Source organism: Podarcis liolepis, assembly GCF_965112155.1.
Source record: "Podarcis liolepis genome assembly, chromosome: 6".
In the NCBI taxonomy this organism is placed as follows: Eukaryota; Metazoa; Chordata; class Lepidosauria; order Squamata; family Lacertidae; genus Podarcis; species Podarcis liolepis.
The window spans coordinates 59340895-59629252 of record NC_139559.1 but is presented as its reverse complement, the minus strand read 5'-3'; the positions used below and the strand labels follow the sequence as shown (position 1 = coordinate 59629252).

The 288358-nt window shown below is 42.5% G+C and overlaps 6 protein-coding genes and 3 long non-coding RNA genes across 17 annotated transcripts in view; 6 read left to right on the top strand and 3 right to left on the bottom strand.

Moving 5' to 3' along the window:
- Positions 1 to 67777: 67777 nt before the first annotated feature.
- LOC310710041 lies at positions 67778 to 113888 on the bottom strand. 4 transcript variants are annotated; one of them, XR_014527749.1, is made up of 5 exons: positions 113854 to 113888; positions 95442 to 95515; positions 89189 to 89350; positions 84514 to 84646; positions 67778 to 68322 (listed from the first exon to the last, which is right to left on the bottom strand). It is a non-coding gene; the product is annotated as an uncharacterized lncRNA (long non-coding RNA). The 4 variants fall into 4 exon arrangements; XR_014527750.1 differs by lacking the exon at positions 113854 to 113888 and having other exon boundaries at positions 84498 to 84646; positions 95442 to 95814; XR_014527751.1 differs by lacking the exon at positions 113854 to 113888 and having other exon boundaries at positions 95442 to 95814.
- JUN (Jun proto-oncogene, AP-1 transcription factor subunit) lies at positions 69785 to 73373 on the top strand. The gene has a single exon (XM_083510380.1). The coding sequence runs from the start codon at positions 71035 to 71037 to the stop codon at positions 71980 to 71982; it is 948 nt and encodes a 315-aa protein (XP_083366506.1). The 5' UTR covers positions 69785 to 71034; the 3' UTR covers positions 71983 to 73373.
- Positions 108309 to 112839, top strand: LOC310710001 (CARD- and ANK-domain containing inflammasome adapter protein-like). Its single transcript, XM_083510287.1, has one exon. The coding sequence runs from the start codon at positions 108672 to 108674 to the stop codon at positions 110940 to 110942; it is 2271 nt and encodes a 756-aa protein (XP_083366413.1). The 5' UTR covers positions 108309 to 108671; the 3' UTR covers positions 110943 to 112839.
- A 184-nt stretch (positions 113889 to 114072) lies between the features above and the next one.
- Positions 114073 to 133257, top strand: MYSM1 (Myb like, SWIRM and MPN domains 1). Of its 5 annotated transcripts, none has more exons than XM_083510284.1 (20): positions 114073 to 114209; positions 115806 to 115881; positions 116470 to 116540; positions 118401 to 118478; positions 118576 to 118599; positions 118961 to 119039; positions 119553 to 119651; positions 120354 to 121084; positions 121817 to 121947; positions 123409 to 123512; positions 124344 to 124421; positions 125339 to 125427; positions 125733 to 125787; positions 125868 to 125918; positions 126750 to 126824; positions 128165 to 128353; positions 128642 to 128657; positions 130562 to 130667; positions 130790 to 130847; positions 131633 to 133257. In XM_083510284.1, the coding sequence occupies exons 1-20, from the start codon at positions 114133 to 114135 to the stop codon at positions 131795 to 131797; spliced, it is 2352 nt and encodes a 783-aa protein (XP_083366410.1). In that variant the 5' UTR covers positions 114073 to 114132; the 3' UTR covers positions 131798 to 133257. The 5 variants fall into 5 exon arrangements, with proteins under 5 accessions (XP_083366410.1, XP_083366407.1, XP_083366409.1 ...); XM_083510281.1 differs by having other exon boundaries at positions 128642 to 128774; XM_083510285.1 differs by having other exon boundaries at positions 114095 to 114594.
- On the bottom strand, positions 127188 to 225677 carry LOC310710045. Its single transcript, XR_014527756.1, has 3 exons — positions 225664 to 225677; positions 127314 to 127508; positions 127188 to 127267 (listed from the first exon to the last, which is right to left on the bottom strand). It is a non-coding gene; the product is annotated as an uncharacterized lncRNA (long non-coding RNA).
- TACSTD2 (tumor associated calcium signal transducer 2) lies at positions 143274 to 145013 on the top strand. Its single transcript, XM_083509935.1, has one exon. The coding sequence runs from the start codon at positions 143387 to 143389 to the stop codon at positions 144311 to 144313; it is 927 nt and encodes a 308-aa protein (XP_083366061.1). The 5' UTR covers positions 143274 to 143386; the 3' UTR covers positions 144314 to 145013.
- OMA1 (OMA1 zinc metallopeptidase) lies at positions 154323 to 185993 on the top strand. The gene is made up of 9 exons (XM_083510344.1): positions 154323 to 154772; positions 157308 to 157802; positions 162370 to 162598; positions 163981 to 164154; positions 164841 to 164948; positions 165496 to 165624; positions 169797 to 169871; positions 172465 to 172614; positions 185027 to 185993. Exons 2-9 carry the CDS (start codon positions 157330 to 157332, stop codon positions 185210 to 185212), a joined length of 1524 nt encoding a protein of 507 aa, XP_083366470.1. The 5' UTR covers positions 154323 to 154772; positions 157308 to 157329; the 3' UTR covers positions 185213 to 185993.
- On the bottom strand, positions 201651 to 217404 carry LOC310710047. Of its 2 annotated transcripts, none has more exons than XR_014527758.1 (3): positions 217300 to 217404; positions 203442 to 203516; positions 201651 to 201758 (listed from the first exon to the last, which is right to left on the bottom strand). It is a non-coding gene; the product is annotated as an uncharacterized lncRNA (long non-coding RNA). The 2 variants fall into 2 exon arrangements; XR_014527759.1 differs by having other exon boundaries at positions 201667 to 201764.
- A 42439-nt stretch (positions 225678 to 268116) lies between the features above and the next one.
- DAB1 (DAB adaptor protein 1) overlaps positions 268117 to 288358 on the top strand; it is a 573658-nt gene continuing 553416 nt past the window's right edge. Inside the window, exons 1-5 of the mRNA XM_083510312.1 lie at positions 268117 to 270048; positions 270463 to 270621; positions 274498 to 274596; positions 274801 to 274884; positions 277561 to 277992. The gene's annotated coding sequence lies outside the window, so the exon portion shown is untranslated. The remainder of the gene's footprint in view (positions 270049 to 270462; positions 270622 to 274497; positions 274597 to 274800; positions 274885 to 277560; positions 277993 to 288358) is intronic.

The following is a 288358-nucleotide window of genomic DNA, read 5'->3' as shown; positions in this document are numbered from 1 at the left end:
CACACACACACACACACATATATATATATATATGTTTTTTAACATAACATTTTCAACAATTTTTAAACATACTTTTATATCTTACCCACTTTTTTTTTACTTCCATCATCACATCTGAAAATTTCCAATCTTATCACTTAATTTACATTTCTTACTTTCACTATTACATTTAAATATTATAACTAATGTCTCTCTACTTTCTCTTCTTTGCAATATTTCATATATTTCTCCTTACAAAACTTCTTGTAGTCCTACTAGCGTAATTTGTTAATTACAGTTGCTCTACAAATAGTTCGTATATTTCTTCCAATCTTCTGTAAATCTCTGGTCCTTCCTGTCATTTTATCCAATTCTGCGTAGTCCATTAATTTTGTCTGCCATTCTTCTTTCGTCAGTATTTCTTCTTGCTTCCATTTCTGGGCCAACAATATTCTTGCTGCTGTTGTTGCGTATAAAAACAATTTAACATCCTGTCTATTAATATCCTCACTTATAATACCAAATAAAAATGCTTCTGGTTTAATAAAAAAACAACAACCTGTAGATCCACTTCCATATGATGGCCACCCGCATGTCCACCCTGATTCATGTATTCACAATGGCTATTTTCCGAGCTGCCATTACATGAGTATTGCTGATGGGCTGAAAACAGAGCAATAGACACCCCCCCCCCCCGATCCTAAGAGACAACTTTGAAATAAGAAGTTGAGAAAAAGAGCGTAGTTAGGCTTGACTTTCCATTTGCCATTCTCAACATGATCAGTGTAGGGCTATAGCTCAGTGGTAGAGCATATGCTTGCTGAGTGTCTCAGGTTCAGTCCCTGACATCTTCAGAGAAAAGGGGTCTGTATGATTTCCTGGAGAGCTGCTGCCAATCAGTGTAGACAGTACTAAGCTAGATGGGCTAACAGTAGAAGGCACCTTCTTTTTTAGGTACAAGTCAACTTTAGAAAACAAGAGCCCATGTCAAAAATTTTGGCCAACAGTGGGCATGCATCTCCCACTATTAAAGCAACTGGTTGTAACTCAAAAGATACGTCCCATTTCAAGCCAAGGACTCCTTTGCTGGAAAGCACACCCAGAGCCCACACTGGAAAATCTACTGAAGCATTAGAAACGAGAGAGGGAGGGAGGGCACTTTAGAGCGTCTTTAATCTTCAGGCTTTCTAATGGTTTTCACGCATTCTGAACAGACTTTCACCAAGAAGCTGGCTTTTGATAATCCTGAGAGAACGTCTTGGACCTTGTGGGTGTGATAAATGAATCTGCGCCTGAAATCTTTTGGCAAGCCTTGCTGCACTTGGAGCTGCAGGGCTGACATGGAGAGATTGTTGCTTACACTTCAGAAGCCAGGTGCAGAAAGGATTCTATTGGCATCACATCCATGCTGGATTCTTCCCCCGGTATGAAGGAGAGTGAATTGGATTATATTTTTATTGGTAAGTAATACCCAGTAAAAGTGGATTTGAGCTGTGAGATCAGCTGTTTTTGTCAGCTCAGCAGTATCTATATATTCCTTCATCTCCCCACCTTAAAAAATAAATAAACCATACATTGTTTGTACTGGTTTGTATTTTAGTATCCAACTGTAGATATGGCAATCTTAGTTGAATGGAGAAATCACATTTATGGCATCAGAAACCAATGCCTGACTTTTGTGTGTCACCTTTCACCATAATTCATTGTGCTAGTGGAAATTTGTGACCATCCAATAACTGCTTTCTCCTCACCCATTGGCTTACAAGCAGCATAGAGGCAGTCTTAAGACCATCTTGGGTGTGAATCCTGGAAGACCTGCTCCCTGCCATTTCCCACCTGTCCTGGTAGGGTGGGGCCCTGACTGACTCCAGCTACAAAAGCTTAGGCTGAACGGAGTAAAAAACAACCCAGGAAACATAAGACCTTTCAAACACCACCCATTTCTCATGCAATTGCAACTAGATAGAATGAGGCATATCACAGATTTGCATAAGAATTACGGTGTGCCCCATGCACAGTAATTGCAGTTGTGGAAAATACCAGCACAGTGATTCTTTGCCAACCAAAGGGAATTACAACCCTTTGGGCCATCTGAAGTTTCTGCAGGACACTGTGGGGTCGGGTTTTTTTACTTGAACTTCTCCTAACCTAATATAACTTGCCAAAATTAATTTTAAGTTGATGTACAGTAGAGAGTGCAAGTGACTGGCATTCTTTGTCAGATCCTGCTATACGTCAGTTCCTTCTAACCGTATTGCCAAGGAATCTGTAATATTATATACTTCTGAAGAATCCTGCCGTATTGTAGGTCTGACTCTGCTCTGGGGCAGGCTACAGTTGGGGAGGGAAAGCAGCAAGGATGGAACAGCCAGACGCTGAAGGCCTGATCAAAGTCAGGCTGAGGGTCAATTCCAGAGGAGGCAGATGGGAAAAACAAGTGCCAGAGACAGGCAACATGGACAAAGTCAGGCTGAGAGCAAAGAAATAAGTTGCTGAGACTGAACTGGCTTGGCCTCAAGGGTGTTAAGTGGCCTGGCATGTGCTGATTGGTTTGTGCACCTCGGAGCCATTAAAGGTACTTCCTGGCCTCATCTGCTAGGTGAGTCAAAGTCATGTTTTTTTAACTTGGCAAAGCAATGGGAAAGTCCACACCGCCAGCTTTGGTTATGAATTGACATCTCTAGCTGCTAGGGAAACCCTGTGTTTGTCCTTGGATCTCACTCAGTTCCTTCTAGTCAAAGCTGACTTTATTCTACTGCATCTTTTTTGCCTTGATGGGAAGAGGGAATATAGAATCTGTAGCGCGGCAGTGAAGTCTCTTTGGCGTTCCTCTCTCTCTCCCCATACCTCTTGCTTTGCATGCTACTAACTTCTTACACACGTTGCACAGACTTTTGCAGTGTGTTAACAACCGTGATCTCTGTGTTTTGGATCCTAGCTTTGTGTTGAAGGCCCTGCTCATGATCTCTGAACATCTCGAGGCTCTGTCAGAAATACCACAGGCTTGAGCTAGCCTAGAGGAGGACTAGCGAATGAGCAAAGTCTTAAACATGCACACACTCCATCCCTCTGACCGAACTAATGCACAGAAGGCAGTAGCGCCTCAGACTGCAGGTTGCTATCAATTTAAGTCTTCTAAATGCAAAAGACACACTCTTCCCACAGTCAAAGAGCCCCATCAAAACTATCTTAACAGTGGGATGGAGCCATATAGATTCTTCCACCCAAGTCATGCAGCTTAATGAATGCTGTCCACCCTTGTGAAAAGGTATGTTGAGAGCAGTTATAAAATGTCACAAACAGAGTTATTATCCTGGATTTATTAATAAGCCTATATATAATAGCCTATATATATTATTCTACACTGTGTGCATAGCTCATGACATCCTTTTCTTTGTCTTGGGCTATTGGCTAAATAGCCATTTTCCAATTATGAAGTATTATATATGCTTTTGTGTGCATGGCTTCAATTATAGCCACTTCACTTTAATTTGTCTTGCTGTGGAACCTTAGACAAAACGACTGCACTGGGGGCTTTACGTCAGAGGCATGGTTTTCTGTGAGATGGCTATCACACATCTGCATTTTTCTAAGCCTTGAAACGCAGGACACACCATTTACTAGGCATGGAGATAGAAATCAGTTGTTGCTAAATAGCATAGAGTTGCAAAACCAAACCCAAACCAAAATGTAATTATTTGGTATTTTTTAAAAGAGATTATCCATGAATAATATAAATCCTTCGGAGAGAGGGACTGCCCAAAGTCCCTGTCCACATCTATGCAGTTTCTGCTCAGATCAAAGCAGACACTGTTGACATGCTTATGATTCCATAAGCATCTCCCTGTTAACACACAGCTGAAAAAAAATGTGTGATAGGATGTCACTATGCTTACATTTTATTGCCCCTTCTCCACTACATTATAAGTCACGTGTGGGTGGGTGCACGCAAGCACAGGAGGAGGGGAGGATGTGGAAATGCTAACACAATTATGCCACATCACTTTTTACATAATAAACATTGCCAGGGAGGCGTGGGTATATAGGTGTGGGCAGTTCAGATGTGGTTTAGCAGCACACACAATTCTTCCTGTAGCATGGAGTCTGGAAATTAGACACTTCCCATGGATGAATTTATCTTTCAGGAATTAGCCTTGCTATTAGAATACGTGGAAAAATAAAACCGCCAGAATTTGGTTCAAGCAATGGTATCCTGCCATCTCTGGATTTAAAAAAATTCCAGCAACCATTCAAAATATGCTCTGCTTTGGCATAACCCACTTAAGAAATATGCGCAAACAAGCACCACATATTCTGGAGGCTATTCCTGCATTATTTCAACCTTTGCACACCAAGCCTTCTTCAGTTTTGCGTTAATTAAAAATTTAGAACAGTGGTGAGTATTACAGACTAGGCCTATGCAATCCACCACTCAGAATCCAGAAATTGAATGGGAAGTTAGAGAATTCAGTACATTTTTCAGTTGTGCAGTAGGAAACTGTGACCATTTCCCAGTTGTTCAGAGTTTCCCTAATATTTAATGTAAGTATACTTTATTCAAGCTGGTTTTGTTGGCTTCTTTTCTATTCCTCTGTAACAATGGAAAGGGGGAACTTTTTAATTGTTAATAGAAGGCTGTAAAGTATGTGAAAATGTTAACTTGTCTGCACTTGATCGTCTGTTCTCAAGGCTAGCCTTTTCCATTTCCTTCGAGCTTTCCTCCTATGTACTGCCCAAGTGGAACACGAGACATTTTTAAGGATGTTATCAGTCAACCCATCTGCCAAATGCCTGTCTGGTAATAATGTCCCTGTCTGCTGAATGAAGGCTAAATAATGCATCATTAAATCAATTGTTAATAGGGATGCAGGTCAACAAGTTCATGATTGTTGCAAATGAACCTGATCCAAGTGAAAGCTTACCTTTTGATTGGCAGCCCCACTGAGACAGAAGCTTTGTACTGTAATGGGGACAAAACTCCAATGAAGAAGGCACAATGAACTTATGTCCATGTTGTGCCACAATTATTCACAGAGGATGCAAGCCACCAAGGGCTTCCTGCTCGTATTTAATGAGAATTATGGGGTAGGAGGGCTTGGCTGATTGTGCCCAAGGGCAATCTATTAAAACAACAAATCACAGGTTTTGGAATTGTACTGCTTTTGAGACACCCTTCTATAATAGGCACTAAATGAGAGGTGGCCACTATCTGGTTCTAAAGGAAAGTTATCTGTTCTATTTCTTTCTGGAGCATTTAATGTGGGATGGCTTATGCACAAACAAATGATCGCCTGATATTGAAATGCAAGGATGTGCAAATAAAGAATATGCTCTGTCTTGGGAGCATTTAACATGCCGCTTTGAGGCATATTAGTGAGAATTCTGTACCCACTGCCAGTACAGCATCATCAGGAGCCACACTGGTTCTATAAAATAAGTCTGTTGCATCTCTGCTTTTTCCACCTCAGTAAAGCTAAGCATACCTTCACACATAGCCCCATAGAGCTCCATAGGGTCCAAAAAGACCCAAGAGATACAGCACAAATTGTTGACAGGCTAAAGCAGGGCACTGCAAGAGCATGAAGCCAAGGGCAAATAGGTCTACTCAGCCCATTGTTTTTGGAATTCAGTCCCGTTATACCTTTTAGTCTCCAGGAACCGCTTTTACAAATGGGGTGAGCAATCCTTTTTAGAATTAAAGCCCAAAGGTGAAACTGTAATAATCAAACTGGGCAAGACACAGGTGAAATCGCATGGCTGTACTGTAACTGGAGTTGACAGGTCTGCATTCCTTAAGTACTAAATTTCATTGCTAAATCTGCAGACTGAACCTTAGACTAAATGTAAGGAATTTAGTACCATCAGAATCTGATTGCTGGATCAGGACATCAGCTTATGAAAACAAAAGCACAGTCCTATTGTGTGGACTCTGCTGCTGCTTCCCCATGTTTTGTTTCCTTTTATGTTTGAAACTAATTACAGAGGCATCCTTGTAAAAGAACTATGTGTGAGCAATAAGGTATAGATTGTTTTATATGGCCCAAGTATGTTTATATATAATTTGGCATCTGCTCAATCCATCATGTCAAGTCCAATTATCTTTGTAACATAAACATAACCCTATCTAGTGAAGAGGAGCTATCTAACCCATAAGAGAAACTTAAAACTGAAAGTGAAAAAGAAACAGTTGGTTTTGATTATTATTTTTTAAATTGCAGCATAGGTTTGGGGCACAGTCTCTACTCAGGTTCAGAGGAAGACTAGCTGTATTGGTGGGAATTGAGGTATGAAAGACATGCTGATGGAACTCTTCAGAAGTGCTGGGAAGGAGTTAATTGTGCTTCTCATGCATGTAGGTTTTTTGTAGCATCTACACAATGTTGCTGGCATCAAGATGTCAATCTATCTCTCACCCATCCTCACCCCTCCAATTTTATCTTGAAATACCCTGCCTGAGGGGAAATCAGATAAGTTGAAAAAACAAACCATGTTGCAGATGATCTATTTGTGGTAGTTTGATGACCTGTTTGCAAATTAAGTCCCTATCTGGAAGCACCCTTGGTTTTTATATTCTATTCTGGACACAATCCAGCAAATGTTAGCCATAACTACCTTCCATTGCAATTCATGGGCCATTTAAGTTAGTCATTATGACTAAGTCCCATTCTGTTTCTTTCAGTAGAGGCTTCCAGATGACATGTTTATTGAGCATTCATCTTGATCTGTTAGCAGGGAGGTTGGCGAACACTGGCTATTTAAATCATTCTGATTTGTTTGCAGGGAGGTCAGACAATGTAGGGTCAAAGCAAGTGCTATCCCACATTCCCCACCACCACCATTTCCTGTATCTCAAAAAGTCTGATCTTTTGGGGGAAGCAGGTTTGTTGCACAAGACCTCCCAATATTAGTTATGCTGAAAACCAACAAGCAAAAATTTCAAGAAAAGACCTCTTATGCCATTTATACCTTCCAGTTGGAGTTATGCTTGATTGCTTTGTTTCTCGCCCCCCCCCCCATCTAAAATTCTACCACCATTACAGTGATTCTGCTGAAAATATAGATAATATATCCTAAGACATATCACCCACAAAGGCTCTATATTTCTCCAACAGATGCTGGAAAGAGCGGGGAATAAAATAGTTCACTCTGGTCTCTTTTTTTGCACGTGCTGCCATTTGAGCTGGACTCCTTTGTTATCTACCCATATGTTAGCTGGGATTATTCTTCTCTATTCATGCCTCACAATCTTTTAATGGATTTAGGGCACAGCCCTTAAAAATGCATAAGTGGGACAGGCATCGCATGATTTTGCTATGGATATTTTATGAGCAAGTCTGGGTGCATGCTGTGTTCTCGAAACAAAAGACCAGATGATCCACTGCTGGACCAGAATGCATATTAGCATGGACTGTATGCAAGGTTTATGAAAGCTTTCGGGCTACACATGGAAAAACACAACAGCCAAGGGCATGAGAAAGACTCCCTGTTCCAGCAAGTGGGTCAGCAGGCACCAGTCTGCCATATGTGCTGCCCCAAGGAGCTGTAATTCAATCGCTCAGAGAAAACAGAGATGGAAAGAAAGAAAAAAGCAGAATTCGGAAATCACAGCTTCCTCCTTACCCTCTTATTGTGTTTCAGACGGGGCTTGAATAGCACTGAACAGACTTAAATCCTTAACTTGCACTACCAGCATGGAAGATCAGATTCTGGCTTCCATCAAACTGACATCTTTCTCTGGCTGAGAGTGTTTCCCTGCTGCAAAGCTGCTGATTCAGTAACCAAATGGAGAGCAGTTGAGTAGATAGCCCTGACCCTTGCATTTGAGGAGGGACAGGGTATGGGATAAACAACATGCTTAAGTCCAATTGATGCATGAAGGGGATAATGCCATAGAGTAAGCTGCCCTGCCAGGTTTAGCTAGGTCTTTCCTTCTCATTTTGGCTGAAAGTCTCCCAGAGCAGCTCAACGGGTGAAGAGGGTTTGAGTTAGTTGCTGAAGCTCAGACCGCATGGCTCTTACAAGCCATTGTTGTGTTCCTAGAACAATAATTTAGGAACTTTCACCACTGTAACTAAGCCAAGTTTTACTGCTTGCAGCTCTGTTCATGGAAGTATTTAATGGTCTATGTTTTATTGTGCTTAAATACTTTGTGGAAGCTACCCAGAGTGGCTGGGCCAATGCAGTCAGATGGATAATGATGATGATGATAATCATTATTATTATTTCTGAATGCTGTATGGAAAAGCACATGAATCTGACCTTTGGAGAGTTTGTAAGTAAACAATGATTATCTTCCCAAACATGTGGTATTTTTCTATGCTATGAGTTGAGCATTCCCTGAATGTGAGCCCATTAAGTATATTCTGAAACTACTGAATGTTGCCTTGTCCCTGCTTCCTACATTTCTGAGATACAGGGAGTTACTATGTGTTGTCCAAGGTGATTAAGTTGTACTGCATTTGCATCCTGCTTTTTTTAGAGCTACTGTATCTGGGGATAAGAAGAGCTTGCTGGGTCAGGCCAGTGGCCCATCTAGTCCAGTGTCATGTTCTCACAGAGGCCAACCAGATGCCTGTGGGGAAACCTACAAGCAGGACCCGAGCCCAAGAGCATTCTCCCTTCCTGCAGTTTCCAGCAACAGGTTTCCAGCAGCATTGTTGCCTCCAGCCTGCCTTGGGAACATTGTTAAGTCTGGTCTGCAGACCACAATAATGAAAATCAATCAGTATACAGAGCTCTGTAGTACTAAGTGAGGATATGTAGCTTGATTCCATTAACAGTGACTGGCAGAAGTCCTCTAGGATTTTAGACAGATGTCATTCCATGTGCAGCTGGCTGAGGTCCTTTTCAAACTTGATAGGCCACAGATTGAACCCTGAAGCTCATCCATACGAAGGATGTGCTTTAGTGCTAAGCTTTGCCACTCTTCTGCTTCTCTCCTATATCCCCACTGCTGTCTTCAACTGCTTATCCGTGCATCGATAAGGACAGAGCCAGAGCTGATGCTAATAAATCCATAGATCTCACATACACATGAAACTCAAAGCACCTCTAGGCTGTCAGCCCAAATTAATCTCTAAATTCAAACGCTTTTGGAGATAATGAGATCCATTTCTGCTTATTGGTAATAAAGAACACCTGCAGTTTGTGTTTATGTGGGGCCTTTCAGACGTACAAAGGTCAGTAATAATAAATATCTAAATGCTAATGTGCAACTCATGTTGTAAGAGGAAACATATGAATTGGGAAAATCACAAGCAAGTCCACAATCTTTTATATGTTAGAACAGAGCCCCAAGAGAGCCTCTCAGCACTGTCTGCTGCCTTATATTAGCAGACTGTATGCCCACTTGGCCTAGTATTTGCCTGGTAGCAGGATTTCAGGCAGAGGTCTTTCTCAGTCACCGGCCATCAGATCACCCTTTAACTGGAAACACCAGAGCTGGAATCTGGGACCCTTCAGCATGCAGATAATGCACCCTACCACATATTTTGTACATTTTCTTTTCCATTTGTTGGTCACAATCCACACCTCTTCCTTCAAAGTGTAGCAGAGAACAGATAAATGTTTCATTCCCACCCCCACCCCCAAGATGCTGCAACCCACTGTTTCTAACAAAATGGAGTAGTCCTTTTCCAAATGGTTCATTCATTGTTATTGTGATACTGGGTTGAGGAAGCACATCACAAGTTCTTGTTGGATACTGTGTATCAGATCATTAGGACCCCTCCAGACTGGTGGGGTTTTTTGCAAGTAAATTCTGCAACGTGTCACTTGTGGAATATACATTATTGGTAGTTGCATTAAAGCAACATGATTAAGCAGTAAATACAGTGGTACCTCGGGTTAAGAATTTAATTTGTTCCAGAGGTCCGTTCTTAACCTGAAACTGTTCTTAACTTGAGATACCACTTTAGCTAATGGGGCCTCCCGCCAACACCACCACACGATTTCTGTTCTCATCCTGAAGCAAAGTTCTTAACCTGACGTACTAGTTCTGGGTTAGTGGAGTCTGTAACTTGAAACGTCTGTAACCTGAAGCATCTGTAACCTGAGGTACCACTGTATCTAAACAAGGTACATACGTAAAATGAAAAACAAAAGTGAAATATACACAAAACAAAAATAGAGCAGTGGAATTAAGCTATATAGCTATAGAAAATCACATGACTATTACAGAAAAAAGCATCATCACATGGAATAATTAAAAAACCATATAGTCATGCCCACTCATTCAACTCATTGAACCCATCACATCACTCCATCCACTCAATTCTTACTTCAGCAAAGTACTCAAAAATTTAACAACCTATAACCATGTATAAATCCAACAGGCAGAAAGCCAAAACATCAACCAGTCCCTTCTCATCTCTCACCCTCTTCCCAACTCTCACCTAGGGAGATGAAGCACAGGAGTTCAAGCACAGCCACCAACAAATGTGACCCTCAAAATTTTGCAGGGAGTATTTCAGTCAATCAAATCCAAACAAAACACTTCTCTCTTTAAAGAGCAATAATGCTCCAAGAACAACAAACTGAAAACAGGACAAATCCTAGTAGGACTAATATTACACACCCTTTGGCTAAACACCTTATTAGATATCAGTTGCAATAGAAACTTTATTATTTTCTTACTTTTGCTGACTTTCACCAATGCTGTCCATGGGCTGAACTGGATGTATGAACACCACCCCTTGCCAAATTCTGAGTTGAGTGATAAGGAGGATCATTTTGTCTGCAGGTGTAGGTGTTATGGCATGGTTGGCAGAAGAAAATTGCCTAGCTCAGTGATTATCTACAGGAGAGGCCTTTGGCTCATGCAAGCAATATCTGCAAGTATCTGCAAATGGGCGACAGCAGCCCCCCAGGTGTTTCCCATCGAACTCCAGCCCTCCCCAATTCTCCTGATTATGCTTGCCCCAGGACTTTGCCCCCAGAGTCTTATGAAGAACATTTTCATCTTCTGTTCAGGCACCATGCTAAGACAGGGCTTTGGATCCTAATACAAGTTCTCTGAATTAGCCCAACTGTGTCCCCCCCCCCCACTTCAGCCCTCAGATCCCATTAAAAGCTGCAGTCTTCTGAAATCTCTCTCTCTCACACACCCCATTATCTAAGTGCCAGATCTCAGTTTTGCTAATATTTTCACACATTTTTATCACTGTCATTCCTGATCCTGCACAGATGCTGCATATTAGCATTGAGATTAGAAATGTAGGAGTCCTTCCTCCTCCACACTCCATATGTCTTGCTTGTTTTGGTGTGTGTGGTTTTTCCCCCAAGGAGTTGTTATCTGATTACTGGTGTCCCTTTCACAAACTCTAGTGTTTATCTGAAGACACAGGAGACTTTCCCAAAAATTAACAGAAAGACTACCAAGAGGTTGGAAACAAAGCCCATAAATACCTACTTAAGTTCTCAGGCAGGACAATTAAAAACTCAACAGCTGGGAATAAAAATGCTCAGACATGTTAGGTTTGTCAGCTCTTAACATAAGCTTGCAACTCCCTCTTAGAGCCTCAGCTGGAGCCCAACTGCAGCAACAAGCAAGCAGCCTCCAGTTTCAGAGGCCTTTTAATAAAATCTTATTACAAAATTGGCTACCTTCCAGTTTTGTTGCATATATGTTCAAAAAAAGCAGCTATGCTCCTTTCTTAAAGGCTTCCATCCTCTCTGTTTACTTAAAATATCACACATTAATTCAGGAATGTTTACCCATCAGAAGTTGAATTATGATTTGATGGGTGCCCTTTCCCCTTTAAGGTGGCCCCTTCTTGCAAAAGGATGTCCTGTGTTTCAGGACACAGAGCCTCCCCATGCGAAATAACCATCTCTGCTATTGTATTTAATTTTACGACGCACATGGATTCACAGTTTCCCTTACCTTTGAACTTCTCTAAATTGATTTAGGTCTTGTTACACTGACCTCTGCTATGTATGCCTCACAGCATCCAATCAAAAAGTATTTAATGTTATTCTGCACAGCAGCCTTTATCGCATAGGATGGGGCAGGTGGGATTTCTTCTACCGATTGTCTTTGTGACATTGGGATATAGACAGAGCCACAACAAAAATTTCCTTCCTTGATGTCTCCCACAGGACCAGTCAAATGCCATCTTGCCTTGAGGGGAAGAGAGAGAGGAGGCAAAACAGCCTGCTCAACTGCCCTCCCTTCCATTTAGATATAAGGCATTAGATGCAGGGCATGTGGGTGTGGCTTGGCCAAAATGGCCTCATGAGCCTATCGGGGAGGCCCACAGCCTGGAGGTTACCCCACAGTTGCTCCAGCTTCTAGTGTTCCAGCTGAGGTGACCCTGCTTTTTCCCAACTGCCACCACAGGGCCACTTAAGGACCATCTTGCCCCGAGGAGGAAAGATTGAACTTTCATAGTGTTTCTTTACTATTTTATTATAGGGCTTTATTATCGGTATTTATCCATAGTGATGCCCGCCCTGTGGAATGCCCTCCCACCAGATGTCAAAGAGAAAAATAACTTCCAAACTTTTAGAAGACATCTAAAAGGCAGCCCTGTTTAGGGAAGCTTTTAATGTTTAATAGGTTATTGTATTTTAGTGTTTTGTTGGAAGCCGCCCAGAGTGGCTGGGAGGACCCAGCCAGATGAGCGGGGTATAAATAAATTATTATTATTATTATTATTATTATTATTATTATTATTATTATTTATTAATATTCAGTTGTATTTATTTATTTATACACCTACCTACCTACCTACCTACCTACCTGTTCGACAGTGGAACAGACTCCCTTGGGAGGATGTGGAGTTCCCCTCATTGGAGGTTTTTAAGCAGAGGTTGGATGGCCATCTGTCATGGATTCCTGCATTGCAGGGGGTTGGACTAGATGACCCTACAATTATATGATTCTAATATTTCAACTAAGCTCTACTCAGAGAGGATCCATTGCAATTAATAGGCCTCAGTTACATCAATTATTTTCTGTGGGTCTATAATGAGTATGCCTTACATTGGATACAGTCCTCAGTGTTGCTACCCAATAATCCAAGTTTCTAAACCGACAATTAAAGCATTACATAAATTTTCCAGTGGTGAGATTTACCAGACCACCATTTTAATAATGAAGACTTCTCTGGAACGCGTGTATTGAAATAAGAGAGATTGTATTCAGCTGCAGCAGTCTAAGATATAAAACATTCCTTACGTTCTGTCAGTGGCCTGGCTGAACTTGTCTCTGCCTGCTTTTGGAAAACACGGCATGACATTCCTTTTTCAATACCATTTTTTTACTTTAATTTTAAACAAGTGATGGTTTGGATAATAAGAATGTGGCTAGTATGTAGTTGATCATAAGTAGATGTAGTGGAATGGTTTTTCTTTCCTGCCCTCTATTTTTTATGTTAGCACTTTAATTTCATAAGCCAGTTGGAATCCTGAGGGGAAAATTATAAAAGAAGAAGAAGAATCACCCCTAAGGCCATCCCACAGACAAACTCAGAATGTTGTGTCAAAAGTGCCATTGTGTGAAATACCACTATATTATAGAATATGTCTGCTCTTTGTACATTATAAGCTAAAACAAGCAATATCATAGTGCTGAGTTCAGAGGGATCTGTGGGCCCCATTGAGACGAGCCCACAGGATGCCAGTTTTGTGCTGTAGGCATAACAACATGAAAGGATCCGAGGGTGAACAATGTCTCGATTAGGTGGCATGATGTTTCAAAGGGAGGATGTTTCAATAGCTATGCTTCAGAGAGAATTCCTTTGATGGGTCCTCTTCAACAATAGTTTGGGAACCAAAGAAACAGAGAGTGAGAGAGAGAACACGTAACATTTAGTTTCATTAATTTGCTCTGCAGATCCTTGTTCTGGCTCATCCATCATCAGCTGTTGTTTAGGAGTGCAGAGTATTATTTACATGAGTAAATTCTGCCCTTGGTCAAGCCTATTCAGCTCTGATAGCTGGTGTTCATTTTTTTTACCTGGACTGCTGTCATTTATTCTCACTGCACCCTATTCTTACTGACACCAGTTCTACATGAGTCACACTTTGATCCTGCCCAAGAAACCCTCGCAGCTTGAAAGTTTTTCGGTAAGGTTTAAGCACCTGCATAAACCGAACGGCAAAGTCATGCTATTACTCTCTTTGCAGCACATCAATCACACAACAAATGGCACATTGTTGCTTTTGTGCAGAACTCCCACGTGCTTATTTTCATAGCACTCATTCTTATAGCACTCATTACTTTTTAAATGAGGAGAATTAGTTGCTCATTCACTTTAAACCCCCATCCAACCCTGAACAAAAAGCAGTTTTATTAGTTCTGAGAAAGAGACACCATGGCAGATTTGGTATACTCCATTTTAGAAAATTCTCATTGTTCGGAAGTACGCTTCATGGAATTATTTTAACATTTCGTCTTTCACACAAAAACCCGTAAGTCACAACCAGCCCTCTTTTCATCTTTGAACTGAAGAGGGAATTGATCATCAGATGCCTGAAATCTGCCCCCCTCCCTTCCCATTTTTTGACCGATCTCCATCAATTAATGAGAAAAGAATTTGCATTTGAGGATTTGCAATGGGCTGAGAAAATGTTGGTGGAATTCTTAAGGTCAGGGCGCAGTGTTACTGTTGTGCTTACCTTACTTTTGAGGTGGTCATGGGGTGTTTGTATTTCCTCTTTCAATCCTACAAATCATCTCTCATGGTCAACACTGTGCAGCCTCCCTGGATGCCCACATTTCAATTAAAGCCTCAGGAGGTAACTCCTCCCAGGGAGATTTTTCAGATCAGGAAGTGTGGGTAGATGGGGAGGTTGCAGAGAGCTGGGTAAATGTTTACTGGAAGGAAAAATACACCGCTACCCTCAGCCACATTGCAATGGTAAGGAAACCTCCAAAGCCCACACCCAATGAAATTCTAAAAAGCAGAAAAATAGAAGCTTCCTTCAGAGGAAAAAGACTTTTGAAAATTGGAGGACAGGGTTCAGCTCAGCACTGTTGAAAATCTCAGGTAAGATGTTACTTTGCAGGATTAAGGGGGAAAGTATGTGAGGAATCAAACTGCCTGAATCCTTACTTCTAGAAATGGGAGGCTACCCATGTTTCCTGGCCTCTGACTGCCTATCAAGTTGCAGACACAGAGGGTGAAGTCTGTGTGAGAGTCCAAGTTGAAGTGCTATGGCCTGGTCTATTAGTCTTTCCCCTCAGGAATCTTCCTGACGTGAGGCATTTAACTCTCTCAGAATGGAACCCAAGCCTTTTCTGGTGGGGTCAGGGCCTGCTATTGTGGGTTTGACAGGTTTCATGGCTGTGACTCAGTAGTGAGGGCATTCAGAAAATAATGTATTTCTTCATGAATGTGGCTGTTCTGCTGAGCAGAAACCTGCTGGGATGGCATCGGATTAGTATGATAGAGAGTAAAGTTTGGCGTTGGAAAGGAAGAAAGAGGGAGCAGAGAATTTCCAGCTGGAATTGAGGTTGCTGCACAAGTTACCTCTGGTGCTAAGGTATCTCCTGAAGGAGAGTATCCTTACCTCTGTTATGCTCTGCTTGTATATTTGTAAATGAAGTTAATATGGCAAAGAAACAGTACTGAGGAACATGCAACGTAGGGGAGGTTCAGGTGACCCTGCCCCCAAGGCAGTCAGAAAACACTTGAGGGGGTCTGTGTGTGCTAGCTCCTGGCCTTGCCCACAAGTACCAGTGTATGCATGCAGAGCTCCTCAGTGCAAAGAGGATCCTCTCTTTGTGTACAGTGTTACCTCAGGTTAAGTACTTAATTCGTTCCGGAGGTCTGTTCTTAACCTGAAACTGTTCTTAACCTGAAGTACCACTTTAGCTAATGGGGCCTCCCGCTGCCGCCGTGCTTTCAGAACACAATTTCTGTTCTTACCCTGAAGCAAAGTTCTTAACCTGAAGCATTATTTCTGGGTTAGCAGAGTCTGTAACCTGAAGCGTATGTAACCCGAGGTACCACTGTACTTCAGTAAGTGAATAGAGCACCTTCTATGCCTAAAAAGTGGGTGGGAAGAGGGCTTAGCATGCCCACAGTGTGGGGGCTAGTCTGTGCCCCCTGTGGTGCTCTGGCATCTACTTTGAGTACATAAAAGGGGTCAGCCATTTGTAGATTCCCATTGTATTATGCTTAACTGTAACAGGTTCAGTGAGAGGGGTTGAGGCCCGACATTGCCAGACATTTCACATTTTGACTGCTCAAGCCTTTACGCATTCCATTCGGCAGCCCTGTTATCATTTACAAGTTACCGTAGCTTCCGCTTGTTCAGTGAAATAGTTATGGACAACACATCATTCCCTGTTTTGTACTGCCATGTCTGAATGCTTTAACGATGACAGATCTCATGCATGTTTACCTGACAGCAGGTACTTGCTTCTGAGTGAACTTGCCGAAAACTGAGCTGCAAGCCACATCTGAAGTGGTTGGTAGCTCTTCATACAAGGATACGGCTATGCGCCATCTGTTCTTGAATGTTCTTTCTTACCCAAGCCGATACATGTGATTCAGATATGAGCAGCACAAAACAAGAATTGCTAAGCACTGCTGTCACAGTGATAAAGGCACGCATACAAAAATATATGTGGGGGAGTTATGCATAAAACACCAGTCATGGTATTTGTCATGTCCATTTATGTTTGTACAAACTACACCTGTGACCTTGCCATTGAAGATTTCAAAAACGTTCAAAGCATTGCTAGAAATGCTTTAACTGCAGTCATTTTAATTTATTCCTTTTTAGCCCAAATTAGTGACTCAGCGTCAAAGGAAAAACCTGATTTAAACAATACTTTAGTATTACAAAAATCCATGGAAAGATAAATTAAAATGGTTCTATACTCCCTCAGAATGACCACTCCTAGGACTATTCTTGGACTTCTTGCTGCCTGGAGATGGACTGGTAGTGGCAGTGGCCAGAAACTATGTGAAATGTCTATGTGAAATGACAGGAATGGGCCTTGGACATGCCTGCTCTAGTTACCTCCAAACATGTCATGTTTAGGTGTGATGTCGTATTTGTGTGTGTGTGTGTGTGTGTGTGTGAGAGAGAGAGAGAGAGAGAGAGAGAGAGAGAGAGAGAGAGAGAAGTTGCAGGACCATGGATAGTTCCAAATGAACAACTTCCTCAGACAAAGGTTGAGAACAGAGGAGCTTTTTAAAGCCCTTGCCCTCCAACTGTCTCTTCCAAGGTCAGCCCTATTGCAGACAACTTTAGGATCTTAAAGGGCCAGACTTCTGGCTTGAGGACCCTTCTCCCCCTCTGTTCCATTGTCTGCCTCTAGGTGCACTCCCTGTGTCGCTGGACTGGTGAGGAGCTGTAAGAAGCATTAGGTTCCTCAACAGAAGATTTCCATGAGGGTCCTGGCTGTGGTCCTGCAGACCTTGGTGATCTGGGAAGTTGCTCAGTGGGCCCCCATCTATCAGCTCCAGATCTAGTGACCCCTAAATCTCCATAGGCAGACTCCGAGCCCCAAACTTGGTCTGATGATTTAGCAGGAGACTTTGCAGCTTCTAACTCTGAACCTTGATGGCTAGACTCTGACGTCATGACAAAACTGGACTGCTAATGACACTTTATGTGGGGCCTCCTTTGGAGACTGTTTGGGAATGTCTACTGGTGAAACATGAAGCTGACAGGATGCTGATGGGGTCCAGAAGGTTGGAGCATGTGATGCCACTTTTGTGTCACTTTCACTGGCTACCAGTCCACTTCCAGGCCCAATTCAAAGGACTGGTGCTAACCTTTAAGACCCTAACCACTTGGCACCTGGGTGACCCTGTCTGTAATTTAATTTCTGCATTTGAAGTTCTACTTGTGTGCCTGATAGTGAAATTGGTTCAGGTGGTGAGCACATAAGCCAGAGGCTTCTCAGCTGTAGAACTCTTCTAGCTAACATTAATTCGGATTCTTTAGTTTTGCAATTAGAGAAGGCCTCCAAAAGTTATCTTTTTTTAACTTTTGCCTTTGCTTAAGAGAATTCTGAAAAGCTGATTCAGTGTGTCTTTCATGTGTCTCAGTATCTATTCAGTGCTTCACGCTCTGCCTGATGTTCTGTCTTGACAAGGCCTGGGCCCCTTCTGATATGGTGAAATGCTCCTCACAGAATTCGTGAATCTATGATGGATTCATGGATCGAGTCTGCAAGCATTCACAGGCCTACCAGCAACACAAAATGTTTCAGTCAGATATTTCTAACTGTGCTTTCCATCCTCATAGGCAGTGATCATTGTGAAAATGCAGGCTGGGGTTGCTTTTAATGGGTTCCTGTTGAGTTTCACAGGTTTTCAGACTTCTCAGTCCTTAAGAGGCTCGAGGAGTAGAAGACCCACGATTGATCTTTGGCCTGCCAGTGGAATCCAGGGCAACAAGAAACACATTGCCGTTACTCCTTCTACGATAAAGGTACATAGATGAAAGAGGGCCGCTGAGCAGTAGGAAGAAAGGGACTGTAAATTAATTCAAAGGCCAAAAATAAGGGTCAAGTCATATAACCCTAAGACTTGACACTAGAATTTCTACCCCTGACCCGGACACCCATTACTTTAACCCTGGTTGTTACTCCCCATGTAGAAAACCAAGCCAGGGAAAAAGAAGCAGTTGCCTGAACGATACATTTATGTACATAAACAAAGTAGCTAACTGCTTAAAACAACATATTTCATTTAAAGCGGGTTGATTTGAAATAGTTGATTTATTATTATTTTTTAAAAAAACAAAGATTAACAAAGAACATCTGTTAATTTAAGGATCTATCTTCTCCTGTTATTTCATTTTCAACCCCTGTTTTTTACCCATAATATTTTCCATCCTTATTGTGATGCATTCTTGTTTTGCTTTCTTATTTGAAATCTTAAAAAATAAAAGAACAAAGAACAAGTTTGTTTTTTGAGAAACAAATCAAATTAAGCAACTTGGGCCAAGACACAAATCTGCAACATCGGTAGTAATAAATTCATAAAATGAGATGTGTGGGCAATTAGATTTCCTTGAAAGCAACATTCTCTGCCTTGCTTTTTCATTCCTGGTGTGTGAAGGCAGACTATAGCTACTCATTGATGCAGGAACTTTACTGCATTCAAAGGTAGGTTCCTTTACAATTCTATCCAATCCTTCAAATCTGAATGCTGGAAATTAAAGTTATGTGACTTAGTTGTGGTGAATCTTCACTCAGAATCAAAAGTTGCAGGAAACACGTGACATAAAAATAGCTAACTGGCTGCAAAAAAATAATACCAGTCTTGTAGTTAAATTGTACAGCATTATGCATAGCAATGACCACTATTTGCCACCATGCACAGAAGTCCCGCTTGCATGTTATAAACTTGTTTGTAAGTGCTGCCAGGTGAGTCTGAGCTTTGCAATTATTTCTAGCAGAAACATTCCCCCCCCCCACCACAGAAATCTGTGGGTAGTATATTAGGTGCTGAAAATAGTCTACTGAGTGTGTACTTCAACTGGAAGAGGTGAGTGCACCTTCTAAATTTCAAGGGTTGCCATTTTCTTCAGCCTAATCAGCCGCAGTATATGATGCTATAGAAGCCATTATAGAGGCAGTAGGTGATTATCAGAGGGACCTGGCTTTCATTTTATTTGTACAGGTGTATTGTAATGTAGCCTGTGGTGTGAACATTTTCCACTTCGTTACTCCTGGCACATGCTCAAAACTCTTCACATGTTTCACCAAATCGCTCAATTTGTTTAGTTTCAGTGTTCCATTTTTGGTGTTTGTTTAAGCATGAATCAAGTCGTAAATTAGAAAGTTGTTTGACCCTTCATAATTAAATGAGAGGTCTACTAAATACACCTTTTGTCTGGGAATTCAAAGTTTAGTCGTCTGGCTCCCTTTGCCTTAACACCTCCTTTGCTCGAAATAAACAGGCTCCACACCACCTGACAAGCAGGGCAGTGTCTCCTCAGAGTCCTGCCCATGAAGCTCAAGGGGACTTGCTCCCACCATGGCTGGGTTGCCAGCTGCAGCCATTCTGAACTAGGATAGATCTGCCACAGTGATCCATGTGCTGGCATTCTTACTGCAAAGTACTCTATGGAAGCCTGCGTCTGAAGATGGTTCAGAGGCTGCAGGCAGCTGAGAATTCTGCTGCTCAGTTGCTGAGTGGTGTATAAAGTCAAAATCATGCGGCACCAATTCCCTGTGACCTGCACTGGCTGCCTGTTCAGTTCCAAGCCTACTTAAATATATTGATATTGGCTTTGGGCCCAGGTTTATTGATATTGCTATTGCTCAGGGCCCAAATACTTTATGAAATGCCTCTCCTGATTTGCACCAGCCCAGCTTTTGAGATCTGTGGAGGGGTCCTCCTTGTGGTCCCACCCTTGGGCACCCTCCGTATGGAATTCCTTGCCTCTGCTGGTGCATCAGGAACCTCCTTCATTTCAGTCTTACATCCTGCTTAAGATGAACCTTTCAAAGTCTTGAGAGCTTTGTGATGGTGTGTCAGGAGGCCTTCGAGACAGCTGATTTAATAGGCGGTGTCGTCTGTTGGATGCTGTTATTTCAGCTGTGTGTGTGTGTGTGTGGTGTATTTTAATGCTTTTGTTTGTGAACCGCTCTGTATTTTTAAAAATGAAGCGTGGGGTAAAAATGGAACAATAAATGCATAAATAAATAAGCCCTTCCATATATTCTTGTTATTGGATTTTGTAGTTTGCAAGACATTTTGAGCCTGATTGTGAGCAACACAGGAGTAGCTTGGGAACAACAGGATGATGATAAATAAAGGCCAGTCTCAAGCTGGAAGAGGAAGGAGAGAGATGAAACTCAGGAATAAGTGTGAGATCACTTGTGAAATAATGATGGAATAGGCAGAAGAAGTTCACTTCAGTTTATTAGCATTATTGAGAGTCACAGGGGAGTTGAAAATAGGAGGGCATATCTCCAGATACTTGAGTATTCAGTGGTTGTGCTGACATGGTTAAAATCACCATGGGAAGCTGCTCACAGCAATGGTTCACGACACAGATATTTGGTAGAAGCAGCTACCTATGTGTGTGGGTGCACACGAGAGAGCCTACAGTACAGTGAGGAAAACCGTATGTCACCATATGCACACCATTAGAGCATAGCCAAAAGAGAAAGAAATGAAAATACTAGTGTATATGAAAACTGATGCTGAATTTTGTGTTAAAAAAGGTAAAGGGACCCCTGACCATTAGGTCCAGTCGTGACCGACTCTGGGGTTGTGGCACTCATCTTGCTTTATTGGTCGAGGGAGCCAGCGTACAGCTTCCAGGTCATGTGGCCAGCATGACTAAGCCGCTTCTGGCGAACCAGAACAGCACACAGAAACGCTGTTTACCTTCCCGCTGGAGCGGTACCTATTTATCTACTTGCACTTTGACATGCTTTCGAACTGCTAGGTTGACAGGAGCAGGGACCGAGGAATCGGAGCTCACACCATCATGGGGATTTGAACCACCGACCTTCTGATCAGCAAGTCCTAGGCTCTGTGGTCTAACCTTTGTGTTATCAAGGATTAAATGCCCAGCTCACTGCTTCTCCTCAGTGCCAGAGACAGGCAGTCAGAACCAGGAAACATCTAGAAAGCAAGGAAATACTATTATTGCAGGTAAAACTCCAGCCTAAGCAGAAAGCCTTTATAGCCACTGGACAGCTTGGATGGATGGAGTCACTCCAGCACCTTGGAGGGGTGGTCACTTCCAACCTGCAGCTCCTCATGCAGAACAGCTTTGCAGGGTTTCCAAATCTAATCTAGGCAACTCAACCAAGAAGCACCTGGTCAACTATTTTCTCCGCCCTTGTTCTTCTAGCTGGTGCAAGAATGTAATTCTGAGACAGTGCTGTATCTGTGCGTTTGGTTCAGTTGCTTTAGAGTGGTCTTACCTTGTGCAAGATGGTGCCACTGAAGAATAATCACTCTAGCAAACTTGTGTACAGGAGATAGGAATGGTGCCATCTTGGAAGTAATTCCGAACTTGTATGTTCTTATGGTTCCTTTGTATGACGCAGGGGATAACTTGTTTGAAAAGCATACAAAATCTATCATTTGTGGTGAAGCTACCTCCACAATGATGAGCAGGAGAAGACTACAGTTTATTCTCATGAATGAAGTCCTAGTCAAAGAGTCAGGCATTGGAATGCACCCGTAGACATTCTACTACTTACTAACTTTCATTTGTAATGGGTGTGCATTTTCCTTTTAATATTAAAAGATACCTACAGCTTGATTGGAAAGGAGGACTAAAAAGATAGGTAGAAGAGGAGCCCAATGGAGAAGTTAAAAAAGCTCAAAACCTCACCAAAATGTTCCAAACCCTGCGTATTCACGTAGCCTCAGCATTAAGCCGCCCCACTGTGGCTTGTTACCACAGAAACAGAGCAACAAATATTTGGAACTATGTAACACCTTCCACCAAAATTCCAGACAAGAATATTTTGGAAAGCACTGCTGTCAATCAGATCACTCCTGTTCATTGAATGGAAGCTTTGTGGGGCTGTTGTCTGCTCATGCCATGGCTTAAAAATGGAGAGCTCCCTCCCTACAGAACTCTTTGTTATTGCTAGGGAATCTATTTGTTCTGCGGCTATTTCCCAAACTGACAAGGCAATGTGAACGAACCTCTTGGAATGCCCAAAGTAAAGAATGAAACATGTTTGTATAGTTCATATTTTCCCCATAGCTGATTTGCTCCGCACTGGCAGTTTCTCAAACCATTTCACTTCAGGTGCCATGTGATCAATCTGGCTGCCTTCCAATGTTTTCTTTTCATCTCCAAAGTCATGGCCAAAGGTTATTTTTAATCTTACTGCGATAACCTGATCAGTCTCTTTATTATACCATCAGGGAGGGGTTGCTGTACGCTGCCAGGTATTTTTTTACCTGAGGCTCCCCATCTGTCTAAATTTATAGTCCTGGGTGGGAGGCTGGAACCTATAGCAGATGCTGCTTTTGTCAAAATTGAAATTGCATCCTCTGATCTGTCCCTTCTCCTGCAGGCCACCTTAGCTGCACTCTCCTTAAATGGGAAAAGGATGCCGAAGCATTTTTCTTCATTTTGATGCTGAACTGGATCCAGGGCCCCAATAAAACTATGTTTTATTACTCACATGATCCTAGCCATTATGATATCACTACAGTTAGCCATGCCTTAGTAACAGGTCAGCTTGGTCACTGTAATGTGTTATTAAAGGGTCTGCCTCCAAAAAGTCTTCAGAAACTTCAACTTTTTCTAGCACTTTGCAGCCAGATTGTGCGCTTGGTCCTGCTTTAACGAGCATGTTTCACCTGACTGTAAATAACTTCCTTGACATTATTTCCAGACAGTCTGAAGGGTTGGTTTCCCCCAATAAAACCCTACATCCTCTGGCACCAAAGAATCTTAAGGACCCTACAGATGAACTTGCCACTGAGCTGAGACCTTCATTTAGAGCAGTGTTTCCCAAACTTGGGTCTCCTGCTGTTGTTGGACTACAACTCCCATGAACCATAGCTAGAAAAGCCAGTGCTCATGGATGATGGAAATTGTAGTCCAAAAACAGCTGGAGACCCAAGTTTGAGAAACACTGATTTAGAGGCCTTTATCTGAATGGTCTTGTTTTTAAAGTTAAACGAGTGGCTACTGGAGAAAATAGCATTTTCTGAGGTTGTACCCTATTGTGGAACCTTATCAGCACAAATAATGTTGTTCGGACATCATCTTTGCTATCTTTAAGCCATCGGGTGAAGTCTTTTCAGTTAGCTTGTGCTTTTGGTGGTTCATCAAGTTCTTTAGTATAAATGGTTTTTATGTTTTCTTTTGAACTGGGTTATATTTGGGGCTGTATGTTTACTTCCATGTGTTGGATCTCTCTCTAATATCCTCTGCAGTCGAGTGCAATTAGCAGTAGTCGGTATGAAGAAATGATGAAATAAACCAGGGGTAGACAGTGTGGTACACGCCAAATGTTGTTGACTTGCAGCTACTTTCATCCCTGACTCTTGGCCCTGTTGGCTGGGTCTGAGGGGAATGTGAGTCCAATAATATCTGAAGGACATCATATTGTCTATGCATGAATCACCAACATAGTGTCTCTCCCTGCCGCTTATGCTCTTAGCAGAGATGGATAGATTTGCACATAGTTCTTCCATCTCAGTTGCAACAATTAATCTCAGATACATAAGAAAAACCTGGCTGTCTGCTTTTAATATCCTACCCACCAGCTAGCTTCTCACTGTTGCAGAGGCATTGCCCTATGCCCTGTGAAGGAAGAGCAGAATACTACTAAAACTACTAGTAGTATTAGTACCAATAATAATAGGAGCTGGACTTTTTTTTGTGGCACAGTTTTCCTGCTAAAAATATGACAGGCACCCACTACCTGCATTTTCTGGAAACAACTGAAGACATTTCTGTTCCAACAAGCTCTCCCAGCTGGGTGAATGGGTCTCTACTTCTGTTTTTAAATTTATCTGATGTTATTTTCTGTGTTGTTTTAAACTGTTTAAACTGCTGTTTTTATTGTATTTTGTACATTGTTTTGAGACAGGTGTGTGAAAGGCTATTAAATGATAATGATAATGATGATGTTCTGTTAGGAGTATGCAACCTTCTCAAAATTATTGCTTCAACAGCAGAAAAAGACAACCCTGAAAGCCATTATTAAGTCCACTGTCCTATTCCTTGGGAGTAAGCCCCATTGAATCATTTCGGAAAAAGCATGCATTTTTTGAGCTGGGACTCCTTGCAGAGTCCCCTAGACTCTTTCAAAAAGGAAACGTGGGTTAAAGCGGCGCCGCCGCCTCCCACTCACTTTCCTGCTCTGGCTTCCCTAACAGTTTTCCGAGTTGCGTCACTGGATCCAGCCCCCTTTTCCACATGTGACACGGGGCTGGAGGGAGGGAAAGAGGGCTTTACGTCGCGCACAAAGGCAGCCTCCTATAAGCGCTCTGGGCCGGCGCCGTTTCGCCGAAGGCGCCGGAGGACCCCCACCCTCAGCTCCTTCAGAAAGGAAGCCCCGCCCCTCGGCTCCCTACGCCGCCAGGCGGCTCAGCTGACTGACGAGGACGTTCTGCGGCGGCGGCCGCCGCACAACCACCGCAGTTGCTGGCAGCGTCCGCAGCGCAATAAGTAACAGCGCCTGGTGCTGCCAACTCTTTCTCTCTCCCGCCCCGCCCCCAAGCTCTCGCGCGCCCCGCGTCAACATCGCCGCGCGCAGCTTCCCGAGCTCGAGGCCAGCCGCTGCACGCACGCGCCGGCTCGTCATCGGCTCCGGTTGTTGCCTTTCTCTGCCGAGGTCGGTGGACCCCGAGCCTAGGCTTCCTTCCCGCACCCCGCTTTCCGAAGACTGCACACCAGTTGGGCCAGTACATATTCCCCTCCCGTGACTGGAGCGGAATAGCCCTTTCTCTTCTTCCCCAACCCTTGTCGTTGGAGGAGTCCCTCAGTCCCTCGCTTTGCTGCCTCCTCCCCCCCCCACCCCCAAAGCTTGGAGGTTCCCCGGCAAGGGGGAGGGAAAAAAATTGAAAGTTACACTTTCGTGCGTCTCTCCCGGCGTGACGCTGCGCGCTGACGTCACGGGGCTGTAATGGTGGTGTGCCTCGAGATTTTTTTCATCAAACAAGTGTGCCTTTGCCCAAAAAAGGTTGGGAAACACTGCCCTAGAGCAAGTGAAGAGAGACCTGTCTTTGCCGGGTGTTATGATACATACACTGCAGAGGGAGAGAGCCATTTCTTGAGAACTAGGAGGAAACTGAGCCAGGTCTCTGGCCTTGGAGTGGCAGGAGGAATTCCAGTGACTGATGCAGGGCCCCATGGTTGAAAACCACTCTGCTAAACTAATCCACTCCTGGCAGTTGTTTCTCCAGACTCCCCTTTAAAAGTGCCAGTGAAAGAGATTCCACAACTTCCATAGGCAACTTGTTCCGTTGGCCAGGTGTTCTTACTGCTAGGAAGTTCCTTTCATAAATCTACACTGTAGCTATTCACATTCACTGTCTCCCGTCCACAGTTTCTGCATCAGTGCCCAAACCTCTGCCAACATCTAGATTAAAATGCTGCATTTGCACTATATTTTGATAACCGTTTGTACTTGCAAGTGCCAGCTGAAGCATTAGTTTAATGGTGCTCCAAGGTTTTTTGGGGAGAGATAATCTTATCTGCTGACCACAAAAATCAGCTGCACATATTGTACCAGGGCAATCTTTAGTAATGGAGAGGAAATAATACAGCACATGTGCGCTCCAGAAATAAAATTGCTGTATTTTGTGCTTAGCCGGTGGCGGAGCTATTGTGCAATATTTAGACATCTCCAAAAACATTGGACAATCTGTCATTGTAACTCCTCAAACCATAAAGCTCTAATTAAAACCTCATAAAATGTTTTTCAGCAATGTTTGAAAATGTAAAGTAAAACTGCTTTTACGGCCTCACTTTATGAGCCTGTATAGTTTCTAAGGCTTCTCAAAAACATGGAGTATTCCCCCCCCCCAAAAAAAAAATTCAACTCATGAACTTTGGAGATATTTAGTAGATTTTGTCACTTTTTTTTTCTCCATAGGTTTTCACCAATTGCTACAACCCAAACCACAAATAAAGCATTAAAATTATTGATGTGAGCTAAGCAGTCAGGCCAGTGCCAAGAAAAGCACTATTCACTTTGGCTTTTTCTATGTAGCTTTGGAAAATTATTCCCAAGGCTGTAGCAAAGATCACATTTTTCCCTTTCTTCGTTAATAGCAAAAAATATTACCTTTCATGTGCTCTGCTATTTCTGCAGCTGCAGGGGGTGGGGGACTTTGGATGGAGCTGAAGGCAGCTTGCTATGTAGCCAAGACTTGCCAGTCATCTTCATAATTCATTAATCCTCCCGCCTCATTTCTTGGATTTGGTAATCAGACTTTTCATTGAAGAAGAAAATCATCAGGTGAACAAAAGGCATCATTTTATTTATTTTTATTTATTTCCTAAAACTGATACCCACACCATACGTTTAAAGCACTTTTAAAGCTTCCCACAAAGAATTCTGGAACCTGTAGTTCACCCTTTACAGAGCTACAATTCCCAGCACCCTTAACAAACTACAGTTCCCAGAATTCTTTGAGGGAAGCTGTGCGTTTTACATGTGTGGTGTAGATGTGACCTTGTTCTCTGCTGCTACAGGGTGAAAAAACAGCTCTAATGGGCTTAAGTTAGAAGGGGGTAAATTTCAGCTGAGCATTAGAAGAAACTTTCTAATGGTAAGGATCGCCTCTCTCCATATGAACCTACCCTGACCCTTTGGGCATCATCTGAGGCCCTTCTTTGTGTGCCTCCTCGACGAGAGGTCTGGAGGGTGGCAGCATGAGAATGGGCCTTTTCTGTGGTGGCTCCCCCTTTATGGAATACTCTCCCCAGGTAGGTTCAGCTGGCACCTTCATTATATACTTTTAGGTGCCAAGCGAAAACATTGCTTGTTAACCAGGCCTTTGGCTGATTGACATCCGATGCCCTTTTAAATTGTGTTGTGGAAGTGGGGGGGGGGATTATTGGGTTGTCTTTGTTTTTGTTTTAATTATGTGTTTTGTGGTGTTTATATTGTGATTTTATGTTGTGAACTGCCCTGAGATCAACGGGCATAGGGAAGAAGAAGAAGAAGAAGAAGAAGAAGAAGAAGAAGAAGAAGAAGAAGAAGAAGAAGAAGATCAGTTTGATGATGGAACTCACTGGTGATCTTCAAGCAGAAGTTGGGCAGCCATTTCTTGGGGATGCCCTTGCTCTGAAATGCCTACCCACAACAGGCGGTTGGGCTTGGTGGCCTACAAAGTCCCTTCCCCCTCCATGTGCCTATGAAATCTTGGAAAGGAACAAAATGCCAAATCAAGAACAAAACTCCATGACAGATTAAAGAGGACTATTCCAAAGATCTGGTGAGCAGCAATTGCTTCTTGGCTCCTGCACCAACAGCATAAAAAGAAACACATGCCCTTCATTATTGTGGGCGTATCTCTCTCTCTCTCTCTCATTATATTAAAAGGACAGCAACCCCAGCAATCTGGCATTTGTGGCAAGGGCACAGCTGTTGAGAGTGGGAGGCTATCCAGTTGGGCAGCAACAAACCTTTGGGGAAAGGAGGAAGGGAATAGCCTGGGAGAAGGCTTAATGAAGAGTGGCTGTTAAGGGCAATAAAAAAGTAAGCACTGGTTCCATTGGGGCTATAGGGAGCAAGCTTTGCACACCCACTACAAGCAGGAGAGTAAGTTATGGAGAGCAACGTGTCCTGCAAGGTTACAACATGTCTTGCAACAACAGACGTGTTGCTGAGTGACGTGGCCATCAGGTACATTCTTAATGGCCAAGGCTGATTTTTAAAGAAATGCTGCCGTTCTCAAGGACAGCTAGCCGAAGAGACTTAAGTCATGGGGTTGGAAACTGGAAGTAAGCTCAGCACTGCCTGACTGAGCCAATTGACAATCGGCGTTTGAGGGAACCCCTAATTATGGGTGTGTGGGAGCTGGCTAATGACTCAGCGGAGCGGAATAGGCACTCTGCACATGACCATTTTATTTCACACCTTCCGAGACCTCTGGCAAAATAGATAGGCTTTTGGACTGAGCCCTAGCTGGGCCGCCATTTGGCGAGCATGGTTAAATTTGACTTCAGTGGGAGCTGGTGTTTGGCATTTGCAAGAGGAGACTGCTTCCATCAAGATCCAGCTGCTCCGCCCCAGTCCCTTGCCTCAGAGGGAGCTGTTGTCTGGCAGCTACTAGCAAGGAAGACTTGCCTCCATCATGAACTAAGCCAAGTGCCAACTGCTCCATCACAACCTTTTGCTGAAAATGCTGCCTGAACGATTCTGGTTCCATATGCAGGCCATGCAATTGCTGTCCCTTTACTAGAAGTGAGTCACAGTGTTTCTTACTTTTCATAATGTTGCGTAAGCCACTTCAAGAGCCTCTCAATGCTACAAGGTGGAATATAAGTATAATAAATCAACAAATAAACACATCTCTTAGAGAGGAAGAGCCCACTAATCCACAGCCAGGCACGGTAGTATTCTATAGGTCCAATAATACTGAAGAATGAAAACGAAATAATTGAACTTCAGGTAAAATAAATGAATCCTTAATAACCTTCCAGCACAAAATATCTCATCTGCTAGGGCTAATAGTTATTTGCCTGCATTGAAAACAAACGTAAAACTGTTTGCTTTATCTGTTTCATTAATGACAAATCTCTGTCTAAGGTTTCATTTCTCTTCTCCTTTGCTAGTGCTGAGCAGATAAAACTGCTACATAGTAAAATTCCACCCAACCTTCCAATGCTTTCAACCACAGCAGTAAATGTTACTGTGTTGCAGCTACTGGCTTTTGCTAAATGGTCTTTCTCAGCACCTTAATTATAGCGTACACATCCTGATGGACTAGAAGGAAGGTTGACTCTCAAAGAACATAGATGTTGCAACTGTGGAATGCAGGGTTTTGTTTTTTTGTTTTGCACTCTCTCTCTCTCTCTCTCTCTCTCTGTGTGTGTGTGTGTGTGTGTGAAGAGAGGACTTTGTAGAACAGAAGCAAAATAGTAAACAATATTGATCTAAAAATATCCAGGACACAAGACATTACTTTGTATTTGCCCCATCATTTTTGACATTAGCAAATTAACTCCTGGAGTTGCTAGTAGGATTCCTTTGCCTAAGAGCATTGGTGGAATGTGACAGAATTTCTTTGAAGCTGCAATGGGTTTCGTGTGCTAATGTGCAACCTGTTTTCAGGGTCATCAGAAGGGAGGTCTGTGTAAATATGTGTGTGTGTGTGTGTGTGTGTGTGTGTGTGTGTAATGCTTCAGGACATGTACAGATGACTCCCCCTGCTCCGCGGAAGAAATAATAAGCAGTCCCAATATAAAGAACAGAAAGGGTTTGTTTGTTTTTATTTAAAAGCAAGGTTGAGAGGCCCAGATTTATTTATTTTTTTAAAAGGCCCCTCAAAATTGTTTTTTTTAAAAAAAGTTGCTGTTGTTGTTTGGTAATCAAAATATGCCCCTGTGTGTCTATTTGGCCTACAAAATCACAGGCTGTTCCTGGAATGATTTTTATGGAGTAACTTAGTTTCCAAACAACTTATACCAAATCATATACAGGGCAATCTATGACCACTGTGAGCTGATGACAACTCCTCACCTTGCACCAGCTTAGGCAGGGAAGCTCCAGCAAATCCTAAACATGCTGGGAAGCTGAAAATGATCCACCTGCCTCTCAACAAGAAGCCCTGAAGCCATTGCTACTTGTCTGTGACGGTTCCTGTGAAGAATGAAGTGCCACGGACCTGCACTTCCTAACCAGGCATTGTTGAAATAGCAGCGATCATGGGACATAGGGTATGATATAACCCAAACCTGTTTGGAGGACCCCAGTCACTGACTGATTCTGCCAGAACAGAAACTTGTTCTTTCTCCTCCAGGACATTATGGCTTGGAATTATGGCCTTTGAGGACAGCAGATATTTTGGAGTACAACTTCCATCAGCCACAGGGAGCTGTAGTTCAAAAATATGTGGATGGCAACAGGTTGACAGAGGCAGCCTTGTGATGGTTTAACTCATACAATTAACAGAACTGTTTGTAGTTTCATGTAAACGTATGATATATATATGCCTCAATTTCTAGTTTTCCCAATGTTTTGATTATCCGCCTGTGCCATTGAGTCAAGTGGCCGGATCCAGTAGTCCCAGGCTGTACAGATATTTAACTGCTGAGGTCAAAACACCAGCTGACTTTGTGTGGTTTGCACATGTCGTCCTGTTCTGGCAGATGGCTTAAGATGTGCCCGGAAAGCATCTCAAAAACATTTCAACAATTGCCCATGGAAACTCATTTCCTAAGGATTTTTCCTGGCCTGTGGATCTGTATGTCAAGGCTTTCACAAGACGAGTGAAACTGCTAGCTTTGCCTGATGCAAAATGGCCATTGTGAATGACATGCCATGTGAATGACAAGTTCCACAAGCCAGAGCAGATGGTTTCAGCATTACAGACTTGTTGCATCAAAGACCCATCGGAAACGAGCGTGGAAACCTCCACTTCATTTAGCTGCTATCTGATCGGGTCCTCTCTGTCTGTGGAAAAAGACATTCCTTGCACCGTTAACCGGCATGACGCTGCAGCTGACGAAAACCAAACGGACTAACCAGCCAAACTAGGGCATTATTGCTTTGGGACCTTGAAGCTGTGGCTGAATGCCCCCCAACCTCTTTCCATTCTCCCCTACGGAATTTTAGTAGGTCAGATCTAATATAAGAGCAAAGAGCATTTATTGGAAAGCTGTGTTCAACCTAACTCTGAAAACCGCAAGGCCTGGCAGTTCCAATAGTTGGACTCTTTTTCTCATGCTTAATGGCAGGGGCTTTGGGTAGCAAGCCCAAGCTATCCTTGTCTCCTTGGCAGCCTGCCAGCTCCAAATAATAATCCATTAACGTCTGCCCCACTGGCATCCTTGCCAAATGCGAAGGATATCTTTTAAATAAACACTGGCAGTTCCCAGTCAGACGAAAGCAAGGGAGGAGAGGAAAAACAACCCTTGACATTTCAGTGACTTTGCAGGGCTAGCTGACACCTGGTACTACCCTGATCTGGTGGTGTTTATGCTGAGCTTCTCCTCTTGGCTCCTACGCGGACTTTAAATAGAACTGGAAAGGCATAATGATAGCAGTATCTTTCTTGGACATCCACCGCAGCTCTCTCTCCCTCTCTCTCTTTTTTCCCCAAGCAAAAGGGAGAGCCTGATGTTAACATCAACATCTGCGTTGCTGTCTTCCTCTGAAATTCAGAAAAACAGCTTAGCTGGCCAGCATGCCCCACGCCCTTTGTCAACAATTTTCCTTTTTTTCCCACACTTAGCAGCTTGGATGGAGTCTGTTTTCACATGTTTTCACATGCCTTCTGTTGGACTAGATGACCCTTGAGATCCCTTCTGACTTACAATTCTGTGATTGATTCCTGCCTGATGGTTCTCTTAGCCTACCTAGCTTAAACAGCCGCACAGATCATTCTCAGAAGACCGATTAGTATCTCTGCACATCTTCAGGGGTTCCCCAAACATATCACCCCTCCACTTTCAGTCTGTTTTATTTCTACACACACACACACACACACACACACACACACTCCTCATTTCGCCCTTGGTGACCTTTTAGAACGGTTTGACACATAATGCTCAATATTGGGTTTTTGCTTGAATTGGTTTGCAGTCTTAAAATGGCTAAGAATGTACATTTGACTTAAAACGTCTCTTTTCTTCTTGCACAAATGCTGTATTGGATGCAATCCCATCTAATTCATATGTTACACCCTAGGAAGGTGTGTGTGTATTAGCTACTGAGAAATTAAAATTATATTTACAAACCAAAGACACGTGTTCTCATACAATTTTAATCCAGCTGAACATAAATAAATAAATGCAGCTTTCTATCTTCTATTAATATCATTCACAACAGCACAAATGCTTTTCATTTAATGTGTGAAAAAATGCCACATTATCCTAGCTCTTTATGCCCTTCAGTAACAACAAAATGAATTTTTAACAATGCTTGTCATTATAATGGGTGGAATGGGGCAAAAGAAAGAGCTTGCATTTTACCAGGATTTGAGGTGGGAGGGAGGTGCAATCCATCTATGATCACCCTCTGAATGGAAGTATCCTGCTCCAGAGTCCTTGAACACAGAGTAGAAAAGGATAGTTGCGTGGTAAATAGCTACACTGAACACCAAAATGGGTAAATCCTGATAGCAGATTTATCGCTATTTTCTGTGTGTCACCATCCCAATTACTCCCCCATATGACTTCTATTTAGAGCTTTTTATAAAGATTCCTGCAGCTTGACTGACACATTGAGCATCCCATGTAACTTAGTGCTTAGAATCCCATTTGATTTTTCTTTTAAAGTTACCAGGTCTTTTCTCTAACATCAATGATTTCACTTCACTAAACAGGGTTAAATTTATGCCAAGACTCAATTGGGCTTAAAACTTGTTTGGAATCCTATGGCTCAGTTGCAGAAATATAGTTGCTCTAAGCATGAGTGGCGTATCTCTCTTTCACAACCAGGTTAACAGCCTTGAGGGATCAGAGAGAAGAGATGGGGAGAAGATTAACAGCAGAAGGAGGCAGTGCATTGAAAGCTACCGGTCCTCTCACCTCCAAAAATACTAGAATAGGCAACTGCTAATCCCTCTCTCCTTCCATTCTCTTCGTGCAATTCTAGTTAATGACCACAGACCCGCAACTCCAGGTCCTGCAAACACAGAAAACCTCCCAAGACAGAGGCAGAAGGAAAACCCAGAGTTTGTTGATATGCTACTCCGGTTTTGCCAAGTGCTTTTTGGACAAATGAGCCTGCTCAGCCCCACCTATCTCCTTTCTGAAATGCAACACCACTCACTAAATGGGAGGAAAGTGTCAGCAGCATTTGTATGAGCAAGTTCTATCATTGCCCCTCACCTAGAAGCTCAGCTTCTGCCTGGCAGCCTGGCAGCAACTGTAGTTCTGTAGTTCTGCAAGGACCATAGGCACTGGGCAAAGCTTCTAGGGCATGCGCTAAGGCGACATCAAATTTGTGGACGTGTGAAGCTGCCTACATGAAACAAGGTCATAATAGTGCAACTCTCTCTGCAAATATGGCATACCTTTGTGTGCAAGCTGAGAGGCCAGCATTTTATTTTTATTTTTTTAATGACACAACTGCTGGAGTTAGAAAAGGAAAAACAAGACAGCAGTGGCTGTTAGTAAAAGATGATTTAATGACGTTCTGCCTTTGTTGTCAGGTTGGGTGTAGCCCCTCAGTCTATAATATAGGAACCTCCCTGTTGATGAGAAGAAGAAAAAGTATAATCAGGGACAACAGTGGACTGGTTCCCCCCAGTTCTGTTGACCCACAATCAACACCATGTAGTTAAAGCACATTCGGTGCACGTTTAAAGCATATTGTTTCCTTCCGCAAAGATTCCTGGGAATTGTAGTTTCCCTTCTCACAGACCCACAATTCCCATAATAAACTACAGTTCCAGGAGAAGCAGATGATCCTTAAGGGTTTGTGAGACAATGCAGGACCAGGGCAACATCGGGCATTTTTGCTGGTCTCAGGCACTCCATCATCCCCATCTGGATTTGGGCCTGAAAGGCCAAGGGAAAGTGGGGGGTGCTTGTAGAGTAAGCTGTAAGCAAGCACAATCTGTGACATTGCACAGCATCATTGCTCAGTATGGTGCATGTCTATTAAGGCAGCAGCCTTAGCTTACAATCCCCAGACATTCAGAGCTTGAGCCAATATGAGATAGCTAGTTAACTCCCAGTTAACCCTGGCAAGGTTTTTATAACTGGATTTGGTTTTTTGGTTTTGAAAAAAAAGAAATGTATCAAAATACTATATTCTGTTAAGCATGAAAGATGTTGCTGGACTCCCATCAGCAAGGCCCACAGGTTCCATAGTCCTGGACTACTTGCATGCAAGCTTTCAGGTTTCACAAAACCCTGCATCAAGCCAGAGATAGCAAAATTTCAGGAATAAGGGGACGAGGAATGAGACAGGCTTTTATTTCTTGTGTTGCCTTTCCATTGTGCCTGTCTAAAGCTTGCACCAATCTAAACTGAAGTAAAATGCATTATTTTACTAACTTCGTAGCCACAGTTATGCAAGTTTTCAATGAGAGGAAACAAAATGCTTCCTTGCTGAATGCCAAGAATGAGAGATTATATTTAATGCCATCGAAGTGTAGAAAGTAGGAATTGAGCCAAACTGAAAATAGAAGGCAGCTACATATCGCTGTATTTTTAGTCTGAACATGTTACTCCACACCCTGTGTGGCCCATATATGGCAATCTGTGTTAACTTCCTGTTTTGGTTTCTCAATACTGGTGTCACGTTAGTTTCAGTTTCTGAGGTAACACAAAACAGAGCCGGTGTGGGCAGAACGGAGCAGCTGGAAACATTCCCAAAAGATAACAGATTAGTCCCCTCTGTGCACTTGAGAGATCTCTGGTGGAAAAGAGAGAGAATTTGCAGGGTGAAAACCGATGTGCTGAAGTGAATTGGAAGTGGTCTGGACAAAGTTTTGCTGTATTCCGAAAGATCTGCTTTCAAGGCAGAGAAACATCGCTCTTGGTCTGCCTACAGATGCACATGCTTTGTGTGGTGAGATCTCAGTGCACCTACACTCCCAACCCGCTTTGAGTCAGCTATACAACCTTCCTCAGAGAACTGAGTTCAGGAGGAATCACTTAGCCAAGTAGAAGCAAGCAGAAGTTTTCAGCTAAGTCATCTCAGTGGTCTGAATTTCTGCTAAGGAAGCCAGGCAGTCAAAAGCTGTTGCCTGCAGCTGATGCACATTGTTCTGTGAGGGTTTGGTTTATGGTCACCTCAGGATAGCAGTTCTCCAGGAATCTAGTTATCTCTAATCTAGTAGTTCTAATCTTCCAGTTCCTGGAGGGCCAGTACTAGCTAACTGATGTCTGTCCATGGTCAAAGAGTACATTCTGTGCCATGCCTGTCATCAACTCACATTCACATGGGTTCCGTTCAAATGTTTTCCTCTTTTTTTTGCAGATGTGAGATTCAGTCCAGGAAAACGTACCATGCAAAGTGTCTGTCAGAGCTGCCTCACTGGCTGTGCACAAATCATACATTTAAAGCACATCCCTCCTTCACAAAGAATGCTGGGAACTGTAGTTTACCCCTCACAGAGTACACCTTCAACAAGGCACACTTCCCAGGATTCTTGGGGTGTGTTCTTTAAAAGCATGGTGTGTACACAGCCATTGTCTCCTCAACTGGTTTCTTCATTGTCATGTGGAGCATTTTCCCATTTAAAGAAGGGAGACTTGGGAAAGCACAGTGGTAGTGGGCATGTACTGCATGCAAAAGGTCCCTGGATCAATCCCTGACTTCTCCATGTAGAACTGGGAATACCTCCTGCCTGAAACCCTGCTAGTAGTCACTGTCAACACTACTGAGCTTGATGGACCAAGGATGTGACTCAATATGAGGCAACTTCCTATGTTGCTGTGAAATGTTCTTGTATACCAGAGCACAGCTCTGTTCATCAATTCTAGAGTTGTTGGGTGAGCTTTGCTTATTACACAGAATAACAACTGGGACCTTCCACAAAACGTTGTAGTATGAACTACTCTTGTTCAGGCTTCCAGCCAGCAAACCATGCCCCATTTCAGGATATTTATTTATTATATTAATATGCCACCTTTTCTTCCAAAAAGCTCAAAGTGCTGTCCCTGGTTCTCCCCCACCCCCTGCCATTTCATCATCATGACAACCCTGTGGGGTAGAAAAGGCTGAGAAATAGTGACTGGCTCAAGGTCACCTAGTGAGCATCATAGCTGAGTGGGGATTTGAACCCTGGTTTCTCAGGGCCTAGTCCAACACTCTAACCATTATTCCATCAATCTCCTGGCAATATTTACTTGGCATTCCAATGCCAGCACTGAGCATGCTCAGTCCTCACTGGGTCATTTTGAGGCTTACCATAAGATTTTCTATTTTCTATTTCTGCAAACCTTGGAGTTTCCCCAAGCCTACTGACACCTCCGTCTTTTGTGCGGGTGTCGCTGCTTTGGCTGCCGAAAGAGAATAAGTTTGCTGTTAGAACAGGCTGAAGGATTATTGGTTCTCTATTTGTTCCAGGGCTAGGCTTTGGCATTGAGAATAAATCCCGAGCCTTGCTAAATCCCGGTTAAAATACGACACTGGTCAGTGTTTCAAGAACACTACTAGTGTTTTTTTCTTCTTCAGAAGGGTAAGTTTCCAGTTCAGCAGAACTTACTGACCTTCCAGATTACAGCAACAACAGCCTTGGTGATGAAGTGGCCAGTGCGATAATCGGAGGGAGATAAAGAGAAGTGTTTGACTGGAACAGCAATACCAGGAAGCGACTGAGACACCACATGACAAAGGATGCTCGCTCTGCAGGGAAGGGAAGTGTTTACTTAAGGGCTAGACTTTTACTAGTCTTCTCCAAGGGTGCTTTGAGTTACCTGACCCACTTGCATTAGCAAATTGTAATGCAGGCACTGTAAATAGCCACCACACCCTTGAGCGGGCAGACAGGTTGTTTGTCAAATGGATCCAGCCCAGCACCTTTCAGTTTCACTCTAAATATACAGCAGCTCCAGTGCTAAGTGACGCTGCAAAGTGAGGAGAAGCAGCTTGTTTTCCAATCAGCTGCTCCAACTGCTGCCAAACAAACCAGAATGGAAAAAAAAACACTGAAGAGATGGCACCCAGTTAGCCTAAAATTCAATGCTTGAACCCTATTTTCACCAGAGAAATGTTGGGTGATATGCTATTGAGCATTACTGCACAACTGACCCCCAGAAAAAAACACCAGTCTGGAGGGGCCTTTCCCCACAGGACTTCTTCTATGCTTATCCATCCCGACTCCTGTTCCTTTGGACCTTTGAGCATCATACCTTTTGTTTATTAGGAACCAGATATCGTAGGCCTGAGTCAGATCAATGTATTTTGCCTCCCTGCATCTATATACCGTATTTTTCGCTCTATAAGACACACATTTTCCCCTCCAAAAATTAAGGGGAAATGTGTGTGCATCTTATGGAGCGAATGCAGGCTCCTTGGCTTCAGCGATAGCAATGTGAAGCCTCCGAAGCGCAGTGGGAGCGCTCCCGCCGTGCTCCGGAGGCTTTGGATTGCCTTCACTGAAGGCGAAGGCAATGTGGGAGAGGGAGAGGTGTGCAGCGCCCCTTCAGCTAAGCGGGATGAGAAATGGAAGGGGCTCTGTTTCTCCTGCCGCTTCGCTGAAGGGGCGCTGCGCAGAGAGGGGGAGATTTTTTTTCTTCTTCTTCTCCCCCTCTAAAACAAGGTGCATCCTATGGTCGGGTGCGTCCTATAGAGCGAAAAATACGGTAGATTTCATGATTTGTGTAGACTGCCGTGCCCCCTCCCGCAATCACAAGCTGGCTTGGCACAATTATTCTTGCATAAACACAATTTGCAGGTCTTGACAACTAGAAGCCCTGTTTACTTGTAGTTCATGTGGGTCCCCCCCACCCTTCCCTAAATGTACCTCATCAACCAATCATTACCAGGCATGGTATTTGGTTTGATGGCTAAATTCCAAAATATTCTTCTGTTTCTACTTAGTCCATCCCTTTACTTAAATGATTACTTCTCCACTCCAACACTATTAAAAATATTCCTTTCTTACGCAAAACAAAAGCGCATTGTTGGCTTTTTAAAAAAACGATAAAACAAAAGGTTATTATTCTCTTCTAATCTATGCAGAACTCTTTGCTAGGAGACAGGTTGTTTGTTCCATTTTTGTTTTACTCCTTTGCAACTACAAAATGCATGCATGTATGTGTGTGTTTGCACTTTCTATCCACCCCTCCACACAATAGGGAGTGAAGTTTCAAGGAACAAAAGTGGAATGTAATTTGACTTCAGTGAAGGCTCAAGGCCTTTGGTAGGTAGGCTTCCTTTAAGAACTTAATCTGAGGACAACAAATCAACCTATGAAACACTACTTGTGATTAGCAGCTGTAAGCAGCAAGAAAACAAGAGAGACCCTCTCAAAGTACACACCTTTCCTTGCATCAGGCCCTTGAATCGTTGAAGAAGGGATGTAGCAATCTCACAATCCTCAGATTATTTGATCCAATTCTCTGCAAGGGCAAGGAGGTGAAAGGGGAGGGTTTTTGCATCTATTTCCACTCACTCTGTAGGCAGAACCACATTTTTTCTTGTTCCTTTGAGCACTCACAGCCCATTCATGGTGGGAAGATTTTCAAAAGACACTGTTTATTGAATGACACAAGGTGTGGATCATGAGTCATACTGCCTAGGTTACATTTTTAGAAATATACTATCGGCAGCCCGTCTTTATTCTCCTCGCTCCCACATGAATGAATAAGATGATTGAAAGTGCCACTGTAAGTCTTTACCAGGTAACACTTAGGCACATTATATGCAAAAGTTACCATGAATTTGATTGCATCTATGTTACAAGAGATAGGGACTATGAGAAGTGCAAGTGTGCATAAGACAAGCTCCAGCCTAATTGTGGTTATTGCCATCACCAAGATCTTGGTCAAGAACGTATGTCAAAGGAGGTACTGCCATTGTGGTATCAAATGACAATGGACAAGGTGAAGGGGAAAGTTTGGGACATGAGGGACTCTTGAGAAGTATATTTTTGAACAGGGGATTTAGAAAAGAATTTTTCAAGGTCAGACTTAAAGAGACCCAAACATCTGGTTCTAAATACCACCTCCAAGTTCTTAAACTGCATACAGCCCCAAGAGTGGCAGGCTTTGAAATTCATCTCTGGCATATGACAGCGCCTTTGACATGGTTTATCCAGATGGACTTAATCTTATGTTCCAATATGATCACAGTATAAATATCTCCATCTTTCCCGACCTCCCCAGTGGTATGGTAGATTTCACTATAGAGCATGTTTTCTGTTTAGGGATTATATCCAGGTCTCTTAATGCATTGGGTTGGCTTTCCAGCCCCCCTCTTGTTGAACACTATAGGAGTAGTGTCACTTACAAGGGAGTAAGCCCTATTGGAGACCATGGGACTTAATCGTAATAAATATGTCTTGGATTGCGTTGCTGCTGCTGTACAGCTTCCAGACAGGTAAACTGTAATTAGACCTTACCTATGAGATCTGATAGTATTGGCAAGAGAGCGATAGCTCAGCTTGTTTGGCCTCAGATGTATTTGCTTTGCAAAAGGTTTAATCCATCATCAGGATTCGCTCCTGGAAGGCTTAAGAATATAGTGTAAAAGTAGACCATAACAAACGTCTCCTGCTGGTTCTGAGATTGCAGTGAATTCTAAAGAAGGGCACGAAGCTTTGCATCCTATGCATTCTAACTTAGAAGTAGTTCTTAATTTCTAGAAGAAATATATGCCAGGGCTCAAGACTCATCATCTGATAGACCTTTGTGTTGTGTGGAGACTTGTAGTGAAGGAAATGTCAAACACATATAGCTGTATCTGTTTCATGGGTTCCAAGGTTAAGGCTGAGCACAGAAAAGAGATGCTGGAACAGAGCCATGGCAGAAATAAAGCTCTACTTAATTAGTTCATCAGAACTACCCAGTGCTGTGCAACATCTGTCTGTTCACTTCAGAACTTGTCTCATTGGCTCAGCTAGTGGGTTGCCTGGGAGGCTAGAACAGTAGGGCTGACTTCATGCTTCACCTTAGAAATGAAATGGAGTCTCATCTTGTTTTCTGAATTCTCATTTGTTATTCCCACTTACTAAGATGAGACATCAACAAACACCTGCATCTTTTTAATTGTTTGGCAGAACTGGCTGAAATTTGCAGGCATGGTAGCCCCTTGCGGGTGGATGAATCCTGTTAGCCATCCACTGAACAGTGGGACACCATGTCCCAAGTAGTGGTGGCTTCAAAGCCATTTCTTTGGGAGCCTTGAGCATCGCTGCTGCTGCTGCTTCCAAGAGAGATTCAGTCACCTCAGACTACTTCAGACCCAAGTTGCTTCAGAAGCAGTCCAAATACCTCCAAAGTGAGGTAATCTGTCTCGCATTCTTGCCTCGTCCAAGGCTTTTGCATATGGTATGCATAAGTGTGCATATGGCTGCAACTTTAATTTCAGTTACTCTTGCCACGACTCTCTATTCTCCTTTCTTTAGCCACTGAGCATACTTTTTAATATTAAGATCTGGAGATTTCTAACAGCTTTTTCCCTCTCCCCACATCTGGAACAAGCTAATCGGAGCTTACTCTTAGGTTATGAGCATACTTTTATGTTCAGAGACGTTATAGGTCCTTCTACACAAACAAAATTTGTTTAAGGGGGGGGAGAGAATGAACAGCTCACTATATGTGTGTGTATCTGAAGAAGTGTGCATGCACACGAAAGCTCATACCAAGAACTAACTTAGTTGGTCTTTAAGGTGCTACTGGAAGGAATTTTTTTATTTTGACTATGGCAGACCAACACGGCTACCTATCTACTACAGCTCACTATATGTACAGTAAAGCTGTTTAAAATGCCTGCAGGTTGTTACATAAATAGGTGCTTGGTTCACAGAGGTTGCAAGCAAAGCTACTGGGGCTTGGCATGTAAAATACCAATTTCAAAACATGGCAGGCATGTTTAGGCATTGTTATAGGGCACCATAAATACTCAGAAGATGACAAAAGATTCTCATGTGCTCCGAGGCTTTCTTGCTGTGCCACATGATACACCCACAATCAGAGGCAGAATGACTCTCAATACCAGTGGCTGAATTCACAGGTGGGGAGAGTACAGCTGTTGTTCTCAGATCCTGCCTCTGGCCTTGCAAAAGGCCACTGTGTAACTAAAGTGCAGGTCTGTTGCCTTGATCCTGCAGGCTCTTCTTATGTTCTTAAATAATATGTACGGTATGTATTTATTTGTGACATATTAGAATGCTGCTATTATTGGTTGGTTGGTTTTGGTTGGTTGGTTTTGGTTATGCTATTGTATGCTGCTTTGTGAAGGCTTGCCTGAAAAAGCAGGGAATAATTATGTAAGATGAATAATGTCAATAAATACCCATGGTCTGTTGAGTAAATACTTGGGAGTTGTTTTGTACTGTGTACACTGATGATCCTCTGATCTATTCAGGGTGGATGGTGGTAGATGATCTGATTTACTGGGTGAAAGCCATTTGCTTAGAGCACTAAAACTTCCACCCTAGACTCACTTACCTGAAAGGAAGTGCTTTGAACATAATGGGACTTATTTGTGAATATTAATTATTATTAATAATATTAGACATGCATAGGATTTTGCTCTCATTTATAAATATGCGAGCCTTTTTCAAGCCTTGATAATGAACTTCAGAGTCTTTCACCTTCTACAAAGCCCACTAAAAACCACAGCTTTTAGCATAGGGGCCCTGAAGCTTCCACCAACTGCACCCCAGGGCTCCAAATATTCAAGATTTCTTCTCATATCACATCAGTGGTTGTACTTCCTATTAAGTCATTCTCTAACAATTATTACATGTTTGATGTTAAGGAAGTGGCTTTCCAATAAGAATGTGCTTTCAAATTAAGAATGTGTGTGTGTGAGAGAGACCAAGTAGTAAATTCTAAAGGAATAAAGGCGCCCTTGCAGCTAGGCTGTAGCCAAGGCACTGGGTGGGAGTCCTGTGACAGCACTCCACAACCGACAACATTAACACAGAACAATGTATCCTTTCCGCACTTCAGTTTTCCTGTTTGATAAATGGAGCTGACTCTTGTGATGAAAACGGGACATAATGAGGCTTCAGGTGCCTTTTGATTCCCACATTAAGAGGTGATGTTCCAGTTCAAAGTGTGCGGCATTTGTAGTGGTTTCCAATTTCCTGAAAACATGTTATTCGTAATAACATGTGGTTAGTGGAAAGCGAGGAAGTATTAAATCTTGGACTCATATCAATTTGGCTGAAAATACCAGCTAAAGACATCCTCTTTGAGTATTTAGTCCAATTTCCCACATCCAGGTAGCCCCAGCAGAGCAATAAAACTGAAGATCTAGGGAAACGTGCCTGACAACAACAGGCCGTTCTCCAGCCTGCAAGCAGCTGGCCAACGGAAGACACCCTGGACTTTGCTTTTCTTTTAAAAAATGAGTGAAAGACAGGAACATTCCCCTATGTATCAATCCCATGTGCAATTTCATGCCTCCTATTTACCAGAAATGGTTGCTATTTTTTCCCCTTTTTATATCCCTAATCTCAGACTGGGGTGTGGTAGATGCATTGGGGCTCTAGTGCATATGGATATAAAATTCAGCCTGGGCAAAGAACTATGGAGCAATATATTGAGCAAGTCATAACATTTGCTTATCTTGAATAAGAAAATAAAACACATTCTTTGCTCTTAATTTTTAAAAAAATCCTTATGGAAATTCATCAGAATTTTAGTGTGAAGTTCTAATAAACTCAGTTTTAGATGCAGTTTTGACTATTAGTCTTTTTCTTTTTCATCTGAGAGGGTAAATTTCAGCAAGCAATTTTCCTTACCATAATGCACATTTGTATGTCATATTCAGTATTGTCTCTATTATTATTATTATTATTATTATTATTATTATTATTATTTGCACACTTCCCAAAATATATGCATTTTTGTAAATGTCGGTTGGAGCGCCACACTGCAACATTAAGTGCGGCTATCAAAGATTAGCTGTGTTTTGAGTACATTGTTTTGGAAAGTGCGAATTTGATAAATTCAACTTTAAATGTGTACTGAATTGCATTTCTCCTCCACCCCTAGAAGATGACCAGAAATAAAGTGTGCAAGTCAGTGGCTGGCAAACTGAAGGGGCAGGTGCTAGGTGCAGGCCTGTGTCAGACAGGATGCTAACAACTCTGGTAGTCAGCAGCCAAACTGAGGGAACAGACGACATTCATGTGTGTTTCTGGGAACCGCATGTCCTTTCAGTAGTCCTGGCTGGCACACTTTGTACTACAAAGCCAATGTCTGCCCTGAAGCACAGTGAAGAGGAGAAGCAGACAGCTATGAGTGGTTGAAAACAAGCCACTTTTACATTCCTACACTGTGTTTTTCCTCCCAGAAGTCCTTAAGGTGAGAGAACATTCCAAAGCGTGTTCATGATGCTTGAGCAAAGCACAGCAACAAAATACAGTGGTACCTCAGGTTACATACGCTTCAGGTTACATACGCTTCAGGTTACAGACTCTGCTAATCCAGAAATAGTGCTTCAGGTTAAGAACATTGCTTCAGGATGAGAACAGAAATCGTGCTCCGCCAGCGCGGCAGCAGCAGGAGAGCCCATTAGCTAAAGTGGTACTTCAGGTTAAGAACAGTGTCAGGTTAAGAACAGACCTCCAGAAAGAATTAAGTAAGTAACCAGAGGTACCACTGTAGTTGTTAACAGTTGTGGCATAGTGCGATTAAGGAATTCCAAACCCCCTTCTCTTTAACTTGTTGGTTTTCTTTTTCATCTGAGGGGGTAGGTTTACATATCTGTATCCCTATGAGTTGGAAACACCAATTGAAAAAAGGACTGTGTCATTCAAAGGTCAGGGGAGCACTCCCCACCTGAAAACAATGTGAAGTCAGGACCTTGGAAACCCACAAAGCCTCTTTTCATGTGTGAATTTGCTGGGGGGGGGGGAATACCAATGAAAAAATATAAGGGGTCCTTATCTTCCTGCCAAGATCCCTAAAGTTCATTGGTGACTAACATGACTAGGGACTTGCATGCTAAAATCACCCCTAGATAAAATTTTCCCTCCTGCCCCAAATCGTAATGAAAATGTATAAGCTTCTACTAAGCCACAGGTTGCTTATACTGGTCAGAATGTGAATTAAATGAATGTAATAATTTTCTGATTTCTGGTATTTCCCCCCCCCCTCTACCAACAATCTTGGATTAATGCTGTAAGTTGTATTTTAAAAACTAAACTGTCACCATTTTTAAAAGAGAGTGTTAAGAAACAATATTTATTATTTTTCCATGTACAGCAGATCCCAAACTGCCTTTTCATCCTATGTCAACACTTTTCTTGCTTTCCCATAAACATATACAGATGAAGGCACAGGAAAATGTTGATGGAGAAGGAAAATATCATTACAGAAGCACATTAAGTCATAGCAAAGTAATGTGGCTACCAGCTGGTTTCTGTTAATGCCTGTGGTTTATCTCACTCATATAGGGGGTAGGTGCAAATCAATGTCTGCACCTCATTAATAATGCCACTTGAAATCTAATTGCTTACATTAAGTGGAAGTGAGCTTATGATGCAATGAGAGCCAAACTAGTTTTAATAGCAGACTTGGGGATGGGGAGGAGGGAATTCATATCAGAATCACAGCACTAGGGGATGAAGGAGGTTAACCCAGTAGTGGATGGAGTGGTGTGGCGACAGCACTCAGCTGACCTCCTCACAGCTGAGTCGCTGCTGTTTACTGGGAGGGGGGCAAGGCGTCAGGGAAGTCAATGTGGTGCTTCCTCCCAAGAATCATGGGATATCCATAGCTTGCTAAGGCTGCTGAGAGCTGTTCGGAGATCCCAGTTCCACTCACAGAGCTATAGTTCCCAGTGTGGTTTAGCCATCAATCCCCGTCTCCAGGGAACCTTGGAAATTGTAACTGTGAGAAGAATAGGCGGCTCCTAATAACTCTCAGCATCCTAAACAAACGACTATTCCCCGGATTTATTTGGGGGGAAAGCCATGACTCTTTAAATCTATAATGTGGACATAGGCCTTGTATTATGTGCTCAAAATAGCAACTTTTTCCTCCTTTAAAGGACAGATCAGGACAGGACTATGTTTGAGAAGTATTCCCTTATCTGGCTGATATCCGATGAGGCCAGCATAAATCTATGTGAATTTCCACCCAGATGGAATCTTATTTGGCCTAATCCTGTATATTTGGTTTCTATCGCAAACCAAATATTTGCTATGCTGGGAGCAACCAGCACACTAATATCCTTTGGAGCTGTTTTGCAATCCTAAAGATTTCCATATGTACTTTCCAAACTGATTGGCTAAGCAGTATTCACTTTATTGTTCTCCGGGAACAAAAAACACACTGTCGATAAAATTTCTAACAAAGACCATTAGTGGCGGAGAAGATAGCAAGAGATAAGACAATAGAAGGAAGCCATTAAACCATTCCCTTCAGCCTCAGAGATGGGGGGGGGGACTCCATTGTGCAAGCCAAACCTTCCCGTTGCTATTACAAAGGGATACGGTTCAAGGATGGCCACAAAATATCATAAATAATACAGGCTTCAGTTCAGGCAGTTTAAAAGAAGCAGAAAACACTGAAATTTGCTTCTACTTTCCACTTTGCTTTGCATTATGTCTTGCAGGAGAAATAGCCACCTGGGGAAATGTTCTAGATTCAGATCCGCAGACTTGGGGCACATGTGGGCGTTATGGATGTGCTCAAGAGGGAAAGGACTATGCCATTTTTGTTATAGCCACATGGGAACTGCTTTTCTGTTTTGCGCTCCTACATGGTTTTCTTTCTCCTTGGTACCAATGGTTTGTGTAGAAAGAACCTTCCAATCTGCCCTGTCTGTATTTAGTGGGGCATGGGAAGTTACCCTGCACAGGGCACCAAGCCAAGGGGTGCAACACAACAATAACACCAATATTTATAGAGGTACCTATTGAGAAAGTGCATAAAAAGCAACTGTACCAAAAGGAATTATTGTGAAAATAAGATTGGGGGGGCAATTTTGTCCTCACTCAGGGCACTATATTACCAAAGTCAGCCGCTACATATGGCTATGTCATACACAGATAATCTCCAGTCATATGGGATTGAATCTCAGCAAAAGTGGCTCCTGTACACCATTGTCATGGCCAGTCACATAACAAAATCTATTTGCATATAAGTGATCCTTAAATGTCCATTCCTCTAATGTTGATGCTAACCTTGCCCTCTATATTGTTGTGAGTTTGCGGGTTTGTGTGTGGTTTGAGTCCTTTGTAATTCCTGCATTCAGCAAGGATTCAATTGCTGGAATAGCCAGGACAGCTTCTTGGTAATGGCCTCCTAAGTATGGGTCCTTAGGGTAACGAAGGAAGTGGCTGTGTGCCAGAGGACAAATGGATGAGGTCCCCTCCCCCAACTGGTCCCCACCCCACTCAGCTCTAATCTGTGGCTCCTAGAAGCTGTCCACACAGCAGCCACACCCCAGGAACAGCTTCGATTGGCTAGCTGAACCAGGTGAGGACAGCTGATGGATCTCAAGCCCTCAGTAAGTTTGGGACTTCCCCTGCATACAGACACAGCTTCCAGTGGATTGACTGGATGAGACCAATAGTGGGTCTAATGGTCAAGAAGGTGGTTTCTGCATGTGCTTTAGAGCAGTGTTTCCCAAACGTTTTTGGGCAACGGCACACCTGTTTACTGAAAAAAAATCTCGCGGCACACCACCATTAAAGCCCCGCCCCGTGACGTCAGCGCGCAGCGTCACGCCGGGAGGGACGCACAAAAGTGAAAGTTTTTTCCCTCGGCAGCTCCTCTCAGCTGCGCTCAATCCGCCTCGGAGCGCAGGAGCGATGCCTCTCTCTGGCTCTCCCTCCGCGCAGGCTGAGGGAGGGAGGGAGGGGCGCGTGTGACCCGTCTCTGCTGGGAGACCAAACCCAGCGAGGCAGAGTCGCGCGGAGGCGCCCAGGCAGCGCTGCCGGCTGCGAGGAGGAGCGCCAGGCAGCAGCAGGAGGCGCGGCCTCTCCTTGCCGCCGCCGCCCCGCCTCTCGCCGCCCGACTCGCCTGCCTCCCTCCAGGCATCTCGCGGCACACCAGCCGATGTCTCACGGCACACTCGTGTGCCGCGGAACACCGGTTGGGAAACACTGCTTTAGAGGGAAGTGATGGGCAGAAGGGGCTCATCAACCTGGGAAGGTAGCCTATCTAGGAGAAGGAAAACTCTGATCCTAAACATCTGCTGCCTTGTGAGATATCTTTGGGAGAAGAAAAGGCGAAGGAGTAAACCCTACACAAATATGGACTCCCTAAGATGGCTCGATGATGCCTTGTATGCCTCCTTCCAGCAATTCCTGCAGCCAAGCTAATGCCAAATGTATTGTTCTGCTTTCCTTTAGACCACATCAGTGAGACCATGAGGAGGCTTGTGCCCCAGGCAGGTCACTTCCGTACTGCTAACACAGGGGTTTGACTTCACCCCTAGAAGTGCACTCCATTGTCTCTCGAGACAGAAAGATGCCAACAAAAATAATTTCTGACATTCGCTGTACCTTAGGAACATGGGAAGGGAGTTGTATTATACTGACAGGCAGGAGGTATCATGCTCGCTTTGACAGCATATATACTGAAATGGGAATGATACAGAGGAGGTATCCAGGGTTTCAGGCAGAGTTCTCTCCCAGCCCTCCCTAGAAATGCCAGGGAGTGAAACCAGGACCTTCTGCATACAAAGCAGATGGCCTACATGCTGAGTGACAGCCTTTTCCACACTTAGAGCACATCTGTAGCAATTTTCTGTCTGTCACAGAAGTACAGTGGTACCTCGGGTTACAGACACTTCAGGTTACAGACTCCACTAACGCAGAAATAGTACCTCAGGTTAAGAACTTTGCTTCAGGATGAGAACAGAAATCGCGCGGCAGTGGTGCGGTTAAGAACAGTTTCAGGTTAAGAACGGACCTCCAGAATGAATTAAGTTCTTAACCCGAGGTAAAGGTAAAGGTACCCCTGCCCGTACAGGCCAGTCTTGCCAGACTCTAGGGTTGTGCGCTCATCTCACTCTATAGACCGGGAGCCAGCGCTATCCGGAGACACTTCCGGGTCACGTGGCCAGTGTGACAAGCTGCATCTGGCGAGCCAGCGAAGCACACGGAACGCCGTTTACCTTCCCGCTAGTAAGCGGTCCCTATTTATCTACTTGCACCCGAAGGTGCTTTCGAACTAACCCGAGGTACCACTGTATTATTCCAGTTTTAATTACTCCTGCCTGCCTCCCAGGACACATATCTGGAACTGATAAACCCACCTTTATTCCCTGAGCACCGAAAGATTGGGTTTTAGGCCCCTCAGTCTGTAAAGATGTGTACAGCAATCTTACTTCAAAACAAAGGGAACTTCGTGAAGTTGGAGGCAGCGGAAGCCTTTGAAGGATCACGTCGCGTGTGTGTGTTTGAACACTAACACAAATTTCAGATTACTCTGGAAACAAATTCCATTGCAAGTGACCAGGAGCCGCAGCAACCCGTGATGAATGAAACAAGCACTTCAGAGGTTAACCGAGCTTTCTAAAGAGGAAGCAGGTTTTGTCTCCCAGCCCCACCACTGGAAAATATTAAAACAATAAAAATAAGAAGCAGAGGAGTATGTTTTTGTAAAAGAAGCAAATTTCCTGCCTGCTGCGGCTCTGATAAATTTCAGTCAGGGATGACAAGAGAAGGGGGCTGGGGGAGACAAACGGACTTCCTGGAAAACCAGACAGGCTAGAATTAATTGAGGACATCTTCATCAGCAGAACAGCTGGTTCTGGGGCCTAATCATCAGCAAAAACAGAGCCATAAATTGAACAGGAAACAGAAAAGTCTGAATCAAACTTTCAGGATCCAAATGTGCAAAAGAAAAAGTAAAACACAGCCGAAGAACCAAGCCTTCCGGCAGGAAGGCAACCACCAAAAGGAAGTGCCAGTGGCCTGAGCAATGAAACAGCCTCTCAGGGCTCCCCGTCCTCATGCCAACTGCTGGCACACGTTCAGCAGTGAGTGGATGCCTGGCCCACTAAACAGAGGCTGCTGCTGCTGGATGATCTTGACAGTTCAGCGTGAGTCACAAAAGATGCCTTCAATCTCCACAGCACCAAGTATAAGTCACCCGGCTCTAGGGGCTTTTTCTAGTAGAGGAACAAGAGCAGCACTTCCCAGCCAAAATATTTCAAACAGCAGTCGGAGAGACAGTAGAAAGTGAATTGTTTCAAAAAGGAATGGCAAGATTAAATGTTAAGAGTATATTGAACTGGCTAGATTAACAGAGGCAATTAGAGATCACACTAGACAAGAGTTTCAAAAAGCATGGGGAAAATGCAGAGAATACTTCACAAAACAGCGCCCTAAAATACATACCTGGACTTGTTTCGATTAATGTCTGCAGGAGACTTTGTGGATATTTAAGTTATAATTAGAAAGATCTAATTATTCATAAAGGACACAGTTTATAAGAAGTAAATAAGGAGGCCAGATACAGGAAAAAGGAAGTATTTTATTTGGTTGTTTGTATTGTTGTATGTTATTGTTCACTGTATGTTATGTTCATGTTTAATGTGTATTGGAGGGTGGGGGAGTTGTGTTATGTTGTAAATAAAATTCCAAAAAAAAGGAAAATTAAAAAAAGAAAGTGAATTGTTTCAACTTTCGTTTATTTTATTTCTTCAATTAAGTGTCTCTCCCGCCTTTCCTCCCAAAGGAGCCCAAGCAAGGCGTCAGAGTAGTAAAACAATACAACTGAAGATAAAATAAAAACTTTTAAAACATTTAAAACATTTAAGAACAATTTAAGACATTTATTTAAAACATTTAAGAACAATTAAGAACATCTAAAAACGATCACATCTGCCCCACAGCTAATAATTTCAGGTTGCCGGGAATATCATTCAGTCAAAAAAATGACTGGGTAAATGAAAATGTTTTTCATGGGGTATGGGACCTTAGCTAGAATCATGCACACTTCCATGGAAGTAGATCCCATTGAACTCAATGGGCCTTGCTTCTGGAAAAACAGGTTAGTGGCCCCTTATCTCATCTGGATGCCCCCCCCCTTATCCTTTAGGGAAATGCTACGGTTGTTGGTTTTAAAGAACCATTTGATTTGACTGTTTCTTTAGAATATCCTGTAGTAGATCTTATCCAAAAAAAGAAATCAGCTAAAAGAGTGCAGTCTTGCCTTGTCACAAGGATTCAGGAGCCTCTTAGCATATCAGGAGCAAAGCTATTATATTAGCGTGGCTGGCATACCAAGGGAGAATTCACATGCACCATGTATCCTGTTTCAACCAGGCTGCCATCCCACAGGGGACTGAGCTGGAAGCCACACAACAACAATTAGCTAGTACAGGCTCCGGAAACCAAGGGCAGGTCCTTCAGGACCTAGGATAACTCCCAAGGAAGACAGGTGCTGCTTTGACTCTGGCCTGAGCTTTGAAGTGCCTGAAGAAGAAGAAAGGGGGGGAGCAGTCCTGCTCAGAGCCTGAGCCCTGTCCCTCACCTGAGTGCTAGCAAGAAATCTTTGGCTTGGAGCTATGCGTTTCCAATGTCACTGGCTGACCTTCAGGTACTCTGCTTCTCTGCTGGAGAGTTGACATGCCTTTGGGTAGTCATGGCGGTGCCAGGGATGGGTAGGGGGAAAGTGCCACCCCAGGCAAGCAACACTTAAAATTTTATGATATGTGTTTTCTCTTGACAAAACATGTATATATATTTTTGTTCCTGTACTTAGGTCTTCTAAAAAGTGAGCTTGCATTTAAACAAATGACTTGAATACTGTCTTTTGTCACACAAGAGAAGGTATGCATCACTGCCTATTAAAACCAGGCAGACACCCTTTTTTGTACTATGTTTAGTACAAAAACCTTTCTGTTTAGGCAAGCCTACCCAGATATGAAATATATATATTTGTAATGTATTTGTTGATCGTATCTATATTTTGATAATTGTATTATGACTTCTTTTCTCAGTAAGGTTTTATTGGTCTTTTCTGATGACTATTTTTATATTATTTTATGTAAACTGCTTGGAGCTTGTAGTATGCTTTTTAATAAAGCAGCATATAAATTGGGATAAATAAATAAATCACGGCCTGAGGTCTCTATTCAGATTTTCTGCCTTAGGCATCAAAAACCTATTAGGACAGGCCCCGATGGTCTGAAGGTGCTGCCAGTTATTACAACTCAGTGCTAGGGGTGGGGAACCCTACCTTTAAGTTGTCCAGTTGTACACTGTGAATAGTAATACGTTCCTGAACTGAGCTATTCCGCCAAGATAAACTCAGGAAACAATTGATGACGGATCAGAAGTGAAAGCGGGGGCAGAGAGTGGAGTACCTTTGGCATTAGTCACTGAAAGCTGTTTGTGCAAGAGCTAACTTATTTCCAAGGATTATATTTCCAAGGAAATTCTGTCTCCAGTGCCTGCAGAACTGAATCACTTTGTTGTGTTGGGCCCAACAGGTGTTTAGTCTTCGCTCCTCGTCTTTGGTTTTGGTGGCATGCGGTTAAACCACATCCTTTTGAGCCATCAGACATTTCGCTCCTCTTCAGAGTGATGTGACAGAAGTTGATCCCGCGCACAGATTAGTCATTCCTAAACAGAAGAGAAGCTTACAAGAAAGCCCCGATTTTTACGAGGTCTCTGCAAACAAACAAAGCAAAAGTTTTGCTTCGATATTTCATGGTGTTCTGGTCACCCACGTGAGTACTTTCTCATGAGATGTGAGATTGCAGAGGATCATGAGAAACAATAACCTCCTTTTGTAGTTGTGGTTTTGACCAAACCAAGACTCATTTCCTTTTTTTAGAATAATAATAATAATCACAGAACATTATCTCTGCATCCTAAAACAATACTTCTGAAAAAGGAAAAAGAAAGTTTACTCAGAGTCCATTTGATGTTTCAAAATTCCAGACACACTATGAACAAAACCACAGAGATGTAGTACAGCACACACACACCCTCCATCCCAAGCACTCCTTTTTTTTTCCTGCTGCAGCTTTGATGGACCACCACTTCAAACCTTAGCATTACTGACTGGCTTAGCAATTTGTTCCTCGTATCATATGGAAAGTTTCTGAAGCTTCAGATGTGTAGTGGCATTTGCTTCTTGTCTTAAAAGAGGAAGGGGGGGGGAGGAACACAGGGGTTGAACATGAGGATCCAATTGTCTGATAAACAGAAACATCTGTTGGAATCATGAACAGTTGATTAGTGGAGTTCATTTCCAGGGTACAGCTTTCAGTGAAACTCTCTCGTTTCTGAATGTTGCATGTGTCAGCGATCCCCAAATGGTGGGTCAAGACTCACAGCCGGCTCATGGGAGCCTTGTGGTCAAATCGCCAGGTTGTTGGCGGTGTAGAGTCAGTGGAAAGGGCTTCAGCAAGGTAACTGTAGCTGTGTGTTGTGCACTGTGGGACATCCCCTTCTGCTCTCTTGGAGCGGGACTTCCACTTCTCAACAACGAGTTGGTGAGACTTCGGGCCTGTGATAGCCTCAGTCCAGATTATGGGCCCCTGTGGGACTTTCATCTGGAATTTTCTAGACTTGAAGGCCTTACTGACAGCTACTGTAGAAAGCCTGGCAAGTAGGAAGATCATCATACTCAGCATTCGTATGGCTCATTTCAAGCGTTCAAAGTTCTACGCAAATTTATCTGGGTCGTCCTTATGACTCAGTTCCTTTTTGACTCCTGATTGGCCAGCAGCCATGTATAGCCCAGTGTAGGATAGATCAAATTCCAGTCAGGGAAGGGCCACAGCTTTGTAGCAGTTCAACACGAGCTTTGTAGGCAAAAGGTCCCTGATTCAATCTCTGGCATCTCTACATAGGGCTGGAAAATACTTCTGTTTGAAACCCTGGAGAGCTACTGCTAATCAGTGCAGGCAGTAGTGAACTAGATGCAGGAAAAGATGATCCAACTCAATATAAGGCAGCTTCCTATGTTCCAGTACTGCGCATCTAAAAATATATACTTTTGGTGACGTAGGCAAGCAAGTTGGGATGGCTCTGCTGCTTAAACTACCTTTCTCACCCCAGACTCCCCTACTCCCTCACCTGTTCCTCAAGCTCCAAATGGATCCTGACTCCAGCTCTTAGCACCATGGGCTACCATTGCTTCTAGCTTTCCACTCCAATTCTGCCTGTGGGAAGACAGGCCTGATACATAAACAGCCTGCCTATTACCCCATACCCCACAAGTATCCCGGAAAACCATGGGACATCCCATTATTTCCTGTGAGAGCATGGCAGCCATTTTTGGCACCCTTATCTTGTGCAATTTTGCGCTGAGATCTCGCCCAAGAAAAAACACTTTGGGGGGGGGCGCAATCTCACACACTGCCCCAAAAATGTGTGTTTTGGGGTGCTATGAGAGCACTGCCCTAAAAAGCATGTCTTTTGGGCTCTGTGGTCTTGTGTGGGTCACATGATTCGTGTGGGAGCTCAGACAGGAAGACATGCACCCCAGTTTTGGGACCCAACATGCAGGAGGGTATGCTACCCAGTAACGGAGATTAACTTCATTATCACAACTGCAAGAAACCAAGCAAAACTTACTAATCAAGGTTACTTTTTTCTCATTTGGAAACAACCCTTGGAGAAGCAGGCCACAACTCTACCATGGTATTGTGGATCAGAGTTCATTACCATGCAATCATCCATATTTTTCAGTGTTTTGTATTGTAGTAGTTGCTTTTAACAATTAGCATTTCTATTCCACCTGGCACAAAGCCAAAACAATGCTAACACAAACCTAAAAAACATAAAAAGCAATAAAATTATTTAAAGCAACGAGCAGCAGCAGACACCGCAAATACAGTGGCAGCCAGTACTGTGCTTCCAAGTGTCATTTGGAAGAATGATTTTCAAACATCCTTTACATCAGTAAAGCAGGAAGACGACAAACAGGCTTCCCAGGGGAAAGAATTCCAAATTCTGAGGAGGCTGTTTCCTGTGTGGTCAGGAAAACATGGAGCAACAATCAGTGTGACTGGGCAGGCTTAGATTGGATGAGAGAGCCCTTCAGTGATTCTGGGACCAGGCTATTGTATAGTTAATTTATTGTTCTCTAAATTCAAAAGTGGTTCTAGTTTAGAAAATGCACAACAGGTTAGTCCCTTTGTGTGCATACTAATCCTGCAGTGAAGAAATGAAATTACACGTCTTAGTATTTTAGATTACAATGATTACAGTGATAACAAACAAACAAAAATCTTTGAGGCTGCAGATTTAAGAATCTGAAGCAGCAAAGAGACAAATTGTTCTTAATATCAGTTAGTTATTTGACCAATTTCCTTTTGACTTCCAGAAATAAAGAATGGAAAGGAAACAAATTATAAATGCTGAATATTTTATACATCGAAGTGACCCAACTCATCTATTATCCCAAAGAGACCAGATTTTTAACACAGTTCTGTAAATAATAATCAGATATTGTTTGGATTGTGGCCTGAGCAGAGCATATAATGGCTTATTATATTGTTTGTGTCATTTATTGTTTTCTCCAGAATGTTGTCTGCATCTCTTTTTATTTGTGAAATGTTGAATTGCAACAAGCAGCAATGATCCGTTGTTTAAAAACTTAATTTGTGAGATTGCAAAAGATAGTCCCTCACCCGCCGAAAGTGTAGTGATGGTTGGCAGCAATCCAGAGGCCTGTGTATTATAGCATAATACTAGAGAAGACGTTTCAGAAACATGGGGTCCCAATGATTGTGGAGATATGCTAGCATGTGTGATGGTGGGGTCAGGCAGTGCTCCCAGAATGGAGACCTCTAGTGCCACCTTGTCGTTGCTCTTTCACTGGAAGCAGTGTGCAAAATTCCAGTGGATATATTGCTTTGTGTGTTTGTCTAGCCTGCCAAGTAGTCCTCACTACTGTTCAGGGTATTATTGTGATGCGTGAGAGAGGCAATGCACCTGATCATGTCCCCTGAGCAGTTGGTATCAGCAGTTGCCGATTCTGGTCAGCATTTTTAATTTGCTAAAACTAAATTGTCACCTACAATTCTCACCAGGTTTAATTTAAAAAAAAAAGGACAAAAAGGTAAGTTGAAACTGAATCTTTACTAACTGATTTGGAACAGATGCTACATGTTGAGTCCAAACAGTCCCTCCCCCCTCCAAGGTGTGAAAGGAGAATAAAAAACTAGAATCTTGACTGCCTTACATTTTTAACTAACTTCACTCCTAGGAAAGCTTGCACCTTTGAGGTGTTACATTCCACTATGATGGTACCATGAAAAGGAAGAACATGCAAAGAAACGTTTTGTTGGCCTCTGCCAGTAATACTGACATTTTCTGCTTCGTACCAAGATTTCCTAAGCATCTCTTGGCACTACAATAACATCTCCAACACAAGATTCATTCGTTTCCTCCTCATACAACCAGCAGGAAGCAACAGGCAGCTCTTGGGAGAAATCCAATCTGTGGGTGACTGATTTCTGTCTTGCCAGATTTGTCTGCTGCTGTTTCGTACCTGGAAGTGACAGAGAATCTGCCATTTCACAAACAGCCTCATTCCCGCCCCCCAGCTTCCTCTCACTCGCTTGGAATGGTTTTTGAGCCAACTTTTGGGATTCTAGCTTTAGAGAAAACTAAGGCTTTGGAGTGTGTGTCCTGTGTATGTAGATTGGGATGATAAAATAATGTAGTGGAAAAATGAAGGGAGGCAACTGTTCACAACTGCTTGTCCTTGGGAAGTACATTTTTCTAAGTATTCATTAGTTCAAACTATGCCTTTCGTTAGGACAACCACCTCATTTAATTGGCTGGATTGTAAGAACGAACTTCAGTGTGGATCCTCAAACTACCATTATGACCTTATAGGAGGAAGGAAGCTGTTCAAGAAGACAAGGACTGCTGTGTTGAGTCAGACCGGTTCTTGCTCAATGTTAGCTTTCTATCAACAATGAGGATGAGATGGAGGAATTCTAGGAAGCAACAGTCAAAGATAGCCTATCTCTGCAAATGAAGACTGCATTTTTGGCAGTCATGGATTATAACCATATATGTTAGGTGGGCAGAATACATCCTAGGGCAGTTCCACAGATGAAACCATGCATGTGTCTAATAAGCATTTCCTTTTGCTGGCTTTTAGTTGACCTTGTGCAACCTCAAGAGTTTTGTTCTGGATGACAGTAGTGGGGAGAGGTCATGCTCTACATTCTGGTAAAATGCATGGAACTTTGCCTTGCTATTTCTTTTAAGCCTTTCCAAGAGCCCATTTGTTTAAAACAGGTCAGGGCAGTATAAATGAAATTTTCAAAAGCAAACAGATCTGAAGGCATGACACACTGGTAATGGTGGTCAAAGGTGAATACACAAAACCATTTCTCAAACGGAAAGCACTACCATATACGTAACACAAATGTGCATCTTATCTTCATGCTACGCAACCAATAGACCATGTAGATATCTTGGAATCTGACTGTGTTATCTTAAGTGCACACCCTTTGAGGCGGTGACCCAGAACGTGTCCCTCACCTATTGACTTAATGCAAATGAGTATCATGATGGAACTCGTGTTGAGTTTCACCCAATGCCTTCCTCCTTTCTTCTTCTAACATTAGGGTATTCCTTGTGATGTGGATATTAACCTGTGGCATGGTTCTATTGGCTGATATGTTCCGTGACTGTGGAACTGCTCCACACAGGGCCAGAGGCAGGGGGCGGGGTGGTATGTGACTGCTCCACTTGGGACATATTAACTGGGCCATTGCCACAAGCTGTCTACCCAGAGGACAGTGCTCACTCATACCAAACATGGTCCTTGAGGTGGGCTAGGATGAAAAAAGACAGTAGGTCAGAGTTGTGCTTCTGCTTCTGGTAAGCAACAAGGAAATGAGATCAATCCAAAAAGATGAGTGAATGTGGACATGACAGTTATGATGCCATCACATTAGAGTTTTACTCATGAATATATAGTCACATTAAAATGAATTTGCAGTAATTATATTGGGAAGCTTATTGCACTCAGAGCATCCTTCTAGAAACCCTGACATCCCAGTATCTTCCATTTCACTTCCCCACAACTGCTGCCCTAAACACTTCCTGTGTTGTCAAAAATAGGTGGCTTCTATTTTTGGTTGTCATTGACACTTGACAGAGCCTTTTCAGTGGTGGTTCCCCATTTGTGGCATGCCCTCCCTGGTGAGTTGTGTCTGTCTCCGTCATTATTGACTTTAGGAGGAAGTTGAGCAGGACATTTTGCTTCGGGCAGCAAAATGTCTAGGGCTGCCCCTGCAATTCAGTATAAGGCAGCTTCCAACCTCTGTAACCGAGATAAAATTTACCACGTAGCTATCAGAAAAGGGAAGTTGAACAACTAATGGGAGGGGGGGAGATGCCAATAACCAAGTTCCACCCAGTAAACAAGACTTTGTTGGAGATTGCTCTCTGTCATGGCCCTTAGCTACTGGGGCTGGGAAAGATGTCCCAGGCTACTGAATATTTGATGCCTTATACACACTTACCTGGGAGTAAGCCTCACTGAACAGCAAGGGATTTATTTCTCAGCAGACATACATTGGGATTCAGGTGCCTTTGACTCACTCTTGTGACTCAGCAACAGTCTTGTGTTATTACTGTGGAACCAATATTGGGAGAAATACCATATTTTTTGCTCTATAAGACTCACTTTTTCCCTCCTAAAAAGTAAGGGGGAATGTGTGTGCATCTTATGGAGCGAATGCAGGCTGCGCAGCTATCCCAGAAGCCAGAACAGCAAGAGGGATTGCTGCTTTCACTGCGCAGCGATCCCTCTTGCTGCTCTGGCTTCTGAGATTCAGAATATTTTTTTTCTTGTTTTCCTCCTCCAAAAACTAGGTGCGCCTTGTGGTCTGGTGCGTCTTATAGAGCGAAAAATACGGTATTTAAAAAATATTATGTTGAATTTTACCATGCACGGCAGAGGCAGGAAATGCAAACTAAATAAGGAAGTGACAAGCACACTTTCAAGCCAGGGCTACATCTGATAAACCACTCAGGTAGGTTGTCCTCTTTCTCGAACTTGAGCAAACTCCACAAATCCTTAAGAGTACAATGAGCAGGGGAAGGAATTCTTCCAGTGAAAACCAGGCTGCTATCAGAGCTCGGAAACCATTGTGAGAATCCCTGCCTCGTGTCTTCTCTCGAAGTTAGCACTGCAGACACATCCGTACTACGTGCAGTGCCTCAGCTAGGCTGGGCTGTTGCAATCCTGTTGCAATTGCCACTGGGGAGAAGGAAAAGCTGTTAAGCCCGGCACGCTTACTCACACACCCTCATCTTTGGAGGGAGCCTCTTCTCTTCTAAACTTCAATCTGTGGCACCTCTGAATGCAACACCCGATTTATTGACACAGCACCAAAGTCTTGAGAAGGGCTTTTGTTTAGCTAACACATTGACAGAATCTTGCTGCTGCTGCTATTAGCCAAGATGCTGAATAAACAATGAAAGGGCAGAGCAGGTGGTAGGAAGGAGGGATGAAGATGATCACAAGCCCGGTGATGCCACAGCAGTTCGGTGGGGAATGGGTGGCGGCCCAGGAAGCTGGGACCTCGGGGCTTGTACTGCAGACAGTTATTTCTGTGGGGGAATGGAAGAGACTGTCGCCTAGACTGCTGTAGTGGCACTGGCAGGATGCAAGTTACTCAAACATTATGGGGGATGCAGAGGAGAGAACTGCTGCTGTGGGAGAAGGAACCTGGCTCCTCTGGTTTCCCTCTCCCCTTCCCAATAACAGGCACTATTAAGCCTGGGGTAATTGACAAGCCTGGCTAGCAAGCAAGTCCTGCTTCATCAATCTCACATGCAAGGGATGGTTTGCATGGTTTCCTACTCCCCTTTTCTTTTAAAAATGAATACCTGGGTGAATATTTATTTAAAAATGTATCAGATGCAGGAGTGCCAACTTGAATAAAATATGGGGGGGCAGGTAAGATGGGGAGCAGGTAAGCCCCCCCCCATAATCGATCACATGACACAATACATGCACACCAGTTGAATGGCAATGCCATTTTTTATGGGGGGGCTGCTAAAGACCCCTTGCCCCCTTGGAGTTGGCTCCTATGAATTACTCTGGACGTTGCAGGGAGAATGGGTTATTATCGGTCCTCACCAAGTGGAGGTAGTGATGGCTACCAACTTGGATGGCTTTAAAAGACAAGTTCATGGAGGATAAGACTGTGAGGAGGTACTAGTCACTATGGCTATGCTGTATCTCCACTACTGTAGGCAGTAAGCCTCCAAATACCATTTTCTGATCATGTCTGTTGCACTGAGGTTCTGCTTGCATCTTTCTCATAGGCATGTGGCTGACCAATGTGCAAACGGGACCTTAGGGCTAGATGGGTCTTTGGTTTCATCCAGCTGGGCTCTTCTTATGCTCTGGCCATGGTTTTCAGAGGAGTCGTCTGTGTTGCATGGAGTGACATCCTCAGCTGCAAGTACCAAGCAACAAGGTCAGAGGAAAATGAAATGTGACAATCCCAATGTATAGAAGGAATGCATGCAAAAAAAGTATATAGTGTTCCACCGCAGTTGTTCTATTAACTCCGCATTAATAAGTTGAGTGTTTTTATCACCTTTCGCTTCTTTAGGAAAGGGTTGCTATGCTTATTTTGCATGCATTCTAGTCCTAATTGAATTGTCACCATCTGTACTTTTTACATTTCATTTCCCCCCGATCGCACTGCTTCCACACACACCACGGTCTATATACACTGACAACCAAGGATTACACTTCCTGCCTCATTCAGACGAAATGGACAGTAGACCATGAAAGTTTATGCCATAGTAAAGGTACTTGTAAGGTGCTGCAAACCTTGCTCTTGCTTTACTGGTCATGGGCATTATTCCAATAAGTGTCTGCTACTGTCACTCCAACCCAAACTGCAGCGCCAGCCGTGTTTATGGGGGCAATTTCAGATTCTCCAGCATCCAGCTTAAAAACCCTGCAAAACTGGTTTGTCTAGAGACACAACAGCCTCTAGCCAAATAATGGAGCATGGCAACAATTCAGTTTCCAGCATGAACCTGTCGACACTTCTGCTCCCAGACACAACAACATTACAACAAGGAGCACAAAAGCAGTCCCTGACAACATCTGGTTCCCAGAAATTGTGTGTGTGTGTGTGTGTGTGTGTGTGTGTGTGTTTTTCTCCCCGAAGGCTAGAGGAAAGGGCTGAAATCTGTATACGGCTCTGCGGGGCAACAGTAGATAGCAAATATGGGGCTCAATCTCTTCATTGATTAAAGGTAAAGGGACCCCTGACTATTAGGTCCAGCCATGACAGACTCTGGGGTTGCGGCGCTCATCTCGCTTTATTGGCTGAGGGAGCCGGCGTACAGCTTCTGGGTCATGTGGCCAGCATGACTAAGCTGCTTCTGGTGAACCAGAGCAGCGCATGGAAACGCTGTTTACCTTCCCACCGGAGTGGTACCTATTTATCTACTTGCACTTTGACGTGCTTTCGAACTGCTAGGTTGGCAGGAGATTAATAACCTACAAATCACCATTTCCAGCCCTAGAGCTCAGTGGCTGCCAATCTAAGCTAACATACAAGGATAACATTGTTTATTATTTTTAATAAGACTATCAAAATCTTTTGAGCAATGAGAGACACATGCTTCTTTCCCTCTTCATTTTATCCTCACTGTGACCCTGCAAGGCAGGCCTATTTGACCGTAACAGGACAAGGGTCACCTAGTAAGCTTCATGATTGACTGGAGGTTTGAACAGTAGCATCTACCAAAACTTGCTCAGTAGCATCCATCATCACACCTGCAGCCCACAAGGCAATTCTTGGTTACTTGCAATTGGCTTGTAGCTTAATTTAAATCAGCTCCCTTGTTTTATAGAAGCTTGGTTGTAAGACTGACTTCAAGGATGTTGTACCATGCAACAAGAGATACCACAAACTTGAACTTATAATCTGCATCAGCAAGGGCCTTAGCTTCAAGTTCAAGAAGTATTTCCAGATAAATCGTTTAGGCTTGTGTCATCAAGCATTTCTATTAAAGCATCATATATACTTCCAAGATGATAGCTCAGTGGTTTCAAAGCATCAATGCGACTCTCCCAACTTGTTTCAATCAATGGCTTAACAGTTATGCCTAAGTCTGATACATGGCCAGTGCAAAGAAATAATTATAGACCTGTTGAACCAAACTGAAGAAACCATTTGCTTCCAGACAACATTTAACAGGCATCATTGACTACCAAGTTTAAAAGGTGTGCATTACAGGGCACAAAAAGTCCTGTGGACTCTCTTTTGCACACTATTTTCTTTGCCTTTCATGTTACTTCCATTATCCTAACCTTGACCATGCAGGTTCTCAATTGGTAATCCCATTTGCTCAAGCCGTTCAAGAAGTTTGTGTTACTGACTGCATTCAGGATGGGAAAACTTTGGCCCTCCCTATGTTCTTCAATGATGGTTCCCATCATCCCTGACCATTGGGCCATGCTGGCAGGGTCTAATAGGAGTTGGAATCCAGCATTTGGAGGTCCACAGGTTTATTTCCTGCAGGCAGGGCTGGATTTAGGTTTGATGAGGCCCTAAGCTACTGAAGGTAATAGGGCCCTTTATATGTCTAGCTGTCCTTTGTCAACAACAAATTGTTGCTGTTTTTTGTGTCAAGTATATGCTATATGGTAATTTATGGACCTAATAGGTATCTAAAGCCATTTGTACAGAAATAGGAGCCTACACAACACAAAACACTGTTGCTGTATGGAGGTTTTATTTTATTTGTTTTTTATCTTATACTTTGAAAATGTACATCCAGTGGTTTTTTTCTTTAATTCCTCCCCCCCGAGAGTGGGGCCCTAAGCTATAGCTTGTTTAGCTTATACATAAATCCGGCACTGCCTGCAGGCTTCAACCATGGAACTGGCCTTGTGACTTCCTTGACGATGTCTACCTGAAAACAACTGGCAATAAACTGAACACCTGTGCCCTGGACATTTATGCTGGATTGGCTAGCTAAACATCACCCCCACTCCATGCTTAATGTAAGGGATTAGGAAAAGAGAAAACAAAAACTGAACGTATCTTAAAATGGAACAAAGATGAGTCCTGCTATTATTTTCCCAGACATTTACCCTTCTCTGTGGTTTAGCTAGCTTAAGGCCAGCCTAAAGCTGAATTAAAGAACCAATGAAGAGTGGCACCTTGCAAATGATTCCCAGATCTCTGAATGTTGTACTTTGTTCCTTTTTCAGAATGTTGCCTCCAAGTCACTGTCCTTCAAAATTAGACCATTTGGGGGGGTGTCCCTTCTTGTACTGCTTAGTTCCACCTTAAATATAGGCAGAGATTTAGGCTGTTTCCAGATGCAGAAAGGCAAGTGAAATGGCAATCGTCTTCCCACATTATCAAGAGTATTATGCTTTTTCCTATAAGCTGGCTTGCACATAACACAAAGGCAAACCATGACTTAGTGTAAACACATTAAGTGTGACGGCTCCTGGAAGAGATGGAGGCTCCTGCGCTCCTTCCCCAGATTCTCCTGCTGCTAAGCCATGGTTTGACTTAGCTTGTCTCCTCCATCAAGTTGTAAACTCAAGAACAAAACTTTGCTGCAGGTGGAGCAAAGGAAGAAGACAAACCTTGAGCCCAGGTTGAGCTAAGTCAAACCAATGGTTTCGCTGACAGCAGCAGCAGGACCAGAGCAGGAGCAAAGCTGGCACAATGTCGTCTTTAGGTCAGCATCAGGGCTTTTTTTCAGGGGAGACTCACCAGAACGCAGTTGCAGAACCTCTCAGTTGGGTGTCATTGCTATTCTAAGTGAAAGAGGGAGGCATTCATGGTGAGAAAAATAGCACTGCAAAAAGGGCTCCTTATGTACATCCCACTGTTTTTCCTGGATGGAATGCTTGAACTCTGATGGTGACTCTTGCTTGCTTGAATGGAAGACAGGAGGGCTGTGTGAGTGAGTGTTGAGTGCTGTGCGCAGGTAAAGTTTATGTTATGTACTGAAGTTCTCACCCTGGGCCAGCAGGGGGATACTGTAGATAGTTTTCACTCAGGTCCACATATGCAAATAAGGAATTGAAAGTGACCCTCAGTGATTGGATAGTTACAGAAAGTGGTTACTGTTGCGTTGTAGTGGAGCTCTATATAAGCAGGCTGGCTGAACCCTTCAGTTCAGTTCTGTTCTGGCCTGTGAATAAACAAGAGCTGTTTGAAGAATCGCTGTGTCGTCTGATATGTTCACCCACAACTTAACAGCTTACATTCATTACTTCACTCATGTTTGCCTCTGCCCTTGCCCAACACTGTCATGTTGCCCTCAGAAGGTTGTGCAGCCCTCAGGCCACCCCTACTTTAGACCACACCTGGGCTTATAAATATTCCTGCTTAGTGAAATTACAATATACCCAAAGGGTAGGAAGAAATGTTATCTGCCATTTTCACAATCTTTTGTCGCCAGGTGTAGGGCAGGCTACTGAAACTGTTTTGGCAGGTAACTATAATCCATGTGACGTAATCCTGAGTACCCACCTCGAGAACATGCGTGCTTTTCAGTGTCCTTGTGTCAGCATCAGGTAATGAAGGTATAATCAAGAGATCAGCCAAGTGCAGCACATGATTATAGGTTTCCTGAAGAGCCAGCCAAGTGCAAGTAGGTGGAGAAACCCACTCTGCAGAGGCCCCACCACATTGCCAAGTGCACAATGGCTTTTTAACAATTATATGAGCCCACATTTGAACCTGAAGCTCAGGTGTCAAGCTTCATCTATGTGTGAAGGAGGTGGAAGATTCAGTCACTGCTGGTTTTTCCAGAAAAAGCTGGGGAAACCCTCTTATAGACCCAGCTGAACTAGATGACTGGGAGCAAGGTTAACTTCCTTTGTTCAGTGAAGTCAAAAGGTTCACAACAATGACAGACAGTTTTGCTTAGGAATCCCTCAGGCTGCAATCTACAACTGCATCCTCTGATCTCACAGAGATTTACTTCCTTCCCTGTTTTTGGCTAGGCACAGTGCTTCCTTCCTGGTTGTCAAGAGTCCTATTGCTCTGACAGCTGCTGCAACAGTATGAGGTGTCAATCTGGACAGGATGCCAAATTCTGTTGAAAAAAAGAATTTAAGCATTTGGGAATCTTTCTGGGCCGCTGGCTAACTAATCTGAAAACTGACAGGATCTTTCACTATTGAACTTTATTGGCTGGTAAACCAGATAAACTTAAAACTTTGCAAGAGGTAAAGCTGATTCTCCATTAGGGAGCACACTAATAAATACAAAATAAAAACCACGATAATAGACAGCATAATGATAAAATAACAGCCCCCCCCCAGCTTTAACAAGCCTTATATTATTTAATGGCTAAAGACCAGGGTAAAGAGGAATGTTTTTGCCTGGTGCCATTTTTTTGTTGATGATTATTGCATTTTACTGTGTCTGGTTTATTTAAACCAACAGTCTTATTGCAATTTTAACGGTATACTTTAATGCTTTTTATATGTTTGCTATTAATGTAAGTCACATTGGGAACACTATGGTCTTCACATACTTGGGAAATAATAATATTTATAAAATTATTATTATTATTATTATTATTTAACTTTTACTTTCCATCTTAAGTAGCATAGAAACTCTTTAGTTTGCTGCAACAGAAACAGAAAGAAAAGCAAAAAAACCCAACAGAAAACAAAACACTCACTACACATTATATTCTCTTCTGTTTATACAGAATTATTAATTCATTATTATCCTTATATCCTGCCTTCCCTCCAGGGAGCCCCAGGTGGAGCACACACATCTCCTCTTCTGCATTTTATCCTCACCACAACCCTGTAAGGTAGATTAGGCTGAGAGATGGCAGAAGCACACTTATTTCACTTCATATACTAAAAATGGTATATTTGTATATTATGAATGAATATATGTAGTTTTGTATGCTACCTTTTTATTTCTGTGCTCAGCATTATTATCTCTGTTTAGCTTTAAGCTGTTAAATCAGGGTAGCTTATTAGTATTGTCTTAGGCAATGTTATACTGATTTTTTAAAATACTTGATATTATGATTATATTATAATACATTTTTGGGATGGTTATATTTCTTCTCGTTACAAATAAACAGGTGATGGTGGTGGTTTTCTCTACAGAAGGATGCACAGCTGCCCACTCACAGGCTTACTCAGACATGCAATTGGAGACCGTCTGTAAAAGACTGAGTTTATGCTCCATTTCAATAAAAAGAATATTTTCTTTAGCAAATTGGCAGACCTATATGAATAGGTTAATCATGTAGATTTTTATGGTGCTTTTAAAAAACTGAGTTGCATGGCAGCAGGCCACAATTTCTTGATATTTATGTCTTTAAATTTTCCTTTCCCTGAGCTACTTTTGTATTATATCAGGCATAGGCAAACTCAGCCCTCCAGCTGTTTTGGGACTACAATTCCCATCATCCCTGACCACTGGTCCTATTAGCTAGGGATGATGGGAATTGTAGTTCCAAAAGATCTGGAGGGCCAAGTTCGCCTATGCCTGTATTATAGCAAAGGGAACAGAGGAGATCTGCTGAGTGGAAAGCTGAGATTTCCAGGACTTTCCAAAGCCAACACTGCCTGATATTTCAGAACACGATAGCCTTGTACATGACTGCAGCCCATATTAGCACATGATCCCACTCATGCCCCACATCCCATTTTTCAACTTTTGCATGGAAGTAAGACCATTTGATATGCCGAAACAATAGCACAATAATATCAGGTGTGGAGTTGCAACAGAGCCAATAGCTTCATGGTGCTCTGTGGTCCTGGTATTGGGTCAACACCGTTTCAATGAATGCCTTTCTTCAGCTAGATATTGAAGGGGTGATGATGTGCAAAAGCCACAGGTAGGAGACATGTGGGTACAGAAGGGACATGGTGGCCTAAGGGCAGGACACCTATATGCCCTTCTTAAGAGCCATTGCAGAAGAAGCCATGTTGGCCCAAACCTACATGTCTCAAACAGGATAGTACTGATTAACAGGTCTGCGCCCATATGATGATAGTATTACACCTCAATTGGACATGAATTACTTGGCCGTGTTACCTTTCACCTCCTATAGATTGCCACAGTAGCATGCAAGAGACCAGTACTTTCAACTGACCACATACGGTAGCTTCCAAATAATTAAGAGCACAATTAATGGTCTGAAATATCATCTGCCAAAGGTACAGGCCTACATCTTGTCCTCAGAAGACTTGGAATGACCTGCTTTGGTCACACAATCAACCCTTAAACGTCACATTTGTATATGAGAGAGAAAATCTCTGTATCTGTTACATTGTGCTTACAAAAGGGAAGCAGTGGGTGATGAATAAATGGATAGCTTACTCCTGAGGTCTAACAAGCCCAACAGATACCATTTCATTGATGGCAGCATTGTACTGTTAGAAACTGAAGGATCAGTAACCATTTGTACGTAGCAAGCTAGATGTTTGAATCTTAATGTTAATGATGAAGCTGGGGGATGGAAAAAACAACAAATTCATAAAGTTGACGTAACAGAACTTGCAGATGGAGCAAGAAAGTGAACTAATTGCTAGAACAATTGGGCAATTGACTGAGAAAGAGCCTATCCAGGCCTTCACCCAGGTAGACATCCTGAAAAAGTCCAGGTCGCTTTACTCCTGTTCTGTTTCCCATCCACCAAGCCTCCAAGGCAGCGGCTGAGAAAGAACAGGTCTCTTCCTTGTAAGCATGGCTGTGTGGGTTGCCTGCTAAGAGGACAGCAGTCAGAATGCTGTACTTGCACCTCACATCACTGTTAGGCCCAAGCATGGGCATAACCAGGATTTAAGGGGCGGGGGCAGAACCAAGTTAACAAACTGAGCAATTATGTCACAGGTATTTTTATTTACTTGCTTGATTTGGGAGGTAGGAGCAGCTGCAACTCCCTTGCTATACCCATGGGCCCAGGCTAACCATACCATTTCGAAAGGTTTGCAAAGTTGAACTTTTGACTCTTCCTTTACCCTTTCCTCCAGTTCTACAGGCTTGGGACCCTTGGGCATTCAAGCAAATGTATCCCACAGAACATAAACTTCCCAAAGAAATACTTGTGTGTTTGGGAGTAGATGCCTTCAAATGCAAACTAGTCTTTCAAACCTGAGATTTTCTGCCAACTAAATGATGTGTCCTGATGCTTTTATCATAATACTGGGGTTGTTGTTGTATACCACCTTGTTATTTTTTGTATGAAACTGATTTATAAATGTATCCGCTGTAAATGGTTTGCTTTGAGAGCCACTGTTACCTGCGATTGTTGCTATCATATTATCGTGGAGGAGCCAAAGGATGTTACAAATTTATCTGGGCAGCCAATTCTTAGAAGGACAGTCCACGGGGCATTACGATTTACAGTGTTGAAGGCCTTAGTCAGGTCAATAAACACCATATACATGGGTTGGTTTTGGTCTCTTCCAAGCTAAAATGAAAACATTTTCATTTCTCATGGTTGCAGAGAAGTTTCTTACCAATAATGTGCCACTTAAGCTTTCTAAATCAGCTATGAAATAAAGAAGCCTCCGGAATCCAAATCCTATGCACCTTTGCCTAAAAGCTCATTTGATGCTGATGTAGCTTATGCATAAATTAAGCATCTGTTGGACTGTGAGTACAATCCTATGAACATTTCCTCTGAAGTAAGTGCCACTGCCTTTCTTTATTAATATTGTTCAAATGCCACCCAACAACAGTGTTCTGTGGGTTGTTCATAAACCAAACACTAAAGTACAACAAAAAACTCCAGCACTACACAATAAAACCAGTAAACAAACCCCAGCATTAAAAATTCAGCATTTGAGTCAAACACCACAGAGAAACAATAAGAGCCAATTAACCTATAAAAGCAATCTAAAGTTCATCCGAGTCAAAAATTCATGATTTAAAAGCAGGGAAATGGGGAAAGCTATTCGACAGGACTTGAACCCAAGTGTGTTTGGAGTTGTCTCTGGAGCTTATCGTGGGTTTTGCTTTTGCTTTGTTAACATCCCTGTCATTCTTCGTCTGCTTGCAGAGTATTCTGAGATTTAAGGCAGCTTCTGACCCTGGGATAGAAAGGGTTAAGCTATGTGGCTCGGTAGCCAAAACTGGCCAGGTGAAGTCACCTTTCATGCGTCGTCACGACTGGGTTGAAGCCGACGCTTCTCTTCCCGCTGCTCCCAGCATTTGAAACTAAGAACACCAATCTGAACCAAAAGAGGGAGAAAAATAAAGGAGCGAAGGAAAAGCTAGCAGGGATCGCGCAGACAAAGTGTTAACAAGTTCTTGGCGGGAGCTGGCCAAAACATGACGATTTTTGAATGTAAAGGGAGCGGGGCGGAATTGCAAACAAGCCGGAGATTTTTAAGATCTCTCGGAAAGGTCTATTGCACCAGTGGGCTACGAAGGAAGCCTTTTCGGCTGCACGCGAGTTCTCCTTTTTAAAAATACAGTAATGTCACTGATTCAAAAACAAACACACACCCCGGGTCCCCCTCCCCGCCTTGAAGGAGACTATCGCGCTCCTAGAGGATCGTAAAGCGACAAAGCAGACGGCCCGGCGCAGGCAGAGCTCTGCCCAAAGTGCCCACACCCCATCCCGACAAGTTTGCAAAGAGAGATCCTTCGGGGAAGCGGCGGCAGGTGTGTTAAGGAAGCGAGGTTTTGAGCCCCCCGCCCCCGATTTCCTCCAGCCTAATGTGCGGACTCAGAAGCAAGAGGCAGCGAGTTCCACGGGACTGCCCCTCTCTCCAGCCGGCGAGCGTAGGACATCCCGATCCCGGCGCAAGCTTCCTCGGAAGGAAGCCGGTGCCAGCGGGATGCACTTCCAAATAAGTAGGCAGCCTCTCTCTTTCTCTCTCGCCCCCTCCCTCAAGTCCCCTGCCTGGAAGCTCTTAGGCTGCTGGGGAAGGACGCCGGAGGGGGGGGGGGGAGAGCCCGGCAAGGCGGAGGAAGGAAAATCACGTGAGAGTCAGCCCATCGCACCTCCTCCCCCGGATCCATGTGCCGTGAAACAGCAGCAGCAGCCCCGGAGTCCTCCTTACAGGACGCGATTGCCGGGCATGGCAGAGGCGGGAGGGATTTCTCAGAAAGCTACTTAGGACAGGGCAGAAATCCCAGGACAGGGCAGAAATCCCATTTAGCCAAATCCACTGAAATCAGGTGGCATCAAGCCTGGGACAAACTGCCCCTATTTCTCGCGGAAAGAGATAATTAATAAATTGATTTTAATAATATATATTTTTAAAATTTCCTCCCCAGCACTCTGCGTAAAGTTACCCCGTTGGAACTCTGCGCTTGATGATGAAAATGATGGATTATTATTATTTATTTTTGCCTAAAGTTGCCCCTTTCGAACTTTGCGCGTGTCGTCCCACCCCTTCTGTTTCCCACTTGGTATCACCAGCGCCCCCTCCTCTCACATTTCCCACTTGGTATCTCCAGCCGCGTCCCCCCGCCCCCCCCCCCGTTCCTGCGCGCGCGTATCTATCCCTGCCCGGTTCTTCCAACCCGGCCAGGGCTCTTAAGCGGGTAACCAGATATTCAAAAACAATACGTCAGCCCACAATGCCCTGCACCGGAGCCCAGGCATTACCTCATCCCACAATGCCCCGCGAACCAAAGAGTGGAGAAAAAAAAAGAAAGAGGGCTGGGAAGCTTCTGAAGGGGGTGGGGTGGCCATGGAGATGGGCTGCTCTGCAACAGGCTGGGCCCGGCCGCCCTCCCTCCCCCTCCCCGCGTGAGAGGCGGCTGCAGCCAATGGGAAGGCCCCGGGGTGACATCATGGGCTATTTTTAGTGGGTTACTGCTCGCTGATAAGTGTTGGGCTCCACGCTGGGAAAGAGCTCAGAGTGGGGCTGAGTGCGCGGCAGAGGAGGAGGAGGCGGCGGCTTAAAGCGGCAGCGCGCCCAGCAAAGCGGCACCGGGAAAGACACCCGCGAAAGCGGCAGCGACAGCAGAGACCGGGCCGGTAGCGACGCGGAGCGCTCGAGAGACCCTCCCGTTGCTCCGCAAGGGAAGGGCGAGCGGACAGAGCCTCGCTTGGGCTGCGCGGCTGGGATCGCCTGCCTGGGATCTTGCCCGGACGTGTTTGATCGGCCGCCGCCAGCGGAGCGACAGGTTTCCGGAGCCTGGGTCCCCGGAGGAGCGCCGGTCGTGCGGAGTCCGGGGACGCAACTTCTCGCCGCAGCTTGTGGACCGGAGCGCGAAGTGGGGAGCGACCGAAGTTGCAGCAACTTTCCCCCCCCCCCACTGAAAAAGAAAACTCTTCGTTCGGGGCGAGTCAGTGACTGAGAGCCACTCCGGTGTCGGTGGGGAAAAGAGACTGGAAAAGGAGGAAAAGCGGAGAGGACGCGAAACAAGTGTGTTTGAAAACTCGCGAACACTCCGGCGCAGCATAGGACCCTCCCACGAGGAGGAGGGAGGCATCGAGGAGTCGCGGGGGGGAAAGGAGGACTTTTCCAAAGTTGTGGGACTCGCGAACCTTCACCCCCCCTCCTCCAATTCGCAGCGATAAGAAGCCACGTTTTAACTCCTGGGATTCCTTGGCCGGGAGTGGGAATTCCGCACTTCGATAAAGAACTTTATTCCTCTCGTTTTGGGCGAGTTGTTTTTCTGGAGCTCCGCACTCTTGATGACTGCGCTGAACCTTGTTCTTAGCTGAGGAAGCCTCCGCTTGTCAAATCCAGACCTCCTTTTCGGAGTTTGGGGGCGGAAAACGGGGACAGGCGAGCCAATGACTTGTGGCAAAAAAGCCAGACTTTAATTCATCACCTCTCTGTGTTCTTCTCCTCTCGGAAAAGCTGTTTGAAAAGTTTTTTTTAGAGGGGGGAAAGGGTGGTGTACGCTGTGGCACAGCTTCCTCTCCTTGTTTGTTTGTTTGTCCGTCCTAAGTAGGACCAACTTGTGGACTGTATTCTATGACTGCAAAGATGGAACCTACATTCTACGATGATGCCATCAACACGACGTTCGTGCAGCCAGAGAGTGGTACTTACGGATATAATAACCCCAAGGTGCTGAAGCAGAACATGACTCTCAACCTGGCTGACCCTTCCAGTAACCTGAAGCCCCACCTGAGGAACAAGAATGCTGATATCCTGACTTCCCCAGATGTGGGCCTTCTCAAGCTGGCCTCTCCTGAACTGGAAAGGCTGATCATCCAGTCTGGCAACGGGCTGATCACCACCACGCCGACCCCAACCCAGTTCCTCTGCCCCAAAAATGTCACCGACGAGCAAGAAGGGTTTGCCGAAGGGTTTGTCAGGGCGCTGGCGGAGCTGCACAACCAGAACACCATGCCCCCCAGCGTCACCTCCGCTGCCCAGCCTTCAAACACCGGCATGACCCCCGTCTCTTCCATGGCTGGAAACAACAGCTTCAGTGCCAACTTGCACAGCGAGCCTCCGGTCTACGCCAACCTCAGCAACTTCAACCCCAACGCACTCAACACGGCGCCGAGCTACAATGCCAGCAGCTTGAGCTACCCTCCGCAACATCACCTGAACCCCCAGATGCCTGTGCAGCATCCTCGGCTTCAGGCTCTGAAAGAAGAGCCTCAGACTGTCCCAGAAATGCCCGGGGAGACTCCTCCCCTGTCGCCCATCGACATGGAATCCCAGGAGAGGATCAAGGCTGAGAGGAAGCGCATGAGAAACCGAATTGCGGCCTCCAAGTGCCGGAAAAGGAAGTTGGAGCGCATTGCCAGGTTGGAGGAAAAAGTCAAAACTTTGAAAGCCCAGAACTCGGAGCTGGCATCCACTGCCAATATGCTGCGAGAGCAGGTTGCACAGCTGAAGCAGAAGGTCATGAATCACGTCAACAGTGGGTGCCAGCTAATGCTCACACAGCAGTTGCAGACTTTTTGAAGAGACTGGAAAAGTAACTTGTGTGATGGGGCAAAACTAAGCAGAAAAAAGAAGGAAGTTGGGAGGTGGAAAGCTTCACTTGGGGGGCGGGCGGGAAGAAAAGGCTGAAAGGCATTGATTCCGGAGAGTGCCCCCCTCTTCCCCCAAAGCATGTGTGGAGAGAGACTGGTGTGCCTTTTGGTTTGAGGTGGTGGCAAACCAGTTGACAGTCCAGCTCCGCAAGAGGGCTGTTCTATTCAGACGAGGCATGAAGAAGCCTTGTGTTACCTTTTTCTTTTAACATTGACCAAGACCTGCATGGACCTAACATTCAACGATCATTCAGTATTAAAGGTTAAACTGCAGTAGACACTGTAGATTTGCTTTCTCTAGTACTCCTTTAAAAAAAATAATGGGGAGGGAGTTTGTGGGAGGCTTAACAACAGAAGCTGAACTATACTGCCTGCCTTCAAGTCGAGTTGTGTATGTACATATATATTTTTTATTTTATGACAGCTGATTAATGTCAATAAAACTACTTCATGACTTTGTAAGTTATTTTTATGTTCATTTGGGTTCTGCCCAGTATTGTTTGTAAATAAGAGATTTTTTTTTAGCAATCTTCTGAGTTTTTTCCATTTGTAATAAAGTATATAATTTTTTTAATGTTTTTTTTTTGTTCTGAACAAGAAATGCATAAAGGGTTGGTATGTTTTCTTAAAAAAAAACAATAAGTCACCCACTTTCTTTGATTAGTACCATTAAGACAGGCATATACAGAATGAACTTGTGGTTAGATGTTAAGCTCTTGTTAACTAGTGCTGTAAAGGGGGGAGGGGGAAGCCCAACACTTCTGTAACCGTGCAAACCTGTCCATGCCTACTCAGAAGTAAGTCCCATTGAGTCCAGTGGGCCTTGTTCTCAGAGCTATATCCATAACAGGATTGCAGCTTTAGCAACAACAAAAATGTCTTTTGGCATTCCTGATTTTAAGGTGCCATAAGACTGTTTCTTCTATCCTCTGTTAACTGGAGGGCACATAAATGACCCCTGTGTTGGAAAGAAACATAGATCCTGCCTGTTTCATCAATTGAACTTGCAGTCTGTATGGCCTACAAGGAACTGGTGACATAGTTTTAAAAACTAACTGAAGTAAAATGGGATGGGCAAGAGTAGAGTTCTGTTGCATCCACTGCTCTGCACCATGAGTTATCAAATGTAACTGGTCATTCCCAATTTATGTGTCCAAGTTAAGCAAATATTCTTTGCCTGAAGACAAGGAAGTTTTCAAAAAGGGAACGTTCATCTGGCAATTTGTCACCTTCATGTTTTTGTTATCTAAAAGAGTCTCTGTTCATGAGTATTTATTGCTATGCCTGTTGTCCAATAAAGTCATTCTATTACTCTTTCAACAGATTTGAATTCCTTTTCCCGCTTATGACTTTGTTTCACCAGAAAGGGGTGGGGTGGGGATGCAACTTAAACTGGTTGGTGTGTTTTGAAACTTGAGCCATAAAATGCACGTGCATTTTGGGCAGAAAGACATTAAGATTATTGCTGTTTTGTTTTTCAATAGAAGATCTTCATATGCAGCAAAAAGAGGACTAATGTGATCCTCAGTCTGCTGAAATGAATGAGACTTACTTTTGAACATATATGCCTAAGAATGTATCTTAAGGTTGCTATCCTATGATGGAACTGCGTTTTAACTTAGTGGGATTTACTTCTGAGTGAACACATTTAGGTCAGGCTGCACGTCCCAGTTGTTTCTCCGGGGAATACAAAGAACAATGTCCTCTAGCTAGGTTTATTTGGAAGCAAGTCCCACCCAAGTTGCAGTCCTATGGAAACTTGCTAGAGAGCGAGGGTTTTCAAACTTGGAGCTTGTTTCTAAGTAAACATGTTTAGGTACATGAAGTCTGTTCAACAAGACACTTGAGTAATGCACAGCTTCAGTGTAATTCTAAAGACATTTCTTTGGAAGGCAGTCCCATTTATTACAATGGGGCATCCTATGTAGTAAACATGGGATTGTAATCTTAAAATGCACCTTTATGCACAATTACTTAATAGTACCACTAAATATGATAGGACGGCTCCAAGTAACCATAAGATTGGGCTGTCAAAAATATTTAGCTGAGACCAAGTGTTACTGCATTTTTTGGGACTTAGAAAACTCAAAAGGCAAAATGTTTTCTTAGGTTCTTCAGATTTGCAAGAGAACCTTTACCTCGGCTGAGGGGAACATCCCTTGCATGCAATAGGTCCTGTATTAAATCTCAGCATAAGCCTAGTGAACAAGATCTCTTGTCTGAAATGACCACATGCAAGGTCTATCTAGCTCTCTATTGCTATAAGGCAGTTTCCTATATTCCTAACTTTCCTCAATATTGACCTGTGTAACTTACACTTTCAAAATTCTAAAGCTATTTTTGAATTCAATTACTTTTGATCTTATTAAACCCCCCACCCCTCTTTAAAACTCAAGACATTAGCAGGTAAGAGGTATTGGTCCTTTAAAACATAATGCCAGCAGTGCCAGAGACTGAGTCTTGGGAGTTAACCGATTCTTGACTACTGAAGAAAAGAAGCAGGTTATGTCTGATGAATGGAACCAACCAGGTCTGTATTAGAGTTGCAACCTTTTTTTGTTTTTTAGAAGGTGGGGACAAGATTTGTTTGATTTTACTTCCTGACAAACAGAAGTTCAATGGGTGTAGCTCTTCCTTGAAAGTAGGAATATATTCTTGCATGTCCGTCAGCTGTTCAATGTATAGAAGGTCCTTAAGAACAAAAGGTGACAACTCTAGCTGAAACAATATGGCCTGCAAAAATCGAAATTATTTTCTTTAAAAAGTTTCCTCAGTGAATCACAACTCACAAGGGGTTCACTTAGAAATAAATGTTGTTTACATCAAACCTACTAGTGGGATAGGAGAGCTGGGGGAAAAACCAACATCTGGCAACCAATGTACCTCTGGTTTCAGATAGTACATTGGTGTACAAGTCTAAAAAGCCCAGGACACAAGTTTTCATGGCCTTCTAGTGGCTATGATGGCTCATTTACCAGAAGTAATGTATTTAGCGTTAACTCTGGATGTGTATATTCGATTCTGACCAAACTAAGCCTCTTAGAGCAAAACATACACTAGGAGGCTTCACATTCTTTTCAGCTCTCTAACCCCACTATAGGGACGCAGGTGGCGCTGTGGTCTAAACCACAGAGCCTAGGGCTTGCTGATCAGAAGGTCGGTGGTTCAAATCCCCACAAAGGGGTGAGCTCCCATTGCTCGTCCCTGCTCCTGCCAACCTAGCAGTTCGAAAGCATGTCAAAGTGCAAGTAGATAAATAGGTATCGCTCTGGCAGGAAGGTAAACGGCGTTTCCGTGTGCTGCTCTGGTTCGCCAGAAGCTGCTTAGTCATGCTGGTCACATGACCCAGAAAGCTGTCTGCGGACAAACGCCGGCTCCCTTGGCCAGTAAAGCGAGATGAGCACCACAACCCCAGGGTCGTCCGCAACTGGACCTAACAGTCAGGGGTCCCTTTACCTTTATCCCCACTATAATTCTGTAATGCCTTCAGCACTGGGATGAGGGGGAGAGCAAATCAACTTTGTTATTTCATTTAGGCTTCGCCCGCTGGATTTCTGCCTGTTGTGCAACTGCTAGAAAAGAAGCTTGCTGCCGAAGTTCTGAAGAGTCCGAAGCTATTTTCCTCCTACTCTTAGGAGCCCAGTGCCCCTAAGTGGCATAATGAAGCAATAATGTTTTGGGACGGGTGGGTTTGATCTTGTTCAGATTCTATATTCTGCCATCCTTGCATGAAATAGAATATATTCATAGTGGATACAGACTTTGCCTTTCTGTTTCCAACTCGTACATACTGGCAGGTATAATGTTGGGGCGTATTATTTGCTTACTGCTAAGTAGATGTATACGTTTGTATCAATAGTTACCAAACAAAGAGTTACTGGGAGGATCACAGACTGCTTTGCTGAGTGTACATACTGCTGACATAGGCAACCCGGAAGGTAGATGATTTTGACCATATGTGGAAGCAGGCAGCAGGGGAGTTGCACAGCATGGCTGGGTGTGGCTTTGCAGCTACTTAGCAAGAGCCAGCTAGCAAAATAAGTCCAGCTACCTGGGGAGGTAAAAGGTGTAACTCTCACCGCAGAGATCTATTGTGAAAGAGTTCTAAAGCTTTCATGCTGCTTTGGAACCGCTCTGTATACATTTGGCACACCCAGAAGTTGAGCATCTTCTTGCCATAAAACCCCCATTTGGAAGGCTTTTGGACTCTTAGTGTTGCTGCAGTCGGTTTTTAACAGCCTTACCCATGTGAAAAAACAATCTCCACACAAGTCTAAAGAAGGAATTCCTAAACGTACCACAATCTTCTCTAACACCCCCCCCCCCCAAAAAAAAACATTGCTAGTCTCCAAATGTAACAACTAAATGTGCCAGCCCACTTACTGGTCTTGAAGTCCAGGAACAAAAGAGACCCATTGGCAGGGGAGGGCTTTATTTCTAGCAAGCCGCCTCCGACTTTGACTGTATGACAGACAGAAATTCAGTAAATAAAGTCCTAGCATTGAGAGGCAGTGATTGCAAAACTTTATGGGTTAAGTTTCTGCCTGCCTTGCAGCTGTTTGTGTCACAGTTACCCTGCCAGCAATGGTTAAAGTAAAGGTAAAGGGACCCCTGACCATTAGGTCCAGTTGTGGCCGACTCTGGGGTTGCAGTGCTCACCTCACTTTACTGGCCAAGGGAGCCGGCGTACAGCTTCCGAGTCATGTGGCCAGCGTGACTAAGCCACTTCTGGCGAACCAGAGCAGCGCACGGAAACACCGTTTACCTTCCCGCCGGAGCAGTACCTATTTATCTACTTGCACTTTGACATGCTTTCGAATTGCTAGGTTGGCAGGAGCAGGGACCGAGCAACGGGAGCTCACCCCATTGCAAGGATTCGAACCGCTGACCTTCTGATCGGCAAGCCTAGGCTCTGTGATTTAACCCACAGCGCCATCCGCGTCACAATGGTTAGTATAGCTTAAATAAAGAGTGCTTAGTAATAATAATTTTTATTTGTACTCCGTCCTCCCCAGCTGGAGCCAGGCTCAGGGTGACTAACATCATAAAACTATTACAGGTAGGTAGCCGTGTTGGTCTGCCGTAGTTGAAACAAAATAAAAAAAATCCTTCCAGTAGCACCTTAGAGACCAACTAAGTTAGTTATTGGTATGAGCTTTCATGTGCATGCACACTTCTTCAGATACACTGAAACAGAAGTCACCAGACCCTTATATATAGTGAGAGGATGGGGAGGGGTATTACTCAGAAGGGTGGTGGGAATGGGTGATTGGCTGATAGGTGTGGTAAACCTGTTGACTGTTAATTACTGCAATTGGTCTTACAGAAAAACTAACAGTATACAAAGAACATAAGAACAGGCAATCAATTAAAATACATCTTAAAATTAGTTCAGAGGAAATTAAAATCTGGACAGATGGCAGTCCACAGGTAAAATTGAGAGTGGCTAATATTCTCCAAGGCCAACTGTTACCACTGGTCTTATAAAGAACCTGTGAATGGGCTAGGAGGCCTCTTTAATGCTTGTTCTTATACAGAAAGAAGAATCAGATTGAACCCCGACCAAAGGCCTGGCGGAACAGCTCCGTCTTGCAGGCCCTGTGGAAGGATGTCAAATCCCGCAAGGCCTGGTCCCTTGTGAGAGAGTGTTCCACCAGGCAGGCGCCACGGCTGAAAAGTAGTAGTCATGGATAGCTTTATTCTCAATGAAATTTGCCTAATTCCATTTTAAAGCCAATGGGATAGGTGAGATTAGACCAGACATTTAAAAATCCCACCTTTAGCATCATTGTATAGGCATTTGAGTGGCCCGAAACAACATTGTTAACATGGAAACAGCACAGAACTAATAAATGCACATGAAATTAAGCACTTTACACGGGGTAGCCATGTGGCAAGTGCCCCCTAAAATGTAGCTGTCTCGTGTGAACCCAACACAGCCAGTCAGTCAACACAGCAACGTGTCTAATAATCATCCGAAGAAGACAGGTAATCCTCGTTTTATAAATAAAATGGCACATCAGACAAGTGGGACAGTAAGCAGGCATTGAGAAAAATGCCACTGGGATCCTGTGATAGTTGTATACCATTCTGGGTATCTTAACGTCAAGTGTACAGTCCCCTATCAGTCAGAAAGCATTTTGTATTTAGTTATCACACATCTGAACTGCTTTTCAATCTAGCTCTCAAAGTCCACAATACTTAGATGCCTGTATTGCTATTATATAATAGAAAAGTACCAAAGCAGAAAACTGCTCCAAATGTTTATCCCATACGCATCTATAAATTTGGAACGCTAGGCTGGGAAGTAGGCTTTTGCTTCCAACCCAATCCATGCACAAAGACTAATATGAAAGGATCAGGGGCAGGTTTCTACCTTCTCCAGTAAAAGACTATCCCCCCCCCCCCGGTGGTTGCATATTTTGAGACCTGTTTGCCAAAGGGAGTTTCTTTACCCACCTCCTGCACCCAGGGTGCTTTCTGGAGAGATCCTTCATACCCTGCAGGGAGTTTCTACCTAACATTCCAGGGAACTGACTTCTCCTTGGCCCATTATGCTACATGACTTCCAGTTTGCTGCGCAGTCCACAGTGTTGCCTTCACATACTGAAAGTGGTCAGGCTTTAGAAAGAAAAGCACCTATTCTTCCAGAAGACAACCCTTGTGTTTCCAAGCAGGACAGTGGTCACAACTTAATGGTGCAATGAAGACTTTCAAAGTCCCTAATGCCCGATCCTTGATAAACTCCACCTGGAAGAATTTGTATGGGCACGCCTTGCTTTATTCTAAACAGCAGTGTAGATTACGCTAGCAAAAAATAGCACATCCAAAGTCATCCAGAAAGCTTCAGTGCTGAGTGGGGATCTGAAACGATGTCCCCCTGACCCAAGTTCAATGCCACATCTCAATATTGGTTCTGGGTTAGGGAGAACCATTGTCATTAGAATGGATGATAGTAGGCTAGGGGGACTATGGGTTACTCCCAGTACAAGGAAGTCTTGGCCAACCTGGTGCTCTTAAGACCTTTCAGTCTAGGGCAGGCATAGGCAAACTCGGCCCTCCAGCTGTTTCGGGACTACAACTCCCATCATCCCTAGCTAACAGGACCAGTGGTCAGGGATGATGGGAATTGTAGTCTCAAAACATCTGGAGGGTCGAGTTTGGGGGGTGCCTGGTCTAGGGCTCCCACCAGTCCCGGAATGCACTGCTGCACTGGCTGAAGCTGATGGGAGTTGTAGTCCAAAACCACCAGAAAGCACCAGGCTGGCTAAGCTAGCACAAGGCAACTCCTTATTTTGTTTTGTAATTTTCGCTTTAACCAGGAATGTAGGCAGCTGCCATCTGGACATGATGTGAAAGCCAACACTGAAGCACATGGGCTGTTCTGTTTACACTTGCAGCATATCAGTGGAAATTTCCACATGATGGCTCTGTTCCATCAGCCACTCAAGACATGATTTTTATCAGAGGCCACCATAACCGGGCACTGGCGTTTACCTTATTTATTTGAAACATTTTTATACCACCCTTTTAAAAACCCCAGAGTGCTTTGTTAACATTTGACAATAAAACCAGTCTATTAAAACCTAAGAAATGCAGTTGAAACAGCAACATCCACAGTAACCAGACAATTCAAAATGGCATTGGTATCAGTGACCAGGATAGGCCTGGGGGAACAGGTATGTTCTCAGGATGCACCAAGAACTCAACAGAGCTTGTGCCCACCTCGTTTCAAGGCTCCAGAAATTGTTCCACAAACTAGAAAAGGCCCTGCCCACGTCCTGAAACTCTGGCCTACCTGGCAGCAAGTCAGTGTGCCGTGTCCAAAGTTGAAAGTCTGAGGGCCGATCCACACACATGAAGCCCAGAGTCCAAAGGTCAGAAACTGAGGTTCAGGGTCAGTCCCAAGTTGCTAAGTCTGAAGTCCAGCAGTCAGGATACAGGCCAAACCCAAAGCACAATCCCATAGAGGCCCTGAAACACCCAACTCCCTCAACATGGACAGTTGAGCAGACACAGCACCTCAGCTCTGCTTCCCTCTTTGTATTCTACATGCCGATTGAAGCATCTGGGCTTAACGAGGCATGTGACCCTCACCTGTTCTGAGCCTGCTCCAGCTGAGGAATTACATAGCGAGCTCTACCTGGCCAGCTAGGGAGCTGGGCTGTGGGTTATTGCCTGCCCCAGCCTCCTACCTAGAGAGTCTCTTCTGCTGCTCCCCACACTTCAGAGCCTGCCTTGTTTGTGGAGACAGCGGCCCTTCTGGCTCTGGTGATGGGTCCTGCTGATCTGGTTCCTGTGCATTGACCTCCAGCCCCTCACCATCCTCCATCACTCGGTGAGTATTTCCTACACCAACCTCAGCTTCCCCATTCCCAACATGCCCCAGTGTGTCCCAATCCCAGTGACACCCCTTGCTGGGATCTTCTTCCTCCTCCCAGTTCATGGCACCCTGGTTACCACCAGAGGGAATTCTTCAGGATATGGCACCACCAGGATGGCCTTTTCAGTTGTAGCCCCTCGCTTGTGGAATGAAGTAACGTAGAGATTTAACAGCCAGAATTGAAACCAACAGAGTGAGAAAGGTTCCTTTAAAGGTATATATTTGAAGAACTGGATAAATCTGCTAGATATACTATGTTGCACTTAACCACTATCCCCACCTCGAAAGTTGTGGCAGCAGTGACATTTATTTATTTATTTATTGCATCTTTATCCCACCTTTCCTCCATGGAGCTTGAGGTGGCATGTATAGTTCTCCACCTCTGCATTTTATCCTCACAACAAGCCTGTGAGGTAGGTTAGGCTGAGAGCCAATGGCTGGCCTAAGGTCACCCAGTGAACTTCATGGCTGAGCCCTGGTCTCCAGGTCTTAATCCAACACTCTAACCACTACACCACACTGCCTCTCTGGCATGTCTGGATTCAGCTTCTGCCTAATGCTGAACATTTAAAGTCACACTGCATATCTCCACAATGAGGGCAGGGCTGCCCAGGCAGGATTTTTTGTGCCATCCTTGCTGTTTTGTTCTCTGTCACCCATATTTGGTGCTTATTTTTACATTCATTAACTAACCATCATTTCATGAAACAATCAGATGTCTGTAGTGACAGTCAACAATCAGTCAGAAGTGATAATGAACAGAAGCCACACATTTAAGTAAAGCATATGCATTTTAAACATCCCTTTCCGAATGTCTGGAATTGAACTTTTTTTTTTTTAAAGTAGTCACTGCTCTAGCTGGCAGCTAGGGACCATTTTGCAAATAAGCACATGGTGACTATGTATTTTGTTGGAACCTGAGTGTTGTCAGCAGATTCGGGAACTGAAATTGGAAGAAAACAGGAGTATGGACATGACAGGCTTTACATCCAGGTAAAAGGTAAAGGGACCCCTGACCACTAGGTCCAGTTGTGACCAACTCTGGGGTTGCAGCTCTCATCTCGCTTTACTGGCCAAGGGAGCCAGCATACAGCTTCCGGGTCATGTGGCCAGCATGACTAAGCCACTTCTGGCGAACCAGAGCAGCGCACGGAAACGCTGTTTACCTTCCCGCCGGAGCAGTACCTATTTATCTACTTGCACTCTGACGCACTTTCGAACTGCTAGGTTGGCAGAAGCAGGAACCAAGCAACGGGAGCTTACCCCGTCACGGGGATTCGAACTGCCGACTTTCTGATCAGCAAGTCCTAGGCTCTGTGGTTTAACCCACAGCGCCACCTGCATCCAGGTAGGAAACTTTAAAAATGAAACCTAATATTACTCAGAGTATTGGAAACAATAACATGTTTAAGCAGGAGCAGAGCAGTTCCTTTGAATCTAGGGCGGCAAGATGCCTGCCTATGGTCCCTGACTGCACAAGCATTGCTCCAGTCTTAGGTTTGAACTTTCCTTCAGCCTGAGGAATAAATGGTGCTGGTGCTGCTGTCACTGTTGATCAGCTGTTTGGCTGCCAGAGTGATTTGCTGTTAAACAGCTGCTTACTGCCAAACAACTGCCTTGTGATTAAAGCAGCAATATTCTCCCATCACCCACACTGCAAGATAAATTCCAAGCAAGTTTTGGTAAAAACTCATGCAGTGACCACCTGAATAATGCTAAGAATATAATCTCTTCACATTAATACAGTAATGATAATTATTTGTCATTACTTGTATCATCATCATCATTTATCTAGAGACCGATGTCCCACCCTCATCAGAAGTGATCTCAGAGCAGATCACCACAATCTAAAACACAACAAATCAATTAAAATGGAAAATAAAATATATTATCAGACCTTTCTACCTTTTCATTAATAGAGTGTTCCACATAAATTATTGTAGTAGAACTAATGAAAACTCAGTAACAACAAATTGAGGGGAGGTCCTGTAGTTAGTGGCAGTAAATATGCTTTGAAGGCAACAAGACTGAAGGATCTATACACGGCATTTTCAGTTAAAAGGCAATCGGCAAAGCTAGGAGCAGAAAAATCCGTCCCTCAGACCTTGGAGCAAAGCGGGTAGGATTCAATATGTGTTCATTTATGTTACCACTACTATCTTCACACTAGAGATGAGATTCTCAAGCAAAGAGTGCCTTTGTCTCAGGCAGGGGTAAGGAAACTGTGGTCCTCCAGATGTTATTGGAATCCGATGCTGGCTGGGGTTGATGGGAGGTGGATTCCAACAACATCTGGACAGCCACAGGTTCCCTATCTCTGGCCTAAACCTATGCCCACTGTGTGGATGAAAGAGGTGAGATTTCCACCAGTCCTTTAGTGCAGCCGTGTGTGTTTTTCTTCTTTAATTAAGGTAAGTACTTACCTAACTAACCAGGTTGTTATGAGGATGCTGCTTTGAGCTCCTGGGTGGAAAGGCAGAATCCTGATCCTAACACACATACACATGTATGTAAGTTTAAGCCCAAGGCTGCAATCCTAACCATACTTACCTGAGAACGAGCGCCACTGAACATAGTGGGATTTATTTATAAGAAAGTGTGCCTAGGAATGAACAACATCTCTCACTTGAAAACCCACAGTACACTGTGCTGAATTGTGGCCTTTGCTTTCTGATAAATCAACCAAATGTACAACAATAAAACAGTGCATTGTGATGTATTAAATGCACACTGTTGGTACCTGGAGCCTGAAATAGGAAGCCGGGTCCCTTTCACTTCAGGTCAGTCTGATCAAGGAGTGAATGTCTGGGAAGATATCAGCACAGATACCTCTGCACTGCTAAGAAGGGGGTAGGGAAGAGAGCCCCAAGGCAGAATGTGCCCTTGCCTGTTTCCTTTTGGTTTTGAGAACTGCCTTCAGAAGCCTATAAAAAGTTCAGATATTTCTAAATGTGGTGTGGTTGGGCGTGCGTGTGTGGAGGGTGTTTTTTGTTTTGTTTTGTTTTCTTTGCTGCCATACATGTTTTCCACCCATAATTGTTTTAATACAAACTAGGAAAGGTTTTAAGACATCCAAACTAGGAAAGGTTTTTTACACCAGAAACAGAATATATCAAAGTGATGGAAAGTTTTTATTAACAAAGCACTATTGTATGGAATAAGAGAGTTCCCAAATTAATAAGTTATATATATTTTTAATGGGGGGGGGCAGATTACTGATGCCACAATTCTAAACTTTTTCACAACAAGTTCACACAGAGGGCTGGACTCAACTAAATACTTGTGCTAGTGGGAATCAGCACAATGAGGCTTCAAGGTATGCAGACCCTCCAAGTGTCCCTGTTTTCCAGGGACAGTCCCTGATTTACAGAAGTTATTCCGGTTTCTGATTTCATCCTGGAATGTCTCGCTTTTCCTTAGCTTAGGACATCCCCTTTTTTTAAGGAGAAATGTTGGAGGTTATGGAGTTATCCAACTCCTGAGTCGTCTGAAGACAGCCCTGTACAGGGAAGTTGTTTAATGTTTTATTATGTTTGTTATATATGTTGGAAGCCACCCAGAGTGACTGGGACAATCCAGTCAGATGGGCAGGGTATAAATAGTAAAATTATTATTATGGAACGGGACATCCCTATTTTCATTGGAAAAATGTTGGAGGGTATGGGTAGGTGGTAGTGCACATACCTTGCATATAGACACTCAGGTTTGCTCCTGGGCACTTCTGGTTAGCTTAAACCCCTTGAAAGAAGCTAAAGACCCCCAGCTAAAATAGTTTTTGAAAACAGTACAGAAACAACTGAAAATGGGTTTCAAAACAAGACAACATGGAGTCAGAGACCTTTTCATTAAGCTAGGAAAGCTTGGTTTGTCTCTTTAGAAGACAGCCTTATGTATATTCATAAACCCAACCAAGGTCCTAGGTTAATGTACCCTGCCACTCAATAGGCCTAAGGATATCTTTTGCAGTTGCTTTTAGTTCTCCACAAGCCCCATAGACTCATTCTCCTATAGTCTCCAAGTTGTATGTGTAATCTTTTCTGCCTTTGGGAAACACTCATTACCTTTCTCTGTCCTCACCAGAAGAATTTGACGAGCTCCAAGTTCACAACACCTTAAAGGGTGGCATTGTTTTCGAAGACAGCTCAGCCACTGCAATGAGGCCTCACTTAGGTTGCGGTTGACTTGAGGCACACCTTCATTTCAAAGTTACCTGTAAAAAAAAAACCACACACACAAACAAAGCCTGCTACCTATAAAAATAGCCCTGGTGTTTGGCATGAATGCCTGTTAAATATCTTTTCAAAGTATGCCTAGCACACCCTTAATTGCTTTCAAGAGCTCTCTGGCACTTTTTGTCTAGGGCCAATTCGTTCCTACGTGCAGAAATGCAGAGCTCTCAAAATCAAGCCACTCCCTTGGCTCATGCAAGGAACCTCTGCTCTACCCATTGTGACACTGAAATGTACATGGTATGTATTTATTATGTGAATTTTTAAATGGCTGAATACCAAAGGTACATCTTCCCCCTACTCTTTAAAGAAGGAATGGGATAAAGGCAGGGGGCTCCTCCAGATGACATGTTTATTGAGCATCCTTCCTAACTCGTTTGCACAACACTTACCGTATTTTTTGCTCTATAAGACTCACTTTTTTCCTCCTAAAAAGTAAGGGGAAATGTGTGTGCGTCTTATGGAGCGAATGCAGGCTGCGCAGCTATCCCAGAAGCCAGAACAGCAAGAGGGATTGCTGCTTTCACTGCGCAGTGATCCCTCTTGCTTTTCTGGCTTCTGAGATTCAGAATATATTTTTTCTTGTTTTCCTCCTCCAAAAACTAGGTGCATCTTGTGGTCTGGTGTGTCTTATAGAGCGAAAAATATGGTATGTATAGCTGAGCTTGTATCCTCTCTTTATTGAGATTTCATTCTGATTTGCTTGCAGGGAAGTTATACAACAACAAACATTTGTCTTCCATTCGCTTGTGGGGCAATTCATATATCTTCCTGTTAGCCATTTCTTCATGCCACACTTTTGATGCATTTCCCCAGTGCCCTTCAAACTGCAAAAAGTCTTATTCTTCTTCAACATGGATTTGTTGCATGAGGTTGACAGAGCCCTTTATAATAATAATTTAATAATCATAATTTATTATTTATACCCTGCCCATCTGGCTGGGTTTCCCCAGTCACTCTGGGCGGCTTCCAACAAAACATTAAAATACAAGAATTCATCAGCTATTAAAGGCTTCCCTAAACAGGGCTGCCTTCAGATGTCTTCTAAAAAATAATAATAATTTAATCGGCTTTTACTGCTCCAGGTGTGCTCTTGGATCCCTACCACAAAATAGTCTGGAGCTACCCATAACACATATCCATGAACAGGAGGAGGTGGGGAGCAGGGTGACTCTGGTTTTACCCTTCCACCTTTGCTCTTGAAAAGACATGCACACAGCTTGCAGATTGACTCCTGGTTGCCTCTTGACCCTCCTGCTTCGGTCAAGCTGTCCACTTCCTGGTATGTTTACTCAATCAACCGTACGTCTGGTATTTTTTTTTTAAGAGCAAATGCTTCAGGGTTTCCTCCCATCACCACAGAACTACTACAGTGCCTTCCCTTTTTTTAACCTCTACACAATAGCATTCCGAAGTTTATATAAAGCATCAGGAAGGTTCTGACCAGGGACTTATTTGAACACCCTTCCAGCCACAACCACCACATGCTGAGGGCAGCTGTGTGCAGGCCAGTGCCACATGGAGAAGTCCGTGTGGGTCAGGATTTTTGCAGACTGCTATGAATGGTTCTCATCTTGAGAGCAAGTCCTAACTGCTCTAGGCTAAGAGTCCAAGATGCCTAGGAGACATGTCTGTGCTCCTGGGAGAGTAAGAGAAGATAACAAGCCAACTGATTTCAATGCATTTTCTCTGGAGGATGTTGATTCTGTGTTCTGTCTTTAACTAAACTGAAATAACAGGTCTGACATCCTTTTGGTGGGGGTGGGGATGGGGAAAAGCAACCGGATCCAGTTTGTCCTTTTGATTGATTTCCCAGCATCAGCACTGAACTCACTGACAACTGGGAGCCAAATCAATCGGCTTAGCTCAACCGAACATGCTGATAACTAAGTTGCGCAGCAGCTATCTGCCAAAGCAGAGGTTTCCTCCAAAATGATTTCTCTTTTTTTATGTGTATGCACGTGTGTGTGTGTGTGTGTGAGAGAGAGAGTCTCTTTACCCAGACAGAAAAGTAAGATAAGAGGTAGCTCTATGTACAAAGCAGTTGTGCTCAAATTCCAGTGTTAAAGTACTGCCATATCGCTCTCTTTTGACCTGTTCTGAGATATGGCCTTAAGATCTTGTCGTTACATTCTCCAAAGCAAAATAAGTTTAATTTCCTATTAAGAATGGATACCAAGGAGTCACTGGAAAACAGGACTGTTGATGTTATTTCAAGTTACTGCTTAGGGCCACCAACAGGTGAGCAAGTGGCTTCAGGCATTTGACATGGATGCAGTGCCGCCTCCTTTCATGTAGCAATTCTTCAGCATTCTGCAGTAAACTGCTAAAACCACTGAGAATTATACTAGGGAAAGGGTTTGCTTACAGAGATTCCCAAACTTATTTGGCCTACTGCCCCCTTTTCGGGGGGGGGGGGAATACTCACGCCCCCTGGAGATCTACCTTTAAGCAAACAAACAGAAAGATGCAGACAAATTTGAGTTGTTTAATTGTCTTCTCTTCTTTCTTTATGCTTCCACCCCCCCTTATTTTTATTCAATGCCCCCCAATTGCAGTGGAGATTACTACTGCCCCCCTGGATCATTCCAGTGTCCCCCCAGGGGCTGGTATCACCCACTTTGAGAAACGCTGCTTAAGAGGAAGGGTGAGAGGTAAGGAGCTGGCCACTCAGGGATCACTTCCCATCAGTTGCAAAAGCAGGAAAACAAAAGGTTTTGTCACTTGTGACTGGAAAATCAAAATATTCCCGCCACCCCATCCCCCCCCTCTCTCTCTCACACACACACACACATACACACACTAAACAATTATCTGCTCCCCTTTAACAATGTCTCAAATATGCCACCAAAGGATATCTCATAGCAAGGTGGCTCCTAAGTTGCTCTTTACTCAGAAACACAGCTGCATCAAGGAGGACTGCCCTTTGCACCCTCCCCCAAATTGTGCAGATGTTTTCCTGTCATGTCCAAGTGTCCCTCCCAAACAATGCTTTCCAATGTGTTGAAATCAGCCCTCTCAAGTTATGCTTCTCCTCCAAAGCAGAAGCTCTGACCTGAAATAGTAACATCTAAAAATATTCACTTGCCCTGGTCGGTTCCTCCACATTTTTCAATGAGCCCAACGGACAGGATTTTGTGCTTTACTTCTTAGCAAGGGCTTTTTGTTAAACAATAAGCTGATCAATAAAGCATCAAACCATCGCCAAGCAGGAACCTTCTTTAGTGAGGGGCAGCTCTTGTCTGAGCTTTTATAACGGGTGTGTGAGAAATAGTCCCCAGGCAAGCAGAAGATTCACACAGTTCAACGTAGAGTCTCAACCTCTAGGCTGGTCAAGGAACGACAGTAGGGTGAAGAGTGCTGCAGTATGGGAGCTGCTTGTTCACCTGACACACACCTCATCCTGTCTTCTCACAGGCACCTTGAGATATACCCCAATTTGATAACTGAAGGTTGGTTCACACATATACATGCAACGTTTGATGGATTCATTCAACATTTGAATATGTGAGTGGCAATCCCGTATGCAAACTGATCCCATTGAAAACTGGCGAAACAAACATTCTACCTGCGGTGTTAAATCTGGGGGTCAGCATAATAATAATTTGGTACTGTAGTCATTGATCAATGATTGCGATAGCACAAGCCTTCCCTGAGAAAGAAGAGGCCTTGAGCCATGGGTGTAGCCAGGATTTTTGTTAGGGAGGGCAGGACTTTGGGGGGGGCAGAACCTACGTGATTGGTCAGTTAATTATTTCTGTTGTTTTACTTGATGGCTACACCTGTACCTTGAGCTGTTGCTGGTAGCCATGAATAGGGTGGGGGAACCTTAGCTCAGTGCATAGGAGCCAACTCCTAGGGGCTGAGGTCCCTTCGCCCCCCTCCAGTAAAATATTTGAGAGGACTGAGCCCCCCCCCCAATAGATGGGCATTACCATTCAAATAGTGTGCGTGTGTGCTGCGTTTTGTGATCAGTTATGTGATGTTGGGCTTACCTGGGCCTCCTCAGTATTTTATTTAAGTTGGCACCCCTGGTTCAGTGACAAGAGCATATGCTTTGCATTCTGAAGATACTAGGAGAACTGTTGGCGGTCCAAATGCACCAATGTAGTTTCCTCTAACTGTTGTGGACCCCATCAGTCTCAACATGTATTAGTCATTGGTGGAGGATAATGGGAGTGAAGAGTCCCACATTATCTGGAAAGCACCGAAAAAGCCTGTAGTGAGCAACACTAAGCTGGATGGACAAATAGTCTGTCTCGATATAAGGCAGTGCACTGCATCTTAGGAGTATATTGGGGTCTCGGGGTCTCTTCTTGAGTATCCAAGACATACCAGAAATCAGTAGATTTCAATGCGAAGGAAGATGCCTTTAAGGCCACAGCAAGAAACAAATTGACATTCCGGCAATGCAGCCATCTTTCGGTCCCTGCATGCTGCACATAGTGCAATAGTGAAGGAATGGACACGGGAGACCAGCAACTGTTAAAGGTGATGACCTTCAGATGAGATATTGAACTGACCTCTGTTCTGGTGGCTGTCCAGGTGGAGATTAAGAATTCCACAGAACACTGTTTGCAGAACACCATCTTCTGCTCCAGATCTTCTGCTAATGCAGGTTTGGATTTCAAAAGCCGAACTAGCAGTCCCAAAGGAAGAAGCATCCCGGTTCACGCGATGGAATGCTACAAGAGGAAAACAAGCCGAAACCTGTTGTTGTTGTTGTTTTAAATGGTTAAATATTAGCCCAGGTCACTAAGCTGAATGCAACCACCTGTACTTGATGATGGAGGCTGAGATAAGGAAGCCTCAACAATACAAATGCAACCGGTGGAGAGGCCAGTTTGGGCAGGCTGAATTGGAGGAAGTTCCAATTGCACCCAGAAATGCCACATGTTCAAATGCACCAAAGATGCTGACATTCAGGAGCACCTGAAGAACTGGGGGTGGGGGACCTCAAGCCTGGGTGGCTAAATGTGGCCCTGGACACCTCTCTATCTGGCCCTGAGGATTCTCCCCAGCCACACCCTTTACTGGCCCTGCTACACACCATTCGCCAGTGCTTTTGCCTGGCTGGAATATGTCCTTCAACTCTGACAATCCCTCTTGCTTCCCTGGATAAGAATAATAGAATCATAGAATTGTAGACTTGGAAGGGACCGCAAGGATCATCCAGCCCCCTGAAATGCAGGAATCTTTTGCCCAATGTGGGGATTGAACCCACAATCCTGAGACTGAGAGTCTCATGCTCTACCAACTGAGCTATCACAGAGGATAGCGTGGGGGTGTGAGAATGCTTGCAGAAACAAATTTAGTCATTGCTCCACCTCCTTTTTCCTCTGGCCATGCCCACCAGGTGCATGTGGTCCCCAGAAGCTTGTGGAGAAGGGAAATATATGTAAAATTTTTCATTTCATTTCTATACCACTTTATATTATTAAGGAAATAATAATAATCTCACAATGCATTAAAACTAATATAATAAAATAATAATAATAATAATAATAATAATAATAATAATAATAATAATTTTATTTATATCCAGCCCTCCCCAGCCAAACTGGGCTCAGGGAGGCTAACATCAAAGTATATAATACATTAAAACATAAAATCCAAAGTATATAAAACATTGAAACATAAAATCCAAATGAAACAATCCAGAATAAAACATTACTGAAGAAAGTCAAACATAAAGTATACATTCAAAGCAACAAAATTAGCAGGAAACTAAAACGTTTTCTTAAAGATTTCCAAATAAAAAAATGACAAAGGAGAATTACAACTACGGAATGTGCATTGAACACAGCAAAGTTACCAAAAATGAAAAGAGAAATTCCTTAAACATTTCAAAATAAAACATGACTAAAGTCAAATATAAAATACAAATAATTAACAAGAGAATAAAATATTATCTCAAGCATATCTGCTGTTGTTGCAACCAATCCTGCTCATGGTGGCTCATGGCAGGCAATGGCTGTGGAAGCTCAGGCTGACTTGGGTCTGCATGAAGTGAAAGCCAAGGTGGCCTGTGGCCCCCGGGGGGGGGGGGCTGTAGAAGGCTTCCCACCTCTGAACTGAGCCAAGCTACACTTTTGTCAATGAGTTTTCTTAAGAATGACATCAGGTGCCTGGATCACCTCCAAATATTTTAAGCAGAAGAAGCTGATCTGCCATGCTTTTTTAACCTTGCAGTTTCAACCTGGCAATAATCCTTCGTAACAAGAGGTGAAAACTGGAGCAGGGGCACTGAGGCTGGGAATGATAAAGAGAATCTGAAACTGGTGAAAAGTTAAAAGCTATCTACATCCCTATCCAGGCATTCTCCTTTCTTTCTAAAGAGAAATTAAAATTGCATCTTTTTTTTTAAATTGCCACCGAAATGACATTGCACGCTGAATTAAAATGCTGAGCCCACCTTTAATTTCCTCCTCTTTACATGCAAGTTCATGACTGGCAGGTTGTGTCGCCCTGTTCTTATCATGTTAAAGGCCACCATGGCAAAAAGCCAGAAAGTGCTTTCATAGTCTTTTGACACGGTGCTGGGGATTTTTCTTGTCTGAATAGCAAGGCCTTATTCTCCCCGTTTCCTCTGTTCCCCATTATATAGCCCAGCAGCCATTCAAATCGAATAATGGTGTGTTGTGTTTTGTTTGTTGGCTCTGAACACACCAGCAGCAGTGAAGATGTGTGGGGCGCACTCACAATCCTTGGAAACGGTTGATGAAATACAAACTCTTGGGGAGGGGTGCGGTGCGGGTGGAAGCACACAAAAGGCGGGTGTCAAAAGGGTCACTTTATTGAGCCACAGGGCTTTTGATTCCGGCCACCAGTACGAAAGGACGACTTGCTGTGAGACATCAAAAGGAAACAACCTCTCCCGATCACTTTCTGTCACGGCTTGTGCAAACAGCAATGTCACAGAAATGTTAAATGCTTGAGAGCCATGTGCCAGAGCCGAATCACAAGGCACCTTCAGCCATTACACGCAGACGCAACCCAAGCCTGCAATCCTAAACTCCCATTATTGGGGAGCAAACCCCGCCAAACTTGGTAGGGCTTCTAAGAAAGCATGTACAGGCTTGCACAGTTGGTTTTGCCAACAGTGCTTAAGCATGCGGATAGAAGATCAGAGCCCTCTCGCACAATCCCCCCTCTTTGTGGCTGTGTCTAAAAAAATGCTCAGTGTGCACCTGGGATGTTTAGCACACCAGCACAAAGCCTATTTTGTTGGTGGTGGGTTAAACCGATCTGCATGGAACTCTGTGCATGCAACCGTCTTAGCATGTGGCTATATCACAAGCATATCACTTCACATGCACCTCTTGTGAGTGATCATAGAATCAGAGAATTGCAGAGTTGGAAGGGACCCACAGAATCATCTAGTCCAATGCAGGACTATGCAACTGTCCCATACAGGGATAGAACCTCCAACCTTGGCATTATCAGCACCACACTCTGACTAACTGAGCTATCTAGACTCTTTTGTGAATGGCCAGAAACCTGAAAAATTCCCATGTCTAGGTTTTTATTGTTTATTAATGAAATTTAGAATTATTTTCTCAGTCTTGTCCTCACTCATGATGCACCAAAACACCTTAATTAACAAAGATGACACTTAGTCTAAAAATAATATAAAATCCAGAATGTACCTCAATTGTAATGAGTTGGATGTGGAGAGGATTGCCTTATGTTTTGAATACTGAGGACTATCATTTTATTTTTTATTTAATGCCCTTCATGCAAATATATCCTAGGCAATTCACAGTAATATTTTTTAACATCATACAATTAGATAATTAAAATGCTGATGATGCCCTCCCCAAACAATTAAAGGCACTTCCCAAATTCACTATGCCTTCAAAACCAACTTCGGTGACTCAATTAACGTATAACCTTCCTTTCCCATCAGAACATTTAAAAAAGCATTTCACTTTAAAAATCAACTAGCTGTGATGTTTACATTGTACCTCCGTTCTCGGAGGCAGGATACCTCTGAATGCCAGGTGCTGGGAAGTGAGAAGAGTGATGCTGCATTCTGGTCCTTCTTGCAGGTTTCTCATAGACATCTGATTGGCCGCTGTAAAAACAGGATGCTGGACCAGATGGGCCATAGAGACCTGATCCAGCAGGCTCCTCTTACATTCTTTTACCCAGATGCTTAAAAGACAACAGCACATGCACCAGACAAACTTCCCGGGGGCGGGGTGGGATTATATAAATAGAGCAGCACAACTCCCCCCTCCCACAAAGCCTTCTGCTCCCTTACTGCCAACCGCTTGATTTCTGAAGGTGGTTGCCTTCCAAGAAGGACCTCCATCTAGCTTCGCTCCCAGGTTGCAGGTTGATATGCTGATTTATACACAGGGATGACTTCTAAACTCAAGGTCTTCCATAGGCTGTGACCCACTGACATGTTCGAACTTTTGGAAAGTTCTGCTCTGCATGCAAAGTGAATGGGGCACTTTCGGCCGGTGGGGAGGCAGCCCGAGGCAGGGCTTCAGCCAGTCCTGCAGCACCCTCATGAGATCCCATGGGAAATTGTAGCATCCCATGCAATGGGGGTAGTAGAGGGTCAAGGACAGGGGTCCCCAAACTAAGGCCCGCGGGACAGATAAGACCCAAGGGACTCATTTATCCGGCCTGCGGCAACCCACGCCACCACTTGCTCTTACTGGCGCTGCGCGGCTGCCCACTTCTGGGTCGGAGGAGCACCAGAAATAGCTTGTGCACATGCACAAGCGTTATTTCCGGTGCACATCCGGGTTGGAGGAGGCCCGTGCACATGAGCACAAGCTATTTCTGGTGCTCCTCCAACCTGGAAGTGCGCCAGAAATAGCGTGTGTGCATGCGTATGGGCACGTGCTCCCCTGCCCTCCGAGTGAGTGGCGCTGGAGACACCGGCCCGAGGCGCGGGATAAGTTTGCTGACCCCTGGTCAAGTGCTTAAAAGCCACAGCCACAAAGAGGTTGGCGCCATTTTGCCCTATGTGCTTTCCCACTCGCTTAGTGAGGCCTTGTTAGGGCCTGTCTATGCTCTTTGGGTCACTGGTTAACAAGTCCAGAAATGATCCCCCCCCACCTCAGTTGGCTCTGGGTTTCCCACCTCTTTCCCTCAGTGAGCACTTTGACATGCTAGGCGTTCTCAATCTTCTGCCACTACTCCGTGCACAAACAGCATTGGGCAGGATCAGACTAGTAAGGATGTCCCCATAAAGGGCCTGGAGGGGATGATAGGTTCAAGGCATGGTCCTAGCTCGCATGGGGCCCCACCTGGCTGGGAGTGGACCTCTCCCCCAGAAGCCCAGCGGGATCCGGGGTGCTTGGCTTGCCCCACAGCGGGGTCTGACACTGCGGCCAGCTCCCATGGGCTGGTTGGGTGCTTCCCAACCATCAAACAAAATGCCACTCCAATAGCAAGGGCTGGCTGGAATGAAGAACTTGCCTTTGCCCTCGTGCCATGCCAACCCCACTGACCTGCCATATAATCAATAAAGCTGCACTTGTTTTCACCCAACACTCTTGAGTAGCGTGTGCCCTTCCTACAAAAACCACGAGCCACAAACCTGAGATTCCCTGGTTGGTTAAGCAACTTCAAGGCCCTTGCTCTCCAATCTTACTGTTCTTTATCCTTCAGATAGCCATTCAAGTGGAGAATGCCTCCAAACAGAGGACAGCACTCTGGAAAGTAGGACACGTGGCTGTGCTGGCTATATCTCACGTAAAAATGGGATTCTGGTTTCCGATCTACTTAATTTAGTTTTCACAGCCTCAAATAAGTAGGACAACTGCCTAAGTGGCTCATTTGTGCCAGTTTTCTCCTTCGCCTTCTTTACACAACTGTTCATGTTTGGATCGGAAGCACAGGAAGTGTGTACAGAAAGGCCTCTTCCTCCCCAATTTATGAAAGCTTTTCTTGGATAGAATGCCAGGCTGCGCTTAAAAAAAAATCACATTGGCATCAATAATATAAGCAGCATCATAGGCATATTCTTCTTACCAAGCATAAGCGTAGCCAAGAGGGGGCAGAGGGGACAGCTGCCCCCCCCCCTAGATCAAGTAAAACAATAGAAATACTTAACTAACTGACCAATCCTGCTCCCCTCTAACTAAAGTCCTGGCTATGCCCATATTACAAAGCCACATACAAAAATACACACAAAAAGCAAACCTCAAGTTAGTAGGCCAAAGGGGTGCAACGGGTTAGTAAACATCTTCTGCTGGAAGCCATACTCTTTTCTTCCCTTTTCTGCATTATGCTAACACCGCTTCTTTCGTCCACCCAGCAGGCTGCCAAGGAAGGGACCAGTCATTTGAAATTAAGCTAAGGGCTATATGAAATCCTAGGGTAACTGATTGCCTGTCCCTGATGTTATGCAAGGGACTCCTTCACTTTCCCGCTGCAAGCCTCCCCCGCCCCCCCAAAAAAATATGGCACTGAACAAAAAGCCTCCTATTAACTCCAACAATTTTTCCTTCAAGCCTAATTCTCAGGAAAGGAAGGGAAGGAGGTGGACACTATATGCCCCACAGTTCCCCATCTAGTTGCATCAATATTCTGATTCGGTATACATGCTTGGCTGGTTGTGATGATGGTCCCAAGAGACTGGTTTGGCCCTATTATATTGATTAGTGGTAATCCCTTTCCTTTCTATTTGAGACTTTCACAACACGTAAGTGATGGAGAATCTGAAAGACACCTGTGGCTGCTGGGTGCTTTGCTGAAGTTAAAGTACCTTCTGCAATGTCTGGAAGTTTGTTTATTTATCAGATTTCTTACCTGTCCTTCACTGCATTGGCCCACATCCAGCCCACTGTGGCCTCCAAGCTGGTCTGGCACCTGATGTGCCTCTCCTGATTCAGGTGAGAGATGGAGGGGGGGGGGGAGATGGTGACACTTCATTCCAAATTCCCTGCTGACAGCACTCAGCAGCTCCAGATACAGTGGTACCTCGGGTTACATACGCTTCAGGTTACAGACTCCGCTAACCCAGAAATATTACCTCGGGTTAAGAACTTTGCTTCAAGATGAGAACAGAAATCGTGCTTCGGCGGCGCGGCAGCAGCAGGAGGCCCCATTAGCTAAAGTGGTGCTTCAGGTTAAGAACAGTTTCAGGTTAAGAACGGACCTCCGGAACGAATTAAGTACTTAACCCGAGGTACCACTGTCAATAGCATGGTGGAAAAGATGAAACCGTGTAGGATGCCACTGGACAATTCCCGTGGTTCTTACAATCAACCCCCCCCCCCCGCCCACTCTGCACTCCATCTTGTGCTCATTATATCTCTACAGTTTGTGCCTCACTTTGGGTGTTGCTTTGCTGGCAACCCAGTTCCTATCCTTGTCAGTGGGAGGAGGTTTGTAGCTCAGTGCATATGCTTTCCACACAAATGTTACCATTGTTTGCAGGGAGAGCTAGGGAATAATCCCATATGAAACTCTGGAGAGAAACCCCAACAGTCAGTGTAGAGACAATGCTGAATGTTGGCCGAACCACTCAATTGACTTGGTGTAAGCTGGGCCAGCCCTGCTATTAGGCAGAGTAAAGCAGCCTCCTTAGGTGGCAGATGTGGACGGATGGAGAACAGATACTGTGTGGATTAAGCAGCTTGCCCTGTACCTCTTAAGCTTGCCTGCTGGCCTCAGGTGTGGTGGAGGCTCTGTCCCATTACCAGTGCTGAAGTAAGATTCACCTGCCAGTCCTAGGCTTGCCATGCGTCCAGAATTTCCCAGAGATATCTGGAATACTGCAGTTCAAAGCAGTGTCCGGGTGGAAATTGCAAAAAACAACAACAAAAAGTCCGGGAAAATCTGGACGTGTGGCAACCCATGTCGGCAGTGTCGTTTTGGGCAATTTCTGTTAAAAATTGCTCAGAAACTTTATTTATTTATTTATTTTTTGCAGCCTCTTGTGTTCTTATGAGACAGTATGGAAAGTGAGCATGATTTGCAGACACTGTTCTGTATTTTTAATGGGTGCTTGGCTTTTAAAAAAAATAAAGGCTAAGAGATATAAGATAGCACGGCTATAAGCAGAAGGCTTGTGCAAGTTCAGAAGTGCTGTGAACTAGAACAAATCATGTAACCTCCTCTTTTTCTTTTATTACACCAGGCAGGTACACTTGAAAATGTACTGGGCATGAGTAATAAATTAACTAAATATCAGTGTTGTCCAAGTAATCTGCCAGCATTCAGGAGGGCAGATTGATAGATAGGTAAAAGCAAAAGGGTACATTATCATTAAGCTGCAATTACATTCTCTGGTTGGAGCTATCTAAAAATGTAGCAGAACCTGGAGCAGAGAAAAGTGACAGATGCTACAAGCAAAAAGGAAAAAAAAACCACCCTTGATTTCACAGCAAACTCCTTTTTTATATAATTAATGCAAAACGGCAGTTAGTAACCATTCCAGTTACTCCTCCAGAGTGCAATCCTATGTTCCGCTTATTCTGAAGTAAGCTGCATTGGATTCACTGGTGCTTATTCCCAGGTAAAGGTGCATAAGCTTGCATGCTGAGACCATTAACAGTGCAATCATACGTATATGTGTCTACTCAGAAGAAAGGCTAGTGGTTTTCAGAAGCTGGCATAGTGTTGCAATCAAAATGGATTAATGTGACACGCCAGCTATAAGGTGCTTAACGTCCTTGAGTGCTGCTGTGGTGTGCAGGCTTGTGAGTTAGGGAAACATGCCGCCTAGGGAGTTCTAGGATGGTAGTGTAGTGCAAAGGTTAAAAATTCATCTTTCAACCTCAGATCTACTTTCTACTCATGAAACGTACATGATAATGAGGTAAGGAATTCCTTTCACCTTGCTGAGAAAAAAGGCCATGTAAATAAATTGATAATGAAATGGTGCTGTTGTTGTTTTTTGTCTGACTTATCCAATAGCTTTCATTTGTCATGTCTGCTGCTGTTTTATTTTTTGTATGTAAATTTATTTTAGCTATATATTATTTGGACATTTGGAGATATAAAACCCAATAAACAATAGCTCAGGCCTTGTTGAGCACAACCAAATAATGGCTTCCATTCATATTGTATATTCAACAAGCTTTAAATCAAGTCAGTGGCTGGTTTCATAGGCAAGTTACACCTGGAAAGAATACAGCCACCCATCCTTCAACCATCAGTTCTAGGAATACCTGCTTGGGACTGCATATGGCACAGGACAGTACCCACCAAGAAAGTTCCTTTAGATCAGACTTTCCCAACCTGATGCCATCCAACTGCTTTGGACTACATTCCCCATCAGGCCCAGCCAGAATGGCCAGTGGTTGTGGGTCATGGGAATTGCAGTCCAGCAACATCTGGATGCCACAGGTTACGATGACAAATTCCAGATGTTAAGAGAGATAGCTCAAGATATGCTTGAGATATGGAACAGCAAATGCCTGCCCTACCCTTATTTCAAGGTAATTAGCCATAGTACCCTAGGTCAGTCAAGTTGTTTTGGCACCTGAAGCAGATAAATCACCCAAATGACAGTCCTGCTCCCAGTCACGAAAAACACAACAATGAATTAAAGTATTAACAATTTGCTGTCCTTTTATAACACCCCAAATCATCTGCCTGAGGAGGCTCCTTCACTCTGCCTCACAGGAAGGCTGCCCAGACTAGCACTGTGGGCTATTTAAACTCACCGCAGAATAACCCCAAGACAAATTGGAAAGTTTTGTTGTGTCCTCCCCTAGCACCAATCAACATCAGTGAAAGTGTCAGCCTAGAAAATTAATAAATCTATAAACAGCAGGAAGAACCTTCCTTTAAGAGGTTAAAGCAGGAAACATCTTACTTTCTGCAAAAATTTACTGGCAGTGCCTCATCCTGACTGAAAACCACAGGAGGCCATTTGTGTTGAAAATGGGAAGGAGGAATTCTGGCCATTTTGCAAGGAACTCGAGGAGCTGTCTCATTTTGCTGATTCTTGAAGCTGCCTCAGCATTTGGTAACCTAATATCTCGGCATCGCTTAAACATTATGCTAATGAAAGGCTTTTGTGCAACTGCTTTACATTAAGCCTTGCCCACAGGAAAGTACAAGTTGTCATGTATTATTATTATTATTATTTTAAGAAGACAGATGGCAACTGTTATTTGTGAACAAGCCTCCGACTCAGCCCAGTTCTCCTCAAATCCAAGCTGCTCCCCTGCAGTGGCAGCGGCACGGAGACGGCAGCCAGAGGGAGGCTGCCAAAATCCACTGGCTGCCTATGGCGCTCCGTTGCTCTTCGAGATTTCACAGGATGCGCTGCCGAGAAAGCGGCTGTGTGAAAGCTCCTACGGGGGGGCCAAGCCACCGAGCTTCCTGGAGGAAGTGGTTGCTCATCACTCTAACCTGAGAAAAGAGGAAAGATGATTGGCTGCAACCCAATCCTTCACCAGCCCCCAGTAGCACCTCAACTATGGGCATCAGACTGAAACTTTTCCATTGCCCACTCCAGCTCCCTTCCGCTTGTGCCTCTGCTTCCCAACCCCTTTACGTTCTGCAAGATGCCTATGCTCTTAGCTTCTAGGGCCGGCCACTTGATTTCCAGACAGCTGTTCCAGGACATCAGTACTTGTCTCATGTCTTCCCTAGCCCTCAATAGCCCATTGGCTTTGCTCCACTCCCTTGGTGCTGTTTTGCCACAGCTTTGACACAAGGGTGGGGAACTTCTAGATGTTTTTGGACTCCAGGTCCCATCACTCCTGGCCATTGGCCATGCTGACTGGGGTTGAGAGGAGTTGGGATCCAACAGGCTCCCTGTCCCTGTTTTACCATCTCACCTCCTATGGTCAGAAGGCATCAAGGAAGGGCAGCAGGTCAGCTGAGTGGTAGAGCATCTGCATTTGATCCAGGATGTCTCAAGTTCAAGCCCCAGCATCTTCAGGTAGCGTTGGGAGAGGCTTCTGCCTGAAGCCTTGGAGAGCTGTTGCCAGTAGGTAAATAATACTGAGCAAGATGGACCAAAGGTCCGACTCAGTATAAGGTAGCTTCCTATATTCCTAAATACAGGGCCAGGCCAGCCATTAAGCAGGGTGAAGCCTCAAGGGGTGGACAGGACACACCACTCTTGCCTTTTGGTGGCACTGAAGTCCCCCAATGGTCACTATTGGGACTGCTCCTTTTTAACTTGTTCATAAATGACTTGGAGTGAACGGATTACACCCAGTTGTTCAGGCTGGTAAGAACAGCAAGGGATTGTAAGGAGCTCCAAAAGGATCTCTCCAGGCTGGGCGAATGGGCATTCAAGTGGTGAATGCTGTTCAGTGTAGGCAAGTATATATATTGGAACAAAAACTCCTAACCATATACCATATACCAGCACGGCAGCTGCAGGCACACAAGTATCTAGAGAGGCTTTACCTGGCCCCCCACTGAATTCAGACTTAAAACAAGTGGGGGGAAGCTCTGGCCTGCTGGCCAAATTTGGCCCTCCTGGACTCCCCATTTGGCTCACATCACATATCTGTTTCAGGCAAGCCACACCCACTTGTTTATATCTGATGTCGTTGATGAAGTCTGACATGGTGTAGGGAAGTACCAAAGGGGGTTTGCAGGCCCTGTCAATTGGGGGTGCCTGCAAAGCACTTTGTGCTGTACTTCCGAAGCAGCAGATAACTAGCTGATCATTGGCCTTTTGGAAGTGCTGCCAAAAGGGCTTTGCAATCCATGTGCTTGGGAAGTGCTGCATACAGGGATTGTAGAAACAAAACAAAATAAAAGTGCAGTGCTTCCCAAATGTGCAACAAGCTCTTTGACAGGTGTCACTCATCTGAATCATTATGATGTCAGATAATACAATTTTGATGCAAAATCTGCATGCATGATTCACCCCTGTGGCATAGGACAATATGGATTTGGATTACATGGGTTACAATAGCTCACATGTGCACCATTTGTTGAATGGGCACTGATGTTAAAATTTTTCTCATGAGTTAAACCCCGCCCCCACTTCCTCACCCTAATAGTACAATGCTGGTCATGCAGATCAGAATCACCATCTGTACAAGTAAAGACAAACTCCTTGTACAATTCGTTTCAACAGTTCAGTGGTTAGTTGGACAGAGAGCTGGTGGCAAGGCATCACCTGATCGCAGTGACCTCTAAGTCTACCTCCCTTGGTGTTATCTGGATCATTTGCTCCATAATGTGTCCTTGTTGGGGCAAGGGAACTTCTAAGTTGCTTTAATTAAGTTCAACTTGAAGTAATATAAATATACCATTTTTTCCATGCAGCACAACTTCAGACCGCAGTCCTAGTACACTTTGAAGAAAGGTTTTCTAAAGTACAGGACATTTTTCCACATAAATATGTTTTAAATCTTAACATTCACTCTTAAAACACATTTATGTGGAAATAAGTCCTGTTGGTTTTAAGCAGCTTTCTTCCAAATAAGTAAACACTAAGAGAGAGGTGAAGGTTACAGTAACACTGCAAGGGACATATAAAACATTTGGATAATCAGCTGCGAGAGCTATATTTACACTGGGTTACTTTGACATAGAGTTGCATAGGAAGCAAAGTGATAAATCACAAAGACTTGCTGGCAACTCAATATTCACCATGTTTAATCAGAAGTCCTGTTGATTTCAATGGGGTTAACCTCCAAACAGGCAAAGTTAGGATTATGGCCTTAAGTAGCAAAATCCACATGAGGATTCAATTATGAACACATTTATGCAATGACATTTTATGATTTAAAATGTAGTAACTATTTGAGACCCCAGCACTGCCTTGCGATTTGTTCTCGCAAACTGTTATGGTCAAAGCAATCTGTAAACATTCGGGGTAGCTCCAAGGAAGAGCAGCTTTCTGCTCATGGAGTCCTATGGAAAGTTGTCACCCTAAATACAGTAAACTCTATGACTGTTTTCTGGGATCGGTTACATTATATAATGCAACAGGGTTTAATCAAAGATATAAGTTGGTAGGACTGCTGCCTTAGTTGGAAGTGGATTCCACTAGAATTTGTAAAGTGTAAAAAAGGTAAAAGGTAATGGTACCCCTGCCCGTACGGGCCAGTCGTGTCCGACTCTAGGGTTGTGCGACCATCTCACTTAAGAGGCCGGGGGCCAGCGCTGTCCGGAGACACTTCCGGGTCACGTGGCCAGCGTGACGAAGCTGCTCTGGCAAGCCAGCACCAGCACAGCACATGGAAACGCCATTTACCTTCCCGCTATAAAGCGGTACCTATTTATCTACTTGCACTTAGGGGTGCTTTCGAACTGGTAGGTGGGCAGGAGCTGGGACTGAACGACGGGAGCTCACCCCGCCGCAGGGATTCGAACTGCCGACCATGGAATCGGCAAGCCCTAGGCACTGAGGTTTTACCCACAGCGCCACCCGCGTCCCTTGTAAAGTGTACTTCTATATAAAGGTGATTAGCATGGATGGCCCAATTCTATAAATACACATAGGAAGGCCACTTATGCATTGCTGGGTGTGGGGACGAACAAAGGAAATGCATCACCAAAAGACACACTTGTTTGAAAGTGGAATAGTCTTCCTCAGGAAGTTGAGGACTCTACTTCCTTGGAGGTCTTTAAGCAGAGGTTGGATGGCCATCTGCCATGGATGCTCTAGCTGAGATTCCTGCATTGCAGGGGTTGGACTAGACTGACCCCTGGGATGCCTTCTAACTCTAAGATTCTGTGATAAAATGTGCATGCACAAATTTATATGTATACATTCACAATCTACTATATATCTTGGTAAGTTTTTGTTTGCTCAGAATTTGGATGTCTCTTAAGTTATCATGAACACATTTTGCATGACGGTTCCCAAGAATAAAGAGCAGGTTTTCATTGTATGTTTGGACGCAGCTGGACACCATTTGGAATCAAGATGGCAGACCGAACCTTTCAAAACTGCCCTGAACTTTTGGTTTCTTAGCACTCCTGAGCAAATACTGGATACAAAGCTGCTAGTTAGAAACAATCACTATCCTTTAGATAGAAATGCAATGGGTGGGATTCAACACCGCGCTATTACGAATGTTCCACCTCCACAGGAATTTCAGCTGCTCCCCCCTGTGCACTCTTCTGGGGGTTCTCCCAACCCACCCCAGTCAATTTCAGGGGGCATGCAGAAGGAAGCCCCATTGCACACGTGGAAGTTCTTAAGCAGGGCCAAGTGACCTGTAGGCCTGCTCAGTCTGCTGCCCATGTACTAATTGTATATAAGCAATTCAATACTCCTACTGCTCTTCCTTCTTAGGATTCATTCTCTTTAAAAGGTGTTTGGATTAGCTAGCCCTTTGAATTGAAGACTGTAAAGGAAGACACATAGACACTGATTTGGGCTGGCTCTACCATTAGACAGAGTGAGATGGCCTCCTTAGGCAGCTATTTCTGGGTGTCATGAGACAACAGACAGCTCTTAGTAATTTGACGGTTGTATTTTTTTTTCCTGCCAGGAAGGGGCAGAGGTGCATGTGGAATTTTCTCCCTCAGGTGCCAACACAACTTGACCAGCCTAGGCACCTTGGCTTGTGAGGGAGGGCATCATTTGTTATTCTGCCTCAGGCAGCAAAATCATGTCTTGGGCAAGCCCACAACACACATTTTCATAACTGCCCCCTCTATTCTAACTTTGAAAAGGTTGTAGACTGACTTTTCTTTAGCTGACCAAACCCTGATAAAGGTAAAAATAAGGACCCCCAGACGGTTAAGTCCAGTCAAATGCTACTATGGGGTGTGGCGCTCATCTCACTTTCAGGCCAAGGGAGCTGTTGCTTTCCAGGTCATGTGGCCAGCATGACTAAACCACTTCTGGTGCAATGGGACACCATGGTGGAAACCAGAGCACACAGAAATGCTGTTTACCTTCCCATCACTGTGGTACCTATTTATCTACTTGCACTGGCATGCTTTCAAACTGCTAGGTTGGCAGTAGTTGGGACAGAGCAACGGGAGCTCACCCCATTGGGTGGATTCGAATGGCCGACCTTCCAATCGGCAAGCCCAAGAGGCACAGTGGTTTAGACCATAGTGCCACCCTGATGGTCTTTGTTAAACTCCTTCATAAAACTCTTAATGTCATTTTCTGCAATAGTTTGGGTCACCATGTTGAGGCAAAGCACTTGTTCATAATGCCACCAAGTAAAATGAAAACATTTGACATTGTCGTTCCAGAAGAGGCCACTGCCTAGCTTTTAAAAAAGAAGAAGAAAAATAAAGTTATTGAATGTTTTCAATAAAGAGCCTGGTTGCATTATAGATAAGCGCTGTGCTTCAATGGCTGAATCTGAAATTAAAATGCATGCTGGGAAACATTAATAACACAACTTCACTCACTACTGATATATTTATGTTCATTTATTCCAGCTGTTATGTCAGGCCAAACACCCTAGAGAATGTAAAGAAGGCATTGGAAACCATTCAGTTACATTCAACCCGTTTTAACAGGTTCCAGGTCTCTTAATTAGCTTAAAGAGGACCTTCTGCCAACTGCGGCTGTTGAAAACACTCAAAAAAGAAACAGTGACCTCTTCTGGATTTTGTAAAGAAGTCAAAATTGTATTTGGCAAGAGTCTGATATAATATTAATCTAAGAGGAGGGTTTTATTTGCTCTCCTTTATGGGGGAAAAATGTAAATAAAGGATGTCAAACACATTTCATGTTGACAAAGGATGTTGTTTTTGAAAACTGACTCTTTTATTAATTAAGAAACATCTTCATCTTGGGAAAGCCAGGAAACCATACAGCTTCAAAGCATGCAGAGCTTCAAAGCCAGATATAAAGACTAAACAATTAGTTGAAAAACACTCATCTCCCTCTTTCAAGTGAAGATTAACTTGACTTACTGGCCCAGTTACTGGACCAGAATTGCTACATTATACAAACAAAATGCCTTGGCATGGTTTGGCGGTTACATTTCACTCCAATACAAAGGACCAAATAGAGAGTGCATTCAAATGTTAAATGTTCATGTGAGCATCACCAAAGCTCTGACTCCCCACCACCATGCTCCCTTATGCTAGTGGTTCACAGGGAAGCCATAAAACTTATAACATGGTTGGGGCAGATGATGCAAAGTGCCTTGATTCCATCATTGCAATGACCACTAAAGCCAGAAGATTAGGAGTACAGGAATTAGACTTACCCTGAATCACATCATTGGTCAATATAGCTCAATACTGTCTACAATGACTGCCAGTGGTTCCCCAGAGGTTCAGACAGGAGACATTCCCAGCCCTCCTGGGGATGCTAGGTATTGAAACTGGGACCTTCTGCATACAAAGCAAATGCTCTTTCTCCGAGCATGAAAATCTACCCACTGGGCTTTATCTACCACATTTAACTTGTTCAATTCACCACCTACAGATGGGCTACCACGTCTTCGGCTCAAACGACACATTACGTTAAGTATGCATTCTTCTAAAGTGTGCACAAAACTGGCCATTTCCTTTTCAAAAACTACAACAGCCATTTGGGCCCATTGGCAACGAGGTTTCTACTTTCCTCTCCAAGTGCTTTCCCAGACAAAAATCTCTCTCTCTCTCTCTCTCTCTCTCACACACACACACACACACACACACACACACACTTTCCTCTTAACGGTGCTGCTTACTGCAAATCCCTAAGATTCCAGGAATACAGATCCTACCTGATCCCAACAGCATTTACACTGTTCTGTTTTATTTTGCTTTGCATTTCCCAACTCTCTAATTAATATGCAAAACTTTCTTTGGCTAGAAATTATTCAAAGCATTCGTTCCAGTTTCAATCCTACTTTAACACAAGCCGCACATTCCAGACCAAAATACATTTTTATTTATTTGTATGTATTTATTATTCCATTTATATCCTATCTTTATTCATCCCTGTGGGGATTCAAACCCTGGTCTTCCAGGTCATAGCCCAATACTCTAACCACTATGCTACACTGGCTCTATAGGAAGAAATACAAAATGCTCTAAGATTGTTCTGGATCCCAATTAGCCACTTACTCTCCTTTAGTTATTCAATCCATTTTTCAAAAAAACCACACAATTTTCTACTATCTGCCTATGATTGTTCTAGGAAGAACTATATTCAGGACACAGTCCTGTATTTGACCATTGCTGGCTGAGGATTTGACAGAAACGCAGCACCATAAGCAGAATGCCAGGGATGGTGCAGACATGACAGATATGCTGATAAAGTCTGACAGCAGTAGAACAGTGGGGCTTGTGTAGGTTTTCTGCCAGTGAAGATCTGCCTGTGGACGGGGTGGAGTCAGGATGGGGTGGCCCAGAGAAGTACACATTTACATGATATGCTATACTCCTCTAGGCTCCAGTGACCATGTCATAAACAGTCAAAGATGCAAAGAGTTTCCCTCCTGCTGACGCCAGTGGGAGAGAAACTTCTTTAAAAAGATAAAAGGGGTAAAGAAAACCTCCTTGTTTCAATGACCATCCTGCTTATTTTGCTGGGCCAGGCATAGGATATGGGCACCAACGCATCACCCAATCGCAGCACACCAAGTATATAAATCCTACATGGGGAGACTGCAGCTGAAGGCATGTCCCCACTTGCTCCATGCCTAGAGCTCCCAGAGGCCAGAGTTGGTGATGGGGAAACTGGGAAAGAGGTGGGGGGATTTTCAGACACAGGAGTGGTTTCCAGAGACCTGTTTGTTGGGCACTTGGTCTCATTGGTTTGTACGACATTTCTGCAGAGGTTATACAACACTGCCATCAAGTGGGAATTATCCCACACTTTCTACTGCTTCCCACCCATCACATTTCTTACTGCAAAAGTCTACTTTTTAAGCGTGAGAAGCCTGTAGTGCTGTTGCTGTTTACCACAATGTGCCCATCTTCTTGGAGGTGGGTTAAGAAGAAGGGCCACGTTATTTCACGAAGGAGCACAATTGGCATCTGTTCAAATGGGTGAGAGATCCAAAAGTGATGGCAGTCTGAAAGCGTCCACAGAGAACCAGCTTCCAGAACACACAGGGGAACTTGAGTACCTCACTTCTAAGGGGAAACCCCCACACCCAACAATAACCCCACTCTGATCCAACAACCACATTGCACACAGGCAAACAAGGGAAGTGGGAAACACTGCAAAGTGTGACCATTGTGACCCATTTGTTCTATGTGAACATTTATTTTAAAATATTTATCCCACTTTCTTTGAGGAACTTCCTCCACAAATGAGGAAATGCCCTCTTTGCAGAGAGCTGCCTATTTTGTGACCGCAACATGAAGCTGTAATAAAAAGACTATAAATCTATCAACTGCTCGTTAACTCTTATCTGTGAAGTTACCAAAAGGGAGGAGAGGAATTTCCGAGCTTGACACTCCGTGTTGTGCCATCCCATTCTGTGGCATTCCCACCCCAGCAGTGCTTGTGAGCAGCATAAGGAAAATGGAGCCTCTGCCTGGAGGGATGCTGGATGACTAGTAGAAGGAGCAAAGTTGTTGCTGCCCAATGGTTTTGGGTAAGGTTACCAAATGTTTTTCAATGAATCCAGGGACACTTTTCAACTTCAATGGATTTTGTATGGGGACTGATTTGTAAATCCGGGGACTGTTCCTGGGAAATGGGAATGTCTGGTTACCTTAGTTTTGGGTGTGGTGGCATTCTTTCATACATTGTGTGGGGATGCATCAGAATATACCCCTGCACAGCACCCATTTTCACTGTGCCCTTTTCACTGTGAGTTCACTGGCTTCCTCTGTGTATGGTTTGTGTATGGTGGATTTTGGCTATGTGTTCACAGATGGAGGGGCCTATCTTCTGCTTTTATGCTATTTTTGAATTTTCTGTTTTGTGTGTTTTCTTTCCTACTCCTGGGCTGAGCATGTATAGCCATCCTACCTGCTTAGAAGAAAGCTGCTGGCAGACCTATGCATTCATTCATTCATTCATTCATTCATTCATTCATTTATTTATTGAGTTGCTGGTTATTTTAATGATAATTCCATACTGCTTTTAATGCTTTTTAAAAAAATATTTTGTTATATTGCTGTGCACTGCCCTGATATTTTGTGAGAGGGCAGACTATGAATATGTCTATAAATATAAAATAGCAGTGATGTAACTTTACTCCCGGTGCAATTGCTATGTAAGATTGTTCTGCTAATCTTCTGTTTATTAGAAGCCGTCATTATAATTTGCCCATATCGCTTTAATGAAAATTCCTCAGTTGTTAAAATATTCCACCTCGAGGACAGATGTGTTTTCAATCAGAATTTGCCTTTATCGAAACGCCATAAGCTCACAGCACTGATTAAATTATTACATGTTGCGAAAGGTAAAATAAATGTCTATTTCTTGATTTTTTTCATGTTTCACATATATGGCCCTTTCATAGCATGCCATTATGTTGCTATCTGAAAAGTTTTATTGTTGTATGTACATTGCTTAGGATAGTTTTTTTTAAAAAGTGGCTAATGCATTTTTCTAAATAAATAAAATAAATGCGGGATCTACTTTTTTTGAAACATTAAACTCATTCTTAGCTACTTGCCCTGCAGCTTTTGATCACTGTGTGATATGCCGCTGTGTAACTAACTGAAGGGTATACAATTTTATCTTAATGTTACACAAAGGCTAATTACATAGCAACAGTTACTAGCCTGCTGCTTTTCTACTGACATGTTTGACAGATGGGTCACACATGCCAAATACATTTTTTTTTTTTTTTAGTTTCTATCCATCAACAGCTTAGCTACCAACTTTGAAAACTTCCTCCCGATTTTATCTTGCAAGTTCTTGCAATGCGACCATTTTTACTGGAATATTTTTACTGAGTTTTGTTTTGTTTCAATTCGTCAACTCCAGTCTGTTGTTAAGGAATAGAAAAGAGAATTGGAAGGCAACAGCGTTGCACAACGAGAGGTGAAAAGTTTATGCTCTCCCTTTCCCCCCTGTGTGTGTGGTTGTCGCTGAGATTTCCAGTTGGACCACCAGAATATTTGTTGGCAGAAACTGGAGCAAACTTATGTAACAATCTACCCTTTCTCATGCTAAATGCCGAACTTCAAAGGCATGTTTAATGTATTGCGGGTGCATAATCTAAACACATCATGTATTCAGCTGGCATGTTCACAAATCCCTATGCCACAGAAGTACTGAGAACGAAAAAGAACGAACTTGTAGATGGCATAAGGAACCCTGATCAGCTTCTGAACTGGCTGATAGAACACGGCATTTTTACACCGGAGAAAAAAATGGTCTTATCCTACTACAGAACAAGAACTGCAAAGAACTCCCGGGTCCTGGATATATTGGTTTCTCAAGGTGAGCGAGCTTGCAGGCTCTTTTTTTATCCATGTCTGAAACAGATTGAGCCACAGCTATATAACAACATGAGGAGTTATGTCAGCAATGTGAATGAAAGAATTGGTGATGCCAGAAGGCAACTGATAGGTTATCTACTGGAGAAAGATAAAGGGTGGGTTCAAAAGGGTAAAGATCCTCACCAAGAAAAGAAGGATAGCCCCAGACAGGTTTTAGCTAAGCCAGAAAAGCTGACTCAGATCAAACGTAAAGTAAAAAAGGATTCAGCTGCTGTGAAATCCCAAGACAATTCTTTCAATTCTCTTTCCGTCTTTGATTCTGTGGCTAAAGGTAATCTTTCCTATTTAGAAAAGATCTTAAAAGAGAATGATATTAACGCAGTAAACTCTGAAGATGAAACCCTCCTACACATTGCAGCGGCTCACGGGCATACAGAAATAATTGACTATCTAATCGGCAGAGGGGCTAAGCTGGAAGTTAAGGATAAGAAAGGAAGAACCCCGCTACACAGAGCTGCTGAGAGAGGTCACGGCGAAGCTGTGAAAATGCTGCTCCAGTCGGGTGCCAACATGTACACCTTGGATCAAGAAGGCAAGAGCCCACTTCATTTGGCCCATCAGAACCACCACACCCATGTTCTGAAGAGCATCCTGAAAGAAGAGGTGAGGCGACACAAGAACCAACACAACTTCCTGCACATGGCTGCTCTCAGAGATGACAGTGAGCTGGTGCAAGCCATCCTAAAGAATGGTGCTTTGAAGGATGCCAAGGATGAGAGAGGACAGACCGCTTTGGGCTATGCCGTGTCTCGAGGGTTTGAGAAGACTGTCCAGGTTCTCCTGGAAGCTGGAGCCAACATTGATTCCAGCATCATTGATGTAGCCTTTAACAGCAACAGTCACTCTCTCTTCAAGTTATTGCTGGACTATTCCAAAGGCATGTCGCCGGCTATGATGGTGTCAGCTCTCTTTAAAGCCATTCAGAAGGACCTGCATGGCATCGTAGCAGCTTTAATTGATAAAGGTACCGACAAAAACGCCCTCGACGAAGCGCAGTACACACCACTGCTTGTGGCGTGCGAGATGGGCAAGACCGAGTCAGCAAAAGTTCTCATTGAAAAGGGAGCGAGCCTGAAGGACAAGGCCCCAAACTCAAGCAGTGCTTTACATCTGGCAGTTCAAGCTGGAGCCTCCTCCATTGCAAAGATGCTCCTGAGCAAAGGATTGGATGCCAACATTGCCGGGCAGGGAGATCAGACCCCCCTCCACGTGGCCGCATTGCACAATAAGGGAGGACTAGTTGACTTATTGATTGACGGAGGTGCGAAAACTGATTCGGTCACTAAAGAACTGCTCACTCCCTTGCACATTGCAAGTTATAAGGGCCATGTGGAAGTTGCGCAAAAGCTGCTGCGGCGAAAGGCTAATGTCAACGTTAAGGATAAGCAGGCAAAGACAGCTCTGCATCTTGCTGCTGAAGCAGGAAACCCTGCTATGGTAGAACTGCTGCTGAACTTCAATGCTGACTCCAATGCAACAGACAAGGAGAAAAAGACCCCGCTTCATCTTGCAGCCATGGGAGGTCATCTTAACGCAGTGAAAGCACTGTTAGCGAAGAAGTCCAGGTTTGGTGCCAAAGACATGGACGGATGCACATCTATGCACTATGCCGCCATCAATGGGAATGTGGAGATACTACAGGCCCTTCTGGCTGCTGGCAAGAATAAAAATATCGATGACAAAAATATTTGGAGGAAGACACCACTACATCTTGCAGCAGAACACGGACACAGCGACCTAATACATTTCTTCTTGAGCAACGGTTCAGCCATTAATGCTCTGGACAACAATAAGGACACACCATTGCATTGTGCTTGCAGAGCTGGTCATTTTAACTGTGTGAGCGCACTGGTCAGCTGGTCTGAGGGGGGTAAAGCAAATCTGCAGGCCACAAATAGCCTGAAGAAGACTCCACTTCAAGTAGCAGAATCCAGCCCAACTGAAAGCCAGGCTCAAATTGTTACTCTTTTGAAAAAGAAAATGTTATTGATAAGATAAATGTGCTAAGAAGAATCTACGTAAGAAGCACAAGTTGTTTCTTCCTGCTGTCTAGTGCCTTGCTCTCACCTGTGTCTGGGCCCCCCTATTTCAGGGTCAATGCAGGAAATCAGTGGTTGGATCTCTTGATTATTATTATTTTAAATCAAAATCTTAAAGGAGGGAGGGTTCCTATAAACAAGCCCACAAAAGGCCCTAGCCTTAAGAAAACAACTAGTCCATCCACTGGAGGTGGTTGGCAGAAGTATTTCATTCCTCCTGAAGCAAGCCTCTCTGCATTCCTACAGAGGCAGGGCTTCCCTCACCTGCCAGCTCACTTGGTTTCTATTCTGAGCACAGAGGAGGAATGGGGCCCTCATCCCTCCTTCTCCTCAAGCCTACTCATTTGCCTGCATGCAATTCCATGCTGCCTACAGGTACTAAGCTACTACTTAAATACAGTCATGGAAAGGTTAACCTTTTCCTGTAATGGCACCCAGCACATGGAATGCCATTGCATGGAGGGATTACGCTATCTCCCTCCTTGCCAGTGTTGTTTTGGTTTGCTCTTCAAAATTATTCAGTTGGATTACCGCTTAGCATTTAGATTTTAGTTTTAGATTGCCTGCCTATCTCTTATTGTTCCTGATTTGTTTTGATGTTTTATTGTTGTGTGTTGTTTTATTACAATTGATATTAGCTGCTTTGGACATAAGCTTTTTGGGGTGTGGTTGGGATTACAGATATTACTGTACTAGGAGGGTTCTGCCCATGGGTGTAGCCAGGATTTTTGTTAGGGAGGGTAGGACATTGTTGGAGGGGCAGAACTGACGTGATTGGTCAGTTAGTTAAGTATTTATATTGTTTTACTTGATCGGGGGGGGGGGGGAGGGGAGCTGCCCCCTCTTGGCTACGCCCATGGTTCTGCCCTCCCTGCTCATTCCATTTGGAATCCCCCAGTGCCCCCACATTAACCCCCTTTTTCTTTCCTTTTTCACCCCATGCAATTGCTAAACCTCCATTTCACCTTCCCAACTATACCTTTGAAGCAGCTACTCTCTTCTGTTCTGCAGCCCAACTTTGCACCTATATCCACCCGTTTCCCCCTATGTCCATGCCTCCCTCTCCATTTGGGCACCCCAATTCACACAGCCCCCCCTCCAGACCTTCTCTTCTCTCATATTCTGTAGTCCCATTTGCACATATACCCTCATGATTATATGTTATTGTATCTTTAAAACCTGGGACGCGGGTGGTGCTGTGGTCTAAACCACAGAGACTAGGGCTTGCTGATCAGAAAGTTGGTGGTTCAAATCCCTGCAATAGGGTGAGCTCCCGTTGCTCATTCCCTGCTCCTGCCAACCTGGCAGTTCGAAAGCTCGTCAAAGTGCAAGTAGATAAATAGGTACCGCTCCGGCGGGAAGGTAAATGGTGTTTCCATGTGCTGCTCTGGTTTGCCAGAAGCGGCTTAGTCATGCTGGCCACATGACCCGGAAAGCTGTCTGCAGACAAATGCAGGCTCCCTCGGCCAGTAAAGCAAGATGAGCACCGCAACCCCAGAGTCATCCGCGACGACCTAACGGTCAGGGGTCCCTTTACCTTTACTTTATCTTTAAAACAAATAAAATTTTAAGAGAAGGTATGTCAGTTAGCTTGTTCAGTTAGAGAAGCTTCATTGTTGTTGTTTATATATGGGTGTTTGCTTGATAATAAAATATCTGAATTACTGCATTGAATCTGGAACTTCATTTCGAAGGCAATACATGGTAAGAATGAAACACTCTATGGGATCATACTATGAAAAATTTGTGGGATCCACATCCATTATCTGTCTCATATAGGGTAGCTGAGGAATGGAAGAAGGAAAGTAAGTGAAGAAGTGAGGGCTCTGAAAGGGGGAAAGTGACTGTTTTAAGCAATGGCATAAGTTTGAACAAAGCAAGGATGGAGAAACACCGAGAGTATTACTTATTTCATAAAATTTCTACAGTACACTGCTTGATTGTAAAGACAAAAACCTTCAAAACAATTTACAAAAAAAAAGATAAAACCAAATTTGTACTTGATGGTTGTACCTGTTCTTCCTGCTATATTGTTTATTTATAGAATTTGGTTCCCATTATTCCTTCAACAAGCTCAGAAGAAGCTTACATCAGGATAAAGCTGAGTCATGCTGACACCATTTAAGGCAGCTGACGTGCTGTCTGCTCTCACACAATTCTTGGTGCCTCAACAACTTTATAGTTAATAATCTGAAAAAATACTCCCACATTTATGATTTCAGTCCTCTGTTTAGTCGTAAATGTGAAAATTCTCGTTAAGGATCTGTGAAATGCGTCCATTTTACAAATCTCCTATACCTGAGCAATAGGGCAATACAGTGGTACCTCGGGTTAAGAACTTACAGTAGTAATTCGTTCCGGAGGTCTGTTCTTAACCTGAAACCATTCTTAGCCTGAGGTACCACTTTAGCTAATGGGGCCTCCCGCTGCTGCCGCGCGATTTCTGTTCTCATCCTGAAGCAAAGTTCTTAACCCGAGGTAATAATTCTGGGTAAGTGGAGTCTGCAACCTGAAGCGTATTTAACCTGAAGCGTATTTAACCCGAGGTACCATTGTAATCTAACATAGGCAGTGGCTACTGGCGTTGACAGAGGTATTTTTAACTGAATTCTAAGTAGGACCGGAATGTTATTTTTCTCCCGAGTGAGAGCTCTCCTTCAACTTCTATCCTTTGATCACCACCCATGGCTTGCAACCAGAAGAGGTCATTTTATCCCGTTTTAATTTCTCCCCGAGGACTCCCACTTTCCCTGCAAAATTCTGCTTTTTGTTTGGTTACGCTGTGCTTTTACGTTTTCATTTTGGAAGCTTCCCCGCGCGCGTGTGTGTGTGTGTAGAGACAAGAACATGCCCTATTATATTCTTCCTACCCTGCTTCTTCTCTCTTCCCATCGCGGTCCGCTTCCTACCAAGCTCTTTTCCTATTCCCACTGCGCATCCCGCCCCCCCCCCCCCAGTCCGGCGATTCCCCGTTAGAGCTTGAGGGCAAAAGGAAGGGCGCCCGAAGCTTCGCAGCGTCATGGAGCGCATGCTCACAACTCTCTATGGTTGAACCGCATTCCCTGGGCCGGCCTTGGACCCCCCGTTTCCTGTTTTGTTCCCGCGACTTCCGGTGTCGGCGGCTGCGGCGTCGGCGGGCGGGTGTCGGCATGGAGGCCGTGGAGGAGCTCGACGTGGACGTCGAGGGGGACGCAACGGCGGGGGGCGCCGGGGAAGCGGAGGCGGGGTGAGTGCGGGGAGAGGCAGGCTTCGGGCCTTCAGCCCGGGCCCCGCGGGCTTCATACCAGGCTCCCAACGGCAGCCCCTTCGTTGGCGGCGGCTCCCTCAGGCGGGCCATGGCTCTTACCGGGGGTCTCTGTCGCCTCAGCGCCTGGCAGGGGCCTTTCGCGGTGGGAGGGAGGTTTCTTTCCCCTCCCGCATCTTTATGGAAGTGCTCAGATCTCGCTCTGGCCTCACAGCCGCGGCCCTTAAGTCAGCCTAAAGGAGGAAGAGAACGTGTATCCTACACCCGAGTGTCTTCCTCGTGTGAATGCTACCAGAGCAATGCATGCCTCCCCGTTCGTCTGGAGGCAAGACAGACAGTGGTCCGCTTGGCACCCTCACGCGAGGAAGTGTCATACCCTCCCGACATTTCTCCGGTTAAAATAGGGACATCCTATTCCAGGTCCTCCAACATTTCTCTGGTTAAAATAGGGACATCCTATTCCAGGCCTTCCCAACATTTCTCCCGTTAAAAAAGGGACATCCTATTCCAGGCCCTCCCGACATTTCTCCAGTTAAAATAGGGACATCCTATTCCAGGCCCTCCCAACATTTCTCCGGTTAAAATAGGGACATCCTATTCCATGCCCTCCCAACATTTCTCCAGTTAAAACAAGGATGTTCTAAGGAAAAGCGAGACATTCTGGGATCAAATCAGAAACCGGGACGGTTTCTGTAATTCCAGGACCGTCCCTGGAAAATAGGGACACTTGTAGGGTCTGTGATGTTCCCCTCAACAGCGTGTAGGTGGTCCAGGAGAATGACATGAATGAGCTCCACAGGAATAGTTTCTGACCTGACCTACCTAACAGCTGGTGGGTGGTTTTCTCTCCTGGAAATCTTCTGGAGGAGAAATGAAACAAGAGTTCTGACACCTTGAAGACATTTAATGGATTTATTATAGCACAAGTTCTTACGGACTTCAGTCTCACTTCATTAGATGCGTTGAGTGCCATCAGTTGCTTGCATGCATAATTCATGGGAGGGGGGCTTCTAAAGCAGCAAGATCAGAGGAATATGAAATGCAATGTCAGGGTTTCAGTGTGGGTTAGCCAATGCTGACTTACATTAATTCCTTCCTAATTTTGACACACACCAATGCATAGTCACAGCACTGTCAAAAACATTTAAATCAGTATCCTTCCTTTCAGTTTAGATGGATCTGTCTGTAGTTCAGGTGCCACAAGAATAAGTATGAACTTTCTACATTAGTTCCTCTAATGTAGATCACTTTCCCTCCCATATATTTGACAAAGGGAGGACTTTTTTTTATTAAAAAAATCACTTCCTGAGTCTCGGGATTTGATTTCCTACTTGTGAGAATTGTGAGGTAAAGCATCATATGGATACATCATATAATAGCTTTAAAATTGTATTTGCTTAAATGTTTTACACCTCAAATTTAATATTTCTTGTACTAGCAAAAGGGGAGTATAGGATTGGGTGTAAGGTTTTGAAGCATTGCAACATGTGACATTTACCAAGCATTAAAATGCTAGTAGAACTTCAGCTTCTGAGAGGATCAGTTTTTAAAGTATATGGCTTTTTTATTTCATTTCAGAAGCTATGAAAATCCTTCATCCAGCTTACTCCAAGATCATTACCTTGATTCAACTTGGCGAACTGATATGGGTCTTGTAAGTGTCCTATGAAATGGGCTGTTAACTGAGAGAATGACCATCTTTTTGAAGACATCTTAAAAGGTCTTTCTATCATAATCACTTCAAAAAATAAGTTGGGATTCGAAGGGCATAATAAAAATACAACTTGTGCTGTTCCATGGAAACATACTGAAGTCTTTGAACGATCTGTGTTCTCAGCTAGCTGTGTAAAACAGCTGATTGGAACCTGGATTTTCTATACACAGATCTTCAAGTGTTTGCAGAAGGGGTATTGGTGATCTGTACATGACAAGGGACCTCCAGATTTCAGCCATGAAATATAAAGAGGTGTCATGCCTGTGTTCTTTACAATGTGCTTATTGAAATTCTTTTCCGTGTTCTTTTATCATAGTTTTTAAGAAAGGTATTGGATTTTTGGTGCACTTGAGATTTCTGTTAATCTTTTAAATTTATTATTTGCCACCAATTCCCTGGAAGATTTTGAAAATTTACTTCTTCAGTTCAGCTCTGCATCTGAAAATGAGAAGTATTAGCCTCTTTTCTGGGGTTGTGTTGGAATTAATATATAAAACAAGTGTTCCATAACTTATGTTTTTCTCCTAGCCATGGAGTCTTGATAGCACAATTAGTGAAGAAAACAGGACTGCCATTGAGAAGATGTTGTTGGAAGAAGAGTATCCTTTACTTATTAATCAGCATGACAAAATAGAATCCTCACCCCAGTAAGAAATTAAGCTGTAGTGCAGGATTATAATCAATAGGCTACACTTTGTGATTAGAAATTGCTCCCTGACTACCTGATGGAAACTCTCATTAATCACCAAGGTGCCAGACATCTCTGGCTTCTTTAACAAGAGATCCTTGCTGTTTCTATCCTTCTACTTGTGTCTGATTAATAATTAAGGTCTGGTGAATTAACATGGCTCAGTCAGCAGGTTTTTGTGCCCTTTGAGTAGTCCTTTGTTATTTATTCGTTTTCAATTACAGTCCAATAATAGCCTCATTATAACAATACCAATTTATAATACAATTATTAATACCAATCCTTCAATACCATATTATATAATTTAGATAAAGTGGCCCTCCGCATGCTAAATTTGATGATTTTCTTTATTTCTGCATTCCAAACTCTTATTAGTTTCAGTAACATTCCAGTCGTAATACTAATCCCTTATACAACAACTGCAATATTAATAACTTTTATTTGTGTTGACACATTAAATGATTTATAAAACTGCAAGTGAGGAACCCAAATTATATCCTTGTTCTTCCTGTGTATGGCAGTTATTCTGTCCGTGGTTCTTCTTCCTGTCCTTGTAAGATACTATGTCTTTCTTTTCCCCAATTGTTGCTGTAATCCATCATGCCTTGGGCGGAGCTGATATCCCATTGTTGTTCCATAAATTTCTGCATCCCTCCATCCCGTGCTTCATTGTTTTGCACCAAGAGCTTTAACAACTGCTGCAAAAGTTGCTCTGTCCCAGTAAATAAACTGTTGTCACCATTTTTCCTCTCAGCCTGGGAAGAAGAGTGGTCTGTCGAACTGCAGATGACTCAATAAAGAACCTTATCAGTTCCTTGGCAGTTTGCAGACTCCTTTCACCCTTCCTTCCAACTGAAGATATATGAGCAACTATACGTCCAATTAAATTCCTAGCCCTCTTAGCGTTATTCAGTTCACTTTGTAAATAATAAAGACATTAGAGGGTTTTCTGCAGGCAAAGTGCTTTTGTTCTCACCGCCTCCCTGCCCCCCACATTCCATGCCAGAGCGAGAGCCAGGTACCGAGATGAACGGCAAATGAAGCCCATTCCCCCCTTCCCTGGCCTGGGCAGAATTTGCAAGGATGATTACCCATAATCATCCTTGTTTTTCCTTTGCCAACAACAATATCCTGATGTCATGGGGGCTGCCTTCATTAAGGCAGAGCGCGGAAGCCCAAAAAAACCTTTTCATGTGTTTATTTCTTTGAAGTTATCCCAAGACAAATGTCTAAAATAAGTTTCAGGAAATTTTGCCCCTTTTGGTTTTCTTTTGTTTGTTTGTAATTTTGTAATCCCAAAACAGCTGAGCTTAGTTTGTATAAATTTAAGAACAGTGACTTATTTCAAGAAACAGCTTTTAAATTCTCATATTGTTATTGTTATTTAAATGGGCTTGTAGCTTTTGAAAGGTAACTCAGTTGCAAGGTTACTGTGGTGAGTGCTTGCTATTTCTCTTTCTCTGTTCTTCCTCCAACCTGTTACTGAAAGTTGCACAGTTGGTATCAATTTTCTGGCTTTAAACTGTAAACGTAGACATGCTTAATAGGGAGTAAGCCTCACTGGACGTAGTTCGACTTACTTCTGACCTTTGTATTTCTCTGCATTAAATAATGTGTTTGCAGTTAGTTTATAGCTAATCCATGTACTACAACTTACAATCCATTGGAATGCAGTTGCAGATTTTTGGTATGATAAATTATTAATTATGAAAACAGTAGCATGCAAAGAACCTCATTGACAGTACTTTAGAAAATCCTTAATGAATTCCAGATACTATCTATCTAGCAAATCCCTTCCAGAAAAAATTTGGCATGAACTGAAGGAAAGTGATAAAAAGTGCACAAAAAGGTAACGTGGAGTGTAATATTTCAAAGAGGGGGGAATTTGTGTTAAAAAGACTCGCCATCTTTACAAACTTGCCTTTGTCTTGTTTTGCACTTTACAGCCACAAGAAAGAAGCAAAAGTAACGTACGTACTTCTAATGTCACGGCTAAGTATTAAGTGATTGTACTGAATATCTGAATACCTTTAGGACTCATGTTGATGCTTTCTATATATATAACCCCCCCCTGCAAAAATTGCATTTTTTACACTGGTTTCTTTCTTGCATACCCTGACACCACCTCCCACTTCTTTTAAAAAATCTAGTTTTCTATTTAGGCAGTTGACTAAAATGCCTATACCAAGTTTCCAAGTATATTTACGTACATGTTATTTCTAGTGATTGAGGTTAATATATTTTTTTTTTTAAAAAAAATGTTTGTTTAGATACCGTTTCCTGGCATCTTTTTGTTTTACACAAAGGCATTTTGCTTTATTTTTATGTAAGGATACGCTCACCTACAAAATCAGCTAGTGGATCGCTAAAGTGGACAGTGAAAGAAAAAGAACTATTTGAACAAGGACTGGTAAATATTTCCTGTGGTTAATGTTTTTAGTAGTAATTGCCATTAGAAGTGGAAATCTCAATGTTCTTCAGGTAATTAAAAGTGTTTAAGGTACAGTTGTACTGCATGGCATGTTATTTGTTTTAAAATATAACAAAGTGTTATACATTGTACCTTCAGTGAAGAATTTTAATACTAAAATAGTTTCATGCTGGATGAGATTCCTATGCAAGCCAACATGAATTTTTAGATGAAGTGGATTACTCATGTATGGTATTTGTGCCTAGCTACTTAATGGGATTTTTTTAGCCATGGGCTCAAGTACTTTTCCTTTTCCTTCACTTTCTCAAAACTCTTAGCTGCTATCTTAACACACTTCTATTGGTAAAAATTTGCCCCAGAGTGGGAAAGAAAGAGGTTTTTAGTGAGCAAGTAACTTAGATGGGGTAAAAACAAAGCATTGGAAACTTCAGATGCTATATTAAATTGATTTGTTTTGTCTTGAGAGCTGAAGTCATGTTTATTTTCCATTAGGCTAAATTTGGCAGAAGATGGACAAAAATTGCCATGATGATTGGAAGTCGCAATGTTCTCCAAGTAAAGAGCTTTGCCAGGCAGTACTTTAAGAACAAGGTAAACTTGATATAACAACTTTCAGTTGACAGAATGACTTGGTAGCAAACCTTGCCAACAGATAACTAAAAAAGGATTACTTCGTTTGAACCTTGCTTTGTTAATCTCCCACAGCAAATGATTTTTGCATTCATTTTTAATTTCCTGTAATATTGACCGCCTGAATTTTTTCAAAAAGGGCTTTTAAATTTGATTAAACTTTAAGGGATAACTCTACTGTTCTTTGTCCAGTGTCGACAAAGATTAACAGGGTTATCCCCTATCAACCTTGCTCAGACATGAACAGCTGAGGTCCATAGGAGGAGGACTCTTGCCGTACATCACCATACTGTACTGCTAAATTTACTAAATAGAGGCTTCTTAAAGTCTGAAGCAAGAAGCACATAATTTTCTTTTCCACAATCAAAAACAGCTGGATAAGTTTTTAGCTGGCAAATGCTGAGCTGTGATAGAAATTCATATTATTATTTGGTTTGATAAGCTGTGTGTTTCCCTTGTGAATGTTGTTATCTGGTGAATGCCATTCACCAAAATTGGCAAAATTAAAGGTCTTTTGCAAGAGGGCCCAGTTTTTATTAAGAAACTTAAGGAAACAACAAACATGACTTAAAATTAATAAATGTCTCTTTTTAACTACTGTTATTCATCTAGACTTTCTTACTTTGTCATACTTAACTCATTTTAATGTACTTTTCTGTTAAGGCAAAAACGGATGGCTCAGAAAAAGTGGAACTGCAGCAGTATGTCAATGTTCCTCTTCCTAGCGTCAATCAGGATGATGAAGGGAAGGTGGTGTCATGGCCACTCTTAAGAGGTCGGGCAGACCCTAATCTAAATGCAGTGAAAATTGAAAAATTATCAGATGATGAGGAAGTAGATATTACAGATGAGGTGGATGAGCTACTTTGCAATGTACCACAGCAAGAAACTGGAAAGTCTGATTTATTAGATATTCCAAAAAGTCCATCAGGAGAGAGCAGCTGGACAGAGCCTATCTTGGATTCTGCTGGACACATGCCTTCAGTTCTGTTAACATCAAGATTAATTCCAAAGCCAGAGCACAGCACAGTTGAGAGTCTAGAGACTGCAATGTCATGCTCTGAGAACAGTGGTCATGGAACCATGGTTTCAGAAAATCAGAAATGTGATGGGAAAGGAATTTCTGATGATACCGATTGGTTTCCTAATCCAGAGAATTGCACAGAACAGACAGACTTCACTGAAAACAGTCTTCTTTTCCATCCTTCCAACCAACTGGAAGAGGAGAATCAGATAGATGCAGAGGAGCTCAAGCCACCAGATCAAGAAGTAGAAATAGATAGACAAACCGTACTAGAAGAAGAAAAGCAGGCAATACCAGAATTTTTTGTGGGACGACAAGCCAAAACACCTGAGCGCTACCTGAAAATTAGAAACTATATTTTGGATCAGTGGTAAGCAATATAAGCCTGTTGGAAAATTATACAGTGAGGGGAATGTATGCAATGCAACGGTGTGGATATTTAATATCCTTCCTTTACGCAATCCATTTTCCAGACAAGTGATAGCCCGTTCCTTTATTGACTGAAGCTGGTTGATTGTATCTTCCTCCTTTGAAGCTTGACCAGGGTGGGTCATTGGTTAGCTCAAAATTACACATGTTGTGTGTTGGCTTGCTTAGCCCCCAAAGTAGGGAACCTGCCAGACCCTTGTCATTTAGCCCATAAGGCTGTGTTGGCCAAGCCACATCCACATGTCCTACACCTGATGTCATGTATGAGGCATGAAAAAAATGTGATTGAGCCGAAAGGGAGCCCTGCATGCAGCAAGACAAGGAAAGTAGCTGATTGTTGGGGCTCACATAATGCATTGCCTTTACCTTCATGGTTTGATTTCAAAGCATGTGGTCAAAAATGGGACATCTGACATGAGGTGATGGATAGGTGGGCAGCTGTGCCCACTTGCTAATACTTGGGCCATGGGGGGTTGGGAGATAAGGCTCTGGCCTAGCCCATGATAGATGACTTCTTACCCAGGTGGGCAAATCTCTGCATGAGTGGAATGGTTCATGTTTAATGGACTCCTTCTACTCCCACTAATGGGATACATCAAGAAATATCAAATGCTGCTAACTTAATTGCCCAGGTAATGCTTTATTTTATCATTTGTGGTGTCTTTCATTATAGGGAAAGAATCAAACCAAAATATCTGAACAAGACTTCAGTACGCCCAGGGCTGAAGAACTGTGGGGATGTTAACTGTATAGGACGGATACACACATACCTGGAGCTAATAGGAGCAATTAACTTTGGTTGTGGTAGGAAGAAAACTTCAGTCTGTTCATTTAGTTTTATATTTTTATTCTGCTTTTTCACAAGAGTCTCCAAAATTGCTTGTAATGTTCATCAGTTCTATTGTAACACATTTACTATATAGAAACTAAAACCAGAAAATAAATGGGCCATGGAAAGCATATGGGGGCACATTTAGAAACATATATTTTAAAATTCCGAACAGAAAGAGATGGAAAATATGGTTGTTGGTTGAGGCAGAAGGTAGTCCAGAAGGTACCATGTGGCAATCCTTCACTTACACTTAATTATAAATTCTACCTCAAATATTGTCCTTCTACTTTGTAACCTATACACCAGATTTAAAAAATGTGCTTATGTAAAAAAAAAAAAGGACTACTGTTTAATATCATTCCTGTTCTTTTGAGTCTCTTATGGTTACCATGGCTGTAGTGGTGTCTAGAAACATGTGACTTTCTTGGACAGGTGATGATTAGTCCTCCTAAGTGTTAGATCTGTTGCCATGGCAGCAGACTGTGGCCAGCTAACCTCCTTTGACTGCCTGCATAGATGCTCAGAATCTACATGTAGTTTTGTTTTTGCGTCCATTCCCCTCTGATAGGCTTCAGAAACCCTTCCTTTCCCTCTTTTCTTACTCAAGGTCCTTGTCTGTGGGAAAGCTAGAACAAAAAGCAAAGCTTTAAGCTCAGACCTATCCTCCAGTCATAGTCAAATGGATCCCCCCAAGAACCACAGAAGTTGTACTGGGTCAGCTAAGAACTGAACATAGCTGAATGGAACATAGTTGAATGGCAAAGGGAAGCTCTGCCATTATGTGACCAAGTTTGCTTGTCACATTAAGTAATGCTTCTAAGGAAACTATGGTTTGAATACTGTGAACAAGCATCTTGCTAGTTCACGCTGTGCAAAAGTGTCTCCGTGTCTATTAAAATACTTACTAAACGTCCCTGAGGGACCCAGCCACCTGATCTACACCATTTGGGCCTAGCTTCATTTTTGGATAAAGCCATTCAATATTTTTCCACATTAAAAAAGGACAACTCTTTACCCTTTCTTTTCTTTTAAGGCTTTGAGAAATAATTGGACCGGTACTATATATTCAGTCAATGGAAGCTAAGAGACATCTGCTGAAATAGTGTATTGTTCAATATGGCCTAAATGCCACTGCCACCTGATATCATTCATGTTTTTTTCTCTTAATTTTCCTTCTAGTGTTCTCTGTGTAGCTCCCTTGGCTTGGTTGGCTCAGGTGACTAAACATTAGGTGGCATCATTGTTTTGTTTGTGAGACACTTACTTAGTCATGTCATGACTTTCATGTTGTGAAGAACAATTTAAAAGATTTATCTTTAACTCTTGGTGATTAGAATTTAAAGACATTCAAGAGTAAAGCCATCATTTGCTTGTGACAACCAGGTAGATCACTTCTTACGCATCTGAGTTAGTTCTCTTGCTCATTTCTACAGAGCAGGCAATATATAATAGACCACAGCAAGTTGACAAAATTCGACCCAGAGAAGGCAAAGACACTATAGAAGCATATCAGCTTGTGCAGCGTCTACAGTCTATGGTAGGATGGAAATGTAATTTATGTGCCACATTTCTTCTTTTACTGCCTTTTGATCACATTCCTGCAGTGTGTGACTATAGTATTGCTTATTGGGAAGCCAACTAGAGTACCTTTTCTCACAAACATTGCTTAGATCTTTCAGGGCTAAATAAATTATGTATTGGAGTTCTGCACATTCTACTATTTTTGTATGGGGCTTTTTAAATTATACATTGCTTTCAGGAAAGAATGTTTGTCAAATACATAAAAAGTGGCTCTTTGGATCCAGTGCATTTCACTTCATTGACTGAAACCAAATGAACTGTCTTTTAAGAAATCAAGTGAATAGGAAAGAAATGTATATGCAAGGTGTGTCTTTATGTGTATGTACAGCAGCTGTAATCAGACACATTTTTACTTTGATTCAGCATACACTTTCAGGGGTTGTTAAAGCTCCACTGAGTATCTCTACCATAAGTAGAAACCTTACAAATGATTGGTGCATAGAAGCAGAAGTACTGGATGCTGTGCTTTATGGAGTGAATAAATGGCAGTGCTGGTTCTTCAATAAAGCATGTTTCTGTTGCCAGCTTGGAATTGGCCCACATCATTTTGGAGTATAGTAATGCAACGTTCACTATGGGCCCAGGTGGCTGATGGCTTGACCTTGACACAAGTTCAAAAAGTAGGTTCAGACCAGTCCAAGTAGACCAGTGATCTGTATTCAGAAGCTTATTGTGAGCATGCCAGTCCACATTCTGCTACTCCACAACAATATGTGAATTGCTTATACAAATACTGCTGACTTTATGCCCTTGAACAGACCTGCACATGTGTTTCTGTTTGCCACAGCGTACAAGGAGACGGCGTGTCAGAGACCCCTGGGGAAACTGGTGTGATGCCAAAGATTTGGAAGGACAGACTTTTGAGGTAACATCACTTTTAAACTTTTCTGATATTTTTCAACTCCTCGCGAAAGTCAACCTGTTCCTGCAGTGAAACGCTTTTATTTAATTATGTGAGCTGTAACTGTAACCCACCCTTTGAGGTTTCAGGGCAGCTTACAAAAATTTAAACTTAAGTAAAAATACTAAAATATTGCAAAATAAAACTAAAAAGTTCCACATTTTGTAACCTTTCCTCTTAGGGAAGTTTCTCCAGCTCCTTGATCATTTTGTTATTGTGTCCTAAAACATGATTCAAGAGCCAATGACCAAAAGTTCAGAACCAGAGGTCGTCCATGAAATTTATATGCTGTAGGTTTAAAACAGGCAAAAGCATGATTGTGGAATAAACTGTTGCAGCAGTAGCATAAGTAAATAGATCTAAAGTTCGTGAATGAAAGGCCTTCATGTAAATAGGAGATAAAATACTTGGGTATGGGACTTCTGTGTTTCAAACCAGCATACTTCTTAACGTCAGATACCACTGAGAAGCCATCTTTGCTGTTTCACGAGCTTCCCTAGAACATCTAGTTGGCTACTCCAAGTGCTGAAGTAGGTGAACCTTTCAGTTTGACATACTATAGCTATACAGTGGTCTTAACAGAAGCACTATGTAGCAGGTAGGAAAGAAGGACCTTGTCTAGAGGTGGAGTGACAAAATCTTATGCTGTTTCATAGTTTGCTTGAACTTGGAACAGTAAATGGGAAAGTGAAGGAAGCTCTTCCAGCTTTCTATAAAAACAAACAAAACAGCTACTTTTGGTCTTGGTTCCCTGAGGCTCATCTTAACAGTGACAGCAGCTGTGGGCACCTACTAAATTCAGGACAACTGAAGTTCAGTGTGCTTAAGCCCACTGATTGAACTTCAGGCTGTTTTAACTAATCAAGTATTTTTGTTTTTAGCACCTTTCTGCTGAGGATCTAGCTAAGAGGAGAGAAGAGGAGAAGCTGAAACCACCGAAAGCATCTAAAGGACAAAGGCAGCCCAAAAGGTTTACATTTTTGTATATGCCTACAATATATTTTTTAAAAAGTAGCTTATGTTACTTTCAGTATGATTCCTACCTATCAGCAGCACTTACGTTGTACTACTTCACTGAGCCTAAAGCGCAGTTCACAAATGTGGAGATACACCTGTGACTCTTAAAAACTACCACATAAGTCTACAAGTTCAAACAATTTGCTAGTTTTGTATATAGTAATTAAAACTACAATAGAAAAAATGTGATTTTTAAAAAAATGAGTTTCCCCCTTTATTAATTGTATATTTTCAGAGCAATTTTCTTTCATTTTATAGTTCATTTGATCCCTTTCAGCTGATCCCTTGCTGTTCCTTCACAGAAGAAAAACCAGTAAGTATGAGTTAATAAATAAGCAAGAGCACACCTTTGTTTACTTAAGCAGGCTTTCCTTATCATTTTTATCTTTTTAGGAGCCATTCCAAGTAACGGTAGCTGCAGAGGCACTTCTCATCATGGATTTGGTAAGAACTATACTTTATACCCATTTTCCCGATTTGTTTGGTTCACTTCAAAGCACAAAGGGAAGGCTTGATCCATGCCAAAACCACAATTACCCTCCATATTGCTGCTGTTGAGACTACTGCTATACCATCTGCACCCTTTAACTGGCCAAGCTTTTTTTTTCTGGCTTACCTAAGGCATGGTTGATGGCTGTAACAGCCCATAATTTCTTGTTTCTGTAGAAGATAATAACCCTGAGAAAATATCTAAACAGGTATGGGAATAAGCTGTCATAAATGTGATGCTGCTGCACAACAGTATAATGCTTCTTATGAGCATGGGTGATTAGTCATGCCAGAAGAGAAACTCAGAATGTTAATATAATCACCTGCAAGGGAAAAGTAAATTCTATCTTTTAATACCTTTCTTGTTGAAATGGGGGAATATTTGTACTTTTGCTTTTTTCATCTGTTGTCGATCCATAAGTAACTGTTGGAGCCTCAAGGCCACTATTTAGTGCTTTTCCTACTAAGTAAAGATGGCTGTGTAATTTTTGATCTTCACAGTCCCTTATGGGAGCAACTGACTTGATTTTTATCAGCACTGGCAAAAATGCCCAGGTAATGACCTGGTTTAGCCCCAGGAAAAGAGAAGGAGTACATAAAGCTCATTCATTCACATAGCACTAAACCACAGTTTAGGGTTGGATCTAAGTGCAGCATCTGTGTAATTATTGGTGGTAAAGCAGAGGTATGAAGAGCTTTCAGGGTGTGGGTGGGTGGGGTTATCATACATGGTTTCACTACAGAACTCTTCAAAATATCCAAATGATTTTTTTCTTATGTCTTTAGCATGCCCATGTTTCAATGGCAGAAGTAATAGGACTGCTAGGTGGAAGATACTCTGAAACTGATGGAATAGTTGAAGTAAGTATCATGCATGTTTAAAATTCAGGAACATGAGAGCAGGCCTAATCTGGGGTGGCTCCCAGAATGTGGAATGCCCTTCACCTCAGAAGATTGGCTGGTTCTCACTGTATTGCCCTTTCAGCACCAGCTAAGACCAATCTACTTTTCCAAGGTTTTATGGATTTTTTTTGTTTTTGAAACTACAGTATTTTAAAAAACTTTATTATTATCTGCTTTTATCTGCTCCTTTGGGACATTATTATAATATTTATGGTTTAATATGTTTGTAACCTGAAGTAATAAACATAAACACAAAACAGCCTTAATCTAGTCTAGTGCAGTAGGCATTAAACCAGCCTATTACGAGGACCAGATCTTAGTACAGTGGTGCCTCGCAAGACGAAATTAATCCGTTCCGCGAGTCTCTTCGTCTTGCGGTTTTTTCATCTTGCGAAGCACGGCTATTAGTGGCTATTAGCGGTTATTAGCGGCTTAGCGGCTATTAACGGCTTAGCGGCTATTAACGGCTTAGCGGCTTTAAGAAAAAGGAAACAAACTTGCAAGAACTCGCAAGACGTTTCGTCTTGCGAAGCAAGCCCATAGGGAAATTCGTCTTGCGAAACGACTAAAAAAATGGAAAACTCTTTCGTCTTGCGCGTTTTTCGTCTTGCGAGGCATTCATCTTGCGAGGTACCACTGTACCTGCTCATGTGCCCACAGGGATTAGAGGGAAACAGGATTTTCTTATGATTGATGGGGGCATCTTTGAGTAGACTGGATTAACCCCAGAGGCTATTGCAGCATCCATATATAAGCATCCTTTAAGCATCTTACTATATCCTTGTAATACTTTTCCTGTAGTCAGTATGGAATTCAGGAAGCTGCTAGTTTTTTGAACAATGGAGCAATCCTACACCCAAGAAGCTGGTTCGAAGCAAGGTGTGAGTGAAGCTGGTGAAGAGTATACCAGATTTAAACTCTCTTCAGGAGCAGGGCTACATGTGGCTGAGTTGGCTTAAGTGTAGCAGAGGGGAAACAAGCCTTTAAGATAGTGTTTGAGTTATATCACCCTTTTTGCTGTCTTAACTGTAATCTCTTGCCATGCCAGTTTAAGTTCAGCCAGGCTCTGGGGGAAATATGCCAGCGTATCTCTTGCTGGACCACAAGGATGAGGAGTTATGTCATCACCCTTGACTACCCTGAGAACCTGGCTCAGGTGACGTTATGCTGGATCCTAGCTCTGTTCATCCCAGCAGATCTTGCTCTATCGGATTGCTCCCTATGTGTATTGTCCTCAAGAATCAAACACTACACCACCACTGAATTGTAAGGCCTCCAATCTGATTGATTCATTACAGATTTGCGCAGCAGAACCGTGCAATAGCCTCAGTACAGGATTGCAGTGTGAGATGGACCCAGTATCTCAAACACAGGCATCGGAGACACTTGCTGCTAGAGGTTACAGTATTATTGGGTGGTATCATTCTCACCCTGCCTTTGACCCTAATCCTTCAATACGAGATATTGATACGCAGGCAAAATACCAGGTAACAACCCCCCCCCCCCCCGATGTGTGTGTGTATACAAGGGGACTGACTTTGCTTTATTGATGTTTAATTTAATAACGTTGAGCAAAGGAAAACTAGAAATGATGTAAATGGTAACATTTCAAAGTACTATTCAAATAATTTATTGACCCTTTACTTTAAAGTGACTACTTCTAATTGTAAGATGGGGGTTTTCAGAAAGCAAGTTTGCATTGCATTCTTGATTATTTTCATAGACACAAACTTTAAAAAAATAAAATTATTGCCCTTTTATATTTTTCCATACAGAGCTATTTCTCCAGAGGTGGGTCAATGTTTGTTGGTGTGATCATAAGTCCTTATAATCGAAATAACCCTCTTCCGCATTCCCAGATTACTTGTCTGGTAATCAGTGATGAGACCAGTCCTGATGGATCCTATCGTAAGTGGGGTTTTTTTTTTAAAAAAAATATTCTTAATACCTTTCTGCTTCCTATCTTCATCATTTAAGTTACATTTTGAAAGAGAAAAAATTCGGTGACTGGTAAGACAAGGGAAATAATATATATAATTTAAAAGAAAGAATAAATATAATATAAGAGGCTGCAGCCCTAACCCTGGTTACTTCCAAGAAAGTCCCATTGGATCCAGTAGGGCTTCCCTCTGTGTATACATGGTTAGGATTAGAAACTTTTGGAATATAAGATTTGCACTGTAAATAATATGGGGGTGTTTTACTGGAACGGAGACCATAATGTTAATCCTCATGGAGAGCAATCACTGAATGTTTTAGGGGGTTGTGGTAAGGGTGTCTTTTAAGAAATGAAAATAGCAATAGCACAAGATGACCAGGAATCAAGGATTCATTTGAATCACTGTTAAGAAGAGAAATGTTTTTGGGTGATACCCAACATTAGTTAGAGTGGAATTGTTGAGATTAGTGAATCTAAGTAATTTATGTTCACAGACTGCAGTGAATCTACTCTGCAGTAGATGGATATTGCCTCCTGTGTGTAGCATTCCATGGCCTGGTTGGGATGGAACCATGGAGTCAGGATTTAGGGGTTCAGATTGCACAAATTCCTTGCACCCACCTCATGCATGCAGATTCCCCAACCCCCCTCTACCCAGATGCTGAAAGGTAGATTAAGAACACTCCTGGGTTTGTTTTAACTAGAGTTAATAATGATAACCTGTAGATAGAAGGGTCAGGTAGGGAAGGAAATTCATGCACATGGGGTGGGGGTGGAGGCAGCATGTAGATTTGAGACTATTCCCTGAACACTAGCTCCTGTTACAATTAATCTGGCCCAACTGTTTAACCTTGTGCTCCTCGTTTCTACTTGTATACAACTTTCCTCTATGCTGCAAATTGCTTATCCTATAAGTGGGGAGGGAGGGAACCTCATCAGTATCCATGAAATGTCTGAGGATAGGAAGCACTTTTTTTCTGAATTTGAATAATCTAGTTAAACCTGAATCTTAGAAAATACTATTATTCACAAAGCAATTTTGATGAATGTGAAGAAAAAATCTTTTAAAAATAGAAACCTGATCATATGGAATAGGGTGAAAATCTAAAAGTGCCGAAGTTAGTCTTTAATCTCTCGGTGACAAAGCCGGTCTTGAAATCCCTCTTTTGATATTATCATTAATACTTTCCTTAGCAGATATCCTGAGCATGAGGACAATTGCAGTTTGAATAAATGAAAATGCAGATTTATCTTGCTGTGGAAAGAGGGGGAGGAAAAAAAGTATTGTCAATTTCAATCATTGAAGGTTTACATGTGCAAAATGTTGTGCATATGAGAGAGAGAGAGAGCAAAACAGCCTAGTGCTCTCCAGATACGTTGATCTACAACTCCTATCAGCCCTGGGGTAATGGAAGTTATAGTACAAAACATATGGAGGGCACCCAGTTGGGGGAGCCTGGCTTAAACAGACATTTGCCATGTGATACAGGACCAGAAATAGAAGTCCAGAGCACTTTGAATGAACAGGAGTTCTTTGCATTCAAACAAATATTTCTACTTCACAAAATATTGCTGTTAAACCTAATTCTGGGATTGAAGCTACTTCAGGCCACAACTAGGCTAAATGGGCTCACTCTTGATGGTACATTGCTGTTTTATGTGCACATATTTTTGCTCTTCCCAGGGATGTAAGATACGCATGTCAAAAAGTAGGAAGTGTAATATTCCATGCATAATATGTTTTAATGGCTTGCAGGCCTGCCATACAAGTTTGAAGTGGGACAGATGTTGGAAGAACCTAAATGGGAATTAGTACTGGAAAAAACACGATGGATAATTGAAAAATACAGGATGTCTCATAGGTGTGTGGCTGCTTGCATTTCAGAATCTTGTAGTAAGCCAGTTCCAAATTACTGTATTTGCATTTCAATAGAGAATGTTTTTATATATCAACTGATACAGTGTTGTCATATTTTTCCAACAGCTGGGTGCCCATGGATAAAATCTTCCATAGAGATTCAGATTTGACCTGTCTGCAGAAGGTAATAATTGTAAATACATTTGCTTCTTGCCTATAAATACCTAAAGAAGCCTAATCTTGTCTACTTATAATAGAAATCTTAAATATTAGTGGAACTGGGTTGGAAGCAACAGGCATATGCAAAAGCTACCCAAATGTAACCAATGTTTGTTGGCTACTAATGTTTTGTGTTTTCCTTCAGGGTAGCTTGTTGTTTTGGTTTTTGCAAATGGATTTCAAAATGTTTTCATAAAAATGCCTTTTGATTTAATTGTTACATTTGAGGATGGGCTACAAAGTAGGATGTTTTCCTGTCATGGGCATCATTTTAGGTGCCTGTCTCTTAATAGAGGAATGGGTGTCTTACATAGGCAGTGAAAAACAAATTTTAGATGGTGCTGTGCGGAATTGTTTTTCTTGAACTGTAGATAGAGATATCCACAAATTAGAGGGGTTCTTTTGCTTTGGTCACTTTTGCATGGATTTTGGTAAAGGATACGTATAGAGTTATGAACGTTTGTGACAAGTTGCACATATAATAGTACATGTTAGTAAATTTTAAAGTTCAAATGTGTTAACACACTGTGGGATTATTCACTGCTTTGACAGTTCTTTGAACAGAAGCCAGCTGTTGAATGAATGAAAGATCTGTGTAAGTGGTCAGATACAGTTCAGTTAGTGCTAACATATATAAAGTAAGTCCTCAGGGTATTTGGATTAAGGAATACCAATAGATTTGTGATGGCTTTTCTTCCTAAATGTTGCTTCAATGCTGGTTTGTTTGTTTTTTCTTCAATCTGAAACTAGTTGTTGGAGTGTATGAGGAAGACTCTAGGCAATGTGGCAAATAGTTTCATCGCTGAAGAATTCCTGGCACAGCTAGAAAACTTATTCCTTTCAACATACAATAGTGAGAAATGGAATGATACTACTGAAGAAAATAGCATGTGTCCAAATGACCTGCCAATATGATAGTGCTGAAAAGAATAAATGCTCACTTTATTATAAAGTGTCCATTCTTGAACATGACAGCATCCACTGCGGGTCAAGAAAATGACTGTTACTGAAAGACAGTGTGAGACAATCATGACAAACTATCTGATCTCTGACATAACTTCTAATCTTCTGAAATTATGGTTGTGTTGCAAAGAGATGAATGAACTACTTGGCAGCCCACCACTTGGATAAAACAGTTGCACCATTTGTTGCCCCAAATAGCTGAAGTGATAGTGTTCTGCTTGGACCAAGAGCTATTAGAAATTTGATGTTAACATAAATTAGTTATATTGCCTACCTTGTGCCATTTTGGGAACACCCCTGTGTTATACATTTCAATGTCTAATGTAACTGCAAGCACATTTTGTCCAGTGGATAAACTGAGTTGTATTGCATATTGCTGAAATCGGGAAAGGATGGAAAACCACAAGACAACAATGATATGATTTCTCATTGAGCATCTCAGTCTTGAGTTTCTCACTTGATGCATGCCCAGCCCATTCAAGAGGCTTACTGCTTTCAACAGAAGTCTGCAGTAGCAAAACAATATTGGACTAATAAATCCTTCATATCAAATTCTTCTATCCAGATTAATTGTATAGATTTGCAGAGTTTGGGTGGCCTTGTTCATTTCTCAAGAACTAGGGAAAGAAGGCTGAGCCTTTCCAAACAGAAATTATGAATTTTTTATTTATATCCCGCCCTCCCCAGCCGAAGCTGGGCTCATGTGCTTAAAACATTCCCTTGACCCTTGGGTATCACAACTCAGAATATGTACTAAATATGAAAGACATACAAAGGAGTAAGAAATTTTCTGAAGGATTATATAACTTTATTCTTGAATCCCAGGTGGACTTTTTTTTTTATTTTTACCCTGTGGAAGTTATGGATGTGCAACATGTTCCACTTTAGCCCCTTTAGTTCAGTATTAGAATATATTTGACTCAGTAATCATCTGCATGCAAGGGACCCTGTATCATAGTGCACTAGGTGTATTCGCATTGCTTTTGAAATATTACCTGTTACTTGACTCCTTAGACCATTACGACTTCTAAGTTGCATGTGATCCAATGTCTCATCTTCCCCATTGAAATTCTAGCATATTGCTAAATAATATCTGGGAATTCCTCTGGATTGGAATATCCAAAACCATAGTTTATGTTTTACAGAGTTATGTGATAATCATAATGCAGCTTCTAAATTTTATTGTTTACATCCTTATTGTAAATCTGCATATTGCCATATGACAGCAATGTAAATATTGTATGTTTGTACAGAAGAGAATTACTGGACTATTTGACCCTCATATAAAAGCACAATACAGGTATATTTGCCCGTGATGTCTTTCTCAGGAATTGAGAAGGATTTTATCATTAAAACAATGCAAAGAACTCTTCTTGCTCACATTGCCCCTTCAATAAATTGTGTGAAGATGATTTCAATGTTGTTTGGCTTCAAATTAGTATTTCTGTACATAAAAAATGAAAAATAAATCCCATGAACATTGCAGATTTATTTGTTTTTCTCTCATAGATTTGCATTTAGGAGCATCATTTTGTATCAAATAATTAAGTACTAAATGTCCTGGGGCTCAGCTAAACAGTACAAGGTCACATTTCAATTTCTAATTGCACATATTTTGAACTTTGGGTCAAAAAGCCAGGCAGACTTTGTTGCTTGTTCATTGTGTGTAAATATTAAGGTTTTGAACCAGCCACAAAATTTGGTTTTCATCCTGATTTGGCATTTATTTGGAAATTGGACTGCTTCATTGTTTGTCTGAGTGAGTTCTGGGTCCACATTTGCTTTAGAAAAATGAAGCTTAAGTCCCCCTATCGTTAATCAAAAGTGGCTGAGGATTTTTTTCTCCTTTTCTTTTGACGGAATTAGATAACATCTTTAGGCAAAGTAGCCCCTCCAGCGTGCATATAGCCTGCCAAATCAGAAAAATTGGTCAGGGATGTTTTGTGCTGGGCACCTTTACAATTTGATAGATTTTTTTTAAAAAGAGAAACATCTATAGTTTTTTTGGGGGGGGGGGGATTGGATGAAATCTACAGGTATGACAGACTCTTCTGAAGGAATGTATGCTGCTAAATTGCGTAAGGATCACTCCAGTGGTTTTTCTGAAAGGGGGAAACCATTTTACAGTTTGGGAAAGGTGCCCCTCCTGTAAGAAACTGCCCAGTCGCAGACAAATAGTGCCAGGGGGCTTTGTGGTAGGCACATTTAAAGTTGATTTTTGTGGAGGAGAACTATACATTGCAACCACTTGGTTTGGTGTGCAATGGTTTTTAATGGAAACAGCACACATCAAAAAATTGCCCCATGGAAAGTAACCTGCAAAATTTCAAGCAAAGACCACAAGACAGAAAGGAGCAAGGAGATAAATTTGACATCCCTTCACCAAAGCACTGTGATTGGAGAGCCTTGGTATAATAATTCCCTCTGATTTCAAGTTAGGCGTGTCTGTCACAAAAGAGCTCTCCACATCCTGGTGTTATGTCAACCCTTGGGGAAAATGCTTCAGTTTCTGGAGACACAATGCCATAGTTTAACATCTCAATCTCTGAAGTGTTTCATCAGTCCTCTGTTCAGGATACACTGAAGAGATGCCCCTTTGGCTCAGACAAGCCCAGAATCTTCCTGAAGCAGCCCCACTTTGGTTCTTCATTTGGGAGTTACCTGAATTGTTTGCACACCCCTAATAAAGACTCCGTCGTTACAGCATTTAGCCCTCTCTGACACAGGAAAAGAATCAGTTCCTAAACAATTATGAGCAGGCTGTTTGCAGTATCTCTTTGCAAGGGCTTTATTTTGCAAAGCAAAATAAACCGTATGACATCTTTATTTTACAACATCTGAAGATGAGAATTATCACTTCTTAGAACCATACATTCTGGCACCAGTGAGCAAGTTCAGGCTATTTTTATTTTCCTACCAATTTCTTTTTTCGGGGGGGGGGGGGATTAAAATTTTGTGTAAATATTACAATGGCTGAAATTAGCTGTGGTTGAAACCTGGATGAAGCCAGCAGAGGGAGCTATGTGACAACTAATTTAAAGGAGTGACTCCTTAATTTATAGTAATGTCCCAGTTAACCCAACATTGAAATACTTTTGGCTTTTCAATTACTAGTACCTACATGGAATCATAGTTGGAAGGTGCCATATAGTCCAAACTCTTGCAGTTCATGAATCTTTCACCCAATGTGGAGGCTTATATGGACAGAAATGCTCTTTCTAGAACTACAACAGTAAAGTGCTGAAGTAGTTAGCATTTTACCAGTGATTGCAGCTACTTGATTCTACCCCTCTTATTTCTGCTAATAATAATAATGAATAAAACAAACACCCATCTGACTCGGTGTCACCCAGCAAAATATTAAAAACACAATGAAACATCAACCATTAAACACTTCCCTGAACAGGACTGCCTTTAGATGTCTTCTAAAAGTCAAATACAGTGGTACCTCGGGTTAAGAACTTAATTTGTTCTAGAGGTCCGTTCTTAACCTGAAACTGTTCTTAACCTGAGGTACCACTTTAGCTAATGGAGCCTGCCGCCGCGCCGCCACCGCACGATTTTTGTTCTCACCCTGAAGCAAAGTTCTTAACCCGAGGTACTATTTCTGGGTTAGCAGAGTCTGTAACCTGAAGCATCTGTAACCCAAGGTACCACTGTAGTTGTTTATCTGTTTGACATCTGATGGGAGGGCATTCCACAGCTGTATCTACAAAACAGAAAATTTGGACCTCAGCAAATTCAAGGCTGCACCCGAGTTCTGTTAGGTTCTAACTAAAATTCAGGCTGCAAAATGAGCTTCAAACTGTTTCGCTGACCCTCCCCTTAGAAGGAGGTCGCCATCCAAAGACTGGGGAGAGATTCCCAGCCATCAGGGGACATAGGTGTTTTTGTTTTTTGTTCACTCAGTTGCCCAGTAATAGGCTTGCTCACTCACAGTAATTAAGCTGGTCAAAATTCACAGCACTAGTCTCTTAACTCAGTAATAAAAGGCTTACATAAGCTTGGCATCAGTGTGTCAAAAGATAAAGAGGCCGGAAAAGATAAGGCGTGTAATAAGCAGGAAGTCATCCAAACCGCCCTGACTCACTTTATAAGCCTCTGACCTAATGGAGGTGAGACGCAGGAAGATGGGAGGCAAGAAAAGTGGTTCAGTGACTGTCGCTTTTGGGACATTCAGCTGAATAGTAGATCAGAAGTTCAGTAACAACAAGCAAATGATCAGATGTGTAGTAACATTTACTCAAATCCTGGGTAGTAGGCATAGTGAGGAGTGGTAGCTGGTTGCATTAAATCTAAATAGGTGTGTTTGTGGGGTGGTGGTGACTAGTGAGATGAGTTCTTCTGTTCCTCTTCCAGGCTGGAAGCCACAGCACTGCAGCTTCATCCTGCACTTAACATGGCAGCACAAAAAGGCCAAGAGACCTTCTGTGTGAAGGTTCTTCCCCATGCCAGCCCTTGCGTTTTCCAGCAGCTTGATGCTAACGTGTGGCATGGTATGCCACTCACGCATGCACCCAGAGCTTGTTACGCCAATAGTCTGGGACAGGAACTGTCTTGGGTTTCAAAATAGCATTAAAGAAAGGTGGAAAAGTCAAGGATACAGAGTTTAAGGGTGATTAGCAGTTCATACCCAGCTACTGGACCAGATATTCCCAACCTTTGGCCCTCCAGATGTTTTGGACTACAATTCCCATCATCCCTGACCTCTGGTCCTGTTAGCTAGGGATCATGGGAGTTGTAGGCCAAAACATCTGGAAGGTTGCATTCTGGGGGTGCCTGTACTGGACCAATGCTTCAGAGTTATTTAGGCTGCAAGCCAGTGCACAGTTACCTAGGAGGAAATCCCACAGAACTCAGTGGCAAAGCCTTCTGATGGATGGGATTCATCTATTAGAAATAATCCTGATGTGTTGTCCCTTAGCTTTGTGTTCTCCATCAGATAATGTAAGTGAGAAAAGTCTCTATGTTTTTTAGCAGAAATTTATTTTGAAAAGGAGCTTTCTGGAGATAAAATGGTGTTGTTTGTAGGGCAAAATCCTACCAGTTCTTTTTAAGGGCTAAAGCAAGACCCAGGTATGTCAAGTTTTTTAATACTTAGGGTGATCTTTCACTTAAGTGTTGCTTAGAATTAATGAACCTAACTTATGCTGTTCAATGAATTCTATGCATCTGCTCTGATTAAACTCCACCCTTAGTGTGTCCTAGGTGAGATTTGCACCACTGAGCCGCATGTTCTTGACCACTGTGGTTGTTTCCAGGCAGAAGCTTGATATTTGAGAAAATACGAGTTGGCATTTTGATTCAGATGATGTATGGATGTGCCAAGCCTGTAGTAAACACCCATCAGCAAGTCCTCTGTATTATAATGGGCTCTTAAATGGTAGTGTCTTCCATGGATTATTCTTTCATAGGAGAGTTTGTAAAAACGAATTAGGCTTGCCTAATCATAGTTCAGGATTGGATTGAGTCCAAAGTATAGTATTATCCAGGATTCATGTAGAATGAGATGTATTTACCAAGCCAATTGCATCTTCCAATTAATTATGGTTCTCACTAGTTGCTGAGTGACTTGTAAAAAGGAAGCAGAATGGAGACCAAGCCATCTCATTCACTTCTCGACTTCACCCACTCTTGTAAAAGTAGATATATGGATCTGGACTTGTTAAGCCAGAATAAGATAAATTGCACACATACTGACAAGCTGCATGGTTAAAACAATTTGGAAAGCGTTTACAGTGAGCCCTGCCATGTGTGGATTCAGTTAAGAGCACACCCTGGGGAAACCCCATAGAAAGAACAGTGTGATATTGTTGCAAATACTTTACTTATTTATATGAATTCTTATCCACTCTGTACCACAAAGGCCCAGGAAGGGTTACAACAATAAAATACACAATTATAAAACAAAACAGTGACAAACCACAAAAAAGTGTAAAAGCTATTAAAAACAGTTCCACATATAAAAAGGAAGGAAGGTTTGTTTCCAATGCTGGTCTTTGGAGACTCATTGAAGTTAATGAACGTGGCTGTCTTAGATTCATGAATTTTAATAGGCCTACTCTGAGTAGGACTAGCAACCCAAACATTTAATTTTATATATAAAGTGCTTAAAAATAGTTTGAATGCAGATGCAAGCTGGCATACATATCTCCACTTAAAGGCTTGTTGAAAGAAGATCTCCAGCAGGCGCTGTAAAGATGGTGCCAAAAGACAGACAGACAGTGCTATTCTCTGATCCTGGTGATAGGATCAGAACCACTGTAAAACTGCCTCCTATACCCATCTCACTAGGGCTTATCGACGCCTCTGTTTGCCCCATTGCTTTTGCCTGGGGGAACCTGATCTTTAGCGCAGAATCGGAATAAACAGCAATCAGATTTTCTGTGGATTGCTGTTTGATCCAATTTAGCACTAAAGAGTGAGTTTCCCAGGGGGAAGTGGTGGGGCAAAGACAAAATCACTTGGATTTGTGTCTAGAAAGTGCAGGTCAAGCAGAAAACCGCTTGGACCTGTGCTTTCTAGGAACAGGACAAGTAGAAGTGTGGACTAGCCCTTAGCTGGCTCATAAGGATACCAGGAGCAATGGCATCAAATATCACTAAGATACTGAGTAAGAATAACAGTGCGACACTCACCCTCACTTTCTTCCAATAAAGGCCAACCATCCGGCCAGGGCTGATTCAGTTCCACAGTCAGGCCTGAACCCAAATTAGAGCGGGCCAAGCTACTCTTAGATGAAACACCATTTGCCATTGTTGCACCATAGCCCTCTCAATCAGCTTTCCTCCAGTATCGGTATTTATGATCAGGCAGTTCTTCTCAGAAACCAAGAGGTCCAGGCAGTGCTTTTTCAGGAGTACCTGGGTTTCAAGATGACCAGGGCTACTATCTCCTGCAAAATTGCATTGACCACCCCCTAGATCCCCCTGGCCACCCCCCTTGGGAAGATTTGATAAACTAAGAGGGGCAAGAATCAAGGGAACATGTTGTTTGCTCCGTCATGTCATCTGACCCCAGCAGCTGAAACTGGTCCCACGATGGTTCTGTAGACCTTGCACTGGACATCTCACTGAAGATGTAAATGTGGCATCAGGATTGCTATGAAGGTGAGTAACTTTACCCTGAATGCCTTATAAACAGATCACAGCGGGCTTCTGAAGGGTGTAAAACTCCCCGGAGTAGATGTTAACAGGCCCTGGACATTGAGAGCACTTGGTGTTTTGCATGGTAAATTTGTGGAAGAAATAAGACTGATCTCTCCACCCTTTTCCATCTGTTTTCTTCTGCTGGCGATGTACTGTTGGTATATTCTAGACTTTGGCTTGTTTGCCTCCATATGTACTTCAGAAATAATAATACTCAACATTTGCATAATGCTTTCAAGGTACTTCATAAGCATTATGAACCTGCAATCGGTGAAACAAACTTGAAAAGTAAGTCATTATAATTATTTCCCCATACTACAGGTGAGGGAACTGCTGATGACGAAGTGAGTGGCCTTCTAAAGGCCACCTATTGACTTCCTCAAACCGGGGACTTCCTGATGGCAGTCAGTCATTTAATTACTATGCTATAGTGCCAAAGTGGCAGAATAGACAAGTACCTCCTCATATTCCTCCTATATATCCAGTGGGATATATGCTTGGTGGATGGGGGTGCCGTGCAAAATAGAAAACCAGCACTGTGGTCGAATTTTCCTCCATGACGTGCTAGGTTTCTGTTTGCAGGGAGGGCTTTTTTATTTTATTTTAAAGAAGACAGAGGACCTTTTGCTTGCAGTGGTGCAGTCAGTTCTGCCACCTTAGCAGTTTGTCACTTTATCCTGCTATGTGAGTACACCAGGCCTGTGTCCAGGGGCTCATTTTGATGGCAATAAATCTCTGATGAAGTATGAAATGATCCTGTTGTCCTACTTCTCAGCTCTCTGGCTGCTGTTTCCGGTTACTCCTCTTTTTTTACTGTCACTCCCTAGACACCTTTCATCAGCAGAAGAACCCCAATGACTTTGCCTGGTATTCCCCTAGCATTTCCTGGCCCCACCCCTATTTTCTACCTACTCTCCAGAGAATGTTGGTATCTGTGATGTAAAAACACACCCAGACGGATAATAGAAAGAGCCGTCTCCTGCGGAAAGATTTCAGTGGCTCCAGCAACTATGAGTAGGGCAGCTGGTGCCCTCCATACATTTTGGAGGGCATATTCACTGGGGTTGATGAGAATTGTGGGCCAAATTTCTGGAGAGCACACAGCTGGGGAAGATAAATGGAAGGATAGTCAAGAGCTGGTTTTGGATATATTTCGTCCCAAACCAATATATGCCAGAGTCAGTTCTATGAATTAACTGGATATGTATTTTACCCCGAGCCTTTAAAAAAGAAAGAGCAGAGTCTTTTGTTAGCGATTTCTCAGTGCACAACAGAAAGCATGTTAGAGCAGCCTTTAGCACACATCCACCACCTCTGCAGTGGTTGTGTAAACTTGGTCTTGGGTGAGTTGTTGTGACAGTGGTAAGCGGAAGACAGGTTTTCTTACAGTGCAAAAACCCCTTAGAAATCAGAATCCCATTGAGTTCAGTGGGTTTCATTCCCAAATAAGTGGCATTGCAGCCTTAAAGAGTGCATGTGTGTGTTTAATTTGGTGTACATGCACTATTTTATTCTAGAATCAATGGAGCCTGGGTACTTTTTTCCCTATGTAGTCCACACACAGTCTAGATCTACTGCATATTTCTGCACCCTAGAAAGGGGCTTCCTGAGAAACTGGTTTCTTTCAAAAAAATAAAAATAAAAGCTCATTCCAGGTTGGTTCTGCAGTTTGTCCATTTGAAAAGAGGTGAAAACAGACATCAGCAGTCCTGGCAATGGGGTGTGTGTGCCCACGTCTACACCTGCCCAATGGCATTGTGGGTGGGCGTATGCCAGGATGCCAATCGCCACTTCCTTCTTCAGTCATCTGGGGCATGTGCATGGAGGAAAAGGCATGAATAGCCCAACCAAGGGGAGGGTTTGAGATGCTTATCAAGTAAGCATGCCCATCCTTGTGGGAGGTAAGATCTAGAATAATTTGGACTTAATCTAAGTGGAAAACAGCATGTTGAGGATAAGCATGAGTAATTCTCGACTGAGAAAAACCTACATTTTTCCGCCATAAACGGGTTAGTGTGTATACAGCCTATAGTTATCACCTTGTCATCTCGCCATGTCAACTTTGGCCTGCAGGGGAGCAAGGAACATAATTGCCTGTCAGCTGATCTAGTTCCCCACCCCTAACATATGGGCTGTGAATTTTGCATTAGGCTTAAAAGGGGGCATATGTGTATACAAATACATGCAGACAGGGCTTCTCTGAGCAAGTGGGAACCTTGACTAGCCAGCCCTGTTGGAAGTTCAGTAGGGACCAATCCAAAGGCAGGAGCTTCTCCAACTTTGTGTGGAGCAGTTTGGGAGGACCCTGAAGAACTGAATGGGAGGGAACTGCTTAAAACCAAAGTGCATGTCTGGAGGTCCATATGCAGCTCTTTGAATCATGCCCCACATTTGAGATCCCAGCAGTCAAAGGGTGGCAGTTTTCATTGTGTTTTTTGACCACTTTGAGATCTGTAGCCCCCACCCAAGCTGCTGTCTCCATGGTTCCTTTGGGGGGGAGGATGACTATTTAACCAGACATGCCTGCTGTAGGGATCTTAGCCTCTCTGTCTGCTAGAATGCCACCTATGAAATAATTACTCAGAGTTTTGATTGCAAAATGCCTCCTGAAACTTCCCTGATGATATTAATCATTGTATTTTTAACTTTGCAAAGCTCAAGTGAAAGTTACTGTGTCTTTTATTGGCTAAGCTTCGAACATTTCAAAAGGAGCAGGTTATGCAGTGACCATCCACAAGGAGCAGAAACATGTTTTGTTTTAAAATGAGATGAAAAGCCAACCCATCAAGGATGTGCAATAACACCAATTTTGAAGATTGTATTGGACAACAAGAACCCTACAGGAAAGACTAGCTTAAGCCGCATGCCCTCGTGGTTTGACACAAAAATGGACCTATGGGTCCCTGGAGTAATGTGTTTTATGTGTACAGAGGGCAGGTTTGGATGGTCATAGCAGAGGACAATGGTAAAGAATCCTGAAACCTAATAGAAGAAGAAACTGTAATGGATGTTATTGTGTTAAAACAGCCTGTACCAATATGGTGCCCTCCAGGCGTTGAAACTACAACTCCCATTAGCCCCAGTGACTACAGCCATGCTGCCCAGAGATGATGGGAGTTGTAGGCCAAAACACTTGGCGAGCACCCTGGTCAACAAAGGCTGAATGCCCCTCGCTGATATAGAGTTATTTGTGCTGCTGTTTTCAATCTTAATCCCGCTCTCCTGATGTAATTTCAGGACTGGACAGGGCCTCTCCATGAGGGTCAAAGCAACAGACATCAGTGGTATGGAGAACAGCATTTCCTAAGAGTTGATTGTGAAATGATGGCCACTTCACACATTACACACAGGGAAAGCCCAATATGACACTCACAGGGCACACTTAAATAGGGAGCTATGGCCAGTCATAACTACTCCAATCCACACTTTTGGTGTACTGTATGATTGAATTTTATTAGGTATACACTTTTAAAAAGTGATAGAAGGCAGTGAAACCCACATTAGAGGAAGGCAGTTACCGTAGCTGGTGATGGGAGTTGTCATCCCAACAAAATCTACAGAGGACCAGGTTGGGATTGGCTGCTTTGGGCATTCCAAAAATTTTAGGTATAACACTGCTTCCAGAACTGTCCTATTGTTTGCTCACCCCCTCTGTCTTTCTTACCATAGTCTGGTGGATTATCCATGGAAATGGCTCAGCATTACATCTTGACACATCTTGAATCACTTGACACATAATGAGGATTCTAAAAAAAAAAGAAAAGAAAAGAGGGTGTTCTGGAGGCTGTGATCTCTTTCACTTTACCTCCTGTCTACTATGAGTACTGACCACTGGAGCTACTGTTTGTCTTCCCTGTTTAGTAGGCCTCCTGGGCTGAACAGAACGGAGGCTGACTGGGCTTGGCCTCACAGTAGCCTCTAACCCAGCACTTATGCATAGTTTGGCCCATGGGGTAGGCACGTTTCTATTTGCAAGAGCTTAATGTAGTATTGGTTTCTGTGTTTCTGGCATGATGTGCTTCCTCCTTCAGTGGGAGGAAAGAAAAGCAGGTGGTGGTGGTGGAAGTCTTGGCCATTATTGCTGGAATTACCTCACTTGTGATTACCAGGAGGCGAGGCCGAGGGGAGGGAAGTATGAGAAGGCAGAGAGTTGCTGCCACTCCCTACTGAAGAAGGCGCAGCTCTCTTGGTCTGTGGGTTTTCTGTGTCACCACACACCTGCTTTGTTTGAGCGTCACCAGCCAGACTGGTTGGGCAGGTCCGATGGTAGAAAGAGAGGCAGCTGTCCCGCCCTATCACTCAGAAACCGGGAGGCTCTTGTTGTGGATGTGTCTTGTCTTCAGGCTGCTGTGCTGCCCTGTCTCTCCCTAAAGACCTCTTTTGCTCATCCTCAATGGAGTCTGCTTTTGGGGCTGCCCTGGTGTTGATGCTTGTGGCCACGTCGGCCGCCCAGAACGACTGCTTTTGCTCAACGAATAACCTGGCGTCTTGCAGTTTGGAATCCGGCAGCTGCATCTGTACGGCACGCGGTTCGAACCAGAGGCTGGACTGTTCAACGCTGACTCCAAAATGTCTGCTGCTGAAGGCGGAAATAAAAACCAAAAGAGGCAGAAGTTTTCCCAGGCCCGAGCATGGGTTTGTGGACAACGATGGACTTTATAACCCAGAATGTGATGCCATGGGCTTCTTCAAAGCCAGGCAGTGCAATCAGACAGATACTTGTTGGTGTGTGAACAGCGCTGGGGTAAGGAGGACGGACAAGGGGGATCTCAACATGAGGTGCAACGAGCTGGTCAGAACAAGCTGGATCTACATTGAGATGAAGCACAAAGAGCGAAAAACTTCCTTGTCTGAATCAGAAGTGGCAAACAGCTTCCGACAGCTCATTGAAAACCGCTATATGCTCCATCCGAAGTTCATCACAGCTGTTGAGTACAAGGAGCCATTAATCCATATCGACCTAAAGCAGAACATTTCGGACAAGTCTTACAGAGATGTTGACATTGCAGATGTAGCTTACTACTTTGAAAAAGACATCCAGGGTAAACCCATTTTCCCACCCGATAATATGTTTGGTCTCTATGTCAATGACGAACCTCTAGATATTGAAGAAATCCTAGTATACTACGTTGATGACAAACCACCAGAGTTCTCTATGCAGCGCCTGACAGCGGGCATCATTGCAGTGGTGGTGGTGGTAGTCCTGGCCATTGTTATTGGGATAACTGTGCTCGTGGTTACCAGGAGGCGGAAGACGGGCAAGTATGAGAAGGTTGAGATTAAAGAGATGGGAGAAATGCGAAGAGGACAACATGCATAAGTGCCTTAATTTGACTGTAGAACTAAGATTTTGACATGGGCAGAATGGAAAGAAGACGACAACATTGCTACCATGTCTTTTGAAGGTGGGGAGGGCACTTGGTTTTCTTTTTTAAATTAATGTTTAATCAAAGATAAAAACAACAGCTTTGTAAAACGTCCACAATTCCAGATTGGAAAAGTGATTGGGATATAGTTAGCATTTCCCTTTAACTATAGTGTACTATGTGATAATAATAATAATAATTTGAGATGAATATCAATGTGTTAGGGACAAAATCCCTGTACTGTACCCGCTCCTGAACTTTTCCAGATCTGTAGTTTTTTAAGAAAACAATGTTCTGTAGCTACACGGTTAGTTTAATTTATTTTAACTGCATTTCTACATCTTTTTGGGGTGTGTTTATGTGTAGCTATCCCCCAATCCCCCGCCCTGTTCTCTTTGGCCCATGCTGCTAAGGTGTGTGTGTTCTGTCTGTGCATTTGAGACGGACTTTCTATTATTAAAAGTGTTGGAAAGGTTCGCTTCTTCCATTTAAACCTGATTGTTTTTTGTCTCTGATCTAAAATATTTCTTTTGTAAAATAGTAATACCTTCTGTGAACAAATGTCAGCGTTTACCATGGAACTGGTGTGTGTCTGTGTGTTTGTGTGTGTGTTTATAATGTAATCTTCATTGAAATAAATTTTCTTAACTTTAATCTGTTGCTAAGTTTCATGCTGTGATTCTAAAGGATTTTTCCTCCCAGCATAGATCAGGCTGCCTGTGGTCCTTAACTATCTCCTGGTGTTTTAATGTAGGGGTAAGCTTTTTCTGTCCTTGCTGAATTCCAGCTCTGGGAAAACTACTTGCCAGTCATGTACTGGGTGGTGTGATATAATCAAACCATTGCCAGCCATTGCCATTTCTTGGAAAGTATCACCCGTTTTCATCTGGTGACAGCAGCTGCTGGTAGTAAGTGCACTGCTTGCTATCTAATCTTTGCCATCACAGTCTAGCTGGCAAGAAACCCCCGAAAACCTCTCTACTGTTTTAATAGACCTAAAATGACTCAGTACAACATAGTTGCATATGCTATAGAGTGTACTCCTCTTGTTAACTAACTTGTCCAGGCAAAATAGGATCTTTCATGCTATTGTGACACTATAGATAGGTCATCTTAGCCACAAAGCCTCTCCCCCAAAGCAGTAAGTCACTACAAGCTATTAAAATTGTCATTACAAACTATGGTAGTCGTTACAGGCCACCACAATCTTTGCACCATAATCTGTAACCACTGCTGCTGAATGAACAAGCATTCCTCCATATAGCTGTGAGTCACATATAGCTGTAAGCACAATGTTCCTTCGTTGTAGAGGCTGTCAAGTCAGAGGTACCCAAGTGATCTTAGAGCTTCTTTAAGATGTTCTGCAGAAAGGTTGCAGAATAGTTGAGAACATCTGTACTTGGTCCTGCTCTTAATTTTTTCTTTTTTCTGACAACAGATGTCAAGTCTATTTTGAGCAGGGACAGAGTTATCAAATAAGCCAAAAATGCCTAGGGCCCATGGTTTTCATAACGTGGGTGGCAATGTTACGAACATACAGAATACTCCTATTTCACTCCCCCAACAAGCAAGTGGGAGCAACGAACCTTGGTTTAGTGTTTTGTCCAAACCAGGGATTGTCGTTTGTTTTGTTCCAAACAAACCATGACCATGATTTGAAGCCAAGGTTTGCTATTTACTCACCAATTGCAGTTTATACATTTTGTTCAGAATTTTATTTTGTTCAGAATTTTGTTCAGAATTTTATTTTTGTTTTAGAATATATTCTTTGTATGCATCTCTGGATAAGATCAAATAACACCCCTGATACACAAAACAAACCACAATCCCTGGATTGGACATAACATTAAACCAAGGATTGTGCTCCTGCTTGCTAGCAGGGAGGACTAAAGTAATCTGAATGTTCATGGTAAACTATTGGCCATGTGACTTACTATGAATTGTAAATGTAGCCAATGTATCCAATGGCTAATGAGTAAGAAAACAAGTGCAAGTAATCATAATTGTTTCAAAAAAGCAGAAAAAATAATTGAGATTTGATGGGTTAGGAGAAGACTTTTGTTTCTGTGTGAGAGAGTAGACTAGGCCATACATAGCTACAGATGTATCAAAGTTTCTATAATTAATTAACCCCATCTAAAAGTGGATGGGCTTTGGTATTTCTGTGTATGCCGTCAAGACTCAGTTGTATACGCTGCTAGGGGATAGAGAAAGCTCAGAGGTCATAAATGGGGAGGGATACAGTATATGCCAGCAATTAATCAAAAGAACAGAAAGATTAATTGCAGCAAGACATGCAGAGAACATCTCTGGCCATATGCCATTCTAGCTGGCATAAAGACGCAGGAAGAAACTGACTTTGACAAACTCCACGTCCTTTCTGAGTCAGGTTGCATTCCTTTCTTGCAATTTCAACCTTCTCACCACTCCTACTTTTCCTCCTTTACCTACCTGTGGCTGTTATTATCACATTCATTTTTAACTGGGACCTTGTATGACTACCAGTGTTTTACCAATAATGTTCAAAGAGGTCTTTTAATTTCTTGGGAAGTGCATGAAAGGGAATCATAGACTGTGAGCAAATTCAACTTACCCTTTCAATATGCTGAGTTGTAGACCGACTTCAATCCATACTTTAGTACTCATAGGACAAAGAAGCTATCCAATTACATCATCCACACACCCAGATCAAGTTCATTAGAGATCTTATTACAGACCCATTCCAGTGTGCTCTGAAATCAACCCGCAACTTGCTTTCTGATAAATTAATCCATAATAGGCATTGGAAAAGCCAAACCATTTACTGAGGCAGGAATGCTGATGGATAGCTGAAAGGGCTGGCTAGAGGTGGGTTTGGGGAAAACCACTTTTATTGTATGTTATTAGACAAAAAACCCCGAAAATAACACTACAGGAGAATCCTAGAAGCTCTCTCCTCGATCTTTAGCCTTAACAACTTTTGTGTCCTAGCAACTCTTGCTTTAATAACCTGCCACAGTTCACACTCCTTGAAATTGTTTATTCTTTTTCATTGAATTCATGGTTAAAGCCTCTCTGTTCTGCTTCTACTGTAGTCTTGTGTAGTCGTTTGTGTGAGTGGAAACAGCTCTTACCAGGACATCATTGGAGGTTGGTTGACTAGGGGGCATGGGGCACTGCCCTCAGCCAGCCCTCTTCACCTGCATCCCTACAGTCCAGGGGGTGACCGGAGCTGTTAGCTGCCTCTTCTTTAGCCTCAGCTTTGCCCCTATAGAACTCAGCAGGAAGGACAAGGAGGAGAAGGGGGACAAAAGTAGAATTAGTTGACTATGACTGAGCCTTCTGTTGGCTTCCCAATTTTACATTCCACCAGTTCCAATAAGCACTAGACATCATCAACAGAACTCCTGTGCATGACAGTTTCTAGCCTGTCATTCAATTGGGGAGATTTACCACAACACACACACGATTCAGGTTTTGGTGTACCACCTGCCTTTTGAACATTGGCTGTGGGTGTCAAAAACTGAACTTGGTGCTAGGTCATGGGTTCACACAATTGGCTGATGACTGGCCAAGATGCAGTGCAGAGGGTTCTCAAATGCTTTTCCTGTGGCTACTATACATCCAGTGGGTCATGTTCTACTTCTCTGATCTATGTCACCCAAAAGCTGCTTTGTCCATGCTTACCCAGTGGGCAACATTCACTTGTTCTACGAATGTGGAGGGTCAGAACGGTTGCCTCATTAAACATGATCCAGATGTCGCTAGAGCTGAAACCATCCAACAAAAAATATTTCACTTTAATCAGCACATAGTAATAGGTTTTGCACCCAGTTTCAGTAATAAGAAAAAATAGTGATGATTCTTTTATTGAAGAATGAAAGCCTCTTTTTGGAGATTATTTAAAGAAATATTATAGTATGAAGAACCCATGAGCAGGATTTGAACTATGAGCAAAAGAATGAATTAGAAATTATTGCATTGTGATTATAATATAAGAGACAGAAGATAGGGTGCAGCAAGGGGCCGAAATAAAAAAGGGGAAGTTGATAAAACAAAAGAAAAAAATTATTATGTATTGGAATTACATGTGAAATTTGTAGAAATTTAATAAACATATTCATGCTTTCTGATGAATTGGAATCTGGCCCACAGAAGTTTGGGTGACAATAAATTTAATAGTTGTTGAGGTGTAAGAAAACTCTGTTGTTTTAGCAGCGCAATCATACTGTATATAATGTAAAGTGATCTCACCACACTGGAAATGGTTTTCTTGTCCTTTGACATGCTTAGGAAATATATAGATATATCTAATCACAAGTGCTTTACAAAAAAGCTAGGTACATGACAGTTGGAACAGTTTAAGTAATTAAATAATCGTGATAAAATACTGATAAACACTACATAATTTATATCTTAGAGTTTTAACCACTTCTTCAGAGAATGGGTTGTAATATTAACAAATTGCCCCCTCAATTCCCTATTCCTTAATTGGGATGGTTAATACTATTACAGCAATAATCTTTCCCATGCAGGTACAATTACCCTTTTCAAAGCCTTCCCATTGATCTGTTTCAGGGTTTTGATAAATTTCTAAGTGCCGCAATTACTTCATTTTAATGCTAAAATTAATCTTGAGATGTTACAATTGCCTATCAGAGCAGGAAGACTTGACTTTCCCAGGTTTTATATATATTTATATATATTGTTTGGCAGCCAGAGCACTATTCCTTATGCCACAGTTTTGCCTCGTTAAAATTTTGCACACGCTGAATAAGCTGACAAGATCCTCATTTTATTTTCATGAAGGTCTTTGCTCCCTGAGGGACAATACACTTAGAATCCTACTCCAGTACACTTCACTACCTAGGAAACAATTATGGGGAGACACATGGTTGTTATCTAAATGAGAGGCAGGATGAGAATGGATTTGTAATCCTCCTCTGAGGTTTTAGAGATGGACCCCAAAAGAACTGGTGACATTTGCTCCCATTATTTCTCAGGCAATTTTTATTTGGAATAAACGTCTGTCCCCACTAGACACGTGTGTGTGTGTGTGAAAAAATTGTCTTTTTTCTCACCGGAGGAAATATGCTGAACAACAGTATAATAATTGGATCTTTCTAGTAAATGGCCTATTTGAATGGGGTCTCCAGTGCACAAAGGGAGGGGGGAGGGGAATCCTAGTTCTAATTCTCTCTCTAACCTCTGTCATTCCCTGAATATTTACACAGATACAGTACAGTTTCTTTGTACAAGAATGTTAAAATCTGTTAATTCTTTCTGGGGACTATTGAACAATATCTGCAAGCATAAAAAGGTAGAGAAAAAACGTTTTCACCTGTCATCTTTTAGTAAGCTATCATACTGGGGGACCTGGCAGCCAGGAAAAGTTTATATTTTAGGTGTATTGTATAAACAGCACTCCTTGGAGGTAAGGTAAATTTCATTTGGGCTTCAATTTACAAAAGTCATGCATCTATCATACAAAGGGACAGCAATTGTTTTAGCAACATTTTATTCAGCCATTTCAGGGTTTTTCACACATACTCTCCAAATCCGCATTTTGACATCCATAATCCTATGAAATTTTAATTCTGGAATTGCTATGCATTTCAGCAAAATACAATTTCAGCTCCTCCTGCTTTTTTCTGCCTTTTCTAGGCACGGTGTTTGGTAGGCAAAGCAGTCCTCCTGTTAATGAAATGCAGATGGTGTTTTTCTATTTTCTTTTCTCTTTATCTCAGGAGCAAAATGCTCGAAGCATATTTTAAAGGGCTGCTATATTTCTGGATATACCTCAGAGCTTGCCCTTGGTAAAACCTGTAGCAGCCAAGGTCTATGTACAATATAAGGTGTCGGGTGTTTTGTATAGAAAATAATTTTAGTTCAGTTGTCCAAAGGTTGACCTAAGGCCAGAGTCTCTTGGGAACTTTATTTTTAAAAGCTCTTTTTGATCCTTTCCTCAAAATAAAAGGTGCTATGTCTTCATTAAAATTCACGAACAGCCACAGCCTTTAATAACTACTTATGTCTGTAGATCTAGCTGCCTATTTAAAGAAAACCAGCACTTACACATTTCTAATTGTATGACTATACATGTTACATTTCTATATTAAGAGGTATTCACTGTTGGATTTCAATGAAGCTATCCTGTAATTACTCATGCTACATTTGGTGACAACTTCAGAATATTAATATGTAGGATTGCCAGTCAGGGGTGTTTTAGAAAAGCAGGGTGCATAATGTGAATTTAGTACCATAACATAAGCTTCATACACCCACAATTGACAGAGTATCTGTGCAGCAGCCACATTCGGATGGCAAGCTAAACCATAGTTTAGTGTGACAAGAATGAGTCACAGCAAGCTGAGCCTCTGGCATGTTTGAAATGGCATGTCAGAACCTTTCACTCTTCCATTAACCACAGTTTAGTGTGTTTCTCTAAACCAAATTGTTGTTCATTTTAACTGTGGTTGTTTAAACAAGCAAACTTCATAGCCCATGGTTTTAAGGTTCCTTGTTTCAAACCATTATTAACAGCAAACACAATTGTTTGTTGTTTCTCACAATATGAGAAGCTGGAGCTAAGCCCAAATGGATGTGAATTCCTCGTAGCCAGGCTGGAAGAGGGGCAAGCCTGAGGCTCACTGTGGCTCGTTCTGGTTTAGCAATTTCCAAAGAAGGATTAGGTATCAATATCAGCAATTGCCAGGTGATTATGCCAAACTGTCTTTGCTGCCATTTTGAATCTGGGTCTGCCCCATTTTAAGAACATAGGAAGTGCCTGCTTTATCAGGCCAATGGCTCATCTAGTCCAGCTTCCTGTTCTCACAGTGGCCAACTATGGGAAAGCCTTAAAGGACATGTGAACAAGAAGTCTCTCAGGGTGGGTGTCATATGCCCTGTGAAGACATCTTGGCAGGGCTGGTCCAAGGGGGATGACGAATGGGAAGAGTGCCTGGCGTTGGGGAGGGGCCAAGTGGTTTGCTGGGAGAAAGCACCACCCCAGTGGCACTGGATGTTCCAGCTGTGGGAGAGACATCTGATCCAGTCTCCACCCTGCCGTGAAGCTTTTCCCACCTCAAGGAAGGTTTCTGAGCCTAGGTCAGACCATGAGATGGACGCACTGCTCCATCTCTAAGGACATTCCATTGGCCGTGTCAGCACCAGCAGAGCCAGCCTACTTGCAGGAGTGCCTGCTTGCCTGCCTAGTCTTTGGTAAGAGAACAACACAAATGACCGCACCTGCCCTGCTCTTCAAAAGGTGGGTCAAGCATGTGTGTCAAGTGTTGAGACATCTTAGCCATTCGTCTTAGAGAGCTTTTGAACTCCTGACCTGTGTACCTGTAACCTGACCTATTTTTAGACTCTGCAGAGAATTTTGGAATAAAGCCTTTGGCAATAAAGTTGAAAGTTCAAGTACTGTGTCTCTGAGTGGGAGCCAAAACAGTGGGTCTCAGTAATTTTCAGTTGTCTCTGGTGAGAACTCTGGTATCTGAACCAGGCCAGTCTGCAGATGTGAAGGTGTGGACTGTGCACATTTAAAAAAGCACATTTAAAAAAATGGCTTCCCCTAAAGAAACCTGGGAGCTGTCATTTAACCCCTGCAGCTACAATTTCCCAGCACCCTGAACAAATGAGAGTTCCCAGAATTCTTTGGGAGAAGCAATAGGCTTTAATATATGGTGTGGATGCGAGCCTATACCTGTTTGCCCTGGAGTATGCCCCACTGAGTTCAGTGGAACTTTTCCCCAGAAAGGAGCATATAAGATTCAGCCTGAGTAGCGGGTGCTAAATGAACCAGGGAGTTTTAGTGTCAGGACTGGCAGCTTGACAGCTGCAGCTAATATTTTATTGCAAGCCTCATAATTTTATGCCACAATTATTTTTTAAGAAACTCAGCTCCCAGAGCTACTTATTTCAGGTTCATGGGCAATATCTCCTTTCTTGTTTGCAAATGTCATCTTCAAAAGCAATGCATAAATATATCTCTAAATATTCAAAATCTCAGTTCCAAATCTGTAGAGTAAACCTGTTCCTTACTGCTCTATAAATATTTCACAGTGGTTTAACATTCTTATTATTTTATGAATACTTAATGAAAGATAAGCATTTTTTTTGAAAATAGAGGAGCTAATGACTTGTAAGGTTATGCCATCCGTCTGGCTGAAGGGCTGACAGGATGCAAACATGACTTGACAATGGAGATAGTGTTGTTTGCTGTTTCCAAGATTCCCTAGAATAACTATCACGGCTTCATATTTCTGAATAAGGCACAGGAGAATGCAACCCACCACCTTCCTTTTAAGGTGATTTGAGGGCCCTAGTTCAGTTCCCAAAATAGCCCCCCCCCCCTTCCTCCCAAAAGGAAGAAATGGAATAAATTCTCACAAAATAAGTCTTGTGGTTTATTATCACAAAACCTTTCATGGGCTACAAAAAGTACTTGTGAGTCTGTTCAGGTGCACAATCATCAGCAAACCACAAAGGAAAAGCATTTTCCCAACCCTGATAAACAAAAAGAAAACACCATGAGCATGTGCAGTTTCACATTTTAAACTCACTTAACTTGTCCTTGTTTTTGCTCACTTCCTACCTTAGGCTATTCACCAACTCTCAGCCTAACCTACGTCATAATGGCTGTTGTGAAGATACAGAAGAAGGTGTAATACAGCTGCAAAAGGGAATTTAGTGCTTGCATCATTTATTTTGTTTACATATTTATAAACCATACTTTCCTATGAAAGATCACAAGGTGGCGTTTTGAGTTTGCTCCCAGGTTGGTGGGGGACTGTGGAGAGCAGAGTGATCCGCTTTCATGAGCCGCTTTGGGCAGGGGTTGGCTGCGCTGCCAAGTTCTCCATGGGGAACTTAGTAGCACAGCTGAACCCGACAGGATCACTCTCATTGCCAGTGACAAGAAGCCTCCCTTGCTGGGGCACTTTAAGGCTCCTGATTGTGCAAAGGCAGCTGTGTTTCTACCAGCCCCCCCCCCTCTTCATGTTGCAGGTGTGGGGCAGGTGGGCACGGTTTTGGGAAAATGGCTTTGTGCCCCAAACTGGAACCCATGCCGAGCCAAATTAGTCCTGCAGGTCAGAGGTTTCCCACCCCTGAGCTGAGTGAGCCTAGTGCATCTCTGCTTTCCAGCCCCTCAAAACTTTTCGCAGCTCACTGCTTGGTTCCTTTAATGCCTCCTTAGCTCACAAGTAAACTCTGGTTCTGTACTGGATGACAGGCCAAGGGCAAGAAAGTATAACTGATGTGCTCCTCCTAGGCTCTAATTACAGTATGCTCTGGACCCTGCAGCCACCAAAAAGTACCCTCTTCACACAACAGTCCATTATGGCATAACCTGGCCAACCACTTGTTTGTCTTCCCCTAATTTTGAAATCCAGATGTCCAGAAGGAGAAAAATCTCTGTCTTCCCTTGCAACAGGAAAGGCTGTTGATGAGCCACCTTTTAAAGGTTTCTTCCATTTGATTTCTCTAGTACCCCTGGGCTATGGGAAAGCCACCACAAGTGAACATTTATTTCCCAGTGTTACCTAGTTGCATGTAAATGCACTTGCAATACGTGTGTGCCCATTTGAGGGTAGTGTAAGTGCCCCAAGACACTTCTGAACCATCCATCGCTGGTGTACTAATGGAAGTAGTGGCAGATCCACATCTGGCAAGCATGGGTGTAGCCAGGACTTTTGCTGGGGGAGGGGGGCGAAAAACCGAAGTAATTGGTCAGTTAGTTAAGTATTTTTATTGTTTTATTTGACCTGGGGGGCATAGCTGCACCCCCTTGGCTACGCCCATGCTGACAAGCACATTTAAAAACCTGGTTCTACACATGCCACCGAATATGGCAAATTTTGTGCATTGCAGGGGGTTGGACTGGATGACCCTCGGGATCCCTTCGTTACGATTCTATGCATTCCATCTCTCCGGACTGCCGGTAGGTAGGTGCAGAATCACATCTCTGAATCTCCTCCACGCTCAACTCGCTGACAGTAAACACAGCGGCTGGAGGCGGCCTTCTCTCGGTCGCGAAACAGGGAAACTCCGCCACCGATTGGCTCCCTCCCCTCCCCAGCCCGGAAGGAAAGGCAAGCGGCCGCCCCAGCCGTAGAGCGCAGGGGGAAGAGGCCTGGTGCACGGGGAGGGCGAAGGGCGCGCCTCTCCGCGGCCAAAGGGTCCTAGAGGTCGCCATTGCGTCTTTACGCGCGGCGCCCCTTCTTCTCTCCAAGGGTCGGGCGGGCGGCGAGTAAGGGGAAAGCGCTGGTATCTCAAGCCCCCCCCCCATTACGTCTTCACTTGCTGGAGGGATCGCCAGCCAAGGGAGCAGGGGATCTTGCTCCTCGCCTCCTCCGCGCCTCGTCTCTGACTTGAGCTTTTGGTAACCTCGCCTCCTCTTCCTGGAACCAGTTTGTTCTGTCGCGGCTGGTAGGTGATGGGAGTGGCCATGGCGGGGGAAAGGCAACCAGCCTTGTGGACGCACAGCTCTCGCTCCCCTCCAGGCGCGCGTTATAAGGAGGCGCCCCGCTTGCTCTCTATTGGCTCCGGTTTCCCTGCTTCTGCGTCTTCTTCGGAAGGCGTTTCCCCTTCCTGCCCTCGCAGCGTCTCCTGTTGACGTTGGCCAAAGAGGCTCAGGTGGCGCAGGGAGGCGGCGGGTCCGTTCCCCCTCGGCTCTTCTGCGCCAAGGGAAACCTGGGTTCTCTCGCATGGCTTGAGGCGCAGGAGAGAGGGTGTGCGTGTACGTTGCATCGTCTCTGGTCCCTCAGGCCTCCACTTTGTGACTGCTTCTGTGGGACAAAGCCACCCAAGTCACAAGGCGAACCCCCGATATGTACTCATATAGCAGATAATATGGTTTAGGATTCCCACCTAATCCAGCCGTTCATTGCTGGTTTTAATTAGCAATGGAAATTTGACTTGAAATTTAAGTGAGAAATGTCTGTTCTATGAGGGAAAGAAGAATGGCTCTACTTCCGGGAAAGAACACCTGCCTGCCCCTCATTTTGCTCGCCCCGGTGCCCCTTTTTTGACATTTGGATAGTCAGCCTTAGTTAAAGCCTCGCCTATTTCGTTGTGTCATTCTCTCCATTCAATTGTCTCTGGGTTTGAATATGACGGCCAGATCTTCCCTCACAGGGAGTTGGCTCCTGATATTGAAGGTAGTACATGAACTTTCATGAGGGTGTTTTCCATGGGACACGAGTGCATTGTTAATGAATCTGTCCTGGACAGGATAGTGCCCAAGCTTTTGACTTCTCAGGCTAGATTAACCTGGTGCCCTGTAGATTTGGACTGTAACTCCCATCAGTCCCAGCTACCACAGCTGTGCTGCGGATGGGAATTGTAGTCCAGAACTTATGGAGGGCACCAGGTTGGAGGAGGCTGGGCTAGATGGTAAACAAAGCAGGGGGTTAGCTGCTAGTATACTACTTCGTGCTTATAAAGCACTTCAGAGAGCTCAGGGCATTTTACTTGTAATCTCTCAATAATCCTTACAACAACTCTGCCAGGTAGATCAATATTACTATCTCCATCTTGCAGGTGGAGAATAGGGGGTGAAGATGAGAGATTGTGGCTTGCATAAAGACACCTAGTGATTTAGTGATGGAGGTGATATTTGGAAACTTTGAAAGGGAAGCCAAATCAGAGAGTTAAGGGAAGGGGTTGACTGAGGGAAGGAGTTTGCTGCTGACACTGAACAGAGAACAAGGTAAAAAGGGTGGACAGAGGGCCATGAGCTACGGATGCCAAGGAAGTTTTGTGTGTGCTGAATTTCATGTGGTGGGTTGTATTCAACTATCTTTTATTCAGAGTAGGCGTCTTTAAATTAATGGCTGCAATTAACTTAGGTCCAGTAATTTAAGTGAGTACAAGTTAATTACTCTGAGTAAACGGCAGTTGACGGCAACCCAGTGATTTGAACTAATCAACCAGAGAAATGGTCAGCTAAAGATCAGAAGTGGGACCTGCATTTACTGCAGTGGGATATTACACCCAAATCAACTTTTTCAACTCTGCAATCACTTCACTGTATCTCAAATTTTGGTTGGAAACCAAGGTGTCACATATGGAAAATAAGTGCCAGTGGCTGTGGTCAGGATTCTTACATTGGTTCCAACCCTTGATGTTCTTATAGGGACCACATATTCTCTCCCACTCTGTGTGTAAATGGGGTTTACATGCAGTTCATGCAAGTTTAAAAAATGGGGTGGATGTATTATAGAAGTCCTACTCATACAGGTGTGTCCTGTTGGGAGAAAAGAGTCCACGGCTCACTCCCACACATTGTCGTGTACTAACTGCTTACCTGAACAATGTGTGATGTAGCTCATGGATGTAAAGATTCTGTGTGACCCATTGGCTTGGTTTGGACTATTTTTCTGGGCTTCCCAAAATGTGGTTCGGCCCGAAGTGGGGGAAGTCGGTCTTAATAGTTTGTGAACTTGGGAACTAGCAATGGGATAGGGAGAACTGTACTTGTTTTGACCCTCTTTTACTCTTCAGTGTGTATTTTTTTCATGTTTAATAGTGTGTCTGTTCAGCACGTCATTTCTGGCTTTTACTAAGCCTGAGTTCCCTATTATATCTGGAGAATTTTGGCTTATTGTCAGATATTATCCTGGTTGCTAACTAACTGACAGATTTACACAGTTTTGGACCCACAACTCTGGCTTTTTGTAAATCAGAAATGAAGCAGAACAGTGGAAAGGGTTTAGGTATTTGGCCCTGGCTCATGCGCCTAATTTAATAAACCATAGTTTTTGAAACCTGGAACAATTATCTGAACTAGGCCATTGTCCCCAACAACAGCTCCCAGCACTTTGGGAGAACCATGCTGAGGTTTTCCCAATACCCAGTACTGAGTTCTAGTGAATACACACCCTTAAAGAGCATAGTGTCTTATAGCGTTATCATTTGCTATTGCATCATTTAAAAATATATACTCTTGATTTACATTTCTAGGTGTAACACATGAGAGAGAGAGATGGCTGCTCTTAGTGGCTCAAGGAACTGTCTTTTAACTAGATTTACATCTTTGGCCTGTTGGGGAAAGTGCATTAATCCTTACAAGTTTTCCAGTGAAGCATTGAACAGACACCAGCATCAAGTGACTAAGTGCCAATCATGGAACAAAAGTAAAAACAGAAGGTGCTACTTAATGACGGAAAGTTCCAACACCTACAGTAACCTCATTAATAAAAGTCAAGTGCGGCTTTTGAACCCTAAGAATGCAGGAATTTTCAACGTTGCACACAGCTGTTCTAAGAGGCCTTGTATTCTCTCTGAGCAAAGGGCAAGAGGACTTTCTTTTCAAAAATCTCGACACTTGACTGCTTCTCAGAATGTCCAGTTTCACAGGCCTTTTCACAGATCTTCAGCACTGAAGGCGGCTCCCGTTCCAATCTTGTGGATTCTATTGAAGCCAGTTCAGAAACTATTTGCTGTCATCCTTGGGAGGTAAACATTAATATTGCTCTGCTACACACTATAGCAGTATAGAGTATACTACATTGTTGCAATGTAAATTTAGATGCAAGCTTAATAGGATACTTTGCAAACTTCACATGAGATTGTCTGGCATGCTCATAATGTTGGAAAGGAGCCTTGCAAATACAGTGGTACCTCAGGTTAAGTACTTAATTCATTCTGGAGGTCCGTACTTAACCTGAAACTGTTCTTAACCTGAAGCACCACTTTAGCTAATGGGGCCTCCTGCTGGAGCCCGATTTCTGTTTTCATCCTGAAGCAAAGTTCTTAACCTGAAGCACTATTTCTGGGTTAGCGGAGTCTGTAACCTGAAGCGTATGTAACCTGAGGTACCACTGTAGATGGTGAAAGCTCACTTTTTGTGAGAATGACTGCTGATTTTGTGTCTCTGCTCCCCTCCTCCTCTCACCTGTTTTAAAGCCTGGTGAGGTAGCTTGGAAGAACATGTGTAACTTGGATAAAAATGGGTAAAGTACATTTCTATGCTGTTTCCCAAACTGTTCCCCCAAATACGTGAATATTCTACCTCTATCCTCCAGCAAAGGATGCTAGAATAGCATTGTGGTGCTTTCTGGTCCCTCGCCCGCCTTCCCAGTACTGAGGGATAATGTCTCCTGGCTCTAGGCACTAGGTTGATAGTACAGTACCACTTTTGATTCTTGTAAAGAGGATGGGGCAGGGGCTGTAGGAAGGAGAGAGTGAGTATTGTCCATTCTCGGCCTGGAACCATGATAAATCGCACCTCTGTTTCTGTGCTTTCCCATGAAAGCAGCCCCTGCTTTGGGGATATGTTTTGGTTTTTATTGATTTTCATTTACCTTAGCCAGGTTTTAATTACTTGAAAGGCCAACTGCTTCCTTGATTTGAAATCTGCGAAGCTCTGAAACACCTCTGAAGTGGAGTATGCAACTCTGTTCATCACTTTGGTGGGAAGGTGGGAATGAAGCAGAAGAAATAAGCATGCTTTAAATATGCTTAGTTTGAAATGGCATCAACTTGGTGGCTTAGGTGCAGAGTGTTCTTCCTGTGCTTTTAGTTCTATACTGTCTGAGCAGTGCCCTTTTCTCCTAAATGCCACCAGCAGTTAGGCACTTTATTATCCTTTAAAAAATTTCCTCTTTATAATAAAATAAAATTTAGAATGTTTTTAACTGTGTTGCCAAGACACACCTTGTTGTGTAATTTCCACCAAGGAAGTAGTTGCGTCTCTCAAGTTTTTAAGAGTGACTCAGCGCAGTGAGTTTCGTTCCTAGCTTGCAGACCAATCGGTTAACGAAATTTGGATCTTGGTAACGCACTTCTAATATTAGGAGCACATCCTCACCTCTAGTCACCTTTTAAAAGGTAATTTGGCTACTAATCTCCAATCTAGATATCATGTGCACATCAGAGGGCTGCTGCAGCACTGTCCCCATGCATGTACTATCCTGCTGAGGAAGCCACACCTTTGCAAACTTCCTGGGAAAGGAGTGGAAGGTTCTCAGAATCTGGGGCACTGCATATATAGGCCTGCGTCGCACTTGGATTTATGAGCGGTGGTAAGGGCATGTGTCTGATGCTTCACCTTGTAAGCTGTTTTTCTGGATCGGAGGTTGAGTAATTTGGGCTTAAGAATAGGTCAATCACAAAGCATGCATCTAGTTTTCTAGTACAGTGGTACCTCTGGTTACAAACTTAATTGGTTCTTAACCTGAGGTACCACTTTAGCTAATGGGGCCTCCCGCTGCCGCCGTGCTGCCAGTGCACGATTTCTATTCTCATCCTGGGGCAAAGTACTTAACCCGAGGTACTACTTCCGTGTCTGTAACCAGAAAGTGTTTGTAACCCAAGGTGTTTGTAACCCGAGGTACCACTGTATATATATAGTTCGTGATCCAGAAAGTTGAGGCTTGCTGTAGTGCAGTAGAATTTTTGACTCTGAAGAGCTGACTCCTTTACTTCCCTATGCCACGTAACAAATCGCTTTTGAAAATTATTCTTGGTTTTGGAAGTCCTCAGGTTTGCCTTGTGGCATAGAGGGAGGACTTCTGTTTGAGGAAAACAAGTATAAAACCCCCCTTGGAGCTGCTTTTACAGTGCTCTGGATTCTGGCCATAAACTTTACATATTCACTATGCAGGCCAAAACAGCAAATGATGCTCCACTTGTGCTTTTGCAATATGGATGTTCTGTTGCTGCTCAAGGAACCATCTATTAAATTTAAATTGTATATACAAGTTGGACCCTGTGGAAAACCATCGTGGTATATGTGGTAAATCCCATCCCTTATTAAACCTTTTCTTTGTTATTAAATGAACACATTTTTCTTACTGTAAATAAGGTGTCTCAGTGTTTTGAAACTTGCTTCTTTTTCTTATTATTCTCCAGAGCAGAATGTTGTTTTTTAAAATAGAATATGATAGTTAATGGTTTCTCAGCCTTTAAATATGCATTAGATTTTTGTTTTGGCTTTCCTTTTCCATTCTCAAAGGCTTCATTGAAGCCAGATTTTAGATCTGTAGAAATTACTTTTTTTTAAAAAAAATGTTTAGAAGGAGAATACTTTAGATTATTCAAACTGCTGTTTGGTTCCTCAAATTTCAATTGAGCAATCTCCCACTTTTTTTTTTTTGGTATACTGTGCAACCTCGGGTTATGTACCATCCTGCTTACGAATGCTTCGGGTAATGAACCTCCGCTAAGTCGGAAGTAGGTGCTCCTAGCAGCGAACCTTGCCCTGGGATACGAATGGAAGCCGTGTGCCGGCGGTGTGGCGGCAGCAGGAGGCCCCATTAGCGAAAGCACGCCTCTGGTTAAGAATGGTTTCTGGTTAAGAACGGACCTCTGGAACAAATTAAGTTAGTAACCGGAGGTACGACTGTAATATCTTGCCACGTGCCTGGCATTATATTACCTCACTTTTGCTTCCTCTTCATTTGAAATGGAAGTTCTTTCTGTACAAACATGTGCATACTAGGTAGGTACTGCCCCATCTCTCCCTATTTATTTATTTGTTCTTGAAATCCATCTTCTTTTTAAACTCACCTTCTCAGCCTATGACTTGCCTTAACCTGGATGCCTTAAAAGCTGCCTGATCCACCTATGGGTTTAATATGTACAGAAGCAAGACTTTATGTAGATCCCTAGCTTTGTGGGCAGCTGTATGCATAAATGGGTCCTGGGTTCCTGTCCAGCTGTGGATATGTGCACATAGCCTTTTAAATCCCAAATATGATGCTGCCCATTTGTTTGATGAGAGTGATGGTGGTTCCACACTCACTATTTGCCATATCTTCCTCCTGTTTACTTCCCATTCAGCTTTCCTCCTTCCCTACACCAGCTCTCTCCCCCACCCCTTCTTGTTGTGCTTATGCACAGCCCTCAGCTGCCTTTCCTCATCTCTCAGACTCCTCATAACACGCAGCTAACCAATCTCCTTAGTTTGGGAGGCCCCACACTCTCTAGGTGTCAGAGACCAAGCTGAGGAGTACTGCTCTCCCCCTGCTCCTGATCAGGATCCTGAAGCTGCCCTGGAGCAGTAAAGATTTGGAACAGTGGTTTGCAGAGGGGCATAGTTCTGATGACGAACGTTGAGAAGAACTGGGGGGTGAACATCAAAGTGAAGAAGAACAGGAAGAGAGACAGCTAACAGACTCTCTCTCACTGGAAAGTATTCAGTATATCAGTCCAAGGTCACACAGAGCAGATAAGATGGCTACACAAAAAGCATGGTGGTTGCGAGATGGAAGTGACTGGGGGGAAGTGGGAGGAAGCCTCAATTTGGAACACCTTCAATTCTAATAATGAATGCTTTGTTCTTTTGCTGTGATGATTAAAGACTCTTTAAATGGCAAGGGACTCTTTGCTTTGTCCTGCTTATCTACGGCCAAAGGGGGGGAAGGAAGCCAAGTCCCCGGAGCCTGACACCAGGTTAACCAGCAAACCCCCCTAATTCCCCATTTCTCTCATGTGTACAAGAATGTGCAGCATATCCGTTTTACTCTTGTAGAGTGAGGTATCAAAGTGAACATTGCTGCAGCCTCATAGCTTGTTGTATCAGTGTCACATTAAACCATAGCTAAAGACAACTAACGATGTTAACTATGGTTTAATGTGAGCACTCCGCATGTTAGTCTGTGCCACTGAAAAGGTTTTGCTCTGCTCTTTTTCTGTTTCTGCTGTTGCTAAGCTAACAGGAAAGAGATCCTGGCTTGTTGTTACATCCAAACTCAGGCCTATGGTTTCTTTCCTTCCAAATAAATCATGTGGCAATCAAGGTTTGGTCTTGGCATACCACTTGTGGTTGACACGCCATGAGCCTCAGGTTGGGCACTCAAAACAAGCCAGACCATGGTTTGTTTCCTGGTGGCACAGCAGGCGAAAGAACTTTGGGGCATCATGCACTAGCATGCTATTTGTTTGCATTAAGCAGAGAAGCTTGTCTGTTAAGTTTTGACATTTATAACACATGCTGGTAGCACTGATGAGGGTGCAGCAGTCAGGGACACTTGCGATTCGCTCTGGCTTCCTCGAACTTTGCTATATTTGTGCCTTACAGGAGCATAAGAAAATGGTGGAGGGCACTTCCTCCAAACAAGAAGGAGCTGTTTAAAGAAGCTGCAAGAAGAAATAAATGGAAGATAGCCCTGGGCCTGTGTACTTTAGGACTTGTATTTATCCTGTTTTATTTTACTCACTTGGAAGAGACACCAATCACTGGACGTTCTCGGCTTCTGGTGTTTCGGAAAGACCATTTTGCTGAATTGTCCCAGATGGAGTATGCCATGGTGGGTAGCTGTTTAAAAAAAGCAAAAATAATAATAATTCCCCTGCCCCACTTAGCAGTAACTGAGATGACTCACAGTAACAGTTCAGGGTCTCCCGCTCTACTACTTGAGACCCTTATTAATGCCCAATGCTGGTGATTGAAGATGGGAACTTATATGAAGCATATATCCTGTTTTCTGGCCTTCCCACATAGCTGAGGGAATTTTTCTTCCATTTAAGGAGTGTTGGCAGTGCAAGGATTGAGAATATCTGTTTTTACTGCTTGTTACATGAGGAAGATGAATATTGCTTGTTAGTAAATAATATATGTAAATATAATCGCTGATGTATCCCATGTCATTAGGTCACCTTTCCTGAGTTAAATATTTTGCTCGCGCAAATCTTTAAATTTTATTCCCTAAATGGATATTGTACAGCAGGGCATATCATTTTAGGGGGTGAAATTTAATTTTGGCAAATTTCTTCCACGAGGGGGTCTTAAAAATTCGTTTTTGGGTGCGGGGGATTCAAATCTGCTGTTATATTTGCGATTGGACAACATTTAGCTTGCTAAGACTTCGTTTGATTAAGAAGCAAATAAACTGCTTTTGGAAAGCCAAAGAATTTTAATTTTGCCTTCTGAAAGTGTCAGGTAAAATCATTAATATACATAATATTAGAAAACAAGAATAATATTAAAATGTAAGTACTTGGCAGTCATTTTTAAATTATTTCTATGCAATTTTACACACATTTACCGAACAAAATTAGATTAATGTAACAAAATATCTTTCGAATTCCCAAGTCATTCTACAACTTTTTCGCACCCTTCATTTTGGGAATTTGGGAGTTGAAAAATTCATCATGCCCTAATAGTATGGTGTATGTCTCCTCCCTGCTCTGAATTAGATTGCGTCATATGTTTTTTTATTTATACTGACCTCTCTTCCATGGATATTCGCAGGTGGCGCTGTGGGTAAAAGCCTCAGCGCCTAGGGCTTGCCGATCGAAAGGTCGGCGGTTCGAATCCCTGCGGCGGGGTGCGCTCCCGTCGTTCGGTCCCAGCGCCTGCCAACCTAGCAGTTCGAAAGCACCTCCGGGTGCAAGTAGATAAATAGGGACCGCTTACCAGCGGGAAGGTAAACGGCGTTTCCGTGTGCGGCTCTGGTTCGCCAGAGCAGCGATGTCACGCTGGCCACGTGACCCGGAAGTGTCTTCGGACAGCGCTGGCCCACGGCCTCTTGAGTGAGATGGGCGCACAACCCTAGAGTCTGGCAAGACTGGCCCGTACGGGCAGGGGTACCTTTACCTCTTCCATGGATATTCATGCATATTGTATCTCTTAATTGCAATTTTACTTGCCTTGAATCGGTCAGTATGCTGCGTCCTCTTTTTCTTCCAGTGGGTCGAAGAATTTAAAAGCAGAATGTTGCCTGAAACGGACCCCCGTTACCAGGAGGTCAAAAAAGTCTTTTTGCATTTGGTTGACAGCAACAAGGATTTTCCAGGACTCTCTGAGTTCAAGTGGACTATCCATGTGGTGGAGGGACCAGACATTAATGCTGTTGTGCTTCCAGTAAGTAAAAATCGAACACCAAGAGATGTAATAATTCGGAAAGAAGCTACTGACAGCGCATTCCTGTTGTCCTTGGGAGGACGTCCCAGAGGCCGAAGGATTTTGTGCCTCTCCCTCTTGGCGGTGAGGGTGGGGGGTCATATCTCAGAGGCAGAGCATCTCCTTGCTCTTCCAGATTCAGTCCCTGGCTTCTGCAGGCGAGGCTGGGCATGTCACCAAATCTGAATCCCTCAGGAGGAGCCTCTGCCAGTCAGTGCAGACAGTATTGGGCTTGACTTGGTACCGCTGTCCTTCCTCTGCCATTATTGCTTTCACAGTAGAGAGGGCAAAAAGGTGTGGGGGAGAAGAGGAGCTTCTGGGATCCAGCCTCCCCCAGTCCACATACACGGGTCGAGAGAAAACATGTCCTGAAGTTTGCGTGCTGATTTTCTCTCCTTTTCTGACCAACGTGCAGGAAAGTCTCCCTTCCTCACCTCGCCCCCCAAAAGAAGTGTGCTGAAGAAAAGGAGGAATAAAGAAGAAACACAACTTCTCTTTTTTCCTTCATTCTGTCTCTCCCCCCCCCCCAATTTTTCTGCTCTGCTGGTGCTGGCCTGGCCAAGCTGTGGGTTCACCCCCACCCCCACTTTGGATTGCTCTGTGAAACAATTTGTTTGCAGTATTATCTTTCCTCTCTTTGCCTGCAGAATGGACAACTGTTTGTTTTCACTGGTATGCTATCTGCTGTGTCAGATATCAATGAGCTGTCTTTCATTCTGGGACATGAACTTGCTCATGCTGTTCTGGGACACGGGGTATGTATCCTGATTTAAAAAGTGACGTTGCCAAAGCCCTCTGAAACTAAACACATGGTCATAGGTGACCAATGTGGAGACCACCATATTTGACTGGAATTACCCAGCGATGCTCACAGCCTGCCTCCTAGGGCTAATAAGCTTTGCTCCAAACTCTGCATCTGTGATGTTAATTGAAGTCAGAAGTTAGGGGTGTGTCGTACAACTGAATAGCTCTTTATAGGCCTTCCTTACCCAGGGTTGGTGCTTTCCAGCATCCAGTACTTCTTCTGCCAGCATTGTGGCTTCATACAGTGTTTCTCCAAGTTGGATCTCCAGTTGGACTACAACTCCCATAATCCTTAGCTAGCAGGATGTGATGGGAGTTGTAGTCCAGCAACAGCTGGTGAACCAAGTTGGAGAAGTAACAGCAACTTCTGCGTCTTCACGTTTTGTAAAAGGGGTCGGTAGACAGCGCATCGTTTTGAATACAGAAAACCTTAAATATCCATGCGCAAGATTAGGACATAAATAGGTGGTTTTAAAATACCCTTTTCCTTGTTTTAAGGCAGAGAAGGCGAGCCTGATGCATTTTGTGGATTTCGTGCTCCTCATTCTTCTCATAATGATTTGGGCTGTTTGCCCTGCAGACAGCTTAGCAATCATAGGCCACTGGCTCCAAGCTTGGTTTCAAGAGGTAAGATGATCACCGTTCTACAGAGCATTCGTCTAGCTCCTGCATCGGGGGTGTTCCTTGTGGGGAGAGGTCTCTGTATTACAGGACACAATGCTTCATTTAATAGACTATGGACCTGATCTAGCAGTAAACTTACGGTCTTAAGTCAGCTTGCGTGTTGGATCTAAGAAGGGGAAAGAAACTGCAGTTCAGCCTGGGTGAGTAGCTAATTACAAGCCCTGGCTTGCCTTTTCCCCATGGGAAGCAGGTCTTGATCTCAGAGTCGCAAGAAAGGTAGGTCATTTTGTGGGTGTATTATGCATACTGTCATAGGTGTGGTTTGTTTGCTTGTTTGTTTTTAAAAAACACCATTGGATTGATTCACGAAAGACACATATATTGCCTTCTAGTTTGTAAACTTCAGACTGCTGGGAGTCAACACTAGGAAATGGAAGTACTTTGTTATTTCCCTGGCCGCTGCTCTGAGCCAGTAAACATTTTTCTTATAAACTCATTCTGCTGCCCCTAGCCATACTACTGAGTGGAGCATACTTACCTAGAATCAATAATTTAAATTCTACTGTAGCATTCATCACCCACAATGTTCAATCTCTGGAGGATGGCATGCATTTTGCAGTAGAACTTCCTTCTCCTTTTATGCCATTGCATTTTTAAAGGTTAGCTTGATCACCCGGAAAACGATTTAAAATGCAGTATTGTTCTTTGTACATCTGTTGAGCCAATATTGTGCTATTTTAACATTCTTGGGTGAAATCCACAGATCTCCCCAAGTGATCCGAGAACCTCAGATGCCCTGAGATCCTTCCACTTGGGTTTCTTTCTTTCTTTCTTTCTTTTTCTTTTGCTCCATGCTACAAGGCTCATTAACCAGGAACTGAGAAGAGAATAAATGGTCCTGCTCTCCCTGCAAAGTTTCTTATTACACTTGAACTTCCTGCCAGTCAGGAATAAAATCAGAGATGTAGGAAAAGGCAGTTCAGTAACCTAACCTAAAATGGCTGAGAGAACTGTCAGGATGATCAATGATACTTCAGCACCAGGCTTGCTTTATAGTACACAAGTTGCCAAACCCAGTTCTTCGCTCTCTGTCACATTTGGCAGTTTCTTTCTCTTCACGTTCCAGAAGTGTAAAATGCCTGTGGTAGCTCTTTTCTTTTTAAAAAGGGAGGTGCCAGGAAAACTTCTGAGGTTGCAGAAACGTGGTGATTTTATTATCGCTGTTTCTTGGTTTCCACAGCTGTCTGGGCTGGGTACAGTGCTTCTCCCTTTAGCAATATTCCATATTATCCTCTCAAGTCAATGTTGTAACTTTGTATTATCACTGACAACCGGAAGTCAATAAGTCGCATAATTAAATGTGATCTCTGGTGACCCACAAGGCACTGAGCAAGACCATTTTGAGGTACCTCTTTGAAAAGATTGGCTTCTCAAATTAAAAATTTTTATTTCATTTGGTAGTGTTCATAAACCACCTTTCGTTGTGAAAAATAAGGCGGTTTACAAAATAAAACCGCTGCAGTAAAGTAACAATATAACATAGTGCCTTGGAATAACCATGTGGCCAGGTAGTTTTTTTTACCAGCTGGTGAAAATGTGTTATTGCAAGATTAGAATCATAGAATAGAACCATAGAATCATAGAGTTGGAAGAGACCACAAGGGCCATCGAGTCCAACCCCCTGCCAAGCAGGAAACACCATCAGAGCACTCCTGATATATGGTTGTGAAGCCTCTGCTTAAAGACCTCCAAAGGAGGAGACTCCACCACACTCCTTGGCAGCAAATTCCACTGTCGAACAGCTCTTACTGTCAGGAAGTTCTTCCTAATGTTTTGGTGGAATTTTCTTTCTTGTAGTTTGGATCCATTGCTCTGTGTCCGCTTCTCTGGAGCAGCAGAAAACAACCTTCTCCCTCCTCTATGTGACATCCTTTTATATATTTGAACATGGCTATCATATCACCCCTTAACCTCCTCTTCTCCAGGCTAAACATGCCCAGCTCCCTTAGCCGTTCCTCATAAGGCATCGTTTCCAGGCCTTTGACCATTTTGGTTGCCCTCCTCTGGACACGTTCCAGTTTGTCAGTGTCCTTCTTGAACTGTGGTGCCCAGAACTGGACACAGTACTCCAGGTGAGGTCTGACCAGAGCAGAATACAGTGGCACTATTACTTCCCTTGATCTAGATGCTATACTCCTATTGATGCAGCCCGGAATTGCATTGGCTTTTTTAGCTGCCGCGTCACACTGTTGGCTCATGTCAAGTTTGTGGTCAACCAAGACTCCTAGATCCTTTTCACATGTACTGCTCTCAAGATTAATACATGATTAATACAAGATTTGAAAAGCTGCATCCTCAGAGTACTGAATTAAAAAGATCCCAATTCCACTGTTGTCAGTGACACTCTGGAAGGGGAGTAAGTTTATGAAACCTGTGGTCCATGCAAAATATGAGGTATTTGAAATGCAGTTGGAAATATGGTATCAATTCAAATGGACTTTGGTCCATTACAGAACTAGGGCAAGGGCCCCTGTGGCCCTGCAGGTGGTTCCTGACCACTGAGTATGCAGACTGGGGCTGATGAGAGTTGGAATCTATCCACATCTGTAGGTCCCATGTGCTCCCCATGCCTGTAGGGTTAAAACGAAACGAAATTTGGCAGTATTGTCAAATATCAGGCAGAAAAATCAAGTTTGTTTGTTTTTTAAAAAAGGAACAAACGTGGAAACTGAATAAACTCTATTACAGCTGAGGAGAGTCTTGAGGCTGTAATAAGGCATGTCCATCTTTCATAGGCGCAATTTACTTTCAGTTGGGCTACTGCACAGAAAACCTGCTATCCAAGTTTTTTTGCTGTCATAATTGCAGTGTGAAGCCTTACAATGTGTGGGTACGGTAATTTCCCATGACATTTTGGGAACTGGGCGGCAGGTAGATTGGAGCTGGGCAGGGCTTTCCTTGGGGGCGAGACAGTGCCTCTTCTACAGTCATCCTAAGTCGTTACCCTCCTCCCTCATCACCTCTCTCTCTGACTTCAATCTCTGTGCTCTGCTGTCACCAACACTTGTTGGTTTACACTGTATTATAATTCATGGATATTTGCATTACATTTTGCATTGAAAAGCTTTAATATGAGGGGGAAAGCACTCTGTATATGCTCCGAGGTGCTTTTTTCCTTAAGACCTCTGCCATGGATTTAAAGGTGAACACACATATTGTGGTGCCTCAGTGTTTTATGTAACCACCTGTAAAATGGGACCAATGACAGCTAAATGATCTAAATGCAATAAAGCACATAGATGTTTCTTTATCTGTATCTGATGTGTCTGCAGCATACTTCACTGCTTTTATTATCAAAACACATCTGGCTGCATGCATTTTAGTTTCCTTTTTTCACCTGTGGCTAACTCCGGCCTCTTATCATTATTTGCCAGGCCATGCAAATACTCCCCACTTAGCTGCACCCACTACTTCAGTCTATAAAACACTGGAGCACATGCTATCATTCCGTCTACTGTAGACCAGAGAGAGAGAGAAAAAAGTGAAGAAGCACCACTGGCATGCATGGCTTTTATTGGAACCAAACTCTAGAACGCAGCAGGTCCTCAGCCAGGCTGCTAATGCAACCGCTGATTTAGCTGCTTCCTGGTGGCGCTGTGGGTTAAACCACAGAGCCTAGGACTTGCCGATCAGAAGGTCGGCGGTTCGAATCCCCGCGATGGGGTGAGCTCCCGTTGCTCAGTCCCTGCTCCTGCCAACCTAGCAGTTTGAAAGCACATCAAAGTGCGAGTAGATAAATAGGTACCGCTCCGGTGGGAAGGTAAACGCCATTTCCGTGCGCTGCTCTGGTTCGCCAGAAACAGCTTAGTCATGCTGGCCACATGACATGGAAGCTGTACGCCAGCTCCCTCGGCCAATAAAGCGAGATGAGCGCCGCAACCCGAGAGTTGGTCACGACTGGACCTAATGGTCAGGGGTCCCTTTACCTTTACTAAATTCCCCAGAAAAAATGTACATCTACAGCCTCTTCTCTAAGCCCTTTGCAGAAAGAGCAGGAGGGGGAACGCTTCTGCTGAAACTTGTCTGTTTGTTGTATGTAAGTTAGGAAAATGCTTACTTTGGTTTCAGAAACTGGCAAGAGCAAAGTTCTGATGTCTCTTTCCTTTCCCTTCTAGCTGCTGTTCAATAGGCCATATAGCAGGACATTGGAAGCGGAAGCTGACAAAATTGGGCTTTGGTTTGCTGCTAAGGTAATAATAGTTTTTGGCAACAGGATAGAAAAAGTTCCTTTGCTTCGTTTTAAGTAGACAGTGTTTTTCACAAATGTTTTTCTGTGTATAGTTGTAACACCTTAAATAAATGGGCCTTTCCCTTGCCGTCTGCTTTATTAGGGTTTTAGTCTTGTTTTAAATGTATTTGCTGTTTTTGTGTTTTTAAATGTTTTTGATTGTCTTGTGTGTAAACCGCCATGAGATGGTTGCTTCGAATGTAATTAATCAAAATGATATTATGAATAATAATTTGGGATTTCAGTATGAGGCTCATCAAAATACAAAAAATCCTTGCCAGTTCATATGTATCAGAATGGGATAACTGCACCACCACTGCCACCTAGTGTTAGTATTAGTATTAGAATTTATTATTAGAACACACACAAACTAGTTAGCTTGACTGCTGGGAGAGGAACAAAGTTAGTGGACCACTTATTTTCACAGGCTTTTTTCATACAGTGCTGTTCACAAGAACTTATATTCCTCTGGGTGAAAATCCATCAAGCTTCTTTCTAGGGTTGTCGATATTGCCAATGCTTATTGGTTTGTTACAATTATTTATATTTGGCCTTTGAGGATACAGAAAAGTAGGAAGCATTTACGCCCAAAGGAGAGAATGATGCTTCAGCAGGTACTTAAAGGGTGTCTGGATGAGGGAAAATGGCCTTGTTCATATTCATTTGCTTGTTTGCTTCTTCACCTCACTCTCCTCCATTCTGGAACCAAGTGCAGCTTCATATAACAAATTGTTAAAACCCCCCTCTTCAATGAAATATAAAACATAAATAATAAATTACTCCTTTATAATAGATACCACAGCGCAGCTGCTTTATTAGCCATAGGCGCTGGCTTCTGAGGGCTGAGACACTTCCATCCCCCCCATGTGTTTTGTTTTTTGGAGCGGACCAGGCACCCTCAATGTTCAGGGGGCTGCATGCACGATGTCAGGATGTCGCACAACATCTCCTCCATCGCCTGGAGAAGCTGGTGCCTCTGATAAGGGCTCACATCTCCCCAGCACACAGTAATATTTATTATCCAAATGCCTGGAGCATCTTTAACCTGGTGCGTGTGTATCTCTCAGTTCTGCGTCCAAAGCTATGGAGACCTCTAATTTGCCCTGGGTTTCAGACCATCCCAGCCTAGGAAGCTATTTGAGTACTAAGCCAAAACAAGGGAAAGGGTTAATTAGATCTTTATTGGAAAAGTATAGTTGCTGCGAAAAAATATTTGAAAAGAAATGTAACTTGAGATGAGAAATTTCAGTCTATGAGGAAGAGCTGCTTTGTAGTTGTAATACAGAACTACTTGTTCGAAAAGGGAGAAAGAGTGAAAGCGGTGGAGACCTGTGTTGCAGTTATCAACTTGAACTTGTAACAACACCAATTGAAACAGAGGACTGGTTCACATGTCACAGTGAGCCATACTGGGACCGTGTAAATGTGCTGGTTGCTGGAGAGACCCAGATCTGTGGAATCAGTGCTGCTACAAATGCTTTGATTGTTAACCAAAACTCTTAAAAACAACAACTCTCTCTCTCTCTCTCTCTCTCTCTCTCTCTCTCTCTCTGTGCATTAATTCAGAGAAGTATTGGGTTTTCAGCCAAAAGCAGATTTATTTATTTATTTAAAAATAAGCTCTTCCCTTCTTTCCTTCCGTGGCGTGTTTATTTGTCTCAAGCACTTTATAAGTCTGTTTCCATTTCATCCATTTTGCTACAGCAGCTCCTTCTTTGCCTGTAAAGGTCAAGAACTTAACCCAGATGGTTTTGCTTCTATTAGCATAATTGGTATCTCCTCCTCTTGCATTGGCATATGTGCAGAAATGCCACCTGTTCCGTTTCAAGAGTTGTTTGCATTTGCAGGCACTGTGCAGTTTCTCCATGACTCGAGTTCCAGTCTTCAATACTTTTACTTTTTTAAAAAAAATATATCAATATAGGTTGTTGTTGTTTAAAAAAACAATTTCCCAGTGTTAGTTTGCTAATGTTAAGCAATTCTTCATTTTTCTCTTCTTTTAGCATTTAGCATATGCTACGGAACCCAGTAGTTCCATAATTTTAATTTTAATTTATAACCCAGTACATGCCATTAGCAAGCTCCAGCCTTTCATTTGATATAAATGCTCATTTATTTCCCTTTTTTCTCTTTCCCCTGGTTTTCTTCTTTAACCATGGAAGTTAAAACAGTTTTCCCTTGATCACTGATATCATAACATTTATGATACTTTGCCACTTACATTTCCCTTCTAGAAAATGTATTTTTCTGCTGCCAGCTCTGACTATCATTGTCTCAGGTCTCACCCATGTTGAGTCATTGTTTAGAGTTGCATCTGAACCAGCTCACCTGCGAACACTGAGCACTTTTTGCTCAGCCCAGAAATTAACAACATGATTTTATTTCGTTAAGGCTGTTGCTCCCAAGAGTTTCAGAGCATTGAAGACGTAGAGAAACCTACTTATCTATGCTTTTTCTCTGCTTTTGATGTGAAGGAAACGGCCAGTGATGTTTACAAGCATCTTAAGATTGCAGTTCAGTATCTTTCTGAGATATCACCTTCTCTTTCTTTCTAGGCTTGTATGGATGTAAGAGCAAGTTCTGTATTCTGGCAGAAAATGGAGCTCGCTGAGACTCTTACAGGGCAACCAAGAGTGCCAGAATGGTTTTCTACACACCCCTCCCATGAGAATCGAGCTGAGCATTTGGACAGACTTATTCCAGAGGTGAGGTGGTTTGGGAGTTTTGGTGTCTTTAAACTGAGTATCATTTTTCACATGTCTGTCCCATCCTTCTTTGAGTTGCCAAGGGCAGTGTGTATATATAGGATTGATTTCACACACTCACACACTCCAAATCTAATAGTCATTATGAGTTGCTTTCTTAGCTGCCAATTTTCTAAGACAAAGATACCGTTGAAGTACTTGCTGTATATTGCTTAGATTTACTGAAATCTATCTTGGTCCCCCCAAGCTGCAGACCTTCAGCTTTCTCGCAGGAACAAATGTGCCTCTCTCTTCAGCAACTCCTAACCTGTTCCCGTTTCCTATTTATCATTTATACATTTGCAAACTGCTTTGTAATCTTTGCCCTCAAATGATCCTGTCATTGTTCATATTTCAGTCTAGGGCCATACAATAATCCTATGGCAAAGGTGAGATTTGAAACCAGACCTCTTAGTCCAGGCTAAATGTTACCTAGTATTAGAGCACAAGTTTGTCTGTAAGTAATCTTAATGGAGTGCTTTAATGTGGCCTCAATCTCAATGCTTTTGGATTTTTAGCAGTGGACACTAGTCCAGGCGATTATGAACAAGCTGTTCCTCTAAGCTTCTGTCAAATCTGCCATTTCATAGGATTTGAGCTCAAGTGCAACTGCTTGTCTCTTGGGCCCTAACTCACAGGCACTAACTAAGAACTGTTTTGCATGCAATGTTAAACCATATTTAAACAGAAACTAATGTAGAAGGGACGCGGGTGGTGCTGTGGGTTAAACCACAGAGTCTAGGACTTGCAGATTAGAAGGTCGGTGGTTCAAATCCCCACGACTGGGTGAGCTCCCGTTGCTTGGTCCCTGCTCCTGCCAACCTAGCAGTTTGAAAGCACGTCATTGTACATAATGTAACTGGTGTATGTGCACAGACATGCATTTTTTTAAAAAAACTAAATGGCCAGTGGTATGTTTTGATCAGCTTCATATGGAGATGGGGTGGTAAAAACAAACTGGTCTGTGAAAATGCCCCATTCCTCCATGGCATGCTCCTCTAACTTTTATCTTTATATTCCAGTAAGTTATTTTGCTCTCATTGTTGAAAAACAAAAACCTTGCATACCTTATTTCATTGGATAATTTCAATGTTTTTCTTTTATCGTTGTACAACCAAGGATGATTTTATAATTTTTTTGTACATAGCTGTTACATGTAGAGCAATCTGTCTTTAAGTAGGGGTAAATTACTCTAAACAAAAATTTGATCTTGGATAGTTTTCCCTTCAAGTAAAGTGTCTTGTTGTTTAAATAAGCTTCTTGGTTTTTTTTTGGGGGGGGGGGTTAAGTGCAAGTAGATAAATAGGTACCGCTCTGGCGGGAAGTTAAACGGTGTTTCCGTGTGCTACTCCGGTTCACCAGAAGCATCTTAGTCATGCTGGCCACATGACCCAGAAGCTGTACGCCGGCTCCCTCGGCCAATAAAGCGAGATGAGCACCACGACCCAAGAGTCAGCCACGACTGGACCTAATGGTCAGGGGTCCCTTTACCTTTATTGGTAAATGCAGAGCATCATGACACATGCAGCTAATAAAATGCAAACTTCACCCCTCCTCTATTCCTGCTGCTGTTGCACCATGTAACAACTTGCAAAACAACATCAAACCTTGCGTTACGTGAAATACATTTGACAAACACACAAGACGTAACCAGCTGTGCATTCACTTAAACAATACTCTTCTATATATTCTTATCACAATATCAAATGTTTATCTTGCACATAAACAACACATAAAGTGCAGTAACATAGACAGAAGTCCCAATAAATCAGTTCATTCACAAAGACCAAATATCTGCTGGTTTCTGTTCCACATATGTTCATAAAGTCCAAACTGGAGCCTACTACAGTTCCACAGTGTTGACAAGTATTTCCGGAATACTGCCTTGTTTCGCTCTCATGGGCTTCATCAGTTGTACATATTCTAAATAATATAAATTAAAATTATATAAACAATTGTGCTATAGAAGTACATACCATATATGAAGTATCAAGATAATAGAACTTATAACATAGTGGTTTCTGCAGTGAACAACAACTGTTACAATGTAAGATTATATAGACAGGCGCAGCATTGATTTTAGTTACAGGTGACAGCAATCTGCAGCTGTAAAGTTTTCTTCCTTAAGTGACTCCTTTAAAACAACAAATGTAAAACAAACTTTATACATACACAGGTGTTATACATACAAGCATTAGTAATGACTCATAGAAAGCAACTATAATCAATTTCAGTATACAAACCTGAGGGATGGAAAGAATCAGGTAGGAAAATAAACCTCGTTTCTTTTTGCGTAAGAATTTTCTTTGCTCGTTCTACAGGACCTAGATATACCCAAATTACGAAAAATGTCATATCTTCATCTGAATGCGACGCTTGAATGAAATGCTGTACTAAAGGAGAGCAAAGCAAATACCTGTTTGCATTAAACTATAGGTTGTTTTTTAAAAAAACATTAGATGGGCCTTAATATTTTAGGAGTAATGTTTTCTCTTCACATTCTGGTTCTGATTTCGTGGTACTCTTGGCTTGAGTCCATACCAGTGAATCTCTAGTGCAGTAATAATACTTATTAGTGCTGCGGTCCCCAGTCTTTTGCAGAAAACATTTCCTGAACCTTGTATGCTATGTCCTGTTTGTTCTGTAATAGCAACTTTTCTCATCATAAATTGGTTTACTGTTTAGGGATGAGATGAAAACCAATTTATACAGAGCAAGTTATGTACTCTTTTTTATATATTTCTAAATATGTTGTTTTGAAAGGCATCAGTTGACATGCTTAGTGTTTTCTTATTTTTTTTTAATGAGAACAACTACCAAATCTGAAAATAGAGTGCAAATTGCAAATACACATATTAGATGCAGAGTCTGCAAAATAATGGTGATATATAATGAAACAAATTTATACACAAATTGGCCAGTACAGACATAATCTTAGAGGGCAAGAAGATAATTTATATTGGTTATCTTCCAGTCTCCTCTTCAGTCAAATATTTCTGTGACAGGAATAGTAAGTGGATCACTAGAAGTGTGACATGAAGGATCTTCTCGCTCTGCTCACTCTCCTAGCTAGCAGTATCTGGAAAGTTCATTAACCGTTTTTGTTGTCCTTGGATTTAGGAAGAGAGTTGTGGTTTGCATGTTGTTCTCCTTTAGAAATGGCATGTATATTGTGCGTTTTGTTCGCTGACAGTTAGTTAAACTGAAGGTTGCTCTGCTTTATTTGAAGACATACTTCGTTTTTGTTTTATTCCATAATGTTGCGTGTTTACATATAGATTTGCTTCAACCAGTCTTTGTTCCACAAATCATAAGCTGTCTCACAGATGAGAAAACACACCATGACTCCCCACCCCCTCCCTGAGCTTGCTTTGTTTTCGAGCTTAATGAATGTCTGGGGTGGGGTGGCTGAACAAACCATGCTTAAGCAAATTTTATGGATTTGGACATAATGCCAAATCATAGTTAAAACAAACCATGGTTCTGTATCAACAACAAACCACAGCTTCACTTCATGTTTTGTTGGCAACTCCCATTAGCCTTTGGGCTGGATTGAATGTTCAAACCATACGTAGGCCAAACAAACTATGGCTTAGTGTTTGCGCAAAATCGCTCAGTATAGCTTACAATTCTTACAAACTCTTTAGGATGTCAGAAATTATGATTAGGCTTTTATTATTATTATTATTATTATTATTATTATTATTATTATTATTATTGTTATTATTGTTATTATTGTTATTATTGTTATTATTATTTATTAAAATGTGTATACTAGCTTTCATCCAAGGCTGGTTCTCAGGGTGGTTCATAACATGTCTGGTATAGTATGCTAAGGGTTGAGTCAGGCATTTGATGCTAAGGAGGCTGTCGATTAAGAAGTTCAGATGATCAGTAGAGAAGCTGACTCTGGAACAGAAATGCAGCCTGCTATGGACTGCGTTGTACTCCATCTGAAGTCCCATCGGGTTCAGGAGCTGGCATAGCTGCTCAATATCCAAATGGCTGTTGCAACTGGAAATGCCTTTGCCCAGCTTCAGCTGGTGCACAAGTTGCACCTGTTCCCTGAAGTACCAACACCTCCCACAAGAACTGGCCCAACAGTTGCCATTGATATTAGGCAGATGCCTTATTTTTTAGCATGAGCTTCAAACATTTTTGTTTAGGCAAGTCTACCCTAGTTTTTAATTATTTGTGTTTAGCTGTAAACTGCTTAGGGGTTTTGCTACAATCAAGTGGTATGCAACTTTTGTCACATAAGAAGAAGAAGCTGTGATTGTCACCAAAAGTCCTACCCCGCATTCTGTTGCCAAGGGAGTGCACTTGTCAATGACACAAAACCAGGGCTTTTTCAGTGACAGTACCCTGGTTGTGGGACTCTCTCTTTGCAGTTCAGCTGGTCTTGCCTTTATGGCTTTTAAGCAAGCAGTCCGGACCTTTTTATTCTGCCCAGCTTTTCTAGGTTCTTAAGTGGTTGTTAATTTTTCTCTCTTGATGTTGTTTCGTATTTCTGTATTTTTGTTGATTTGTTTTTTAATGCTGGGGGTGGAGTGAGTCTGGGGGAAAGCAGAGAGAGAGAGAGAGAGAGAGAGAGAGAGAGAGAGTAGGGCCACAGTTGCTGCATATGCACATCCCAGTAAACCATGGTTAATGGCTTGCTGTGAGCGTGTCAATTGCTTTCACTTCATTCTTTCTCTCTAGCAAATGGGAGCAGCAAACCATAGCCCTCTGCTTACTTTTATACTTGAACCAAGATCATGGTTTGTTGTTGTGCTCCTCACTTTATGACCAATAGTGGTCCCTTGTTTGTAAATGCAGCTATGCTGCAACTTAACTTAAGTCTCCCCTGGCTTGTGACCACAAGGCATGTGATACCTTCATCATCTTAAATACTGTGCCTTCTTTCTACAAATCTACTGATTGAACTATACAGCATGAGAAGAAGAAATACAGAATTTCCTAGAGATGACCTAAAGTATTTCTCCCCCCACTCCCATATATGAGAAAGGGAAATCCCTACTGTTTTCAAGCCTGTGGTATTGGAGCCTTCCAGGATTAAAAGCAAGTGCTGACTCTTATTGAAAAGCTGTGTGATCCATTCTTCCTGCAAGGCTGACTGTTTTCAAAGCACTGACACATTTATGTAGAGAAAAGCCATTCCTGGCTTACCTTGAGCTGTGCAGCAGGAAGTGGAAAGGGGTTTTAAATTGGGCATGGGAAGGGAGGAACATTGGTTTTCAGGGTGGTTGGGGAGATATTTTAAAATGTAAGGTTAGGTTTCAGAGATTTAGGATGAGAAGGAAGTCAGATGGGAAATTTAACACATGGATAGTCAAAAGGTAGAAAATGCAGAGAACCAATAATTTTAAATGCTCTTTTTGGGATGACTTTAGGTTGCTGACAGACCCATGAGTAAAAAGCTCCCCGGTTAAGCAGCTGACATTAATGGCGTTAGGGAGGGGTTCCTATGAAGACGTCCATTGAATGCTAATTGTATTAATTTCAAATTAATAGTATATTAATAGCATATATCACATAACTTCACTGCAGCTTTCAAGGAAACATCTGTGTGTTGGGTGCCTGGCCGTTTCCTCCTTAGAGTTGATAATGCAAAATGTGCCATTTGAAAAGAAATTAATTGAAAATCCAGAGGAATGCATGCATAACTGTCTGTGCTGCTACACGTGTGTACATGAGAGAGATAGACAGAGGGAATAGCAGAGATATATTTCAGTTTTGTATCTCCCAATGGTAAGATGAAGATTTTCCAAACTGTGGATTATAGCTACTTAAATTATGATGAGTGGAATGTTGAAAGCAGCTATAGTTGATACTGAAGCCTAGGAAATACTCTGTTGTGAGCTTAAAAACACAAACAAAGCATATTTTTATTTACTGTTCTCTTTCATTTGATGTCACTTTGTGAATTCCATTCTAAACTAAGTGTTCAGTGTTTGGGGAAAGATTTTCAAAAGCAAAAAGTGGCATTTACATCTCATTGAATATTGCTATGTCTCGCTTTGTCGCTGCCTGGGAAAAGCTGTCCCTTGGGTTTCATTCACATGCCGGCCTTTTAAAAGGTAATTGTACTTCCTGGCTACCAAATCCCTAAGTAGTTGCGGTGACTTTCCCCCTACATCCATAATTAATGCAATAGTGGCATATGCATTGCGGGTCATAAGAATATGTCACAGAACACAATATACTGATTCTGTGGGGCTGCTGCCACGAGATACTAGACAGTTGAACTTTCCATAGGCATGATTTACATGGTAGGACTTGCATCTGTCATTTTAGAAGTTCTCTCAAATGCCACAGCTCTTTCTGCTTAGAAGCTCAGATTGTGTATGCATGTGTTTGGGGACTTACCAGTGGGAAAGAAATTGTTGCCTCGTCCCTAACAAAAATGCTGCTCTACCTGGTATTTGCTAACCCTTGTCTCAGGCTAGTTCTAGGCATTTCAGGCAAATCACATTGCTGTGTCCCTTTGCATGCCCATCCAGATTGAAGGTCAAGAAGGTGCTGTGCTGAAGCATATTAGGGTTTTGTTACAGAGGCAGGGATAAAGACACACACAGCCTCAGCCCAGTCATATCTTTCCCCTTAAATCCTCTGCAACACAAGGAATACTGTGTGCTTGGTCAAGCAGTATAGCTTGATCATGTTTCCAAGTTACATGTTGATAAAATAATTTTGCCAGTGGAAACACAGCTGAGGCCTCTCTATCTTGTGACCAGGGACCACTTGCTCCGCTTTGAATTGTGCCCTTTGAGGATTGACTCTCTTTTTTCTGGCATGCCTCCTTGAACATGCCAATACAGGCAGAAATTCAACTAGAGCAGCTTTTCCTAGCAGGCCTTTTGTCTGGCTGCTTTCATGCAAGGGCTGCCAGCGACAGCAGCCCCAGGTGGGCAGTCTGGTTTTCCAAACCTCTCCCATAGGTATTCCCCAAATGTGACAAAATCCTGCTCAGCAGCTTATCTGGCATTTAGCGTAATGGTTAGAGCATACAGTCAGGGCTTGTTCCAAGGCAGTGGTAATTCCATCCTAGGGTAGCAAGGATAACTTTCTGGAGCACCCACCCACTTGCTAAAGGCCGTCACTGCTGAGGCCCTTGGATGTGGAGATATGAGCTCAGGTGGCTGCCCTGTAGATTTTTTCCATGGGGGTGCTCTTGTGGAATGCAGCTGTGGTTGCCACCCCCCCCCCAACTGAGTGGGCAGGGATCTGCAAGTGTGAGGTCTTAGCTTTGGCTCTGAGGCCCTGACCAAACAGATGTTGGGCAGGACTATGTTTTGATCTCTGTGGAAACTGGTGTTAACCTTGAGTAGGACATTGGGGTCTGGTTCCAGGAGCACTTGGTTGGGATAAAAGGTTCATAGCTCCTCCTTGGCTGAATTGATACGTGCCCTAATGAGATCGCCTGTGTCATTTAAAACTTTAGAATTTAAAATGACTCTCAGTTTAGCATTATGTGCAAACTAGGGATTTTAGATTTAAATAAGGAGCTATCAGTTAAGGCAGCTTCACATCCCCTGGTTTGAAGATGACTTGTTTAGAAACAGGCCTGAATACGCTGCAAGTCAGTGTCTGATTTCTTGGTAGGAAACGTGTGAATAATTTTGGACAACATGGAAGAATAAAAGAAAAGCAGATTGTACCTTTAGAGGAGAGATTTTCCTCAAGACCACAAAAGGGGAGGGAAGTGTTAAATACCCCCTCTGTATTGGTGTGATCCCTAAAATACCACCCCCCCAAATGCTATCTGCCTATTTAAAAACCTGCATGTTAAACTCAAAGGCACTTCTTTATTTAGGGGCCAGTGGTGTAAATAGTCTGTCCCTGTTTGACAGGAGTAGGACATAAAGGTAATCTTAAAACAAAACAACACAGTATAATTGTCCAATGTTCTGAAGCACAAGTATTGGCTATAAAGTATGCTCCAGGTTTTAGATAATTTATGGAGAAGCCGCTTGCTCTGTACAAACATCACTCATTCTCAGTCCAGATTTCACGTTGCTTGTGACACAGACAAACTCAAAGGTAAATATTTTACTAGCTGGTATAATTGAATTGGCCTTGAAACTGCACGGGGCTAGAAAACCTAACATTTTCAGAATTGGAAGGAAAAAACCACCCCTTTTCTTGGATTATACGATGTGTACCTGCTGTACAGTAACGAACAGGCTGTCAACTAAAGATTGCATTTGTGAGAATATGTATTTTCTCAGGAAACCTGTTAGATGAGAATGTGGCCACTTTTATTTCTACTTCTAAAGCATTTTTGTTCTAAATTACTTGGCAAACCCTCTCAAAGCTTCAGAATTTTAAAGCAGCTTGCCTTTCCATAGTATTTTCTTGTTTTCGTTTAAAAAATCTGATAAAGTAGATTACTTTGAGGACAGAATTCACACTTTCCCCATGAGTTCTGTGGGTTTCCTTCCCTCAAGTGCTTTCTTGCTATGAATGAGACATGATAGAGCAAACGCCCAGATGATCTTCCGTGGTGCATTCTAAGCATATTGCCATGCACAAGTCATTTGGCTGTGTTTTCTAAATAATATCCAGCCTTTGCCTCAGGGGGAAAGATGTGGATATTTTACAGGAGTAAGAAAGAGGAATTCACCATCACATAATAGGAACAAGCTACATAAAGAAACTTCTGCCATGAGCTCCCGTGGCTAAAAGATTAAATTGAAAAATATTGACTTATAGGTCACTACTTTAGTATACTTAAACATACAATAAATTAATGTGTTTTCCCGCTATCTAAAGCACATTTCCCCCCAGGGTATGGCCTTAGGCTACACTTAGTGAGTAACCCCCATTGAACTAAATAGAACCAAGTAAACATGCATGGGATTGTACTGCTATTGTTATTTCTGCCATATATTCATATGAGGGGATCTCTGCTGTTGCGGCACACCTTAGGTCACGCTGCCGCCCATTAGCAGGTCCTGACCCCACCAGTTGCAAAGCAGCAGCATATGTTGCCAGTAATGCCAGCGCACTGCTGGCCTTAAACAAAACATCAGTAGCCAAGGAAGGGCACTCCCTTAATGAGACTTAACTTTTCCCATAGCGGTTGGAAATTGCTGCAAATATCACTCTGTCTGGAGTGTGGCTGCAGGAGGGGCCATGCTGAGCTCAGCCCGCCCTCAGCCGTGCCTGTAGTCTTTATCTTGTATTTAATGGAGTATGAATCAGTGTGGCGGGTGTTTAATCAGCCACCTTTCGCCCCCTCTAACTGCTTGATGTGGAATAAGAAAGAAAAAAAAGGGGGGGGGGAATCCACCTCCACGGGGTACAAATGTTTTCTCTGAACTGTCTTGTGGCTCTTGATGGTTTTCCTTCTACATGCACCAGTGTTTTAGATAAGTTAAAGCAGAGAAAGGGGAGATAGACACTATATAGTTAAAAGGGGGGGGGGAAGCGTAGAGATTTAAAAATGCTAAATTAGTTTAAAAGCGGATTACATTGCCCTTTTCAAGATACAACCTAAATCTTTAGATTTCTCCTTGGCTTGAATAATGCTGTTTGACATTAATGCAGTCTTGCAGTGGCTTCTGTTCAGCAAGAAGAACAAGAGGAAACTCTGCCATTGCGAATATCTGTTAAGGAATTGATTGGTTGCTGAAGTGGAAACGGCTTGATATACATCTTGTGAATTTCTATGGGCGATATTCGGAGGGCCATCTGGAAAACAAAGTTACATTTTTTAGAAGAAAAATGTACTCACAGCAGGGGAGGGAGGAGATGGGAGCATAATAAAAATAAATAAACGATGTCAGAGGGGTATGTGAGACCCTCAACTCAGAGTGGCTTTGGTGATGAGTCAACTATTCTTTTTCCACTGTTGGATTGTGCAAATAAATAAATTAAAAAAGTTGTTTGGCTGGAACTTGTTTCCAAAAGCTGGTATTTGTTTCTAGGCTAGTTTCAGAAAATAGCATTTTTTGAAGAAGCATTTTTTGTGAGGAGAAATATGGCTTCAATAGCCAGCTCTGTGAGAGAAGCTTTTTATTTCTCTGTGTCTAGTGGAAGTCACACAGACACAAAATGATTCTAAAATTTAAACTTAAAATAAAAATTAAAATTGCTTTCTCGTGCCAGCCAGAATTGTCTGTGTACAGTCATACCACGGGATACAGCCGCTTCAGGTTGTATTTTTTCAGGTTACGGACCGCCGAAACCCGGAAGTACCAAAACAGGTTACTTCCGGGTTTCGGCAGTCGTGCATGCGCAGAAGCGCTAAATTGCGCTCTGCGCAGAAGCGCCAAATTACAACCCACGTATGCGCAGACGCGGGTTGCGAACATGCATCCCGCACGGATCACGTTCGCAACCCAAGCGTCCACTGTACTTAACTATGGCAACAGGAGATGGTCTCTTTGTGTTCCACTGAAGTGTACTACTCGAGGGGTAGGCTGTGGCCTTGAGAGCATGATTGGTTTGTGTAAACAGGCAATGTCTAAACTACACTGAGGGTTTCTGCAAAATGCCAACGGAAGCTACCTAAGGGCCAGCTTGACCATGAACCTATTGTGAAGGTGGGGCGAGTGGTCTTCATGGCATTTGCCTGATAAAGGCGCTCCACTTTTGCAACTCCCACTGCTCTGTAATATGGCTGGCACCTACCCTTTCTGCAGTGGAATGCTCTCCCCAGGGAGGCTCACCTGGCCACTTCATTACATATATTACATATATTGAGGTGCCAGGCAAAAACATTCCAATCTATTGCCTTTTAAACTGAGTGTAGGTTTTTTTTATTGTTTTGGTTTGTTACTATGTTAAGTATTTTGTGTTTTTATATTGTAAAATGTGATCCTTGGATGAAGGGCAGCAAGAAATTTAACAAATATTTTTTTAAAAATAAATAAAAAATAGCCACCACCTAAAGACTTGGTTATTTGTCCTGGCTTTCAGTAATATCTGGCACCGATATGAATGATTTTTGGTTGTCTGGTTGTGACTTACCTGCCTGGCTTTTAATAACTGTGTTGTGAATTTGAAACACTTTTAGTAAGTAACCCTTCTGAAGTCGCTGTGCAGTGAAGTTGGGTAGGAAATGTTTTGAATGGGTTTATATTTTTTAAAAAGCTTGATTGCACAGCATGTATTTAAGCCACTTTTGCAGCACCATAGCTGAATCAACTTTGAGTAATGTTGCAGTGATGCAAATAAGATTTGATGCTTGAGCAGATGATGAAACATTCAGATCCGTGATCTTATTTTTAACTCTGCACAGATACACTGTGCCAACAGCATGCCAGTCTGGACAATTCCAGTTTGCCCATCATGTGAGTGCCATTTAGAACAATATGGGATATCGTGATAAGAATTTCATGACCAGCTTGACTTTTAAGGATCCAACTTATTGGAAGCATTTCTCTTTTTTTTACTCTTAAAACATTCAGCATGCTTTCATGCGCAGCCAAAAAAGGAATTGCTTGAACTCAGCTGGAGGACAAGGAGAGGACAGAGGGTGAAGAAAGAGCTGTGAGTGGAGGGTGGGCTTTTCCCATCCTTCCAACCCCATGAGAAACTCAACAAACTTGCTATGGCCCATGCCCCCCAGGGGTTCCATGGATGGGGTGGGAGGACTGGGCACAAACAATGATTTCCCCAATGCAATAAAATAAATGCATGCAAAATTGTGTGCTTGCATTTCCTGGGAAGGGTTTCCATCAGCTTTCATCAGATTCTCAAAGGGGGTCTGTGACCACCTCCAAAAAATGTTAAAAACCACCGCTATAGAGTCGTCTGCTATATATGCATGCCTGTATTTTTATATTTTAATTAGCTGATTATAAATTATTAAAGCTGTTCAAATAAAGTTTTGTAATTTAACACTGGCATCGAACCAGTATTCTTCTGGGTCAGAGAAGTGTTTTTTGGTCCATGATGTGATTACATATTAATGACATTGTTTCCCTCGGAGGCCTCTGTTTCAGTGGACACAGTGGATTGGATCCAGAGAAAATGGGGCAGTAGGGGAGCCAAAGAAAGTTGACTTCCCTGCCCTTTCTTCCTCCCCACCCTACCATCCCTAGCTCCACACAAAGCCTCCCCTAAGGATTGGGAGTCCTGCTGAATTGGAAGGTAGCCTGGGCCAGGAAGGGAGGCAGTCTTCAAAATCAGACTGAGGCAGTACGTTTAAGCATCCAGTATTAAACTTTATGCAGCCAAAATGATCCCGTGAACTCCCAAGTGCACAAACCCTGACCACTCGTTAAATTGCTCTATATTTCATTGGTCTTTGCATTGTAGCAATCCTGGGAAGAAGCTGGTCATTTCCATTTTAAAAAAACTGGAGTTCGTTCTCCCACGTGGTAACTTTCTTTCTTTCATCTTTTTGTTGTTGCCGCTGCAGGTAATTAAAATCAGGGAGCACTGCAATTGCCCAGCTTTGCCTGGACAGGATCCACGCTTTGCTTTCAAACTGGCCAAGCAACAAATTCTGCAATCGTCTAAAAACGAGGGAGGCCCAAACCTCACTCACGATACTCTTTACAGAACAAAGGAGAAGACACACGTGGACATAGTAGCTGGGAAATAACTCTGCAGGTGAAGGCAGAAATACTTCATGGATTAACGTTATCCAAATTCTCAAGGCAAGTACTGTGCTCTTCAGGAAACTGCTTCGGAAATTTGAAATGGCCAGACTGACAGACAGTGCTATTACAATTTATGGCCACAATTTTTGACAGTGATGTGCCTCTGGAACTCGGCTCTTGAATGGATTTGCAGAAGAATGCTTCACATGCACAAGGAACACGAGGAGCAGTTTCCGTGATGGAAGAGAACAGGAAACCTCTGTCTGCATGGGGGGGCGGGGCGGGGGTATTCAGCAGTGCCCCAGATGGCACTCGTATACATACTGCATGTATAACCAGGCTGCAATAGCAAATCCTCTTGTACACCGAAATGCTAGTCTGACTGTCAGAACTATGTCTTTTCCCAATCATGTTATAATCTCCTCCACCCCCCACCCCCATTTCCCAATGGATGTCTCAAAGGGATGTCCAGCTGAGTGTGGTGGGGAGGGCAGGGAGGGCTGCATATTGGAAAAATGGAAGCATTGCTTCTGTCTAAATGTTATCCAAGGGCAGTTCTTGCAATGCAGTTTTAAGTTGTATCCCCAGGCTCAAGTTGGATACAAATCTGTCCCTTTGTCGCAAATAATGAAATAGTATCCCTTACCTGTGTAAATCCTCTTGAATTTGTTGCAAGCTCAGTTAGTTTTGTCCAATGATATTTATAAAATATTGGTAAGAATTTGCTGCCTTTTACAAGGATCAAGATGCAATAAACTGACCAGTGGTCTGGTTCAAATATCACCTAATTGGTTGACCTGCTGTTGGGATTCCCTCTCTTTGTACAGATTGAGTCAACATTTCACTTTGAAGCAATCCCAAAGGACTGTGGAGTTAACCTCACAATGTAAACATGTTTGTAAGGCACAAGACAAAATTTTATTGGATAAAATCTGACATACAGCACTAAGGAGTACGGTAGATTATTTGTCGGTGTCATTTAAGTAAACAGAATACCACTTGGAAAGGTTAAATTAGTTACAGTAGACTTTGTCCTGGTCAGATCAGTGCTTGAAAACCCAGTGATTGATGCTCAAGGAAACTCCCTGGAGTTGGATGATGTGCTGTGAGGTGCCTGCTAGTGATTTATAAAGCAGCAAGGCATGCCAATAAAGCCACATAGTCCAGACTCGTTGCTTCCCCCCCCCCTGGTTCCTTGGGTAAATGTTTTGAGGCATAGCTTCACTGATGTCTCTTACTGGACCATAATACTCCTTTGCTCCTTGTTGTCCTTGCAGAGTTCCTCATTTTCACCACATGTTCCTGTTCTCCTGCATATGCCTGCATTAAAGTCTCAGCCATGGTTGCTAGACTGCATTTTGCTGCTATCCAACACTGAAACAGTTCTCTGAGTTCTAGCCTTTCTATGGACTGCAGACTACTGGGAAATATACATCCCCCCCCCACGTTTGCTTACTCTGGAAAACTGAAATTCCTCGACTTCATACTGAAGAACAAATATTAAATAAGAATTACTTGACACAGTACACCAGAGAAAGGCCCATGGCTTTCCAGCTTTGGTCAACAGCATGGTCCCATAACATTTAAAAGTTATTTGTATGTTCTTATATGAAAACCTGGGGAAATGTGGGGTGATGGAAGCTTTATTCCCCCCCCCCCACCCAATGAAAATGTGAAAACATGAAACAATGCCACATACACAATATTTTGGCACAATAGTTCTTCAAATAGGGCTCCCTGGTTCCATGTCCCCACTAATTGTAGAGCACCGCAGTGCCACAACTCTTATAGTCACAAAATCTGCCAGTCCCATAGATGCCAGCTCAGATCCTAATAGGATAGTGAAGAGGGCCAGATGAGGCTTCAGATCGATCTCAACTTTTAAGGGAGGAAGACTATCTTCCATTACTTAAGAAAGCTAGGGGTTGCCCCCTGTCACCCCTTCTGCTACCCAACAAGCCTTCAGGAGGCCAGTCTCTCTGCCATCTACCATTAGATTGCAACCATAGTCATGCCCACTAATTTCAGTGGGTCTTCTCTGGGTCTTACTTGGTTGGGTTTCTCCCATACTCGTGGAACAAACTGAAGGAGATGAAAAGCTGCTTTTAATTATTGCAAAGACTTCCAGTCTTCTGAAGTCCATGAAACTCAGAATTGGCAGCTTTGGCTCTTTCATACACTGCTTCAGAGAAACAAAAACTGAAACAATCAACATGAACCTTCAGTCGCAGAACCAATAAGACTGCAGTGTTTTATTAGACATAGAGATGGAATCTGAAGCAGTCACCTTCTTAAGGGCAGAGCTGCCTTGTCTTGTGAGACAGTACAACACCATATTTTTGCTTTTAAATTGCCTCTTTGTTTTGATTTCACTAAAAGAAAGCATCCAGTATCGACTGGACAAGTGTGAACTAACAAGCTCGTAAGTTGTAGTTTGTTTACTGACTTCAGCTGAAGAACATCAGCTCTCTGAGCAGTGCCAACACCTACCTAATTTATCTTTATTTGTAGGAGGTATTTTCAAGGTTGGCTCTGCCTCTGATTGCCAGACCTGATTCTTTGTGTCTTGATTTAGTGCATACTGCTCCTAAGCCATGTATAGATCAGTATGCAAGATGCCGGCAACAGGTAAATCTCACCTTGACCATCTCCTGCCATTTCATTCTTTTTTTATTATTTTTTTTTTATTTTATTATGAAAAAGATACACAGATTACAATATATTACAAATATTACAAATACAAACATGCAAGAGAAAAGTACCATCAGTTAAAAGCAGAAAATGAAGAAGGAAAGTAAAAAAGTAAAAATAGAAAAAAAACAGAAGAAAAAAAAGAAAAACAAAAATACCAAGAATACAAGTGCTATTGACAGAGCTTCCGTCCAGCTCGGTCTTGGAGTTACCAATTCTTATATTGTTACTACAGTTTTGATAATACAAATACACACCGATGGTTTCAGCTATCGTCTACTGATAAATTATTTAATCCCTGGGTGTTTTCAAAATAAATTAAAAATTTATTCCAATCGTTTTTAAGTTTGCTCGAGTCGTGTTGTCTTATTTTTTGTGTTAATCTCGCTAACTCCATGTATTGGTATAGCCTCAGTTGCCACTCTCCTATAACAGGTAGGTCAGAGGTTTTCCATTTTTGTGCTATTTGAATCCTCGCCGCACCCATAGCATATTGAAAAAAAGTTTGGTCTGTTTTCTTTATTTCTTTACCAATCAGCCCTAAAAGAAACAACTCGGGGATTTTGGGGATGTTATACTTCAAGATTTTTTTCAGTTCGTCATGAATTTGCGTCCAGAATCCTTTTATTACATCACAGGTCCACCAAATGTGAAAGAAGGTCCCGACCTTATCTTTACATCTCCAACAGGTGTTATCGGCTGTTTTATACATTTTTCCTAGCTTTGCTGGGGTCAAGTACCAGCGGTAGACCATTTTCTCTAGATTTTCCCGCAAAGCTACGCACGCTGAAAATTTTACGCCTGTCGTCCAAAGCATTTGCCATTTACTGTAGTCTATGTTATGACCAATGTCTTTCTCCCATTTTACCATAACCCCTTTCACCCGATCTTCCTTAGTGTCCCATTCCAATAATTTTTTATACATTTTTGATAGGGATTTACTATTACTTTCCAAGATTTCTACCTGAAACCATGATTTTTTTTCCTTCATGCCCAGTCTCTTATGTTCGCCCCATAAGGCGTGAATCTGGTGAAAGTGGAACCAGTCTTTTATTTTATCTTTCAGTACCTCATAAGGCTTCACCCTCCATCCTATTTCTGTCTTTTCTAAAATATCCTCATACGTACATTTTTCATCTGCCATATTTATTTTTTTTATTTTAATAATATTGGTTGGGGAAAGCCACCATGGGGTACCTTTCTCAATCAGTTTTTTATACCTCTTCCACACTTCCAACAATGGGCCTCTGATAATGTGATTAGAAAATCCTCTGTGGACCTCCCCCTTATCTTGCCACAGGTAGGCATGCCACCCGAATCTTATATTGAAGCCCTCCAAATCTAGGAGGTCTGAGTTTCTAAGGGTGGCCCACTCCTTTATCCAGCAGATACAGGCTGCATCATAGTATAATCCAATATTTCATTTCATTCTTTTTATTTGTAGTGACAGGAGATGTTTGTTTTTTAAACAGAAAAAATCGGAAATTTGGCCACTGTCACATAAAGTAAACAGAAAAACACACACTATGATAGTTCTCCTCGCCCCCAGATTTGTACAACGTCTTATTCATGTTGCAGGTGAATTGCTGTAGAGCACAAAAGGCAACTAACTGCAAAGGCCTTTGTGAATGTGCAGAGTTTTTACTTGGTTTTTAAAGTCACTCAGCATCCCAGAAAGCTGGTGGCACTACCAAGAATGCCTTGTTCCTAGTATGGCACCTGAGAAAGTCAGTTCTTGAAATTTATTGTGTTGTCAGCTACATACTGAGGAGGCTATTGTTTAAAGGCCCCAAGCTGTTTACAGTTGTAAAGGTGACACCCAGCACCTCCTAAAAGGGAGCATGGAAAACGCCTCACATAATGCAGACTGGACAGTGCTAAAATAATGTGCTCAGTCTTTTCCAACAATCAGATAGCTGCATTTTGGTCCAGTTGAGGTTTCTGGGCATTTTTGTGAGCTTCCCCAGGTAAACTCTGCTACAGGAGTCTAGTGAGGAAGTTAGTTAAGCATGAATAACTGGCTAGGTCTGGCCTTTCCAGGGAAAGACATGGCTGGTGGTGAGAGCTGGGTGAGGGTACCATCTTAAATGGATGAGGGAGGAAGAAGTGCCTATACATAACATTAAACTTCTAAATAATGTGTGTTCTTATGTGTGCTCTTCCCATTTTCAGAGGCTTTTAGTACCTCTAGGCAAGCTTCCAGGTATATATTTTATTTAAAAAAGGACTTTACATTTCTGCAATATGTGTTACTCTGTGTCCTCAGAGTAATTCCAGTCTTTACTGCTCTCTGTGGTAGGATTCAATTGTAACTCGTGTGAATGAGCCATTACTGTTTCAGCTTCGAACAGGGGTTGGCAAGGTTTACCTCACCTGGGCCAGTTCACTCCAGTGAATGGGCTGGATCGCATGCATGCATGAGCATGCACAGCCACAATTTCCGGCGTCTGAGCATGCACAGATGCGATTTCTGGCACCGCGCACTGCGTTGCACCGAGCCAGTTTAGCACAGCGCACGGGGAGACTCATTGAGTGGGCAGCTCAGTTCGGGGGCCGGTTAAACAACCCCTGTGGGCCGCTTGTGGCCCATGGGCCTTAGGTTGCCTACCCCTGGCTTAGAAGATGGACATCCCCCTACAAAGAAAGAAGCAACAGGCAAGTTGACCATAGCCTTATTACAAGGTTTAGCATTTCACAGTTGCCTGCATACCCTGTGCAGCTTCTGTTTGAGTATTTGTTTGCTGGGATCAGACTAGAATAATAGAATTGTAGGATCATCTAGTGCAGCCCCTGCAATGCAGGGCCCTCTTGCCCATTTAAGAGTCCCCCCCCCCACTCATGGTTCAAAGAACATGTGGAGGCAGCAGAAGTGGCTATGCTGCTTTCCCACCAGAAATTGCACTTTTTGACCTAAAGGTATTTGTGTCAGGCAGTGCTTGTTGAGAAAATGAAACAAATGACAAAGTTAACCCCTTTCCTGGTCCCCAATCTCAATCTTTGACCTCCCCCTACACTTTTCCTAGGGCTTGTCCCCACCGGGCTTTGGTGACGATGTGTTCGAGGCCATTTGACCTGTAAAATCAACTTTCCTTAAGTACCTTTGCTACTTCTGTCTTCTTGCCAAAATAAATTAAGAGCCTTGTTATGTTCCGAAAGCATGAAAAAGCCTTTAGCAAAACTAGAAACTATCATTTTGACCCTTAAATGGAATCACTTCTAAAATCCCTGCTAAGGAACAATCACCTTGATTTATTGCAATGCATCTCCAAGGCACAATAAAAAGCAAGAGTTGCCATGTTGGCCCATAAGAAAACAAAACCAAATCCTCCGTTACTTTGCTTAGGTTCCACTAAAGTGCCACAAAAATAGTAGCAAAGCTCTTTAGTTCTCTGGAATTCATCAGGTGAAATATTAGTAAGTGGAATGAATGAGGAAAAATAAAAAGCAAGCAAATAATAATAATAATAAAATGGCTGGATGTTTAAGCTCACTTCCAACATGAAGACTGCAAATTCAATAGGAGTATCCAAGGTGTTATAGGGATCAAGCGCACACTAGGGGAGTGGCCTCTCTCTCTCTCTGTGTGTGTGTCCAAGAATCCTGTCTCTTACAATATTTGGTCTACACAGGATGCCCACAGTTGCTTGCAAGATTAACCAACATAACCAGAAAGTTTTGAGAAGAGAAGACTCCCTGGTAAAGACCCTGATGTTGGGAAAGACTGAGGGGACAAGGAGAAGGGGACGACAGAGGACGAGATGTTTGGACAGTGTTCTTGAAGCTGCTAACATGAATTTGACCAAACTGTGGGAGGCAGTGGAAGACAGGAGTGCCTGGTGCACTCTGGTCCATGGGGTCACGAAGAGTTGGACGTGACTAAATGACTAAACAACAACAACAATAACAAACCAGAAAGTTTCAAGTAGCCATTAAATTTGAAGCCTTGCTGAATTACTTTCTCTTTGTTCCTGTATAAGATCTTAGTAGTACTTGGTTATGTGACCTGTTTGTATTCAGTTGCAGGTGGAAGGGATAAAGGATTTTCTGTGCACCCAAAAAGGAAGAAGGAAATTGTTGTACAACAGAATACTTTGTAAAATAACACACAACTTGACAAAACCCAGCTTAAGTGCAGTGAAAAATAATGATGATTTTGAACTCCTTTTAAATCCTTGGCCATCACTGCTTGGTGGCCAGTCAGCCCACTTCAATTTCAATACCTACTCTTTTAAACAATTTTCTTAGATGTGCTGGCGGAGTGCATTGGTGATGTTTTCCTCCTTCGCTGGCTTCTCTGTTCGGTGCTGAGTTTTAGAAATTTGTTTTATTTTTTGTGTAGCAATGTAAGAATCATTTTACCAGGGGCTACAGGAAATTTAGCAAATACCACAAGAGGTCTAATAGCACAATAGTGGCCTCCCCATATAAATATAGCTCTGCAATAAAGCAGCGCCATTGCCACTTGCTAATGAATGGCCCACAATAAGGCGATTACCAAAGCCTATTATTGGCTTTCTTCAAAATAAAAACTCATTGCATTAGAGAAGCTGGCTATAAAACTTGCATTGCTCACTCATTGTCCGGTGTTCTTAAAAACTTTAGAAGAAGAGTGGAGGGACAAGTGGAGAGACAAGCTGGGCTACACTTCCCATCATCCTTGACCATGGCTCATGCTGGCTGGGCCTGATGGGAGTTGGAGTCCAACACCTTCTGGAGGGCCAAATGTTTTCCATCTCAGAATTAGATCTGAACCAAGGTATTCTGACCCTGGTATATATGGTATATATGAGCAATTATGAATTTCAGCAAGCAACAGAACAGCCGTGATGGGAAATGGATGACAAGAATGGAAGATGGCAACTCTGTTCTTCTTTTGGCAAACTGCTTGGAACCTTGGCAGAATCACATGAGACATTGGTGCCTGGGTTGATAACAACTCGATGGCAAGGTTAAAGAAAACATTATACCTAAAAAAATGCCAAAGATAACAACAAGGGCATTATAATGGATGTGGAATTATCAATACTGTTTTGTTTTGAAGAAAAATATTGGAATATGGCAACATGACCATGACTTTTGAACATGTCAGAAAATCAGGGGGCCTAGTTAAATTTTGGACACACCTGTAGTTTGCATTTTGTGTGGGTTTTGCCTATTTATGCGACGAAGTTACCTGAATTAAATATAATGAATGAATTACCTAATTAAATGAAATTAGTTGAATGAAATTACGCATGAAATGAAATCTTCCATTGTGGTGCCTACCATGTTGAGATTAAGTGGGTGAGCTCTGATGTTGAGAGCTTTTCTGCTCAGCCAATTGTCTCCTGATGGTTGCTACCAATTCTGATAAACAATTCCTGTGTGGTTGTTGTTCTTAATGTTTATTTTATTCAATTTTAATGTATTTCAAGATTCCTGCATTGCAGAGGGTTGGACTAGATAACTCTCATGGTCCCTTCCAACTTTACAATTCTATGATTCTATGAAATATACATAAAAGGTGGAAAATTCTGTGCTAGTTCCTGATCAATAGAAAATGTCTACAGAAAATCATTCCCCCTTGTTTCTTTCTTGTTACTGCCTATTCATCTCTTCTTCATGTGCTCCCTCCATCCCCAGATCTGGCTGGATGATTATGAATTTTATTCCAATATGCAGGTATTCTAGGAAACTTAGAAATTCTGTTTCATAACTAGGTAGGCTAGAAGAAGAGACCAACTCTTCACTCAGTGTGGCAAACAGAAAGCCAAAGATATTTATTTAAATGACTCCAATTGATTTGTCAATGCAGTTATAATGCTGTTCTTACTATAACACTATTCTTATATTATTTTCTATGCACCATATAGCTATCTTATACCACTTTCTGTGCCTGTTTTGCTTCAAAGGTCATAATATCTTCCACATGAGGGTAATAACATGTGTACAACATTACACCGATGGATTTGTTTCGGTTACAGCCTTGGGTCTGTGCTCTTTAATAACTGGTTATGCTTTACTCCCTGAACCACTGGGTTGCTGGTCTGGAAATGTGAACCTGTATTAAATCACCAAATTTAACACAAGTTACGGTGAGACATTGTCCATGGGGCAGTTGAATGTGTAGGGGACAAAATAATAGGAGAGTGGGAGCTCAGGTAAGATGAGGAAAGGCTTGGGTATAGATAAAGCCTGGAATCTACCGGTAAATAGCACAGTGATTTATACAGAGTGAGGATTTTTTCCATATTCTGTCCCCACCCGTATATCTCCATTTTCCTCTACAGTCCCACGAGAAACACCCGTTTTCTGTAAGGTAAGGACAAGCAATGCGATGCTACAGCACCATCAGGTTAATGAGAAGGGAGGATTCGAGCTCCATATGGTAGCAGCAAGAGCAACTGACAGTTGTTAAATGTGCTGAGTGCCTGACAAGCCTGAAATACACCCAGCAAGATCCCAACATCCTTGCATCCATTTTGAGAGGTCCAGTACGTTTTTGACTTCTGTTTCTGAAGCAGCAAGAGGCATCTCCAGAAAGCCCACAGAAAGCCGTGATTTCTATCCTAAATATCAAACGAAAGTTGGTCACAATGAATATTTCTGTGCCTTTGACGGCTTAATTTCTAGGACATCTCTGTCAGATTCCATTCAGCTCTCATTCAGCTCTGTCTGCCAGTGTGATCCTCCTGCGATTCCTCCAAATCACTCTTTCTTACTCATGTTGTAGCCTGTTTACCCCATTATCGGGTAGTTGCTGCGAACAATGTAGCACTTAGGTGGCCTCTGCCCTCCTCAAACACTTCCTCCCCCACTGTCTTCTGCATTTGGTTTAAAGCTTGAGGTAATTAAATTTCTCTCTTTTTCCCTCTAGCAACATTGATCTATATTGGATATTTAGACTCCAGAGAATCAAAGCTCTTTATTCCTGCCTGGAATATGTTGCCCTCAGATTTATTCCCTACGTGCATGGAATAAATGAGGAAGGACTAATGTACTGGAGTCATAGCAGCAAGATTTGTTAACCACAAGATGGCAGTTTGACTGCCTCGGCTAGACTTTTGTAATTGATGCATCGAAGCAGCCTCAGATTTTAGTCTGGCTTTGGCAGAGGAACCTGAGCATCTTCCTTTGGGGCTTTTAAATGGTTTTAAAAGTGAGACTTGGCTTTCAGTATTAAGTCTGCCATGTTCTTGGGGAATGCATTGTATGGGACATAGTTTATTTCTGTTGGCCTGTATATTTCCGGGAACTTTTCAGATCCGCTCTTGCTTCATCAACTGTGAAATGTCTGTAGGTGATCTGTTTGTGCATAATTACACCTGCCATTTAATAGAAGATTGGGAACATAGAATAACTGCCTTCGATTCACATATCTCAAGAGATGTGCTAATAACAGTAGGGTAATTATAAGTATATATATTTAAGTATTCCAGGACATTGGAGTTAAAAGATAATATATTAAGAGAGTAAGCACCATGGTATACATGATTTTAGCCCATGTTGGACTTACTCAGAGTAGGCCCATTCATATTAATGGGCATGGCAAACTTATGCCCATCATTTTCAGTGGGTCTACTCTGAGTGAAACTCAGTGGGTCTTGTTTCCATAGGATGGTGTTGGATGTTAGTCTTATTTTCTCTAAGGAGGGGATATACTCCCCTTTCCAGTGTAGGAACTAGGCTCTTTTCGTCAACTCCCCTGTTCTCCTCTCCCACCCAATAAAGTGAGGAAGTTGAGTACAACCATTCTGTAGCAAGTCTTCCAAGGTCATCCAATACATGGGGATGCTGTATCAAGCTGCTGTCATTGGGTTAGGGCTAGTATTATTCCTATCCTGACCATGAGATCAAAAATGCTCTCAAACAAGTGGCTCAGACTAGGACGTGTCATGGGTGCTTTTTGTTTGTTTAACTGCTACTACTTTGGTTAAAAAAGAAATGGCACTCAAGACACTTTCTAGTGTTAGCTGCTTGCTTCAGAACAAAGGAAGAAGAGACCTTGAAGGGAAACTAAAGTGTTATAAAAGCCAGGCACAGAGAACCTGCCTATGCTATTTATTCACTCAAAGTGATTTACTCTACCAAATGCCTCTTGAAACTTAAAGGTTCACAAATCCCATCATTTGGAAATGACAGTAGTTCAGCAGACGGGTATTAGGGTTTTCTTGTCCACCATATGCTTGTGTGTTTTAAAGAGAGTTTATTAGACTGTTTATAAGTATTTTGAAAAATTCTAAACTGCTCCTTCATCCAGAATGGATTCTAGTGCCCTGTTCTTAAAAATCAAATTCCAATACAATATTAAAGCAATGACACACATAAAAAATCAAAACATCCCACACCGAAAACTGTACAAGCAGCAGTGCACTTTAAAAAGCTTAGCTTCCTTAGCTAACTTGTGAAGCCCAGAATATAGAAGACACAATTTTGACATGGGTTCTCGATGAAGGGAAAAAGCAAACAAAAGGAGTAATTCAAGAAATACACTGAAATACTGCTGGGATGGTTTCTTTCATGCCTGTAGCTTTCCCCCTATATTTTCAATGTGATGATAATTCCAGTGACAAATGTGGAAGACAAGACACAGGTGGAAATTTATAACTTGCGGCCCCAAAGGACTGATGGTCCTTTAAATGAACTACCCTTAAGAAAGTACTCCCTTATACTTTATTTTTTAAAAAATAAAAAACCCACAGAACAAAACCTTCTGTAGAACAATTGTGGCAGTTACTGTTCCTTTCATAAATGGAGTCTGGTTGTGGCTGTTGTGTCTCCCGCCTCCCCTGCCATTTTGATTTACACCACTGCTTGGTTGAGTAGAAGTCTTCCTCTTATTTATGACAGTAACCGAACTTTGTACTATGGATTTAATTTGGGATGTGAACTAAAATATTTTCCTGACTTTGGGTATAATCCTTCACTGTTTGCTGGCATTCTTGAAGATGAGATCTGAGCGAGTGTTTTAAGGAACAATCTCTGAGGAAAACTCCTCAAATTACATATGTATTCTGGATGAATACATGTTTGACTCTGAGTAGCGCACAGTAAGATGAATCTATCCATCATACATGTTTAGTGTAAAAACCTATATTTGCTTTTCTTTCTATCCGTACAGATTCGATCACCATAGCTGGTTTGTCATTTGCTAAATACATGGGCTCAGCTCTCCGCGACCCCAGCTCATCAGTTACCAAGTGAGCAGGCTGTCATAGAAGCTACGCATATCATTTATTACTGTCAGGTATCCAGAGATCAGAATCTTCCCAGAGCTTCTTATCCTTTGATGGCTTGGAAATAGAATGACTAGGAAAATCTTGTGCATGAGAATAGCAAATGCGAAGCCTGAAATCCTGCAGGAGTCGGGCCAAAAATAGGGTTGGATAAGCTTGATTTAATTTCAGTTTTGCAACCTATTCTGTCGTTTAAAATTTGCTCTGCATAATGCATCTTGGCTGTTTCCGGGAAAACCTAATGTAATACCAACGTTTCAGTAGGAACAGGTTTGGCCTCCAGAATGATTGAAATGGCCTGTAATCACAGAAACTGGAATGTAACTTGCTTCTGAGAGGCTGTGGCTGTATCTATGGTGGGGGTCGTGAAATATTCTGGTTCACCTTGTCCCTGTGTCCCTGGAGAGTTGGGATACATCATGTGGAAGAAAATGCACACATCTGAACTGCTCCTTCATTGTAAGGCGTTGAACTAGATGACCCTTTGTATCCCTTCCAACTCTCTACAATTCTATGATTCTATGATTACTGGATGCCCATTGATAAAAGTTGATTTCAACTTTGGCTGGAATTTTATTTACGCAGATGTTCATTCTTATTTATATAGATTTAGCCATGCTGGTCTCCATAAGTCCCTCAAAGTGATTTACAGAATAAAACAATAACATTGTGCCATATAAGAAAGGAATCAAATACAGTGGTGCCCCGCAAGACGAAATTAATTCGTTCCGCAATTTTTGTTGTCTAGCGAATTTTTCGTCTTGCGAAGCATGAAATCCCATAGGAATGCATTGAAAATCAATTAATGCGTTCCTATGGTCAAAAAAAGTCCAAACAAAGCCAAATTTGGTACAACAACAGTTTATTAACTGCTCTTTAAAGTCACACATACTGTAAAGAGCAGTTCAAAAATTGAAGGGAAAATAAATTAACTTTATAAACAAAACATGTCTTTGTTTTTAGACAAAGAAAACAAAGTCGCGAGACGTTTTTGTCTTGCGAAGCAAGCCCATAGGGAAATTCGTCTTGCGAGGCAAATCAAAAACGGAAAAACCTTTCGTCTAGCGAGTTTTTTGTCTTGCGAGGCATTCGTCTTGCGAGGTACCACTGTACCATTATTAAACATTAATACAAGCAGTGCATTAAAGCTGGAAAACTTAAATGTTCATAGGACCTAATTCCTAGGGGCCAAGGTACCTTCACCCCCCATAAAATATTTGATGGGGCCAGACTTCCCCAAATTTGATGGACAGACAGCGCCTTTCAAATTGTGCATGTGTGCCGCATCTTGTGATCAATTATGTGGGGTGGGGCTTACCTGCCCCCCAGTATTTTATTCATGTTGGCACCCCTGTAAAGGTAACAGAAGACTTGGCAGAAAAGGTCTAAATCAGAAACTTGAATTTAACTCAGATATAGACTGTGCGATAGTAAAGGAATTGCTGCTATATATAGTGAACAACTAGCTTCAAATAGAAGCCGCATTCTGGGCAAGCTGAAATTTCCAAACTGTCTTCAAGGGTGAGCCCTCCATATAGTGTATTATAGTAGTCAATATTCAGTAATTTAACCGTGATTTTTGGAGGCAAATACTTCTAATACATTATATATTAACAATCTGGTTTCATTATTGCTTTTCTAAGATGGAATAGTGTCATCTTAACTTCCTCAGTCATTTGTCTTTCTTTCATCCGATATGCCTCTGCTTAATAGAATATAGGAATAGGAAAGCATTTCCCCCCATGAAATAAATATGTAAACACTGTAAATGTGGTTCAGTATAACCTGACATGAGTTGTTTAAATACAGTAGTCTGCACTTTTCTTGTTATTTTCCCATTCTGCCATGTGGCCGACTGATAACCAGCAGATTGTCTCTGACTATTTGTTGTTGTTTAGTCATTTAGTCGTGCCCAACTCTTCATGACCCCATGGACCAGAGCACGCCAGGCACTCCTGTCTTCCACTGCCTCCCGCAGTTTGGTCAAACTCATGCTGGTAGTTTCGCGAACACTATCCAACCATCTCGTCCTCTGTCGTCCCCTTCTCCTTGTGCCCCCCATCTTTCCCAACATCAGGGTCTTTTCCAGGGAGTCTTCTCTTCTCATGAGGTGGCCAAAGTATTGGAGCCTCAGCTTCAGGATCTGTCTCTGACTATTACCCTACTTGAACCATCACCCCTTGACTGAAATGCTCGGTTTTTGACATCGCAGCATAATATGCTCTGAGTTGCACCTTAAACCACTGCTCTTGCTTCTCCCAGTTTTGCTTTCTCTTTCTCTTTCTGCATGGGGGAGAACTAACCAGCTCTGCTTACTGAAGTGTGTTTGCTCAGCAAGAAGCCACTGGACTTCCAAACAGAAATTACTGGGGATTTTCCATTTAGGCTGCTTATTGCAGACTGAAAGCTCTTTAAGCATATATTGATAGTTGCTCAGTTTTATCAATACACCTTAAGACATCCCTAATGCTGTGAATGCTCCTTTTGGAGTCCCTGCAGCCCGTCAGTTCAATGATCTATTGCACTGCACATATTGGAATAGCAATGTCTCCATTGGGCCCCAGGATCCAGTTAATTGTCTTCTGTCACATGAGACACCCAGGGATGTTATCTCAACCATTTGGAACTTGGTGCAGGTCAATTGGTTGTGTTTTGCAAATGCTAAGATGGTCTGCTTACAGGTGCTGGTTTTAAGGATACCTTTGCACAATACTTGCATGATTAGTGATACAGTTCCCTTAACAAACAGTATTTTTCCAAAAGCAGGAACCCAAACTTCCAACACTTCTGTATTTTTCTGAGCTCCTATGTCAATGACCAAGTAGCATGATCCACTGTAAACATCCCATTAACCTAACATGTGACACCTATGGAGGGTTTTATTCACTTAGCTTGAAGCAACTCAACAAAGAGTATACCCTCTGCTTGGCAACCATATCACGATTTGATAAATACAAAGCTGTTCTTGTTCTCTCTCTCTCTTTAACAAAATGGCTAATTATACCCCTCCATTTCCATCTTACTGCTCCTAATTAGATTCTTCTTAAACAAACCAGCTCTTCCCTGGTGCCCCTCAAACGCATGAGAGGTGGTTATCATGCACTCCAATACCACTTGTTATCTTCCCTCATGTCAACCCTTTTGGCTCATTAATAGCTCTACTTTTGCTCTTGCCCGAATTCCCAGTCCACTCCTCCACATCTTTCAGTGACAGCGGAAATGTGTTTCCGAGGCAAAGGAGCCTCCCCCTCCACCACCCTATTGCTCCTTCTTATAATTATATGTATGCAGTTTCTCAGACGTGCCTAGGATGGTCCTGAACATTGGGTGGTGCCAATTTCAAGCATCAAGTTGGAGGCCAAGAGAGAGGGTTACAGGGTCTCTACCTCAAATAATGGAATCCATATAATCCATAAATTAATATCCGTAGCATTCTACCTGCATCAACGCCAAATATCTCTGCGCTTCTCAAATCCTAAATGATCCATTGGCATACTTCTTTGCGTGCTAATTTTAGCTAATAGCTATCTAGCTGGAAGAAATGAATTACCTTCAAGGTGTATGTTATGCCTCTCACACATTTGGCTTCCGACACGGTGGGCTGTTTAAGTCCAGCGTAACATGCAGTCACACTGTTTTTATTCCTCTTGCACGTCATGCCGTGTTCCCTGTGAAGATGCATTGACTTAGTTTCATTTTCACATTTTACCAGTGTGTGTAGAGCCTTGCATTTAAATAGTCTCATTTCCTTTTGATACAGTGACATCTTCTCAGGAGAGGCACCATCTGACTGTCCTGAAAATTTAGCGATGTCACAAGTCATAATGGAAAATCGAAAGCGCTGCGTTCTTGGGAGAGCTTGTTGGCTGGGCCTGCTGCTGTGTGCTGCTTTGTGGGAAATTGGGGGGGGGGCTTTCTGAATGATCAGTTTCTAATGCATTAAATGCACAGTTTTTGTTCTGAGTCCACCCAGGTTGCACTTCATTTTCAAAAAGATCGCTTTCCCCCAGAGTAACATGTGCTGTATTTTTGTACTTGGAGGAACAACACGGAGCTGTCTTCTGGTTACGAGTTTCATTGCTATAGTGATGGGCATGAGGAATGCAGTGATGGAGTGTCATGGGATCCTATTGAAAACATGCCCTCCAACATTTCTCTGATGGAAATAGGGATGTCCTAAATAATAATAATAATAATAATAATAATAATAATAATAATAATAATAGTAGTAGTAGTAGTATACCCCACCCATCTGACTGGGTTGTTCCAGCCCTCTGGATGGATTCCAACATATATAAAAAGAGAATGAAACATTAAACATTAAAAAAACTTCCCCATATAGGGCTGCCTCCAGCTGTCTTCTAAAGGCTGTATAGTTACTTATCTTTTTGGCCCAAGGGTTGCATAACTCCACACCCTCCATCATTTCTCTGATGAAAATAGGGATGTCCTAAGGAAAAGTGGGACATTCCAGGTTCAAATCAGAAACCAGGATGGCTTCTCTAAATCCAGGCTTGTCAGACTCAGCTCCCTCATTCTTGTGGCTCTTGTTTTGTGCTTTTTGATCTTGCCACCAGTTTGTATGTTCTCCTCTGATACTCCATTTCTCGGACAGCAAGAATAACAACAATAAATTCGAAACCTGAATCTTGGGAACAGAATGTGTTATACGAAACTGAAGTAGGTAAGCCTTCCTTTTGTGTACATTGATAGCAAAGCCTGGTACAGTCAATTTGGATTATTTGGTTACAGAATACTTAAAAGACTTATTTATGGATTCACGGTAGATTACTTAGGCACACCAAACTGCTTGTAGTCAACGCATGCTGGTTGTGGAGGGGGAGCAGGGAGACAGTATTCACTTAGCAGCCTTCTGTGCAATGTTTGGCATTGATTAAAATTGTCCAGTGTGGCAAGGGGAATCAAAGGAGAAATAAGCAAGGTAAAACAGACCTTGGGATGCAGTCAACAGAGAAAGCCTGAGTTTTACTCTGCTGGGTCCCAGAAAATGCCCAGATTTCAACAAAGGATTGCCTCCAGCTCCCTTGTATATGTATGTGGGATACATAGCTCTTGCAGTGCCCTACAGCATCTATAATGCCATGGAAACAGCAAGCACTTCCAAAACAGTAAATGTCAGCCCTCTAACAGCAAGCCATGAAGATTTAGGAGCTTTCACAAAGAAATTATAGTTCCCTGCCATCCTGTCTGCATTTTTTCAAAGTGAGCTATATCAAAATATGGATGTGAGGCTGGTGCACCCCCCCCCCCCCAAATGCTGGGCTAGTTCCATGGCTTTCAAATCACATCTCTGTAAACCTAGGAGCGTTGTGTTCTTAAAGCAGTCTGCACTATTTGAATTAAAAGCATTGGGGTTTTTTGTGGGGCTCTAGGAACCTGCTGTCTCCTCTGGAAGGCATACCCAATAGTTAATACCTTCTGGGCAGCTATAACCGGCCTGACACCTGCGGGTATAGGTTTATATATCAATTTTAATAAATAATAACAATAAATTAGTGCTATTATGGTAACACTGTACACATGGGTCCATCTTTATGCCTTCTCTCATTTTCCGAGTGTGACAAGTCTTCTGTTGTGCTGAAACCACATGTTGGTTGCCACATGACCCGCAGTAGCACAAGGGTGCTATTTTTTTGTATGTTGTTTTCATTAATATATGCATTTTTGCAAACTTTAGTATGTGGATTTTTCTACGTATTATTTGCCTGATAAACTGCAGTGCAAGATTTAAAGAAGTGTGAATCTTGAAGAATGGCTGTATTTTAGTTTATGCATTGTTTCAGAAAGCACGAATTACATAGGTTCGCCTTAAAATGCAAACTGAGTGGAATTGCTCCCTAATACCTAGTGAGAAGTAAATGTGTTTCATGTGTTCAGCCAGCGCATGCCTCTTTGCTTAGTTTTTCAAAATCAATTTACGTGCTTTTTGGAGCATGAGTGAATTTTTAAGCGCCTTAACTCTTTTCTTAAAGTGAAACCTTTTGATCCTAGATATATTGATAGATATCCCTTGAACTGCTTTCTAATCCACTGCTAAACTTGTTCCTCTCTCCATTTATTCATATTTGGCTGCTTGCAAGTATCTTGGTTTATTTGTATTGCCTTGCATGTTCCATACATACTGCGTGGCTTCCATGGCTAAGTCAGTGTTGGAAAAGGTGAGTGTTTAATGCTGCTTTTAACAAGATTTGATAGCTTAAGTCCCTGGTGGAATTATTTGACAAGCCCTACGTGGGTACGTTTTATTATCATTATTAATTGTTGCTGTGTGAGTCAGGATTGAAGAGTGGTAAGACAAACTCACCTGCCTGCCTTCATTCTCTTTGCTTTCAATCCTGCGCCTTTGATTAGCCTTCCTTTCAGCCATGTGCATTTTTGTCTAATATTAAAGGTTACAAAAAGCTAATTACTGTGCAGAGAAGGTTACTGGTACATTTTCTAAAATATAACTTGTGTGTCTGACCTTGCATGTACTTGTATCGTTCTCTGTTATTTTTCATGTCAGGATGGCAAACAAGAATGATAATAGGGAAAGCAGATGCCACCTAGATTGGCTGTTGTAAGTGATGTGGGAGACGTGAATAAAGATAGGGCACAGGCACTCTTTCTTAATTTCCCATCTGCATCTTTCTTCTACAAAGGGTTTCCTGTGTGATTAATATTACTGCATTGCTTTTGGAATGATAAACCAGGAAAATATATATCTACAAACCAGAGGTAGCACATCTGGTACACTCCACATGCTGTAGGCTACAAATCCCACAGTTCTTTCTTATGCTGGCTGGGGCCAATGGAAGACAAATTCCACACCTGGCAGGCATCACCTTAGCAGCTGCTCATGTTAAAACAGCTCAATGTTAAAGCATCTTACTTGTGTGCAGCAGGTCCCAGGTATAATCCCTGCCATCTCTAGGTAGGGCTGGGAATGTCCCCTGTCTGAAACCTAGAAAAGTGCTGCCAGTCAGTGCAAAGGTAAAAAGGTAAAGGACCCCTGGATGGTTAAGTCCAGCCAAAGGCGACTATGGGGTGCAGTGCTCATCTTGCTTTCAGGCTGAGAGAGCTGGCATTTGTCCACAGACAGCTTTCTGTGTCAAGTGGCCAGCATGACTAAACCACTTCTGGTGCAACGGAACACCATGACAGAAGCCAGAGCGCATGGCAATGCCGTTCACCTTCCTGCTGCAGCGATACCTATTTATCTACTTGCACTGGCATGCTTTTGAACTGCTAGGTTGCCAGGAGCTGGGAAAGAGCAATGGGAGCTCACCCCATTGCAGGGATTTGAATTGTCAACGGCAAGCCCAATAGGCTCAGTGGTTTAGACCACAGCGCCACCTGCATCAGTGTAGATAAAACCGAGCTATATGAACCCATTGTGTGACTCAGTATGGTATGTGTGTGTTCTTCTTCCCATTTAACATTTCCTTGATGTTTGACAGCCGCCTTAGCTGGCTGTACTTCTGAGTTGTGGGGGGCAGGGAACCCATGGAATGAGTTACCCCAGGATGGTTTTAAATGAAGTGTGGAAAGCCAAGGAGGGTAGCTACTCAGCACCCAAGATCAGTGCAGTCATTGGTTTTGCTTTTAAGGGTAATACTTCATTTTACCATTCAATAAAACGCTTCTCTGTTTGTTTATTTAAAACTATCACACACACACACACACACAGAGAGAGAGAGAGAGAGAGAGAGAGAGAGAGAGAGAGAGAGATCTGAGCACCTGGAAAGGCTGCAGAGTGCAGACCGCTAGAGATATACAGTGGTAACTCGGGTTAAGTACTTAATTTGTTCCGGAGGTCTGTTCTTAACCTGAAACTGTTCTTAACCTGAAGCACCACTTTAGCTAATGGGGCCTCCTGCTGCTGCCGCACCACCAGAGCCCGATTTCTGTTCTTATGCTGAAGCAAATTTCTTAACTTGAAGCACTATTTCTGGGTTAGCAGAGTCTGTAACCTGAAGCGTATGTAACCTGAGGTATCACTGTAGAATCATAGAGATGGAAGGGACTCTGAGGATCATCTAGTCCAACCCCCTGCAATGCAGGGATATGCAGCTGTCCCGTACGAGGATCGAACCTGCGACCTTGGTGCTACCAGCACCACACTCTAACCAACTGAGCTATCCAGCAGTAGAATAATAGAAAGGGCACTTTCAAACAACCCTTGGTAACTGTAAAAGTAAATTTACAATAAAGCATGCCCTACTGATTTTTTTTCTATCCCCTTTGATGATTTTCAATGCAATTTATTTCTGCATTAATTGATGCAGAATGGTTAAAGAAATGTAGAAATGGTTAAATGAGACTGGGATCTTGACGGATAAATGACCGGCCTGACCAAGTATAAGACAGTCCCTTGTGTTCACAAGAAAATGGTTTAACTTAATGATGAGCGGCAGTACTATGATGTCACTGGTACTAATCCCCACAAGGTGTGTAAGCCGATACATGTACTAACAATGATGCTATACTGTAATGCCATGTTCAGCATTTTCTATGCTGCTCAGGTGCGCATCCCTCAAGAGCATTTATGTTTTCCAGGAGCGCAGGGCCATAAGGTCTGGACCTGGAAATCCTACTGCTTCACAAGTGCTAACTTTGAGGGCTGGGGCTGCTCTCATTTCTTGCTCTCCTCTAATCTTGCAGGCCCTTGGATAATGAGAGGATGCTGGTGCAAGTCAAAAGAGAATGTTGCCCTTGGTCTTTAACAGCTCATTAAGGACAAATAGGCTTTTAGCTAATGAAAATCTAGCATTTGTATTAAAGGCTTCATAATGATATATAGTCAGAGGTGCTATACTATCCTGGGTAATTGGGAGTTTTATTTGTCTTTTTCTTCTGGGGGAGCATCGTGGACAATATTGGAGTTGTTCTAAACCAAAATAATTAATTGGGCTATAAAATGTAAGTACCCAGAGCTTTTGGGGATAGAGAAGCAGCTACTGCATGAACATTAATGCTTCTCTTAGTGCTGACCTGAGATATGACCAGGGCATTATGAATTGGCCAAATACACATTAAATAATGCATATGAAAAGAAGCACTCCACTGGGGGGGGGGAGGGGAGGGGAATGAAGTTATTTTCTCTTGTTAAGGAGAAGAAGGCACATAAAGGCAAAGGCCATGCTATTTCTGTGGGACAACTCTGGAACTGACACAGTCATAATGGATTTCATTCATACGATGTGATTCACCAGGATTGCAGGAGCCCTGTTACAAATGAACGGCAGAGTCCACTCCATTCACACAAGATAATCTTTGTAGCTTTAGCAGTTGGAGAAGTGGAGAAAATCACTGGAGGACATTTCATTGACTATAGCAGGGTCAGGCCATGAACTGTCTTAAGGAAGGTCCTCCAGATGTTGTGTGCAACAGACCCATCTTTGGTGTGGAAGAGGCATGAACAGTGAAAATGGTTGGCTGTGAAAACGCTTGCAAGGTATTGGATTTTTGCTTTCACAAAATGGTAAAGATGGAAATAACAATTCTTCCATTTTATTATTATTTTTAAATTCGTTTTAGAAGCCACACTGTCATAAAATAAATAAATAACAAGGCTGAATACAGCATATAAAATCAAAACCAACAAAGGCTTCCATAAAAGACACAATAAATAAATTCTGACCAGATTAGAAGGGAAATTAATGTTGCAAAGGCCTGTCCAAACAAGAAAGTCTTAAGATTCATCTGAATGGATCTGGTGAGGCAATGTATCACCAGAGGAAATTTAAGTCTTTTGGGGCTGAGTATAAAGAGGTACTCTTTTCTTAACACCAAGGGTATGTTAATATCATTCATCATAGTACCCCTCTCCTATGTAGCAGAAAAGCTATAGCTTAGTTACGACTAACAGTTAAGGTGATGCTCAGTTGTATAAGGAGTCTTGAAAGAAATTAGCAACAGTGGGTTATGCTAGAGATGTTTTAAACACCATAAAAAGCCACATATGAGGTCTTGGAAGCTTGGAATATGTTGTTTGCTTTGGAGCTCACAATTATGCAAAATCCTTTTCTCACCATTAGTGTGACATTCACAATCTGCCAGCACAAACCTCTAGTAGATTAAGCGAAATGGGTTTCTAAATTGTATGTTATTGACTTTTCAATTATGCAGGCAATGGTGGGAAAGCTACCGGAGGAGATATAGATTATAGGATCTCTGTCCCAAGGAAGATCTGCAAACAAAGAGAAGCAGAGCAGCCTGGGATCAGTCTGATGAATATTGATGGTGTGTTGACGAGGTGCAAGGTGATGTATAGATAAATAAGCAATGTCCGTGTGCCAAGGAACTGTTTGGTAGAGAGACAACAGTGGTATTAAAGAAGAAATCATCCTTGATGGCCATGGGAAGAGGGGAAAAATCTTTATGGTTATGGTATTTAGCCTCTGAATGAACACATTGAAATCATCATGTAGTACAATTACTGGAACTTAATTCGTTTCTTTGTTGTGTCATTCTTCACATGGGCAAGCCTATTTTCCTTTTGTAATTACATTTGCTCGAAAACAGACACCCGAGTATAAGCTGACACTGGGATGACAAATGGACACAAATGGACCAAAGCAAACAAAGTATAGATTTGTTAACCCTTCATTCTCCCCTCTGTCCACTAGCAGTACCTTGGAAAGGGCCAGGTAGGAGGATAGTGCTTTCATTCTGGCCGGTTGTTTGATAAACCAACTCTATTATTGCACTCCAGAGAATGCCAAGCTGAATTCCAATTAAATCAGGGGGACATTGTAACCAATGGGTCACAATCAATTATTGCATATGTATACCTTGAACACACTACCCTGAACAGTGAGATATTTCCCTTGGAGATACTGTTCTCACTATGCCCCTTATCTTATACAAGAACAATTCTCATATGGACTTGCTCCAAAAGTTTCTTATGAGACTTAAAGCTTATATTGACTAATTATTCCAGTAATTAATGCAGAACAGCATGTGAGCATAGGTAGGAATCATGGGCACCTTAAACTTAATACATTCATACCTTAAGACATGAAAGAATCTAGTCTGAGAGAGGAAATAAAGTGGGTGAGCATAGCATTACAATATGATATCTCTATAAAATAGAGAATGTAAAAGAACAATCATTTCTTACTTGTACCCCAGCTACTCTGGGTAGCTTCTAAGAAAATATTAAAAAGTCCCAGCTCCCTATAGAACAGTCTATGGTTGGACAGATGGATTTAGATCTGGACGCCAAAAGCAGGCTTGAGGTTTCTATGCCTGAAAACAGTAAGCTCTCTCCTTCTAAATCAGATGTTACGAACCCCAATACCCAGTGTCCTTGAGAGTGGTGGAGTTAAGGACTATGAGAAATCATTGGAACCCAATATGCTTCTGAACCCATGGAAAAAATTGATCTTAAATAGGATTTTGAATTTCACAGGAGTGTATGTGAAAGGGAGGGGCTTCATTATGTGGAAGGGGAAAATAAAAGAGGGTCTTTGGAAATAAGAGTTTGCAACTTTACTTCCAGATGTGTTCCAGGGCTGCCATCTTGCCTGCATTGCTAATTTTCATGTGCTATGGAGTAAAGATACACTAAAATTCAATACTAGCAATTAGCTGGTATAAATAGTGCTTTTAAAAAAAAAATGTTTAGGGGTACTCTCACTTTCCTACTCATATTGAAATACTGCCCCTCAATGAGGTCAAACTTAGATTCACAAAATGTTTAGGGGTATGCGTCCCCACAGAAAAAAGCACTGGGTATAAACAGAACTAGCACATTGACAAAAATTCCTCCCACCAATACAAGACCATACTAACCAGTTCTACTCTGGATCATGTAGCATCTAGCATTTTCCTATCTTCAGACAAGTCAATGAACAAGTAGGCTGACAAACTAGAAAGAAGCACTTGCCATAAAAAAGGTGGGAGGGGGAGAGAGAAAATCCAAAGTATGTTCCTAGGGAGAATGGTTTGCCCATGCTACCTGAGCTGCAGAATTAAAACGGAAAATATAATTAAGCGTTTAGACACAATAGGCATTGCATTTATGGGCAATTGCTAACCCAGCATACCTTTGGTTGTGTAATAAGGCCAGGTGGGTTTTATAGCCCACAGAGTACAGTAATCACTTTCAAATGAGCTGCCTGGAGAGTATTATTGCATGATGTGAAAAAGAAATTATGGATCAAAATAATAAAACAGTCAGATGTGAACACTAACTAGGGCCATATTATGGCCATGGATGAATATGAACAATGCAAGTTAATCAGATGGCATTGATAGAGGATAAACGAAGAGGGCATGTGATTAGGACATGTGTATAAGCTTTATTTCTAATTCAGACTCAGATTCCTCAAGCTGATTTGACCTCTTTATACTCAGCATTCAGTCAATGGTGATGACCAACTGTCCCACAACACTCAAAGGTATTTTGTAGAGCATTAGAAAAAGTTAAAATCCCCAAGTAGGGATATTTTTCCTGTAAGACCAATTGCAGTCGTTAACAGTCGTCAACAGGTTTACCACACCTATCAGCCATTCACCCATTCCCACCACCCTTCTGAGTAATACCCCTCCCCACCCTCTCACTATATATAAGGGTCTGGTGACTTCTGTTTCCGTGTACAGTGGTACCTCGGGTTACATACGCTTCAGGTTTCAGACTCTGCTAACCCAGAAATAGTGCTTCAGGTTAAGAACTTTGATTCAGGATGAGAACAGAAATTGTGCTCTGGTGGTGTGGCAGCAGCAGGAGGCCCCATTAGCTAAAGTGGTGCTTCAGGTTAAGACCAGTTTCAGGTTAAGTACGGACCTCCAGAACGAATTAAGTACTTAACCCGAGGTACCACTGTATCTGAAGAAGTGTGCATGAACACGAAAGCTCATACCAATAACAAACTTAGTTGGTCTTTTAGGTGCTACTGGAAGGATTTTTAAAATTTTTGTTTCCTCTGACTATAGATATCCTGCTCCCGACCTCCAAGAGGAGGGGAGCTTCCCACTGGGTCAAAGAGACAGTATAATATGCCTGCCTTCTTTCAGGCTGTGTAAGGCACACCTAAAATGTAGGGGGTATGATCCACAGTGGCAGGGGAATGGGGGCGACACCACAGTTGCCACTGTGCTGTAAGTTCACATGATATGGTAAGTCAAACTATGTATGCTGTATAGTAACTTGGATCCTCAATTGTCCTTTTTACTGTCACATTACCCTAAGCCAAGGTCTGACTATGGGTTGTATCCAATGCTCAGAGTAGACCCATTGGAGTTAATAAGCATAACTAATTTAGCATTAATTTCAATAGATCTTGTCTGAGTAGAGCTTAGCTGGATAGCTGTGATTCATGCATGCATTGGATTAGCTGACTCTTCCAGCTCTACAGTTCTATGATTCTAACCCTTAGTGTATTGTCCGAACCAGAGCCTCATGGCAAAGCAATGACCACAAGCTGTAGCCCAGATGTCTTCTTTGAATTTAAGCCACCTTCTTCTCATCTCTGCAACCTCTCCTTAGCTACTGTTGAAAAATCAGAGCGTGCTTTGCTAAACTAGTTTTGCAGACATCTCAAGGGATGTTTGGAACCAAGCACTTTACACTTTCATCCAGGCTTGCAAATAACTGTCCAGGGTTGTTGGAAGTGTAGAAATTGCTCCCCAGGTCAATGAGTTCTGGCTTAGACCCTCTGCGGGTCTCCAACAGGAATTTAGCCCATAAAAACAATAATACCAGGTTGAGTCAGACTCTGGCAGACATGCATGGTTTACTGAGTCAGCACTTTTCCTGCCAGAAACCTCTATCTTTTGTTCTGCAAGCAGCATTTTGTTAATCTTTTCATCCAGTTATTTGCAATAGCATCATAACATTGTAAAAGTTTAGCTGGACTCCCACCGGCAGGAGAGGAGAAGAGATTTGATCTGATCCTCCTCTCCTCCTACAGGCAGCAGTGCTGCCTTCCATGTTCTGCTGGAGGTTACCCCAATCCTCTAGAGCAAGTTTTTCAGGGGACACTGGAGACTGCAGGGAGACAGGGGGAAGCACTTGTTCGGAACTGACCATTCAGCAAGCACTGACTCTCATATCTAGGCACAAGATCTAGTCATTGGGAGAAGACAGGACATGCCTGAAATGGAGTAACTGAGAGCATCCCTAGGTATGAAAGAAGCATGATATTTTCTTAAGCAAACATACCATAACTTGTCTTTTTAAATATAACCCACAAAGTTACAACAAAGGCAAACTGTGCCCTATGCATTTTAGTCTGCTAATCCATGTCCAGCGTTTATTTTGTTGGTTTGCACTTTACACTTTACAGAACTCACCATTCCTTTCTGAAAAGGCAAGGGCTATACTGTTTGATACCGCATATTGTTTTTACAGTGATTCCATCCCACATCACGCTGAGGTGGGGGTGGGACCTGGTGGTCCGAGCGGACCCGAATTGTTGTTATTCCCAGAGGAAAGCTTCTTGGTTTTTAGGATATGTTCTTTTAAACATTTCTCAAGTTGGTTATAGACCATCTCCCAGAATTCTTTTATTATTCTACAAGACCACCATGAGTGATAAAATGTACCAATTGTTTCTTTACATTTCCAGCTTGGGTCACTTTTAGTTCTAAACATTTTAGCTGGTTTACTTGGCATCAAGTACCACCTGTGGATCATTTTTAAATGGTTCTCTTTTAAAGCATAACTAGCAGTGAATTTTAAAATTATTTTCCACAAATGTTCCAACAGGTTCAGATCAATATTATGACCCACATCTTGTGCCCATTTGATCATAGATGATTTCATGAGTTCTTCTTTAGTTTCCCAATCCTATACATTTTAGATAAATTTTAACTCCACATCTTAATATTTCTTTTTTGAATTATGATGGTTTTTCTGCAAATCCCAATTTCTTATCTACCTTAAATTTTGAATTGATTTGATGACAGTTTAGCCATGTTCTTTAATCTCTTCATTCCCCCCCCCCCATTTCTGGTTCTCCTTCTAAAAAGTCTAACAAATCATTATAGGTACCCCAGTTATCACTCATATTACTATTTTTCCTTGTCTCAGCTTCTGTTGAGGATAACCACCATGGTGTTTTGTTTTCTAATAAAATGTATTTTCCCACACCCTAATTAAGTTTTTTCTAATAACATGGTTGGCGAAGCTTTTACGTATTCCCACTTTGCCATACCAAATACAGGCATGCCAGCCTTGTTTGGCATCATAACCCTCCAAATCAAGCAACTGTGTGTTTTCTAGCAATATCCAGTCATTTATCCAACACAGGCAGGCAGCTTCAAAATACAGTACAATTCCAAATCTGGGAGTGCAAAACCTCCTCTGTCTTATATATCAATAAGAATCCTATGTTTTATCTTAGGTTTCTTTCCCCTCCTGATAAACTTAGACAGGTCTTTTCTCCAATCTTTTAGGCATTGTGTATCATTAAGGATTGGGATTGTTTGGACTAAAAATAGCATTTTTGGGAGAATATTCACTTTTATCACTGAGATTCTCCCCATTAATGATAATTGCATTCTGCCCCATCCTGACATGACAGAAGTACTGTTTCGGGGGGACAGGATGTTGGCAGGTGTGGAGGACTCTCTGGTCCTGAACGGGGTAACTGTGCCCCTGAAGGATCAGGTGTGCAGCCTGGGAGTCATTCGAGACTCACAGCTGTCCATGGAGGCACAGGTCAATTCTGTGTCCAGGGCAGCTGTTTATCAGCTCCATCTCGTATGCAGGCTGAGACCCTACCTGCCTGCAGACTGTCACGCCAGAGAGGTTCATGCTCTGGTTATCTCTTGCTTGGACTACTGCAATGCGCTCTATGTGGGGCTACCTTTGAAGGTGACCTGGAAACCACAACTAATTTAGAATGCGGCAGCTAGACTGGTGACTGGGAGCAGCTGTTGAGACCACATAACACCGATCTTGAAAGACCTATACTGGCTCCCAGTACGTTTCCAAGCACAATTCAAAGTGTTGGTGCTGACCTTTAAAGCCGTAAACGGCCTTGGTCCAGTATACCTGAAGGAGCGTCTCCACCCCCATCGTTCTGCCCGGACACTGAGGTCCCGTGCCAAGGGCCTTCTGGCAGTTCTGGTCTGCTGCGAAGGGAATGGAGGCACGCTCCAAGTTGTCTGATTAAAAGATGACATGTTCCGGGCTGCCAGGGCTTTGGGGGTGAGTTCAAGGGCTAGGCATCCCCACAAAAAAACTCCCCATGGAAGAGTGGGGACTCCAGCTAGATGGGTGGGGTATAAATAATAAATTATTATTATTTATTATTATTATATATCAATATCTTTATTCCCCTCACATTTTCACATAGTTATATTTATAGATGTTATGATTGTTTGTTGATACCCACACTCCTAAATCACCCTTTTCTCTATTTTCCAGCCAGTAAAGTCCCCTAATTTCATTTTAACTTGGTTATCTATGTTTTTAACTAACATTTTGGTTTTATCTTTATTTATTTTAAAACCTGCCAATTTTCCAAATTCATTTATTTCCTTTAATAATTCTAGTATACCTTCTAAAGGTTGTTCCATGGTTAAGACAATACCATCTGCAAAAGCTTTTGTTTTATAATGTTGTTTGACCACTTTGAGGGTATGCTATAGCATATGAGCTATTGATATGGTCAAGCACCATGTTTCAAGTACCATCCAAAATGATCATGTAGTATCGACAAGAGGCGATGCTCTGTGCTGTGACAGTGAAAGTAAATCCACGCTTTCAGTGATGTAGTTGAAGGTTCAAAATCAGCACCGCGGACACATACCTACCTTTCCCCACTGAATCTGAACAAGACTTGCCCCGTGTTTCATTTTGCCTACTGCATAGCCTCATAGTTTCCTCCTGTAAGCCCCAACCGCCTTAATCTGTTCCATAATTTATAAGGCAGCTGACCTTAGCATCAGCCAAGCTATTGAGCAAACACTGGAGAGTATTAAACTCCGTTTAGCCAGTGTTCTTGCAGAAGCCCTTGGAGTACATGAATACTGTTCAACACTCAAGTGGCTATCTGGGGACTGTTGCACTTGTCTTGCTAAAAACCATCCCATTGTCTTGCAAGGCTGACAGATTCATTCGTTACAGTTCCAAGAAAAGAGAAAGAGAGAGAGGGAGGGAGGGAGAGAGATTGACCAATTGCCTCCTTTTCCACATCTACGGTTAAAGAGATAATGCAGATGTACCTAGCCCCTGTTTAAGTACTCTGTTACTAAGGAAACAAACTTGTCAAGCATGAGCCATGTGGGAATAATGGTGATTTATTTAGAAAAGGGAAGGTTTGTCATTTTGAGCTCACTACTACAAAATTGCTTTTTGATTACCTTCAAGCTTATTGCATTGTCTTGTCACAATAAACTATGGAAACAAGTGGAAAGGTTAATAATTGTGGGATCTGTCCTTGTCAATTTCTTCTGAGGAAGGTCACCCAGCAGGCTCATGCCCCTGGTAGAACATGCTGGGAAAATACAAAAGGTCCAAAATAGGAAGCTAGCACATCATCACTATTATTACTATTGTCTGTGAAATGACATGACCCATCAACAATGTGTGTGTGTGTGTGGGGGGGCTTACACCTGGATTTTCCAGATTCCTTCCATATGTCTTCTCCCCATCCCCTCCACACACAGTGGCATGAAATGGAATATTATTTAACGGAATTCTGGGCCAAAATGACAGGGCACTGTCCATCTCTCTCAATAAAGCATTTCTGTTGTTTGTAAAAATATACACATTTGAACATAATGCTAAACCATGGCTTAGCATTTTGTGGTTTACCTGCAGCAAGCCTTGGGCTTCCATGCTCCTTCCTTCACAAGGCATTGGAAGCATCTGCTTCTGCCTTACATTAGCCTCAGTTCAGTGTTATATCTAAACCCTAAACTGTGGTTAGTTTTGCCTATGTTTTCTTGAAGCAAGTCAGCTTCATAACCCATGGTTTGCAGTTAGTTGGTTTTAAAAAAACTATGGTTAAGTTTATCAAGGTGCAAACTTTACAACAAGCTGTGATTAATCTAAAACATAAGTGAACATGTAGTGCGAGAGGAGGAGGGGAGAAATAGTGAAGCCTGTGACTTACGGTAGCTCATCCTTAAATTATGGTTTATGGCTTTAAAGGTTAATAACATCAGCACCTTAGATTGGGCCTGGAAACAGATAGGTAGGTAATGTAACAGTTGTGGCTTCTCCCAAAGAACCTCATGAACTATAATTACCGTATTTTTCGCTCTATAACACGCACCCGACCATAACACGCACATAGTTTTTAGAGGAGGAAAATCCGTAGGTATGCCACCCGTAGGCATTCCCTCCATAACACGCACAGTCATTTCCCCTTACTTTCTAGGAGGAAAAAAGTGAGTGTTATGGTGCAAAAAATACGGTAGTTAAGGATGCTGTGAGTTGTTAGGATACTGCTATTCCCCTCATAGAGCTCACAGAGTTCCATCGGAAGAAAAGGGATTGATAGTTAAGCCATTTTGAGGGGAATAGGAGGTCTCTTAAAAACTCTCAGCACCCTTGACAAACCACAGTTGCCAGATTCCTTGGGGTGAGCCTATGTCTGTTTAAAGTGATATGATACTGCTTTAAATGTAGGGCCAGCTCATCCCATTTTGCTACTTGAGGCAAAACGGGAAGTACTGCCCTGCCACTGCCACCCTGCACTTTGCTGCCTGCCCCGCTGCCTGTGCTACCAGCAGAGAAGTGACACAGTCATCGGTACTGATTTCTCTTGAGATCTCTCACACACTCCATGAGACCTTGTGAGATTTCGGTGAGATTTCACTTGAAGTCAGTGCTTGTGCCAGTGCCACTCCTCCACCAATGGCAGAGGTGGTGCCCATGGGGGCATCGCCTCAGAGGCTTTCAGTGCCCGAGGCAGCTGCTTCAGCTTGCCTCATGGGTGGGCCGGGTCTGCTTAAATTTATAGTGCAGATGCGGCCATAGTTCTGCAGGTTTCACTATAGTGCACTGACTTGCCAGCAAAAACTTGGAGTGTAAAGATCTGTAGCAGGTAGACTTTTTGCTGGCTTGTTTTAACAAACATTTGATAAATAAACAACTTGGATATATTCACCTTCTACCCAGGGGGCCAGGGAAATCAATGAACAAATTTAAGATTGACATAATTTAGTTGTATTTGAAAATCATTTTTATTTTAATCATTTTTGTGAGGCATTTCCCAAAATTATGGGATTTGTTTTATGTGACTTACGTAGGAGTGCGTGAGAAACATTTCCCCTACTGTGCACCTTGAGTGGGCGCTGCTCTGTTCATTTGGTCTGTCAGCGTCTAAGGCATGTTTTCTGGTTATTCTTCAAAATGGTCATGTGGAGTCAGATTATCTTTTTAAAAGGTTCCCTGCAGTCCCAGCATGCTTAGATCCACTGAAAACCTTTGCATGGCTAGTACATTGAAAACTGCTGACTCTGGGAGAAAAATGACTCCTAACGGTCTACCAGGCAATGGTAGTTAATTTACATCCTGCTTCTCAGAAGAAAATGCATTTTTTTAAATGTTTGGATTGTTCTTGTACATTTTCCTTGAGAATTCTTGCACATTGACTTTTAAAAAATCACTTTTTTTTTTAGCTTGGTTGCTCGCAAAATGGCTACCTCATACTTGGTAATGGTTAATTGGTCTTTGCCCTGCAGAAAGCAAAGACTATTGGGTATTGCATCACTGTCTCATAGCAAAGGTTATAAAAAGGGCTTCCTTCAGACTACAAACTGATAAGTCAAAAATAATTTGGTAGACAACCTCTTTTCATATTTGCGGGATTTACATTAGTGTCATGGTGTTAATATTGTTCTCAGTGTGTGTGTGTGTGTGTGTGTGTGTGTGTGTGTGTGTGTAATATCTGTTTATGTAACAAGAAGACCAGTCTCTTAACCTAGATATCTGTCCACATTAAAGCATATTCTGTCATCGACTGTCAAACAGCCTGTGAATATATTTTTAAAAGGCTTAAATGAATCTCAGGAGAAAAGGAAGCCCTAAAGCTAGACTTGATAATCCAGAGGATTCTTCCAACCATCTGCTGCCTAGCCTTGAAGGACACTATCAGGCTAATGGCTTCTCCCTTCCCACCCAGCATCATATTTATGGCAACTGTGATGTGTTAACTATTTTTAAACTTAGAAGTTCTGCTTTTACCTTAAGCAGTCATTAAAAAAATTGCATTCACTTGGCTGTCTTGACTTTGTGTCTGTGTGCTTATCTCAGAGTTCCCTGTTCATATTTCATTTTGGAAGCAAGAAATCAGCCAAATATATGTGGCTAGAAGGGCTCATCCTGAGTACAATATGTCTGAAATCTGCAGAGCCAGAATATTTGGTAAGACAAGAATCTTACATTTTATGTCTAAACCATTTTTTTCCTGATGGTCTAAAGATATTTAGCCATTTCTTCCTCAAATTTAATCATGATCACTCAATTTCTCTGCAAACATATGAAACTGTTTTACATAGATAATTGGTTACTCTCATTGTAATTCAGGGGTCATGGCGATAGCTTCTGTGGGTGCCAGTGTGCACAGTAGCAGGGGCAGATTTCGGTCTTTCAAATTTCAGCAGCATCCTATGTAAGTCCAAAATTTGGCACCCTCCACTCTGCTCAATTCATGATGGTATAGTTGGATGCCATGCAGCACCCTAAGCATGGCACCGAGTGCAGCAGAAACAGTTGTGCTGCCCTAAATCCTGCATTGTAAGTACCTCCTGCATTGTAAGAAAAACACTGGGGCCTTATTTGAATAGTAAAACGTCTGGCATCTGGTGGGCGGGGCTTTTGTGTTGTGCTCTGGAATCAGCCCCTCCCTTTGGGTGTTCAGTTAGAGAGGCCAACTGTCATTCTTGCCTCATGATGTTGTTTTAGTTTCTCTCAGACAGTATGATACTGTGTTACAATTTGTATTGTTAAAGCTTTGTTTGACATGGGCTTACTTTGCTGAAAGAAAAGAAACTCTGCTGAAGAATGGTGGAATATCCTAAACTGGGTGAGGGATGGGATATTCCCAGTCTGACAGGAGGATTGATTTTTTTTTTTTAAATCACCCCACCCTCCACAACATGCATTGACCATGATAGGTAAATATTCCCTCAAAAATCCACAATGCATGAGAGAGACTCCTATCTTTTCCTGCCCAGTTCCTGTTTGCACTGGCTCAGCTACCTTTACGCTAAACATACCCCTTAAACATTTTCTCATATTGTTGGATACAAGCATTGGACCCCCACCCTCTCAGCTGTGGATGAGTGTGGTGGTGTAGTTACCTCTCCCCACCCTTGATTAGGTAGCTGATGGTGGGGGAGGGGGGCATGTCTGGACTATTTTGGAACCTTGTCTCTTTTTTGGGCTCTTTTGCTTGTGGCAGCCATTTTGTGCTGTGGCACACCCCACAACAGCTATGTTGTATTATAGCATGTGGCCCACCCACATGGCTGCCATTTTGTGACTGGCAGCCAGCGCAGTTGTTTAAATGTGTCCACTGGCACAAAAAATTGGCAACTTTTGGAGTGGCTCAAAATTGCTGACTTTTGTGACCACCTAGGAACTTAAGCGCACAAGTCTGTATCATATGAGGTAAAACCATTCACAGAAGCAGCTCTGAATTAGGCTCTGCTAATGAATGCACAGTATGTTTAGGAAGTGGCTGAAGTCCCTCTTTGCTGCTGTCAATCAGCGTTAAGTGCCCTTTCATGCTCTCTTGTTGAGTTCTGCAAGGTGGGGCAAGAAAAAAATATTTCCTCACTTGTATCTGTCTTTAATCTCTTCCCTGCAGGGACTGCTTGCCTGATGTTTAAGCAGAAAATGAATAATACAAAGATAAGAAGATGCAGCATAAATTACTAATGGCAAATTAACAGCACATCCCCAGGACAACAGCAGTGGCAAGAACATGGACGACACCTGTTATGCTCCACGTTTAAGAGCACTTCGATGGAATTATTTATCAGCATAAGTAATTTCCATTAACTTTAACTGAATAAAAATGCAGAGAACACATTAATCACAGTATATTAAGTATTTCATTCAAATTAGCCCTAATTGCCAATCTTATTTGATGCACTAAATTTAGGTTGCTTAATACTTATTGTAATGAATATTTTAACCCAATTGTATTGCAGCATCCATGGCGGTATACTGTCATTACTGGAGCCACATATTTGGAACTAATGGGTTTATGCAGTAATAAAAGCAATGGCAGACAGTATGGCTTTGTTTGTGATGGGGTGGTAACCACTTAAGAGTTCCAGGGGACTCTAGGTCATGTTGAGCTGCTGTTTTTTAAATAGTACATAGTATAGCATTAAGTAGCATCTTGTGTGTGGTTATAACGGGCAGTTGATTATTTCAAATTAAAAGCACTGACCATGCTGTGCACATGTATTTGGCTATGTCTGCTGCTTATATTGTTCATTTCCTACACTACCATAAATGAAATTATGCCAAGACATCTAGGACAAAGCAACTGCAGCACTGCAGTTGTCGTATCCTGGACGTCTTGGCATTTATTGATGCATAGAAAATTAACAATATAAGCAGCAGCCATAGTACTGCCAAGGTGCAGTAGACTGCCAAATGAGTAGTGCTAGTATTGCCAAGCATGGTGGCATTAGAGACTGATTTCTTATTTCCTGTACCAATGTGACTGCTGCTCAGAGGAAAGAACTGCAGCAGACAGTTCAGGAGAGTATGTTCTGGACCTGGCAGTCAGGTGATACCAGGCAGCCAGTCCTGTCTGCAATAAATTCAGCAGACCTACTGCTTTCTTTTTAGTTTGTCTGAACAACATTGGTCATGGAGGACAACAGCCTATCCCTGTGTCACCCACCCATCCATGGCCACTACACTTCTTTGTTTTTAGCTCTAAGCTTTAACTGGCTTAAAAGTATCTCACTTATATATGGTGTGCAAGTCTTCATTGGGGAGAGAATTGGAACAGAATTCCTAATAGAAAACTCTTAGTATCTTTTCCAAACTACAGTATCTGTTTCAAACTACAGTTTCCACACCTGTGATAGAGGGGCGGTAGATGAAAAGTGAGATTTTTTTTAAGCTTACCATTTATTTATTTTATGAAAGTGAGGTATGGATATTTTCATGTCTAAGAGTTTTCTGTGGTATGATTGCATATTTACACCTCACTTCACTTACTGTACTATTTTATTGACTCATTTTAGATCTAGGATCGTTGAATTACGATATAGCTTTATATAAATTTACATATATTTTATCAGCTTTGTTAAATTTTAATTTATAATAAACTTTATTATACAGATGAGGGGGTGGAGACTTGCTGGGAAGCTAATACTGGCTTTCTGGCACATTTAATTCTAAAACAAAACAGACATTCACATGCGGTTCTATTAATACTTGTCAGGAACAGAAATGTGCAAAGCAATTCTGAGCGGAAAACATTTTCTTTGCTGTTCTAGTGGAAATGCATCTTAGCAAACTTTCTGTACAATAAGTGGCTACCGTAAAGACATCTCGATAGCTTTGGCAATTTCAGTGTCTTGTTGGTATGCACTAGGGGAGCCATCTGAGAAAAGGACCTTCTTTGCACCCTGTTGAGGCTGGGAACACTGCAATCTGGAAGTCAGACTGGAGTGCATGGGAGCAGCAATCTGCTCATTTTGAGAATGTTGTCATGAGAACACTGCTGCTCCTCCTCCACTTCTGAGTGCCTTAACAGAGTGCTGAGCATTTCAGTTGGCTTCCTCTCATTAAATGATCTTAAACTGTAGCTGTTACATATGTAAGGTTCTATACTTAGGCAGGAAGAACCAGCTGCCCAAATTTAAGTTGGGCTTGCCAGAAAAAGATCTAAGAGTCTTCATAGACCACAAGGTTACCATTGTGATGCAGCAGGGAAAAACCCCCTAATGCTAGGTTGCATCAACAGAAGTATAGCGTCCTGATCAAGGGAAGTAATAGTCTCACTCTATTCTGCCTTGGTCAGACCACACCTGGAGTACTATGTCTAGCTCTGGGCACTACTATTTAAGAATGATATTGACAAGCTAGAATGTGTGCAGAGAAAGGCAACCAACATGATTTGGAAAACAAGTTTGATGAGGAACGGTTAAGGATGTTGGCTAAGTGTAGCCAGGAAAAGAGGAGACAGAGAGGAGATATGATAGCCACCTCCAAATATCTAAAAAGCTGCCACATGGCAGATGGAGCAAGCTTGTTTTCTCCTGCTCCACAGGGTAGGACCCAAACCAAGGGAATTATGTTACAAGAAAGGATATTCATAATTATTGTTGTTGTTGTTTTATTTATACTCTGCCTATCTGGATGGGTTTCCCCAGCCGCTGTGGGCAGCTTCTGGCAGAATATAAAAACATAATAAAACTAAACATCAGGAAGAACTTTCTGACAATAAGAGCTGTTCAACAGTGTTGTTCACAGGTTGGATGGCTGTCTGTCTTGGATACCTTAGTTGAGAATCCTGCATTGTAGGTTGGGCTCCCTTCCAGCTCTACAATTCTATGATTCTGTCAGATGCTTTTCTGCAGCACTCATCTCCATCTCATGTTTTTATTGGTATGTTTGAGTTCTAAACCATTTCCTCTACGGAAGGCTCTCTCCAGGGATATTTTTTCAGTGCTAGGTGAAGACATTTTGTAGTTTAATTGTCTCATATTGTGCTTTGCTTTGAATTATTTTGTTTTTTGCACGTTATAGTTTATAAGTTGCTTTGAGATGCTAATGCAAAACGACTAATAAGTTAAATAAATAATAGTAACAACCTGCAAATAGTTAAAATGAACAAATTTTCTTGAACCATACTTGTGTAAAGCAACACAGCAATTGCCCACAAAGAACTAAATGCATAAGTACTTGGTTTTAACATATGAACAATGCAGATTTCTGAATCCAAAGAAAAAAATAGACTATTGCTGTTTGCAAACTTTGTAGTCAGCCAGTTCAAACTTCTATTCAGTCCACCAATGTGCTGGGTACTTCAGAGCAAACCACTTCAGTCCCAAAAGCAGTCAACCAACCACAGAAAATAGATATGGTACATGGCATCATATCGACATTTAGAACCTGACAAAGGTTTCACTGTGGAACCTCCTACCAGCTTTCCCTCACTCATGTTTTATTCAGGTAACTTTGGGAATGGAAAGAAGCAAGTCCGGAGGCTGATCCACACCAGGCCTAATTTAGGGGCTGGATTATTTCTTCAGCTACATAAGATGGCTTCCCTGATTTGATATTAATTCCCTTAATTATTTCTGATAGCAACTGGGAAACAAGGTGGTGTGGTGTGGGTGTTGCCTTTCACTACAGAAAACACTTTAAGGTCTCAGGCTTAATGATGAGCAGATTAAAATATACAGAAAGTTAAGACAGATGGCTATGGGGTGAGGAGTACAGCAACACACAAACAAAAACACAATAGCTCTTGGATGCATTTAAATGCCATTCTTTTCTTTCGTATACCTTCTTATTTTCTGCAGTATAAGCCTGGACATTACTTCTACTGCCTATTACCAGACAACCCTTTGTTTTAAAGGAATGCCCCCCTTTCCTAAACATTACGGCTCCATAGAAGTAATGGATAGCCTTTATTATTGAACAAACCAACTCCTCAGCACTACATCAAGCAGAGGCTGAAGCTCCAGGGTTATACTTTGCAGTGGCCCTTATATCTGGGGATGTCGATCTGACAATCCTTCTTCATCTTTTGAAGTGGTTGCCTGTAAAGGGGCTATTGTATGGCTGTGGTTGAGCTTATAACTTGGATATATCCAACAAAGCCATCTAATTCTGAGAATAGAGAGGATTGATGGTTACAGTAAACAGTATAAAAGCTTTTGGAAATCCAAGGAGTTCTGGCTTGTGCACCTCATAACAAGATATAGCATTGCTGGACAGCTTCTTCATCATAATAACAGAAGCAAGGTAATGACCATCACCCCAGTCCTGATAACTGACCCACTAAGGAATATATGGTTCTGTGTACACACAGCATCTTTACACCCTATTTATCATTTGAATATGTTATGTTGCCGAATCTTGTAGCTGTAATTGCAAACTATGAGGCAATGCATGATTATATTTTCTAATTTCACTCCCTGCCTTATCTCATTAATGCAAGCCTGAGGGAGAACATGCTCACTTCATCCTCCAGAGCCGTTAAATGTCCACTCTAGTTTTTGCTGTCATCAGGTGGTTCAAAGGAGCCAAATGTATACATCCCTCCTTTTCCAGGTCTCTAGCCCGAGGGAATGGAAAGGGTAGTAAGGCAGCCGCTGGCCAGATGGGGTAGTCAGTTGCTTCAACAGATGGTCTCCCAATCTATTTTCTGACAAAGCTACTGTTGATCACACTCCTATGAATTCAGTCCAGGAGGTCAAGAAACTAAGTTGCTATGGAAATTTCCCTTGCATAATTGCAAGTTGAAAACAGTTAGAATTCATGAGGCAATGCAACTCCATACTCGTCTCATTAAACAGGTGTTGCATGTTTCATACTAAGCAGATGCCATGTTACAAACACTAAAAACCAGCCTCTGGGTCAAGAAAGCATCTTAATTCAAGACATGATTTAAGGGCATTTCTAGGTTTCCTTGTCCTCAGTGGAATCTGAACATTCCGTGAAAGTTAACCTCCTATCTAAAAGGCTGTCCTGACAAACATCCAAACTTCTCCCTCATTGCAAGGAAACACATCCTTCATAGCTACATTCATTTTGTAGAACTACCTTGCATACTAACTACCCAGACAGATCTGCTTATTCTCTGAACGTATAGGGGAGGGCTGTAGTTCAGTGGTAGAGCATCTGAGCTGCATACAGAAGGACTCAAGTTCCATCCTCAGCATTTCAAAAAAAACTGGAAACGTCTCCTGTCTGAAGTCCTTAGAGCTGCAGCCAGTCAGTATACACAATATGCAGCTAGATGGACCAATGATCTGACTCAGTATGAGGCAGCATTTTATGATCCCGCCATCACATTTCTCCTGGTTGTTGACAAGAGGCATTCTTATCCTCTAGAAATCTGAGGGCATCTGACAGTGCAGAAAATTTGAAGAACCTTTGAAGAACCTTGGTCTGCAGCCCACCCTGAACCTTTGGCTCTCAAGTCACTGCAAATATCTGAGATCTTGCCCACTTTGAAACTTTGCCCACTTCATTGCACTTGGGCTCCCATTGCAGCCTGCCGGAACCCTAATGCCCCTTCCCCTCCTTGTATGCAATGGTAACACTCCTTGCCTCCATCTCTCCGCAGAGCAAGTCATGTCAAGCTGTTGGTTTAGAACCCAATGATTGCTGGGCAGAGTTGAGAAAGCCTCCAGAGCGATGCCTCCAGGAGCTACTGCCAGTCAGTGTAGGCCAGGGATGGGAAACATGTGGCCTCCAAGATGTTGTTGGACTGCAACTTGCATGATCCCTAGCAACTGGCCTTGCAGGTGGAGGGCGATGAGAGCTGTAGTCCAACAACAACTGGAGGATCACAGGTTTCCCCATCCCTGGTGGTAGACAATGGTGACCTAGATGCTCTAATAGACCAGTGCTCTAATTCAGCTTCACGAGTGCTCAGGGCTTATCCTCACCTTTTGCCCCACTCTTTCAAGGCCCACAGGTCCACACTTTAAAGCTCTGTTTCTGAGTGCACCCCACTTTTTCCGCTCTGTAGTTTCTCCTGCAAATCAAAGCAAACGGCACTTCGGGTTTTGTGTGGATTACCGTTTGCTCCGACAGAAAGCACAGAGGAAAGGTAAGCGTGGCCTCCCTCAGTCTGTGATTTGGTAGACTTGCAGGTACCACATGTTTTGACACACATTTGTCTTAGTTACATTTTGTACCTTTAAAATGTTAGGCATTCCCCCTGAAAAAACATAATGGGTGAAGTTGAGTATCCCTTACAGAGCAGGAGGTGAGAGAAAGTCACTGAAAAAGTTCTTTTGGACTGCAGATTCAGGAAATAATAGCTCTTACTTTAGGTGCACTGTAAAACCTCCATATCTTATTACAGTGCAGTCAAGAGCTGAGCACTGTGTACCTTTGGTGGAGGTATGCCTACGTTTTCCTGTTAAAAAGTTGTGCTGTCAGGGAAATGGGGAGACATTTCACAGTGACTTAAATTTATCTCTCCAGCCCTTTTAGCCTGTAAAAATTGTTATCTAAAGATTTGTGGTGATTTATTGAAAAATAAAAATCTACCTCAGTGAAGCTAGCTTTCTTAAATTTCTTACGTGTTATTTCATAATCTGGATGGCATCTTTTCAATATCTTTATGGTAGCAGAGCACTAAGTCCAGCACACCAAATAAAAAGGGAACACAATGTCTCAGAAATAAATCTAATTAAATTTATATAGAGGAATGCAAGGCATTTTATTTACACCAATATTAACAGGAGACCAAACAAAGAGCTTTTTCCTCCCTCCTGTGGTACTATACTCTTAAAGCTGTCATCCAGAAGCATCTTCTGTACTAAATGTTATGTAGCCATCCATTTTATACAGCTCTTTCCCTTGCTAAGCCTCACTAAGTGTAGGAAGCTAATGTCGAATGTAGTGATGTTAGGACTACCTTGCTCTACAAATCAGCATGATAGACCATCATTCATTTGTATCAGAGTGAACTTTAAAATAACAAACCATGACATTTTGGGCATAAATCTACCAGCAGATAAATATGTCCACTACTTCCCTTTGTGGATCAGGTGGTTTTCGGATTGACCTTAGCCTGTCCTGGGCCCCTAAAAGTCTGTATGAAAGAGAGTGAACTGTGTGATTCCCCCCCCCCCCATCAGTATGATGCTCACTTCTCCAGGGATGATGCTCAATGCAATGTATACATTATCAACTAAATATGCTTTAAGAGAAACAGCTATAACCCAGGAGGTCACCTCGGTAGTGCGACTTGTCTGGAGAAGTTATTACTGATCTGTAAGCTCCGAGACCTCACCCAAGGTGGATCTACACATAGGGAAAAATGGTATAAATAAGTCAGAAATTAGATTGTTATAACAAAAGGGGGGGGACCCTATGGAAAACTGCGTATAAAAATTTCCTGCTTTCTGGCACCATCTGATGTTGTATGTTTCTAGTGCTTTCAAATCGTTGTTTTTTTAATTAATGTAAAGAGTTCAATGAGAGGAGGAGCTAAAATTTGCTGGCCTCTTAGCTGAGCAGGTGAAGTGGCCCAGTAGTCCTTGTGCACCCTGCCTACTATGGGCTGATGGAATGGCGGCTGCTATTACTCTTTGGTAGCTCACCCATCATGCTTGTGTTTGCTGGATACAACAGTTTTAAATAGATGTATGAACTGGCCCTAAACTAGGCTGGTGAAAGGGAAGCCAATGCAAAAGAAGCAGCAAGAGCTTGCTAGCAAACAATATTGTTGAAAATGATCTTGGAATAAGATTGTAATTCATTTTTAGAGGCTGAAGTTAAAAGTTGCTCTCACAAGTAAAATAAGACATGATGTCAGTCTTGTGCAAGTGTGTCAGTCATACTGCCTCTTATCAAAGGTTACCCTCTACACTGCCGTGGGGGCAGGGAGACTCTTAACTAGGAGATACTGAACTAGGATACTAAATTAGGGGATATTGACTAGGAAGCCTTTTTTTTGTTGGTGCCTCATCATAGCAGAGAAGCATACACATGGAAAATGCAGCAATGGGGCATGATGGAACTATGGAAATTATACTGCTACAGTGGTTCCTAGGGTTACAAACAATTCAGGTTACAGACTCTGCTCACCTGGAAGTAGTACCTTGGGTTAAAAACTTTACCTCAGGATGAGAACAAAAATTGCGTGGCGGCGGCAGTGGGAGGCTCCATTAGCTAAAGTGGTACCTCAGGTTAAGAACAGTTTCAGGTTAAGAACGGACCTCCGGAACAAATTAAGTCCGTAATCCGAGGTACCACTGTATATGTTATTGGGTGTGTGTGTTACTCTGCATGATTTCCTGGCCTGTGATTCTGTATCTAGTGAAGTTACAGAATCTAGTAGAAGAATCTGTTTAAAAAGTCAAAGCAGTCTGTATTGGTCTTAATGTGGTATGCATTGCCCCCTCACCTGGCTTGATATATCATCCTAGGATGGAGAACAGGTAGGAGGCGGTCTGTGTGTTTGTGTAAGAGAGAGAGTTTTGGTTGCTACTGGAAGCTGGAAACACAAAGGCTTGTCTTGCTCTGGGCTGTGGCTTGGATAGGCAAAGATATATTGGAGTGTTAATGCTGCAAGCCCTTCTATCCTGTGTTCAGGCTTTATGTGCAAAGGTTGTATATATATCCTAAAGACTGGTGTGTGATTTTCATTCTTGTGATGACTCTCACAAGCCGATGCCTTCATGCATTTTGGAGATGATTGCTAACATATAAAGCACCGTTGGACAGACATTGACTTGCTTCAGGGCCACCCATGGCTGAGCAGTGGGAGTTGAACCTTCTTTGATCAAACACAATTCTCTGTCCATTGCCCCACCTCACTCATGCACCCTGTTATGATGTGCTAGCACACAGCTGTGGTTCCTTTTAGAACCTAGTTTATTCTCATTGGACAGGGTTTTTTGTTGAGAGAGAGAGGGAGAAGGAGAGAAAGTGGCTCCATCTGTACTCTGTCTGAAAAGTGCCAGCCAGCATCATTTCACCTACCAGCTGGAGTTGCCATTGGAGACCAGAAGACCCTTACAGCTGAAGCACTTTATAGGAAGGTTGGGACCTCTAATGTAAGACTGCAATGTCAGCACTGGCAATGAATTCAGACCCCAATGTAGGCCTGGCAACCATGACATTCTGGGACAGAGGTGAAAGCCCTCAATGACTGAGCCAAGCTGACAATTAATTAAACCCTCATTAACAGCAAAGTGGCTCCTCACCCCCTCTCCCCTCCCGTTTAGGAATGTGATTTTTCTGTGTGAGGACGTAGTCTGCATATTTTATAGCTTGTGTACTTTAGACCTTCTTCTGATCTTTTGGAATGGCTGTGCGTGGCATATGTTCCCTGCAGATGGGAGCTGGGAAAAGAAAGGAAAATGCATATTCATTATTTTCAGTGTATGAAGGACATATTTCCTATAAAGGTGTTATTTATAAACCATTATTAGGAACCGGTAGATTGTTGGAAGGATTTCAACAACTATAGAGAATCACGGGTGCTAAAAGGCCAACAGCCTGTTATAGAACAGCCTTCCTGAACTTGTGCCCTCTAGATGTTGAGCAGCACTGCTCCTACAAGCCCTGACCATTGACCATGCAGTCAGGGTCTGGAGTGCACCTTACTGGGGAAGGCCACCTTATAATAACCTATCATGTCTTCTATCATTGGCAAAGCCATTTCACACACAAGCGGTTTATTACTGTAGCGTCGCTTTAGCCTAATTGTGCTCAACTGTAGGTGACACATGACTTTGTCTTAAGAGTGTATATAACTGGAAATGCAGGAAGTTGCCTTCAAATCAAGTCATACCATTAGTCCATCTAGCTTCATACTGACTGGAAATGGATCTCCAGGTTCAGAGAGCAGCCTTCTTTTCCAGTCTGTCTGAAGATACCAGAGAATGAAGCCACCATGTTTGGCATGCACAGCCTGTGCTCTGCCACTGAACCATGTCTTTCCGAAAAACAGCCATTTACCCTAGTGCTGCTGAAGGCATAAGTTGCATTTCATCAGGTCCTGCAACCATTGCACCTGTTGTTTGTGTGCAAGTATAACAGCTTTCTTGCATTAAGAAAACACAGTCTCCCTGTTCTTTTCCTTATCATGCCACACTTCTCCTGTTTTCATATTTCCAAAATATTGCATGGTGAAATATAATGCCTCTTGGGGAAGTGTGTTGAGCACCATGACCAATAGAATCATAGAGCTGGACTGTTCCTTACTTGAACTTCTCCTCCATTACTGGTCAGGAATGGTGGCCACTTATTGCTGTCTGCCCCAGCCCAGCAGCAGCCTGGCACTCACTTGCAGAAACTCTTGTTAGAAAGTGTTGGCATCTCAAGTGAGTGAGTAGCAGCACCACAGATACTGATTTTCTATTAGTCCACCGCGTCTACTGCATATTGATTTTCTTATCCCCTCTCCCATGCTTTCCTCCAAGCCCCGCTTTCTCTGATTGATGGATCATTGATATTACCTGCTAAGAGGAGTTACAATTAAGCAGATGTTAGATAACTTCCCCCTGTATTTAATAGCACTCTTAATTCAATTGTATTCTTTACATTTCCTTTTCTGGCTATAGACTTAACCAACTTTCATCCTGTGCATTCAACAAAAGAGGTGCTGATTACTGAAGGGAGACCCTTTTGCTAGAATCCAATCACAGCCACAGATCTATTGTAAGTTTTCTTACAGAAAGAGAAGTTTATTTTGCTGCTCACTTAGACACAACAAAGGAAAGCCATGTACAATGGATGGTTAACATTCACAAATCCATTCAAAGCCAGTGGTTTGGATCCAGAGATTCCACAAGGGGAACTCTGCTCATAGGATTTCTCCACTGTTGGAAGTGGAGAGGGGAGTGGTTTTAACCATTTTGTCCTACACGGTTCCATGTGTGCCCTCTGGAGGGTTGTGTGGGAAGCCTGAGTTAAAAGCTGTGGCCCTCCCAATACAGTGCAGATGTTGCTGGACTAAAACTTCCATCATCCTTGGCCACTGTCCATCCTGGCTGGGGATTACTGGGCACAATAATGTCTGGATGGCCAAATGTTTGCTATTTCTGGCTTGGATGATTGAGTCTCTCAAGGCATCTGTTTCTTTCCCCTGAGCCCTGTACTTTCTTATGTGGCACTTCCTATTCTGTATTAGGGCTCTGGGTGTCATCTCATCTGATTTCTCCAGTGAACTATTTCACTTGTGGATCCCAGGCATTAGGGCAAATGGTGCAATGTCCCACCAGCCTCGGTCTGCCTCGGACAACTCCCACCTGCCTACCATCTTGCTTAACATCCAGCCCAGGGGGTTGAAATTGGCTGTCAGCTTCCTCTTCCTGAATCTTGCCATCATAGAACTCAGTAGGATGGAGGACGAGGCAAAACTGCCATTCACTCTGCTTGTCATTGGCTCCGGCTCTCATCTACTGTTGGCCTCACTGTCTTCTGCCCTACTGGTGCCAATGAGCATCAGCACCACCAGTTCTGGATCTCTGCATGATGGGCCAAGCTCACAACTTCTTGCTTTACAGTTGCTGCTCTCTCCCACCCTCAGCTGTTATTCCCTCAAACTGTTGTTTGACTACTCAGAAGGAAGGGGTGGAGATCTGCTGAAAGGAGTGTGTGGTAGCCTGATGAATCTTCTCAGAAAGTTGATTTGAAACAAACCAGCATATTGGTTGCCTTGTGGTGAAGCAATAGTTTGTGCACCTAACCACAAGTGCAGGTCATGAGTTGGTACATCTATGCCTATTTCCCAAAAGTGTATTGAGTGAGGACATTAGCCAAACAACGGTCAGTATCATTTTCAGCCCATTTTCTGCCATCCCAGAAAGTTGTGAGGATTGGCACTTAATTACTATGCAACAATAGGCAGAAGCCAAATTAGCATTTCTGTCTCTGATGTCTATAGATGCTGCTGTTCCATAGTTTCCTCCCTGGCAAACTTTTGCATCCACAAAGCTTGCAGCAGTGCTGAAATCCCAGAACATATATTTAGCCCTTCTTGACAGGCTCCTAATTACAGAATGATTGATTGAGGCTGAGACTGCACCTGTCTGTGTGAAAATGTCTTCATATTGGTTTCACGACTTAAACCAGGAGAACCACAGAAGAATGATTATGAAATACAAGCGGCAACGTTCAGAGATGTACAGAACATTCACTCATTTCAATGTTCAGATCAAATGTAGTATTTTCACAGGAGCAAGGAACGGTATTTCCCCAAGCTCCTTAAATGTGCAAATGCTCTCCTTTTTTCAATGCTGTTTGCTGCAATTGTTTTACAGCAATCCCTACTTCCCCAACTGCCTGAAGCAGATTTGGAAATGCCAGAGAGAGCTCAGAGGAAGGAAGACTGAGAATGAATTTAACTCTTTTCTAGCTACTGTTTGGATTGGTGATTAGTGGGTACAGGATACTGACCCCTCTCTCTGAATCTACTTGTGCTTTCCCCATACCTAACCCATTGGCATGGTACACAGTGAGACCAACTTCTTCTAATATTTGCAGATAATACCTGATACATACCCTCCAATGCGATGAAGGAAAAACCATCTTCTGGGGCTGCACTTCCATGTGAGTCACTTGACCTGTGCAAGATTGTGGCCCTGGAGAAAAATGTTTTTCCCCCCAAGCATGGCAGCCCCAAAATGTGCATTTGGAGGTGGCACACAAGATGGTGTCTCCCCAAAAAGCTATTTTTCAGTGCAATATCATGTCTCCAAACTGTCTGGGAGCATGGTGTCCAAAATGGCCATCATGCTCTTGCAGGGAAAAACAGGATGCCCCCTTTCCCCAGGACAGTTAAGGGGTATGCTAATACACATAATCTACAACACGGATGGGGAACTTGTAGACCTCCAAATATTGTTAGACTCCAATTCCCGTCAGCTTCAGCCAGCACAGAGCCTTACTAATGTCAGGCAGGTAAGAAGATGTGTCTGTGTGGTGAGGGTGTAGAATCAACATCCTAAATTAAGGTTGGGGAACTGAGGTCCTCCTGGTATTCTTAGACTACAACAATCATTCTTCCTGGTCATGGGCCATTCTCTAGACCAGCTCACAAAATCTGTCACAGGGTCATGGCAAATGTATAAGAAATCAATTGCGGCTTCCTCATCTGACTTTGCCTTGCTGCATTTAAGTACATTCCATAATGAAGGAAACAAGCATAACATATGAGAAAGTAATTTGTCGCTGGCATACCGTTCTTTGCTAGGGAGCTGCCACCTGCTGCCATTAAATAATCTGAGAACAAATCAATTATGTCCACTCAATATATAAACCATAATATTCCCAAGGCTAATCGCTTGAGCACATCTAAGTGTGTATGCACACAGACACAGCAAAGCAGAGGTATAAGAGAAAAGAAAGAATGGAATTAGTCACCAAAGGCAACCAGTCAGGAAAGCTGGTGGGGCAAAGGAACATGGGGACCTGCCTTTATACCATTGGTATTGTTTACACTGATTGGCAGAAGCTCTCTGAGGTCACAGACTAATTCTACACTAGCATTTCTCCCAAGGGTGCTTCCAGACTCAAAGTATTTTGCTGGAGGGAGTCAAAAGCATGTTGCTGCCCTAGCACAACAAATTCACTTTTAAATAGAAAAGGCTCCTCCAGAGGACCTGTTTATTGAACATTCATCCTAATTTGCTACCACAAAGCTTACACGGGAAGTTAGATTATTTATTTATTTATGCTTGCACTGCCCCTCCCCCCACCAATCCCTGGTAAACCAGCCTACTCATGCACATAGAATATTAATTATGCTTGACAACAGAAGATAAAGACACATACAGTGGTACCTTGGGTTACAAACACCTCAGGTTACAGACGCTACAGGTTACAAACTCCGCTAACCCGGAAGTAGTACCTCGGGTTATGAACTTTGCCACAGGGTGAGAACGGAAATCGCACGGTGGCAGCATGGCAGCAGCAGGAGGCCCCATTAGCTAAAGTGGTACCTCAGGTTTAGAACAGTTTCAGGTTAAGAACGGACCTCTGGAATGAATTAAGTTTGTAACCCGTGGTACCACTGTAGAATGATTCTTATAGAATGTAGAAGGGCTATATGTTGTTGTTTTTAATCTGTCCACCCAAGGTAGGGATTTGCTTTGGAATGACAGCAGTTAAAACTGGGCTGAGGAGGAAGGAGACAAATTAATATATGATCTCTCTTAGACAGAGAGCTCCAGAAGCAGAATTCTTTTGTAATGTTTCGTTTCTTTTTTTTATAAAAAAAATCTAATTGATGTTCTGACTGTAGCTATGAACTCCTTTTTTTGCTGTCACTTTAATAAATGCACACTGGGTTCACCTCCCACGTAAGGCAAGCAAGCCCCATGAGTGTAGATGGGGAGACCTTTAAGAAAAGACCAATATTTGCATATCTATTATAAATGTACTCTTGTGTTATTCTTGTTTCATTAAAAATTTCTATTTGGATAATATGCAAGGTCAATACTGTCAGTGTTGTGGAAAATTCATTTATTTTTAAATTAAAGCTAAATACAGAAAAGCTACTTTCTGAAAGTGGTGTAAATCCAGGAGACCTCCACTGATATGAGTAGTGTTACTCTGGTCTGTGTCAGATCAGAATTTATGCTGGTATATTTATAGATTCTCAGAATATTGCATGAGGGGAAGCTAACATGGCAATTACATCAATTTACTTTCTCCAGGTAAACCTATTATTTAAAATACTTTTCCAAACCAATATTCTGAACCCTGAAGCTCAGGTGTGTATTATTTCTCCATCCTTTACAACGGAAGAGCAGAACTCTCCATTCCATGTTACACTGAGTTTGTTGCTAGTTATGTTTCTTTGAAATGAATGGAGACCCCCACAGGAATTGTTCTTGTGCAGTCATTGAAAACAGAAGTTGGGGTGTGGATAAATATGAAAGGAAATATATAGGTCAAGTGCTCGTTTGCTTTCTGATTGGAAATCAGATCCACTTAGGTGCAACCGGGTGAACTGGGCAGGACAAGACTAAAGTAATTTGGCATAGTGAGAACTCATTAAACGTGTTATTCTTTCATATGCCATAGACCAGTGTTTTTTGCACATTTAACTGTGCAGAAGCCACCAATAAAATGTTGTTGTTGCTTGGGAGTTATCAGCTGATTCTAACTCTTACCCCAGTGACCAAACCTTCCTGCCTTCTAATGTTCTTCACCCAAAACTCAATGTTGGCATCTGTGAGCTCACTCATGAATCCAAATATTCATGAATTTGGATATTTGATTTAGCAGTCTGACATGGCATGAACAGCCAGTGTGATACCTTTTGGTTGTGTGCTGCTGTATTGCAGAGCTATTAAATGATGTTTAGTTTGTTTAGCCTGGAAAAGAGGAGACCGAGAGGAGATATGATAGCCATCTACAAATACCGAAAGGGCTGGCACATGGCACATGGAGCAAGCTTGTTTTCTCCTGCTCTTCAGGGTAGGATCCAAACCAATAGAATTCAGTTACAAGACAGGAGAGTACAACTAAATGTCAGGAAGAACTTTCTGACAGTAAGAACTGTTCAACAGTGGAACAGTTCCCCTTGGGAGGTTGTGGACTCTCCTTCCTTGGAGGTTTTTAAGTGGAGGTCAGGTGGTCATCTGCCATGGATGCTTTAGCTAGCTGAGATTCCTGCATTGCAGGCGGTTGTGCCAGGATGTTAAAACTGCAGTCAAAGAGAGATCCTTCAAGGAAGAGAAGGCAAGCCTGGATATTCACAAAATAGCTTGTTGTGTGCAACATTTTATTGGTAAATGCAAGAGTCCTACTGTTTTCTAATGTCCAAACTCTGGCCAGCTGCTGGCAGAGGGTAACAGAGCAGCTACGCCACTGCCTCACCAGCAGCTGCATTGCATTCAAACATAGCAAAATAGCAAACACTAAAAACTTCCCAATACAGGGTTGCCTTCAGATGTCTTCTAAAAGTCAGATAGTTGTTTATTTCATTGACATCTGATAGGAGGGCGTTCCATAGGGTGAGTGCAAGTCCTGAGAAGGCCCCTTGCCTTCTGGCTTACTCCCTCTCCCTTAAGCCCCCAGAATTCCCTGTTTTAGATTCTTCTGTGGGCTACTGTTGGCAGGTATCCTGTCAAGCAGTACTTCTTCTGGACCTCTTGGTGGGTGTCAGGGGAGCTCATCACCAGTGGCAGCCAGTGAAGGGATACATCCACCCAACCCAGCTCCCTCCACCTGCCCAGTCTGGTGCAAAGAGAGTTTGCTTTGTAGCCTGAGGATTGTAACTGATCCAAATGTTTTGGACTTGAATACTGCAAAAACAGTCAGTTAGCATTGATTGCCTGGATAAAGCGGCAAAAGATGTTATTGAACCGTGAAACGATGAAGCACTTAATGAAAACAACAGATCTGAAATGCTGAGATTTGAATATTAGAGGATGCTGTAAATATTTATTTTCTTCTGAAAGATTTTGTGAACAAAGATGTAGATTTTTACCAGATTGCAATAGCTTGATCATTGATTTCCCTAAAAAATAGTTAGAAGTAGATGTATGCAATTATCATTCTTATAGTGAAATCTGATAAAAGTGTTTTCTGTTTAAGCCAATACATCTAAAGGTCTGCATTGGGCCCTGACTTATGGAGAAACAATATTGTCTATTTAACACCAGTAAACAGTGGTGGTTAAAATGATTATTTCTTTTCAATATTTCACCTGTGGGTTGAGAAATCCAATCTTGTACTTGGTTGTTATCAACAGGAACACAGAAGAATGAAAAGCTGTTTCTAAAGCCATAAAATCCATCCATTCCAATGACTTGGGAAGGTCAAGCTGTGAGCCTGGTAAGCAAAAGGACGGGAGTTCAAAGGACAGTCTTGAATACTAACGATGTGAATGAATTTAGTTGTAGCTATTAGTTGTTGTGTTGGCCTCCTTTAAAAGTAATGAGGGATTTTAATTCTCCCTGAGCTGAGACGCATCTTTAAATATGTAATTTGAGATCCCTTTTCCTAGCCTAGGAAACGAACACTTTCTCTGATTAGCACGGAAGTGTATGAAGTTGCAGATGAATTCATGAGCAAGCTTTGCTGTAGGCAAGGAAAGTATATAACAAACAGGCATCAGAAATGTACAAATGAATGAAATTAGTTATCAGTGTAGACCAGAGTAATGAAAAAAAGATATAGCAGGAGGTGCGTGCATAAAAAGACAGTCCTGTAAATAATCAGTAGGTGCCCATGTAAACTTGACATGGTTTGGAGGGAGAAATATACATTTCTAATGGAACAAATTTTCATTTTCCACTTTACAATGGAAAAATATTTTAAGCAAGAGAAATATTTCCCCCCCTTTGTATGCTGCAAGGCTCTCAGGGCAGCATTTAGAGGGGTTGCTCTAAATTTATACTCACAGCAAGCCTATGAATGAGAGAGTGTTACTGAGCCCAGGTCAGCAAGGATTTTAATCCCGATTTACCTGCTGGCACTGTTAATACTGCATCATGCTTGCACTACACTCTTTAGAGCTCATAGTACAAGTATTCTCTACTGCCCTGCACAGCTACTCAGAGCATTAAAACATTTGTATGTGTCTGAGAACAATGAAAACACCTAACACGGTGGTTCCCAATTAGGGGTCCGGGGACCCCCGGGGCGCCACAGAATGCACCCAGGGGGTCCGTGGCCCTATCCATTGCCTCCCCCCAACTAATTTTTTGTAATTTTTGCATGGTAAAATCACAAATTTTATGGCCTGTTTTTTTAGTATACCTAAAATCAATTGCTTATTCAAAGCCAATTCAAGCCAATTCAAAAAATTGGTTTGCAGAGGTAACTACCATAGAGTTTTGATAACTACCATAGAGTTATCAAAATTTTCGAAAGTAGGGGGTCCATGGCTTGGCTTTTGAAAAATAGGGGGTCCTCAGTAATTGGGAACCAGTGATCTAACACACTCAAGATCTAAACTGCTAACCTCCACATTGTTATACTGTAAGAATGACCTGCGCCTTTCGTCATTATGGCACAGAGAGCCTTGAGGGTGCTCAGCCCCAGACCATGGTCTAAGGGCACACAGCTACTTTGCTAAAACTAAACAGACCTGGGAACTGACTTGATGGAAGCCTACCTTGGAATCCCATGTAGGCCATCTTGAGTTCCAAAGTAGAAGAAAGGTGGGATATAATTATCTAACTAATGATGAGAAGCATTATTTTCTACTTGCCACTGTAAGCCAATGATATTCTTCCAGTTAAGCAATGAAAGGCTATGGATAGCTGAACAGTCTTGAGGAAGCCATATTGTGGCAAATATTCACCTTTTTTAAAAAGAAAAATAACCATAAGAAATACTGGAAAGCTGCACAATGATGATTGTTTTCACAATGGAAAATGCTTACAATTAGCCTCCTTGGTGTGGAAAAGCCCTCAAAATGAAAGAGACTCTTTTTGGCCCCAGACTTCAGGAACCACTAAGAGTAGTTCTGTTTGCAACTTCTGTAGCAGAGCCACTAGGGGGCAACAAGCTCACATACATGCATAGCCTATATGGCATAGCTTTCTGTCCTTGCAAGGGTGTGTAAGAGGACCAGTTAATATCCGAACCACATGGAGGTTATCAGCCTGCTTGAAAAAGGAAGGTACATTCATTTGTATTTATAGGGTCTTCCTACACAGAACATTCAGAGTAACTTCAGCCATGCAATTTTGTAAACCACCTCAGAGCTGTTCTAGGAAGCTTGACAAACCAACAGCATCACAGTTTTTCAACTCAGCCTATCACCCAGAGACGTGGATGCCATTTCCCTCTGATAGTTTACTTTTATTGGAAGAACCTTTGGCAATTAGAGTGAGGGCCTTTAAGGCAGCTTTCCCCAACCTTGTGCTTTCCCAACATTTTTGGACTATAACTCCCAAAATTTCTAACCGCTGGATGTGTTGGTTGATAGAAATTGTAGTGAAAACTCATCAGGAGGGCACTGGCGGAAAGTGGAAGGCTGTTTTAAGGTGTGGTTGAATGGGCGTCAAGGCACATTTTTCTGGATTTGGCAGCATTTGTTTTCAAGGCTGAGTGGTACCCATTTGTTTTCATGGAAGTCACTCCCGTTTTGTCACACTTGAGAATATGTGGTTGGCTTCTCTCATAGACTATGTACACACGATGCATTTAAAGCATGTTTAAAACACAGACACCCCACTAGGGGTGGCTAATCTTTTTTTTCTTATTTTGCCCGAAAGTTGTAGTCACCCTTGGCCAACCAATGCCAGTTCCGTGTGTGGCCACCTGAAACTATTGCACACTCTTACATACCCCCCCACCCAAACAAGCACACAGTCTCATCCTACAGATCAGAATGATCAGATGAGGAAGGGGATTATCACTCCCCCTTAAGCAAATGAACAACCCATCTGTATCATGGGGCAGGGGTGAGTGGAGAGGTATGCATGCCTGTTATGCTATATTTTTAGTTTTGCTGATGCTGCTAGCAAAACTGGTAGGTTATGGAAACCAGAAGTGTGTGTGTGTGTGTGTGTGTGTGTGTGTGTGTGTGTGTGGAATCAGGTCCACATCCTGGGGGTAAGCCATTCCTGTCTCTTAAGGAATGTGCCACAAGCCCTTGATGATCTGCTTGCCTTTTTCTGTCTTTTCCGCCTCTTAAGATGCCCTTTTATAGATGGGGTGACCAGAACTGTACATAGCATTCCAAATATAACTGCACCATAGATTTATAGAAAGGCATTTTACCCTTCAGGCTACTTTTATTTTTAGCCTTCTACTTTATAATCCCTAACACAGACTTACTGCTGGCTGCACACCACACTGATGTTTTCACTGAGCTATCCAACGTATAATGAAACAAAATGTAGTGCAATGTGGTACCCAGAGTAGAGCCTGCTATCAGTCATCGCTGTTCTTAGAATTTCATATAGTACATTTGTCTTTCGTCTTTCCTTTTTCTGATTACCTGTTTACACACTTTTCTGTTTATGAAAACGTAATACTAGGTGTATTGGTACATTTCTGGTATTCCTTTGGAAAAGAGTGGCAAGATCAGAAATGGTGTATAGATTTTTGAGTGTATGCTCGGAACTAGGGATGTACGAAGGCATTGTTTTCTGCCCTGCCCTGTATTGGTCACGCGCAGCACTGTTTACCTTCTGCTGCAGTTTGTCTTCCACCAAAACCTACATTTGTCTCACTGTCTGCTGTGGTAAAATTATGAAACTTGTGTCATTTATGTAATTAATTATGCAAATCACATGGTCATTATGCTATTCTACCCCAGTCATTTCAAGGCAAATTGGGAGCGGGGCTGTAATCAATTGTATAAACTACTACAACTTGTGTTCCCTGCCGGTAGACAATTAACACATGTATTTCATCCCTGTCCCTGATATTATGCTATTTCAGTTGCAGTGATTTCAAATATCACTTCTCTGTATTCTGAATGGGTGCAGTTCACATGCCACTACTTCTTTTCATACCAATCTGTTCAGTTTTAACTGCCTTTCAGGACAATTCTTGCTTACAAAGGATGTTTGAAGTGTACACTAAAGCTGTAAAGTACAGACGCCACAAAGGCACATTTGTAAAGTAAACACTTTTCAGGGGATTATAACTGGCTGAAGCTCCATGCTGAGTGTACACTTGGTAGCAAAGTCAGGTCTGCCACTAGCCCAAACCATACATTTGTGCTCCTATGCTCATCAACATGGGAGTGTGGATGTACCAAACAGTGCCACCTTCTTGTCTTCATGTGAACAGCATGACTGTCGCTATAGAGGCTTCATGCGTACAGCTGTGTGCTTGAAGGCTCCACCATTACAAATGGTAATGCTCCATGTGAAGACTAGAAACTGGGGTGACTGGGTGACTTCCTGTTCCTGTCCAGATGAGCACAGGAGCAATAATGCCTGTACAGGACTTCTGTGTCTTGCACAAAACACCTTCCTGAACTCCTCGGTGCAATGCCAGGATTCAGAGGGAAGAAATCAACTCCTCCAACTGACTGAGAAGAGGGTTGTCTCTCTCAGTTGCCTCAATAGCAGAAACTTATGGGAACAGCTGAAGGTCATGTGACCAAACTGGCTTTGCTGATATTTCTGAGTTTAATTAATAAGACCACAGCAGTATGTTTTTGCTTGCTCTTCAAACAGAAAAAATCCTGCATCTGTCTCGGCACAAGGGCTCCAACCTAAAGGATCACAGGCTAAATTGTTATTTCCTTTGGCATTTTGCTCTCTGCAGCTGCTCCACCAGCGGAGTCTGCTGCCATTGTTGCAAAACAAACACATTGATACTCACAATTAAAACCAGTTTCAAAATGGACCTTAACTCCATCACAGAGTTTGTGTACAGGGAAGCACTGCATCTGATGTATGCAGCCACTCTGCAGGGAGCCTTTGTCACAGGTATTTGTTTTCGATGTGCTTGCCCAGCGTGATGCTCAATTTGAATTCTTCCCCTTAACACACAGCAATGGACAATCCCTCTCATTTCACTTCAGGCTCTTTTGCAAAGGCTGGATGGCACTGCTGGAAGCTAATCAGCATGATTTTTTTTACACTTCTCAGGGACCTCTTGGTAATCATTGTCATAATCATCCTTTCTAAAGGGGCCCCAATGTACTCCTAAACTCTGCAATGGATTATACTCGGTGAGTCATGGGGGGGGGGAGGGAAATAACTGTCTCTGCCAATACGTGTTTTGTTGTTTTTCCCCTGAATTCCACAGCTACCTGGGAGACACAGAAATAATCTGGCATTATGATTTTTTAACCAGCTTTAAAAAGTGCCCTTCTCTTTACTCTTAGGACAGATTTCGTATATGCAAGCGCCAGATAGCTTAAGCAATAAGAGCAATTCACATGACGCCTCGAATCCGCTGACAGATCAGTTCAGATCTAATCCACATTTAATTTCACAGTTGAATAAAAGAATTTTATTCTTTCTCTTTCGCCCTAAAGACTATGTTGCATATAATAAATCCCATCTGGAATGAGGTGGTTAGAATCTCTGGCAAGGAATATCTTCATGTAGCAGCTGCAGCTGAAACCTATGCATTGCCACCATAAGTTGGCATCACTATACTTGCTGAATGCATATTTTGATGTGAATAAGGGTGTGCACGCCTTTTTGGGTCTTCTAGTTGTTATGTACAAGCAGAGCTTTGGTCAGGGCCCATTTCTAGGGGTAGCCAATGTGCCATCCAGATGTTATCAGATACAGCTCCCATAATCTCAGACCATTAGCCATCCTTTCTGGGGCTGATGGAAGCTGGCATCCTACAACATCTGAAGAACACCATCTTAGCCACCCCTGCTGTAGACATAACTGAGTGTGTGTGCATTTTTTAACTTCTGGAACCAGCAAAACTTAAAGTTCTAGTATTCTCGGAAGGTGGCAGCCTCAGTCAAGACAATCTCTTTCTTGTTCGTCGTCCCATAATTGAACCCCTCATCGGACTTGAGTATGGTCTCTTCCATGGGAATTGAAAGCTCCTTCCTTGTTCAGTGTTGCTTCTCTTAAGCAGAGTGCACTAACACAGATTGCCACCCACCCGTAATTCAAATAAAATTGCTTAATGTATTCCACTTACCCCGGGCTCACAAGCTAAATCCAAATCAGGGGTCTTTCTCTGGAGGATAAACGGCTTTCCTTCCACTTTTCTCTCTCCTTCTTCCCTACAAGGGTCTGAAGGGCAAACCCATTAAGATGTCAGATCTTCTCCTCCTCACTTGCCTGCCTATGATAACTGGCACCTCATGGCATATGTCTGAGGAAGAGTGATTTCTTCTGAGCATTTACTGAGAAGAGATGCGGTGATTTATTCTTATTAGTTGGGAGGCATCTATAATTCTGTACAGCACACAATCACATCCAACCTACGGAAAATTGTAGGTTGCAACAATACATCCCTGTTTGTGATAACGGGTCATCTATGCTTCTTACCTGTGCAGGTTGGGTGTCAGATGTGTGCCAGCTGCTGTGCAGGACCCCAAAGCGCTACAGTCTCAGAAGAGACTTGAAATTCATATTACACAGACAGGATCAAGGCAAAGGGAAACAACAGGGTTTGTCAAGAAGGAACAAAGAGATGACACATGTACAAGATCATTGGATACAGATTAGTTATTATTTAGCTATCCTACCATGGTGGAACCATGGTTTTTGTTTTGTGAACCACCCTGAGACCTCCAGGTATAGGGCAGTATATAAATTCAATAAACAAATTATAAATAAATAAATAAATAAATAAATAAATAAATAAATAAATAAAGCAAGCAAGCAAGCAAGCAAGCAAGCAAGCCATGGTGGTTACAGAGTAGAACCAAGGTGATAATCTAATCAGGTGTGGAGAACCTTTGGCCAGTGGTTGCTGAATGACAAGCCCCATCAGACCCAGCAAGCATGGTCAGTGACCAGGGATGATGGGAGCTGTAGTTCAGCAACATCTGGAGGACCAAAAGTTCTAATCAATTGTTTGATGTGAATAGGACCACAGGAGGCTGCCTTATCAGACTGTCTGCCTCAGGGGTAGTCGATCCAGCCAGGGATCAAATCAAAGGCCAGCAGAGATCATGTGACACAAAGAACCAATAAGATCTTAAAGCTGCCAACCGTGGCCAAGTCTAACTTGTTGTTTGGGTGCCAACCAATATTTCTAAATGAGATAGCTTGTCTAATCCTGCTGGTGGAAGCATCTGCTTGCCATCTGGCCCAACCCTGACAACCCAACCCTCACCTGTTGATCCAGTACAGCTGGCCTTAAAGAGACAGAAATGATATATACTATATACTACAGATATCTTGCTGCAGTAAAAGCCTGTCCCAAAGACAGGCATAGGCCTGAGGAGATCAGGTGTCTAAGAAAATGAAGTAAACTCTTATTGTGTTAGATGTAATTCAGGTGCTTCAAGTCCTACCCACATATGCAGTGAATGTAGGGAACTTGCTTGCCATTTGTCTGTCCCATTTGTCCATAAGAGAAATAGAGGAGATGACTGCAATTTGGTCTTGTGTTCCAATATGTTGCCTCTCTCGCTGGGGCTGAGGGTACAAGAAGATGCTACCCATTCACACACCTCCTGTTTTTCTAGAGATGTTAGGCGATGTTAAGTGGACATGTTCCAGCTGTTTCAGAACTTTTTTCTTCTGCTGGGTTACAAATATTCCTGCACTTGATGACCTGAATTGGCTGCTGGCTGGTCCCAAAAGTGTCACCTGAAGTTTTCCCAGTGATAATTTTCTGCTCTGTGTCTCATTCCCCCTAATATCCTCCTGGAAGTTAATTCATAAAGTTAAACAATTACCTCATGCATAATATGCTATAATTGAACTGAATGGTTCACCGAGCCAAGCAAATGCAGATGAGGTTGGACCAAGTGCATCTGAACTATACAATAAAATAGGTGTAGCACAGTCCAAGTGCTCTTGGAATGCTGAAGCTGCAGGAAATGGAGTGGTGTGAGCTTGCCAGACACAGGCTGCTTCTTGTCGTGTGTGTGTGTGTGTGTGTGTGTGTGTATATATCTCACCTTCTCCACACTCACTGAACCAGAAAACCACAGGATTGTTTAATCTCAACGATGACTAGTGGAAATGACAGACCGGTTTTGCATTTCGTTTTTCACCTCAGCAAATACCAATTTATCATTAAATTCTGTTGTCATAATTTCAACATTTGCTGCATTGAGCCAAATATAGGTTTATTTCTGTGCACATTAATAAATGTCAAATTAACATAAATAGAGGGGGAAAGACATATTTTTTGTAGCTAGTTTTAAAATAAATAAATAAATAGATAGATAGATAAGATACATTGCCATTAAAACACTAACCATTATATCTTGACATGGTGTTTTTGTTTTTATACCAATGTCTGGAAATATTTTTTACAATATTTCAGTTTTTGAATTTCTGCAGCTGTGCCATTAATCCAATGTTCAAGATGACATTTTTAACAAGGGACTGGTTAGCTGTCTGAATGTACTTACCTAAGGTTGCAATCATATACTGTACTCGCTTGACTGGGAGGAAGCCCCGTTGAACTCAATGGGACTTACTTTTGAGTAGGTATGTATAGGATTGCGCTGTTAGAATCTGCACTAAGAATAGAGCTCTGTCCTACAGAAGAGTAAAAATAAGTGCAACACATTTTTAGTATTCTGTTTAAAAGCAATAAAAATATGGTTATTGGATTTGTTTAACTGGAATACCTGGCTGGAATTTCCAGGAATTGTTCATTAGGCCATATTCATGAGTATGAACAGATTATATTTTGTGTATAACACCACACATGGGAGATACTCATATAGTTCTACTGCCCAAATCCCAGAATGACACAGAGAAAAAATATTTCTCCGACTCTGTAGCTTATATAGGGCTGAATATGGTTTTTCAAATCAGTATATCTTTCCCCCTAGTATAGTTGCATTCCCCAAGCCCATCTTCTCCACCGGGTAAGACTAGGGATGTACAGTTCAGTCAATGCCTGGTCCATGACAATTCTGCATCTGTTCATTAATAAGTCCTTTCATCCTGTTGCTGCATTACAGAAATCTGCATAGAAATTGCATATTATATAAAAAATTATACATATTTATAAATGCATTTCCCCCCTAATATATGCATTTTATACATTTTGGCACTTTTTTGAGCTGAGAACTGTGTTGTAAAATTCAAGGAAGTGCAAAATCCAAACGATAATTGCATTTTGATACATGTATTAATCCAGGAGATGTGAATTGGTTTGATTCACTTAGCATGTTTCTAGACTGCCATGTTTCTAGCTGAGGTTTCAGACGAACAGGAAACGAGTAATTTCCTGAAGGCTAACAGGAAATTCTATATGCCTATCGCCACCTAAGTGCTTGTGTATATATTAGTGTCTATGAACTGTTAGCATCAGAAATGTATAAATTGAAATGAATTGTTATTTTTAGAATCAGAAGCTGATTCATTGAAACTTGTATTCTGGAATCAATGTTTTATTCTTTAGTGGAATCACATTGCATATTAAAAGGTGTGTGTGTATTTATATGTATATGTGTGTATATATAAACACACACATGCACTTAAGTAGGACTGAACCAGTGTTCCAGTTGGGGCTGTGTATCTGCTGGGCCCACTATGGCTAAAGCTTGGAAATGTGCTCTTCATAGTGCCACATCCGCAAACTGGCAGCTTCTCTGCCTTGAATTAATAACCAGACTTACCTCATTGTTTATTCCCCCTGCCACTTTGCATAATGCCAGTATGGCCTATATTTCCTAAGGGTGACTGGGGCGTTGCAGCGTTTCCCAGCCATACTTCTAAAGGGGCACTGGGTGTGTGTTGCTGGATGATTTAGCCATTGAGTTTGGGTGCTCAGTCAAACAGAGCATGTTCTGTTACTTTTTTAAAATAGATGGCAGTTCTGTGCATCTAGAACAAGACATGCTGAGTTATTTAAAACGCCAGCATGTGACCATTTTGAGCTAAATTAACGCTGCAAACCTTTATTCAACATTAAATCAAATCACTGTTAATTTTGGAACTAATTAGCATTTCAGGCTGTTTTCATCTCTGCAGTGTGATGATTTTGTATATAATGCTACGTGATTGTGCAGAAGTACATAATTATCAAGCGGAATATATTGTCTCCTGCTGACATCTCACAAAAGGAGATTCTTCTAGTGCAGGATGTTTGCAGCATCTCAATTTCTTTTTCGTTTCAATTTTTTTTTAAAAAAAGAAAGCAAGGGTATAAGTCTAATGGGTGAGTGAGCTGCTGGATTTACTGGTCCTAGTTCTGCTTCAATTAAATACTTAACACAAAGGTTTCATTTGATGCTGGTCACATAAACTGAGGTGAGGAAGATGCTGTGAGAGAAATTGTAATTGTAAGGATTCTGCTCTTTACATTCTAAGGAGCCTGCACTGGACAAAATCTGATAGACTTGCATAAAGCTTTGGGGTTGTGTACAGTTTTGGTCTCCCCCCCCAGTCCCTTCCAGGTAATTAATATTGAGCAAAATACCTATGTAGTCATGCGTGGTTGAATGATGCCTTTAAAACATGAGTGATAGTCTGCCCTGGGGCTTGTTTTGTGTTCTATGCAGAAATGCCATTTCAGGGTTCATTAAGGGAAAGAAAGGAGATTTTTGGTATGGCAAAGTCAGGATATTAAAAAGCCACCCTTGGATATACTCCAATAGTATCAGCTTCATTGAACACAATGGGACTTACTCCTGATGAGTCACAAGCTGTAAATAGAAAAGAAAGAGTTGCATATTGTTGGATCATTTGTATGTATGTGTTTAGATATCTCACAATAACGAGACCTATAGATGCCCGGGGAGCATAACTGAACATAGTCTGAAACTATGGGAGCAAGCCCCATTGAGCACTTTGGGGCTTGTCTCTGAGTAATACTGAACTGCCCTGATTTCCAGAGAGGTTTCCATGTTAGTGTATTGCAAGAAAAACAAGCCAAAAGCTTATGCCACGAGAAATGTTTTAGTTTCTAGATGCCACAAGACTCTCTCTTGTTTTAATTTTGGTGTTCATCAAAACAAACATCCTGGCCTGCATTTCACCCTGGCATTTGTCCAGCTGTTTCTCCTGGACCATCACAACATTTGTTACCCTAAAATCTCAGGGCCAAGAAAATCTTCTGTAAATACGACGCAGGAAGAACGATTGTAGGAGTTGGTGAAACAATGAGGGACAAATAAAAAACTTAATATGGTACCTATTGATCAAGTACATATATACCCTTTGGATCAAGTATCTGTTTGATACTGTGGGTTAAGGACTTGACTAGATTTGTTGTTATTGTTGTTTAGTCATTTAGTTGTATCCGACTCTTCGTGACCCCATGGACCAGAGCACACCAGGCACTCCTGTCTTCCACTGCCTCCCACAGTTTGGTCAAACTCATGCTAGTAGCTTCGAGAACACTATCCAACCATCTCGTCCTCTGTCGTCCCCTTCTCCTTGTGCCCTCCATCTTTCCCAACATCAGGTTCTTTTCCAGGGAGTCTTCTCTTCTCATGAGGTGGCCAAAGTATTGGAGCCTCAGCTTCAGCATCTGTCCTTCCAGTGAGCACTCAGGGCTGATTTCCTTAAGAATGGAGAGGTTTTATCTTCTTGCAGTCCATGGGTCTCTCAAGAGTCTCCTGCAGCACCATAATTCAAAAAGCATTGACTAGATTACTGAAGTCTTAACACTGTATTTTTCTATGCTCTTGCACTGAATTTTCTATGCTCTTGCTAGACTTCAGCCTAGCTGTGTGCACAACTTTTATTACATTAGTCCTTAGACCATAGCAGGTTCTAGCCATGGATGGATATTTAAAGCCATCTTGGCAAAGGGTAGATGGCTGGATACTACTAACATAGAATTACATAAACTTCATACAGTGTGTGGGATATATGTGTAAATGTGATAACTAGAAATTCTGGAAAACTGACTTTCGACCAACAAGTCATGTTCAAAGTTAGTGTTCTAAAATCCATGCTTCCAAATGTTAGCAAGGCCTTATATTGCTTGGCAGTGGGAGTGGGCTGGGGGGTTATTAGATATTTCCTGTGCTTTTTCCCATCCCCAGCGCCCCCACTTGATTTTCTCCACAGTGCCACTTCTTTCTATGCAAACTTTGTGAAACATCATCTCCATTAATTCAATCAGCTGAAAGCAGAAGTGTAGCGAAAATCTAATTCAGCTCAAGTCTTGCTAATTATACCCTTTGCTATTTTTGCACACCAGCCACATTCCAGTCTTGTCCGTGTTTGTATGCCGAAGACACTTCCAATGTCTGCCCTAACAAATGCACCTCAGGGAGTTATAATTTTTGATGCCTGGTGCAGACAAAATGGCTCTGGATCTAGAGAAGATAGCATTTCTTTCTTGTGTTTCCTGTGCTCTGTTAAGGATCGTGTTAGGGAAAGGGAAAGATCAGGGCGATGTTGCCGAAAGAGAGTAAAAAGGAGAGCACAGATTTGTATCCCATCTGCTTGTGTTGATTTATAAGTATAGATATAAAAATGTAGAAAAGATTGCCTTAACTTAAATGGAAATACATTACATCTTAACAGGTGACCTGTGTATGCTTGATTGCCAGGTGCTAACTATTGACCGTCAACTTCAAGGCCCCTCCCCGCCCTTCTTGTGTTTCTTTGAACCAGACTTGGACCAGAGAGAACTTCCAATAGAGGGCTTTTTCATGTGCAGTAGGACACATGGCCATCCTAGGAGAGAATGTAATATATGGAATCAAGGCAGGACTATGTGCCAATTGGATGGAGGAGAGAATGTGACCATGAAGGTTACGTATTGATTCCCAAGCCCCTCACTCTGTTGTGAAAGTTTATCCTTCTACCAACCTATTCCATGTTGAGTAGGGGGAAAAGTAATGAGTGAAAAGTTTAGGGCCCAAGCATGCAATGAGAAGGAACTGACCCTAGAGTTCTCAGCTAGCAACCTCTTGGCCTGTAAGCTCATTTGAATGAGGAAAATAAGGAAGTTAAATCATAGATAATGGAATGTTTTTCTGTTCTGGGCAGTCTTCTCCCTGAGGAGGAGGGGCTTTAAAAGTGTGCATCTGGCTGGCTGACATGATCTGCACTTTCAGTGGATCTCAGATATCTTTGAGAATGCAGGACTTTGAAGGCACTGACTGGGTCTGCTGGCAGCCCCCACACCCAGTGGCTCTCTGCTGTCCCTTCTCAGGCAAGGAGGCTGCTTAGAGGTGGGCAGCTTCTGCCTATGGAGGGAGATCTTTGCAGTTATGGGTTGAGTTACCTGACAGCCATGACAGTGACTTATGGATGCAACACATTTCCAGAATGTTCTTGTTAGGAACAAGTCTGATTTAGACTCCGCAGGAATCTTACTTGAGGACAGGGCTTGGGAACCTGAAAAAAAGCCCCAGCACACCTGAAGAACTCATTAAGCAGGCTGACTTACCCAGTCACCCAGCACAAGCTCATATATTGTACCATAAATATAGGCGTGTCAATTTCACCTCTGGCCCCAGGAGCTAAGACAAAGCTGGATCTGGTGGGAGATACAGAATGAGTGGTGGAGTGCTTGCTTGACCGTAAAAAGGCTCCAGGATCATAACTATACTAGGAAGTAGAGGCTTTGTCAGGATGTAAAGGTGGCACTAAGTGTATCTGGTAGCTTACCTAATGAACAGGAAATTGAGGATCTGTCTGTAGTTGCCTAAAATAGGAAAAGGTGGAACTGGGTGTACTTGCCTGAAAACTGCTAGAACAATAGCTCTCAATATGTTTCTTTTGGGTAGACCTATGGGGTTTGTCTTTAGTACCATTTGTCTCTTGATTAGAGCTCATCTATCTCTGAAGTTGCCTTCACCACTGTGATGCAGTTACTGGTACATCATTGTTTCGATCTCAGCATGTGCAGTTCCTGGTAGAAGGAACTGAGCTTGGAAAGCTCCGGGAAATTTCTCCACTATGTCAATAATGATTGCTGGATCAGCCTGTAGTACAAAATAAGGGTAAGCTCAACACTGTCTGCTCTTTCCCCCTCTTCATCTGCCATCTTGGATCTGAGGACGGTGCAGCTGATGTTGTATAAGCCTGTCCTGCTTCCTCTTCCTCCTCCTGTAGATGTGCCAATTACTGTACCCTCTCATTATGACATCAGTGTCTTTTTCTGGTGTCGGTGAGGTTGGCAGGCCATGGGCACCCAGGCAGCTGAGATATACTCTAAGTAGTGACAGCAGCAGCTGCATCTACAAAGGAACACCTCTGTACTTGCTAGCTGGTGCAACGTGTGGAGTTCTAAGCTGTTTCCACAAGGGCAGGAAGGAGAAACTGCCTGAGCACCACTGACTGACACATGCCATACATCTGTTCTCAGAAATAAGACCATGATATGTACAAGTAATGAGGATCAATATATTACATCCTTTTGCGAGCACCAAAATATGGATAGGTTAATGCAGAGCAGGTAGTATAGCAACACAAATTTTGGATGCAGATGGGCAGGGTGCCATACCATCTTGCTGTACAAGTACCGTATTTTTTGCACCACAACACTCACTTTTTTCCTCCTAGAAAGTAAGGGGAAATGTCTGTGCGTGTTATGGAGGGAATGCCTACTGGTGGCATGCCTACGGATTTTCCTCCTCTACAAATTATGTGCGTGTTATGGTCGGGTGCGTGTTATAGAGCGAAAAATACGGTATGTCCAGGAAAAGGTTGAGGACAACAGAGCTGATGTACACACCATACATTTAAAGCACATTATTTTCCTCCAAAGCATTCTGGGAGCTGTAGTTTGATAAGGATGCTGGGACTTGTAGCTTTGTAAACAACAGTTCTCAGGATTATTTGAGGGAAAACAATGTGCTTTCGGTGTGCATTGGAAGTGTGGTGTATATGCAGCCTAAGTGTACATGAAGTTGTGTCCTAGTTGCGTTAGTGTGAATACGGCCATACATCATCGCTGTCTTATAAAGCAACTGAAGAATTTCTTTCACTGCCATGTGTGAAATAATTACCTTTCATTATCATTAAATAGCAAGGAGTCTCCCAATTCAAAACTACTCACAGTAAAACCAGCTCCCTTGGAACCCTCTTTTCTTATGCCAGAGATACAGACATTACCACAGCCTTTAACAGACAATGCATTTTATGGGGAGAAATTAGAAAGGGCAATGAGAAATCAAGAAAGCATCGAATTTCTTTCTTCCTTGCATAATCAAAATCCTGTCTCAGGAATCCCTTAGACTGCTTAACTCCATTGCACTTGAGGAACATTCCAATCTTATTCCGTTACAAATGCTGCTTGGTTGTAAATGAGTGTTTTAATTTGTGGGATGAGAACCCCAGCCAGCAGAGCACGTTAACGTATAACAGCTCTCCAGCAACAAAACCAAGCAATTACCTTGAACACTAAAGAATACATTTGTGAATTTCTCCAAGGGCTTGTTCATATTAGACGTTGTCACCACCTGAGAAGGGAAAGTGATGAGGCAAAGTCCCTTCCCCTATGTCCTCCTCTTTCCTCTGGCTAGTGATTCAGGGTGGGGTGGGATATGCTTTTGGAGGAGAAAAAACACCACCTGCAGGTAAGAGCTAAATTGGGACTTCATTCAGTACATGGAAAAGAACAAGTGCTTTTTCAAAGCATTTGAATTCACTCCTATTTAGTTATTTTATAAATTGAGGCATAAGATCATATGACCTTGAAATGAAATAGCTCAAAAACTTATGGGCAAGGGAGAAGGTGGAGATTATGTGCACAAATCACCTTGTTTCTTGATATAATGTGTTTGTGGAGGTACATGCACAGATGGTGTTCTCTCTGGATGAAGGACTTAGCCAAGCACTCCACTTTCTCTCTTGGGCTGCATTTGACTGTGCATGTATGAGCACAATTCAGAGCCCTCTAGCCTATGCACCTCAAGTATGGAACTCATCCTGATGCAGGCCCTTGCCTATGCTCAGTGCATATTTACCTTGAGAGCCAAAATGATGCAGTTGTGCAGTACTTGTGTGCACCTCAGGAATGAAGTGGGCACCTCGCCATGGTGGGCGTTCTTCTCCAGTCTTCATGTCATTGTTCTCACAATGCTTCTGAGGAGCCATTTGCTACATATGTGCGGTACAATCTGGGCTGAAGAAGAAACGGTGCCCTTTTGCATTTCTCTTTCACATCAGCTAATACAATGATTCCTTTGCATGAATTCGTATAACTACCTACACAAGTTATCTACACTTTTTGGCAGGGGCAACCCTCCTCATGGAACGGCCTCCCATCAGATGTCAAGGGGATAAAGAACTACAAAACTTTTAGAAGACATCTGAAGGCAGTCCTGTATTGGCAAGCTTTTTTTTTATGTTTGATGTTTTATCATGTTATATTGTTGGAAGCCACACAGAGTGGCTGGGGCAGATCTAATGGATCTGAGCCAAACTTAAAAGCAGGCTTAAAAATGTCTTAGGTGCCACAATAATTTTGGGCAAGAAATTTGCCACCCCTGTTTTGAGCTGTTGTTATTTATGTATTTGATGCTGCTTTTATAGAAGATGCATATATTTTCTTGCTGTTTTAAATCATGTTCTTGTCAAATCAAATTTTCTTGTTTTTATTATATCATTACCGCATTAACTAACCATTTAAAGAGGGGTAAAATAATAATAATTGACCAAAAGAAAATGAATATAATAGGGCCTTATATCATCTGGATTTTTAAAAAAGCAATTAAAGGTAAAAAGCAAAGTATCAACTCAAAATAAGAGTTTACAAACTTATCTGTAGCTGTAGAGTGTGTGTGTGTCATGTGTGAGTTTTAAACCCTTCTTTTTGCCTATACAGTGGACGCTCGGGTTGCGGATGCGATCCGTGTGGGATGCACGTTCGCAACCCGCAGCGTCTGCAACCCACAGCGGCGCATCTGTGCATCCGTGGGTTGTGATTTGGTGCTTCTGTGCATACACAAAGCGCAATTTAGTGCTTCTGCGCATTGCACGACCGCCGAAACCCGGAAGTAACCCATCCAGGTACTTCCAGGTTTCTGCGGTCCATAACCTGAAAAAACGCAACCTGAAGCGTCTGTAACCCAAGGTATGACTCTCTCTCTCTCTCTCTCTCTCTCTGTGTGTGTGTATGTATATATATATATATATATATATATATATATATATATATATATATGCATGCTTCACTTGCCTCTCAACTGGAATGCCAATAATACATTTTAATATAGTGCTGCCACACTGGTTGAGGCTTGACAAAGTTTCCACTGAGAATTCATTTCTATAATTGAGTCAATGAATAAGAACAAAAACTCCTCTTTCTTATGAAATATTTCTACTAAACCTTTCAGTCTTTTCCCCATCTTGCCCTCATAAATCTCTGTCTCTGACAATCTGCACTGAAACTAACCTTTTTTAGTGACTAGATCTTTTGTTCTTGCAAATCCCATATAATAATAGGCAACACACATTGCTCAGATTTGGGTTTATCAGAAACATCTTGGGAAAACACTACTCCTTTTCAATAAATTCATTCTGATTTCTCCCCAAACAACTTCTTACTATGGTATTGGAATTTTTTGTTTTTCCATTAGTTCCCAGGCTACTATATTGTTTCTGTGCATTTTTATTTTGTACAATATATAAAAATGTGTTTGCTTGCTTACAATTCCCTCTGGTGTGGAACACATTTAGCTGCATTTTTAAGGTCCAAATTCAACCATTTTAAAAATCCAAGAGAAACTGGGGAAACACCTGCATTGCTGCTTGTCTACAACACTGAGGTTTTAGAGTACAATCCTCTGGCCACTGTCTGGCAGGGCCGAATGGAATATGCATGTGGAAAAGGGCAACCTGGAGCTGGTGCAGTAACTGGGCCTGGATCAAGCCCAATGTTGTCACCTGGCCAGTTCAGCCTCTTCTGACCCTTGGAACACAACATTTTTGGGGTGTTGCATTTTTGCCCACCCACAAATTTAGTGGCTGCAAGGGGAAAATTGGCACCAACAGAGTGATGCACTAATCCAGTGTCAACCAAAGGTGAGCTAGGTGGAGTTTTTCTACCTCTCTCAGAATACAAGAGGTCTCTAAACCACCCATCATTTAATATACCTCTATCATGTTTCCCATCTCTTGCCTTTTTGAAAAACCAAACCCCCCATACTGAAATATTGTAACTTTCCCTCATAAAGATGCTTCTTCCACCCATTGATCATTTTGATTGCCCCTTTTTCAGGTAGGAGAACAAGGAAACCCTCTTCCTGGGATTCAGGAAACACCCCCTGCCCCCAAGAGCAAACACCACTGGGCAAAATTGTCTGAGTTAGTTTAAGGCAGCTCTCTGTCTTCCCTACTGCGAAATAAACTGAAGTCATTTGCACCTTATTTCTAGAGACTAAATCCTGGAAAGATGTTTTGCATGCAGTATTTTACAACACCCTTACAATGTTCATGCTACGTCCAGCAGTATCACATAATCTCCACCCACCCAATGTGAAATCTGTGTAGTAGCTGTAACATTTCCCCGAGCACATTGCAGGTGTGCAGACTTGAAATCTAGGTCACTACATGATCTATGTCATAAATGATTCTTTAATCTGAGCACTGTGTGAGCCTTGATAAGATTTGCTGCCTGGAATGCAAGTTTAAGGAAACAAAGGACAAAAGAAAAATCAGAATCAGACAAACCTTTTTATTAAAAAAAATGCTGTTAATTGAGGATATGTTCTCTCTTTTTAAGGGAACTCAATAAAATAGAATACTGAAACAATGTAACATGTCTGCATGAATGAATTAGCATAACAAAGCGTTTTAAATCAGTTGCATATTAACACTTGCAAAAAAAAGCCTGATTCTGCAAAATGACCCAGCCTTAGCCCTCATCATTGTGTAATTATAATTACCCCCATTACACAATTGCTCAGAAGTAGGAACATACTTTGGGCATGCTGCTAGCACCACCTCTGGGCATCCACGCCACTACAGTGAAGAAGCCAACATGTTAGTAGCTACTTACACATAGACGTATGCATGACTGGGACTCTGGTGTGACCAGGTGTTCCAAACATTGGAATGGAGTCTGGGGTGAGCACTTGATAATGTGTACATTATAGACACCAAGTTATAGACACCAAGTGATTGACCAAGATCATAAGATCTCCTGCTCTTCTTTGTTGATTTCAGGCAGCAAGTTATCATCTGACAACATTTTCTTCTTCTTCTTCTTCTTCTTCTTCTTCACCACCACCACCACCACCACCACCATCACAATCTTTTCTTTGTACCACACCCATCTGACTAGCCACTCTGGGCAGCTTTCAATAGACTATACAAAAAACGTAACAGAACACCAAGCATTTAAAAGCTTCTTTGGTTTCCAAGTGCATGATTTTACACTTTTGACTTTTTGCACCCCCTAAATTCAGTGTCTCTTCTGCCAGAGGACAGGGCTTGCAGCCACTCCTGTTCTCTGCTCTTGGATCTAGGATACCCACCCCATAACAGAGGAGAGTTGAGGATGTAGAAATCTTAGCAAGAGGGTTGTAAGTCACTTATTCCGCTTCTTTTCAATGCTATTTGACACTGCCTGTACCTCTTCCAAGACTGTTTTTATACTTCTTCAGACAGGATCTTGAACCATCAAGGTATTTCATTATAGAGACATAGTAAAAAGTTTCTTTAGCTCCTTCAGGTGTCACTGTGATGGATGGCTGTCTTTTTCACACCCAGTTTCAGTATAGATGCCACAATGAATTTTACATTCTCTGTAGGACGTTCATGATATTTGGTTGGTTGCTTCATGTTTCAAATGCCATTGTTCTATTATTATTCATAGAGTTTCACACTTTATAGTACCTTCTGGATGAAGATGGCAAAGTACTTTACAGACGTTAAGCCTCACAATATCCCGGTTATGGTTTATAAGTAGCATCATTAAAGCTGGCTTAATTTTTCTACTCTTTTGTGAAAGCAAGTGTGGGTTATTTTACAAGTTCATGGAAAAGCTGAATTTCTGCCAAAACATTTTGAGTTCAAATCACTGCAGTCAAAGGATTGTTTGCATTTCTGCAGAGCAAGAGTTACTGTGAATTTGTTTCTTGTTTAAAACACACAATACAAAATGTATTCAAAATACTAACTGTATATCAAAAGTGAATTTTAAGGAAAGGAGAGGATAAAAAAAGATTATTTTTTTTCTAAATAATTTAAATGCTTGTGTGCTGCAAAAAATTAAAAAATAAACATGTTATAAGTTCTAATAATACCAATAAACTAATTTTGCAATGGCATAGATGACAGCTCAGTTTCCCCCCGACAAACCCAATATAAGGTAACTAAAGCATTATGCATTTGATCGTTTATGAACAGCCTCCACTATTGTGGGACATCTATCTTCGCACCTCACCCACTGCCATCAACACCCTGTCTTTGAAAAGGACAGAGTACATATTCTGCAATACTTTATCCATGAAACATCTAATGTGTCAAAGTCTTTACTTTCCTAATATTTAAATTCAGCCCTGAAGAATTTTTTGATTGCCCAGGAATCTGCATATTTCTATCGCAGAAATCTAGTTCTCCCTGTGTCAGCTAAAGATATATACTGGGCAGCAGTCTCAACTCAGAAGGGACTGCCTCTTGCTTCCGGATTCTCTTGGCCATGATTGACAGCACAGATTACCCACGCTGTGGTTTGCATTGTTGATTGACAATTGGGTGGGAAGTGGGAGAGTGACTAGAAGCTGGAGCAATTCCAGTTGCTGAGTTATGATGACCATACTGTCACTTCACATGAAGGATGTCTGTCCTCTGATAGAAAACATAGCAATGGAGGAAGCTGCTGTAAGAGATAGCTATCTCATGCTCTGATGAGCATTTTGCTTCTTTCAGGAGTAATTTTTATTTTTATTTTTGCATCAGTGAAAGGCTGCTGCAGAGGGATTTACTGATGCTTTCTAATGGAATTTACTAATGTTTGTAACATTAATAGAACATGTAATAGAAACTGTGTCCAAATTGCCCCCAAATTGCCTTTGTCTACTCTTGGGAGGGTTTTGTCCTCATGTGACCACCAATCTGATGCATGAAATGTTTGCATACTTCATTTTACAGATTCCAAGTGGTGATTTATACTAGAAGGCTGCGTATAGGAAGCCAATTTCCACCTTAGGAGTGGGTGGTGATTTTTGTTTTTGTTTACCTGGTTATCTCCCGCTTGGACTACTGCAATGCACTTTACGTGGGGCTACCTTTGAAGGTGACTCGGAAACTACAACTAATCCAGAATGCGGCAGCTAGACTGGTGACTGGGAGCGGCCGCCGAGACCATATAACACCGGTCTTGAAAGACCTGCATTGGCTCCCAGTACGTTTCCGAGCACAATTCAAAGTGTTGGTGCTGACCTTTAAAGCCCTAAACGGCCTCGGTCCAGTATACCTGAAGGAGCGTCTCCACCCCCATCATTCTGCCCGGACGCTGAGGTCCAGCGCCGAGGGCCTTCTGGCGGTTCCCTCACTGCGAGAAGCAAAGCTACAGGGAACCAGGCAGAGGGCCTTCTCGGTAGTGGCGCCCGCCCTGTGGAACGCCCTTCCAGCAGATGTCAAAGCGATAAACAACTACCTGACATTCAGGAGACATCTTAAGGCAGCCCTGTTCAGGGAAGTTTTTAACGTGTGATATTTTATTGTATTTTTGGTTTTTATGGAAGCCGCCCAGATGGGCGGGGTATAAATAATAAATTATTATTATTATTATTATTATTATTATTATTATTATTATTATTACCTGGTGGTTTACCCTGGTGGTAGAAAAGCAGGCTATGAATGAATGAAATGAGGCTGAGATACACAAGTGTCAACTTTCTCATATTCTAACACCAACCTACAGAAGGAGGAGGTGGGCTCTTGTGGACAGACCTATAGCAGCCCCTCCAGAGAACTAAGCCTCTCCTTTTTTGCCCATTTTATACAGTTTATAGGATAAGATCCAATGTAGCATGAACAAGCAGCTGATTATGCAACAAGGTATCTATTTCTCCCCCCTCTTACAGCCCCCTGCTTACCCCCCAAAATCTGATCCAGGGGGTTGAAGGGCCCTTTGGAGGAGATTTTGGGGTGAGGGACTTGGATGGGGAAGAAGAGAAATTGAAAGCCCTGTTGCACAAGCAAGCAAACACCATTGGAAGTTGGCCATATTTTTTTAGCTGAGATGAGAAGGATTTAGTACTAAAGAAAATAAACATGCTTTTTTTTAAGGAAGCTGAATTGATCTGTGTATATTTTTAATATACAGTGACTGGAGCCCTGACACGATGGTGGATGACTAAACAAATTTCCTGTGTAAAAGTGAAGAAAAGAGCATCCAACGCAGCCCCAAAATAAGCATTCATCTTTGTCACTGACTAACAGGAGTGTGAACAGATTTGATGGGATTTCATCTGCAAATTGTGCTTTTGGAGGCAGGCCAAGATGCATCCCAAAATATAAATAAATCTAGCTTCTTTAGAAGTGTGGGCAGTTAGAGCAGAGAAATAAACTGACAGCAGCATTAGTGGGCACCATTACACTATATACGCCCACACAGAGCAGATTAAGCTTCGGATTTTCTTCACGATGTTAAGTCCTACCTTGTTTGCTCACTAGCAGTCTTAATATATGTGAGAGCCTGTTGAAATCCACAACTTGGTCTAAGCATACATTTTAATCAGAATGGGGAAATGAAGGTGTTGTTATGGCTGTAGGATATGGGATGTTATCATGATTTGTCATCTTTCTGTGGTGAGCTCAAAGAGGCTATGCTGTTCTGCTGGGGCTCAGGACTTGCAGGGAATATGGAAGCAATGAACAGGTCAAGTCCAATCAAAGTACAGTCTCTCTAAGCAGGTCAAGACCTTGGGCAGCTCCTAGCTGTCCCTGCTGGCTGAGCTTTAGGAGATATTATTCTATCAGGCAAGTGTGTGCTGACAAAGCTACATTAAATTCTTCTTAATGTCACTGCCGAGAGCTAGGAACACCTGAGGCCTTATGTAGGGTTTGCATGGTCTATCCAGCAATTGGCCCCACCTGTTTTCAGAAATGGCCACGTTTATTTAAAGGGTCCTTTGATTCTGCCAGTGTAAACTTCTATGCTGGGAAAAGGATGGGGAAGTTATTTCAGGACTTGTCCTCTGAGCCTGAGTGTGCTGGTCCCGGGGGTTAAACAAGAGGCAAGGTCTAAGTCCAGTCTGTGGTCGATGAAGCAATATGAAGGTAGTCCGTAAAAGTCAAAGCTGGGTGCAGGGCAGGGTTCAGGCAGGAACTGACAAACACCAACATTGCTCCCGCAACTTGGGAGTGGGGCTGGCTGGCTTTTATCTGCCCAAGGCATAGGGCGGCCCCGATCCTCAGGTGACTTGTTTCTCCTGGCCTGGAGGCGAGCACTCCTCCTGCAGGAACTTAGTTCCCTCTGCCTCTCTGCCCTGAACCTCTGCAGCTCAGGAGAGGCTGGAGGGTTACCAGACCCAGAGGCAACCCCAGCTTCCTCTGACGAGGCTGAGAGTGGAGCACCTGCGGGCAATGGGTCCTCCATCACCTCAGGAGCCAGAGCAGACTCAGCTGGTGCCTGTACCTGAGGATCCACCTTCAGGCTCAGGCCCCAACCCCGGCTCAGCTGGTTCTGGAGGTGGGGGATCCTGTGCAGGCTGGGATTCCTCAGGTTCAGCATCTGAATCCGGATCCCAGGCCATCACACCACGCCAGGTGGGACAGCTTTGTTCTCAGGCTCTGAGAACCTAGCAGGAGGTGTCAAGAGTATAGTCTCCCCATGAGTGGACCAACCTAAGTTTCCTCCTCATTTTGTTGCTTTGGGTAGTATGAATATCCAGCTTCTGAGGTCATGACAGAGGTCTCTGTCTGCACTTCCCCAGCTCCCAGCATGTATAACAGAATGTTGGGTGTAGTGAAAGGTTAACCTTCTGTGCTTCGAGCCTGAGAGGAGGCGCTTACAAGGGAAGTAAGCCAGGACGTGACGAAAGCAGCTTGGAATGCTGTGTACTGAGTGGAAATCGAAAGCAGTTTGTTGCGTTGCTGCAAGCAAAGAGAGAAGATGCAGCTTAACTCAGATGGAAGTTGGAGTTTGTAAATATGCTATTTTTGTGCCAATAAAGAGATATTAGGACAGAAGAAACGTTTGGGACTCATTCACTGCTCTTTCGACACACGACCGCTGTGCAACTTTGCTAACTGCTAATTGCTTTACGACCTGCAGAGGCTCGCAGGGGGAAGTGTGGCTGGACGCCGAACAATAAAGCAATAAAACCATTCAACACAGAATACATTTTCTCTGGAAAGCAACGGTCCCTCAAATTTTATGGAAGCCTGTTCCAGGCTGCTCCAGACTGACTCCAGGCATATCCAAGCCAAGCAGACTCTGTGAAGCACTCCAAACTGAAACAGGGACCTTTGAAGTGATTTCAGAGCTATTTATCTGTAATTTGGCTAGGAACACCTTTCTCATGTATTGTGTCTTCATGCAATTGTCCACAAAACAGTTGGGGAGAAGAAGTGAATCTTGTTTTAACCCCTCCCAAACTATAAGGGCTGCCCATTCAGGAAAACCACCAGAAAACGCTGTATAATAGACACTGGAAAATTTGTTTATGTATTTGCTGTTTATTATTCAATGTCTATAAACACAAGGAAGTTGCTTAGAACCTCAGATTGGTTGTGTATTCTGTTTACTGTTCTGTTGATTGGTTTGTAAGGATTCAAAATTAAGTTAAACAAAGAAAGTATCCAAAGTGTACAACAGAATAACCTTTTGAAAATTAATTTCTAGCATTTTATATCTGTGCAATGAGCTGTATTTTTAGAATGATGGGGAAAGGGTGGCATTCAATGACCTGACTAATATTTCCATCAGCTGCAGCCAGCATGGCTAGTGGTCAGGAATGATGGAAGATGTAGCCCAGCAACATCCGTTGAGCTGCAGGTTCCCTGTCCCCCTGCCACATATACTCATCTAATAGCAAATAGAATTAAAAGCATTCTGAAGAAAGTTGAAAAGCAGATGGTTGTGGTTGACGTTTCATGCTGCTCTCGGTTTTCTGCTATATTATTTCTCCTTTGTTAAATTGGTGTCTTGCAGCCAATTTAAGATAAGCGGAAGAATGATCAAAGATCATTCCGTGCCTGAAAACCACTTCAGATCTGTTATAGGACATGTGGGTCAGCCCACCGGCACTAAAATGATGCACTGTATCACTTGCTGAAAAACTGATTTGCAATGATTTTAACAGGAAGGGTGTATGGAAGTGTAATCTGTTTTGAGGAATAGGATGTAGCAAGATTCTATCCTTTTAATATACCAAGCTCTCGAAAACATGGCAAGGAATTAACATTTGGAACACATATTAGGCACAATATATCTTTCACAGCAGGAAGTTATACTGCAATCCTCCTATGCACACTTACCTGGGACTAAGTCCCATTGAACTCAGTGGGACTTCTGTCACTTGTGCTTTATTCAAGATTACAACATCAATAGTAAATTGATGTTTACAACCCATATGTTCCTTTTGCACATCCTTTTTATTCCAATCCAATTATGTTGCTGCTGCTCAAGTGATGATTTATTCTATGGCCAATCACTAAAGTTAGGTTTTTTTGGGGGGGGGACCTACTTGGTAGGCAGCTAACAGGGCTATAGATCTAGAAATTATTCAGCCAGTTTACAGCCCTATTAATGCACACACAGCCCATTTTTTGGGAGTGCTGGTGGTGATTAGAAACATGTGCAGCCCCACAGATTTGCACTGAAAGGTATTGTTTACAGTAGGGTTCCCAATGGTTTTGGTGCTGGGGTAGATCTGGAAATCCAAGAAGCTGTCATGGGCACCACAATAGACCTGCTTCAGAAAAGAAACTGGTGAAATAACAAAAGAAGGCAGTCTCCCAGAAGAAATTAGGAGTGGCAGGAGGTTTTTGCAGATGCCAAGAGGGTTTTCTGGAGGTGCTATGGTGCCCATGGGTGTTGAGGACCCCAGGTATATGGCTGCTACAGACATTAAATACTTTCCCAGATATGAGCCATGCTTTTAGCAATCCAAATACAGTGGTGCCTCGCAAGACGAAAATAATCCGTTCCGCGAGTCTCTTCGTCTAGCGGTTTTTTCGTCTTGCGAAGCAACCCTATTAGCGGCTTAGCGCTATTAGCGGTTCAGCGGTTTAGCGGCTATTAAAGGCTTAGGGGCTTAGTGGCTAAAAGGCTATTAGCGGCTTAGCGGCTTAGAAAAAGGGGGGGAAGCGAAAAAAATCGCAAGACTCGCAAGACGTTTTCGTCTTGCGAAGCGCATCGAAAAATGGAAAACCCTTTCGTCTAGCGGGTTTTTCGTCTTGTGAGGCATTCGTCTTGCGGGGCACCACTGTACAAATTGGATTTCCTTTACCAGATTGGAGAAGTCAACATTGTTTAAGAAATCTGTTCTAAAATACCTTGAAGACTTGTTTGTTGTTGTGTTTTCCAACTGAGTTGAATGAAAAGTAAAAGGTTTGAATTCAGGATGGAGTGTTCCAACTCGAGCCTTTTTTGCATTAGGAATGCTAGTTGGTTGGGTACAGCAAATTTCTTTTGCAGGGTGTGTGTGTGTCCCAGGAGCAGCAACAAAAGGAAAACAAGAACCAGAATTCATCACGATGAGCCCTGGAACTAGAAATAATGCACCTGCCAAAGCAGATGGATGGCAGGCAGTCCACATAGATATTAAATATGATTTCTCCCTGTTCTCCACATTCATAGAAACATGTCCCTGTTTATAATACTCAGAATAGTAGTGTGTGTTTCAGACCCCACTCCGTTTTATGTTTTTCTTATATTTATTTACTCCCTCCTACATGTACTATACTGGAACAATGCCAACGCAGGTTCATTTCTTACTTTAAAAAAAATTCAGGGATGGCAAAAAGTAACAGTTGTGGAGAATAAAAATTTTCAAATATTTATAGAATCGCTTTTGCATCACTCCCATGACTGCACATTTCTCCACCTTCAAATAATAGCTTGTTATCTTGCTTTATGGGGGAAGGAGCACAGAGTGGCTCTGCTATATAAAGCCAGCTCAAGACAGATTGCTGCCTGAAGTGCTAGAAAAAATGGCAGCCTCTCCCATTCCATGTAAAGGTGCTGGCCAGACTGGAATGCTGCTTCAGTGGTGGTGAGGGGACAATGGAATGTACCCCATGCATTTATTCCATTAATTCATGAATTTACACTTGCACAATGGTACTTCCCATCCTTTCTCCTCCCCCTGTTTACCCTGCATCCTCATGAAGTCTGCTACAGAGAGCTGGGGGAACCCCTAAGAATAGATTTAGAGGAGACACAGAGGTGGAGAGGGAGGAAAGTTCCATTGCACAAGCAGAAATCCTTTTGTTGGTGGAATGAGTCGCTTAGCACTACTTTGGATACAACCCAGTGCCTTATACCAAACCTATCAGCAGCTCACACCCACACCATACAGTTAAAGCAGCCTATACCACTTTGTAGCTCTCCTAGCACCCTTAACAAATTACAGATCCATGATTATTATTATTATTATTATTATTATTATTTGGGGGGAGCCATTACTATTAAGGTGGCATAAAACTGTTTTAAATAAATTGTGTAGATGTGACTTTATGAGATGCAGGCCAAGCCCTGTGGCTCTGTCCTCCAACATCTTATTGCTGCCTCTGCTGCCTCAGGTAGCCACTTCAATTTGCCCAGTGAAGCAGAAGAAGAACAATTCTTTTTAGCAGGAGTGCCCTCTTGTGAGAAGTTAGTTCTTCTATTACTGGAACCTGAGAGGAAACTCCTTATAATTTAATCAAGATACTCTGACTCACTGGAAGGGCTCTGCCTTTGTTCCCTCAAAAATAGCCTGTAGTGCTGTGTATAAGCAAAGAACAATTTTACAAACACTGCATTACCACATGAAATCAATAAAATAAATTACTGTTTTCAGCTACGAGATATTCCTACTCATTACTGAGTGTTAAGGAATTCAGCTGTTTACAAAACCAGATGAAGGAAATACAGTAGAAAGAGAAGAGGTAATTCCTCAGTCGTGAGGAAGGTGAAAAAGAATACAAAGTATAGGGTGGAATCCAGTTGGTGTTGCTCTGCTGATGGAAAAGATCTGAAGATGGAATGAAAGGGGACAATTTCCTACAATCCCTGCTCCCCATCCTCTAAAACAGAGCGGGGCGTGTGGAGGATTATGGGAAGGGAGAGGGAATATTCTTATGAGCAGCTAGAGGGAGGGTACAAACTATGGGTGCATGGCCTGAGGGCCACATTGACTCTTGACAAACCTTCTGGCACATGACAGAAACAGGTCTATGGCTGTAAGTGTTGTTTTATTTGCATTACAACTTGAAACCAATAAAATAAGCAACTGTTTTCAGTTATGAGGCATTCCTAGTTGTGCCAGAGTGTTAAGGAATGCAGCTATCTATCAAATTTAGCACCATGGGATTGCAATTTGGATTTTCTACTTCAGGCACCAAAATGTCTGATAATAAAAAAGGCATCCTACAAAATGATGTGTGTGCCAGATTTTTTGGGCGCTTTGCCATGGAGCCATTTCAGGTTCTTTCCTTTTTGACCTTAATTGAACAATTTGTTTGTGTGTGTGTGTCTTGTTTGTAGCTGGACTACGCAGCATGAATTAGCACATAGGCACACACACATTAACGCCTGAAAGCCTGTCTCCCAAAGCATCTAATAATTCTGAATCTAGTCTAGAATAAATGACCAATTTTGAATTGAATCAATTCTCTAAAAAGTCTGAAAAGACGCCTTGCTCTACAAATGAGCAAACCTGGCCATTGGTGGTAATGATGAAAGGGAACAATTTAAATATATAATTAACCAAGTTCTTAAGTGTGCAGTTTTGTGTGTTTGTGCCTGTTTTCCGGTACATTACAGGATCCCTGGTCTGTGATTGGGAAAAGGTCTTGTAAATGAGACATAAAGATGCTTATTGCTGAAAATCTGGTACAGAGATGTTTATTCGTGAATGCTAAACATACAAGTATAAACTATTAAGTCTCTGTGTGCATGCTCAAGGATGGTTGTGACTACTTGGGTGTAGATAATGTTGTTGCTGTCATTGTAGAAAAACACACACCTTATTTCTATGAATGTACCGTATTTTTCCGTCTATAAGACACTCCCATGTATAAGACGCCCCCTATTTTGGGGGACTCCAAATTAAGAAAGCATACCTCAGCACTACCCGTGTATAAGACGAGCCCTGATTTTAAACCGATTTTTTTGGTAAAAAAAAACCCCTAGTCTTATACACGGAAAAATACGGTAAATGCCAAAATACCAACCTGGGATTTGCTCAATATTGTTCCATTTTCATATGTATGGCTAGCTAGTCACTTCTATTTCATTTTGTGGGTTTAACTATGGCTACGTAAGCTTTACCTTTTCTCTAAGGTAAGTTTTTTCTTTCTTGTGGCTGTTAACTATTGCTTGCCATCTGGGGGGTTTAACGTGTTGTATTTCTGAGTCTTCTGTTGCTCTACGGATAATATTTTTGAAGGCAAGATTATAGGCTGGAAGCTGTGGAAAGCTCTGCAGTATGCAGTCTTTCCTTATTCACACAGTTTTTAGATGTGGATTTAAGCCTTTAACTGCTATGGTGGGTCATCTCAGTGGAGCAGTGGGAGGCATTAGTTGAGTTTCAACAGATCTTTCCTTGGAACAGATTGTTGGATGCTGCAGTGAACTGCTAATTCCCTTTCTCTTTGTTTACAGCAGGGCATAACAGATCCCAGCAGCTGCAGGCCTTGCTTAAGTCAGTCTGAGCAAGAGAAGAGCACCTTGCAGAAATTTAGAAATACGACTCCTGAAAATTGATGACAGGTTACTGGGTGTCACTGTACTGGGTGTCACTGTTCCTTGACACTTACAATTTGGAACTTATATCAACCATAAAACCAGCCCTCACCATTTTTCAAAAGGTCTACCTGTATCTTCAACCATCTTCTTGGGAGCTGCAAAGCTTCTATATATCAGTTTTTTCCTTCCTGAGTCACCCAGAAGTGGCTCATACCATGGGCTCTTTTAGATTTTAGCACCTGGATTTATGAGGGAAGGGGGAAATGTCTGTTGTTGTGTTAGGTGTCTTCTCTTCGCCTCAATCTATTTATTGTTGAACTCTCTTTTGCAAGGCATTGTTGATTTAGATGCTCTCTTTCTTGCTTTCTCTCTAATTTTCACTTTTCGTGCTCCTGTGCCCTTGTTGATGCTATTGCTCAAGTGAGATTTGCTGGCTATGTGGCCACCTTTGGTCCAGCCAGCACCTTCTGTCACTCCATCAGCAACTCTCAATAATTTTCAAAGAAGCCTTACTGGAAAATAATAGTTCCTGAGGCTCTGCCTTGCCATCTTTTGTCTAGGCTCTGACCTTCTTGCAGAATAGGTCATCAGGGTTTGAAACATAATGGAAACATGCTAAGGGAAGTGCTATTGTCTGATGATGTGGTGTCAGGTTTCATTTAGCACTTATTACCATTCCCATTTGAGCTACTGTAGCTGAGCGATGCTCGCTGGTAAAGTCGAGTTGCAGAACAGATTGTCCAATACCTGACAAATATTAACTGGAAGTGTATCTACCATAATAGCACCTGTCTCTTGCTTTCCTGAGGTCTTTCTTCTTACCTTGAGCTAATTGGCAGGGAATTGCCATTGTTCTTCAAATTTTTCAAAAGGAGAAGGGATTTCTCCTATGCGGTATGTGTTGATTATGAACAAAAATTGGTAACAATTTTCCACGGGTGGCAGTGACTAAGGGGAAATCAATTTGCACCTATGTGCTTAGTATAAGGGAGCTCTCAGTATCTAGTCCTGCTACACAGCTGATTAAGTGCAAATGCTGAGCTATATGAAAGCATTAATGTAAGCTATGAGAAATGGCTCATGATAGTGCATGTCTCTTATTCTGGATCTATCAGAGTAAAAGTCATTTTGCCTCGTGGAAGATGCTGATGGAATAAAGAGCTCCATTAGTCATTTCCATCTTTGGACAAATAATCAACTGTTTCCTTGTCACATAAGGAACTGGAACTCCCCCCCAACCCCCCCCACTCAATCTCACATCAACCAACTAAAAACAACCAACCCACTCTGGGGGTCCCCCACTCAACCTCTCTCACTACCAAGGGAATATAATAGACAAACAGAAAGAGAACCTACCCAAATGATGCTGATATAAAAACCCCACATACACACTAAGAATATGTTTACCACTTCTCCCCCTCCTTGCCTTCCCTCTTCTCCTTCCCCGACCTTCTTCTGTATAGAACACCAATGTCTCACATCTTATTACAGATAGGTAGCCGTGTTGGTCTGCCATAGTCAAAATAAAAAAATTCCTTCCAGTAGCACCTTAAAGACCAACTAAGTTAATTCTTGGTATGAGCTTTCGTGTGCATGCACACTTCTTCAGATATGTATCTGAAGAAGTATGCATGCACACGAAAGCTCATACCAAGAACTAACTTAGTTGGTCTTTAAGGTGCTACTGGAAGGAATTTTTTTATTTTCACATCTTATGCAACTGATATATAGAAAAGACTTTTCAACCTGAGAAAAGAGCCTGTACTTTTTAAACCAAGAAAAACTTTAATAATTTTTTTTTTAAAAAAACCATAAGCAACTGAAAATGTTACCGGTAAATCTATACCACATAAGTAGAGGGCAGCTCCTGGTTATCCCTCTGCTGAAATGAATGAGCCCATGGATGGTCCCATTGAAACTGATGGTTCCATTTTAGGTAGTTATTACTTAAGTTACTACACTAATGTTTCTTCATTTATCTGTTTTGCCTCTATGCAACCAATATTATCAGAAATGATTCACATGTATATTTTCCCTAGACTAATATATTCAAGGTTATGTCTGGGCAAGTGCTTATTTTGCCTATGTGTGCAACAATTTATGATAACTTGTTTAATTATTGTTATTATCTTCATCATTAATATTTTCAGGCTGTCCTTCAACAAATGTTCTCAGGGTGGTATATAAAAACACATTAAAATACAGCGTAAACCCACCAATTAAAATCATGACATTATCCAGCTCATGAATCAATTACAAAAAAGTATCAATACAGAATTTGTAGGGATCAGAAGCAGGCCATTTATGGTTGACATTATCTTTTGTGTTTCTTGTAACCACATTTTATTTATTTCTAAATGTCACCTTTCAAAACATAAGTTTTCTTGAGGCCGCTTACAATCATTATCACAGACACACAAAACCCACACCAAAATAAAGCCAATATCTAATGTTTTTAGAGCTGAAATGCTTCTTAATGCTTCCTATACCAGCCCAACCATCTAAGTAAACCACTGAAACAGCATAAGCAATTTAAAACAATGCCTAGGAACTCATTTGCGAAGTGACCTTGAATGTACAAACCTTCTGATCAAAACCGTTATGAGGTATGTGTAAACCAGGCTGAATCCAACTCTTCCTTTCTAAAGACCATGGGGACCAGAGAGATTTAAAAATGCAAGTTTATTTGCTCTTTTCTTTCCAACCGATATGCACTTATTCCCAGTTCCAAGGGATAGAGATCCTGGGAGTACTTGTGGAACATTGCCCATCTTTTAATGATCACATCAGAGCTTTTGCCAGGCTGACATTTGATTACCTCAGAACAGTGTAACGCTGCATTAGCACCTCTCGCAAATGGATGTTGGATGGCTTATCCATGTATTTGCAACATCCCAGCTGTATTACTGCAAGCTTCTCTGGAGGTTTTCCAGAAGGGAGCACCCAGCCAGCTACTGCGCACAAAGGATTCCTGTTCTGACTCAGGAATGTGTCTAAATCACTTTGCATGTAGTGACTTTTCAAATGGTTTTTGTGCATTTTTCTCCCTCAGAAAGTGACTATGTGGTGCAGCAGATTGCCTCTATCATCCTTCATCTCTGGAAATGTAAGCTTCACTCTGGCTCAGGGTTACAAATAAAATGATCTGGGTAATTCGTGGATGGATGCTAGCAGTACAAAAGTGCCACACATCTTAGCATGCTGTCATGGTTGGAAGTCTTGGTGTTGAAAGGAAATGATGATAGACTAGGAGATGGAAGGCAGTTGACCCTATGTGAAGCTAGGAGAATTGCATAGCAACAGGTATGGGAAAACAACTTAATCACCCCAAAGCAGAACATTCCCAATATACCTCAATATACCTCAGTATGCCCCTGAATAATACTTGCTGCTGGGGAAAAACAGAAGAGAGGGATTGCCCTCACATTTTCTGGTTGTGGGATTCTCATAGCCACCTGGTTGGTAACTGGGGGAAATGGGATGCTGAAAAAAATTGGCATTTGGTGTTATCTGGCAGGGGTCTTCTTATGAACGCTGCATGCATACTTTGGGAGTACAATAGAGCCTCTTACTTTGTATGCTGAATGTGTTGATGCAGTGAGGTGGGGTATGGCTGCTGGATATGGAGGAAATAGGGTTAGCCTGAATACCCCTAAGACATCCCTCACACATTCCTTCAATGTTTGTGTCTGGGTGGTGGTGTCCGAAACCCCTACCCCATTCTGTTGCTATGGTGGCTCACAGTGGGAAGGCTGGGCAAGGAGATCTGAATGCTATATTTGGACAACTGAGAAATTCAGATAACTTTGTTACTACAGGCGTTTCATCACCTCACTGCTAGCAATGCTTTGACTACAGCTCCATTCCAGCTTTTAAAAAGAAATGACATTAACTGCAGCATTACAGCATGCAGTCATGTCTGAAATTATTGAAAAAAGATAACAAGTATATTGCATTCTAATCTAATTATCTAAATCATTTAAATTATTTATAAGGGCCGCTTCGAGTCTTTGTTCTAAAAGGTCTTTATAGACTGCACATAATTTAGTGTTCACACAGTTGAGACTCGGAGGAAACTTAAACAGTTCTCTTCTCTCTCCCCCCCTTTTAATGCTCTGCAAAAGAAAAGAAACTCCACTAATTGACAGCTTAATTGCCCCTATAACTGTTGATTCTTAACCTTATTCCAAATACGATTTGAGTAAAGAGAACAATTCAGCACAATGTTCCATGTGCAACTGGTTTTGTGAAGCTGCCATAGTAACAAGGACAGAATCTGAACGTGCTTTTCTTCTGAAGGCAAACCTTGATCTTTTATGGACATTAGGCGTGATGGAGCCAGAAACAAAGTGCTTGCAGTCGGATTGGTTTAGCTCCCCCAAGAGAATTCTCGTTGCTGCTTGCTTGGCACGAAGAAATGAATTTTCACTGAAAGTTTCAGACACTGTGTGTGTTTCCTTTTAATGCTTCCAGTAGGAGTCAGCAGGTTTTGTGTGTGAACGTTTATCATTCCTTATTAAATTTCTTAGTCGCCTTTTTCAATAAAGGCCCGGGGCGACTTACAGAAAATATAAAGTACACAAAAAATTGAAACACCATTGAGGAGGTTGAAGGTGGGAGAGACGTTGTGTCAGGTAGGTAAAGGTAAAAGGTAAATGATGCCTGGATGGTTAAGTCCAGTCACAGGTGGCTATGGGGTGAGGCGCTCATCTCACTTCGGGCTGAGGGAGCTGCCATTCATTCACAGTCAGCTTTCTGGGTTATGTGACTAAACTTCTTCTATTTCAGCAGAACACAGTGACGGAACCAGAGCACACGGAAATGCCGTTTACCTTCCCACCACAACGGTACCTGCTTATTTACTTGCACTGGTGTGTTTTTGAACTGCTAGGTTGGCAGAAGCTGGGACAGAGCAACGGGAGCTCACCCCGTCATGCAGATTCGAACTGCCGACCTCCTGATCAGCAAGCCCAAGAGGCTCAGTGTAAGGCTTTATAAGTTAAGACCAAATTTTTGAATTGGGCCTGTAACTATATGAGCAGCCAGTGCCCCTGGGCCAGAATAGGTGGTCTATGGTCCCATTATCTGGTTTACATTATTCTTGAAACTGTGTTCTGCACTAACTGCAGTCACTAAATAATTTTCAAAGAATAATTGCCATTCCCTCACTTTGGAAAGAACCTTTTGGAGCTCCTTGTGATTCTTCTTGGTTTTTACCATGCTGAACAATTTGAGGGGTCTTCAGCAAACTTGATCATCTCACTGTTTATCTCTAACTCTAGATTATTTATGAACAAGTTTAAAAGCCCCAGTCCTTGTATAGATCCCACTTCTAACATGCCTCAACCTTGAGAACTGTTGATTTATTTCTACTTTCTGCTTTTTGTGCTTTATCCAGTCCAAGCACACAATGTCTGTTGGATCACTCCCATCCACTCTAAGAATTCTAAATGGCACTGTGAAGAGCATCACAATGATGATATTCTGCTATTGTTATCTTTTCTCATTGTCATATAACTGAAAAACAAAGCTAGGGACCCTAAAAATGAGAGACCAGGTTCATTTTGCCTTCTAAAGTGTAACTCTCCTGAAAATGTATTGGGACCCCCAGATGGAGATATCTGTTACCATCTCTATAGACAAAGATTGTTGCATTGAAAGCATGGACGCTAGATAAGAATATCCAACATGGGGTGGTACATGACTCCAGTCAAGCTTGCAAAAATCTATCACTTGCCCGATAACAAATGTTGGAAATGTAAAGAAATTGGGAAATGATCTATAATGAAATGAAAAGGGTATTTAAATATACCTTTCTGAAGAAACCAGAGGCCTTTCTCCTGGGCATAGTTGGCCAATCGGTGTTAAAGAAGGATAGAACTTTCTTTATGTATGCTACAGCAGCAGCAAGAATTCTTATCGCAAAGCATTGGAAGACACAAGACCTACCCACTCTGGAAGAGTGGCAAATGCAATTAATAGACTATATGGAAATGGCGGAAATGACTGGCAGAATCCGAGACCAGGGAGAAGAGTCGGTGGAAGAAGATTGGAGGAAATTTAAAATTTATTTACAGAAACACTGTAAAATTTCTGAATGCTGATGATGTTGAAATGAATTGAAGGGGTTCTAGCAACAAGGTCAAATGTAAGATGGGATTGATAATAGAGAAACTAAATTGGATATGAATTTACTGAACCAATTTTTAAAAAGGGATACAAAAAAGGGAGGCGTGAGGAAGTCAGGAAAACAAGTTAAATAAAGATGAGAAATAAAAAAAGAGGGAGTTTTGTTTTTTCTTTATGTGTTTTACTTTTTCTTTTTGTTCCTTTTTCTTTTTTGTGTTTAATGTTTGTACTTTTGTATTTTGACTTTGTATTTCTCTGTTTTTGTACTTTTTCTGAATCTTTTTTCATTGATAAAACTTAATAAAATATTAATAATAATAAAAAAGAATATCCAACATGGATATTCTAGTAGTGTCTTTTGATTATGCAATGGGCCATTGTTAGAATTGGACAAACATTTATGATCCAATCCCAGGTATTTTGCATATATTCAGGCAAGCTTTGACTGAAAAAGTGAATGATTATCTTTGTCAAACCATTTTTTATTTATATAAAAGGTGCAGGGAAAATCAGTAGCTACCATAAACTCCAAAAGATAAAAGAAAAGATATATAAATATAGAGCAAAGTACTCCTTCATCACCAGCCATTTTGATCTCACAGAATTTCAAAGTTAAGCTTCATTGGACTTTAAAATATTAATAAACGTGTTTGAAGTTTAAAGGTGGCAGATTCCAAAAGGCAGTTTAAGAATTTACATCGTATGCCTGGAAACAGCTAGACACAAGGACAACTCCCTGAGTTGCTTTTTGGTTGCTTCTAATAAAACATTATCTGTTGTGAACACATGTTTATCCTGGTGAACTTTCTTTCAGCTTGACAATATTCACCATACAGGGTGTGAGGTACTGGAAAATCATTTTAAGGTGCAACAGTGTAAAATCTGCGTGCAGCAACATCTAAAATGTCCTGTTCCACTCAGGATGAGATGTGCCCATTATTCTTCACATCAAGCCCATTATCCATAATTCATTCTAATTGAATGCATTTAGAAATGCCATTTCAACATGTTTTATTCCATAGGTCTAGCTACACATTATATTAATGGTATCACTTGCAAATGTGGTATTGTGCTCCTCCACCTTAATTACAGGCATAAGGGGCAATGTTCATTAGGAAAATAAGGTTTAACCTTTCCTTTCATCATGATCACAATGTATATTGCCCCCTATAGGACTGTTTTCTCCCCTAGGCCTAAATACAGTGTGTCAAATAAGAGTTTTGATCTCAACTTCTGTGTGTGTTTGTGTGTAACCTCCCCTTCTGATGCACTGTGTTTCCAGTGAACATTGTTGTGGTCATGGCTGTAACTGAATAGAAAACAAAACATAGCAAGTGACGCAATTAACATCATGTGTTGTTAGCCAAGAGAGTTAACAAAGTTTTAACTTACAGATAAGGTTGCATGTGCACAAGAAACAGGGGAAATACAGAGCTTCTCATGTTACTGTGTTGTGTTTCTTTCCAAGTGTAAAACAACATCTAGCCTGTCAAACAGAGCGAAATTCCTTTACTGCAGTTAGAATAGGAAGCTATCTTGTGCAGCCCCACAATCTCTTCTAAGCAGAAGAAAGTAATCTGAGATCTATGAGGTTTCAAGCAAACCAAAGGTCTAAAGCACTTTTTCTCAAGTGACAAAACTGACAAAAACTTAATGAGCTTTGCTGCTGCACAAGTGTTCTCACTCTAGTTGCCTACTTGCAGCCTGGAAGCCCAAAGTGGTGCAAAATGGGGTTCTATGTGGCTTCAAAGTGGGCAGAAAACATTTAAGCAGTGGGCATAATCAGCAGTGAAGTCAGAGATGAACCTATGTGCTTGAATGAACAGTAGGAGCTCAATTTAATGTATATTTCATAAAGATGTAGCCATGCTAAGGAAGGTTTTGAATCAAGGTTGTCTCTCATTCTGGCCCTTAAATAAAAGAGACTTAAAGATGGTGACAGTGTCTGCTCCATGCCAGCAGCATCAGGAGGCTTCTATGGGTTTTAAAAGTTTATTATGCTTTATTTCTTGGTGTCTATTTCTGTAAAATGCTTTGGAAAGCATTTTGTTTGAAAAACGGTCTATACATTTTAAAAAACGAAGTGACATTCTCTGCTCTGAAAATGAATGCATTAGCATCTTGTGGATGTATGTTCGAAAGCACTTCTACTACACTTAAATGTTACGTTTGTTTGTCTCCTTGCTTTCAATAGTGCAGAATAGGGCCAGCCCAGGATGTTTAGCCACTTCAGGCAAAACAGAAAATGTTGCCCCCTATGGTGTTGACAGGGGCGAAGGAAGGGGTGTGTGGTGGGTGTGATCCGCCCTGGGTGTCACCATTGAGGGGGGTGACAAAATGCCGGGTGGCACTCACGGCAGGGCCTGCAGCGCACCCGAGCCATGCATCTCTCCTGGGAGAGACATGGTGGCTTGGGTGCACACAGGCTCTGCGCTGCCCAAACGTTCCACCCACTGTCTCTCCCCTAGCCGTAGGGTGACTGAGTGGGAGGCAAGCAGGCAGACTCTGGAGGCCCTGCAGTGCACCCCACCCCTCTGGGCAGCTCGCCCTGTGTCTGGGCATGCCACCCCAGGAACCTGAGCAGCTTCCTCCACCACTGGCTGTCGACTCCTGTTGTTCCACAGCCCATCCCTGCCTCTGCCCCCACAGCCTCCCCCAACACTAAAGACATGGTGGTAATGGGCAGTTTGGAGGAGGCTAAGGTGTCAGGCAAGCATAGATGAGGAGGCCATGGGCAGGCATGGAGGAGGCTGGGTCTGCCACCTGTGGCAACTGCCTTACCTCATCTCATCAACTGGTCAGCCCTGGTATGGAAGACGGAAACCACTCTCCCTCTCTTCTTTGCACAACACTTATTTGTTGTTTACTAGAAACTAGGGTGAATCTGTTGCTAAAGGCTTAGCCAAGCTATAGGGTTTTCAACAGAAGACAAGTTTCCCAAGTTCCTTGAGTAGGAAATTGTTCATTTTTATTGTTGTTGGGTTTTGGTTTTTTTGCTTTTAAACCTGTGCAAAGTGCCATGTGTCTTCATGGTAGTATCTACCCACATTCATGCATATATACTGTATAAGGATTGTTCTAATATTCTAACATTACAGGAGAGCTGACATAGGGAAAAGGTTTATTTAGATTTTTTTCAAGGAAAATGAATAGACTATGTCTTATCTTTATGAATCGAAGTATCAAGTAGGTGGCTTGTTTACAAATATGTCTTTCTTTTCAAATCACTAAGCAATTTGTATGTCAGTAGATGATGTCATGACAGTCACAGTCAAGAGATTTCTTTTCCTTTTTTAAAATGTAGGAGTGACAGGAAAAGAGGCTTCATTATTCCCCCTGCTCTCCGCATCCTTCGACGAGACTTTATTATTCTCCCCAATCAATTTGGTACAATGAAAGAAAAGTAAGGAACTCAAATATTGAATTGCAATTCAACAGACGTATTTATAGCTAAATCATAGCCCTGTCAAGTTGCTGTTGGATGGGCACTAATTAATGTTTCTCTTACTTTGTATTCAGTTCTGATCTGTGCAAGGAGCACTAAGGAAAACGTGAACTGATCACAAGGAGTCATTTGTTACTGACAGCATCCATCTTATGTTCACAGATGTTGCTCCACCTGCCCAGGAAGAAGGAAGGGAGGAGCAAGTAATTAGGCAAATCTAAATGGTCACGGGAAGAAGCATCTACAGTAAATGAAGCTAATATTGTTTTCATTTTCCTACAGGCAAAGATGGTGACATGGGATCAAAGAGGGTTAGAATATTATCTGCTGAGGATTTACTTTCCCATAATGTGCAAAAATATGGCTTTTTGAATATAACTTGTAGACTGTTACTTAGAGGTATTAAAGATGATCTGCTCATCCAATGGAAAACAAAAACCGGGGGGGGGGGGGGCAAAGCTTACTCTTCACAAGTGCCAACTGAAAATCTTTGTTCATTCTGAGACAATGAATATTTACAAACATTTTTATTAGAGGAGGGCAATAGAGTAGAGTGGGAAGGAGATCATGCATGTAATTGTTCCAGTGGGGATGTTACAGCAAAATATGCCATCAGCAGAAATAGAGATAGGAATCAGCAACAAAACTGCTTCACCTGGCATGCCTCTCTACAGATGGAAATGTGCCGAAGAATAGCACAGGAAACACCATACCCCATATATTTCCTTAGAAGTGTTCCTTTACCCCAAAGGCCTCACCACCAGTTGGAGAAAATGACTGTGTGGTCAACTAGCCTGGGACTTAGAGAGAAATCCTGCATGTTTTCTGAGCACCTGTTATGAAGTTCTGCAAGGTCTCACTAGTCCTTAACTTCCCAGGATTTCAATGCATTACAATTTCTTTAGGACTTCCCCCCCACCCCCCCACCTTAATTAATTAGGCTGAAACACCCTTCATCTTTTCCACTTCCAAGAAAGGTAAATGTTTGTGACAATCCTACTCTCTTAACATGGGGACAGAGTAACAGTAGGTTTGGAATTACCAGGTGGCAAAGCCTGACTTAGCATTCCAGATTTGTGATAGACCTCCAATGACATTTTACAGACCATATTTGTCTTAGGGTTTGAGTCTTATCAGTGCCATTCAGTTTGAGTGACAAGAAACCACATGAAAGCAAGTCCTGTCAAAACTCCCAAGTCAAGAGGTGCAGCTCAGTCAGACTAGTCCATCACACATAAAATACTGGAGTCCTGATGAGCTTGAAGTCATGTTTGATTTAGCATTCCGTTGATTTCAATGGGACACAGCCATGAGTAGCTTTTCCTGAATTATGCCTGCACGATTAGCTTATAAACAAACAGCATATTCCAAAGCAATCCAATTAGCCTAAATTGACATCATGACTGAGCAAAGACTTCAGTATGGACTACCCATACCCACTTACCATTCACTGGTGCAGAGCAATCCTAAACCCTTATCTGCACTGTTGTGGGGAGGATAGGATGAAGCAGAGATGTCCCTCCTCTGAGTCCCTCTGGGCTCCTCTGCAGTGGGACTAAACACTGGTGACGGCCCTTGCTGTAGTTGCTGAAAGTGTACACTACCACTGATGGTGCTCCCACAGGCAATAGCCATCATCAGGACTGAAAACGGGGCATTACAGGGGAAGGATGAGGGTGGAGGAAGGCTGCCATTGGATCATACGGATCCAAGATTGGTCTATTTACTGGTGCTGGACCTAATTTGAGGCCGTCTACTATATCAGCATGCAGCTGATACAGCCAGAAAGGGAATCAAATGACCACCAACTCTTCCTTCCTGGCTGGCACATGCAGTAGGGCTTCAGGTGCAGTGGTGACTCCACTCCATCCCACTGTTCCTAGTCAGGGCTTTGGATGCCTCCCTTAATGCAACAACAATAGGTCTGGCACCTATGGAAGTTCTTACTTTATTATTGTTTTCTGTCAACATCTCCTGTACAAAAATAAGGATATAGAAAGGAAGACACACTTGCTGGCAAGCTGATGTGTGAAGTTGTCAGGATCAGAATGTTTAACTGCAACGCCTTTCTGACATGCATGCTCTATCCATGCATTTTTTTGGCATGGCAATATGAGTTCTTCCACATGCAAAAATGTTTCCTGCTGGCCAAAGTCTTCCTTCTCGCTGCCTATCTTGCTATTGTTTACAAAACTTGCAACATAAGCAGAATGGTTATACAAGTGGTTGGATATTTAAATGGTTCTTTGTGGTTATTTTTGTGGCAAGTTTTTGTAGTACCCTTGCTGGTGAATTTTCTATTTGCTTTTTGTTCCATTTCTCATTGAGCTCGGATCTGGTCAGTAAATGTTTGTGCAGGAATTAATGTATGCCGTGCCACTGAACGGACTGAGCTTATTTAAATGGATTTATTTGTGTACAGTATAGCTAAGGAAGTGGGAGGGAGTCCTGCCTGCTATTAAGAGGACATTCAGATGGAACGCACCCATGCCTGCTAGATCATTTCATTACAAAATGATATTTGCAACCTATAAATCCTTGCCCTTCTGTAAAGTGTAAAGGTGTGTTGGGTAAAATGTCCCGTGGAGACAGCTAACATTCTGGCTCTATACAAATAATTTTAAATAAACCCAAAGTATTTGCATATGTACACTGCAGATTAAAGGCAAAACAAAATGGCTACACCTCCTAGTACAATCAATGGGGCAGGCTCAGTGTGTGATTAAATAATGAATAAAATATCATTTCACATGATAATGTTATACTGTAAATAATTCCATTTGTTTACTCTATGTCTGGCATTGAAGTTCACCTCCCTTGGAGGTTTCTCTGACTTTTGATGCTGTTTTGTTTTGCATATGTTTATACCACTCAACGTGGCAGTCTGCAAGTATATACTGATAATTCTTTATTTTTGACTAGTGATCATGAAGGGACTATTGTTATGAGTCCCAAACATCACTGGGCTCAGCAGCAGAGTGGCTGGTTGAGATGGAGGAAGAGGAGCAGGAGGAGGATGACATGGCAGGGGGCTGAGGCTGGAGAACAGAGGCTCTCCCCTTCTAGGAGATGGCTACCCCAGCTGAGGATGCATGTCTCCTCTTTTCTTTCTTCCCTCTTGGGAAGAGGAGTGCAGCCATGGAATCGAGGGAGGGCCTCAGCCCACCACTAGGGTTGGAGGAACTGTAGTCAGAAGAGGAGGAGACAACCTGCTCACCGAGGACCTGGCAGAATTCCTGGCAGTGGGAACAGACACAGTCTTCCCTGATGCAGTGCATGTCTGCAGGTTTGGAAATCTCTCCAGGCACAAGACTCTTGTGAATAAGCGCACCTTCCTCTAACTTAAAAAGCTTGGTAAGTGGGCATGCCAACCTATTGGGACATCTCCATTGCTTCCATGGAGTTCTTGCACTGATCTTGGACTTTTTAAACTTGGGCTGCAGCTCCCAAACTGACTAGCCTTGCCTTTCCTGTCACCTAGCCCCAATAGAGATGCTTTTGTGAGTCATTAGCTGTTGCTGAGCCTGTAATTATTCTCTCTGTCAACAAAAAATTCTTTCTTACTCTCAAGTAAATGTCTCTGTCATGGTCTGAGTGGGAGGAAGTTCAGCTATAAATATAATAACAATAACTATATTAATAAATGTTGGTATTATTATTTATTCAATTTATATACCAACCTTCATCCAGAGTTCTCAGGGCTGTGTACAACATTAAGAACATAATTAAGAACATTAAATAATCATAACAACAGTCCCACCCACATGGCTGAATGTTTTTGCCTGGTGTCTAAAGACATGTAACGAGAGTGCCAGGCAAGCTTCTCTGGAAAGAGCATTCCACAGGCAGGAAACCACCACGGAAAAAGCCTGTTCTTGTGTTGTCACCCTCCCAACCTCTTGGGGAGTGGGGAGATAGAGGAGGAGGGCAAGCACAGGGTCTGGGCCAGTTTGTATGGGGAGAAGCGGTCCTTAATATATTGAGATCCTGAGTCATGTAAGGAGCTGATTCATTGGTTTGGAGAACACCCTTTTATATGGGATTACTTTTTATATGGGTTTACTTAAAGGTTGGTTTTTTTAAGTTACAATAGTTTTTCAGGTCTATATTTCTGTGGATGATCAACCAATGTGAAGCACCATTAATAATAAATTATGCTTTCAGTGACTGATGATAAATGAAGCATGCTGTAATATGTGACTTAATAGTGCTGATGGCATTACAAGGTACCCAACTAAAAGGATAGAAATGTGTATCTCATTTTGTCTAAATAAGAATTCTGTAAACAATACACAACATCACTGGCCCATTTCATCTGAAACATCCATAAGATGGGTTTGTATTCAGAAAATAAAGGGTACATTCATACTGACCCTTTGCCACTGATCCTTTGCCTACATACATGCTATACCTTTAAAGCACATTCATAGCACATTTCTCCTCTCCCCCAAGAAGCCTGGGAACTGTAGTTTACTTCTAACAGAGCTACAATTCCCAGCATCTTTAACAAGTTTCTAGGAAACTGTCATGTGTGTGCGTGCTTTGAATGTGCTTTAAAAGTGTGATGTGTGTACTGAATTATTGTTTGAACTAATACTAAATGCGCTCTCAATGCTATAGGTTTACCCTTGACCAGGGGTAATTGAGAGTTCACTTTCTGCTGTAAGATCCAGCAGTTTGTTTACTGCTATGTCCCTTAGGCTGGCTGGAAAATCATTGTGAATGGCTTGGAAGTAGAATGTCACTACTTCTGCCCCCTTGTCAGAAGTAGCTGGGTAGTGTGTCCTTATCAAAAATGGTGTCAGCCACACTGCTTTAATCTAAGCAAGCGAATATGGAACAGTGAACAAGCACTTTCATTTTTTGCTGGGAGACAAATCAAGGAAGACCAGATTTGTTTACTGTAGAAGTGGCAGTGAGGAAAGTGGAGATGTGAAGCATTTCACTGCTGAACTTGGGCATAAGCTACTGACATTTGAAAACATAGGCATGAAAGCACCTTTGCAGATGGGCACCTGAGATGGGGAAGGGGAAGGATGCTGATATGTGAAGTTTATAAACAAAATACTTGAATGTTCTCTTAACAGCCACCACCTTTTCGCGGATGCAATGAAATGGGCTTCAGAGGAGAGCAGTATAATACTTGCAGAAAACAGTCAGTATGCATCTCTCACATTTCCTTGTCTAGAAGTGATGCTGACCCTAGCTGCTGGATGAGGCAAGACGCCTCTTGCTTATTTCCATTTCAGAGTTGGCCTGCTTTGCGAGGAGTGTAATCAGTTCATCACCGCAGCCATGCACTGCAGCTCTGCTGCAGCAGCAGCAGCATCTCCTCTTGAGGCTTCTCCCCTTTGTCTGCCCAGCTGTTTGTGACACTGGGCAGCTCCCAACAGGCTCAGAGAGGCACTGTTAGAGGTTACAGAGGTACAGCAAGATTAGGAGGTTGCTTTGAGCTCCCTTGTGTGTGGTCTTCAGGCCTGCAATATAAACTATCTCATGCACTCACATTTCACACAGCGAGGACTGGGTGGAGCAAACAGCAAGAGAGCTAGGCATAGTGAGGTATCTCTCTCTCTCATGTACACGCCCAGTACTTCAGTGCTTAAAATTTACAGGAAACTAAATCTGATTCAGGAGTCACACTTTGATCATCACCATTCTTCACTTCTCTTGGTATCTTTTTAAAACGGCAGGTGCTGATCTAACAATTAAATAGATGTTCACTCTTCTGTATGAACCAACAGAATGTCAGTGTGTACAGTGGTGCCCCGCAAGACAAATGCCTCGCAAGACGAAAAACTCACTAGACGAAAGGGTTTTTCGGTTTTGCGTTGCTTCGCTAGACGAATTTCCCTATGGGCTTGCTTCACAAGACGAAAATGTCTTGCGCTTTTTTCTTAAAGCCGCTTGAAGAGGCGCAGTTGCGACGGACCATGCTTCGCAAGACGAAAAACATCGCAAGACAAAAAGACTCGCGGAACGAATTATTTTCATCTTGCGAGGCACCACTGTAGATGTACACACACTTTAGTAAACTTTACTGTATGATCTTGTAACTTACAGCAAATTATTTAGTGCTGGGTAGGTAGATTGCTTTGGTCTTGGGTGGCTCAACAGGTTTAAGAAACAGATTGGAAATAATGGAGGAAACATGTTACTTCCATATATATATATACTGATAGTTTATTTTCTTTCTAAAAATGAAGTAGTAAGCGATGGATTGGAAGTCCACCTGACTCTAGCAATACAGACTTACAGAAATCTTCCAAAAATGTGATAGCATGATATGGTATCTCATGGGCAAAGCCGTCACTGCCCTATTCAAACCAAAAGCACCAAAAAGAAACCGAATGGAAAAGACAAAAGACAAGAAGGGCAGCAAAGTATACCTTAATCACATGTAATCAATAAGGCACTTGACAGCTTTATTTATCCTTTGTTCCTTAAGAGCAGAAATCCAGTGTCAGATAACACAGGTCACACTGCAAAAAAACATCTAAAGCAACATTGCACTAGATGAAAGGTACGTCTCTTCTACTTTCTGGCCTCCACAACCAGAATAACCAAAATAACTCTAGTCTATGCTTAGATAAAGTTAATGTTCTAATTCTAATTAGTGTGACAGAATGCATAGTCATTGGTTAGTAAAAACAAGCTTTTAGGTTCCTTGGGGCTTTACTGTATTTATTTTAAACATCTACATACATGCATCATTTTTTTGTTTCCCACCTTTCCATAGTTAAAACCAGGCATCCCCAACCTGCAGCCCTCCAGATTTTTTGGGCCTACAACTCCCATGATCCCTAGCTAACAGGACCAGCGGTCAGGAATGCTGGGAATTGTATTCCCAAAACACCTGGAGGTCCGAGTTTGCCTATGCCTGATTAAAACCATGCTTAAGGGAGCTTACAATATGAAGTTACATTATGTTGCACATCACCCAAATTTCTGAACAGTTCAAGACTTGAGGGGTTCCAGGGGCTTCATGTTGCAGGGTTCAGAATGCCACCTCTTTTCCCTCTGATTACTCATCCTCACCCCAACACTAGTCCCCCGGCTCTGAGCCTTCTTCCCCTGGGGGTTCCCCAGCTGGTGCTTGCCACCTCTGCATCCAGCCAGTCTATGACAGATGGGGTGGGTGGTATGAGGCCAGGGAGCTCTGGGTTGGGGACTGGGGCCCCTGCCCACCCTTGTTCTGGTGAGCTCTAGGATGCTTCTGCTATCACTCTGCATTTCCTTATGTGCCACTATTGCTCAAGCTTGTATTGAACATGCAAGGTGTGTGGGAATCTGCTTTAAGTTTATCTACCTTCTGAGCTGTCTTAAGAATACCAGCATAACACCAGCGATCATACTGTATCTATCTACACCATTGATTAGACTGTATTTCTTTATTAATAACATAGACAAAATATAATAACTTATTCTGTGTTTACTCTTATATGTAGAATACCTCCCTTAACAATGCTCTGCACGTGTGTGTGTGTGCGCGTGCACACACACAGACACACACGACATGGTAATATAAGTTGGATCTAGACTAAGTTAGTTGACCTTAGATCCTACTAAAACCAATGAGACAAATTTATCACAACTTCCTTAAGTCCTATTGATTTCATCTTACTTACTGAGCAATCCTAGCCATGTCTTCTCAGAGAAAACTCCTATTGAATTCTATCAGACTTACTCCCAGGTAAGAGGCATTAGGACTGCAGCCTTAATCAGCATCCAACCCATTGCCATGATCACATAGTCAATATGTACAAATATTTCCATAAGGATTGGTTATGTTTGCCAGCTTATGAACTGGTTCCTAAGGGACCATTTCACCTGCAACAATTGGCAGCCCCATTGTCTGGGATGTCAGCATCATCCTTTCTAGAATTCTTAAGAGTAGTGACACCCAAGCCTCTGAAGAAGTGTGCATGCACACGAAAGCTCATACGTACCAATAACAAACTTAGTTGGTCTATAAGGTGCTACTGGAAGGATTTTTTTTTATTTTGCTTCGACCCAAGCCTTAAGTTCTCTTCCATACCACACTAACATGGGTCTTTGTAAGTTAAACAGAAAAGAAAAACAATAGCAAATTGTATTTGCAAGATAATTTTTATTTACTGTGTTAAATTTATTTACAGAATTCAACTTCTACTCCTTCTGTTCTTCATCACACTGAATACACATTGAAAAAAGTTCCATTGCCTCTTTTTAATCAAACATTCCACACATTGCATTATTCTTTTATCAGAGTTTCTCCATTTTAACAGCACAATTTGAAGGCCATGGCAAATATGAGATTGCACAGAGATTTGAGCAGCATTTTCTACATGAAATCTACCACGAAATTGAATGCAGGCCCAAAAGCATAGCTCAGATATTCCATAGTTTCTTGGTCAGCTATGGCTATTATGGTTAGTCTGCCCTGGGACATGTAATATGCTACTTGAACTGAAGTTATCCAGTTGGCACATTGGTGCCTATTGTGTTGAATGGTCAAAGCTACAGAGCAGAGAAAGGAGAACTCCACCCTGGTCCCTTTCTCCTATTCAATAATCTATTGGCCTGGCTAAAAATACTGGAATAGGCCTTGGACTTTATGGATAATAGTTGGATTATGACCCCAATTGGGTGCCTCCCTAGAAGACCCCCAGAGCTTCTGTTAAAGTTCCTACCTCCCATTCTATGTCATGAACCACAGGGTACCTGGCAGCAAGTCCCACTGGAATCTCATGATCACATAGCAGATGCTACCACACAGTCTGGCAGGCTAACAGGTCCAAAATCTAAAGTCCAGTGAGGCCAGGTTCCTACCTCTGGAGCTGATCCAAAAAGTCAGTCCTGCACACACACAGTCCCCAAGAGCACCCTGGAATATTTAAGGCATGGGCCAACCAACATGGGCAGTTGAGCAAACACAGCACCTCAGTTCTGCTGATGCTGGGCTTGATGAGGCATATTACCATCACCTGTTCTGAGCCTGCTCCAGCTGAGGAATCATACCTCTCCTCCCCGAGCTAACGAGCCCCACCTGGCCAGCTAGTGGGCTGGCCTGTAGTCCCTTGCCAGCCTCAGCCTCCTAGAATGTCCCTCCTGCTGCTTCCTACACCTCAGAGCTTGCTGTGTTTATGGAGACAGGGGCCCCTCTGGATCTGGCAATGGGTCCTGCTTCTTTAGTTCCTGTGCACTGACTTGCCCCATCCCCACATCCTCCTCCATCAAGTTGTGAGTACTTCCTACACCAATCTCTCCTTCCCCACCCCCAGCTTGCCTCAGTGTATCCCAGTCCTGGCTACACCCCTCACTGGGATCCTCTTCTGCCTCCCTATCGTCCTGCCAGTTCATGACATTCTACTTAATTTTGTCCTATATCCAGACTGACTTTCCTATGCTAGGTTTATATGCCCTTTCTTTCTCAGTTCTGCTTTGTCTCTCTTGTGAGTTCTGCTCCAGAGGTCCACCTCAACACGACATCCAATCTTGCTGGAGTCTCATATTTCATCCCTCTGTGTGCTCTGCTGCATATGGCCTAGTATTTTTTCCCTTCAAAAGTGTAAGTAGTATAGCCAAATATCTCACTCCATTGGCCAAAAAAGAGACTCATCTTGTGGGCTATTTATCTATATATGCTCATAGTTGTTTCTAGGAGATGCCATTTTAATTTCCCATAAAGCTTGCTATCAGCTATAGACTGATAACTGCATTTCTGTAAGTGCTTCTCAGAAGGCACTCTGTTGAAGGTTCCCTCAAGCCTGTAGCTGGCCCAATATCTTCCTCAGCCCCATAGTACATGTTTGTAAAATTCCATTATGTACATCAGTGGAGGAGAGAATATTCACTAAAGGCACCCTTTCCTCCATTATCATCACCTGGACTAATGGCAATGCAGGAGTGTAAGACCATTGTTCTGGAGGCAAACTGATAAACTGAAGAGGCCCCACTACAGTGTGTGAGCATGTGGGTGGGGAGTAGGAGAGGTCAGGTTTCATGTGTCCTTGCTATTAAAAGGCACACAAATTGACTTCTGGGCTATGCATCTAGCTTGAGGGAAGGGTGAACAAAGCGGGTGTCATTTTTCCAACAATGCAATGTGTCCAGGTAGTCAAATGATAGCATGTGTTTGGGATCCAAGGTTTTTGACAGAGCATGGAATTGAGAGTCAGTGCCTCCTCTGCACATGCTAAAAGTCTCATGTGATTGAACTAAAATGTGGGTGGGTTCAGGCACGACTCAAGACCAAGATTTAGCTCAAAAATGATTTATTGGAATATTAGGAACAAGAATGGCAAACTGGGGAACTCAGCCCAGTATATATATACACCTTAAGCCGGCCCAGGGCAATATGCCTGCCTGCCTGTGATAGGTCACTTTATGCCATGACTAGCGAATCATAACACTGGCCCTATTGCAGCAGGGAATGGCTACCTGCCAGCTACCAGCAAATGTCATTAGAGGTTTGAGAATCCTCTCTGTCTTTTGTTATGCAGATAAAGCTCCTGAGCTCCAGGAGGCATCAAGGCCTAGGCCTGCAGTGTCATGCATACAGCCTGGCTTCGGCCTACAATGCCCGCATACATAACAGGAACATTCCAGTATGACACTTTGATTTATGGTATATGTGTCCATTGTGCTCAGTTGTTGGCTACTCAAATGAGTAAAGGGTAAAACAACAGGGTCTGCGGAGGGGAGAATGGCTAAGAGGAGCTGTAAGTTTTCCAGTCGTTCTAATACGACAGAAATAAGAGAGAGCAAATGCTAAGGCACAATGGAAAGGAGTTCCTCTCAGAACTGGGTAGAATGTGTGGCAGAAATTTTGTTTGTATGGGCTCAAAAGGCATTTCCTTTTCCTACAGCAATGTCCTGTCTGAAGAAGGAAGCACTGAGGGAAACACCTCCTTCCATTTTGCTGTTACTCTGTTTCTTGTTTCCTATGAGGCAGAGGCCTGAGGCTGGCAGTTCATTTTGTGTGTCACAAAAGGGCAAAAAAAGATCACTTGTTGTGTTTATTATTGTACTGTTACTGCCAAACAGCAGAGAGGAAGTTGTGAAATTTTCTGGCTCAGTTGCTAAAGCAACTTTACTAGCCTGATACTATGTAACTTGACTGGGTGGGGGAGGGGAAGCATGTTTCTGTTCTGCCTCAGACCCTCAAATGCATTGGGTCAGCCTTGCTTGTTCTGTTCCCCTCCCCTCCCCACCACCACAGGAGCCAATCCCTAAGGGCTGAGGTCCCTTGCGACAACCCTGCCAGTTGATGGGCACTGCCATTCAAATTGTGTGTATGTGTGTGCTGCATCTTGTTATCAATTATGTGGGGCCACCCCCTCCCCAATATTTTATTCAAGTTAGCACCTCTTCCCCACCCAACTAGGTTCTCTCAGTTAACAGCAGTGTTGAGCTCTAGCTAAATAAGGCATTATCATTATATGATTGTAATGGAGAGACCATGTGATTCAAAGTGACTCATTTCTCTCTCTGGTTTTTCAGTCAGATATGCTTTGTTGTTTAGTCGTTTAGTTGTGTCCGACTCTTCGTGACTCCATGTGACTTTCACCCTCAATAAAAGGTTCTTTAATTCCTCCTCACTTTCTGCCATCAAGGTTGTGTCATCTGCATATCTGAGGTTGTTGATATTTCTTCCAGCAATCTTAATTCTGGCTTGGGATTCATCCAGCCCAGCCTTTCGCATGATGAATTCTGCATATAAGTTAAATAAGCAGGGAGACAGAATATAGCCTTGCTGTACTCCTTTCCCAATTTTGAACCAATCAGTTGTTCCATATCCAGTTCTAACTGTAGCTTCTTGTCCCACATAGAGATTTCTCAGGAGACAGATGAGGTGATCAGGCACTCCCATTTCTTTAAGAACTTGCCATAGTTCTCTGTGGTCGACACAGTCAAAGGCTTTTGCATAGTCAATGAAGCAGAAGTAGATGTCTTTCTGGAACTCTCTAGCTTTCTCCATAATCCAGCGCATGTTTGCAATTTGGTCTCTGGTTCCTCTGCCTCTTCTAAATCCAGCTTGCACTTCTGGGAGTTCTCGGTCCACAGATATGCTACTTAGGCACAAAGGGAAGTGGCAAGAGGTGACAGGAATCAAATATCCCAGAAGGAAATTCAGTGACTGAGCCTCACTTCTGTTTGGCTCTGACTGCTAAAAGCATATTTTTACTGAGATTCATAACCCAGCTTATACACCAGAGGTGGGGAGCCTGAGGCCCTCAGGATGTTGCAGAACTACAACTCTCATATATCCCTGACCACCGGCCATGCTGGCTGGGGCTGATGGAAGTCCAGCAACATATGGAGAGTCACAAGTTTGCTTATATCTGCTTTACACAATAGAGTTGGTAAACAGATGCACAGAGGGGGAGGGGGAAGAGTAGCAGCAGTGGGGGTGGGTGGGGTGGGGGAGGGCAGGGGAGAGGGAGAGGGGAAAATGTCACAAAATCCAGGAAAAGGGGGGAGGTTAAACTTCCAAGTGCTCAGAAATGAGTGTATTGACTCAAATATATTTCAAATAACTCCTTCAGGAGTGTTTTGAATACAGTGGTACCTCGGGTTACATACGCTTCAGGTTACATATGCTTCAGGTTACAGACTCTGCTAACCCAGAAATAGTGCTTCAGATTAAGAACTTTGCTTCAGGATAAGAACAGAAATCGTGCTCCGCCAGCGCGGCAGCAGCAGGAGGCCCCATTAGCTAAAGTGGTTCTTCAGGTTAAGAACAGTTTCTGGTTAAGAACGGACCTCCGGAACGAATTAAGTACTTAACCTGAGGTACCACTGTATTTCCTTCTTAGGCCATATTCAGTCTTTCTTGTCCTTATGCAGTAAGGGTGAAAGTGGAGGTGTGCTTACCCCCTCTGTCATGTCTCCTCCTTTGCATTCTGGCTGCCTGTTCCCACAAAGCTCTATATGTTGGACAAGGAGGTCTACAGTGTGCAGTCTGCTGTTGGTTTCTTTTGCGATTTAAAACCCCATATGATTAGTATAGCAATTTCCTCACTGCAGACCTTCGTCCTCCAGAGAAAGGGCAAAGGCAGCTAGAAACACACCCACACACCCTTTCCCCTTGCACAGTTCTGATTGTGTGATGTTTCTAGTTCCTTCATCTTTGGCCTCAAAGCCTGAGACTTGGCTGTGCATGACATGCTTCATGTAGTCCCGCCCACCCCTGTTGTTGTTGTTGTTGTTGACAAATAGCTGGCAGCTGTGGGTGTCGGGTTCAAGCTAGATTGGGACTGTAGCCTGTTTGTGGGCTAACCTGTTGATCCCATCACAGTCCCAATCAGATCCAGGGTCCTTCACACCTGCAATTCAGGATGGGAGGAAAGTGTCCACTGGTGCCAAATGGAGATTTCGTCTTGCTAGAAATCACAGGCTGTGTGTGTGTGTGTGTGTGTGTGTGTGTGTGTGTGTGTTATTGTGTGTTTCTGATCAGGAGCATAGCAGGCACGAAGGTTTGAAGCCTCCATGGGGTTAATTCAACTCATATCTCTGCAACCCAGTTTTTTATTTTCCTAAATCAACTACATGACAAGCAGTACATCTAGACCACAGAGTGCCGCACAGAAGATATTGCAATACATTGGTTTCAATAAACAGATTTCTGTGCACCAATAAACATATTTTTTGTGTGTCTAGAGAGCTCTTCTACCTCCCCCCCCCCCCATATGAGAAGCCTGCCACAAAGATCTGGAGTTTTTCAAAACAGATCTTT

Bases quoted from the DNA above. Each gene is read 5' to 3' on its own strand.
- TACSTD2 (XM_083509935.1), top strand. From the start codon at position 143,387: ATGGAGTCTGCTTTTGGGGCTGCCCTGGTGTTGATGCTTGTGGCCACG.
- LOC310710001 (XM_083510287.1), top strand. From the start codon at position 108,672: ATGTATTCAGCTGGCATGTTCACAAATCCCTATGCCACAGAAGTACTG.
- JUN (XM_083510380.1), top strand. From the start codon at position 71,035: ATGACTGCAAAGATGGAACCTACATTCTACGATGATGCCATCAACACG.
- OMA1 (XM_083510344.1), top strand. From the start codon at position 157,330: ATGGCTGCTCTTAGTGGCTCAAGGAACTGTCTTTTAACTAGATTTACA. The intron at 157,803-162,369 runs GTAAACATTAAT...TGTGCCTTACAG, and splicing joins TTTGCTGTCATCCTTGGGAG to GAGCATAAGAAAATGGTGGA. The intron at 165,625-169,796 runs GTAAGATGATCA...TTTCCCTTCTAG, and splicing joins TCCAAGCTTGGTTTCAAGAG to CTGCTGTTCAATAGGCCATA.
- MYSM1 (XM_083510281.1), top strand. From the start codon at position 114,133: ATGGAGGCCGTGGAGGAGCTCGACGTGGACGTCGAGGGGGACGCAACG. The intron at 114,210-115,805 runs GTGAGTGCGGGG...ATTTCATTTCAG, and splicing joins GCCGGGGAAGCGGAGGCGGG to AAGCTATGAAAATCCTTCAT. The intron at 121,085-121,816 runs GTAAGCAATATA...CTTTCATTATAG, and splicing joins AACTATATTTTGGATCAGTG to GGAAAGAATCAAACCAAAAT.